The following is a 288,358-nucleotide window of genomic DNA, read 5'->3' on the forward strand; positions in this document are numbered from 1 at the left end:
AGAAACAGAAGAACTTATACAATTCCACTTGTATGAGGTACCTGGAACAATTAAGACAGAAAGTAAAGTACGATTGCTAGAGATGGGGTAGAGAAGAAATGGGGAGTTAGTATTTAATGGGTACAGATTTTGAGATGATGCAAATATCCTAGAATTGGATGTTGATAATGGGTCCATTTCTTTTTACCATGAAAAGGAAAAGAAGCTTAGACTCAGCACAGCAGGCGGGCCTGGGCCTGTCAGCTCACAGTGTCACCAGGAGCCCCGCCTCTTCCTTTCAGTTTATCATCCTCAACACTTGCCTTTTGTCCTGGTGATCCCGACTGCTGCCTCTGTGGGTTTGTCTGTGTACTATATAGGAAGGGCCTAATGTCATCTCACCATAGTCTACATTTTCAACCAGGAAAAGAAACCTAAGGCAATGTCTGCTTACAATTTACTCTTCTAGAACTTGTTGAGATCACACGTTTCCAACAGGGAATCCAGGAAAGTTATTTTACGGCTACCTCTGGGTAGCCAAAATTTCAGTGCTGTGATAGTAAAATATAGAGGTTTGTGTTGCCGTTTTCTGGAAGTAAGCTTATACTGGATGCTATTTGCTTGCAGTTTGTTACTTTTTCTTAGCAGTGCAGATTGGAACTTCCCATGGAGCATATATTTAAAAAAACAACAACAAAAAAAAACTATTGGCCAGGCGTCAATGGCTTATGCTTGTAATTCTAGCTACTCAGGAGACTATTCTGAGGACTGTAGTTCAAAGCCAGCTGGGCAGGGAAGTCTGTGAGACTCTATCTCCAATTAACTACTAAAAAAGCCCAAAGTGGATCTGTGGCTCAAGTGGTACAGTGTTAGCCTTGAGCAAAAGAGACTCAGGGAAAGCAGCACCCAGGTCCTGAGTTCAAGACCCAGGATTGGAGTGGAAGAGTTGGGGGGAAGGAATCTTTGATTCCTTTACCTACTGCATGCAATCTTTATTTTCATTATTCTAAGGCACTGGTCCAAATTCACATTTTACAATCTTGAAAAGAAAAAAAAAAACAAAAAACAGCACAACAAAAACAATGAAGTACTGGCTCAGGGGGTGGACCTTAAACCCATTCGGCTCAAAGTTGCCAGACATTGTGCCATTCCATTTATATAAAATATCCAGAAAAAGGTAAATCGAGTCAGTGGTTGCCAGGGACTGTGGAGTGACTGCTTGATTGGTGCATGGGTTTGTGAACGTGCTGAACATAATGAATGCCACCGAGCTGTTTCTTTGGGCAGCGGGTAGTTTTACACTAGGAGAACTGCACTTCCATCAAAACGGAAAAAAAATAAATAGGCTTTTCTGTGATCTTGGGATCTGTAATGGGTGTAGGGCAAGACTTGGCCCAGCCACCGTCCTTGGAGAAGTGGTCAGGTGCCCTGTGTGTGTGTGGGGGGGGTCCCCACAGATGCTCAGTCACGTTGTGCGTTGGGGTTCACGTCCCCCCACCCCGGGGGGGGGCCCACACCCCGTGTCCGGAGCGGGTCCACGGCTCGGCGGGGGCCGTGCGGGCCACGCCGGGGGCGCACACCCCCGGACCCTGCCCATTAGAAGACAAAAAGTTAGGGCTGAAGTCTGCCCGTCGGGGGGGGGGGGGTAGTGCTGTCTGTAACATCATTGAGTCCCCCACCCCCGCCCCCAAAAGCCTACGGCGGGTCAGGGGGTTCGGGGTGAGCTGAAGTCCGTGACGGCCATCCGCCGAGGGGGACAAAAGGCTTCTTTTGTTGTCATTCATGGAAATGCGGCCATATGCCGGGGCCCTCGGGAGCGCCCCGGCAAAGGTGGGGAAAAGGGAACCACGCCGGCCCCCAGGATGCCGGCGGGCTGGTGGGGTGGGGTGGGGGGGGCGACCCGGTCCGGGCTCGGCGCGGACCCCGCGCCCCGCCTCAACGTCCCGGGGAGCCTGGCGGCCGCGGTGGAGCTCGAAGAGGTGGGGACTGAGCGGGGCCGCGCTCCCGCCCTCCCGGCGCCCACCGAGACCGAGCGGCAGACCGACCCACGGTGGTGGCGGCGGCCGGCGAGGGGGGCGGCGGCGGCGGCGCGGGGCTTTGTGGCCGCGGCGCGCGCGGCGGGGCCTGGCCGTCCGGGGACGCGCCGCCGCTGTCCGGCGCTCGGAGCCCGCGGCCCTCCCGGCCCGCCCTGCCCTCCAGAGCCGCCCAGGCCGCCGCGCCCGCTCCTCCCCGGGTCCCTCGGCCGCGCGCCGCCGCCGCAGCCGCTGCCGCAGGTAGGAGGGGGCCGGGCGATCGTAGGGAGTGGGGGGGGGGAACCCGGGGGAGGGGGCGGAGGAGGGCGGGGGCGGCCTGGCGGGCTTCCGGGCCCAGCCGCCGCGACCCCAGCTCTGCAGGCCTGGCGCGGGACGCGGTGAGTGGGGGCCGGCCTGCTGCGTACAAAGCCCCGGGGCGCGGGCCGGGGGAGATCCCAGATGCCGCTGGGCTGGAGGGGGGGGCTGAGGAAGAGGGGGGGTCGGCCCCTCGGGTCCGGGAGTGGCGGGGTGGGGGAGTCGCTGGAGAAGAACCCAGGTAGTCTTCCATTCTCGGGTCTTCCCCCCCTCCCCCGTATGCCATGCGCTGCGCTCAGCGCTTTTGCTTACTTGTCTCCATTAAGGAACACCCCCCCCCCCCGTGCATGGTCCAGGGCTCTCGTGGGAGGGGTCCTCCACTTGGAGGATCGTGGGGTGAAGGCTGAGCATCTCAGCTCTACACCACTGACCTTGGGAAGGCTCCTCGACTTCGGGCCTGTGGACCTCTGTTTCAGGGGGTGGGGGTGAGGGGTCCCCGGGGCTGGGATGTGACATCTACCCCCTGGTACTAGTGCGAATAAGATCAAGTGTCTGTGTGATCAGGCTACATTTTGACCACTGCTTCTCTTTCTCTTTCTCTTTCTTTTTCTTTTTCTTTTTTTTTCTTTGATTTGTCTTCAATATACCAGCCTGAGTTCCTAAACAGTTTGCATGAATTACTATTAAATGATTGTACTGGCACGATGGGGGAGCTACTGTATGACAAATAATGTTTCTTGAGGAGTCGGGCACAGTGAAGAATTTAGTCTTCCTATCCCGGCATTCTGGAGAATAAATGCTTCCTTGGGGTGGTAATGTTTGAAGAGTACAGATTTCTTGTATCATAAAGATACTGATATATATATATATTTTTTTCACACCTTTAGCACTGGCGGTTGGAGAATAATAAGGCCTTGGGTTATGCATACATTTCAGCATGTCACATTGGGCCTTCCATGTGTTTATTTAAAAAATTGTTGAATGTTAATTCAGAAACCGTAGTTCCTAAGTTAGATTTCAGGATGGTGGTGAGACTTTGGGACTTGAAGAAAAAAAGCGTTCTGAGAGCTGGAGGATCTAAGATACTGAGGGAGGCGTGTGTGTGTGTGTGTGTGTGTGTGTGTGTGTGTATTTTGGGGGGGGGTCCAGTCCTCCCAGCAGCCTCCTTCCCTTAGAGACCAAGGCAAGGAGGGAGGGAGGGGTGCCGGAAGTGAGATCACTGGTTGTCCCTTCTTACTCCCTGGCCAGGACAAAAGTGTTGAGATGGAATGCAGGCCCCTGGAACTAGGCCTCCTGAAGTGACATTGTCCCTTCCCAGGATGCCTGCAGTTCTTGTATTATTGTGTTTTGGGAGTTAAGGGATCTGCTCACCAGCCCCAGGAGTTGATAGGACACCTAAAAGGCTTTGCTGCTGTATGGGGAGGTGGTTTATTTGGTTAGAGAAGTTGTGGGACTGAAGAGAGTGTTCTGGGGCACATCATTACAATTTGAAATGAGGATTGGAAAGCTCAGAAGAAGGAAGAGGAAAGCAGGAAAGGCCCAGGAGCTCAAGCCACAGGCGGGCAGGGGAGCTGACCACTTCAGCACACAATCTGCTGAGTACCTTGCAGACCTTGTTCTGAGGGCCAGACACTCTGTCCTCTCTCAATTTCTCACCCAAGTGTAAGGGAGGCTCAAGGGACTCAGATTGGCCTGTATTGTAAGTGTTCAGGAAGTTTGCTTTTGCCTCCAGCCCAGGAGAGAGTATTTGAGTACAGGAAAGAAGGTGCAGTGGATAGAGTGATTGCTGTGGAGAGAAGATAGACATAGATAGTTTGAGGTTCACATCCCTTGGTCTGCCATTTCCTAACTTTGTGATTTTCCTTTTTTCCCCCCCAAATGCATAGCAGGGGGCTCGATAATGCTATTGATTTTCCTGTTCCAGAGTACATTCATTCAACAAATACCTACTGAGCCTGGGTTGTGTGCTGAGTCACATCTACATACTGGCATGCAGAGAGGAGTCAGAAATTATGTATTCTCTTAAGTCCAGAGAAGGGACAATGGACAATGGAGAGTTTTTTTTTTCCTTTTTTTGGTCAGTCCTGGGGCTTGAACCCAGGGCCTGGGCACTGTCCTTGAGCTTTCTCAAGGCTAGTGCTCTACCACTTGAGCCACTTTTCTGTGAATGTGGTACCAAGGACTCGATTCCTGGGCTTCATGTATGCTAAGTGAACACTCCAAACTCCTAGCCAAGAATATTGTTTGTTTACAAAAAAGAAAGACAAGAACAGGGAAGTTCTACCAAGCAAGCATCTAGGTTTGGCCGTAGGCTCAGAGAAGAGTGGCCAGTGGTCCTCAGTGGGTTGAGTATGAGGCCTAAGATAGAGATTCTAAATATCTCATTGTGCTTCCTAGCCTTCCTCTTTTTACTCTGTCTTGTCTGCCCCCCTAGTCTCTCTTTAAAAGCAAAAATCTAGGTGCATTGTGTGTAATGTTTACACTGCTTCCAGCTCATTCTAGAAGCAGTTGTGCATAAAGCACAGCCTTAAAGGAAAGCTTCCAAAAACTTTCGTAGGAGCTGGGTCTTGTGAGATAGAAATAGACCCCAGAAGGACCCTGGGGTCCCTCCCACAGGAGGAGCCCAGTGCTCCCAGAAGCTTTAGGATACAGCAGATTCAAAGGCAAGAAGATGAAGTTGGTATGGTTAAGCTGAAAGTGAGGGCAGGCAGGGAGGGGAGATGAAGGAGTTCTATAATCAGGACTAGATGGGTGTGGGAGGAGGTTGAACCTGTCAATCACTTACACGTGGGAGAGATGTGATTGCAGTGTTCTAGGAAGGTGTCCCCTGTGGTTGTGTGGAAGATGGGCTGGCAGTTTGGGAGATGATTTTAGAGCTGTAGGACTGGCCTCACACGTGGGCAGTGAAAATGGGAAGGGAGGTGGTGGACGTGGAAGTGAAATGTGGGATAGGTCTGTTAACTAGTCGCACATGTTGGAGAGTACGCAGGGTTTCTCTTTGGAAAGCTACAGTGATGTGGCTGCAGTTATCAGACATTAGATTTGGAGGTGGAGGAATAATTAGAGGTTTTAATTAGCTTTGGAGACTTGGAGAGTTCTGAGGTGCCCATCGGAAAAAGCCAGACTGAGGTGGTTGGTAGATAACATTATTAGCAATGTGTTTGATGCTAAGGGGAGAAAATTGGACCAGGGAGAAAAGTTCTTGACACCCCTATTTTGTTCGAAGCATTTGCTGTGGGAAAAAGTTCCATATAAAGGGGAGCTCTAAGCTTGGATCCTCTTACCCAACACTTCCTCAAGGATAGATCTCAGTGCTGAGAAACCCACAGGAAAACATAAAAATTCAGCCCAGTGCAGTGGCTACACCTAGAATCCTAGCTGCTTAGGAGGCTGAGATCTGAGGATCCTGGTACAAAGCCATCCTGGGTCTGTGAGACTCCTATGTCTAATTAACCACTAGAAAACTGAGAGTGGTGCTGTGGCTCAAGGGGTAGGGCGGTAGCCTTGAGCTGAAGAACTCAGGGACAGTGCTCACACCCAGAGTTCAAGTCCCACGACCGACTTAAAAAAAAAAAAGCAAATACTCCCCAACCCTGACCTAGAAAAGAGCCTGTGGTCTGAACAGAACGGGTTGGGGGCGGGGTAGGAGTGTGTTCTTTGGAAGCAGGCTGGAATGAGAACACCCACAGAAGGGACCTTCTGCATTTCCAACTTGCTGTCTGTGATGCTTTAATGATTCTAAAAGCATGTAAGGGAACCCTGGACTGGGGATGGTTTAGAAGGGAGTTGTGGGGGAAGTGAAGAAAGGAATCAGGATCTTTAAGAACCATCCTCTTGTTTAAAGGAGGGACTAGAGGGAGGGAGAACTGAAGAGGTCAAGAAAGGGGGCGGAGGGGAGATGTGTGCCTGAAGCACATGGCTTGTTCTGCTCAGAGGCGCAGATGGTAAAAACCAACACTTCAGAATTGCTTGGTCCTTTGGAGTTGGTAGGGAAGAGGAAGGAACACATTGGAGAAAGCAAGTTTAGCACCAAGTGTAAGACTAGAGTCATCTGAGAGCCAAGAATAGAGGTGGAGCTGCAGAAAGGAAATGGCCACCTCAGGTAGCTAGGTCTGAGTGTATGGGGGCAAAATGAAATCATGAATGCATTGTAGCTCTCCCAAGGCTCTCCTGGCAGCTCAGCCAGGTATTTAATCTTAGTACTTGGGAAGTTGAGGCAGGAGAGTCAGGCTAGCCTGTAAGAAAGGAAGGAAGGAAGGAAAGAATCTCAATTTCCTTTTGGATCATAACTTACAAGAAGTCTGAAAATGATATCTCTGATAAAGTCTTTCTGTTTTTTGTTTATTTTGACCTGTCCTGGTACTTGAACTCGAGACTGATCCTGAGCTTTTATGCACAAGGCTAGTGCTCTGCCACTGGGGCCAGAGTTCCACTTTTGGGTTTTTGGTGGTTAAAAATGAAAGGCTTTCATAGATTTTCCTGCCTGGGCTAGCTTTGAACCTCCATCCTCTGATCTTATATCTTAGCCTCTTGAATAGCTAGGATTAGAGATGTGAGCCGCCAGCACCCAGCTATAAATTCTTGTAAAAAAGAAGACATTTTAGATGGTAGTGCATTTACCTGAAAGGTGTTCAAATTGTAAACGACAAGCATGTATGCCCATGATTCATGCCCGTAATCTTAGCCATTTTGAAGGCTAAGATCTGAGGATTGCGGTTCAAAGCCAGCTTGGTCTAGAAAGTTCCAGGCTCAAGTGATAAGAGGATGGGCAGAAGAAGTCCTGGGATAGCTAGCACCTAGATCCTAAGTTCCAGCCTAAGATCTCTCTCTCCCTCCCTCCCTCCCTCCCTCCCCCCCCCCTCTCTCTCACATATACACACACACATATGTTGGTTTCAACATGTATTTCACAAGTATTTGTCAGGCGCCTACTGTATAGTGGAGCTCTGGAGCACAGGATTACCTGCCTTTGCTACTTTATTTTATGATTATTCTTTTTTTTTTTTTAGAATTGCTTATCTGACAAATTTAAGCCTGTGTATGGGCCTCATGGTATAGCACTAGCTTTGAGCAAAAGAGCTGAGGGACAGTGCCCAGGCTATGAGTTCAAGCCCCACAGCTGACCAAAAAACTGCAAAACAAAACCTGGACGTGGAGGTGAGGCTGAAGTGGTAGAGCACAAACCATGGACCGAAGAGGTTGAGTGAGAGGTTAGGCCCCACTAGCTGTTGTCTAAATCACTAGGCCCACTTGATTCTATTGTAGTTTTCTTTTTGGCCAGTAGCCTCATTAGCATTAGGCATAATAAGAAAGCTCTGATGAGCATAAGTGAGGTATATCTGAAGGAGGTGGATGAGGGCTTAGGGGTCTTCAGTTGAGAGAGACAAGAAGGTCATGGAAGGGAGGAATATGGATGGGGTGGAGGTGGGCAGGAAGAGAAGGGGCAGAGCCAACTATAAGAAGTGGGTAGGCGGGCCAGGAGTTTGGCCTAGTGGTTCAAGTGCTTGCCTAGCATGCACGAAGACCCGGGTTCGATTCCTTTGTACCACATACATAGAAAAAAGCCGGAAGGGCCCGGAATTTGGCCTAGTGGTTAATGTGCTTGCCTAGCATGCACGAAGACCCAGGTTCGATTCCTTGGTACCACATATATATAGAAAAAAGCCGGAAGTGGTGCTGAGGCTCAAGTGGTAGAGCCCTAACCTTGAGAAAGTCCAAGGACAGTGCTCAGGCCCTGAGCTCAAGCCGAGGACTGGCAAAAAAAAAAAAAAGAAGTGGGTAGGCACAACTCACTTTAATTTGTTCTACTTTGGGACCTTTCCTATCTGACTTGTGGATTGCTTACTGGTGTAATTGGAGGTGGTAGAGGCTGTCATTACATCTGAAATAACCCAGCAGAGCAGAAGAGCAAGGGGCTGGCAGTCAGAACTCAGTTTGAATCCTAGGGTCTTTGCCACTAATGATCTGTATTATCAAGGTAAGTTCCTAAGCCTTGGTTTTCTTATCTAGTAAATGGGAATAATTAGTTAGTAAAAATAAACTGCTTAGCTAAGAATCCATAGGGAATCTTTGGAGTATATTGTTTTATACTAGACTCCCTTTACAGCTCTGTAGAACACAGCCACATGGCCCAAGGAGGCCTGCTGTTCTACAGAATTAAGCAAAGTAAATTGCTAAGTCTGGATTTACTTAACTAGTGATTAAATAACAGTTTGGTTAATAGGCTATTAATGGTCCCCAGGTGTTGGTAATTCTGAGTATTTGCTTTTGAGAGCAATTGTATAATTTCTTCTGGTACTTAAAATTTTCCTTAACAGAAATGTCTTTTGAGTGTTACAAGCAGTGCTCTTAAGGGCTATTTTTGGGAAGATTAAATGATATAGTGCACATAAAGCATTTGGTACCTAAGCTATGAGAAGTGCTCAGTAAAGTTATCTTCTATTGTCATTGCTCAAATGGCCACTTTGAGGGCAAAATCCTCTGTGATCTTTATACTCCCCTTAAATCCACCACTACCTAGCGCATTGGCAGTACTGTACATGTGAAGAATTATTATTAAATGGCTTGGTATAAGTTTTGTGTAATTTCATTGTTCAGAATCCCAAGGACCGAAGAATGTCAGAGTGTGGTTTACTTGCCTGAGATCTGCAGTGCATATGCTGTTAAATGATGAAATGATTTTTTAAAAAATCTTTACAGTTGATGAAGAATGTTTTTTAGTGTATCAACAACAAGAGTAAATGAAGCAGAGAAGCAGGCATGCTAATGGACTGCTAGTAGGAATGTAAATTGGTGCAGCATTTTATAAGGACAAGGTATTGATGTCTCAGAACTTTAGAATGTTTTGTCTCTTGTGGCAACTATGCTTCTTCTAGTAATATCTTGTGAAGAAATAAGATAGAAAAAAGATTTAGAGCCAAGTGCTGGTGGCTCTTGCCTATAATCCTAGCTACTAGGAGTCTCAGATCTGAGAAAGTGGTTCAAAGCCAGCCCAGGCAGAAGAGTCCAGAAAACTACTCAGAAAAAGCTGAAAGTGGAGCTATGGTTCAAGTGGTAGAGCATTAGCCTTGAGTACAAAGAAGCTCAGAGGCAGCTCCTAGGCCCTAAGTTCAAGCCCCAGGACTCCCTCGAGAAAATTAAAAAGTGTGGGGCCGGGAGTTTGGCCTAGTGGTTAAAGTGCTTGCCTAGCATGCATGAAGACCTGGGTTCGATTCCTCGGTACCACATATATAGAAAAAAGCCGGAAGTGGTGCTGAGGCTCAAGTGGTAGAGCTCTAGCCTTGAGAAAGTCCAAGGACAGTGCTCAGGCCCTGAGCTCAAGCCCAGGACTGGCACAAAAAAAAAAAAAGAAAAGAAAAGAAAATTAAAAAGTGTGTGTGTACATACATAGGATATGTATAAAATAGCATTATGTATAATGTTATTTATAAACAAAAGGAAGATCAGTTCTCTTGTGAATGAGAGCTGTCCTTAAATCAGTGATTTGTGTGTGTGTGTGTGTGTGTGTGTGTGTGTGTGGTTAATTGGATATGAAAGTCTTGCAGACTTTCTTGTCCAGGCTGGCTTTGTACCATGATCTTCAGATGTTAGCTTTCCAAGTAGCTAGGATTACAAGTTTGAGCTACTGGCACCCAGTTAAGTCAGTGATTTTTTTTTTTTTTTTTTTGCTGGTTCTAGGACTTGAGCTCAGGGCCTGAGCACTGTCCTTGGGCTTTCTCAAGGTGAGAGCTCTACCACTTGAGCCACAGCACCACTTTCAGCTTTTTCTATATACGTGATACTGAGGAATTGAACACAAGCCTTTATGGATGCTAGGCAAGCACTCTACCACTAGGCCAAACTCCCAGTCTAGATCGGCGATTCTTAAAGAGTGAGGGGCACGGGGAAAGTGGGCATAATGGCAGCACAGCAGGCAGAGGAGTTGGGATGGGGCAGTTAGGTAAGACTTCGCTCTGAGTGCTATGTAGTTGAAGAACATCCAGTGTAAATCCATTGATTTCATTATAAAAATTACACTCAGTTTAAAATGGACTGGGAGATCATACAGAAAATTGTATAGATTTTGTAGAAAAAGGGCTAATAGATTTAAGTTGGAGAACATTACATCTTTATAAGGAATAGAAGTATTGATGGACACAGAAAACTTATTTGGGGCATTTGGGGAAGAAAGGGATCTGATCGTGTGTCATCACGAGAGACCTTAGAGAAATGGGATCCAAGCACATACCTGGAAAGTTAGGGATACAGAGGTCCACTGCCTGAGGATAAATACCTTCTTACTGTTGTTTATTAGGGTCTGAACTGCATTTGATATGTTTAATAAATCTCTCTCCAGCACTCAGTATTTTCCGTGTGAATAAAAGAGTGATACCTGGTAGGAGGAGATCCTGACCACACCAGTCCCCTCATTCTAAACCTTCACTTTGGGGATGAGGTGGTGTGTTGTGGGAGAGTCTGTTAGATTTTTGTCATTCTCTTCTGTGAAACCTACATTCTTTGGCCTTGACTTTCCTAAACACTTGGATGTGAAATGTGCTTACTCAGCACTATGAGGATGGCAAGACAGAATTGAATAGTTTAGAGCCTCTCAAGGCTAAGAGCCTAAAAGACAGTTGTGGATTATCTGTCGTCGTAATATCAGATAGCTGGGGTAAAATGGCATTGGACTTTTCTCTTGTTATCTTTGTGATCTTAGGCAATCTACTTTATGTTTGTGATCTTCCATTTTCTTGTTATGAACAAGGACGGTGGACGGAGTCTCTCCACAGGCTCCTTCATTTCTGAAATGATAGAAATTGTTTATATAAGGTTGTATGCTTTTCAAAGTGGGCCTTAGACCTGAGGAATCAGAGATCCACACCTGGTAAAGATGAATCTGAGGTTGCTCCAGGAACATGACCTAAGGTCACACATATAAGGATGGAAATGTCAAATCTTTTTTTTTCTCATATTTTTTGTAATTAATAGAAAGGTTACAGTTATACTCACCAGATATAAGATGCATTACTCCACACACACACATTAATACCCCTTCTCATGTTTTTGTCTCCATTTCCCTTCGCCCACCGGAAATGTCAAGTCTTTTGGAGTAATTTCCCCATGATTCTGAAATCTTGGTACTGTTTGCATCCTCTGTTCTGTTTTATTATACAGTAGCTTCTCTTGTCTTCATCTACTGCCGGAGCCAGCCGGCAGCGAATGGGGATTCCTGACTTAGTAGGGTAGGGACTTGGAAAAGAAGAAGACAAGAAAAAGATGGGGTGGGGAGCACTACAGCTCAAGTCAGCAGCCCAAGACTTCAGCCCAAGGCGAGCTTAAGACTATAGCCTAAGGCTGTGAGCTAAAGACTGTAGCCTCCTTTATTTCAAGTTCCAATCTTAAATATTTTTCTTAAAACCAGGAAACTGCCAGGGGTTACATTCATACAAAACAGCAATCAAGTCTCACATAAGTTAAATGACAAGTGATTGACATAGCCAAACTCATCATGATAACAGCTTACTTCCTTGTGTACTCAGTTGTGCAGGTCCAAGGTCCCTCTGACCCCACACTGGGTCCCTAGCAATCTACAACAAAAACTCCAGAGAGCTATTTGGTTCAAAAGCTGCATAACATTTGGACTTAGGGGACCAGCCAGTTCCCTAACATTTAGCAGAAAAAAACATTAGGAAAGTAGAGTTTCGTGTAGTTGTTATATACCAGATATTCACAATATGACCAATATGATATGTGAATGTCATAATGCAGCATTATGGAAACGAATGTTGTTCTGTTCTTCTAACTCTTCCTTCCCCTCCCCCTTCTCCTTCTCCTTTCCCTCCTCATCTTTCACCCACCCCTATTCTTCCTTCTCCTCCTCTTATGACACTCCTGGGCTTGAATTCAGAACCTGGGTGCTGTCGCTTAGCTTTTTCTTAGTCTGATTTTCTGTCACCTGAACCACATCTCCCACTTCTGGCTTTTTGATAGTTATTTGGAAATAGTCCCAGGCTAGCTTTGATTCTTGCTCTTCCAATCTCAGCCTCCTGAGGAGTTCAGTTCTACGAATGAACCACCTGAGGCACGCAGTTGTACTCACCTTCTCTGAAACAAAGGAACCTAACAAGTTAGGGCTTCTGCTGAAGTGATTTGTGATGTTTTTCTTACTAGAGTTGGTAATTCTTGTTTCAAACTTCCTTTTCCAGGATAGCTAACGACCCAGAGAAATACAGTGGAAAATGCAAAACAACGAAATTATAAAGCCTGCCAAATACTTCTCGGAGTTGGAAAAGAGCATCTTGCTTGCTTTGGTAGAAAAGTACAAATATGTGCTGGAGTGCAAGAAAAGTGATGCCCGAACTATTGCCCTCAAACAACGTACCTGGCAGGCCCTTGCCCATGAATATAACTCACAGCCCAGCGTATCTCTGCGGGATTTCAAACAGCTAAAGAAGTGCTGGGAGAACATCAAGGCTAGGACCAAAAAAATTATGGCTCATGAAAGGAGGGAGAAAGTGAAGCGGAGTGTGAGCCCGCTGCTCAGCAGTCACGTTTTGGGGAAGGAGAAGATCAGTACCATGCTTCCTGAGCAACTCTACTTCCTACAGAGCCCCCCCGAGGAGGAGCCCGAGTACCACCCCGACGCCCCAGCCCAAGGTACCCGCTCCTCCTACGATTTGGAGGGAATTGGTGAACGAGAAACTTTCCCATCAGGCTTGACTTTCCTTTCTTTCCTTCCCACTCTCCCTTCCTTTGCTTCCTTCACTTCCTTTTAGGTGCCCAGGGCCTGGGCACTGTCCTTGAGCTTTTCTGTTCAAGGTTAGCCACCTACCACTTCTGGCTCCCCCCCCAGCTTTGGTAGTTGATTATAACTGGAGATAAGAGTCTCCCAGACTTTCATGCCTGGGCTGTCTTCACCATGGTCCTCGTATCACAGTCTCCTTAGTAGCTAAGATTGCAGGCATGAACCTAGGAAACTTGACTTTCTTAGTTCAAAATCTCAGGATTCCATAGGACATTCAAGTTACGTAATGTATAAGAAGAGTTCTCAGTTCTTTGTGCTTTCTCTGTTAGACTATTACTGTTTATAGGGACTGTATAATAGGGACTATATTAATAGGATGGTTTTTAGTGTTACTTCAGTTGCATGCCTCAACCTAATTTGAAATATATTAAAGAGAAGTTGAGCTGGGCATGGTGGCTCATGCCTGTAATCCTAGCTACTCAGGAAGCTCAGACATGAGGATTGCTGTTCAAAGCCAGGCCAGGCACTAAAGTCTGTGAAACTCTTATCCAGTTAACCACTAGAAAACCAAAAGTGGCAATGTGACTCAAGTGGTAGAGTGGTAGACTTGAGTTGAAGAGCTCAGTGACAGCACCCAGGCCCAGAGTTCAAAACCCATGACTGAAAAAAAAAAAAAAAAAAGGAAAAAAGAGAGAAGTTGATGAGGATTTATATTTATTCACTTCGTCTTTTATTTTTTTTAAAAAAAATTCTTTTGAGGACTGATTATGTGCAAAGCATAGTATTAAGTCCCTCCTAGGCCATATTAAAAGAGTAAACTATTTCAAACTGAAAAACAGAAGCACAGTCTGACATAGTGACTCATGCCTAGCTAATCAGGAGGCTGAGATCCATAGGATCGAGGTTCCAAACCAGCCTGGGGAGATAAATATAAATAAACAAAAAAGAGCAGGCTGTAAGTGTGGCTCAAGGGGTAATACAAGCAAGCCGGGCAAGGTCAGAAACTAATATAGCAAAATACTGGTTTGGCTGCATGGTTCAAGCGGCCTTGAGTTCAAACCTTACCTCACCCCAAATTAGCAAAAACACCTATTTAGTATTCACCAAGATTACAAGCCAGTATCTCGACTTATCTCAGTAGTAATCTAAAGTTTGCTTTTTGGTACTGTAGTGATACAGAGAAATTCTAGAAGAAAATAACTTTGATTTTATTATCTGTCCATGAAAGGGAGCTAAATATATCATCCCATGGAAGTAGAAGACTACTTGTAGTTTCAAAAGGTTCGCATCGAGGGAGTGTTAAAATGTCTCCAGGCAAGGGAAGGGTAGAAATACATAGTGGTAAATTTCTCATAATTCCTACTTCTTTTATGTTAGGAAGTGGCCAGTGTGGATTACAGTAGAGAGAGGACACCTTGAGTAGAGGAAGGGTGCTGGAGAGTTAGCCTTCATGTTTGCTTATCTACCACTCTGAAGGCTCAGCAAGCCCCTGTCCAGGAAAATGTGGTTCTCATTTGCAGGATGGGAAATTCACTTATCCCCAGAGTAGACTGAGCTCTGAGGGATTGGCTTCTCTTAATTAAAAGTCACAAGAAACCAAGAATGTTATCTCAGTAGGGTGTGAAGATAATTACCAAGTGATCCAATGACATACTTTTGATTAGTACTTTTTAAAGAAATTCCTAGAGAGCTCAATTAGTACTAAAAGTTTGTTTGCTAGTCATTTGACTGGTTAAGTCCAGGAACCTAGTTGAGTAGCTATAGTGGTTAGTATCCTAAAACTTAGGTATTAGTTCCTACTCGGGAAGCTTTTTATGTCTGGCTTAATTCTTTGCTTCCCAAGCCAGGTTAACTCGTAGCAGTGGGCCTGGGCTCCACCGCTAAATAGCAGTGTCCTGAATTTAGAGAGGTTTATAGCTTCAGCCAAGTTATTTTGCTGCATCTGCTAGCCTCTGAGCCATGCAGTCTCCATGTGGCAGAGTAGGGACTGGTGGGAGTGGGTGGGGGGAGGAGATTGACTGAGCAGAGCTGCTTTTCACATTGCCGTTCTCCTGGCCAAACTGCTGAGGGTGATGCTGACATGAACTGCATTGAGCTCATTTTGCTCACTCCAATTCTGCTTTGTCCTGTGTTGATTTCATAGGGCTATTCTTAGGGGCTAGTCTTATCCACATTTTTAAAATCTGTGGTAGGATCTAGAAAGCTCATCCACCTCATTTTTTTTTTTTAAAGAAATGATGTAATGCACTTATAAACACCATGCATAAATTTCAAGAAGGGATCCTTGATGACTTTCCTGTAATGGCATTTGCTAAGGACTTACTGGCAAACTGGCTGTCTGTGCATAGGTGACACATGAGATCTCTTTCTGCCGATGCTTATTAAGAACCACTGAATACTTCTACCTATGTTTCCCTGTCACATCTGGAGAGCAGAGGGGAACTCTGATACTTGGTTCTTTGGGATATACACTTAATCAGTTAAAATTAGTAGTTAAGATGTTGGAGCACTCTCTGCAATATAAAAGCTTTTGGAAGTGGATCTGTGACTCAAGTGGTAGAGCACTACTAGCCTTGAGCAAAAAAAAAAAAATCTCGGGGTCTAGGAGTTTGGCTTAGTGGTAGAGTGCTTGCCTAGTATGTACGAAGACCCAGATTCAATTCCTCAGTACTACATACACAGAAAAAGCTGAAAGTGGTGCTGAGGCTCAAGTGGTAGAGCTCTATCCTTGAGAATGTCCAAGGATAGTGTTGAGGCCCTGAGTTCAAACCCCAGGACTGGCAAGAAAACTGAATATGAAAACAAAACAAAAAAATCTCAGGGACAGTGCTCAGGCCCTGAGTTCAAGCCCCAAGACCTGCAATAAATAAAAAAAATACAACCTTTTAGGTTGTTTTACTTACTAGCTATTTCAATTTACTCTTAAGAAAGAATAAAAAGAAGACCGACAGACAGATGGATGGGGACCATTTATGGCCCTCAGGGTCTTGTGTGTGTTCAGACACATGGACTTTGTGTGCGTATGCTCATTTTCCTTTTTTTTTTTTTCATTAACACTGTGCTGTCTACCACAGCAACCACAAGCCACATGAGGGTAATAAGCATTTGAAATGTGGGCAGATCAAATTGAGATGTACTATAATTTTACGTACCACATTTTGAAGACTTAATACCACAAAAAATATAAAATATTTCTACTTTTTACATGGCTTAAAAACAAAAATGATGATAGTTTAGGTAGAGTGGATTAAAATTGTTGTTACTTATTTCTTCTTACTTTTTCTCTCTCTTGCTCTCTTTTCTTTTTTGTCAGTCATGGGGCTTGAACTCAGGGTCTGGCCACTAACTCAGTTCTTTTGCTCCAGACTAGTGCTCTACCACTTTGAGCCAGAGTGCCACTTCTGGTTTTATAGTAGTTAATTGTAGATAAGAATGTTGCAAACTTTTCTACCTGGGCTCACTTTAAAAAGCAATTCTCAGATCTGAACTTGTTGTTTGAGTAGAATTGCAGGAGTGAGCCACCAGCACTCGGACCTTATTTTCTTTTTAATGTGGCTATGAGAACATCTGAAATCACTTAGGTAGCTTATATTCTGTTTTCATTCACTACTATTCTGACAACTTCTATGGTGCCTGTTGAGAGAACTCAGTGCCCAAAATTTGCTGGAGTTTATTAAAATGCTAAGCTGGCTGATACCCGTGGCTACTTAGCTACTCAGGAGGCTGAGATCTGAGGATTATGGTTTGAAGCCAGCTCAGACAGGAAAGTCTGTAAGACTCTTATCTCCAATAAAAATTACCAAAAAAGCCAGAAGTAAAGCTGTGTCCCAAGGATAGTGCCCAGGCTCTGAGTGCAAACCCTAGCACTGGAACAGCAGCAACAAAAAAGTTGAACTGAAACAAAGCCTAGTAGTATTTTATTAGAGGCTTCCCTCTAGTAAAGATGTGAGATGGTATCACTGTCGTCTTGATCACCATCTAGTGGATCACCTGAACTTTGGCAGTGCCTTTCTTAAAATGTACAGTTGTGAGTGGGTCACCAGTAGCTCATGCTTATAATCCTAGTTACTCGGGAAGCTGAGATCTGAGGATCTCAGTTTGAAGTTAGCCCAGGCAAGCATGTGCATGGGACCATATCTCTAATCAAGCACCAAAAAACAAAAAAAAGGAAAAGAAAAAGTCTAAAGTCTCAAGTGATAGAGTGCTAGTTTTGAGCAACAAAGGTCGGGACAATGCCTTGGCCCTGAGTTCAAGCCCCAGGATAGGCACCAATAAATAAGTGAATAAATAAATAGATAAGTAACTCAAATAACTCAATAGTAGTGTTAACATTTAAGAAAAATACTTGGAAACATATATAAAAGAAAATATAATATTCACCCCATAAATATACTAAACCAGTTTACACTGTACACATTTTGTGATTAATTGGTTTTGACATTTATTTTCTATTATTTTGGCAGAACTGGGGTGGAAATCACGCTAAGGGAGCTATCAGAATTTGCCTATGCGTAGCTATGAGGGGAGAATGATAGGCCAAATGCATTTAAGGAAACGAGGCTTTTGAGGAACACTTAATGTCTCAGGGGATTTTATATTTCGTATGATTATTTCTCTACTAGAAATCTGTAATTGGATTCTGTAAATATTGCTTTTAAAATCCATTATTGCCATGCACTGGTGGCTCACGCCTATAATCCTGCTCAGCTGGCTAAGATCACAGTTTGAAGCCAACTGGGTCAGAAAAAGCACCAGCAAAATGCCAGAAATAGAGTTGTGGCCCAAGGAGTAGAGCCACCAGCACTGAACAGAAAAAGCTAGGAGACAACACTCAGGCCCCGAGTTCAAGCCCCATGACCTGCATGTTCGCACATGCACATATATGCATACATACATACACACAAAAACATTAATATTATTATTTAATCCATTACTATTCATTTGGGATAGGAACGCATATCCAGAGAGATGTATTTCTAGTTATAGTCCACCTTCATCATTAGTTATGAAAAGCCCCTCTTGTGTATATTAGGTATTCATTTTTGTTTAATTCTGCTTTCTACTTTCATTTTCTTCTCTTGCACCCAAACCAGTCTTTATTTTAGCTTACACAGATTAAAAATTGTGCTGTAGATATCCCTTCTTTTGCTTTTTTCAGAGTCATAATTTGTTTTTTGCCAGTCCTGGGGCTTAAAACTCAGGGCCTGGGTATTGTCCCTGAGCTTCTTTTACTCAAGGCTAGTGCTCTCCCACTTGAGCCACAGCACCACTTCCAGCTTTTTCTGTTTCTGTGGTACTGAGGAATCAAACTCAGAGCTTCATGCAAGCTAGGCAAGCACTGTATCACTAAGCTACATTCCCAACCCCATAGTCATAGTTGTAGGATGTATCTACCATGGTATACAACCATCATGCTTGATTTTTATATTTGTTCAATCTTTGCTATGTTCTGTTGAGAACAACTAGAGATTGGCCTGCATACGGCTTCCTGTTTTCCTGCTGGTACTAAAATTTCCCAAATCACCCAAGGGAAAGAAGTACTTCTGGGCTCAGTCCTAAGAAAGCCTCTACTCTTTTGCATAACTGTGAGTTGCTTTCTACTTTGCGTGACTTTATTTTTACTTGTGAGAGAGATTATGTGGTATTTGCAATAGGTTCCTACTCTTATTCTAGCCAAGGGAATAATCTGCCTCTCTGAACCCTAGCTTCTATTCATGGGAGATAATATTTATTTGAACATTAATTATGTACTCTACCAGCCTCCTAGTTTTAAGTCCTATCTTCTGCCAGTCTTTTTTTTAATTAAAGGAATCTCTATATACAATCACTGGCTCCCAGTCTTCTTAAGAGGGGAGACTATTTTTCTTTAAAATGAGTATGTTAATACAAATTTAGAAAGGAATCTTTTTTGGGGGGGGGCATTCCTGGGGCTTGAACTCAGGGCCTCGGCACTGTCCTTGGGCTTTCTCAAGGCTAGCACTCTACCACTTGAGCCACACACCACTTTCAGCTTTTTTCTGTGTGTGTGTGTGTGTGTGTGTGTGTGTGTGTGTGTGTGTGTGTGTGTGTGTGGTACTGAAGAATCGAACCCAGGGCTTCATGCAAGCTAGGCAAGCACTCTACCACTAGGCCACATTCCTGGCCCCAAAGGAGTCCTTTTGAAAGTAGTTATTTCTTGTTCCCAGACATAGATATCATCTTAATATTCTCAGGTCTGGAGAGAAATGTTAGGATCAAAAGTCCGAATATACACTCATATAATGGGATCAGTTAAGCAGGTATTATAGTGAGAGGCTAAATTGGATTGGTTAAGCTTGAATTTTGATGTCCTGAAGACTTTGAAATCCTGATTCTTTTATCTAGTTTTTGTAAGGTCTAGATGGGGAAAGGTTATGAAGTATTCATACCTGGTTTGCTGCTCAGAAAAATTATGGCTGCCATCATCACCAGCACCATGTCCCTAAAGCCTAGACTTCTGAGATAAAAAGCAAGCATTTAGAAATTGGGAGGAGCAGCTTCCTTGTTAGGGAATGAACTTTAAAGACTCTGAGGAGTATCCAGAACTGTCCCCTAGAATGAAATCAGAGCACACTGAGAGGAGAGGTTAGAGGGATCAGAATGCATCTAATGTGTCCATGCTTCAAAGAAAAACGTGTTCACATGTAGGACTAGAAAGGAAATGCTCACATGGAGGGACATGTCTGTCCCCGTGAAAGACTTCCCATGCCTTTGTTCTCTGCCTCGCTCACACGTCCTAGAGCACTGTCCTCTCTCCAGAACTATGCCAAGTGGAAAGGGTTGAGAACCCCCGGAGTCAGTTCCCTCACTCCCATTTCCTATCACCCAGCACTATGCCAGGCTTTCTGCTGCATTCTTCATAACGATGAGTAACGGGCTGTCTTTCTCTTTAAAGAATTCAAAGACTTACAGAGGATGTCTTTAAACCACCGGAATTTTCATATGTGCTCTGCCAGAGGTGGGCCCTGGGGACAGTAGGAATATGGAAGAAGGACATTAGATTGAAGCCAGAGCTGTTCATGTTGATAGGGAGTCCTAGGGCTACATTTTTATTGTCACTAGATGACACAGAAGTTTTGTGCTTTTCGTTTAAGCCTTCTCTTCCAAAAGTAAGGTTTTGTTTTGTTTTGTTTTTTAACCTTTTCTTTAATTTTAATTAGGAACTAGTTATGGTTGTTACCTTACCCCTTGGAGTGAAATGATCTAAACAGTAGCCATTTCCTTTTATTAACGGAGTATTACAAATTAGGTTTCCCCTAGTAGTCATTAACATTCCCAGCATCCCATCTTCCAGAATAATGGAGTGGACATAATAATGTAATCAACTTAGTTAATAAATTGATATTACTTTTCTCTGAGGAGAAGACTCTCATTATCTGAAATGGAACGGGTCTCAAGAAAGCCTTGGAGTCACAGCTAGAAGACTCCATGGGTTAGTGGAGTTAGTGCTTTCCTTATTGAAATTTTCTAATTGACATTAATGTCATAGCCCAGAAAAAATACCAGCGCCAACATGACATGTAACCAAAGTGGAATTCTTTTGTGTCTATATGCATTTTACCCATCATAGTCAAGGATTTAGCCAGGAAATATTACTAACCATCCACCATGTATTAAGGAATGTAATTTGTACCCATGACTGAGAAATGCCCAGATAATACACATGTGTTGAATGCTGTCATAGAGAACAATAGAACAAGCAACATTGGTCTTGAACCAATGAGGAGTTAGTGGGAAGGTTGAAAATGGAGACTAAAGTGGGTACAAGAGCTGAGTGCCAGTACCTCACACCTGTAATTGTAGCTACTCAGGAGGATGAGATCTGAGGATCACAGTTCAAAGCCAGCCTGGGCATGAAAGTCCGTGATAATTTTTTTTTTTTTTTGTGGGTCATGAGGGTTGAACTCGGCCTGGGCGCTGTCCCTGAACTCTTCAGCTCAAGGCTACCGCCCTATCCCTGGGTCTGGGCGCTGTCCCTGAGCGTTTCAGCTCAGTGTTACTGGCCTACCCCTGGAGCCATTGCTCCACTTCCCATTTACTAATGATTAATGGAAGATATGAATCTCACAGCTTTGTAATGCCAGGGCTGCTTTTGAACCTTGATCTTCACATCTCAGCCTCCTGAGTAGCTAGGATTACACACGTGAACCACCGTGCCTGACCTTAACTGTGATTTCTTAAGGGAAAATTGCTTTTGAGTTTGTGGCTTTTTCCTTTTTCTTTTTTCTTTTATTATTATTTTTTAAATTTATTTATTTTATTTTTTTTCCTTTTTCTTTTTTTAAATAAGGGAGGTAGCCAGGGTACATGTCGACTTGAAGGCTAATGAATACAGGTCTGTCCTATAATGAGGGGCCCTTGGTTGGAAATAGGATTGATTGCTTTCACTGCCTGTAAACTCTTTGAATGTATGTTTTCTGCTACTGTTTTTCAGAATCATTTGCTGTTTCAAATAGAGAACTGTGCGATGATGAGAAAGAGTTCATACATTTTCCAGTATGTGAGGGGACCTCTCAACCTGAACCCTCGTGTTCAGCTGTCAGAATAACAGGCAATAAAAACTACAGGAGCAAAACCTCTCAGGAAGGTGCTTTAAAAAAGATGCATGAGGAAGAACACCATCAACAAATGTCCATCTTACAACTGCAGCTGATTCAGATGAATGAGGTGCATGTGGCCAAAATCCAGCAGATAGAGCGAGAGTGTGAGATGGCAGAGGAAGAACATAGGATAAAAATGGAAGTTCTCAATAAAAAGAAGATGTATTGGGAAAGAAAACTACAAACTTTTACCAAGGAATGGCCTGTTTCCTCATTTAACCGGCCCTTTCCCAATTCACCCTAAGACTTTGGGAATATCTCCCTTGTAATTAGTCTGTGTTGGAATTGGAAGTCTGGAACATGAACTTGTGGTCAGTATCTTGTAACTGAGCTACAACTAGGAAACTTAGAGTGGTAGTAGTCACTTATTTAAGAATACATTCAGGTAACAGCTACATTCTATGTTCCCCTCAAGGGATAAAGAAGCTATTATAGTCTTCTGCAAATTACCACGATGAGTGCTATAATTCTGAATGTAATGTCTCTTCCTTAGAATTTATGTACGAACCATGTGTGAGTGTTACAGGTTTTTGTTTTTTTAAATCAAATGCAAGTGTGGCTGAATTTTTTTTTCTTTCTTTCTCAGTAGTCATTTTCTATCCAAATTAATACCCTTCCACTGAAAATGGCTGTCCTGATGTCTCTATAGGGGAGGAGTCATTGCTCTCAAAATGTGCTGGAGGACTTTTGGGAATCAGAGAGAGAGGGGGTAGGGAAAGGGAGGGAGAGAGAGAGAGAGAGAGAATATGAGAATATTCACTTCTTCAGGGCCATCCTCTAAAGTATGAATTTTATTTGTTTTTTAAAAAACAGCATCTGGAAAGATAGTTTCTAAAGTGGCTCAGAAAACTGCCTTTTTAAGGCCTCCCCCCGCCCCCAAAAAAGAGTAATTCCAAGTAAGTCTCCAACCATGGTAGTTTCGTTGGAACTAAGACTGTAATAACTTTGAGGGTTTAATGTCCATTTAGATTTCTACTTTCTGTTATATTTGTTTTATTAAAGAAAAGTCTTGTAATTTTATAGTCATACTGTGTATGTGTAGTTTGTTTTTTTTTTTAAAGGTTCTGCTTTCCCAAGTGAACTCTTGTTTTTGCCTTCCCTCAGTCCTTTTGCCCAATTCTTACTAGCGAGTTGAGGGTTGCCCTTGTTTTTCATCCTGCTTAGGAAAGACCTTTCCCTTCCTTCCTGTGCTCATGGTGCTAGCTAATGGGTCAACACTGGGATCTTTAAGGATCTATTAGTAATGTATTTGGAAATACAGATTGATAAATGGATGTTTTGATTGAGCTGTACTGCAGTGTCTCCTATACATCATGTTACAAAAACAGTCCTAGAGCCGGGTGTCAGTGGTTCATGCCTGTACTCCTAGCTGCTCACCAGGCTGAGATTGGAGGATCAAGATTCAAAGCCAGCCTGGGCAGGAAAATCTATGATACTTTTCAATTAACCACCAGAACACCGGAAGTGGCAAGTGTTAGAGCACTAACCTTGAGCAAAAGCCCTTAGGGACAGTGCCTAGGCCCTGAGTTCAACTCCCATGACCAACCCAAAATAAGGAGGAAGAGGAGGAAGAAGAAAGAAGAAAGAGGAGGAGGAGATGAAAAAAGGAAGAAAGAAAGAAAGCAGTGAAAAACAGAATCAAGAGAGAAAGAAAGAAAGGAAGGAAGAAATGAAGGAGTGAAAAAGTCCTGGGACTTGGTGACAGCAATAGCTGTGGGAATAGCAAAGTGACACTATGAAGTAAGACAGATCAGCCATTCCTGCGAATGAGATTTCAGGGCTATGTGTTGAGGAAGGAGGAGTCAGTGCTGGTAGAGGAGGCTGTGTTAGGGAAGACAGGTAGATGGAGGAGGCAGGGTCTGAGTTCTAAGCCTGGCTGTGCCTCACATCACTGTGTGACCTTGGGTAACTCCTTAAATCCTTGGCAGGGTACATCTTGCCCATAGAAAAGGGAATTGGGCTAAGGTTCAGGGTCTGCTTCAACACCTTGGCATAGTACCCACCTTGGGTACTATGCCTAAGCTTCCTTCATAATTTTGAAATTTGGGTCCTGGGAATTTAGAAGTTCTGTGAGGTACACACAGACTCACAGTTTGCACATATTGTAAAACTGAAATGGATGTCTTATTTATACACTACTTAAAAGGTCTGAGAAGAAACTGGTTAATGATCTTGGATACATCCTTTAATGAGACTAGAAGTTAAAGCTATAGGGGTTTCTGTTAATTGTAATTAAATGTACCCTTTAGAGAATGAAACATCTATTATGTATTGGCCTTTTAGCTGAGATTAAATATAGAGAATGATGCCTACTGAAGTCTCAAGCTTAAATGGTTTGTGGATGAGAGAACTTGATTCTCCATCCTAATCCTAGCTGGCTCTAAACAGATGTGTACTGAGATAAGGATGCCTTTGCTTCTCCTCTCATCCGTGTAGAAAGCTTACGCCTGTGCACATTCTGAAGTAAGCTCTGACAGTCTGCTGTCGGGTTAGGCCAGAATTGCTTGAGTGGTAGGGTTCAGTTTTTATCAGTTACAAAAAAAATCAGAATTTTTATTTAAAGGATTTATCCAAAGATGATGAAGCATCTTTATGTACAACACTAAGCTTGTTGTTATCTTCTAGGAACTTAAGCACACAAACAGCAATGGAGAACAAAAAATGTTCACACACAGTAATACATTTTAATTGCACGATAAAACATTGAACTAATTTCTAACAGAACAATTAAAGTATAATGAAGCCAGCAGCCTAAAGCACCTTGCTCTACCGTTAATGATATTTATGAGTTTATAACAGTAGTTTACAATATTAGCTATGCACTAGAAACAGTATTTTATAAATAATGCCTTGCCGGGGCCTCCCGGCAGCAAATTGGGGTTCCTGAAATAAGGGGCAGGGACTGGAAAAATTAGAAGAGAGACAAACACATCGGGTCCAGGAGGTCTGCAGCCCAAGCAGAAACTGCCCCGTTTATTCTTAACACAAGGTTTTTATCCCCTCCGGAGACCAGGGCCCTCCCAGGTGTTACATCCAGATCGTTAATCAGGGAGCTGTTGAGGGTTACATTCATATGGTAAATCTCAGATCAATTGAACAGGAGAAGGCCAAAAAACAATGAGACAATCAAGCAATTATCTGATGCAAATCAAAGTACAGTTTGTTTCCACTCTTGCTCCCGACATATCCCCCGCCTTTATTTTAAAAGAAACACAAGTGCAATTTCTATTCTTTTCACTATCTCTAATATCTCATATCCTGTCTCACTTTCCAAAAATGACTGGTCCCTTCATCTAAAGGGGATAGATGGGCGGAGATTCGGCTTCTGTGACTTCTTCAAGCTGACTCAGGGGCGTTGTCTCTGTGCTTGACCAGGGACCTTAAAAAGCCTAGCCTGTTTATTAGGGATTGCAAGGATTAGATATCAGGAATAATAATTTACTCCAAACTAGAGATCATATTTGACATTTAACAACTGCACAAACCATCTTTGGCTACAATAGTGTAGTTACATAGCACCCATTTGCAAAAGCCTTTTCTTGATTGTCTGGGGAACTAAATTTCTGCAACCTTAACAATGCTTCAGTTGTCAGATCTAAACAGATTAATAGAGACACAAGTCTCAAATCCACAAACTTTTCCTGAATTTGTGGCTGGTGTCAAAAATAAATAGATAAATAAATAAATAAAAATTTTGCTCAATTAGGGCTTTAAACTATCCACTATCACAGAAGATTGACAAGTTCCTGCCCAGTTATGAAAGGCACGGGCATTAGTAAGGCATGCTTACAAACTATTCTATGACCTCCCGGCTCTGATTAATTTGATCGGCCAAGCACAAGTGACTAAGATCTGACACCATCTCTGCCATCCAAGCAGAGGCTTTCTGCGTCGTGTCCCAGTAGAGTTTCCCCACACAGGGATAAATGTCCCATTGGCAATTCACTTGCTTAGTTGCTGGACTTGAACTCAGGGCTTGGGCACTGTCCCTCAGCTCTCCAGCTCAAGGCTAGCACCCTGCCACTGTGAGTCCTGAGCTTGGTGCTTGAGTGCTGTCCCCCAGCTGTTCAGCTCAGAGCTAGCACTCTGCGGCTTCAAGCTCCAAAGCAACTCTGCCTTAATAGCACTCTGCTGCCAGATTAGACACCACAATCTCACAGGGACTTTGCTTTGCCCGGGGTTGGCTCAAAACTGCAGTTTTCAGATCAGTGAGTCCTACGAACGGCCATGTATCTCCAATAGAGCAACAAGGTGGTAGACACAGAAATAGTCTCTAAGCATGAGCTTACCTAGAACCTGGAAAAGGCCAAAGTTACATCTGAATAAGGATTGCTGTTCTTCTCCAATGGGCTAGCTGGAAGTTACAAGAGCAAGCTGAAATAGCAATTAAGCAATTACTTTGGTAGTCCTGATTTTCCTTTTCTCTCTTTCTTTAAACATATAAGACAACTTCACTTTCAAATATTGTTTAGAAACCCATTTCCAATGTTCTTAATAACTTTTACTGATACTGGCTTAAACAATTAACACCTTAGCCTTTATTTGCAATTGAAAAACCTTTAAGGGCACAAAGAGCTCCTGCCCTCAGGCCCCCTAGGGCCCAAGGCACTCCTCTTGCCTTTTAGAAAAAAGGGGCTCTTATGCAGTTTAGATTACTGTCTAAAACTCCAACGACAGTTTAAACTCAAATAACAGTTTTTCCCTAATGCAAGAACTATAGACATCAGTGCACCAAAAGTCCAAGTCTGGACTTAGTTTTCTTCCTTTTTAACATTCCTTTAAAATACTAATCACATTATCCACATTTTACCATCAGATTTCTAGTGTCAGTTTGCAAGAAAGGACAGGCAAAGTTTCTGACGTTAATGAACAATTTTACATTTAAATCTCTAATACATGTTTCCAAACTTTAACTTAAAGTAATAAATCCCAAATTCCCTAACACCTCTGAGCTGAACAGGATACAATGTTTACAATGTAAACAGCTGTATGCCCTGCAATAAAATGCAGATTTCAGGATCTAGAAAAATATTTACCAGTTTTTCTTTAAGACAACACAATAATTCTTTGAGACATTGTAAAACATCCAAACCTAATATTTTTCTTGAAGTTTTAAGCTTAGATTTACCCAATTGTCTTTGTGTTTAAGTATAAATTTATCCTTTTTTTTTTTTTTTTTTTTTTTCAGCATGCTGACAATTTAACCTTGAACATGTTCACTCACTCATTCACACACATTCATACTCAAAGATCATAAAGCGCGCAAAATTAATATCGGCCGTTCAATTTCCGGAAGTTTGTGTCAAGAGAGTTTTGCCAATTTTACTCTTACAGGTGAGAACCAGGTTCGAAACAAAACTTTTTGCAAGGCAGCTTAGCTGGAATTTATTTTTCCAGGGCTTGTTACAACTGCAGACATGGGGGAGCGGCCATGCTAGGCCCAGAAATGTTCAAATAAATAACAAGGATGTGTGCTTGAGTACGCACAGAAAAACCATAAGGACCCACACTTAGAAATGGTACCAATTTTAAAGACAAAAACTGGACAAAGAAAAATATGTAACATGAACAAGACAGAGAAGCGGAGACTTTTAAATAATCAGACATTGACATATAACAAGAAAATTGGACTCAATCAGATACACTTAACAGCTAATTTTAGATTTAGACATGTCTTGCTGGTGGGACTCTCAGGTATGCCTTGATATTGACAAGAAACTCAGAAGGGGAAGGGGGGTCAAGGCGTCCCTTGACCACCCAGGCCTCTATTTTAGGCCCACAGTGCACCCCTTTTTTTTTTTTTTTTTTTTTTTTTTTTTTTTTTTATAAAATAAAATAAAATAGAATAAAAAAATAAAACAAAACACAGACATACAGGGGGTCGGCCGACTTCTACTTACCTCTGGAGGCCTTTGCTTTTCACCTGGGCATCTTTTACAAAAAAGGTTATTAAGAAGAGGGATGGTAAAGACAAAATAATGTCACATATTAAATTGTGTAGAGTCAATGAATATGTTAAAAGGTCCCTACATAATAGTAAAAGGAGGAGAAACACAGCTCATATGAATGTGTGGAACAAGTGGATCAGTAGCAGTCCCAATAGACATGCACAAATAACTCAGGTCCTTTCCACGTCGCAGGATGCACCACTGGAGGGTTGGGGGTGTAGGCCCAGTGAGTCGCTGCTTGGATGGCCACTGTCACTCTCCACGATCCGAACGCAGCGTTCAGGCAGCCAGCGGGCGTCATTTTCTCCTTGTGAAAAAACACATACATGCCCTCGACCCCAGGTTAGAACAGGATCGGGTCCATGCCAAGCACCAGTTAGGGGATCCTTCCACTTTACTAAGGCAAAAGCACGCTGCTCTCTTTTTTCCCAGAATCGCTGAGCAGCAGATAAATTATTTGAATCCAAATTCAAAAAATTTAAAACAAATAAAGCATGATTAAGTATATTCACAGGGGTAGCGGGATACGACTCCCCTTTCTGTATTTTAGCAATTTGATGTTTTAATAATCCATTAGCTCTCTCCACGATGCCTTGACCTTGAGGATTGTAAGGAATGCCTGTAATATGAGTGATATTATAGGAACGGCAGAAGGATTGAAATGCTCGGCTTGCATAGCCAGGGCCATTATCTGTTTTTATTTGCGAGGGAATCCCCATCACAGCAAAGCATCGAATGCAGTGAGAAATACAATGTTTAGTGGCTTCCCCAGCAAGGGGGGTGGCCAAGATAAAATTAGAATAAGTATCTACAGTAACATGAACATATTTTAATCGGCCAAATGATGGAACATGCGTGACATCCATCTGCCAAATGTGATTAGAAAGCAGTCCTCGTGGATTTATACCTAAATGGGGGGCTGGTGAAAAAGGGACACAGTTGGAACAAGTCTTAACTATTTGCCTCGCTGCCTCCCTAGATAATTTGAACTGTCGGCGCAAGGCTCGACTGTTTTGATGGTGGATGGCATGTGACTGCTTAGCAAGTTCAACCTGAGTTAAGTAAACTCTGGTGGCAGAGTCAGTGACCGCATTGCCTTCACTTAAAGGGCCAGGAAGATTAGTGTGAGCTCGAACAAAGCCAAAAAAACAGGGGTGGTTGCGAGAACAAAGCAGAGTTTGTATTTGGCGAAATTGGGTCTGAATATTGGAGTTAGTAGTTCCAATAAAGGGAACAGTTTCTATGACTTGAAGAGCACGAATTACATATTGACTGTCTGAGTATAAGTTAAAGGGCTCGTCTTGTAACAGGACGAGTGCCTGTAAAACAGCCTCTAACTCCACCTCTTGGGCGGAGGAAAAACCTGTAGCCCAAGATTGAGTTTTCCCATTAATGGTCAAAGCAGCCGTTCCATTTGAGGATCCATCTGTAAATACCAAAGCGGCAGAAGATAAAGGCGAGGCCTGTACTGTGGAAGGAAATAGAAACGTATGACACGCAGCAAATTGGAGAAGTTTGTTAGACGGGTAGTGATGCAAAATTTTTCCCGTATAATTGGCCCAAGCAATGGCCCAAGGATCGCAATGGGCGAATAGCCAATCTTGTTGTTGTAAATTATATGGGACACAGATAAAATGAGGTTCCTGACCTAAATATTTACGGGAATCCACTCGGCACATGTGTATCAGATTAGCTACCAATTCGTAGTAGGGGGTCAGCACTTTGCCGGGTGTTGATGGTAGATAAAGCCATAAAAGTGGGCCATCCTGCCACAATACAGCAGTTGGGGAGTGAGAAGTAGCTAAAATGTAAACTCCCCAGGGTTTAGAATAGTCACAATAGGTCATTTGTTGCTGGGAAATTGCCTTTTCTACAATTTGGATGGCCCTCCTGGCGTCAGGATTTAATTCGCGCAAGGATGTAGGGTTGGTATCTCCTTTTAAGAGATCAAAGAGGGGTTTTAACTCTCCTGTGGAGAGCTTTAGATAAGGCCGAAGCCAATTTATATCTCCTAAGAATTGCTGAAAATCATGAAGAGTTCTTAAGTGTGAAGTTTTTAATTGTATTTTCTGGCTTTTAAAATAGTGTGGGCCTAATATATGGCCTAGATATGTAAAAGGCGGGTGTTCCTGAACCTTTTCAGCTGCTATTACAAGGCCAAAGAGGCTCAGATCCTGCTTTAGTTGTCCAAAGGCTTGTCGTACGACGATAGGGTCAGAACAAGCCAGCAAGATGTCATCCATATAATGAACAATATAAACAGAAGAAAATTTTTCACGAGTGGAAGAAATGGCTCTAGCCACAAAACTTTGACATAAAGTTGGGCTATTTGCCATGCCCTGTGGGAGCACAAGCCAGTGATATCGCTTCATGGGTTCTTTAAAATTAACAGAGGGGACACTGAAGGCAAAGCGCTTACAGTCTTGAGGCGCCAGGGGTATAGTATAGAAACAATCTTTCAAATCTATAATAATCTTATAAGTATCCTTTGGGATTGCCATGGGTGAAGGCAAGCCAGGCTGTAGGGCCCCCATCAGTTCCATTGTGGCATTTATTTTTCTCAAATCCTGTAACAGCCTCCATTTACCTGACTTTTTCTTTATAACAAAAATTGGAGAATTCCATGGAGAGTTAGAAGGGGCCACATGCCCCAAATCCAGCTGCTCCTGTACCAGCTGCTGTACTGCAATGATCTTTTCTAGTGAAAGAGGCCACTGTTCAACCCATACCGGTCGTTCAGAGAGCCAATTTATGGGATCAGCATGAGGGGGAGGGCAAACGACAGCTCCCGTCAAGGGATACCCCAATCCTTGTCTCGTAGGGTGAGACTGGGGTTGGAGTGGCTCTAGCTCCCCCTGTGCTGCTCGGCCTAGTCCCCTAAAGGGGAGGAGGCCTTGATCAAGTAACTGCTTAGTGACCGCAGCACTAGGACTAAACATATACACTCCCATTTTTTCCATGATATCACGACCCCATAAATTAATTGGCAGATGATCCAAGACAAATGGCTGAAAGTGACCAGAGTGCCCTTCCTCATCTCTCCAAACAAGGATCGCACTGCTCTGCTGTGGGTCAGTTGCTTGCCCAACCCCCTGTAGGGAAGTCATAGAGGTTGTCAGGGGCCATTGGGCTGGCCAATGTTTTTTAGATATCACAGACACATCTGCTCCAGTGTCTAATATTCCTTTAAAGGGCTTTTCTTGTATAAATATAGTCATCTCAGGCCTCTCTTGTTTTATGCTTTGTACCCAATAGATATCAGAAGATCTAAATCCTCTCTGTCCACATGGGGAATTAGCAGTCTCCCCGGGAGGTAAAGGCACAAGTATTAATTGTGCTAATTTTTGACCGGCTGGGATCGATACCACGTGTTTCGGGGCAGAGGCCATAACTTTGATTTCTCCAGTAAAATCCTGGTCAATTTTGCCAGGTGTAATCTGTATCCCTTTAAGGGCTGAGCTACTTCGCCCTAACAGCAATCCAGCCACTCCCGGGGGAAGGGGGCCGAAGACCCCCGTGGGGAGAGCTTGTGTCCCCATCTCTGGGGTCAATACTGAGCAGGTGGAGGAACAGAGGTCCAATCCTGCACTTCCTGGGGTGGCACGGAGGAGGCCGGAGACTGATCTTGGGGGGTTGTTAGAAGATGCACTTGTGGCCGAGAAGAGGGAGGGACTGCCCCATGGTTTTGCGGGGCCAGGGGCTGGCCCCTCCTCCAGTTTCCCGAAAGCGGGCGGCCATTGCGATCTGTTCTTGACCTGCAATCTTTAGCCCAGTGCTTCCCTTTACCACAGCGTGGACATGTGCCAGGTGATTTTTCTCTCTTTTGCCTGGCCTGGCGTGGGCATTGCGTCATCCAATGTCCTATTTGTCCACAAGAAAAGCAACGCCCTGGGGGTCTAGCATCCCGAGAATGCCGCTGACCTCTATATTTTAGAGACTCAGTAACAGTCTTTCCTTGAGGAGCGGCGGCTAAAGTAAGGCCTTGTACATGGGAGGGTCCAATATCAGCACACAGTGAAATAAAGTCCGTGATTCCTCCCTTATTCCTATGGGGTCTGATAGCCGCCTGACAGGCGGCGTTGGCATTTTCATAGGCTATGTGTCTAACTATATTCTCCCTTGCATTCTCATCTTGTACTAGGCAGTCTGCAGTCTCCATTAATCGAGACAAAAATTCTAGATAAGGTTCATTCGGTCCCTGTTTAACTTCTACTAGATTTTTTGTACGATTGGAATTGCGTAACTTTTTCCAAGCCTCTCTCGCCGCAGCATTTATTTGTAAATAGGCCTCCTTTGCATAACCCAATTGATCTTCGGTGTTTTTATAGGTTCCCTCTCCTAACAACTGATCAACAGTGTAAGGCAGGTTCTTAGACCTATTTGTTTCAATTTTAGCCCGACACTGTGCAGTGAACTCTGTCTCCCATAATAAGTACTCTCCTGCACTAAGGCATGCTCTGGCAAGCCGCTTCCAGTCATTTGGGCATGCAATACCAGCACATGCGGCCTCCAATATTACTTGAGTAAAAGGGGCAGTTGGCCCATATTGGGAGCAGGCATTTTTTAAATCCTGTAATAGTTTAACAGGAACAGGCTGATGGTGTACTTGTTCATCATGATCAACTGAACTAGGGAAGCATCGAGGCCCTGAAATACCTTCCCTCTCTCTAGCAGCCTGAGTCAGGTTTAATTGCGATGCACTGTGCCTGGTTGTAGTGCCTGTTAAAAGGGACTTGTTGCTAGGGCCTTTAGGCTTGCCTAAAGGTTGAGAAAGGGATTGAGGCCGTAAGGCTGCAGCCGGAGGCGGTGGGTGTGAGGGGTAAGGTTTAGAATCAGACACCATAGTGGCCTGAGGGTCATATTTCTTTCCTACTTCTGAGGGGGCTCTCTGCTCTGTCCCCATTTTCGATAGAAAATGTAGGATTTCTTCTAACTTCTTCTCCATCGTAGCCATTCGGCCCTCCATTGACTCATCATAACTTTCCTCCTTGGTATTCAAACCTGAATTCTGATACTCAATATCTACTGGTTGTTGTTCCGTTTGCAAGATCTCATTTAGACTCTCTTGGGCTGCGGCATATGGCTCAGCCTCAGGTTCTTCAGAAGGGTCCTTTAACTCATAAAGTTCCCTTAATTCAAGATTAAATTCAGCATCTTCATGTAGAGGATCTATGTATTTACTTACTAAATTCCATACAGTAGTAGCCTCTATTGGGGTCTTTTCGGGGCCATATACCTCATAATAATCTTTAATTCTTTCTCCTATCCGCTGCCAGGCTTTTTGGAATGCCTCCTCTACAGACCTCGGGCATGCTTCCTCGAGAAACTGTAGGAAGCTCTGAAGCACCCCCTCTTCCACCCACGTTCCGTGGGCTTCAAATAGGCCTGTTAAGATCGGTAGAAATAACTCATGGCTATTAGCTTGACCCATAATTATTACTCCTGACTATACTCTCTTAATAGTCCTACGATGTGTTACTCACCACAGGGAGGGGTCCTTCACCTTCGTCCCAGATTTTCAGGGTCCCTGTTCAGGCGCCAGATGCCGGGGCCTCCCGGCAGCAAATTGGGGTTCCTGAAATAAGGGGCAGGGACTGGAAAAATTAGAAGAGAGACAAACACATCGGGTCCAGGAGGTCTGCAGCCCAAGCAGAAACTGCCCCGTTTATTCTTAACACAAGGTTTTTATCCCCTCCGGAGACCAGGGCCCTCCCAGGTGTTACATCCAGATCGTTAATCAGGGAGCTGTTGAGGGTTACATTCATATGGTAAATCTCAGATCAATTGAACAGGAGAAGGCCAAAAAACAATGAGACAATCAAGCAATTATCTGATGCAAATCAAAGTACAGTTTGTTTCCACTCTTGCTCCCGACAATGCCTTTTGCATCTCACTTCAGGAGGATGCAAGGTCAGCTGACCTGGTTTGGGCCTGATATTCTGTATTTTTGGTACTCTGTTTCTAAGTGATTATGACACATAATTGGGATTGAGAGCTACTTTATATAGAGGTTACAAATGGACCTCATTTTTCAGTTCTTTCTATAAGGATTTCTGGTCTTAGTTTCACCAAGTACTAAAAGTATGAAGTCCTACATTGTGAAGTCCTTCAGCAGTAAGAAAATGGGCTCAGAAAAGAACCACCCGGCATGTGCAGCTAGTAAATGACAAGGCAGACTTCAATCCTGGAGATTTTTGACTCCAAAGCATAGCCCACCTGCTTATCCTCACTTTTTCCTTGAAACTGTATCATGGGTTTTGTGTGTGGCTGCACATGTGCTAATACTGGAACTTGAACACATGGCCTAGTGGCTTCATAGCTCAAGGCTGGTACACTACCACTTGAGCTACACCTCTCCTTCTGGCTTTATGGGAACTAATTGGATATAAGAGTCCCATGGACTTCTCTGCCTGTGCTAGCTTTGAACCATGATTCTCAGATCTCAGGCTCTTGAGTAGCTAATATAGATGTGATCCTGAGTGTCAGATAACATTACCACCTAGTTTGCTGAAGCATCCTCCATGTAGGAAGGTGTGAGGGGAATTTCCAAATGGAGCAGTATTATGCATCCAGAGGAAGATGAAGCTGATGGACAGAAGACTGAAGTCATGGATTCAGGTAGGAGAGTCTGGGCCTAGTCAGGCTGAAATGATGGGAGGACCTAGATGAAGTTGAAGTAGAAATGAGATCCATGGGAAAGATCTAGTAAGGTTTAGCAGGGGATGGCTTTTGTTTGAGAGGTGAAGCTCAAGTGTTAAAGCTAGAACCCTGAGAAAATGACACTGCTGACTGAAACAAGGGAAGGAAGGGAGGATGCATTTGTAGTTCTTATCTATCCCAGGAAAGACCCCCCTCTCTTAGCTCTGGTTGACAGCCCCTCCACTTAACCCCTCTTTGGCTATCCCATTCTTACCCTGATATATGCCTTTCCATCTGCCTGTGCTGGCTTTTCTTTTTATCTGTTGCTAACCCCTCCCTATGGGGTTCTTGATCACCCCATTTCTTTGCCATTAACATCTCTCATTGCACCTGGAGGTGTGTCTATCACCATCTCCTAGTTTGTCTTCATTTGCCATCTCTTTGAACAACTAGAAGAAAAGAAGTTCCTATGGGCTCTGTTCTTCTCTAGAGAGGTAGTATCGACACCTTTCATGGGGATTTTTTGAATTTTGCTTTTGGTTTTTAAATGCCCCATGTTGTATGAAGCAACATTTCCTGGAAAGAGCTGGTAGTAACATTACAGGTTTATCATGACCCTTTTGCAAAAATGAAACAATCCGGGCGCCAGGGGCTCACGTCTCTGTAATCCTAGCTGCTCAGGAGGCTGAAGACCTGGGAATCGTGATTCAAAGCCAGCCTGGGCATGGAAATTTGTGAGACTCTTATCTCCAATTAACCACCAGAAAACCAGAAGTGGTACTGTGGCTCAATGTTACAGAGCACCAGCCTTGAGCTACAGAGCTCAAGGACAGCACCCAGGCCCAGAATTCAAGCCCCAGTATTCAAAACAAAACAAGAACGTGGTTCTACCCAGTGTGTCCAGGGTTTAGGAAAATTTTAGCACTTTTTATTTTTTGCAGGGAGAGTTTTAAAATGCATTTTCAGTTTGTTTTGTTACAAAATAAACTAGAAGGGCAGAAGAAGAGAGACTGTACGTGAGGGAATATATTCAGGGTTGTCAACAGTCTCTGCAGTGTCAGGCCAATTACATCAGTACTTGACCTAGACCAGAGGAAAGGAATGATTCTGCCTCCTGGGAATGTCAGAGGGACCTGATAATTATATTTGGCAAAGCCATGAGGAGTGGTTTTGTAATGTCATTGCAAACAATTACCCCTTTAATAGCATTTCTGAATGTCTGAGCTTTCCAGATGAATGAGACTTCATTTCTGCCAAGACTTTCCTTTCTTGTTGAGCTGGTTCCTGACTGGTCCTCTTGTGTATCCCGTTTTGTATCCTCTCTTCTTTTTCAGCCCTGCTTCTTAAGCCCTACCTGCATTCTGTTTAGAGGTCTGTGACAGTATGTCTGACCATGATTTCCTAATTCTTGCCTCAGTTTCTCCATCTGTAAAAGTGATGTAGTATCTACCTCCCTTGAATGTTGACAAGTCACTTTTAAAATAAAGTATGGTAAGCCAGGTGATAGTGGCTAATGCCTATAATCCTAGCTATTCAGGGGGTTGAGATCTTAATTTGAAGGCAGCCTGGGCAGGGAAATCCTTAAGATTCTTATCACTAATTAACTGCCAAAACAAACATACCAAGGGCGGGGAGTTTGGCCTAGTGGTTAAAGTGCTTGCCTAGCATGCATGAAGACCCGGGTTCGATTCCTTGGTACCACATACATAGAAAAAAGCCGAAAGTGGTGCTGAGGCTCAAGTGGTAGAGCTCTAGCCTTGAGAAAGTCCAAGGACAGTGCTCAGGCCCTTAGCTCAAGCCCAGGACTGGCAAAAAAAAAAAAAAATCCCAAATCATAAATAGAGCCGTGGCACAGGTGGGAGAGCCTTGAGTGAAAAAGCTTTAGGGACAGCAACCAGACCCTGAGTGCAAGCCACAGGACCAGCACACAAAATAAATAACATAATATAAAAGATGTAAAGCATTTTAACATTATTGTTGCCACTGAGATGCAGATACCCTGCTTAGAGAAGTGACCCTGTGTGGTGAGACACATAGGCCATAGTTTTGGAGCAATAAATATATAACAAGTGCAAATACAGATCCCTAACTGATAAAAGAATATAATTACTTTCTTTAAGAAAAATTTCAGCATGGCCTTTCTTTAAATAGTCCTTTGGTATATTTAGAGTGAGATTCAATTTATAGAAGTGTGATTTATGGAGATTTTTAGAAGAATGCCTCTGTTGAACCTCTTATTACCCGATATAATTGCTGAGTTTACAAGCTGAGTTTAAGCGTGATGGTGTAGTTTGTCATCGTTAGGTGGGCAGCTCCTGTGTCTACATTCTCCCCACTGCCAAAAGTGTTAGCACTGACTGCAATGCACAGAATGGGGATCTTGCTGCGTGGAAATGGAAGAATCCAGACTTCAAGAAGATCCTTACAGAACTGTTATTTGGAGAAAAACCAAATATATATGCATTAAAGGACCAATCAGTGTTAAGAATTCTCTATGTATAAGCATGGATTCAACTTCTTTTTTTTTTTTCTTTTTTTTTGCCAGTCCTGGGCTTGAGCTCAGGGTCTAGGCACTGTCCTTGGGTTTTCCCTCAAGGCTAGAACCCTACCACTTGAGCCATGGCACCACTTCTGCTTTTTTCTATGTATGTGGTACCGAGGAATCAAACCCAGGTCTTCATGCATGCTAGGTAAGCACTCTACCACTAGACCAAACTCCTGGCCCCTGAGTTTTCTCTTCTATGGATTTGATGAGTGGAAATCAGTCCTGAGGCTTGAACTCAGGGCCAGAGCACTATCCTTGAGCTTTCTCAAGGCTAGAGCTCTACTACTTGAGTCACAGCACCATTTCTGGCTTCTTTCTCTGTGTATGTGGTACACATATAAAGAACATCGTGCACACTAGCAAGCATTCTACTGGACACTCCAGGCCCTGGTTCTTTTATTAAATTAACTTAATTAATTAATTTAAATATATGTTGTGCTTGCCCTGGGGCTTGAATTCAGGGCCTGGGTACTGTCATGAACTACTTTTTTTTTTTCCCCAAGTCTAGCTCTCTACCACCTGAGCCACAGCTCCACTTTTTTTTTTTTTTGCCAGTCCTGGGCTTGAGCTCAGGGCCTGAGCACTGTCCTTGGACTTTCTCAAGGCTAGAGCTCTACCACTTGAGCTTCAGCACCACTTCTGGCTTTTTTCTACGTATGTGGTACCGAGGAATCGAACCCGGGTCTTCATGCATGCTAGGCAAGCACTCAACCACTAGGCCAAACTCCCGGCCACAGCTCCAGTTTTGCCAAGAAAGAAAACTCAGAGCTGGTAACTCTACTGGTAAGGAACATAGAGATGTCGCCTTTTCTATATGGTGTTGGGAAGGGAACCCTGGGCCTAGCACATGCTAAGCTGCCTCCGGATCTAGACTCTGAGTCTTGAGTGTTTTAAGAGTTTCTTGTATTTGGGCTAGTATCACACAGTCAGCAAAGAGTGGAGGCCAATCAGCCACGGGAGAATTTGGGGGTTAATGTTCTTGCAGTTGCCAAGCCAGAGTCAGTTCTTCGCAGGCAAGAAGCAAGCTAAACTATAGAGAACATTTCAAGTTCCTTTTTGTTATATCTGCTAACATCTCTGACCAAAAGTGATTCACATGGCTAGGCCCAAAGACAGGGAGGGGGAAGGAGGCTATTGAGAAGGTGAGGAGGGGAAGGAAGTATTTTGAACAAGATGATCTTCAGTATTACAAGGAAAAAAGGAATCTAGTGGAATACAAAGGAGCTGAGGTTATGTAATAAACCAAGGAACAAAAAATACATGTGAAAACTGCATTCTGTATCTTTTGCTGAAATGCCTTCATTTGCTCAATTTTCTAGAGGGAAGGGATTTAACATGGTATTAGTAATCTTCATTACATTGTTGGATAAAATGACCAATACAGATGCCCCTTGATTTATAATGAGGTTACATCCTGATAAGCCTGCAGTATATTGAAAGTATTTTTAGGGGCCAGGAGTTTGGCCTAGTGGTAGAGTGCTTGCCTAGCATCCACAAAGGCTTGTGTTTGATTCCTCAGTACCATGTATATAGAAAAAGCTGGAAGTGGTGCTGAGGCTCAAGTGGTAGAGCTCTAGCCTTGAGAAAGCCCAAGGACAGTGCTCAAGCTCTGAGTTCAAGCCCCAGGACTGGAAAAAAAATTAAGGGGCCAGGAGTTTGGCCCAGCGGTAAAATGCTCACTTAGCATGAATGAAGCCCTGGGTTCGATTCCTCGGTACCACATACATAGAAAAAAGCCGGAAGTGGTGCTGTGGCTCAAGTGGTAGAGCTCTAGCCTTGAGAAAATCCAAGGACAGTCAGTGCTCAGGCCCTGAGCTCAAGCCCAGGACTGGCAAAAAATAAATAAATAAATAACAATAGAGTTATTACATTAAGAGGTGAACATTACAGCTTAGTAGTACAATGTACTATAGAGAAATAGTTGTCCCCTACTACAGGCTATGAACCGTGACTTGCTGTCCAATCCAACCAGCATCACAAGAAAACTTTTCTCCTCCTCCTCCTCCTCCTCCTCCTCCTCCTCCTCCTCCTCCTCCTCCTCCTCCTCCTCCTCCTCCCCTTCTTCTTCTTCTTCTTCTTCTTCTTCTTCTTCTTCTTCTTCTTCTTCTTCTTCATCATCATCATCATTATTATTATTTTGCCAGTCCTGGGGCTTGAACTCAGGGCTTGGGTGCTATCCCTGAGCCATTTTTGCTCAAGACTGGTGCTCTACTACTTAACCATAGTGCTACTTTGGTTTTTTTCTGAATAGTTTATTAGAGATAAGAGTCTCACAGACTTTTGTCCAGGCTGGCTTTGAACTGGATCCTTAGATCTCAGCCTCCTGAGTAGCTAGAATTACAGGCATGAGCCACTGGTACCTGGCAAGAAAATTTCTTATTGCCATAAAGAACAAAACCTCCAAACTTGAAATCTGGTTCTTATCACTTGTACACCATCATAGAACTGAAAAGTCCTTATATGAATCATTGAATATCTGGCACATAAAAAATACTGTAAGTTTCAGCCCCCCCACCATTTTTAAAAAGCCATCTGGCTGCTATATAGGGATGGAAAGGTTTGAATCCAAATGATCTGGCTCGAGAACTCATGCTTTTAAGAATTATAATATACAAGTTTTCTATTGGAGGTTTCAGTTCAAATTTTAGCTTTGCAAAGAATGTTGATCTATCAAGTATCAGACCATCACTTGCAAAAGTTCTTCATGATTGCAAAATAGCTCACAATTGCGGTAATGATTACTTGAGAATACAGATATAGAACAACGTAAACTCAAGATCATCTAAAAGAAAAGAATTCAGATGCCTTTTTGTTTTTTGGTTTTTTGGCTTGTTGTATTGCAGGAGACTCTGAGACTGTCTTCCGTCATCATAGCACTTCATCTTAATTCATCTTTATAGGTGGTAGAACAGTCCCCCAATACCATCACAGATCTTTCGGTTTTATAAACAGGCTGTGTAAAATTGCTTCTGTTAATCCTTCAACCTAGAGTGCTCCCAGTCTCTCTACAATGCCTGTCTATCACCTGTGCTGCTGCTGAAATGTTATCCATTCTTCAAGGTCAAGTGAATGCCAGGACACACTCCTGGAAACTGGGCTCTCATCTCATCAACCCAGTCCCAGCTTTGCCTAAAACTCTTGTGACTGTGGGCAAGCTAATAGGATTTCAGGTCTGCCCCTCCCATCCTTTCTCTCTCTCTCTCTCTCTCTCTCTCTCTCTCTCTCTCTCTCTCTCTCTCTCTCTCTCTCTCTCTCTCTCTCTCTCTCTCTCTCTCTCTCTCTCTCTCTCTCGCTGTCCTTGCTTATAAAGTAAAAGTATTAGGAAATTTACTGCATGTGACTCTAGTTTCTAATATAGACTGCATAGATAAGCTCCAAGGTAGAACAAACCATTTGTGAATGTTATTGATATCAGGATAATGATTGTGTTATAAGCAGTTTAAGCACAATCTAAATATAGTCAATATAAGAATTTCTATGGCAACCAAAGGTTGTTGCTTCCCCAAAAGTAATTTTCCCAAAGGAAATGTAATTGGTTATTATTTATTTCAAAGTGTTTGATTCTATAGATTATAAGACACTAGTGTTTTGAAATTTTCCAACCTACTTGCTGATGACTCATGCCTGTAATCCTGGCTACTCAGGAGGCTGAGATCTGAGTATCACAGTTTGAAGCCAGCCCAGGCAGGAAAGCCCATGAGTCTATTTCCAATTAACTTAAACAACAGCAACAACAAACCAGAGGTGGAGCTGTGGCTCAAGTGGTAGTAAACACTAGCCATGAGCCAAAAGTTCAGGGGCAGTGCTCAGGTCCTGAGTTCAAACCCCAGGACCAGTGGGATGGGGTGGGGGTTGGGGATCTATGCTCTATAACAATGATGTATCTAGAGTAAACAGATTCTGTATATTTATTTTAAAAAATTCTTTTTTTTTTTTGGCCCCCTTCTCTCTTTCTGGCCCCGCTCGCTCCGGCCCCGCTCGCTCCGGCCACCACTCGGTTGGGCTCCGCTTGCTTGCTTTCGCTCTCTGTCGCTTGTCGCAGTCTCGTCTCTGGCACTTTCCGGCTTGGTTGTGTCTCGTCTCTGCCACTTCCGGCTTGGTTGTGTATGTGGGATACCGAGGAATCGAACCCGGGTCCTTGTGCATGCTAGGCAAGCACTTTAACCGCTAGGCCAAACTCCCGGGCCCTTTAAAAAATTCTTATTAGTTAATTTTGATATTAATTCTAAAACCAGGGTGGTCTGAAAACCTCCTTTAAATGAAAAAAAAGAGCATCAGCATTTATTATTGTTTATGGGACATACACATGTTCTGTAATATTCTATTTTAAGCTTCTGCAGGTATTAGATGATATTATGTTTTAAATAAGAAAAGGCAAAGTTAAATAACTTTGTTCAAAATCACACACCAAAGATTCTGAAGATGGATAGTGGACATGATTATACAATAAATGACCATACTTCATACCACTCAACTGGAAATTTAGAAATGGTATATGTTAAGTTTTACTAAAGAAAGAGAAAGGAAGGAATGAGAGAAGGAAGGCAGGAAAGAAAGGAAGAAAATCACATACTTAGTAAGTAGCTTAACTAGATTCAGATCCCAAGTGAGTTTGCTCTGCTCTGTGTATCTGTGAGTGATGTGGGAGGAAGTTTAGTTCCATATTAAAGATCTGCCAGGATGCTGGGGAACCAGAAACAGAGAAGCACAGAGAAGAGCTAAGAGGTTAGAGATACAGCAACAAACCAAGGTAGCAACCTCAATTCTGTTAGCAAGCTGAGAACTAGCAACCAAGCCAAAAACAGAAGTTACCTTTCAGTCTTGTCATAAAGATGTAGATTCACGTGTCTCAGTCCTGAACTGCCTGAAAAACACCTGGGTATCTTGTTAAAAATGTATATTTTAATTCTGCAAGTTTGAAGTGGGGCTGGTTTTTGTATTCCTGATAAACTATGTGTGATGGTGATGTGGCTGGTCTATGGATCAAATATTGAGTAGCCACAATTGAAGACACAGCTACCTCTTCCAGGGTGGCTCTCTAGGTATGAGTTTTGGACCATTTATGCTAGAGAACATGAAAGCTTTTTCACAAAACAAATTGGGGACCTAGTGAATCAGATATCTCTAAGGCTTCTCAGTCACTTGCTACATATAATATTTGAAGGTCATTACTGATGGGACACCACCCTGCCTTGCGAACTGAAATCAGCCACTTTGCAGGACATTTCCAGATTAGAAAGACCTTTTATATCCTGTCTCTTCTGCACTTGGCAGATGAGAAAGCTGACCTCTTTAGTCACTATCCACCCAGACCCAAAGGTTTCTGATTCTTAGGAAAACCCCTTTTTATTATTTTGTGACTTGCTCTCCCACTTTGCCATTTCTATACTTAAACTCCTACACAAAGTAGAAGTTCTTTTGTGTCTAAAAAGCTTTGCAGAGCAATTTTCTTGCTATGATGCTTTTAAGGATTTCAATCTAACTTAGTACATTAGGCACTACAGTTATTTATAAGCATAAAGCTATCCAAGGTCATGAGAAAATGTTTGGTGAAGAAATTAGGAAATAGACTGTCCTAGTGGCACTATGGCTCAAATGGTAGACTGTTAGCCTTGAACACAGAGGCTCAGAGATGGCACCCAGGCCTTGAGTTCAAGCCTCATGACTGATGAGAGAGGGAGAGAGAAAGAGCAGCGGGAGGGGGATATTACTGGGACTGGGAATATGGCTTTGTGGTAGAGTCCTTGCTTAGCATGCTTGAAGCCCTGGGTTTGATTCCTCAGTCCCATATATACAGAAAAATCTGGAAATGGCACTGTGGCTCAAGTGATAGAGTGCTAGCCTTGAGCAAATGAAGCTCAGAGACAGTGCCTAGGTCCCGAGTTCTAGCCCCAGAACTGGCACAAAGAAAGAAAGAAAGAAGGAAGGAAAGAAAGAGAGAAAGAGACTATTTTGAGTCTTAATATTTTTGTGAGAAAGAGACTATTTTGAGTCTTAATATTTTTGTCACCCATCTCCCAGATTTCCAATTATTTTTCTTTCTCTCCTTCAAGAATTTTAGTGTCTCTTGAACATTATGATATTTCATCCCTAAATATTCAGTGTGCATGTATTGTTATCAAAAAGTTCTCTTACATTACTACTCTTGTTACCAAACCTCAGAAAATTATCAGTGATTCAATAATACTATCTAATATGTAGTCTATATCCAAATGTCTCTAGTCATTCTGTCTTACTGTTTTTACAATCTTAGCTCTAACCAGTATTTCATTTGATTGTTTTGTCTTATGTATTCTAGAACAAACCTTTATTCTTATCCTTTTTATGAATTTGTTTAAGTCTAATCCCCATAGAGTGTTTCACATTCTGAATCTATTTAGTTAATCTTTGTAATTAGATTTAGGTCAAGCTTTTTGGCAAGTGCGTCATATAGACAAATGCCACAAACTTCTACATAATTTCTGGAAGCATATTTCAAAAAATCATCTGACCACTGATGACACTAAATTTGATTACTTGATAAAGACATTATGGGCCAGATCTTCCTATATTGAAGTTTCATTCTTTTTTTTTTCTTGTGCCAATACTGGGGCTTAAACTCTGGGCCTCACAGTCTTCCTGGGCTTTTCCACTCTTGACTGGTGCTCTGCCACTTGGTCCATGTCTGTACTTTAAGCGTTTTGCTGGTTAATTGGAGATACAGAGGCTCAAGGATTGGTCAAGATCTTTTATATCAGACATCTGAGTATCTAGGATTATAGAGGTGATACACTGATGCCCAGCTTAAGTCACTTACATTCACTCATAGTTAATTACCTGTGTGGGTGAGGCTTTAAGACTTTGTACATATATCTTGTTTCTTCATTCAATGATTTTAACACCCATTGATGGTTCTTATCCAAATCAGTTAATTCATTTAGGACCTCAGAATTTCAGGTTGAATCAGCCTTGATCATTTCTCAGAGTGCATATGGGGAAAAAAGGGTAAACTTGGCTTTGACAAGTCTTAATTCAGGTCACCTCAAGCAAAGGATCCAGTTTACCCGGTCATCCTTCAGAGGCCATCTATCTTAGAACTCCTTTGCTAGAGATGGGTTTTATCAGGGATAGATTTTTCCCCTCATGCCAAGCAATGCACACTTGAGGGTAAAGGCTCCTAACTTCCTTCTCCTGGAGCATCTTGGCTCACATTGCCTTTCTGGTGTCTGCCTGACATTACCGATCACTTCTAAGCTCTGCTGGGCAAAATTATGTGCTTTCTCTCTATCATCCAAGGTTACTTGAATGTTTCTCCACTCCTTTCAAATCTGACGCAGGATTTCTTGTAGCAGGGACTGAGGCAGCAATCTGGCTGGAAGAGGGAGGCCAGGATACTTGTTTTGAAGCGATTCCTGCTATAAAGCTTGTATATAACCTGTTTTTGTTTTTATGCTGGTACTGGGATTTGAACTCAGAGCCTGGGAGCTGTTCCTTAGCTTTATTTTTTTTTCATTCATTCAAGGCTGGCACTTGACCACTTGAGCCACAGGTCCACTTCTGGTTTTCTGGTGGTTAACTGGAGATAAGAGTCTCTTGGCTTTATCTTCCTGGCTGTCTTGAAACCTCAGCCCTTAGATCCTAGCTTTCTGAGTAGCTATAGCTGTGAGCCACTGGTAGCAGCTCTATATTACTACCTTTTGGAGCAGTGCTTCCCCAACTCTTATCTCTACTCTTCCCACTTGCCTTTCTCTTCTGAGAGCACAGAAGTTACAAAGCAAACATTTCCTGAATCTCTTAACATAATTCCTACGAAGCCCTGATGTTTCAGCCTTCATTGTATCCAGCTTCCTTCTTGTTATAAAAGAAACTGTCCAGTTAGGGGAAAAAAAGTATAGTCTTTCAACTCTGGCTTAAATTCTAATTCTTTTAATCTTATCAAGCATCGTAGACAATTGAATATCCCTTTTCTTTTATTATGTATTCAAGTCTTTATCATCATTATTTAAATATTTTACAGTCTCATTTTAATGTGTCCTTTCTCAACCAACTGATAATCCTAGCTACTAAGGAGGCTAAGATCTGAGGATGATAGGCAGTTCAATCCCAGCTTTGGCAGGAAAGTCTATGAGACTTATTTCTAATTAACCACAAAAATGCCAGAAGTGGAGTTGTGGCTCAAGAGGTAGACCACCAGTCTTGAGCAAAAAAAAAACAAAAACTAAAGACCAGGACCCGAGTTCAAGCTCCACATTGGCATTCATGCACAAAAAGTTTTTCCTTTGCCCACTGCCACTTCTTCCCTTCACAGTCAGTTTATCTGTTCAATCTGTCTAAATGTTCTGTCTCCACATCCTACTTCTTAGTCATGTCAAATGAAGCTATAAACTGGATTCTGCCCCTACCACATTACCAGGTGGCTGTAGCTAAGATTACTTGTGACTACAAGGGACAGTTTGTAGGATAATGTTCAGGCCTTATCTTCCTCCACCTGTATGCAGCATTTATGTCCAACACTCTTCTTCCCTGGCTTCCCTCTGAATGTTCTAACAGCTCTTACACAATTCCCTCTGTTGTATGTTCTTCACTGCAGTCCTAGCCCTTTCTGTTTCACTGTTACCTGTTTTGCCTCCGAGACTAATATTCATATATCCTCCCCTTCTTCCCCCACTCGTCCTCCCTACCCATCTGTTTGCCCCATACCTCCCCCATGAACAGGCCCAGTGTAGATCTTTTCTCAGCATCTGGCTGATAAACGCAGGGGCTTCCATACAGATGTGTCCTTGATCTCTCACACTCTGTTCCTCATCATGCCCTCTGAACACCTGTTTTTTCCTCTGGAGTGAGCTACTTCATAAATGCTACAGGGCCTGGGGAAAGATCATTTATTTGATGTTTACTCTCCACTGGATGTGGTGACCCTCATATCTCTACTCAGTCACCAAGTCCTACCAAGTTTGTGCTCAGTCTGTCTAATTTATTTACTCATTCTCATCCATTTGCTCCAGATGATGGTTCAAGCCACCACCATCGATCTCCTGAGTCCCTCTGATGCTCTTCTCTGGCTCTCCTGCGTGTATTCTGCCTTTCTAATCCATTCTGCTCACTGTAGCCTTTGTGAAATTTTGGTTTAACAGCTTCCTTGGAACCCTATTTGTTTGTTTGTTTATCAGTGCTGCAGATGGAATGCAGGGCGTCACACATGCTAGGCAAAAGCTCTCCATTCCCAGGCCAGAGAGTATTCTTAGTATTCCTATAACCTCCATTTTACCATTTTACATTTTATCCAATCATCTTTCTCAAACACAGTCAAACACAGTGCTGGGCAAGTTCGTCCCTGCTTTAACACACTCTCTCTCTCTCTCTCTCTCTCTCTCTCTCTCTCTCTCTCTCTCTCTCTCTCTCTCTCTCTCTCTCTCTCTCTCTCTCTCTCTGCTTTTAGGGCTTGAACTGTAAGCTAATCACTTCCCTTCTACCTATAGTTTCCCAGTAGCTGGGATTACAGCACATTCATCCACACCTGGCTTATTAGTTGAGCTTGAATATCATGAACTCTTTGCCTGGGATGATCTAGAAGTACAATCCTCCTGAATTTTACCTTCAGAGTAACTGAGATTACTGGTGCAAGCCACTGTTTCTGTTCCTTAAAAGGTTTTCCCATTTCTCTCCCTTCCAATATCCTGTTCTCTCTCCCTTCCTTCTTTCCTCTTTCTTTCTTTCTTTCTTTCTTTCTTTCTTTCTTTCTTTCTTTCTTTCTTTCTTTCTTTCTTTTTCTTCCTTCCTTCCTTCCTTCTTCCTTTCCTTCCTCCCTTCCTCCCTTCCTCCCCTCCTTCCCTCCCTGCCTGCCTGTCTTGCTTCTTTTCTTCTTTTTATGATATGGTCTTGCTATATAGACAAATTGGCCTTAAACTCATCTTCCCTGCTTTATCCTCCTCAATGCTGTGATCACATACCCCAACTCCTGATTAATCTTAAAATCAAGACTGAATCCTTATTCCAATATATAGTCCTGCAGGAAGTCTGCTTCCTGAAATAACCAACACCATTCTGGTCATTTACTCTGTAGGCTTCAGCGATAGATGCATTTTTGGTTTCTTCTTTTTAAAAAATGCACAGATATAACCAGGCACCTGGGGCTCACGCCTGTGATCCTAGCTACCCAGGAGCCTGAGATCTGAGGATGAAGGTTCAAAGCCAACCCATGCAAGAAAGTCCATGAGACTCTTATCTGCAATAAACTACTCAGAAAAGGTTGTAAATGGCACTGTGGCTCAGTGTCCAGACCCTGAGTTCAAGCCCTAGGACCAGAAAAAACAAAAAAAAAGAAAAGCACAGATAAAACACATGTATTTATTGTGTATTACATGATATTCTGAAGTATATTTTCTTGTGGATATAGTTGAATATAATTAAAAAATGTATCATCTTGCACACAATTGGGGAAGAACATTTAACATTTACTTTTTTTTTTTGTATTTTTCAAGAATACAGCTGAGCACTGATGGTTAAATCCTATAATCCTAGCTGAGGCTGAGATCTGAGGATCCTGGCCAGAAGCCACACACACATGCACACACACACACACACACACACACACACACATGCACACACACACAGACACACACGCAAAGTGGGATAGAGCTGTGGCTCAAGTGGTAGACTGTTAGCCTTGAACCAAAAAGCTCAGGGACAGCTCTTGGGCCCTGAGTTCAAGCCCTAGGCAAACACACACACACACACACACACACACACACACACACACACACACACAAGCTGAGATCCAGAGGGTCAAGGTTCCAAGCCAACACAAACAGAAAAATCTATGAGGCTCTGTCTTTAAAATAGCCAATATAGGGCTGGGAGTTTGGCCTAGTGGTTAAAATTCTTGCCTAGCATGCATGAAGACCCAGGTTCGATTCCTTGGTACCACATACATAGAAAAAAGCCAGAAATGGTACTGAGGCTCAAGTGGTAGAGCTCTAGCCTTGAAAAAGTCCAAGGACAGTGCTCAGGCCCTGAGCTCAAGCCCAGGACTGGCAAAAAAAATAAAAAAAAATAGTCAATATAAAATCCAGACTGGAAGCATGGTTCAAATGATAAAGCACCAGTCAAGAAAGCAAGCCAAGTGAGAGCATGATGCTCTGAGTTCAAATTCTAGTACTCCCCCCACCACCCAAATGCAACATGAATTTAGCATGGATAAGGCTTTAGGGGTTTTCTTTTCATTGTTGTTGTTTTTTTTGTTTATTGCAGAACCCCTTACTAGGGGCCAGGAGCGTAGCCTAATGGTAGAGTGCTTACCTAGCACTCATGAAGCCATGGCTTTGATTCTTCAGTACCACATACACAGAAAAAAGCCAGAAGTGGTGTTATGGTTCAAGTGGCAGAACACTAGCCTTGAGCAAAAAGTGTCTAAGGACAGTGCCCAGGCCCTAAGTTCAAGCCCCAGGACTGGCAAAACAATACAAACAAAAGCCAAAACAAAACCTTTTACTATTTTTTTTTAAATTTTACTTCCCTACCAGACTATAGCCCAGCAACTATGTCTGTCCTAGTTCATCTCTGTTTCCTTACATGATCACTTGGCATACGATGGACAATCTCTGTATATTGTTGGCTGAATGGCACACTGAATTCCCTACTCTGCTTGACCTCTACTCTCATTATTGGCAAATTCATTTGGGCCAACCTGGCCTTAGGCCTTCTCACCATTGTTAGGTACTGAGCACAACAGCCCCAGAATGGGTCCTTGCTGCTGCTTCACTTTTACAAATCTCTTCACTGGGAACCTTGACAGTGTTGAGTTCATCTGTGTGGACTCTGATACCAGCTCCCCCCCTGCAGCCAACTCCATTTAATGTTAAATAATAATATTCAACTGGGACAAGAACAAAGTGCAGATGAGCTAATATATACAGTGATATGCACATGAGTACATATGCACATATACAAATACAGGGCCCAGCTGTCATGCATGCTCAAATATGCATTCATGCACACTCTCACAGAAGCAATGAGATATACCCTCTTCCCTAAATATGTACACAGAGAGAAAAATGACATATGCTTGGCACTTAGGCATATGTACACAGGCAAGCGGATGTACTCATTACATATGTATACACACAGGCAAATGGCATATGTTCAGTACATATGTATACATACAGAAGCAAGCTGACATACTTAAACACATTCAGTGATAAAATACAATTGTTTAGTTTTATTTCACTTACTCTAATTCCCTCAAGTACCAAGCTCCTTATCTGTCATGATGTGTATGTGTGTGCGTGCACACATGCACATGCACCCAAAGATTTGAACTCATGGTCCAGCCACTGTCCTTGAGCTTTTTTGCTCAAGGTTAGCACTTTTACCACCGAAACACAGCTCCAGTTTTGGTGGCTCCTTGGAGATAAGAATCTCTCAGACTTTTCTGCCTGGGCTGGCTTTGAAGGGCTATCCTCAGATCCCAGACTCCTAAATAGCTAAGATCTTTCACAGTTCTTAAACTCAGTGCTATTCTTAAGTTCCCAGACTCTTGGCCTGTGCCTCTCGTCTTTCTCTTTTGACCCATGTGGCTAATTTGTCTCGACAGCTTGTCTGTCCCTGCCAGTCACCGGGTGCCCTCCTGGGTGTTTCTCTGCTAGGCAGCCAGCCCAGATGAATTCTTTTAACTGCTGATTTTAACTCTTTGGGTTTTGATTTGAAGATTAGGCTGTGGAGTTAGAGCAATCAGTTCCCACCTCTGCTATTCAACTGACTGTATAATCTTGAACAATTACTTTCACCAGACATGTGTCTCAATCATAGAATGCAGACAATAAAAGAAGCCAATCTCCTATTGGGTTTTTGGCAATGGTACATTGGGTAATGCATGGTGTCCAAGTGCAGTTAAGTACAATTGCCACAGGTAGTAACATTTATCATGTACTTTCTATGACATAACTACTTCTAACCAACTACTTATTGAGTACTTGTGATGCGATAAGCAAGGGACCCATTTTAACCTTCCAACATCTCTGTGAAGTAGATAAAAGTGGAACTGAGTAGATAATGGAGCTGAGGCAAAGAGAAGTTGTGATACTTTCCCAAGGGCTGCAGAACTAGCAAGTGGCTGGGCTAAGAGGCATATGCTGCCAAGCCAACCTTCTTACTTACTGCATTGTACCTCCAACTTCCATTTCTTGTCTTTGTCAGGGAAGCTATTTCATTACTATAATCATTATAAGTGAAAACCCTTGGAGAAATATTTGAATTGTAGCTGAAAATTTCCATTTGCTAGAGATCAAGACAACCCTTAATTCTAAATTCAGAGCAGCTCTGAACAATTGAATGACAAGAAGACCTGCAGGAAAAACAGAGATGTCTTCTCTTTTTCTTGCTACCCACTCACAGGGACTGTTTGGGTGAGATGGCTTTCAAATTGACACAGTTAAAGTGGGGATTCTGTCCTCCTCCAGGCAGAGCATAGCTAGCTAGCTCTCTGGATTTCTAGCGCATTTTTTTTTCAGATGTCTGCAAATGTCTCCTGGGCGTCTGCACACTGGATCCAAAATGGAGGGCCATTAATGGGGTGTGGGTAAAAATAGTGATGCCTTCAGCCTGTGTCTTCACCGATACCATCACAAGTACTATGAAACCAAGAAACCTCATCAGCATCTCTTGACTCTTTTTGCAGCATGTTCATGGTGGCTTGTCTATGATCTTTGGTGGCTGTAGTTATTGATGTTGATTGTTGGGAATCAAACTCAGGGCCTTAAGCATGCTAAGCATATGCTCTACCATTGGGCTATATCCATTCCCCCAGGCCTGGCTACATTCTTTTTTTTAATCACTCATTAATTGTACACATGAATGGGATTCAGTGTGGTATTCCCATATGCACACAGAGTATATGTTGATCATATCTAACCCACTCCTTTTGTACCCTTGTGTGCTAGCCTTCACCCCTTTCCTAATCCCAAGTTGCTGTTATTCTAATAGTAGATCAGCTTCTTTATAATCCACATGTGAGAAAGAATATACAGTATTTTTCTTTTTCTGTGTTTACCTTATTGCACTTACTATCCTCCAGTACCATTCTTTTGCTCCAAATGACAAGATTTCATTCTTTATGGTTGAATTTCTCCATTGTACATAAAACACACACACACATACTCTCTCTCTCTCTCTCTCTCTCTCTCTCTCTCTCTCTCTCTCTCTCTCTCTCTCTCTCTCACACACACACACACACACTCCACACACATTTGTGCTCATACTGGGACTTGAATTGGATCCTTCTTTTGGCCTGGGTACTGTCCCTGAGCTTCTCGCTCAAAGTTAGCATTCTACTGCTTGAGACACAGCATCACTTCTGGCTTTTTCTGAAAAGTTTATTAGAGATAAGAGTATCACAGACTTTCCTACCCAGCCAAGTTTGAACTGCAGTTCTCAGATCTCAGCCATCTGAGTAGCTAGGATTATAGGCATGAGCCACCAATGCTGCTAGAGCTTGAAATTAGGGCCTTGAATTCTTTGATTTTTCCACTCAAAGCAGATGTTCTATGACTTGAGCCACATCTACACGTTTGGCTTTTTGGTAGTTAACTGGTGATGAGTCTTGTGTTCTTTCTTTCTGAGCTGGCTTTGAACTGTGATACTCAGTCTCCTGAGAAGTTGATTATAGGTATGAGCCATTGGTGACAGCCACCGTATTTTCTATCCACTCATCTCTTGATTTGTACTTAGGCTGATTTCTTTGTTGTCATGAGTAGTCCCACACCAGTATTGATAGTCCTAATCTTTGTTCCGTTTTCATATCAGATGCTACTGCTTTTCACTTTCTCCTGCTTGTAATGTGATCCAGAAGACCCCGGCATCCTAGCCTTGTAGCTTTGTTAGCACTGTATTTCCTCATCACTGAAATGGCAATAATACCTATGAACTCGGGGAATGGAAAGACTAGTGACAACACATAGGAAGGGCCTCACGTTTCTCTTTGGTGCTGCAGTGAATTGCATGCAGTCTTCATTCTTTCTCCATCTGGCAGCTTCTCTCCCACCAACTCATTTTTATCTGGTCTCCTTCATTAGACTATAAGCTTTATAGAAAAACTTAGCCAGGGACTTTGGTTTACACTGTATTTGGATCATAGTAGGTGAGTGCAGGTATTTAAAAACAGCTTTTGCTAAGACAACAACAAACACTGACTTCTCAACCTCCCTCCATTTTACATTTGTCTCCTTTGCTCTGAGTCCCTCCCCACCCCCAGCCCCCCTTCGGCAATAGATCACCTGGGGTTCCAGGAAGGACAGAACTTTGAAAAGATGCTTATGACAAAGGGGTGGAAACCTCACCCAAAGAACAACAGAGCCTAATGAGACAGACCACTCCCTAAATCAGGATAATTACCTATAATGAGGAGGCTGATCCTGGAGCAGGAATGATAATCTCATGGGAACCACTTTGCTCCCCTCAAGGGATGACAGTGATAGCAACTTCTCTGGATCCTCTCAAGGAACTAGCACTGAGATAGTGATCAACCAGGCCATGTTTTGACTAGGACTTCCTCTCTTTAAAGCTCAGGATGGGGGAAATGCTTACTTTGTGGTAAGAGTCATGTGGTACGCTGATGTTACATGGTAAATATCCTTTGCATAATTGTGCAAGTGCTGGACTTGACTTGTTGAAAACCTGAGTCTGGTTTCTGGCCTGAAATTGGGTTACAGATGTTCAGTAGATATTTGATGAATCCAAATCAGTGGACCAATTCTAAATAAGTGGACCTTGTGTCTTAGATCCTTCCTATACTGGACAGCATGCAGAACCTCTTACTAAGAGGCTCTTTGCTTGCTTGCCTGGAACACATCATGTCCTGGTCAACCTCCTTCCATCCTTTAGCACAAGCATCACCCTCTTAAGGGAGTCAGATAACATGTCATCAAGGTCACAACTTCACTTCCACAACTGTTTGATTGATGCATATTTCCTAAAGACTGCAACCAGGTCTTTTGCTTTCACTAATGCATTATCAGGGACTAGTGACCTGTTGTACAAATTTGCTGAATGAATGAATGAATCAATCAATGACTTTATATTTCTCCCCCTTTTAAAATAAAACTCCTATCTTCTTATGAAGTGGAGTCCAGTTATTCAAATCAGATTAGAGGTCAGTTTTAAGCTGTGCCATTGCTCCACCTCAATCACCTCTTTTCCTGTCTCTGGCTCAAGCTTTGTGACTCTCTCCTACTAGGGGCAATTAATCAGCCCCAAGGTGTCTCATTACTGTTCATCAAGACTTCATTATACAACTAGCCCACTCAGCAGGAGGTCTGGAAAAGCTGTGATTTTGGCAGGACTGGGAGTATGGAATGGGATTTGCCAATTACTCCTACCCCAGCCTATCACACTGTGTTGTAACTGTTAATTCTCAGGTGTCTGTCCACTCCCTCACAGCCAGGACGGGATTATCTCTTGCCCCCAGAGGCTGCTGTGGTGCCTAGCATGCAAGGAATGCTCAGAAAGGTTTCTTGAAGGAATGTAATGTTTTCCAGGAGCAAAGCTTTCGTTTGAGGACAATAACAACTCATAGGAAATCATGTACCTCTAGCATTATAAAAATAAAGCGTAAGCCAAGGAATTCCTTTGTGTTGGTTAATTTTGGCTGGATTTTCTGTTACTTGGAACTGAGACCATAAAGTAAATGATGTGTTCATGTAGAGGACCCCGATAGATATTAGTATTAGTCGTAATGTTTGTATTGGTAGTGGGGTTTCAATTCAGGGCCTGGGTGCTGACCCTTAGAGCTTTTTCTCTCATGGCTTGAATCACTTCGTCTCTATTCTTAGCTTTTTTTTTTTTTTTTTTGCCAGTCCTGGGCTTGAGCTCAGGGCCTGAGCACTGTCCTTGGACTTTCTCAAGGCTAGAGCTCTACCACTTGAGCCTCAGCACCACTTCTGGCTTTTTTCTATATGTGGTACCGAGGAATCGAACCCGGGTCTTCATGCATGTTAGGCAAGCACTTTAACCACTAGGCCAAACTCCCGGCCCCTATTCTTAGCTTTTTTTGTTGCTTAATTGGAGATGAGTCTCATGGACTTTCTGCTTAGGCTGGTTTTGATCCCCAGATCTCTGTCTTCTAAGTAACTAGGATTATAGATGTGAAACACCAGTGCCCAGCCTTGGTAAATTATTGTTCAGAATTTATATCTGTATGAATGGAATTCCTTACTTCTTGTCTTTGAGCTCAGCTCTGGGACTGACTTTGGCTAGCTGGGTGTTAACAGACATAGATAAGCTGTAATGTGCAAACTGCTTGCACAGTTACATCTGCTTCCCTGCACCATCACTGCATGCAGAAAAATTCCTTCTGATGTCTGCTGCCCTTTTAGCCAAGGAACAAGATACTGGTGGGGTGGTCAAGAGGTCTACAGGCTTCAAGGCCAGCTAGATCTGCATTTTGAAGCAGAACCAGCCAGATCTAGCCAAGATCTGTAAATTCTCAAGAGACCTATGAGAAATGATGATTGTTTCATGGTTATTGAAAGTTTATTTTGACTTTTTTTTTTGGCCAGTTCTGGGGCTTGAACTCTGGGCACCATCTGTGGGCAACTTTTGCTAAAGGCTAGCACTCTACTACTTTGAATCACAGCACCACTTCTGATTTATTCTTTGATTAATTGGAGATAGGAGTCTCATAGAATTTCCTACCCAGGCTGGTTTCGAACTATGATCCTTAGGTTTCAACCTCCTGCAAAGCGAGGATTACAGTCATGAGCCACCCATGCCAGGCTTATTTTGATTTTTTTTTTTTGTTTGTCTGTTAAAGAGAAATAGCTGACTGAATGAAGTTAAGAACTTCTAAATTTGCCAGTGTACCTGAATTATCCAGAGAACTTCAAAAGAAATGAGATGCTAAAGCTTTGGTGTTCAGAGATTTATGATCCTTTTAAACTCTCTGGGTAGTTTTTATGTGGTCTCATAGTCTTCTATCTGATATATAGGGGTTCCCAATACCAAAATATGTAATAGATAACTTACATAATTTCTAAGATCCTTTTTTTAATCTCTGAGATTACAAGATCAAAAAGAGAAATTCTGTTTTCAAGTTTCAATATGAAAACTTTTGAGAAATGTGTTAAATTTTTCTTTCCCCATTTGGACAAAGATACAGATGTAAATTAAAATGTGATTTATAGTCCCAGGTTTGTTGGCATTTTATTTAAGGGTTTATCTGCTCAATGAGATCTAAAAGGGTTATCTTATCAGCTCTTAGTATTTTTGCTTAGGTTAATCTAATCTGATATTAAATCTAATATCAGAATACTTGGGCTGGGAGAGCCATGACCCAGGGTCAGGGAGAAGTATGGATCAGCTGAGTTTAGCAAAGAAGTTGGTAAGGGAGTGAGCTGAGGAGTCTTTGTCTATGGCTTGGCAGCCAAAGGCTGGGAAACACAACAACTTCAGAAAAGCCTAGAAGTTCAGTTAACAATTGGCATGTCCTTGCTAACACTTTAGAGAGATGGAGACAATAAAAGCTAAATACAATGTTTAAAATGCAGATTTATATCCAAGTACCAGTGGCTTAAGACTGTCATCCTAGCTAGTTAGGTGGCTGAGATCTGAGTATTCAGGTTCAAAATTAGCCTGGCACAAAAGTCTGTGAGATGCTTATCTCTAATTAACCACCAAAAAGCTGGAAGTGGAGGCCATGGGTAAGTGGTGAAGCCCCAGCTCTGAACAAAAAAAAAACTAAAGGACAGTGCACAAGCCCTGAGATTAAGCCGTGGTACCTGCATGAAAAGAAAGCAAAACATTTATATAAAGAGCATGATAAAAGTACATTTCAAAGGACATGGTTTCTAATGTTATTACAACAGAAAATTTTCACTGAAAAGTTTCAGACTGTACAGCAACATTTAAAGAATAATTATCACATTCATAAACCACTTTTCAGAGACAACCACTTGTATTGCTGTGTTCTCTCAACAATTTTTCCTGTGGATGGATACGCATGCATCGTTTATAAAAATAGGATTTTCTTATGCATGCTCATTTTTCTATGTCAGTCTAATCATTTTTAAAATTGCACAATACTTCATCCTTACAAAAACATACCACTGTTGAACATTTAGGTTATATTTTATTATTATAAAGAGACAGTGATGGAGTTCCTTGTTTATACATCTTTGTGTGTTTATCCAATAATTTCTTTAGGACAAATTCCGATAAATGGAATTGTTAGATTAATGGGTAAATACAGTGTAAAGTTTCTTTCATACATAATCAGGTTGCCTTCTCCAGATGTATAAATTAATAATGCTAAGTTTTGTCAATATGTTTGGCTCTTGTTAATCACCCAAAAGAAAAAAAAATCTGGTGGTTTTACTTTCCCATTATTACGAATGGCTTACATCTCTTCTTATATTTATTGTATACTTTGTGAATAAGATGTGTTTCCCATTTTTCGGTGATACCACCTATTTTTTCTTCACTGATAACTCCTTTGTATAGTTTTTTTTTCCCACTCATTTACATTGACTTTTTTTTTCCTAGTTGACTTTCTTGTGGTGACGTTTCGTACACACTTTTGCTTTTTTGTTTTCTTTTGCCAGGTCTAGGGCTTGAATTTAGGGCCTGGGCACTGTCCCTGAGCTTCTTTTGCTCCAGGCTTGAGCTCTACCCATGAGCCACAGTGTCGCTCCCAGCCTTTTCTGTTTATGTAGTACTGAGGCATGGAATCCAGGGCTTTATGCATGCTAGGCAAGCGCTCCACTACTAGGTTACACTCCTGCCACCCGTTCCCCCCTTTTTAAAAATGGCTTATATCGGTGGTACAGGGAAGATTTCACTGACATTTCAAAATTTTATGAGACAACTTGATTAGGCTTTTCTTTTCTCCTCTTATTTATTTTATTGATTGATTGATTGATTGATTGTGCTGGTACTGGGGCTTGAATGCATGCAGTGCCTTATGCTCTTGCCTTGGTTTTTACACTCAAGGTTGGTGCTCTAGCGCTTGAATCATACCACCACTTCCAACTTTCTGGTGGTTAACTGAGGATGAGTCTCACGGACTTGGGGCCGGGAGTTTGGCCCTAGTGTAGAGTGCTTGCCTAGCATGCAGGAAGACCCAAGTTCGATTCCTCAGTACCATACATAAAAAAAAAAAAAGCTGGAAGTGGTGCTGAGGCTCAAGTGGTAGAGCTCTAACCTTGAGAAAGTCCAAGTACAGTGCTCAGACCCTGAGTTCAAGCCCAGGACTGGCAAAAAAAAAAAAAAAGTCACTGAGTTTTCCGCCCTGGCTACTTTTCAGCCAAGATCTGAGGATCTTGGCTTCCCAAGTAGGTAAGAGCCACCACTGCTCACCTTCCATTAGTTTTTCAATGAGATTTAAGAATTCCAGGATGGAAGGCAAAAAATACGGACAAAGAGGCCTGTTTCTCGGCAGAATTAAGTCCTTGAATACCTCTGGGTAGTTGTCAGGGAACAAGATGTGGTCAGAAGAGCACTGGACTGGGAGTCGGATCACCTTCAAGTCTCTGGGTTCCAATTTACTCAACGAGATGGGAATAAAGACTCCCTTAAAGGGCGGTGCAGCAATGAACAGGAGGGAAGGTTCACAAAGAGCTTCGTCCAGGCCTTCCCCCAGCAAATCCTCCCCAAGCCCTTGCCATTAAAGGGGGGTGGGAGGAAGGACACGAAGGACTTGAGAAAGCCCCGTGTAGAATTCTCTGGGACCCAGGCGGGGGGGAGGCTCCATTTCACTCCACAGCGCGGAGACCGGGCTCTACTGGGGTCCACAAGCTGAGCCCCGGTCCCCATCGGGGCCCCTTTTCTCCCGGTGTGACCTTGGACAAGTCACCTTTTCTAGTTCTCCGTTCAGCTTCTCCACCTGGAACGCAGACGACACGACACCTGCCTTTCTTCCACAGCCTTTCAAAACACGTGGGAAGGAGAACGCTTCCCAAACAGTGCACCAAGGTCGGTAAAACAAAACCCAGATCCGCCCGGGGGAAGCCAGCTGCGGACACCCCCCCGCACCCCACCCCGTCCCGGAGCTCGGCGCGGGGCCCTCACCGCCCGCCCGAGGGGTGTGGACGACCCCGCCCCTCTCCTCCCCGCCTGCCTTCGGAACAATAGCTCCCCCGGAGGCGGCGCCGGCCCGGGGAGGGGGCGGAGCTGCGGGCGCGGGCGCCGGGGGTGTGCGCGGGGCGGGGTCGCGGCACCCCCACCTCCGCCCCTCGCCCGCTCGCCCGCTCCGTCACGCGCCCCTCGCCGGGCGGCCCGGGATCTTTTGTGACGCAGTGGCTGACGGGTGCGGACACAAAGGGAAAGCGAATCGGCGAGGGGGGCCGGGCCTTGCCCTCTCCTGGAGAACCCCCCCACTCCCCATTTCCCTCCCACCCCGCCCCGCCGTGCGCGCGCCGGGTCTCCGCTCAGTCTCCCCACGCGCGTCCGTGCGCGCGCTCCCCGCCCCGCGCTCCCGCGACCCTCGCTCTCTTGTACGCGCGCGCGTGCGCGCGCGGTGCCCACCGACTCCGTCCCGAGCGAGCGCAGCCCAGCCCCGGGGCCTGGCGAGAGTGCCGCGAGCCGGGCGGGCGATGCCGAGGGGCTGCTCCGGGGTGCGGCGCTCCTCCCGGTGCTAGGAGGCGCCCAGACGGCGACGCAGCGCTCGGGGCTCACGGCTGGATGCTCCTGGCCTGCAGCTCCCTGTACTTCCCGCCGTCCAGGGGCGCCAGCTATGGGCGCCGCGGCCGCCCTGGCGCCGCTCCGGCTGCCTGCTGCGCCCCCGCTCGCTTTCTGCTGCTACACGTCGGTGCTTCTGCTCTTCGCCTTCTCCTTGCCCGGGAGCCGCGCTTCCAACCAGCCTCCCGGTGGCGGCGGCGGCGGTGGCGGCGGGGACTGTCCCGGTGGCAAAGGCAAGAGCATCAACTGCTCAGGTAGGACCGGCCGGAGCCCGCCCCCGGGGTCCTCCCTCCTTCCCCCCCCGCCCCTGCCGCCGGCTTCCCGCGGGGGGACTTGGGGTGCACCCCCAGTATGCGTGTGTGTGTGTGGGGGGGTGGGGGTTGTCCCAGGAGCCGGGGCGGGAGGGCCGGGCTGCGGGGTGGGGAGTGGCCGGGCGTGCGTCCCTCGGTGCCGGGTGGCTCGGGCGAGGGCGGCTCCGTGTGCGGTGCCCTGCTGAGGCCGGGACCCGCGAGGCGCGGAGCACGGAGCAGCCCGAGTGATCGTGTGTGTGTGTGTGTGTGTGTGTGTGTGTGTGTGTGTCAGCGGGAGCGCGTGTTTGTGTTGTGAAGGCTCAGGGGAGGGAGGACGGCCGGGATCTGCGTGTGTGTGTGTGTGTGTAGGTGTAAAGGTGTGTAGTGCTGTGGGTGCGAGGGGCGGGGAGACTTGAGGCCAAGAGCCAGAGTGAGTGACCATGTGCTGGGGCTCCAGGGCCTCAGAGGGGTCCTGCGGGGAAAGGGAATTGGTGGCACTGGAGGCTTACGTGAGTGCGCGTGTCTTTTGGGTTCCAGATGGAGGAGGGAAGGGGGTGTCCCACAGTTTCATGCATCTGGGTTGTAGGGGAAGAGTCCCAGGCCCCAGGAAATGACCCTGTGATTTTGTGTTGTTGTGTGTGGATGGATTACGCCTGGGTTCAGACACCCGGGGCTAGGCATAGTAGAGGCGGGGTCGGAGTCCAAGAGTCACCCTCCATGGAAGAGGGTCGGACTGCCTGGGTCTCTTCTTGTGTCTTGTTTGGGTGTAGAAAGAGGTACCCCTGGGTAGCAAAGTGTAGCTTGGATTATTTGGGTGGTGTAGAAAGCCAAAAAGAAAAAAAGAGAATTAAAAAAAAAAAAAAGGTGATGAGTCCCCTGCTTGTGTGTTTGTGCTGGAGGGTCTGAGATTGGCAGCCCAGGGAGCAGGGGACTGACCTCTCCCCTCTCTTCCAAGGCCGCCTGCCCTCCTACAGCTGTTGGAAACAAAGAGCTTGCTGGGGCTTTAATAGATGACATTGGGAGGAGGGGACTGGGCAGTAAAGTTCCCTCTTCCTTTATAAAGGAGTCCCAGAGGAGCCCAAGGACTCAGGCCCTGGGGCAAGGAGAGGCAGCCAGGTCTCATTTGTGAGAGGGGGTGAAGTAGGGAGAATGTGGGGGTGGGGGTGGAATGGGGGGCTGTTCTTGTTGAGCTGGCCTATGAGCAGATGCTCATTGGTCCTCAGCCAATCTCTTGCTCACTTGTCTTTTCATCGGTTTTCAATCCTTTACTGGCCCTCCTCTTTAACAGGCAGGAGGAAGCATGGACACCGGAAATCTGCTGGTCCACCTGGCACACAACCTTTATACCTTTGGGGTAGTGAAGAGGTGTTGTTTCTGAGGGAGGGCTGGAAGGAGGAGCAAGACACTCTCAAAGCACAAGGCTCCTGTACCCTTATGTGAAGAAAAGCTTATGGCCTTGTGTTTAGATTTCAAGGCCTTGAAACCTTTTTAATAGTTTTCACATGGTGTGTTTTATGGGAGGGGAGGGGTTTTGTGAACACTTAGCAATTCATGTCCATTGAAAGCATTTTCATCCATGAAATCGAATTTTTTTTCTAATAGTAAGTGGCATGGGAGATAATGCTTTCATAAATCATCACACTTTAGGAATAAAAGCCACTTGGATGTTGGAGTTATTATATTTTTTTTTTGGTAATAAATATTGGTCACCAAACTAGTAAGTGATCATGCCATGTCAAAACATTTTATGGGCTAATGTGATATGGTTATTTGTTCTTGCTAAGCTAATTTGCCCTTAGCAAAATATAGTGTTGATGGATGATTGTGTGCGTACTTTCTAATTCTTCAGTGCATAGGACAGGTTTTTAAAAAGGAATGTAGAGAAACGGTGTGGATCAAAAGGAGACTCATGTAGGGGTCATGGACATTACTACAGAGCCATGTTATTTTGGGGGCAAATTGGTTAATTTTCTCTTTTCTTCTTTTATTAACAGAGGTTTGGCTTTAAGGAATTCAAGGAACATTCAAGGAATATTTATCATTGATATGTCAATAAATGAGGTTGATCAAATAAAGTATTTCCTAGTGCTAAGATATATTTAAAGACTTCTAGGTCTAAAGCCAGAGTGTTAAATGGCATTTGTAGATCTGGGTTGTAATTCTGTAAAGACTAAGAAAGAATGATAAGGAAAACATGAATTTTCTTTAGCTGGTGAATTTGAGAACTATTTTAACCAGTTTGGACATAAGCATCTGTTAATGCAGCTTGAGTTTAGTCGTTTATTAATTTAAAAAGTTTTTAATTTCATTTAATTTTATGAAAGAATCTCATATGCCAGGCTGGCAATCCTCTTGCTTCAGCCTCTTGAATGCTGTGATTATGGATATATACTGTGGCACCTGATTATTTTTCTGTACAACCTTCATTATTTAATCATGTTTATGAGTTTTGAAATCTAAATGCTGTCCTTGACGCCTAGTTGCTGGTTTTGGTTTTGGACTATTCTTTTAGCCTCCTGTGACCAGTATGGAACTTTATTCCATGAGGCTGTGTACTGGTGCATTCAGAGCATTTTGACACTTGCAAATGTTTAATTGGGATTGTGGAAAAGGATGGGCTCCTGTGGTGTTTTACAGGCAACTGCTTACTAAGTTGGTTGACATTAGCCATCAGATGCTTAACTGGCTATGCCATCCTCTTAGCTGAGTTTAATAGATTTTTGAGTTTCTGCTGAACATACTCACCAGCCTATCATGAAAAGGTCTGATAAGACCATCCTGTTAGCATTAGGTATGTAAATGTCTGTGTCATCTTCCATTTTGATGGGAAAACAAATGGAGAGCCTTCCTTTGTGCAGTATGGTGGCTTTCCGTTTTTGCTGGATTCAAAGACTTGTTTCTCTACAGTTTTTCAGCAGATACATGGCAAGCTTACCCATAGATGATGTTTTTCATGTTCTCTTTATTAAACGCAGTGACTGTTCTTTCGAGATACTCTGATGTTTTGTCAAAATAGTTTATAAGTAATACCCAGCAATAGTTTTTTTTTCCCTCCGGGAGGCTGAATATAGTGGCCCCAGACTATAATGCTAGCTTCATGGGAGGTGGGAATCAGAAATTCCATCTTCATCAATGATTAGACACCATGGAGGATCACTGGGTAGGCCTGGCTCTGGGCATACATTCCTACTTGACTTTGAAATAACCCCAAGGGCTGAAGATATAGTTCAAGTGGTAGAGCATAAGGCCCTGAGTTTAAAACCTAGTCTTATCCTTCCTCCTCCCCCGAAAAGAACTTTCAGGATCAGGGAGTCCCAATTTGAGCAAGAAGCAAACACCTTTAAATTAGCTCTATATTCCATTACTGTCCACTGCAGGTCATGTTCCTTATAAAGACAAGCCCATAAGCTAAGTGAGTCTGCATCATCTGTGTGTGTGTGTGTGTGTGTGTGTGTGTGTGTGTGTGTGTGTTGGTGTGTTGGTAATGGGCTTGAACTCAGGGCCTAGGTGTTGTCCCTTAAGTTTTTTTTTTGCTGTGACTTGAGTCACAGGTCCATTTTCAACATTTTGGTGGCTAGTTGGAGATGAAAGAGTCTCATGAATTTTTCTTCCTGGGCTGGAACTTCCAATGGCAATTCTCAGATCTCAGACTCCTTAGTAGCTGGGATTACAGGTATGAGCCACAGACACTTAGCTAGTCGTTCGCCTCTTGACATTTCATCTCCCCATTGCTATGGGCCTTTGTTTATGTCTTGTTCTAAACTATCTGCCCCCGTCCCTTGTTTTCGGCTCTTGCTTCAGTATTCCACTCATTCTAGACTTTAGCTTATTGATGCTAAAAAAAAAATCTTAAATTGTACACCTTTTATTGATGCTTACTTTTTACAAATTTAATTTTTGAGAAAATTCTCTGGGTGTCAAAAGTACAAAGATTTGAGATGACATTTGTAGTCAGGCACCAGTGGCCCACACCTATTATCCTAGCTACTCAATGGCTGCGATCTGAGGTTCAGGGTCAGCTTAGGCTCTTTTTAAAAAAAAGTTTCACATTGTTATTATAAAGACAATGTACACAGAGGGGTTACAGTTAAATAAGTCAGGTAGAGTACATTCCTTTTTGGACAATGTCACCCCCCTCTTTCTTCCTCCCAATTTCTCCCTCCCCCATCCTTACCTACAAGTTGCATAGTTCAATTTCAACATAGTGTCCAGTGAGGAGCACTGCTGCATTTCTTTACATTTCGTCCCTCCCTTTTTCTGTGTCCCTTTACCCTCCCAAAGACAGAGTCATCTCCAATTAAGCATGAAAAACATGGAAGTGCCTTGTCTACACCCTGAGTTCAGGTCCCAGTACCATCACACACATACACAAAAGCATTCACGTGTAAAAGATGAACTTTGAACTCAGGAGACAGTAGCCTTAGAAGTGACTTTTCCCCTCCCTGACTTGTAACAGGAGTGAATGGTCCTCTTTGGCTTTAGGGTGTCTGAGAACAAATAAAGTTAATGTTATAAATTAAAATGCCACCAATATGTGGCATGTGGTGATAGATGCCAGATGGAGAATTGAAACTAGGTTCTAAAAATATCACAGAAGTTAGAAGTGAGTCCTCTGGCTTGTTACATGATGGCCAGAAGGAAATAAATGGGTGACATGAAATGTCAGATTAAGAGAAGTTCCTTGTTGGTGGCAATTCAGGATTCTGGAGAATAGAAAATGCTAGTGGTGGAATCTTGTCCAGGACCCTGGCATGTAAAATATGGATAGTAGTTAATGTACTTTGTGGTCCTTTATGGAAGGCCTGCCTTAGTATTAAGGTACTATACCAGATGCAAAGGGAAATGCCTGTGAGGCCAGCCTGCTCTCCAGGATCCATTAGTCCTAGCAGAAGTGCTTTAGTCTCTTACATATACAGGGTACATTTCTGCCTAGTATATCTGGGTCTGCTTTTCCTCCCCTGTGTTAATAAGCATTTTTTGAACATTAACAATATATATGTACATGTACATATGTATGACATACTTAATACACACAGGTATGCATATGTCTATGTATTATCTTTAATTAGTTGTACAAAGGCGTTTCAGGTTAGACTGAGTGTAATACATCTTGATCAATGTCACTCCCTCCATTGTTCCCCGAGTTTTCCAAGACTGTCCATTCTTTCTAGCTGACAGAATGTTTTTGAAAAGTTCACAGTTGTAAGTATACTTTTCTGTTTTGTGTCTGAGGATTTGCATATTCTGGATATAGAAGTAAATGCAATCTTCTCCTGTGTAGTTGTTTTGTGTCTGGCGTCTTGCATTTAGCACAGTGTGCTTAGCATTCATGCATGTTGTAATATGTATTAAAACTTCACTTACCAGGAAGGGAATGAGAGAGAATGAGGGAACAGCTGATACTAAGTAAAAGGAAAGAAATGCAATTATCACCTGACATATGTATGTAAAGGTAACCCTGCTATATATCACTTCTAAAACAACAGTAAAAAACAAAAACAAACAAAAAAACCCTTCACTTTTTTAAAATTATTTTTTGTTGTTTTTTTTTTCTAGCCCTGGAGCTTCAATTCATGGCTTAGGCACTCTCCTTGAGCTTTCTCAAGGCAAATGTTCAAAGCGAATGCTTGAGCCACAGCACCACTTCTGGCCTTTTTCTGTGTATGTGGTACCAAGGAATCAAATCCTGGTCAAGCTCTAGACAAGCTCTTTAACACTAGGCCAAATTCCTAGCTCCTTTGCTTAGTTTTTTTTTAATGGCAGAATAATATTCTGTTGTATAGATAAACCACATTTTGTATGTGCATCAATGGATAGTTTGTTTTGTGGGGACATATCTCTTCAGTTCTTTGTGTATATTTAGAAGTGGAATTTCTGGGTCACATGCCAACTCATGTTTAACAGCTTGATGAGTTGCCAACTTTTTTCAAAGTGGTTGTACCATTTTTCATTCCCACTAGTAAGATTTGAGGTTTCTAGTTCGGCTGTATCCTCTCCAGCACTAATAATATGTCTTTCTGTTTACAGCCATTACAGTGGCTGTGGATCGTGTCTTAGTATGGCTTTCCTTTTCCTTTTAGTACTGGAGTACTGGACTCTTGCTAAGCAGGCACTATTACTATTGAGTGTCATGGCCCCCAGCCCTGATTTCTACTTATTTTTGAGACAGTCTTGCTTCCTGCCCTGTAGTCTTGCTTCCTGCCCTGTTGTGGGCCCGGGCTGCAGTTCACTATATTCAGCTTATGCCTAGCTAGGTTAACAGGTGACTACTATCAGCACTTTTTGAGAAGAGGTGTTGGGAAACTTTTTTGTCAGGCTAGTCTGAACCAAGATCCTACCAAATACTCTCTCCCAAGTATCTGTGATTATGAGTAAAAGCCCACACATAGCTTGGTTTGGTTTTGATTTACATTTTCATAATTGTTAATGTTATCAAACGTCTCTGCATATGCTTACTGGTCACTTGTACATCTTGTTTGGCACATGTATTTGACATGTTGAACTCATCATTTCCTTCATAAGCCATACTAGCCAGATCCCACAGCAGGCACACAGATGCTCAGGCTGGTACTGTGGCTCTGGGTTGCCTGTGAGTCATTTACTTTCTGAGCTTACCAAGAGGCAATTGTGTTTGTTTTCAAACTTATTTTTTTTACCAATGGTACTTAAGAATGTAATTTAATAAACATTGCTCAAGTTGAGAAATGTGGATGCAGAAGGTTATTTTGTGAGGTGCTTTGCAAAGATGATAAAGCAAGGCAAAAAGAATTGCCTGTGAACAGCCTGGATTTGTGATCAAGACAGCTGAAACAAAATGGGGGAATCTAGAACAGTGTTTGGAAGGATTTTCCAGAAAACATTAAGAGTATTTTTTTAAGCCCCAGGTATACTTTAGAAGTAAGGGAAAATAGACACCACAGACAATGAATTATCTGTGGTTTAAGAAATTGAGAACTGAATGGCAGGACAAAAAGAGTAAGCAAAAGAAGCAATGGATTCCCTGTTGAAATGAACTGTACAATTTATGGGTGGGATGGAAGGGAAAAACTGGGAGAGAGCAAGGGAAGGGGTGACATTGTCCCAAAAGAAATATGCTCTGATGTAACAGTAACCCCTTTGTATATTATCTTTATAATAACAATAAAATATTAAAAATGAGGAACTGCTTTCAGCAGACTCTCGAAGAAAATGTTTTCATGCTATATTGGGTAGTGAACATGCATTTGTATATTTGAAGTTTAAATAGGCCTGTATCATTTGCAAATGATATTCTGCTTTAATTGACTTTTTTTTTTTTTTTCCATGATGATACTGAGGCTTCAAATCCAGGGCCTAGGGGCTGTTTCTTAGCTACCACTTGAATCACAGCTCCACTTCAGGCCTTTTGGTGGTTAATTGGAGATAAGAGTCTCCTGGATTTTCCCATCAGAGTTGGCTTCAAATCTTGGTCCTCAGATCTCAGTCTCATGAGTAGCTAGGATTACAGGTGTGAGCCACCAGTGCCCCGTTTTTAATTGACTTTTTGGATGGACTTACCAGTGATCACTCTTGTGTATGTTCAAAAGGAGTATTTCCACTGTGCAAAGTGTCTAGGGGGAGAGAAGGCATGAGATACAGTGTTAAAAGAATGAATAATTCTGCCTTGTAGGAATAAAAACTACTTTCCCAGAGTGAGTGGCACTTGAGTGGGGCTTTATGGGAGAGTAAAATGTCATTTGAAATTCTCCGTACAACTTTTGCCCGAGGCCTTTGCTGTTGATGTTCCTTTTGTAACCTTCTTGTCCCAGTTATTTATCTGCTCAGTATCTTCAGGTATTCAGTCTAATGTCAACTTCAAAAGGATGCCTGAAAATCATAACCTTCTCCACACTTCGACAAAGTGTCCTACTCTTTCTCATTATAGTGTTCGTTTTTTTCTGGCACCAGAGCACCTTTTTCTGAGTGGCCTACTGTACACTTTGTGTATATCTGTTTCCATTATGTAGTTCTGTGAAGGCAGGGATTCTTGTCTGTTTTATCTTTCCTATTCTATCAGTAGCACCTAGAATGATATCCCATACAGTTAGTTGACCGTTACAGGTTTATCTGTGGAGTTGTAACTGAGTTGGGAGGGATATTCTGGGATGACTGGATTTAGAAATGGCACCGAAGTGGGAAAGGAAGCCAGCATTTCTGGAGTACTGCTCTAGGATGTGTAGGTAGAGGCAGAACATGAGGTACACATTGCAACCATGTTAGTAGAGGGTGTTCAGTGGGTCTGAAGGCCTGGCATTGGCTCTGAAGACAAAGGAGGCTTCTAAAGCCTTTGATGACATGGTGGTTTTAGAAAGCAGCCTGGATATGGTGAAGAAGAAATAGAGAGGAGACTGGTTGCATAGTGAAAGAGGAAAGTGGAGCTGGGGATGACTGACAGCGCTTGTGTGTCTTATACAGTATTTAAGGAAAAGTTCTGTTGATTGTTAAGCATTAGAAATGTAGAGGCTCCATAGATGGGCAGCAGTGGCTGATATCTGTAATCCTAGCTATTCAGGAGGCTGAAATCAGAGGATCCATCCAAGTTCAAATCCAGCCAGGGCAGGAAAGTCTGTGAGACTCTTATTTCTAATTAACAACCCAAAAGCCAGAAGTGGAGCTGTGGCTCAATGGTAGAACACTAGTCGTAAGCAGTCTATCATTTGAGCAACTGCTCTGGGACAGTACCCGGGCCTTTAGTTCAAGTCCTAGCATGTGACATACACACACACACACACACACACACACACACACACACACACACACACACACATTCACTCTTGTATATACACATCAAAGAAAGGAAAAAAAAATCTACAAGTTTCAACTTGAAAATATAAATTCTTGCCTTAGACTGGATTCTTTGTAGACACAGAGGTACTGGTAACTGTGGGTACTCATTTCTACAGTGCTCTAGATGTGTCCAGTGAGCTCAAACTCCTCAATTCCTCTGTCCCCATCCTGTCAGCCTCTTTGCATTTTCCTTCCTTAGCTGTTGGGCCTCCTGTGTACAGTTTGGATGAATGAGTGGTGGTATACAGTTTAGATGAATGAGTGGTGGTAGGCTTAGTTTGGAGGAGATCCAGATTGGTTCTTGTTCTTCACGAGGACCCCATTGGAGCATTTTTTTCTGCTGTGCCCAGCCCTCCCTGTTTGGACACCCCTCTTGCTTGCACTTGTAATAGCCATTGTTCTCTGTTCTCTAGACTTGCCACTCAGCATTCTCTTGCTACTCTTCCTGAGAAGGGTGATTAGAGTCAGACAAATGCCAAGGGCCACTTCAATCAGTGTGTTCTTTGTCCTTTTTTTCTTTTTCTTTTTGGTGGTCCTGGGGCTTGAACTCAGGGTCTGAGCACTGCCTTTGAGCCTCTCTTGATGCTCAAAGCCTGCATTGTACTACTTCAGCCACAGCCAACCCTGATCCTCAGATCTCAGCCTCCTGAGTAGCTAGAATTTTACAGACATGAATGAGTCACTTCCCCTCCACCTCTGCTTCCCTGCCGCCATTCCTGTTTGTATTTGAAGCTAGCCCCTTTGTCTCAAGATCCTATTTTCCTTGAAAGTCATAGAGCAATATCAGCAGGTTTACTTTCACCTGCAAAACAATTTTAGGTGAACTCTAACAAGACAGAATAAACTGGGCTATACATCACCACGATGAGTTTTAGAACATTTATATCTCTTTGAGAAAGCAACTTCCTATTCATGAGTGTGACGAGTTTCTTAGAGTCCCCAGGGACTAGGCTTGGCCACCTGACCCAAGAGGCCTATCAAAGAGGTGGGGAGTGTGGAAGGGCAGAGAAAAGGCCTCTCCCCTTAGCAGCAGATGAAAAAGATCACTGATACCTAATTTCGTATTTGAAAGGAACTTTGAGATTTTATAGACTCCCCCTCTCCCACTCCCAAGGCAATGATTGGAGATTTGCTTGGCTGACCGGCAGGTTATGTCAAACTGGAGGTCTGATTGAGCATTATCTGGTTGATCTTTAACTCTATTCGGGGAGCTGACTCCACTCATCCTTGGAGGGGGCAGTTGGGATGTACAGATTTCAGGAGTTGATGGCTGCTGCTAAAGGTGGTGTAGCTTTAGTTCTTGTCTTGGGGAATTATGTCCTCTGGCTGATGGGACATCTCTTCTGCATGACATCAATTCTGAGAGGTTAATTCAGTCTTCCGTCATGAAGAAGTTTATCAATCTATCCTGCTGTTCCTGGAATCCTAGATATTCAGGCTGGGGAGAGTGACGCAGAAGGAAAAAGAAAAACTACGGATAGGTAGATGGAGTCAGAGAGGATGGATGGAGTTTCATTGCTGACTGGGTCTTCCTTCCTTAGCAGTCAGTCCTGGTCCCCATGCCTGTTCTTTCTGCTTGTAGACAGACACTAATCTTTCTTCTGCTGTAGACTTGCCTATTATGGGCATTTGATATAAATGGGATCAGATAATGTATGGCTTTTTGTGGTTGATTTCTTTCACATAGTATAATGTTTTTAAAGTGTAATTCATGTTGAAACATGTTTGAATGCCATTCTTTTTTGTGGCTGAATATTCTTTTGTATGGATAATGGTATATTTTATTTATCCAGTCAGTGTGTGTGTGTGTGTGTGTGTGTGTGTGTGCATGCTGGTACTAGGGCCAAAACTTAGGACCTTGTGAGCTTGCTTGGCCTGTCCCTTCTCTCCCTTTCTCTCTTTTGTTCTCTCTCCCTCCCTCCGTCCCTTCTTCCTATTGTCTTTCTTCTTTTTCCCTCCTCCCCTCTCCTCTTTCCTCCCCTCTTCCATCCCCTCTTCCCTCCCACTCTCCCTTCCTCTCTTCCTTCTGTCTTTCTCTCTTTTTTTTCTCTTTTTCCCTCCTCCACTCGCTCCTTTCCTCTTATCCTTCCTTTATGTATATGCCTGTACTGGGGCTTGAATTCAGGGCCTAGTGGTCTTGCTTAGCTTTCTTCCTCATGGCTGGTCTTCTACGTGAGCTATGCCTCTAGTTTGGTGTTTTGCTGATCTCCAGTTATGAAGATAAAATTCTCATGGACTAGGGCCGGGAGTTTGGCCTAGTGGTAGACTGCTTGCCTAGCATGCATGAAGACCCAGGTTTGATTCCTTGATACCACATACATAGAAAAAGCCAGAAGTTGTGCTGTGGCTCAAGTGGTAGAGCTCTAGCCTTGAGAAAGCTAAGGACAGTGCTCAGGCTCTGAATTCAAGCCCCAGGACTGGCAAAACAACAACAACAAAAACTTCTCATGGACTTCTCTGCCTGGGTTGGCTTCAAACCTTGGGTTTTTCTAGACTGAGTTTTCTCAGTAACTAGGATTATAGGCATGAGTCTTCGGCACTTGGTGATTTTTTTTTTTTTTTTTTTTTTTTGTGGGTCATGGGGCTTGAACTTGGCCTGGGCACTGTCCCTGAGCTCTTCAGCTCAAGGCTACTGCCCTACCCTTGAGCCAAGCCCCACTTCCCATTTTCTAGAGGTTAATTGGAGATCAGAGTCTCAGGTCCTTTTGTGCCTGGGCTGGCTTTGAACCTTGATCCTCAGATCTCAGCCACCTGAGTAGCTAGGATTGTAGGCATGAGCCATCTTGTGTGGCTACTTGGTGATTTTTTTTTCTAGTTTGACTTAAAAAATTAGTAATTAATAGAAGGGTTACAGTTATATTCGCCAGATGGAAGGTACATTACTTCACACACATTGATACCCCTTCTCATGTTTTTTGTCCCCATTTCCCTCCCCCTACCCCCTCTATTTGGCAATTTTTATCCTTTACTATTTTACCACAATTTGCTATGGCTTGAGATTGTGATTGTATGTTTAAAATTTGATTTTTCCAAAGAGAAATAACTTTTAAAGTTTCCAGTGCTTTTTTTGGTAGACATCCCATTGCGAGAGAGAGAGAGAGAGAGAGAGAGAGAGAGAGAGAGAGAGAGAGAGAGAGAGGAGAGAGAGAGAGAGAAAGTGGATTTCTCAGATCCAGATAATCTGAGTGCTGGATGTGCTTGTCCAAGGTCTTAGACTTACTTAATCAATTAATTGGAACTCCAAATGTGGCACTCTTCAAAATGAAGCAGAATTTGTGAAGCCTTAAAAAATTCTAATACTAATATGAATGTCTCCAGTGGCAGTTGGGGTATGTTCACAGGCTTCTGGCCACCTCCTGAACTTTGTGTTGCAGCTATTGATGAATGGTGGTTAGAAATAGATCCTGAAGACCTTATTCTTGTGTCTACATTTGGTAACTTTTTAGCTTTTGGGTAGAGGAAGTACATTGCCTCTACTTGCAAAACTCTCAAGATATATCTGCTGTAAAATATGAGTGGGATTTTAACTATATGTATAGTTTTATAGCTTTTTTTCTAACTTCACAATGGGTCTTGATCTTCTTTCTGTTTCACTACACATGTTTCTACCACATACTTCAATGTCTGTAATGTCTATCATTAATTTATGTAATTCCCAACAGACGGACACTTAGATTGATTTCCACTTTGCTGTTGCAAAAAGAAAAAAAAATTCTTGCATGGAACTGAAGTCCCAGATTACTTAATGGCAGGATTCCTTGAGCCCAGGAGTTCGTAGGCCAGCTCATAGCCAGAGAGTGTTGTGTGTATATTTTTTTCCCATGCTCTTTCTTTTTCCTCTGTCCTTTCTGAGAACTGGAATTGTTACCCAACCCTTTTAACGCATGTGAGAAGTCTGCTATAGCTGGTTTGAGTTTTGATTTTTTCCCCCACATCTTTTCTTACTCTGATACTAAGAAAAATAATAGCAAACCTTAATAGTGTCATATGTTCTTCTAGCTGCCTGTCGTACCTTTCTTTAGTCCTCCATCAGCATTAGGACTGTTATCTCTGTTTTAGATACTGGAGGTAGTTAATGATCAAGGTCCCACAGCTGGTAAGAGGAAGAGCCAGGATTCCAAACCAACGTACTCTCAAAACACTAAATTATGATGCATGTTCAATTGTAGTTTGTCTCACAGTTTCCCCCAAATTAAAATAGCATCATTGTCATGTCAGATTTTTATTAGGTAAGATAATCCACATTAAATAAAATCCACTGTAGTATGCCATTTAGTGGTTTTTATACATGCTTACTATTGTACAACCATCATCATTATCTCCTATCTAAGGACATTTCCATCACCCTAGAAAGAATTTCTGTTACCATTACTCATCAGCCCTCTTATTCCTACCCTGTTTCCTGGCAACCGTACAGAAACCTTGTGTCTTTATGGCCTTGTGTATTCTGGATATTCTGTATAAGCCAAACTATGCATGTAGCTTTTTTTTTTAATGCCTGACTTCTTTCTCTTAGCATAATATTTTCAAGGTTTTCTCATGCTGTCACAGGTACTTTTTTTTTTAATTTAAAAAGCAATATAAGCTGGGCTCTAGTGGCTAGTGCCTGTAAATCTGAGTGAGATCTGAGGGGTGAGGTTTGAAACCAGTCCAGATGTAAAGTCTGTGAGACTTTAATGACCTAAAAACCAGAAGTAGAGCTGTGGCTTAAGTGATAGAGTGCTAGCCCTAAGTAAAAAGCTCAGGGATTGCTTTCAGATTCTGGTGCATGTGCGTGTGTATACACACACACAGACGCACACACACATGGAAAAAGTAATCTAATGGGCTGAGTGAGAGCTTATGCTTGTAATCCCAGTTACTCAGGAGATGGAAATGGGGAGGATTTAAAAATTGTTAGCAAGACTTCATTTCAACTAATAAACTGTGGTGTTTTCACAGCTGTAATCCTAGTTATGAGGGAGGTATAGCTCAGAAGATCTCGGTCAGAGTCTTGTCTGGGCAAAAAAACATGAGACCTATCTAAAAATCAACCTAAAGGAACAAGGGTGAGAGCCATGCCTTAAGGGCCAGAACACTTGTCAAAGACATTTGGACATTAAATAAAAACACTGGTACTGCCAAAAAAAATTAGAAAGTAATAAATGATTGTAAAACTCAAAACAATGGAAGAGAATAATGAAGAAATTTAAGATTCTCCCAAAATATAACGGGTTCATTTGGTGTGCATACTTTTTAGTTGTTTTAATTTTTATAACTATAAAAAAAGTTGTGTTTTACCTTTTTGTTTCCCTTCTTCTCTGCACTGGGGATGGCACCCCACCCTGGTTGTTATGTATTAGAAAAAAAAAATCTGCCCTTAGCTGGGCACTGTGGCTCACACCTATAATCCTAGCTACTTAGGAGGCTGAGATCCTGAGAATCATAGTGCAAAGCTAGCCTGGGCCAGGAAGTTTATGAGACTTACTTTCAATTAATTACTAGAAAACTGGAAGTGGCACAAATAGAGCTCAGGGTTGGTGCCCAGGCTTTGAGTTTAAGCACCAAAACAAAAACAAAAACAAAAACAAAACAAAACAAATCAAACCAAAACAAAAAAACCCAATACAACAACCAAAACCCAAATGAAACAAGAAAGAAAAAGAAATGGTAATGTGTCTTATCAGGAAATAGAGATTTATCAACCATTATTTTAATAATCATCAAATAGATTTGGTCTCTGGAGCTGTGAAATGGAAGTATATAGCTTTCCCAGGTTAGTGTCAGAACCTGGGATCAGAAATGGGGAGGGAGGGAGAATGCTTCACTAGTGGGCATCCTTGGTGAGCACTGGATGGATAGCTCTGTTCTTCTATGTCCTCCCTGTCACCTTGCCTGAAGCATCCTGACACTAGCACTTAGATTTGAAGGAGGTGGGTGTGGGGGTGGATTGACAGGATTCACTGTGCTTTTTGACAAAGGGTAGTTTGGCAAGTAGCGTGTGGAATGGATGACAAATATCGGAGTCAGATAATTGTGTGGCAGATGTGAGTTTCCTTTCTTTAAATATAGCTTAGAGAAGTTTTACTCATCAGTGCTCTTAGTGCATTTAAAATTTAATGCAAACTGCTTTTGGTTTTGTATGTGAAATGCTAAAATTATTTCCCCTCACATTGTGATAGTAGAAGATTAGTGCTGTAGTAGGAATATTTTATAAACAAGTTGAAAAAAATTAAATTTCTAGCTCTTCTGATTTGTTAAGACTTGATATTGAATATATTGCTTGATTTATCCTGAATTCTATTTTTAATGGATTTGTGTCCTTCATGGTGTCCCTTTGCCGGGCTGGTAGTTGAGGTCATGTTTGGGGAAAGAAAGTAGGTCTTTGTTGGGTATTGTGCCTACTTGTTCCAAACACAGTTGCTTTTGAATACATGATGTCATCTAATCATTACAATGCAAGGGAAAGAATTATTTTATGGCTGAATTCAGGTTCGGACCTTTAGAGAAAAAACTCTGTCTAGAGTGGTTTGCAATCACATTTTTTTCCCCTCTCATAACCAACATAAAAGGCAGTCTTGGTTTAAGGAATTGGGGAGGGAAAGAACTAATGATGAACTTAAAAGAGAAGGAAGATGGTAGGGACCGGGAGTTTGGCCTAGTGGAGAGCCAGGTTTGATTCCTCAGTACCACATAGAAAAAAAAAAAGTGGTGCTGTGGCTCAAATGGCAGAGCGCCAGTCTTGAGAAAGCCCAACGACAGTGCTCAGGCCCTGAATTCAAGGCCCAGGACTGGCAAAGAAAAATTAGAAAAAAAAGATGGTGAGCATAACTGGTTTGTATGTGTGAAAACAGAACCGTGAAACCTGTTGAACTTGTTTTGAGAAGGGTAGATGCATTAGAGGAAAGTAATGGGAGTGTCGTTGATTAGAATATTCTATATGCATATATGGAAATGTTAAAACCAAAATTCCCTTTGTATAATTACTAAAAATATTTATTAACATAAACCCTTGAAAAGAGAAAAAATGTTACCCATTGTTCAACTGGTGTAGCATGTTTTACTTTTTTTCCTGGTTAAGTTTTCCTTTTTTCTTCTCTCTGTGTGTTTGTGTGTAGTAGATAGGTAGATATAATAACTTGGATTATATGGCTGTGCTCCTCTACTTCATTCTACCCTTTGTATATCTACAGTAGTATGTTATATAATCAAATAAGCATGGTTTATTTTGGGAATAATCTCATCTGATTGCATTGGTGTGATTTTCCTGAAAAAGAGGACAGTTTTTTTCCCCAAATACTACTAATATCTAGGTGATGAGTCATTAAAAAAAAAATTTTTTTTGCCAGTCCTGGGGCTTGAACTCAGGGCCTGAGCACTGTCCTTGGGCTTTCTCAAGGCTAGCGTTCTGCCATTTGAGCCACAGCACCACTTCTGGCTTTTTCTATATATATGTGGTCCCGAGAAATTGAACCCTGGTCTTCGTGCATGCTAGGCAAGCACTGTACCACTAGGCCAAACTCCTGGCCCCTAAGTTTTGTTTTTTAAGAATAAGGAAAAAGTTTGAACACATCTTGTTGGGGAGTCAGTAAAAGATTAACCTAGAGAGGACTGAAATATTTCTGCATGTTTAAGACTTTATTCAATATTAATTTATTGATCTTCCTTAGTGGTTCTCTGAAGATGGGAAGGACAGGCTGAGGCAGGTGGCATGGTTTCGGTAAAGTTGGGAACACTGGGTTTGAATGCTTGAAGTTGAGAGGGAACTAGATGACTAGTGGGGCTGGGAGTTTGGCCTAGTGGTAGAGTGCTTGCCTAGTATGTACGAAGACCAGGGTTCAATTCCTCGGTACAGCATACGTAGAAAAAAAATAGTGCCTGAGTAAAGGCATTTTTATTTGTAGTAGGAGCTCTCATTTCATGAAAAAGAGAATTCTATATGTTGTCATACACAGTTTGTAACTTCATGTAACATTTTAACTTAAAAACATGTAAGTATATATTTATTAATATTTTGAAGAAGGGCCTAGAATTTTTCATTGGAGATAGTTAATTCTGGAATAAAGCATGTATAATGAACTTAAGGACTTGTGGATGTTCAGTCTCCAGGACTGGCAAAAAAAAAAAAAAAGACTAAACATTCACATAGTGATAGTGAGACCAAAGGAGATTATTGTTAGGAGAAGATCACAAGGGCTCAATATCTATGTGTATACATTCATATAAAATGATGCCTATTGCAACAAACTCAAAGAAATGGAAGCAAGAAGTTTTGTTTTTATTGTAAAATTTGTCATACTCCATCCCCCACCTTTTCCCCTTTTGTTGCTGTGTTTTTTATTTCTATACTCTCTGTCTTGTATGTACATTTATCTGAGGGGAAGAGAAAACACAGAAATGGAGGGACCAAGGGTGAACTATCAGCAGTGATACTTACTAGACACCATGTTGGAAATGAACTATGCAACTTGGGAGGGGGCGGGGTTTCAGGAGAGAGAAAAAAAAAACCTGGGAGAAAATGAGGGAGGGGCTGACACTGTTCCAAAAGAAATATACTAATTACCTGACTTAAGTAACTGTAACCCCTCTGCACATCACTTTTACAATAAAATTTACAAAAAAGAAAAGCTTTTGAAGCTGGCTGCTCTTGGCTAATATCTGTAATCTTAGCTTCTTATGAGGGCTAAGACCTGAAAATTTGGGTCCAGAACCAGCCTGAGCAGAAAGTCTATGAGACCTTTATCTTCAGTTAGCCAACAAAAAGCCAGAAGTGGAGGCATGGCTCAACTGGGTAAAGCACCAGCCTGGAGCAACAAAAGAACATGAAGCTCTGAGTTTAAGTCCTACTGTTGGCATCCCCCCCCAAAAAATTAATAATGTAAGACCCCCGACTCAGCGGGACGTCTTCCAGAAGGAGACCCTTCCCAAGGAACAACGAGGCCACGCAGTCGGATGCAAACAGCAAGAGGTTTATTTGGGTATCGGGCGCCCGGGCGACAAGTCTCCTAGAAGACTTGCGCGCCGGTTGGGGAGCGAGGGGTATATTTTATAGGCAGCTAAAGCAGGCTTACAGAAGCAGAGGCAGCATAGTTACAGGGTTTTGATTGGTCTATTATAATTTTATTACTGGAACACTGGGACTTTCTATTTTAACACATCCCTCAACCACAGGCCTGTCGTTAACCCGGTGTTACTCCATTTCTTGACCACTGATGTTGCAAAACATTTGTTCCTGTTGGTTCCTGGAACCCGGGTCAGATGTTGGCCCACAGAGTTCCTGTAATTATACCCTATTTTTATTTTAAAGCTTACACTACACTTTTTATTTCTTGGTTCAAGCCTTGCAAGATGGCATTACTACTGCTAAGCTGCCAATTATATGAAAAGGCTTTATTTTTGGGGAGGGGGATCTTTCAATAAGCTTTGAATCTTTAGATAGTTTTATTGGCCTTGAAGAAAAATGCTTCAGTTAAAAGAGAGGATGTCAGGAGTGCAGGCATTTTTATGTCTGGGGCCTCTACTTTGAAACCTAGCTTAACATGAACTCAAGAGTTGATGTATTTAGGTGCTTCCATTGAAACAGGCAGTAGCTGGGGTAAAATGGTGAGCTGGAGACTGCTGCTTATTTGACACATGACTGCTTTAGACAATCAAATGTAAACAAAGCCTTTGTTTCCATTTTTCACAGTGCTTTTCCACTGGGGATGATTTTGCCTCTGAGGGGACCTTGGGTAAAATCTGAGGACAGTTTTGGCTTGTATTCCTGGGGTGGTTATATATTGGATGCCTGGGGTATTATCCTCCCATGCACTGGTTAGTCCTGCCACCAAGAATTACTTGGCTTCTGATGTCTGTTAGTACCTAGACTGAGGAGCCTCTCATTCTACAAACCTGTTAAAAAAAAATTTACTCCCTTTTGATCTCCTTAAAGGTTAGCTGAATAGAACTATCTTCTATTTACTGCAAGAGTGACAAATCATACCACTCTGGAGAGCTGCTGGGTCTGGTGTGTTGAACTACAACCTGATTTTGGGAATGAGGCAGCTCCTGTTCCCGGGAAGCAGGGCTTCCTGCCCCTGGGGTGCATTGTTTCCCAACTTTGCGCTGTTAATGAAATTTGAGAGAGGTTTTGCAGTTTGAGAATTTAGATGATAAGCAGATTTGCATCCAGAGCTAAATATTTTTTCACTAAGCCACTCTGTTGAGTGCTTTTTTCTGTGTGTATAATATTTCTGTTTGAAGAGCTGATTCTCTCATCTATTTGGCTGAATTTCCATTTGGGACTTGAGAAGGCAGGTGTGTAATCAGGCTCATCATTGACAGGTAGCAGAGTGTCCTCTTGACTCCTGGGATTGTACAGAATACTTGAAGAGGCACAGCATTCCAGAAAATCACCCCCAGACTAGAATCCTTCTGAATGATTTGAGCCAGATCGTAGTTCTCACATTTGTCAGGAGGCAGGGCACCACAGGAAGTTACTGTACTCTTGGCAGGATTGTAAACATGGGAAATATTGTAGACAATAAAAACTTAGGAGTTCTAAGAAATGTTTACCTTAATTAAAATCACAGGCAATACCTGTCTATGGTTGAATTTCATTGAGTGCAACTTAGATAGGCATAGAATGAAACATGTCTAGTAAGCAGAGCCATCAAGATTTTGTGACTTGGGGCAGGGAGTTTGGCCTATTGGTAGAGTGCTTGCCTAGCATGCGTGAAGACCCGGGTTCGATTTCTCAGTACCACATACATAGAAAAGCTCAAGTGCTGTGGCTCAAGTGGTAGAGCTCTAGCCTTGAGGAAATCCAAAGATTTCATGATTTACCTAGACTTACCTAGTCATATAGAAATAATAAAATAATAGAAATTGTCTTCGTCTATTTCTGTAACTATAAATACTTAAAACCAGGTAATTTATAAAGAGAGTTCATTTGGCTCACATTTCAAGTCTAGAAATGGAAACTAGCTAGGAATAGAGGATTTCTGGGGAAGTGTTTCCTGCAATCTCTTTGCCAAGATGCTGTCATAATGTAGAATGCAAGAAACCTGTGTTCCTTAGCTATAGAACTTGAGGCAGTCTGAGGTGAACAGGCTCTCTGCACCCACATTCAACTGATCTCCACTGCACTGTATTTTTTCTTCCAAGCTCTCTTTTGTATATTGCATTTGTTGTCAAGACTTGTATTGCTAATAGAGAAGATATGAAAATTGCACTGCAGTGATTTTCACATAATTCAGTGGGATTGGCAACTTAGCACTTAACTTTAAGCAATGCATTTGATGCTGAGAAAGCTTAATGTGAATCTTCTAGCACAAGACCGATAAGCTTGGAGCAGGAGCAGAATCATTTCAGCACTGTGTTCTATAATGTGGGTTGTATTTGCTATGGTGGAGTAAAATATTGAAAATTGTGAAGTCTAGTAAGAGTTTGCACCTCTTTAATTTTGAGTAGGTAAATGTTCCATATATGTTTATTATATGACATTTAAGTTCACTTAAATCTTTTGAATTTAAAATTACTAGTCTAGAATGAAGTGACCAATTAAAATTTATTCTGAGTATAAAAAACTTCTGATTCTTTTTTGCCTGACCTCCTCCTTTCCCTTCCTTTTTCCTGGTTCCTTCCTCTTCTCCTTTCTCTTCCCTTCCCCCCATCCTCTTCCTTTTTCCTTTGCTCTTTTCCTTTCCCACCCAATCTCCCTCTCCTTCTTCTCTCCTCCCCCTTTTCCTTCCCTCCCTCCTTCCTTCCCACTCCCTTTCCCCCTCTCTCTATGTTTCTGTCTCTGTCTTCTGTGATGGTGATTGAATGCAGGGCTTTGTATATGCTTGGCAAGTCCTTTATATCCAGCTATATCCCTAATCTTCCTTAAACTCTTCACTAGAGACATAATCTAATACATTAAGACAAATTTTGTTTGGGAATTATGTTAAATTTTGAGTTTCATTTTGGGACAGATTCCTTTTAGGTATATGATTATATAAGATTATTTGGGGGATAGTTGGAATATTTTGTGTCGTATAGAGCTTTTTGAATATTTTATGTACTTTTTAATTTTGTTTATTAGATCATGTGAAGGGTTTGTTCTTTTCTATGTCTATGGACATTTAAGTAAAAGTCAAATACAAATATGTGTATGAAACTGTCTTCTTCTCTTGCAGAGTTAAATGTGAGAGAATCTGTTGTAAGAGTCTGTGATGAGTCTTCATGTAAATATGGAGGAGTCTGTAAAGAAGATGGAGATGGTTTGAAATGTGCATGCCAGTTTCAGGTGAGGAACCCAATCCTGTTTTAAAGTTGTAAATATTTCCCATAGTTTGTAATTCTGTATTTTTCAAATTAAAATGTGCTTTTAGTACCTTGAACTCTATAAAGAAGCTTGGTTTCCAGTGCACCTGTTCTTGTGGGTCAGATGCTGCATCTCTGTTACTTGTACTTTCCATGCTATGATCCTAGAATTAAAGAGGACAAAGTGGCAATGACAGGTTGGAAAGTGTGATGGAAGACATGTTAAGGTCCAATCCAGATATTGCACTAGAGCCTTGAAAAAAATTAATTTTTTTTTCTCCTGTTAGACTAGCTCTTTTTCTCTTCCACTCTCATTTCTTGCTCACATCTCTTAGATTATGACTGGGTTGGAACTTTGGGAAACATCAGGGTGAAAGATGGACTAGAAAGTGGAAGCTTCAACTAAAGAGCATGGACGTCTTTATCCTACCAGTGTTGAGTTATTTGATTCTCTGAGAAAGTAACAGAAAGGAAGTGTGTTATCCAGTTCTTTTTTGTTTGCGTGTTAGTGATGAACTTAGAATTTGGCTTCTTACAAAGGTGATTCTTGATTAATAATTTAAGGTGAGATAAAGAACTAGAATTCTTTGATCTTGCTCTAAATGTACCTGCCACCTTGGATTTTGTGGAGAGAGAAAGGAATCAGAAGTTAGTAATAAAAAAAAGAAGTAGTATTTTCCAGTAACTCCTTGATCTTATGTGACTTTCTATATAATGCTCAAAACACTTTCTTCCTATTCGTATTCCATTTGAAAAGAGAAGGCACTTTTCATTCCTTTTCTTAAAATATGGTAATGAGAAAAGATATATGACACCTCTTTGAAAACCATAAGCCATCATGGTTCTTATTTTCGTGAGAAGAAATGGCCATTTTATGAATTAGAGGGAAGGTAAGTAGGGTTAATACTTTTGTCCATCCAGCCAAAGAATGTCTTCATGGTAGAAATTTTATATTCAGTTAAAACTTACGGGAAGAAGTTTTTTGGGGGGCATTTCCAAAATAACTACACTCACTGAGGGTGCTTCAGGCTGGCTTCAGATCTTTTCTGCCTGTTGGGTGGCTACACCAGTGCCCTTCCATAGGTTTCCTCACAGCATGGAAGCTGACTCTATCCTTGGGATAAGTCGCTGATAATTCAGACTCTTTTTCCCCTGGAAAACATCATTCTCTCTGGATGCTTTCAAGATGTTGGTGTCTTTACTTTGTGCCAAAAAACAAACAAACAAAAAAAGCAATGAAGTGCTTAGGTTTGGTTTTATCTTACTTGGCATTGGCTGATCTGACATCTTTAAATTTATGTTGTTCATTAACATGAGTTAATGGTCATTGTTTCTTAGTGTATTTTCTCTCAGTTTTCTGTTCTAATGCAGGAATTTTACTAAACTTCTGCACGTTAGACTATTCCATACTGGGTCTCTTGTCCATTTTTTCCCCCCTCCAGTTTTTTCTTTCTGTTTTTCACATTATTTTGTAGATCAGTCCTCCAGGTTCAGCAACTTTTTAGTCATTTTTGGAGTAACATATAGAGGGGTTACAGTTAAATTTGTCAAATAGTGGGTATATTACTTCTTGAATATTGATACCCCTTCTCATGTTTTTCTTCCATTCTCCCTCCCTCTACCCCCTCCCAATCATCTTGTTTTCCCCCTTCCCTTCCCTATTTCAAACAATCAAACATATATACAATTACCAGGTAACAAAATCAGATACAGTAACAACATGAGATACATCATAAGAGGAAAACAAAAGAGAAAAGAATTTGTTCTTTTTCATATTTTCTTTTTGGTTTGTGTTAATTGGTAATATGTATATATATATATGTGATTATGTGTGCATACTGTATATAGTATTTGAATACATACTGTGCTTATGTGCGTTTTATGTCCTTTAACTCAGTAACTCCTAGGAGAAACCCCTATTTTGATGTGTTTTTGGAAAGAGTAATGTATGCCTATATTTGAACAATGGAAACAACAAAAAAAGTTTTTCTTACAATTGAAACTATCAGTTGCTTTTTTTTTGCCAGTCCTGGGCTTGAGCGCAGGGCCTGAGCCCTGTCCTCGGACTTTCTCAAGGCTAGAGCTCTACCACTTGAAGCCTCAGCACCATTTCCAGCTTTTGTCTATGTATGTGGTACCAAGGAATCGAACCTGGGTCTTCGTGCATGCTAGGCAAGCACTTTAACCACTAGGCCAAACTCCCGGCCCCTCAGTTGCTTTTTTTTGAAGACAGTATTTGTTTCTGTTTCTATTTTCTTCTAAAATATTCTGTGTGTGTATCTTAGGAATATAAATCTCTTAATGATATTTACTTTAGGGATTGCTACTTCTCAGTTTATATAGGTGCAAATAAAAGAATTCTGTAGAGGAGGGCTGGGGAGTTTGGCCTAGTGGTAGAATGCTTGCACAGCATGCATGAAGACCCAAGTTCCGTTCCTCAGTACTACATACAAAGAAAAAAGCCAGAAGTGGTGCTGGGGCTCAAGTGGTAGAGCTCTAGCCTTGAGAAAGCGCAAGGACGGTGCTCAGGTCCTGAGCCTTTAAGCCTCAGGACTGACAAAAAAGAAATTCTGTAGAGAAAAAGATATTATACTTTCATTATTTTAAAAATCATTTGCTCTGATTTTTTTTTTTTTTTTGAGACTGTGGCTCACTGTGTAGCCTAGGCTGGCCTTTAGCTTGAGATTGTCTTGCCTCCACCTCCTGAGTAGTAGGAGGGATTGCAGATATATACTATCATGCCTTGTTGGCAATGTTTGATCTATTTGGTGGTACTGGGGTTTGAAGTCATAGTAGTATTGACATTTGAATGGAAGGCCTTATTCTTGTTAGGTAAGCACTATACCCTTTGAGCCATGTCCCCATCCCTTTTTTTTTTTTGCTTTAGATACTTTTTAGATAGGCATGCGTGCTCCCCCACCCCCCTCTCTCTTTCCCTGTGCTGGCTTTAGTTCATGATTGTCTAATTATTCTTCCTGATGACCTGGGATCGTAGGGCTCGAAAAAAAATAATTTTTTGACACAAATAAGTGTTAAAGTTTTGCATTATATTTATCTGTGTCTGTCTATATGATTGTACTTTATTCTTTGAATGTCTTTTTCCTGAAAACTCTTAAGATTGTAAAGAAAATAGTCATTTTAACATATTCAGAAGCTAGAAAATCCTCTTGTGAGCTGCCTGAATCCTTTCTGTGCTTACTCTATCACAAATCAGGAAAAGGAATAGAAGGAACTGAGATCTGCAGACATTTGCTTTATGTGGTGTGTTAGAATAGATGCTAAGGTTGTGAAGATGTTTAAAGACAGGCTCCTTGCCTGATTTGGGCAAACTGCCTTAGGGCTTACATCATGATTTGATCTCTCTGTCCAGGAAATCTTCCTTGGACTACTCTGCCTTCCCATAAGCTTATAAATCAGTTCCAATTGGACCCAGGTTATTTTGCCAGCTTAGGAACAATAACTGCATACACACATTAAATGCCTTGCTCCTTTGTATACCGTAGCAGTGTTTTTCAACTTGTTTTCAGAGAGTTGTTGATGATTCAGCATGTTTTCAGGGCTGGTAACAGGATTTAAATACATTTTAACAGGTAACAGGACTTCATATAAAAGTCTAAAATGGTATTTTTAGTCTACTAACAGGGCAAGTTGCTTGCCACACTTAAAAACAAAGCCACTTTTCATTAATTTTGTACTGTGGAAATGATAAATACTTTAGATTTCTGTTAAAAGTTAATGCCTATACCCCTGTGTTCTTTCTTCTTTTTTCCCTGTAGTATGTGAATTTCTTCTTGAATTTACCATGGTCTGTCTTGCCAGATGCTGGTATCCTCTTGGTGTAGATCTTTGCATTCCACAAACACAGAACCAGCAATAGGACAAACACACACACACACACACACACACACACACACACACACACACACACACACGTACGCACGCACATGTGCACGCAGACGTGTGAGTGAAAGAGACTTAATACAGGGAATAGCTTATTTGGTTGTATAGAGTCTGAGAAGTGCCACAGTTTCAATTGCATGTTGAAAGCCCAGGGAATCCAGTGATATGAGACTTTGCTCAAGACTAATGGCTGAGGACCAGAAGACAGATGGATCAGCTCAAGTAGTCAGTAGAGAAAATTCTCTCTTCCTCTGCCTTTTTGTTCTTTAGAAGTCCTCAAAAGGGGGCTGGGAGTTTGGCCTAGTGGTAGAGTGCTTGTCTAGCATGCACAAAGACCCAGCTTTGATTACTCAGTATCACATACATATAAAAAGCCAGAGATGGTGCTGTGGTTCATATGGTAGAGCTCTAGCCTTGAGAAAGCCCAAGGACAGTGCTCTGATCCTGAGTGCAAGCCCTGAGACTGGCAAAAGAAAATGCCCAATACATTGGACACTACTCTTCCACATTGGGAGGGCAGTCTGCTTAACTTGGTCAGCTAGATCAAATCTTCGTCACATCTAGAAATAACCTCACAGACACATCTGGAAATAGCTTTTTTTTTTTTTTTTTTTTGCTTGACTCAGGGCCTGGGCACTGTCCTTGGACACTTTTTGCGCAAGGCTAGAGCTCTGCCACTCGAGCCACAACACCGCTCCTGTATATGTGGTACCGAGGAATTGAATCTGGGTCTTTGTGCATGCTAGGCGAGCACTCTGTTTCTAAGCTAAGCTCCCAGCTCAATGGAAAGGTTCTACAATTTGAGCCATGCCTCCAGCCTGCTTTTTGTTGGTTTATTTGGAATTTGAATCTTGTGTACAACTGTGATCCTCCAGGTCTCAGCCTACTTTGTAGTTAGGAATATAGGCATGAACCACTATCTCTTAGCTCCAGGTACATTAATAAATGTGTAATTCTAGATAAAAATGACATTTTATTTTAAACCCTTGAAATACAATGTTAAAAAAGCTAAACCAACTTTGAGTATATAGAGATGTCTACCTAATTGAAAAAAAACCTTTTTTTTTTTTTTTTTTCTGCCAGTTCTGGGCTTGAATTCAGGACTTAGTGCTCTTGCTTGGCCTTTTTGGTCATAGCTAGCTGTCGGCTACTTGAAACATGCCTCTGCTTCCAGATTTTGCTAGTTATTTAGAGATTATGGATTTGCTTGTCCAGGTTAGCTTTACCCTTTGATTCTCAGATGTCATCTTCAGTAGCTAGGATTCTAGTCTGGCCCTGATCTCAGTCCTCCTGTTGGCTCTCTGAGTGGTGAGATTATAGGCAGGTACTACCATGCCCAGCTGATTTTTTTAAATTAAAATTTTGTAAGTTAAAAATAACATTTCATTTTTAGTAGATAACCCTGATTGCTAATGAAGGTCAATCATTTTTATGTATTAAGTTGCTGTTTGTAATTTTTATGTAAATTATGTTTTTGGTCTTTAAAAATTGATTTGTATTTACCTTTTTAAAAGTAATGATAATATGTTGTAGCATATTATAACATTTCCCAAGATTTTAAAACTTTAGTCATACTGATGTACTAATTTTTCTTTGATGGTATTCTGGGGTTTGATTTTTTAGCGGGTCACTCTTGCTAGGCAGATGCTTTACTACAGAATCTCTCCTCCAGCTCTTTTTCTACACTATTTTGAGATAGATACATTTGGACTTTGTTCCACCTATTTAGACTTCCAGAATGACAAACACTTACTACCTTGCCCAACTGCTGAGTAAGCATTCTCACAAACGTATGCTGGCCTTAAATAGAAATTCTCTCCATCTCAGCTTCTAAGTAGTTAGGCTTACAGGCGTGAGCCACTAGCATTGGACTTGTTATATAGAAAGTTTTAAAGTTCTTTAAGTATATGGGCACCCTGACATTTCTCAAACCCCGAGCCATCTTTTCCTCTTTATTTGTCCTATTTCAATTCATCCTTCAGGCTCAGTTCACATTCTTCTTTGTCTGAGGAGGCTTTCCTTGAACATTCTAGCTCATGATACTAGATGCCAGGTACTGTACTTACTGTGTATTCTCTTGATTTGGAACATTTTTTAGCTTACAATTTGTTTTCTAGTCTAACAAGGTTATAAGATCTCAGAGAACAAAGATCTCTTACATTTCTTTGTGTCTCTTATAACATTTACTTTGGGACTAATATAAGTATTGAATAAATGAATTTTGATGCTAGTAAGTGTTCTTTACAAATATTGTTAAGAACTTTCCTTACCTTCTCAAATGAGTTTTCATAGCAGGCCAAATAAAGTAGATAGTGTAGGGATCTTCAGTCTCATTCTTATGGATAGTTGGCAGTTATTTTCATTATGAATATGGAAGAAGGTATGAAGAAGTAACTAGAGTCATTTTTCTTCAAAACCAAATAAAAGAACAACCTATTCAGTAGAATAGTAGAAGAGTGTCATAATACTATGGTTTTGCTTTCATGAATGTAAAATAAACTATTAATATTCATGCCTAGTTCTGAGAGTTTATTTTTATTTCTTTTTTTGCAGTGCCATACAAATTATATTCCTGTCTGTGGATCAAACGGGGACACGTACCAAAATGAATGCTTTCTCAGAAGAGCTGCTTGTAAGCACCAGAAAGAGATAACAGCAGTGGCAACAGGACCGTGCTACTCAGGTGTGTATCATGTACTTCCAAACACATGGGAGAAATGGCTCCACCGTCTTTTCCAAAAGGAAGGCTTCATCCAGCCAGAGCTAAATTCCCTAAATTACAGCATGGGTTGGGGGTGATTGTGGAAGGGATTAGTGAGTTTTTTTCCTTTTGAATTTCATATTTCTTATTGCTGTTTTTTAACATCGTTGGCTTTATACTGATTGTGTACGCCCCTTTTCTGATCTTTGTATGTCTTTTGTACTGTGGCTTGAAGATTAGACAGATAAAATTTAGAATGGAATCTGGGTACTGGTGGTTCTTGTCTATAATCCTTGCTACTTAGAATACAGAGGCAGCCCAGGCAGGGAAGTCTTTGAGACTCTTATTTCCAATTAACTACCAGAAAACCAAGTGGCACTGTGGCTCAAAGTGGTAGAGTGCTAACCTTGAAAGAGCACCCAGGTTCCAAGTTCAAGCCCCATGACCGACCAAAAATTTAAAAAAAAAAAAAAATGAGAGTTAGAGTGGAGAATGGCATGGGTCATCATGTCTAATTTTTTTTTTGAGAGATCAAATTGGAAATCTTTATTAGAAAGCCAGTGACTGTGTATGGACATATGTCCCCCCCAAAAGTCTCAGCCCATGTCTAATTTTTCTGTTTTCTTTTTGGAAAGATGAGGAAAATCTCTGGAAATTGGGATCATTTTTATTTATTTCATTTGTTTTTCTTTTCAAATTCTCCTTTTGTCTCTTCTACCCTATTATGTCATAAGCTGTCTGTATTTTGTTTCTACTCTCTGAGCTAGTCGTAGTTGGTTTGGGCAGGTGTTAATGCTAATTTCCATTATTGTATTTTATTTTATTTTTTGCCATCATGGGACTCAGAGCCTAGGCACTGCCTTTGAGCCTTTTTTTGCTCACCAACAGCACTATACCACTTGGAGCCACTGTGTCACTTTTGGTTTTCTGGTGTTTTTCTTTTCTTTTTGCTAGTCCTGGGCCTTGAACTCAGGGCCTTAGCACTGTCCTTGGGCTTTCTCAAGGCTAGAGCTCTACCACTTGAGTCATAGCACCACTTCCAGCTTTTTTCTATGTATATGGTACTGAGGAACTGAACTCAGGTCTTTGTGCATGCGAGGCAAGCATTCTACCACTAGGCCAAACTCCTGGCTCCCTTCTGGTGTTTTTCTGTTAGAGATATGAGTCTCACAGCTTTTCCTTCTGGGGTTGGCTTTGAACTGCTATCTTTAGATCTCAGCCTCCTGAGTAGTTAGGATTACAAGCATGAGCTACCTGTTTCTGGCGAATGCTAGATTTTTACTTGTGTTTGTGTTTGAAGGTAGAGATATGTGGGATGTGGTATTATTATTAGTCACAGAGCTTGAACTCAGGGCCTTGGTACTAGCTCTGAGCTTGTTTTGCTCAAGGCTAGTGCTTTACTACTTTGAGTGAGCTTCACTTCCGATTTTGTTGTTCTGGTGGATAATTGGAGATAAGAGTTTCCTAGACTTTCCTGCCTGGAGTGGCTTTGAATCCTGATCCTTAAATATCAGCCTCCTGAATAGCTAGAATTGTAGGCGAGAGCCACTAGAACTATTGTATAGAGATTGATGTAAAGGTGATTATTATCTCCATTTTTTTTTTTTTTTTTGCCAGTCCTGGGACTTGGACTCAGGGCTGAGCACTGTCCTAGGGCTTTCCTCAAGGCTAGCACTCTACCACTTGAGCTACAGCACCATTTCTGGCCTTTTCTGTTTATGTGGTACTGAGGAATTGAACCCAGGGCTTCATGCACACTAGGCAAGCACTCTACCACTAGGCCATACTCCCATCCAATATGTGAAGATTTTAAGGCTATATGCATAGTTAGAAGGCAGTCCCTAGACTGCCCTCATGTTTCAATCCAACAGTGTTTAAGAAGTTTCTTAGACTTGCTTCAGATTCAGTAATTTACTTGAGGGGTACATAGAACTCATCGGAAGTCATTGTACTCAGCGTTATGATTTAGAATAGGGAAAGGATACATGTTAATCAACTAAAGGAGGAGATAAATGCAAAGGATGGATGCACTGGAGGGATCCAAGCATGAGAACTTCTGATTGTCCTCTCCTTGTAAAATGTGATCTCTTAGCTAAGCTATGAGCTAGTCTACTTGGAGTGTTGCCAGCCAGTAAGTGTGTGTGAGCCTCAGTGCTCAGAGTTTTTATTGTGGTTGCAATCCATAAATATGATTGATTGGTTGAATGCTCATGCGGTTTAATCTTAGACTTTAGGTCTACTAATATCATGTGTCCCAAAGTCCCGGTTCTACATCACTTCAATGGGCTTTCTTAGTATGGCTAGCCCCCACCCAAGACTATTGTATGCTATTATCCCTGTCTTAAGTACTGATGTATTACCCACTCCTAACAGAGATCAGGGATGAAATGCATTAGCTCTAGAACCCTGTGGAAAAAGTCAGACTTCCCTTTGGGCAAGGTTTTTTTTCCTTTTATTCTACCCAGATGAGTAGTTGCTTATGTTCTTAAATAGATAGCCAGGAGGCTTTCTTAGTTAATGTGGTTCTTTTATACCTCTAAATTTGTTGTATTTCACAGACTAGATCTAGAAACTAAAGAAGGGATATGAGATTTTATTCCAATTTAATATTTTCATCATTTATGAAATATTCATATTTAAAACAGTAGTGGCTAGGTGTCAGGAGGCAGAGTAGTAGATTAGAAAGGCCTTTGCACTAAGACTGGGTAACTGTCTTAAAGTTATCCTAACTCTTACTTATCTTATGACCTTGGATAAGTTACTGAGCCCCAGTTCCTGAAGTCTTTCAATGGACATCCATCATCTCCTTGGCTTGTTAAGATGGAAAGCACAAAGCTATGAACTGACTGCATTGATTTTGTTATTTGCTAACTGAGCCATTGTTTTTATGTAATTTAGTCTTTTATGGCTCCTATTCCGTGAGCTAGAAGTATTACTCTCTTTTACTTAACTGGAAAACATTTTTTTGTGTGTGTGCTTTTTAGCAGCGGGCTGAAGTTTTTTTTTCTCTCTGAAATCTTTGATGTTTCAGGTAGTTTGTTCACACCTGATACGTGTGGCTGTGCATGTAATATACAATATTTTTGTTTTATCTGATACATCTGCCTCTAGCCAGGTCTATGTTTCTCAAGTGCAAGGCAGTATATCCTGCCTAGGGAAAAGTCTCGTTGTTGGGATGGAGCTGTGTGGGCTGAGGAAGGTATACATTGTGGACAAATGTAATCTATATGAACCATGTTGTTAAAATAGTCACAGTAATTTCTTTAGGAATTCTAAATGATCAAGGAAGGTGTGAGTTTTTAAAAAAATTATTAAAATTAGACATGGATTGACAAAAAGGATTGAGAATAAGTCTCCCATGCACTGAGAATGGGTCGTATTTGTCATATAACTTCTAGCATTATCAGGGGACCTGTTACTGTGTAGGCTATTCAATGTATATATAACAGAAAAGAGAAAGCGGGGATGTTTTAAGTTTGGCCATAAAACAATTTAAAATTTAGTTTCTGTTCTCACTCTCTCTCCTTCTCGCCCCCTCTTTCACTCTCCTTCTCCTTCTCTCTCTCTCTCCCTCCCTCCCTCTCTCTCTCTCTCTCTCTCTCTCTCTCTCTCTCTGTCTTCTCCTCCCTCCCTCCCCCTTATCTCTCTTTCTTTTTTGGGGACCTAGTTATGGTCCCTGAGTTTTTTTTTTGTTCAAGCTAGCACTCTTCAGCCACAGCTCCACTTCCAGTTTTCTAATGGTTCACTGGAGATGAGACTCTCGTAGACTTTCCTGCCTGGGCTGTCTTTGAACTCTGATACTTAGATCTCAGCATAAGAAGAAGCTGGGATTACATGCATGAGCCACAGTGTTCAGCTGTTCTTCTTAATTATATATTTTTCTACTGTTTTTATTCATATTATTTGAAATTGTATGAAGTAAAAATGGAATATAATTGAAAACTTTAAATTACACAGTTGGTACTACATTCAGTATATGTTTTTCTGCCCCATCTGGGAATTTATTTGATTATTGTCTGAAGGAGATTAAAGGGAAGTGGACAATCTTGTCTGGCTTTGAACCAGGATCCTCAGATCTTAAGCTTCTGAGTAGTTAGGATTATAAGTGTGAGCCACTGGTGTGAACCCAGCTTTTCAGAGATCCCTTTGAAGAAAGGACTGAATTCTCTGGGCCCCAAGTATCCACCTCCCTACAAAGTAGAGGCCACAGTTTCTGACTCTTCACCTGCCATCTATATTTTGTTTTTATTTCTTTAAACTGTTCAAACTGATGACACTACACATAGTATCTTCTTTTTTTTTTTTTTTTTTTTTTTTTTTTTGCCAGTCCTGGGCTTGAGCTCAGGGCCTGAGCACTGTCCTTGGACTTTCTCAAGGCTAGAGCTCCACCACTTGAGCCTCAGCACCACTTCCGGCTTTTTCCTATGTATGTGGTACCGAGGAATCGAACCCCGGTCTTCGTGCATGCTAGGCAAGCACTTTTTAACCGCTAGGCCAAACTCCCGGCCACACAGTATCTTTTGTCAAGAGTTGTGTGCTGTATTTTGGTCCTGTTAGCACTCTAAACTTTTAGGGCAAGGGATATGGCTCAGAGGTAGAGCACTTGTCTATCATGTGCAAGGCACAGGGTTAAATTTCCAGCACCTTTTCCTTATATTAATTACATTTTAGACTAGCTTCTTTTTGAGAGTGCTGATTAGATTTCCTGGAGGAAATTATTTTCATCAGTAATATGAAAACCTCAATCTTGAGGTTCTTTCCTTTCTCAACCTTGGGACTTTTTTTTTCCCTCTTCATTTTATTGTTTGGCTTTTTGTCTTTATCCACAGATTTCATTAAGAAGAATTTTAGAACAAGACTCAAAAGCTTTTCTCCTGCTTTTCTAATAAAAGCAGCTTATTCAACAAGCCTCTAAAGCTTTCACAAAATTAAAAAAAAATCTTTTACCTTTTAGATGAGTGAGTTCAAATTAGTTAATTATATTTAGCTTCATGCAATATGGGTTTGTATTCTGTGAAAGGTAACTAGTTATTTCCTGAGTGTGTTTCATACATGCATAGACACAAATGATTATGTATCTAAGCCATTTCTATTTTGAGAGAGGCATTAAATAGGTATATAAAAACAAACTGTTAGCTATCAAAACAGGACTACAAAGCTGGGTACTGGTTGCTCATGCCTGTAATCCTAAGTACTCTGAAGGCTGTGATCTGAGGATTGTGGTTTGAAGCCATCTCTAGCAAGAAAGTCCATGAGGTTTTTTATTTCTGGTTAACCACCAGAAAACTGGAAGTGGTGCTGTGGCTTTACGTGATAGCCTTGAGCAAAAGATCTCAGAGACAGTGCTCAGGCCCTGAGTTCAAACCTCACAACTGACCAACAAAACAGAACTATGGTAATGAATATTAGTTTTGGATAAGAAATTTTACTATGTGAACAGAAGAAATTTTGCGGAAAAAATATTTACGTGTGTGTTATTTTTCTTCTCAGATAATGGCTCTGGATCTGGAGAAGGAGGTAAGTTTAGAGAGAGAGAGAGAAAGTGAGAGAGAGAGAGTGTGTGTGTGTGTGTGTGTGTGTGTGTGTGTGTGTGCGCGCGCGCGCCAGTACTTGGGCTCGAACTCAGAGCTTGGTCTCTGTCTCTTAGCTTTTCTGCTCAAGCATGCTACTCTTCTACTATTCAAGCTATACCCACTTCTTGTATTTTGATGGTTAATTGGAGATAAAAGTCTCATGCACTTTCCTGCCTGGGCTACTTTCAAACTTCAATCCCCAAATCTGAGGATAGGATAACAGGCATTTGGCAATTTTGTTTTCTTCTTTAAGGACCTTTGCTTTCACATAATGCAGTTCATCCACTGAAAACGTACGAGTCAGTGACTTTTAGCATACTACTTTAGAATATCTCATCACCTCAGCAAAAATCACATGCCATTTGGCCATCAGCTATAATCCTCATCCTTCACCTGCCTGTCCCTTTTAGCACTGGGTACTCTTGTATCATGTCTTTTTTTCCATACTGCAGGCCTGTAATTAAACCAAGGGGAAAATGCTGTAATTCCTGTTAAATTGAGGATGTACAATTGACTTGCCCTTTGGATCATCTGCAGAAGTGATCTCAGGCCAGAGGATTTGTAACTCACTTCTTACTTACAAACTTTTTTTCATAAGAGATTTTTTTTTTCTTTCTTTTTTTTTTTTTTTTGCCAGTCCTGGGCTTGGGCTGAGGGCCTGAGCACTGTCCTTGGGTTTTCTCAAGGCGAGCACTCTACCACTTGAGCCATAGCACCACTTCTGTTTTTTTTCTATGTATGTGGTACTGAGGAATTGAACCTGGGTCTTTGTGCATGCTAGGCAAGCACTCTACCCTGATTTTTTTTTCTTTTAGTGGAGGCATGTGTAATACTGAGGTTTGAACTCAGGACCTGCTGCTTGCTATGCTGGTTCTCTGCCACTTGAACCAGGTCTATAGTCTGGTATTTTGATGGTTATTTTGGAAATAAAGCCTAGTGAACTTTTTTTTTCTGCCCAGGTTGGCTTCAAATGGATCCATCCTTCAGATATCAGTTTCCAGAGTAGCTAGAATTACAAGTGTATGGCATTGGTGCTTAGCTATTATACGGGATTTTTCAAAGGAACAGGGTCAAGAATCTGCGGAGTAAGCTATGCACAGTAAATAGTAAACTCACAAAACAGCTCTGGTGAACTTAGATTATTTTCAGCTTTCAGAAATTTACTGTTTTTCAAAATAATTTTATTTCAGAATCTACAAATATGTAAATTTTATTCTGGTGTTTAAACAGTATTTGGTAATAGTACATAATAGAGTCAAATAATGAGAATTGAGGATGGTTAATGTATTTCATAATCCAGCCAGGCCATATCTTAGTATTTACATGCAGAATGATGTTTGAGGTGCTGTGAAGATAAAATTAAAAACACTCATGTTGGGAAAAATCACTCTAGATGCAAACTTAAGTTAGGATCTTTTCACACTCACTGTGTGAAATTTTATTCCAGGTTGCTCTTTACTCTTCTGTGTGTCATACAATCCTGAAGTTTCAGAGTTAGGAGGGATTGTGAAAGTCATCTATAATGGGCAGTCGTGAGAGAGGAAGTTCAGGGATGGCAGTTTCAGCCCAAGAAGAAAATGCTTAAAGCTGTTGAACAATAGAATTTGATTAAAATGGCATGTTCAAGAAGAAGCTTCATAATTATGCACAAACAATAAGCTCCTGAATTTTAGGTCTAGGCCTTGTGGTCTTATATTCAGTTAGGAAACTCATTTGATGTCAGGATTTGTTGTTGTTATTGCTGCTGCTAACAACAACGACGACAATAATAATAATAACAAAATAATACAATACTGGAAGTCTTGTCTTGAGGATGTAGGTATACTAGTTTTTTTAAGGAGTGAGAGTTTGAAGCTATAGGTAATTTGTTTAGTTATTCTGAATTTTGTGATGTTTCTTAGGTCTCAGAATTACCTAGGGTTATTATTTCTGGATTCTCTTTGGGTATGTTCATGAGAGTTTGGAGAGTATTTCTACTTATAGTACTACTTATGTACCTCTCCTTTTAGCCCCTTTTAATACCTTCCTGGAATAGTATTTTTTTTTTCCCAAACCGCATTGGGAAAAATCCCTTGAGAAAGCTAAGGTCTTTAAATTGGCCCTAGAATTACTGACTCTCCTGCCTAATCTGCATTTATCCAGATAAAATCCACTTTTGTTGAGACCCACCTACACATGTAGGAACTTCTTCAAGGTGGAATGTCAGCCCAGATGGGGGCGCTAGTGTATTTGCTTTCTGTTATCTAGAACTAGACAATTCTACATCTGGGTATTTCTGGCTGTGCTAAATGGACAGGTAGAGAGAGGGAAAAGTCATTTATAAAGACTTTGTTCCTGTTAACATTTGGGCACATACACGCATACATTTTAGCGGTTGAATTCATTTACATATAGTTAGAAAGGCAGGCATGGAACTAATGTGAGGGATAAAGCATTCAGGTATTTGTCTGTGCCAATAAACAGTGTTCACACTAATTTCAGGAGGACAATCACAGGAATTGATTTATTGCTCATGGTTTTTCCTCTCTTACTTAGTGATTCATGGTAATTTTTTTAAAGATCTGTTGGTTGTCAAACTTATTATATTGTTCCTGGGTATATTGTTCACGATGTTATTTGGCTGAAAATGCTCATGCCATAGAATATGTCGTACAGTATTTGGTAATCATTTTGGACTCAGTCATTGATAGATTTGGGGAATGACTTTGTTTTTTTTTTGTTTTTTAGGAGCTCAGAAACATTTTCTGTCAAATTTCCTGAAAACATGATATGCTTATCTGGAAAGGTTCCCAACTTTTGGTTGAAAGTCTCTTTTTTCTTTTTTGAACAGAAGAGGAAGGGTCAGGGGCAGAAGCTCCCAGAAAACATTCCAAGTGTGGACCTTGCAAATACAAAGCGGAGTGTGATGAGGATGCAGAAAACGTTGGGTGAGTTACAGAGAGAAAGGGATGGATGCAGCTGGAGATTAGGCCTTCCTCCTTCCACAACTGGATCATAGGAGGGTTTCATCTCCTTCTGTGTACTTTGGTTGTGCTTTTCTATACTTTAAAATTTTAATGGCAGTCTAGTCGATGTTTTCTGCGATTGGTGCAGTATTTCAGAATGTTCATCTTCACATTGCTTACTTTAAGCCAGCGTTCTCCTAAAACTGCTAACTATCCCACATTGAAAAGACATGGCACAGGGGGGGTGGGGGGGGTAATGGGTACCAAGACATGTGAAAGGGTATCAATGTATGTGAATTAAGGCACTTTCTATCTGGCAAATATCATGTAACCCTTTTATTAATTACAATAAAAATATTAAAAAAAAAAGAAAAGACATGGCACTTTCTGTGTAGAGTAAGAAGAGGAGGAAGGATGGATTTATTCAGTTAGAGTACTAATGATACCTTGCAGATATGCATAATACTGGAGAAGAGGCCTTTTGCAAATCTTCCACTGAAGGTGTCAACAGCACTATGAGGTGTTATATCATTCTAAAGACTGGAGTTATGATTTGCTAAAATCATAAAGCTACATCATGGGAGTAATCTTATTTATTTATTCATTTATTTACTTATGCCTGCCTACGTTCATGCCTTTGAAGTTCCCCATGATAAACATTCGAAAACTTTAAAAGGCAATTTGGTGAATGGTCTCTTTCCAGTTACTCAGTTGTCAAGAAGCAGTCATTGGGATCCATTTCTTGTTTAATTTCTCAGGGGATACTTTATGCATTTGCAAGCAAATGTGCACATGTATTCTTTTCTTAAAGATGGCAGCACAGTTCTGTATCCTATCTAAAATTCTTACATTTTTCCCCCTGATACTGGAAGGGCTTATGCTTTTTCTTTTTTTTTTTTTTGCCAGTCCTGGGCTTGGGCTCAGGGCCTGAGCACTGTCCTTGGACTTTCTCAAGGCTAGAGCCCTACCACTTGAGCCTCAGCACCAATTCTGGCTTTTTTCTATGTATGTGGTACCGAGGAATCGAACCCGGGTCTTCATGCATGCCAGGCAAGCACTTTAACCACTAGGCCAAACTCCCGGCCCCGGGCTTATGCGTTTTCTTGGCGTTTTTCACTCATGACTGGCACTCAATCCATTTGTCTCATGCCTCCAGCCCAGCCTTTTTGCTGGTTAATTGAAGATAGGGTCTAGTGGACTTTTCTGCTTGGTCACTTTTGAACTCTGATCCTCTAGGTCTCTGCCTTCTGAGTAAGTAGGATTACAAATGTGAGCCACTGATGCCTGGCTTCTATTACCAAATCTTACTGTAGAATATACAGTATGTATGGAAGGTTTAAAAACATCGACATACAATTTAAGGAATACCTGTGTGCCTACTTTCTGTTGTGCAAACTAGAAGACTGCCATGTTTTCAGTACTGAGTTGCAGCATCACCATGGACTGAAAGTGCTGTAAGCACCATTCTTAGGCAAAGCTTGCAATATAAGACACTTGAACTGTCTCTGGGTCAGAATTTGGCTTTTGTTTTTCAGAATAATACCAATTGTAAAGAAACCATTAGGGAAATGGAGACAAAGACACGAGAGGGGATATTAATGAGAAGTAATGCACCCTCTATCTGGCGAATATAACTGTAACCCCTCCATACATTGAAATAAAAAAAAGAAACTATCATTGTTTTTCCTTATTAGACTGGGATAGTTTTTTGTTTTTTGCTTTTGGTGGGTCATAGGGTTTGAACTTGGCCTGGACGCTGTCCCCAAGCTCTTCAGCTCAAGGCTACCACCCTACCCCTGGGCCTGGGTACTGTCTCTGAGCTCTTCAGCTCAAGGCTACCACCCTACCCTTGAGCCACACCCTACTTCCTGTTTTCTAGAGGTTAACTGGATATAAAAGTCACAGGTCCTTTTGTGCCTTGGCTTGCTTTGAACCTTGATCCTCAGATCTCAGCCTCCTGAGTAGTTAGGATTATAGGCGTGAGCCACCACACCCGGCTTGGGATAGTACTTTGTAACTAAGCCTTTTCTAGGTACTGAAGCCATTCTGCCATTTTCTTTTCCATTCGCCACCATTTCCTATCTTACAGCCATACTAATTTTTGCCTTTTTATTATTTACTGATGGATTCATTTTATTAGTGCTGGCATTTGAACTGAGGGCCTTTGCTCTCACTTGGTTTTTTCACTCACAATCTGGTGCTCTACCACTTGAGCCATTCCTCCAGTTCTGGCTTTTTTGTTGGCTAATTAGGTAAGTCTCTCAGATTTGTCTGCCTAAGTGTTTGAATCTTGATGCTCAGATCAAGATTCAAAGTACTGAGGATTATAATCAGGAGCCTCCAGCACCTGGTTTCCCACTGCTTTTGCCTGGGACTTGAATTTAAGGCCTAGGAGCTGTCCCTGAACAATTTTGCTCAAGGGTAGTACTATACCACAGCTTCACTTTTGGCTTTTTGTTCGTTAACTGAAGATAAGAGTCTTATAGACTTATAGCCTACCCAGGCTGGTTTCTAAATCATTTCAAATTGAGATTCTCAGATTTCAGCCTCCTGAATAACTAGTACTATAGGCATGAACCACTAGCACCCAGCACCAAATGTTTTTATTGTTACTCCTTTAAGACAAACACATATTTTGGTTTGATGTTTGATTTATTTAAAAAATAACAATAATAGCTGGGTAAGGTAGCTCATACCTGTAATCTTAGCTACCCAGGAGGCTGAGATCTGAGGAATGTGGTACAAAGCCAGTCTGGGTCTTATAAAGACTGTGAGACTCTTACTTTCAATTAATTCCTACAAAACAGTAAGTGATGCTGTAGCTCTAGGGGTCAGGCAGTAGCCTTGAGCTGAAGAGCACAGGGAGAACACAGAGGCCCGGGGTAGGGTGGTAGCCTTGAGCTGAATAGCTCAGGGACAGTGCCCAGGCCCAGAGTTCAAACCACATGACTGACAAAGAAAAAAACACCAAAACAACAACAACAACAACAACAAACACAAAAGAAACAATATTTTCTGTGGAAATGCATATGTCTCTTATAAAATACAATGGTGTATAGATCCAGCTCTTATTATTTTTGCTAAAAGTGCAGCATTTCATTTCAGCATTGATACCATTAGGTAAGTATATTATCAGTATCCTTACATAGGGAATCTGAAATATTGTACCTTAGTAGAAGAAACAGATTGAATCTTAGGGAACCCATTTCTAGGTACAAAATCATGACAGTTTTTGTGTAGATTTGTATCATATTATAAAGCTTAAAACAATTTTTTTTTCTTCAGCTCAAGGCTACCACCCTTTCCATCACAGTGGCATTTCTGGTTTTCTGGTGGTTAACTGGAGATAAGATCTTAGTGCATGGCTTTGAACCATGATCCTCAGATCTCAGCCTCCTGAGTAGCTCTGATTACAGGCATGAGCCACAGTGCCTGGTGCTTAAAACGATTTGTAAAAGAAAGTTCTTATTTTATTCTTGTTTCTACTCCCATTCTGCTGAGTCTTGAGAAGACACTGGGAAAGCAGAAAGAAAAAAGTAGCCCCCTTTTTTTGGATAAATTGTTATTAGGGAGGTTTTGTTCCAAGAATGGGAAAGGTCGTTGGACATTTAATACAAAAAGCATTATTATTAACTTTTGTAAGGGGCAAGTCATGCTCTCTGAGCTTCAGTGGCCTTTTTTGCATTGAGTTTCTTTTAAGTCGTCTTTATCTTTTCTTTTTCTTTTTAAGCTTTATTTATGAGCACATGCTGAGATTTCTAGTAATAGCATGGCCTCCCAAAACAAATCAACTAAGGTGAACTTCATTTTCTTTTGGTCATGTAATAAGATTCCTATATTATTTTGGAATCTAAGCAACATGCTCACCTATTAGGTTTGATGTATGTGGCTCATCAGGCCAGATGGTAGGTATCATTCTGACTGATAGATGACTTTTCTTAAAAGGTGTTCAGTAATGGATTAAATTTTCTATTAGCATTGAAGTTAGGTTTCTTTTAAAAATGATATACAGGGGCCGGGAGTTTGACCTAGTGGTAGGGTGCTTGCCTAACATGCACTAAGACCTGGGTTTGATTCCTCAGTACCACATACATAGAAAGAAGCCAGAAGTGGTGCTGAGGCTCAAGTGGTAGAGCTCTAGCCTTCAGAAAGTCCAAGGACAGTGCTCAGGCCCTGAGATCAAGCCCAGGATTGGCAAATAAATAAATAAATAAATAAAAATGATATAGCATGCATTCAATTTTCTTCTCCTGTGTGGTGATTTTATCAATGATATGGCAAAAGTAAGATAGAATCACAGTCAAAAAGTTTCAGCATCCTGAAATAATCTAAAATTTATTGAGATGAAGGTAGCATTCTAATCCCAGTCTCCAGAGGACAGCCATTGCATGTTTTGCAGATCATACTGTGACAGAATTAAGTGTTTTTAAGAATCTCAGTGTAAGTGTCATGTTTGATGTGCTACTAGTAAAGTTAAGGCCAGTCCTGTGTTTCATTTGCATATTATCCCAAACAGTTAATCTAGCATTTTTTTCTGTACTGTAGATCTGTTTTATTCTTAATTTTACATACCAAGATGTTGGAGCTGGAGGATGAGCAGAATAATTTTGGGGACTTTTGTGGTTCTTCAACAAATAAGGAATTATTAGATATCTACCAGTGGTGTGATAATAGTCTTTCAGTATCTTAAAGGGCAAGCCTGAAAGATATTTTTCATTATTACATTTTGATTTGGAGATGTGTGAGTTACTTTTGCATAGACATGAACAAAATACTTGAGATGACAACTTAAGAGTATAGTTTTATTTTTTTCTTTTTTGCCAGTCCTAGAGCTTGAACTCAGAGTCTGGGCACTGTCCTTGGGCTTTCTCAAGGCTAGTACTCTACCACTTGAGCCACAGCACCACTTCCAGCTTTTTCTGTAGATGTGCTACTGAGGAATAGAACCCAGGGTTTTGTGTATGATAGGCAAGCACTTTACTACTAAGCTATGCTACTGGTTCGAGGATGGATTTTCTTTTTTGCCAGTCCTGGGACTTGAACTTGGCTTGCACACTATCTTTGAGCTTTCTCAAGGCTAGAGCTCTGCCACTTGAGCCACAGCATCACTTCTGGCTTTTTCTATGTATGTGGTACTGAGGAATCGAACCTGGGTGTTCGTGCATGCTAGGCAAGCACTCTACCACTAGGCCAAACTCCTGGCCTAAAAAATTATTTTATTATCAGGGTGATATATAGAGGGGTTATGGTTACATTTGTAAGATAGTGAGTACATTACTTCTTGGATATTGTTACCCCTTCCCATGTTTTTTTCCCACTCCCCCCCCCAAGTTGTAAAGTTCATTTCTAACATACTATCTTGTGAATATTGCTGTTACACTGATTTATTTTGAGATAAGGTCTTGCTAACTTTGCCTGGACTTGCCTCAGACTGTATTTTCCTGCTTCTGCCTCTTCTGAGATTATATTGTAGTCATGCACCTTGTCCACTTTCATTGCTTGCCTTACAGTTTTACCCTTTGAGATATTATTTGTATGATCCCATGATGATATCATTTGGTTTTGTTTGATTTTTTTTTTTTTTTTTGCCAGTCCTGGGCTTGGGGTCAGGGCTTGAGCACTGTCCTTGGACTTTCTACCACTTGAGTCTTAGCCCCACTTCCGGCTTTTTTTTCTATGTGTGTGGTACCAAGGAATCGAACCCAGGTCTTTGTGCATGCTAGGCAAGCACTTTAACCACTAGGCCAAACTCCCGGCCCCCTGATATCATTTGGTTTTAAACTGATTTTAAATTTTATTCAAATGAAATCATACTCTATGCATTCTTCGCCTTTTATGTAGCTGTGTGTTTTGGAGATTCAATTTCAATTGTTCACATAGGTGTGGATAATTCAATTTACCTACATTTTGGATTCAACATGTTGAATGGTAGACTTTTACATGGCTTCTTGTTTTTTGTTCTCATAACTCTGCTCCTTGTGCACATGTGAAAGGTATTTTTAAGGATTATTCATAGTAGTCCAATTATTCAGCAAGTACAAGTCTAGCTTTTTATGGCACTGCCTCTTTTCTGGTTGCACCAGTGGGTTGTTACACTAGCCAGCCTGTGCTTCTCATTCTTGATATTGTCTTTGTTCAAGATTTTACCAAATGTGGATGCTATATTTTTGTGGTCTTAATTTTCAGTTTGTGGGCCGGGAGTTTGGCCTAGTGGTAGACTGATTCCCTAGCATGCAAGAAGACCTGGATTCTGCTCCTCAGTACCACAAACGTAGGAAAAAAGTTGGGGGTGGTGCTGTGGCTCAAGTGCTAGAGCTGTAGCCTTGAGAAAGGACAGTGCTCAGGTCCTGAGTTCAGTCTCTAGGACTGGAAAAAAAAATTCAGTTTCATGAGTGTTAAAAATTGAATGCTTTTTCACATATATTGACTTTGTATACATTTCAATTTTTATTCACTTAAAAAATTCTTCTCCCTTCTACATTGATTATGCATCACTTGAAAAATGCGTTTATATATTTATGTATTCCAGGTGCTAGTTTTTTGATATATTGGCTGTAATTATGTTTTTGTTTGTAGCTTAGCTTTTATTCTTTTTATGAGACATTATTTCCAAGTCATATTTATAGTCTCTTATGGTCTTCAAAGTCTTTCTGGCTTTATCTTTCACATTTCAGTCTTATTTAATAAGGCTAAACCCTTTTTTAAAATAAGTTCATCAGGACTTACGGGAATCTTCAGATACATAGGAAAGCAGGGTAAAGAAATAGTTCTATCTACCCTGTAATACTGTCTTCAAAATGTCTAACTCGGATTCATCTTCTCTTCCCTCTTTACCCTTTTTTGGGGGAATCTATTTTAAGTAATTCTAACATCCTTTTTTTTTTTTTTTTACCTGAACAGATTTCAGTTTTACTGTGATTTTTATCTGCTTGATGTATGGGTTACCCAGAGGTATTTCATTGTAATTTATCAACTTTTGCTTTATAGCTTTTGAGCTTATCTTTAAATCTTGAGAATTATTAAATTTTCCCGGTGAACAAAATGTTTTATTACTATGAAGGGATTTTCTTTTTTATTCCTTTTGCACTGTGGTCTTATCCTTGATATTAAATATAACTATTCTAGGCATGATATCTCTCTCATTATGCTTTTACTTTCAATTTTTCATTTCATTATTTCTTAACATGTGTTATAAAAGCAGCACAGAGTTTGGTTTCGTAATTTCATGCCTCCAATCTTTGTTATTTAGCTAGAAAACTTAGCCTACATATATATATATATTTAAAAAATTAACTTATTGTTTTACAGGTGTTGTATAGAGAGATTACAATTACATGAATCAGGTAATGAGTGCATTCCATTTTGTTGTGCAGTGTCTTCTGTTCCCTTACTCTCCCAGTCACTCCCTCCCATTTCCACACATGAGTTACGAGTTCACTTTCATCTGTGTCCAGTGAGCTCCTACTGCACTTTATTTTTTGTTTTTTGTTGATTGTGGGGCTTGGACTCTGGGCCTAGCTACTGTCCCTGAGCTCTTCAGCTCAAGGCTAGTGCCCTACTCCTTGAGCCACAGCACTACTTCTAGTTTTCTGGTTTAATTGGATATAAGAGCCTCAAGGACTGGCCAGGCTGGCTTTGAACCGTGATCCTCAGATCTCAGCCTCCTGAGAAGCTGGGATTACAGGTGTGAGCCATCACCGCCCAGCTCTACTGCTGCCATTTTTTACCCCCTTTCCCCTCAAATACCCTCCCTCACACCCTCCTGAAGATACACACTTGAATACGCCATACCTAAAGAAAAGACATAATTGAGCCAGGAGTCTGACCTAGTGGTAGAATGCTGCCTAGCATGCATGAAGATCTGGGTTTGATTCCTCAGTACCTTATACATAGAAAAAGCTGGAAGTGGTGCTGCGGCTCAAGTGATAGAGCTCTAGTCTTGAGAAAGCCCAAGAATAGTGCTCAGGCCCTGAGTTCAAGCCCCAGGACTGGCAAAAAAAAAGAAAAGAAAAGAAAAGAAAAAAACCCCGTAAACCCAAAAAGAAAAAAACAACAAAAAAAGAAAAGACATAATCATCAACACATGAAAATTAAAAGACTCTTGTTTTTATACCTTGGAGTTCATTTTGATATTTTATCATATATGTATATTTATTTATTTTTGCCAGTCCTGGGTCTTGAACTCAGGGCCTGGGTACTGTCCTTGGGCTTTCTCAAGGCCTAGTGCTCTACTACTTGAGCCATAGCACCACTTTTGGCTTTTTCTATGTATGAAGTAACCAAGGAATCAAATCCAAGTCTTCGTGAATGATAGGCAACCACTCTACCATTAGACCACGCTACTGGCCTTGATATTTTATATAAATATGAAGAGGCTTATAGACATTGTGCCTTTTTGTTTTTCTTCTTTTAGTCTCACTATGTGTGAGTATCTAGAATCCTGTGCAATTGATCATATCCTAGTGTCTTTTAGATCTATTCTGCATATAAGAGAAAACATGTGCCTGTTTGTCTCTGTGAGCTGGGCTTATCTCACTTACCGTGACTTGTTCTAGTTCCATACCTTTCTCTGCAAAGGACATTATTTTATTCTTCTTATATATACTTTAAGGTCTTCTATACTTTATCTTTTTTTCTGTTGTCTTGTACTTTTTTTCTCACCTTTGCTTTGTTTCTCCTTACTTGCTTTTTAAATTTTTGTGTAGGTATTTCTCACTAGTTTTAAAGTTACTCATTGTTCCTTTACTAGCAACACTGAAATCTTAATATATATATTCAACTTATACTCTAATGTTTAGTAATAAGCATAAGTTTAGTTAAGCATTGTAATCTCAGCTCCTATAAGTTTATATACTATCATTTTAATTTTGTTTAAAAAATCCTTAAACACACCATATAGTTTTTGTCTTATCTGGTTAGTATTTTGATAATATCTACATATTTCACCTTTTTCCATTTTTTGTGCATATGTGTTTATGCTTCAGTCCTTTCTTTCATTTTCCTTTTTTTTCCCAGTCCCGGAGCTTGAACTCAGGACCTGGACACTGTCCTTGGACACTTTTTGCTCAAGGCTAGTGCTCTGCCCCTTGAGCCACAACACCACTTTTTTTTAATATGTGGTACTGAGGAATTGAATCCAGGGCTTTGTGCATGACAGGCAAGCACTCTACTGCTAGGCCATGCTCCTGGCCCCTCAGACCTTTCTGATAGGATCACTTTTCTACTGCACTTAAAATTTTATTTAAGCACTCAGTAGGACCAAAACCCCCCCAAACTTGTTTTTCCTTTTTTATTGTGTGTTGGTATTGGTATTTGAACTTAGGACTCCATGCTCTGGTTTTCACTCTTTCACTCTTGGCCGGTGTTCTACCATTTCACACTTCTGGCTTTTTGCTGGTTATTAGGTATAAGAGTATCTCATATTTGTCTTGGCCAGGAGTTTGGCTTAATGGTAGAGTGCTTGCCTAGCATGCATGAAGACCCAGGTTTGATTCCTTGGTACCACATACATAGAAAAAAGCCAGAAGTGGTGCTGTTGTTCAAGTGGTGGAACTCTAGCCTTGAGAAAGCCCAAGGACAGTGCTTAGGCCCTGAGCTCAAGCCCAGGACTGCAAAAAAAAAAAAAAAAAGAGTACCTCGTATTTGTCTCTTTAACTGGCTTAAAACCAGGACTTTCAGGTTTTAGCCTCCTGAGTAAGCTGGATTATAGCTGTGAGATACTGGTACCAAGCAAGTTTTAATTTTTTATGAATTACTTTTTTCATCCTTCATAAAAATATTTCTCTATATAGATGTTTATTTTATATCAGCACATTGCAGGTACTAGTTCTCTATTTTCCAGGTAGAGGTAGTTTTAGCATTTCTTGTGAAGTTTAGTTTTCCTTCTTATTCTTGCCTTTTTAATGTGGCTCTTTTCTTTCTGGCTGCATTAATGATATTAATTTTTTCTTTTCTTTTGCTTATAAAAATTCAAGTATGATATTTCAGTGTGTGGGTTCTCTTTATTTTGTGTATGCTGGTTCTGGAGCTTGAACTCAGGGCGAGGGCACTGTCCCTTAGCATTTTTGCTCAAGTCTAGTGCTCTACCACTTGAGACACAGCTCCAGTTCTGGCTTTCTGGTGCTTGACTGGAAATGAGGGTCTCATGGACTTTTCCCCTGGCCTGGCTCTGAGCCACTATCTTCAAATCTCAGCCTCTTGAGTAAGTAAGATTATAGGCATGAACTACCAGGGCCTGGCAGTGGAATTCGTTAGGTTTCATAGAAATTTTGGATTAGTTATTGTAATTAGTTTTAGAAAGTCTGAAAAGAAATGGCTGAGAATGTTTCATTATCTCCTAAGCAACTCTGGATTTTTATTATTCCTTTCCACTGTTTTCCATGTCTCCCAAGATTCATGATCTGTTGCCTGGTTTTGCTGTGATGTTAGCTATTTTCCCCATTTTTCAGTTCACCGAATCTGCTTTACCGTTCTTATCAGCTGTCACATATGCCCACTGCTTCTAGTAATACATTATTTATTCATGGATGTTCTGTTTGGATCTCTGTGTGTATGTGTAGGGGAGAAAGGAAGGGAGAATGAGCGGGGAAAAGAGGGGGAAGAAGAGAGGAGGATTGGGGTTGGGTATATAGGTAGGTAGGAATTTTTTCTAAGATATATTTGTGAAGAATCAGTGAGGCCTAGGATGCAGTTGGGTTTTTCTAGAAGATTCTATGTGCTTCTTTTATTTTCCCAGAACTCTTTCTAGCCCCTTGATATTTTAGAATAAATTCTGGATTTGAGGGTTGTTTTCCTTTTTTTTTTTTTTTTTGAACAATCAAATAGTTGTAATTACCCCGTGGGTGCTGGCTCTGTGGTTTGCATTCTATGATCTTGTCCTTCCTTCCCTATCTCCAATGCCATGGCGAGGGTTGGTCTCCCATTTACTTTCCTTTAATTCATATAATTCCTTTGGAACATGGTAACTCATTTGCAGTTAACCCTCATGCTGAAGGTTGTAGCTTTTTGAAGTTGTGTCAGTGTTGTTTTTCTCTTGTTTCCAGAGGGCTATAGCCCCAAAGGGTTGATAATTGAATTTACTCTGTTTGTCAAGTGCTCCCAAAGTGAAAATCAGCTTGAGAGCACTCAGTTGACCTTTCCTTGTACCTGTCTTCATTTAACTTTTGTTCTGAAGATTCTGGGCTCTCTTTGCAATTAGTGGATACATTTAAAAGGATTTTTAACTTTATTTTTGCATTTTTATATTTTGGTGTCTTGGAGTGTGGTCTAGTTACATTAAGCAGACTGGTTTCAAATTTGCCATAAATTAGGTTGTACTTGAACTCTAAATCTTGCTTTTCTTCCAAATTCTGGGCTATAGGTAGTTGTGTACTATCATGTTCAGTGGAAGAATGAATGCTTCTTGAAATGATTTATCCAGTTTTTTTGTTCCTCCCAGCAGGAATGTTAATAAAGGTTCCTAGCTGGGCTTCAGTGGCTTAGTCCTGTGATCTTAGCTGAGATCTCAGTGGTGCAATGCTTTGTACTTAGTGAGCATTCCTATGCAGGTAGGTAAGTAGCTAGAGAGCTACGTAATAAAAACTTCTTGATTACTTAGTAAAGTAGACATGTCATTCTACCTCTGTTACAGATTGGTAAAGATAGTCTTCAAGGAAGAATCTGAAACAAATCTGGTGATTAATTGAAGGCTGGGACTTACATTCATGACTTTCGATTGGTCACATAATTCCATGTTTTTCCACCATGTTGCTTTTGCCTTTTATTTAATATTGTCAACATCTGATAGCTCCTAATTATTTGGTTTATGATGATTCTAGAGACACCCTCAGGATATAATAGCTGGGTGAAATTATTTCTAACTCAATGGAAAGAAAGATTCAGGTTCCTTAGTGACAGAAAGCAAAACATTGACTTCTGTTAACAGTAGAGGAAAAAATTGCTTTTTTTTGTATGTGTGTGAGGACTATTGCAGCATTGTGTGATAATTTTATGGTAAACTCTTAGTGATTGTTGCCTTTTTCCATCAGGTGTGTGTGTAATATAGACTGCAGTGGGTACAGTTTTAATCCTGTGTGTGCTTCTGATGGGAGTTCCTATAACAACCCCTGTTTTGTTCGAGAAGCATCTTGTATAAAGCAGGAACAGATCGACATAAGGCACCTCGGTCACTGCACAGGTAAACTCCATTCTACTCACTTAAAGATCCGCTTGGCCTGGTGTATATATGTTGTCATACCTGGTAGCATTCTGAATTTATAAAATGAAAAGCCCTCCAAACTTGATCTTTTCTAGCATGACATACTTCAGCATTTCTTTGGTTACTAACAGATTAAAAAATATATTATCTTGTCAAGATGTAAAGCATATTTCTTGGTTGTTTCTTTAGTTCCTAAGCTTACCTTTGCATGGATCCTAATGTAGATCCATCTCAATCAGCTTTTGGTGTATTTATAATTCTAAGGAGGTTTTAAATTTGATAACAGCGAAGAGTAACTTATTTTGACGTGATTACAAATAAAAACTGTTTGCCATGTATTTCTAACTTGTTTTTTCCTAGAGCATAAGAGTTTGTTTTCATGTGACCTTTTTGTGATTGTAGTTATGTACATGTGGACTACTATTGTATGCTTTTCCTGCTTACTAGTTTCACCTCTACTTTCTCCTTTCTCCCCTTGGGGTTTACTAAAGGGATATACTTTCATCAGAACTAAGGGCAAAAATTAGCAAGACAAAGTTTGGTACTTTATCTCAGTGGTGAATTATTTATGACACACTGCCTAACTGATTGCAACACCTTTGGTCTGAGCAACCAAAGAATACCCAAGACATTTCTCAGAGGCCTTCCAGGAAGGGGGTGGTGTGGGCAGGAGAGAGGAAGCCATTTCCTGACAGGGTTCTCCTGTAGGTAGATATTTGTTTTGGCTTTGATCTTGGAATATGATTTATTTTATTTCATGTGGTAGCATTTACTTCTCAGATGGGAGGAATAGCTTAGGGAAGTCCTCTTCTCTGAGGAGTCACTTATGTGCTTGCATGGAATGTCAAGTTCAGAACAGTTGGCCAAACCTAAGAATTTTAATTGGAATTCATGCAGATTTAGATGACTTCTTCCTGGTTGGGCCTTAGTTATTATTTTAGTCCCCTCAGTAATTTTCTATTCACCTCAAGCTACCCTCCCTCCCTGGGTGTTAGGGGCTGACACTTGTGCTTCCTAGCTGGTACTATGATTCTTATGTTTTCAGTCTTCCCATTCCAGATGTAGTTCCCAAATCAATAACTATTATTTGATGACACAGCTGAGATTCCATATTCATCTTAATTTAATATTTCCATGAAAACAGTGATAGGAGATAAGTCTTGAAATTACTGTTCCTTGGAGAGAAATTTAAAATAACACAGCTCAAGCCGGGCATGGTAGCTCACACCTGTAATCCTAGCTACTCAGGAGGCTGAGGATCAAGGTTCAAAGCCAGCCTGGGCACAAAAGGACCTGAGACTCTTAAGTCCAATTAACTTCTAGAAAATGGGAAGTGAGGCTTGGCTCAAGGGAAGAGTGGTAGCTTTGAGTTGAAGAGCTCAGGGACAATGCCCAGGCAGAGTTCAAACCCTATGACTCACACATACACACACACAAAATCCCAAAACAAAAACAGAACAACAAAAAACCCCACAGAGCTCAGGGTATGTGTGTTTTTGTGTTTGTTTTTTTTTTTTTCTTTTAGCTTAGACAAGAAAGACTTTTTAAAAATAGGTGAAATTTGAACTCGGAGGTCCAAATGAAATGAAACTGGTATGCAAAGAGCATATCTAGCTGGGGCGCATTGGGGTCTGAGACAGAAAAGGGGTAGTGATTTAAGAGAATGGTAGAAATCATTCTGCAGTGTAGCATGCATCAGAGCATTAAGTTTGTACATGGTAAATACATACACGATGTTACCTATCAATTTATGAAAGAGTGCTGGAAAATGTGAGTGGATAAAGAGGTAGACAGTTAAGCATGACCGGGAGTATTTGGCATACTTGGGAGTTCCACTGTGTGGCTTCCACTTCGGATCTGGTTAATTCACACTGTTTTCCTGTCACAGACACAGATGATATGAGCTTGCTGGGAAAGAAAGATGATGGACTACAATATTCACCAGATGTAAAAGGTACTGGATTATTTTTCTACATTTTGACCAACTATTGAAATATGGTCATTTATTGTTCCTAGCAGTCCTGTCATCTAAGCACTTTTCTAGTTGTGTTCTTTCTAGTAATGTACAATATGCAGTTGGTTATTAGCATTCATTGAAACAGCTAAGATGAATCTCAGTTACAGTAGTCTCATTTCTTAAAATTAGATAATTATAGATCCACATAAAAATTAGATAATTATATTGGGCTGGGAGTTTGGCCTAGTGGTTAAAGTGCTTGCCTAGTATGCACGAAGACCTGGGTTCGATTCCTTGGTACCACATACATAGAAAAAAGCCGGAAGTGGTACTGAGGCTCAAGTGATAGCCTTGAGAAAATCCAAGGACAGTGCTCAAGCCCTGAGCTCAAGCCCAGGACTGGCAAAAAAAAAAAAAAAAATTAGATAATTATAGATCCACATGAAATGTTTTCTTAAATGGCAATTCCTCTGTAAACTACTTAAAAGATTTTTTTTTTTTGCCAGTCGTGGGGTTTGAACTCAAGGCCTGAGCACTGACCTTGGACTTTTCTCAAGGCTATAGCTCTACCACTTGAGCCACACCACCACTGCCAGCTTTTTTCTATGTATATGGTACCAAGGAATTGAACCTGGGCCTTCATGCACGTTAGGCAAGCACTCTACCAGTAGGCCAAAAGATAATTTTTTAAAAGAAGAAATTATACAGAAAGATATTTCAGACTGCCTTTAAAAGAAACACTTGTGGCCAGGTGACTTGTGGCTAGGTGCCAGTGGCTCATGCCTGTAATCCCAGATATTTAGTAGTCTTAACATCTAGGTAATCATGGTTGAGGTCAGCTGATGCAGAAAGATCCATGAGATTACATCTCTGATTAACCATAATAAAAAAAAAACCAAAACAAACAACAAAAAAACACCCCCCAAAATTGAACTGGAAGCATAGATTAAGTGATCGAGTATTATCTGAAAGGGAGAAACTCAAGCCCAAATGCAAAGCCTTGAGTTTAAGTCTCAATACTGGTACACATGCGAAGATACTCTAATGTAGAATCTACTATTAACACCTTCTTCCAGGTTGATGACTCTTTTCCCTCTGCCTGGAGGTCTTTACTTCTTTCTCTGACCTCTTACTCATGTTTGTAGTCTCAGCAGGGGAAGTCATTTCCTTTTGGAGTGTATTCTTTGACTTTCAACTAAGATTAGGTGCCTTTCTTACATCCTTCCCTAGCTGAGCATTCAGTTACTTTATTATAATTGTTTTTTTGTCAGTCATGGGGCTTGAACTCTAGGCCTGGGCATGTCCCTGAGCTCTTCAGCTCAAGGCTAGTGCCCTACCCCTTGAACCACAGCACCACTTCTGGTTTTCTAGTGGTTATTGGAGATAAGAGTCGCACAGAATTTAGTGCCCGGGCTGGCTTTGCACCACGATCCCCAGATCTCAGCCTCCTGAGTAGCTAAAATTACAGGCATAAGCCACCTCACCAGGCATAATTTATTTTTACTTCATTTGTATCCCCTGTAGGCTAAGGATTCTGAGCAGACAGGATGGCAGTATCTGTTATTGTCACTTCACATCATTAAGCCTAGCAGATTAATTATAGCACATAACAGGATGCTCTACACATCAGGATGTGGCTCAAATGATAGCATCTATTGGCACAAGTCTCACATCTAGTTAAGTTAAAGAACAGGACGGAATCCAGGTCTCTTGACCATGTTCTGTTGCATGTACTTTCCCATTTGACATTTATGCACATTCTTTTGATTCTTACAACTACTGTTGTAATAAGAGTTACTGAGACTAATGGCAGAGGCGGTAATGAATCTAGGTCTAGGTCTTTGGATTGTCTTTGGACTAGATCTTTGGACTGTTTATTGCCCTATTACCAGTGAATCTTCTCCTTATTTACTTATAAAAATGAATATTTAGACAACAAAATGTGTATCTGTTAGGTGTAGTGGTGCATGTCTATAATCCTAGCACTTGAGAGGTTTAAGGTAGGAGAACTACATGCAAGTTCTAGGGAAATTGAACTATATGGCTAGACCTTGTCTCAGAAAAAGACAAGTTTAATCAGGTAGGTGGCTAATACCTGTAATCCTAGCTACTTAGCAGGCTGAGATATGAGGATCTCAGTTGGAAGCCAGCGCAGTTACGAAAGTCTGAGAGACTTTTTTAGCTCCAATAAAGAACTCAGAAAAAGCCACAAGTGGTGCTATAGCTCAAGTGGCAGAGAACTTGCCTTGAGTACAAAGAGACTCAGGGATAGTACCTGGGTTCAAGCTCCAGGACTGGCAAAATGAAGCAAAAATACCAAGTGTTATGGATTTAATTCCATAGAATGATACTCTTACTTCCAGTTAACTACAAGAAGTTGGAAGTGGAGCTGTGGTTCAAATGGTAAAGTGCTGGCCTTGAGTGGAGAAAGCTAAGCAATAGGCAACCAGTTCCTAAATTCAAGCCCTCATACCAGCACAAAAAAGAAACAAGCAAAAAAGAAATTAAAAGGAATGTTAAAAGGAATGTCCCCCGTGCGAATGATGGATGCTAATAGAAAAGATAATCTAGTACATGCTGATTTAGAGTTTGCGCTATAGTATAAAATGCATATAACTACTACTAAGGTGAAAATAATTGTCACAAAGAGAGTCTAGTTAAAAAGGGTCATGGGAAAAGAGGGATCATGTTGTTTAGGACAGTGAAGATCTGAGAAATGTCATGGAAGAGGTGGAATTTGAGTGAAGTTCTGTCTTTTGTATGTGACACACTGTTACTGAGGTTGGATTTGTGAGAACTTCTTTAGATGGAATGAGCTACTGGGTGACTGTGTACTTTTTGTATCACACACACACACACACACACACACACACACACACACACACACACACACACACACAGACCCCAGCATATGCAGCTGTTGGAGCCTGTCACCACCTGCCCAAGGGCACTGTTTACCAGAAATCTGTGCCTGGATTGTACTATGCTGAGGCTAGATCTCTGCTGTGGTTTGTGAAAGAAGCCATGCTTTATTGCAGCTTGAAAGCCTTTTTATATTCCAGTTTAAAAGTTGTCTAATTTATTTGGCCTTGGAAGCAGGTGCTTGGATTTTTTTTTTCCTTTATCCCTTACACATCTCAAAAGTTGCTTGGCAAAATCATAACTAAAAGTGATGTGCTTTGACATCTGAACCTCAATGATCACATCTAGAAAGTGCAATCTCCCTGAATCCTAAATACAAGGTTACTGAATTCATTAATGATATTGTTATTGTTACTGATAATGCCTTTTTTTTCTGATTCCAATGTTGATATCCTGACTATGCTTAAATTTCTTACCAGGTGTTTTCACATAGTTAGATGACTACATGCTATCCTTATTTTGCAGATGAAGATGCTGAAATTGAGTTTGTTGCTCATAGAAAATGAAGGTCAAAGGCAGCAGGCTTTCTGATCCAAGCCCTGGTTGCTCTTTGGAAACTCTGTGTCACAGTTATTCCAGAATTGTCTCCCCATTCCCCGCCCCCTGCTTCTTCCTTTCTGACTCCTTCAGAATGTTTTATGTACCCAACAGCTGTTACCTTGATGAACCATGCCATTTGTTCTCTTGCCTGAGTTTTCTAGAGCACTAGTTTCATGTATTTAGTTACTTAGTGAGTCTTCATTCTGTCCTTGCTTAATTGATTCAAGTTCCAGGAATTACCACAGCATGGGACACAATTGGTGTTTTAACAAATGCTTTTGGAGTGAGTGGAGATCTAAATTTGTACTCAGCTTACTATGTTCTTTCTATTGGGTCTCCTGACATTAAGCTCATATTTAAAGACATTTTTTGTATAATTGCATATTGAGTATCTTTAATAAAGAGGACAGCTCTCTTCTACAAGAGAACTGGGTTAATGTTGAACACTACTCTGAAAAGGTGGATGCAGGCTAAACCTATTCCAATACAAATGGGAGTAGGAACTTTGAACTTAAGAATACAATATTCTTGGGGCTGGGAGTTTGGCCTAGTGGTAGAGTGCTTGCCTAGCATGCATGAAGGCCTGGGTTCAATTCCTCGGTACCACATACATAGAAAATAACCGGAAGTGGTGCTAAGGCTCAAGTGGTAGAGCTCTAGCCTTGAGAAAGTCCAAGAACAGTGCTCAGGCCCTGAGCTTAAGCCTAGGACTGGCAAAAAAAAAAAGTACAATATTCTGGTATTGGGGAAGGAGATGAATAGATAGTAGGAAAGCTACCCAGAGATTTCATTTGATGAAAGGAAATTGAAAAGTATAATCCATTGTATTGTTATGATGAGTTTGTTGTTGCTGGAAGTGTTAAAGTAGAAACAGACTGTCAGTTAAACCAGATGGCTGCTGTGCACCCTTCAGTCTTAGTTCCAGAGTTTACTCATTCTGAACTTGGTCAAACTTGACTATTGTTTTGGGGTATATATTTTGGTATTCATTCCTGCTGCTCAGCTCTGGCATAGCTTTCATTATCATGGGTTTGAGCATCCATTCTTCCCTTCCCTCCATTTTCCCCTTCTGCATTTCCAAGATAAACCACTAGGCAAGGACCGAGCTATTTCTCGGCCCTTTTGCTTATTTTATTTTATGTGTGTTATTGTAGTTTGAACTTAGGGTCTTAGGATCTCCAATCATGCTCTCTGCAAGTTTTACCTAGGCTGTCCTTGGAATGCAGTCCTTTTATACTTTCTGCATCCAGCTCATTTTGTTGAGGTAGCAGGGTGGTTGGGGCTGTGGCGGGGAGAGAGGTGTCTCACTAACGTTTTCTTTTGATCAGGCTGACCTTAAACCTAAATTCTTCAGTCTCTGCCTCATGAGTAGCTAAGATTACAGGTGTAAGCTACCTTGCCTGGCTAATCTTTGATTATTTTTGAGACAAGATCTCCTTCCTTGGATTTCATGATCCTTCTGCTTCTACCACCCGTGGGCTATGTCACACCCACACAACTTTTGTTAAGCTCCTAATAGATCACCTGCCTTCTAGTTCTTTATCTTGTGTGTTAATATATAACATGCAAGATTATTGTTGTTGAATGCAGATCCGTGGTCTTGAACTCAGGGTTTTGGTGCTCTTAATCTTTTTTGCTCAAGATCGATGCTCTAGCACTTGAGCCACAGTTCCACTTCAGGCTTTTTTTGGTAGTTAGTTGGAGATAAGACTCTTACAGACTTTCCTGCCTTGGCTGTCTTTGAACCTCAATCCTCAAATTTCAGATTCCTGAGGAACTAGGATTACAAGCATGGACCACTGGCGCCCAGCTTAACCTATGGCATTATTGAGAAGTTTGCTTGTTTAAATTGTACAATTCAGTTTTTTTAAGTTAATATACTTTTATCATGGTCTTAGTTTTAAATATTTTCACCACTTCTGGAAGGAATATCACATCCATTAGCAGTTCCTTCTTCTTGGCCATCAACTTAAGCAATTATTCTCTATTGAATGTTTTTAAAGCATGCTTTTACTATGCTGTTATCCAGTACAAGTCCTTCAGTGTCTTCCTTACTTATGTGATAAAATACTTCCCAAATTGAACTCATGTTTTGCCAAATCTGGCTTCAACTTTCTTTCCCCTCTTTGATGTCTCAGGGCACCAATCATGCTATATTGAGCTATTTTTTGTTGTTGTTCTAGAGGATGTTCTGTACTGTATATCTTTCCTTTTTCCTTCCATTCTTCCTCTGTCTAAACCTATGTGTTCTAAGGCCAAACCTGAGTCCTACCTTAACTACAAATTCTCTCAAGTAATTCAGGCCTTTTCTTGGAATGTGAGCTTTCAGGATACCCAATGGCATTGAATTATATATATAAACTGCCATATGACTAAGTACCTCTTATGTGGCAACTTTCTGTGTGTAGATTCCGTAGGTCGATGATATGCTTCTTGAGGACAGGCACTGTGCATCATCCGATTTATATGTTGACTTTCCCGATTTCTTTATGTCCTCTAGCTCACCTGAGCTTATAGCTGGCTTTGCTTAGGATATTTTGTAAGTATAATGAATGACTTTGAAAGTAATGCTGAATTTTGGACTCTCAGCAAAGCTTTGAAGACTTACTAGGTATTCCTTTTTGTTTTAACTATCCTCACTGTAAATAAGATGAATAACTTTACTCTTCCATTCAGTGTTCTTGGAACAGTACTTTGTCTACTAATTTCTTGAAATCTTGTCCTTAATTTAGTTTTTTTCTTACTGGTTTCATGCAGCTTTCTCTGATAGCTTTCCGCTCTGCATTTTTCCCTGAAGTCCCCTGCTGCCTATAGGGCTTTCGTATGACCCATTAGTACATTACCACAGCTATTGAGAGGTATACCATCTTACTGTTAACATACGTTAAGGGATTTTACTATTATAGGTTGGCATGCTCTCTGTGGTGCCTTGATTGTATACCGTCCTGGCATCCAACAGGGAAAGTGCTGTGATCTGAGGTGAGGTCTTCATTCCTTGGCTCACTCATGACTTTACTGGGAGCGGAGAATGGGGTTTGTAGTTTGAAGAATTGTAGCAAGAAAAGTACATTTAAACTATTTCTCCAGCAGTGCTAACTGCTTGAGGAACATCTTCTCTTTGATTCCAAGTACCAATAAATAAAAGATTTGTTAATTAAGCCTTAGCCTCTGTTTAGAAACACAGAATAGGATGAATGTCTAGATTCTAAAGGAGCTTGCAGTTTCATGGTGCCTGAGTTAAAGCAGCAGCAGCAGCAGTAGCAGCAATAACAACAACAACAACAAATCAATCAGGTAGCAAGGCCACAGTATGATGGATGGTAAAAATATAGCTGTCAGTGCTCAGGGTCATTGCAGTCCAGAAGAGGGCTTGATTCTGTTGCCATGGAGAATTACAGTCCAGGAGCTTGAGGAGATCATAGAAACTGCTAAGGTTAGGATATGTCCTGTTTTCCTGTCTCCACTGTGTACAAGCTGAGTATTTGGCATGTAGAAAGTGTTTGGTAGATGATCACCAAATTCATCATCATCTCTATCTTGTGCCTTCCAATGTGGAAACTGTTAGCCACACATGACTACTCAGAATGCAAAGTATGTTATGAATGTGCAATGCTGGATCTTGAATATTTACTTTAAAAGAACATAAAATTCTTTAGTTTTTTATATTGCTAATATATATTGACGCATTAATATTTATTAGACAGTATTGGGTTAAAGTATTAGATGAAATTTAATTTCCCCGTTTCTTTTCTTTTTAAAATATGACTTTTAGAAAATATAAAACTACAAGTCTCCCTATTCTAGGCCTGCTCACAGCCCTCTCAGGGTCATGAAGTGATGTGACCAGCATCACAAAAGTAGCAAAGAAGTTTTTTCATTAAGCTGAGAATTTATTTATTTAATAATTTTTTATTGTAATTAATAAACAGGTTACATGATATTTGCCAGATAGAAGGTGCATTAATTCACATACATTGATACCCTTTCACATGTCTTGGTACCCATTACCCTCCCCCCTCCCCCCCCCCGTCTTGGTTTTCCCCCCTTCCCTATCAAATTTCAAATAACCAAATACAAATAAATTCAATATATCAGATAACAAAGTGAGATACTGTAACAATATGAGATACCCAAGAGACAGCAAAGGAGATAAAAGATAACATAGTACATTAAGGACAACAATCATTTATTATATGGCTTTTGTTTCAGTATCCTGGAGGTCCTTTCGATTAGCTTCCTACTATATGGCCTTATATATCAAGGTTTTGCTCTATTGCAGATCTCTGCTAGTAGAGCCCAAGGTTTCTACTGGTTATGACAAATGAGGGAAACCATTGAGCCTAAGTTCCTTTCAGTCTGGCTTATTTCACTTAATATGATTTTTTCTAAGTCTTTCCATTTCCTAACAAATGGGTCGATGTCATTTTTTCTGACAGCAGCATAGAATTCCATTGTGTACAAATACCACAACTTGTTGATCCATTCATCAACTGAGGGACACCTAGGTTGGTTCCATATCTTTGCTATGGTGAATAATGCTGCAATGAACATTGTTGTGCTAGTGGATTTAGTATGCCCTAGATTTTGGGTGGTTGGGTAAATGCCAAGTAGTGGAATTGCTGGGTCATAGGGGAGTTCTATGTTTAGCCTTTTGAGGCACTGCTATACTGCTTTCCATAGTGGTTGAAAGAGTTTGCACTCCCACCAACAGTGTGGTAGTGATCCCTCCTGGCCACATCCCCTCCAGCATCTGTTATTATTCGTTTTCCTGATCCTGGCCATTCTAACTGGAGTGAGGTGGAATCTTAGAGTTGTTTTGATTTGCATTTCTTTTATGACCAGAGATGTTGAGCATTTCTTCATGTGCCTATATGCCATTTTTGTTTCTTCTTCAGAGAAGACTCTCTTGAGAATTTATATGTTGAATCCCTGACTTCTAGTTCCCACTCTTTCTAGACATAAATTAGTACAATGTAAGTACATACATTTTGAGCTCAAGTGGTATCCTTCTGTTTTTGTTAGGGGTGATATGTCACTGAACTTAATAATCATTGAAGTTTTTGTGTGTCCATGAGTGAATTTTGCTCTCTAGGAAGCATGCAGTTTGAGCTTTGTTTTCTTCGCACCTCTATTGCTATTGCTACTCTCTGTTTACCTTTTTTTTTTTTGCCAGTCCTGGGCCTTGAACTCAGGGCCTGAGCACTGTCCTTGGGCTTTCTCACAGCTAGAGCTCTACCACTTGAGCAACAGCACCACTTCCAGTTTTTTTTTCTTTGTATGTGGTACTGAGGAATCGAACCCGGATCTTCATGTGTGCTAGGCAAGTATTCTAACCACTAGGCCAAATGCCCGGCCTTCTGTTTATCTTCTTTTCCCACATCCATACATATATATGCAGCCTTCTAGTTCATCCTTCTCAGTTTCTACAAACTTTCAGAATTTATTAACACATTTTTGTCTTAGGGAAATAACACATTTTTGTCTTAGGGAAATAAGTCCTTTGCTGTTACAGGATACACACTATATAAACAGATAGCTGGTTGTTTTATTTTGTCTGCTGTGGGGCTTAAACTCAGGGCATGGACACTTTTTGCTCAAGCCTCGTGCTCTATCACTTTGAGCCACAGTGGCACTTTTCTGCCTGGGCTTTGAAGTGTGATCCTCCAATCTCAGCCTCCTGAGTAACTAGGATTACATGTGTGAACTGCCAGTGCTAGCCAGGCGTGCAGATCCTTTGCTTTCTTTGGCTTTTTTTTTTCTTCCTTTCTGTATAGCAGTCATATATAGTGTTCACATCCTGCAAATATTTTTAAATACTTTGAACTTAGCTCACCTGCTGTGTTAGTGGCATAATGGAAATTGGAAGGAAGCTTGGATCTTACTCAACCACCTGTCTTACTGATTAATCTCTCCTTTCTAAATTGCCCAGCAGGTGATTTGCAAGGAGTAAATGTATTTGCTGTTTCAGAACCTTTGAAAAGTACCGTTTTTTTCAGTTTGCTTTTCACTATTCAATGACCTGGTTTATGTTCTTTTAAGATGCTAGTGATCAAAGAGAAGATGTTTATATTGGGAGCCACATGCCTTGCCCTGAAAACCTCAATGGTTACTGCATCCATGGGAAATGTGAATTCATCTATTCCACTCAGAAGGCTTCATGTAGGTAAGTCAATGATTTCTTTTTCCATCGTCAGTCACTGCTTTATAGAAGACAAATGTGAGCAGGATAATACCAAAAACTAATATTTATCTACAATAGATATAGCAGCCATCTCTACTGCTTCATAGAAAGTTACTTCAGGAAATATGCAAAACAAAAAACATGTATTTTGTTAGGGGTTTGAGATTATGAGCTCAGCATCTTTAAGGTAATGTGACCCCCCCCTCTCTATATATAAAATAAACATACCACATTGCCATACTATTTTGGTCTTTTAGGCAATCTGTCACAAGCAAAGTGGTTGGGGGACCGAGGAATATATTAAGAATAGGGAACTTGTAACTCAAATAAAACGTTAAAATAGATTTCTAAAAATAAGGAAAGGGGAATCAAGAACCAGGTGTGAATGGAGAGAAGTGGAAAGGGTGTAAATCTTTTCTGCTTCCAGAGAAGTTATGTAACTTGTTCAAGGTCAAAAGCAACTTAGAAATAGAAACAGAGAGAGAGCGCGCAATCTCAGATTTCCTGATACCCAGTTGACCATCTTGGTGCTTTTGCTGCTGTGTCTTTGTTGACTGGCACTACTTCTTGGGGCTGCCAGGCTCTTCCTCTGCCTTGGGTTGGTCTGGTCAGCCAGGTTGGGTTTTCATTGCACCTTGACAGTCATCCTATTGCTCCCTCCGGCCACTGTGAACTCGCCAGAGTCCTTTTTCCTTCTGTTGTAACATCAAAAGATGGAAAGAGATTTCTTATTCCCTCCCTTTCCTTCTGCATAAAAACAAAACCACTGTTATTCATTAAAGATTAATTAATATTTTGGTAAGCCTTTGATATTTTCTTGGAGAGAAGAGGAGAGACAAGGGACATGGCCTTCCCACTTTAAAAAAAAATACAGCTGTATAAAAGTACAGGCCAAGTAAGAAACCAAATCATAACAACGGAGTCCTCATGTTTATCCCATATTGGTGTAGATATCTTGGTAGAAGTTCAGATCCTGTTTCCTCCTAGGATAGGCTGCCTTGAAGACTGCTACAAGTAGGGTGGGAGAGAATATTAAGAGTATATGATGTCAGGCAATCTTGTAGTATTCTAATTGTAAGAGAATTTGAATGAAACTGGTCATGGTAGTACAGGCCTGTTATCCAGCTATCAAGATAGCAGAGACAGAAGGATTAAGAGTTTTAAGGCCAGCCTAGACAAAGTTAGTGAGACCTCATCTCAAGGCAAACTAAAAGTGAAAGGATTAGGGGTTTTGGCCTACTTGGTAGAGCCTTTGTCTAGCCAGTATGAAGTCCTGGGTTCAGATCCCAGTACCTCAAAAATTTTTGTTTTTAGTTGAAAGGTAGGATACCTAAAGGTACACTGACTTAGTTAATTATTGGCTCTGTATCCTTTGGCAGATACTTATCATGTTTGAGCATTATTTTCTTCATTAAAAAATATAATAGCAATAGCAACTATTTCATGTTGGTAAAATTAAAATGAAGTATATGTAAAGGGTTTACTACACAGTATCTGGTGTGTATTTACAAAATGGTAGTTGGTACTAGACTGTATCCCCATTATATCAAGAACTCTGTGTACCAGTACTGGTACTCTTGCTCAGTTTTTTTCCCTCTCAACTGACACCATAACACTTGAGCCCATAGCTCCACTTCTGGCTTTTAGCTGTTTAATTGGATATAAGAATCTCTTAGATTTGTTTGCTGGGCCTGGCTTCAAACCTCAATTCTCAGTCTCAGTCTCCTGAGTAGCTAGAATTATAGTCATGAGCCTCCTGTGCCCAGCTATCTCAGGGACTGTTAATAAGTTTAGGAACCAGTCTTCCCAGTATGTATTGTAAGACCTTGCCCAGGAGGTTCTTAGTAAATATTTTTTGTGATTATTGAGTTTTTCCCTCCCCAGACCAGGGGAATTTAGGTGCTAAAGAACTTTTTTCCTGCACATTTAAAACTCCTATCTGGCCTTTTGCTTTTGTTAGTGAGCCTACAGTGTCACACTTGTAGTGTATAGCCAGTAATGAAAAACCTCAGCCACAGTTTCCCTGCTACATTAAAGGCTATCATAATCCCCCCATGGGCTTGTTTACGTGTTTATTGTTTCCTTTATATAGAATTCTGCCCCAGGGGCATTGAACTTGACTGTGACAGGGACTTTGGATACTGGCTTCAAAGAACATACTTTTATACTTTCCACCTACAAAAAAGTAGTTCTAAGAGACATGGTCTCTTAAAAAAGATGAGATGAGCCAGTTGCCAGTGGCTCACGCCTATAACCTTAACTATTTAGGAGGCTGAGATCTAAAGATTGCAGTTCCAAGCCAGCCTGGGAAAGAAAGTCAGTGAGACGCTTATCTCCATTAACCACCAAAAAGTGGGAAGTAGAGTTATGGCTAGAAACTACCCTTGAGCAAAAAGAAGCTCAGAGACAACACCTAAGCCTTGAGTTCAAGCCCCAGGACTGGCACACCCACAAAAATGACATGAAAAATAACTGTCCTACAAAGATATACATGAGATGATTTGAGACTTTCGGAGAATCACTTCATGTTGGGCTCATGTTGGGGTTGTTCCTGTAATCCTAGCTATTAGAGAAGCAAAGACCAAGAGGACATAGTATGAAAAAAGTTTGGAAGACCGTGTTTTAACCAATAAAAGCTGGACATGATGTTTCAAGTCTGTCATCCAGCGACATGGGAAATGTAAGTAGGAGGATTTCAGTCCAGGCTGGCCAGGCCTGGAGATCCTATTTAAAAAAGGATCCTGGAGATCCTATTAAAAAACATAAAAGTAGGGCTAGGAGTTTGGCCTAGTGGTAGAGTGCTTGCCTAGCATGCTTGAAGATCCGGGTTCAATTCCTCGGTACCACATACATAGAAAAAAGCCAGAAATGGTGCTGTGGCTCAAGTGGTAGAGCTGTAGCCTTGAGAGAGCCCAATGACAGTGCTCAGGCCCTGAATTCAAGCCCCAAGATTGGCTAAATAAATAAATAAAAGTAAAGTAAAACAGTCTGCAGGGCCTGGCTGAATTCAAATGCCATTACCACCAAAAAAGCAAGAAAAGCACCTTTTTTTCCTGGTCATTAGTAGGGCTTGAACTCTGGGCCTCGGTCCTATCCCTTAGGTCTTCAGCTCAAGGCTGTTGCTTTTACCACTTGAGCCACAGAGCCACTTCCGGTTTCCTGAAGAGTCTCATGGACTTTCTTAGTTACATATTTCTACCCCAGCAGGTCTAGTGTATTGATCCTGTTGTCTTTTTGGTGCCTTTCACCTGTTAGAGTCATGATGATTATTTGCTTTTACTGATCCTCTGTATGTGTCTCTGCCTTGGTTCATTCAAGGTTCCCACCCACTACATGTGGATCGCCATACAGCTGCACACGGCTGCAGTTGGAAAGTGCTCCACCATGTTAACTCGTCTCACCAGCCTGTATTCACGGGTCCTCAAAGAGGGGCCCACCTTGCTTCCAGGCATCCCTGAATAACTGTGGTGGGTGCATTTGTCTCCCTGGTCTCTTGAGTGCCTCCTGTTTACCCTGCCTCCTCGAGTTGTCAGAATCTCTTCCCTGGCCTCATTCTCTGCTGAGTATTCTGTTTTTGGGGTCTCTGTGAACTCCCTGGATTGGAAGAGAATGGTCATTGTGTCACTATCATCTACTAGCCAGTCTCTTTTTCCTTTGTATTGCACAGCTTGATGATATGCACAATTATATGTCTTCATATATTTTAAAACCTATTTCTTTCCTAAGGGGGAAGATACCCTCCTTACTATGATTTTATTTATCTGCATGCCTTTCTTTTGTAGAAATGGAAAGAGTTGTTTCTGAACTATCTCTAGTTTTTACTCTCCATCCCTTTCGAACCCTCCCCAGCAAGCTATTGTCCCCAGTACCTGACAATAGTCAATTTATGATTGCGAACTTACTTTATAATGGTCAGAAGTGTTTGTCACAATTGATGACACTCTCCTGTGTGCTGTGCATTCTTGTCTTGGCATCTAGGACTACAGTTTACTCTCCTGAGTTTTCTATCTTGCTGGGTATTCCAGTCTTCTTGACTAGTCGTACTAGTCCTTAGCAATGCAGTCTAGTTACAGGGCTATACGTATGTGACATATGCTGATGGCTCCTAACTAAATCCCTGTTTCCTCTCACGAACCTGAGATTAAGACACATCTGCCTCATTTCCATTTCCATTAGGTATCTTACATCTTCCACCTTTGTCTCAACAGAATTAAAGCTGATTTCCAGATCTGTTTTCTCTCCCTCCCTTAACATGCTCCCCTGAACCCTTTTCTGTCTCAGTGGATACAAACTCCATCTCTTCAGTGATGTACAAAAAATGCCACTGATATATTTTTGACTTCTCTTCCTCATGCTCTCCATATCCAGTTACTTGGAAAATCTCATTAGCTCTTTAATTTCACAATACATCCAGAATTTTATTATTTGTCATGTTGTCACTGCTACTCCTTCAGGCCAAACATTTTTCTCCCATCCTCTCTCTGGAATTGTCCTAACGGCCACCTTGATGCTATCTTACAGGCTGTGGTGAACATAACAGCCAAAATGAGCCATTAAAAATAAAAATTAGTTAATGTCATTCCTCTGATAAAATCTGCCACTGGCTTCTCCATCTCAGTAAGTGCAGAGGAATCTACTCAGTTTGGTCCATTCCTCTCTGTCTTGCTTGCTCTCTTCTTGTCTGCTTCACTCTAGGTACACATACCATGGGAGGGTCCCGTCCCCCCCCCCCCCCCACCAAATGGCTCTTCTTTGGCCTGGCAACTCTCCTGCCAGTTGTCTGGGTGATAGCAAACTCAACTCCTTTGAATCTCTATTCCCTTTCCATCCCCTCCTCCTCCTCCTCCTCTTCCTCCTCTTCCTCCTCTTCCTCCTCCTCCTCCTCTTCCTCCTCTTCCTCTTCCTCTTCCTCTTCCTCTTCCTCCTCTTCCTCCTGCTTCTCTTCCTCCCCCCCCACTCCACCCCACCAAGGCCTCATACATGCTAGATGGCCATTCTATCAACTGAACTACATCTTTAGATTCCCAGAGTTGTTTGGTTTTTATTTAAAATTACAATCTTTTTTTTTTCCCCTAGCCTATACACATCACTCATGTTTCTCCTTAACAAACAGCACATCTCTCTCCCCCTTTCCCATTCCCCATCCTTCTCCCTCTCCCTCTCCCTCTCTCCCCATCTCTCCCAGTGGGTAAGTGAATGAATCAGAAGCCATGAGAGTGAATGAGATTGCCCTGTGGAGGGTATGAGAGATGAAAGAAGTAGAAGGTGATGGCTTGATCCCTGAATCTGCCTTTTATAATGGAGGGAGAAATAACAACTTCACACTTGGTGCTGTAGTTTAATTTGGAGATCATGAAAGTTAGCTGCAAAAACAAATACCTAGGGAACATCACCTAAATGATGTACGACCTACAGATTCTTCTTGATATTCTGATTTTAATACTTGGATTAATCTAAGCTGTGTAAGAGCTGCTTATCTGGGGGCATTGCTATGGTTCTTTCTGGAACTGTTTTGATTTGACTGAGCTTTAACTTTAGGCCATTAGCATACCACAAAGTCCTCTGGAAGTTGTGTTGTTGAGGATGATGTTCTGTATGTGAGAAGGTCTTCCCTTTAAATGAGGATTAATGAGAGAGGTAGTTCCCTTGAATTTAATAATAGTAGTAACTGTGTGTCCTTTCAATCAAGGCTTGTGGTTTTGTTTTATGGAGATTGTTTTCTGTGTTGGTGATTGATCCGTTCTCTGTCTATCCGTTTTTCTTTCCTTCAGTGCTTTCAATACAGTACCACCACAATCAATTTTTAGCACATTTCATTACAAGAAGAAATCCCATGTCCTTTTTATTTCTGGTTTACTTCAGCTCCAGGCAGCTACTAATCATATTTTCTTCAATAGATTTATTTATTCTGGGCATTTCACATAAATGGAATCATAAATAGTCTTCTAGGCCTCGCTTTTTCACTCCGTATATTTTAAGGGCTCGTCTGTATTGTGTCCTTTTTGTTTTTTAATGGCTAAGTAATATTTTGCTACATAGATAACCACATTTTTAAATAGTCACCAATGGATGTATATATGAGTTGTTTACATGATTTGGGTATTATGAGTGATGCACCTGTGAACAATTGCATGTTTAAAAAATGTTTTATTTATTTATTTTTATTGGCAGGGTAATGTATAGAAGGTTACAGTTATATTCACCAGATAGTAGGTACATTACTTCTCATACACTAATACCCCTTCTCATGTTTTTGTCCCCATTTTCCTCCCCGCCCCCTCCCAATCATCTTGTTTTTCCCCCCTTCCTTTTCCTATATAATTGCAAGTTTTAACGTGAGCATATATTTAATTAATTAATTAATTTATTTATTTAATGCCAGTCCTGGTGCTTGAATTCAGGGTCTGGGCACTATCCCCAAGCTTTTTGCTCAAGGCTAATGCTCTACTACTTGAGTTACAGCACCACTTCTGGCTTTTTCTGTGTACATGGTAACCAAGGAATTGAACCCAGGGCTTCATGCATACTAGGCAAGCATTCTACCAGTAGGCCAAACTCCTGGCCTCTTTAAAAATTGTTTTTCCAGTCCTGGGGCTTGAACTTGGGGCCTGAGCACTGTCCTTGGGCTTTCTCAAGGCTAGCACCTTACCACTTGATCCACAGCACCTCTTCTGGCTTTTTCTAAGTATATGGTACCGAGGAATTGAATCCTGGTTTTTGTCCATGGTAGGCAAGCACTCTATCACTAGGCCAAACTCTCAGCCCAGAGCATATGTTTTAATTTCATTTGGATAAATGCTTAGGGGTAGAATTGCTGGGCCAATTGTAATTCTGTGTTTGACTGTTTAAGGAATGCCAAACTGTCTTCAAAGTAAAATTTGCAAAGGTTTTTTTTTTTTTTTTAATTTTGTTGGCTGTCTTTTATTTCCTTCTTAAAGTCTCTAAGCACAGAAGATCTTAATTTTTATTTAGTCTAGTTTTCATTTAGTCTAGTTTTCATCTTTGTTGTATTTATTTTTACATTTGGTATCATATATATGAAATCACTGCCAAACATAAGATCACAAAAATTTATTCCTATGCTGTTTATTTCTATGGGTTTTATAGCTTTAATGCTTACAGATTAAGTAGGGGTGTTGTGATGAGAGTTCATTCCTCATTTTTGGAAGAATCAATTCCCCATTTAACTGTATTCACAGCCTTGTCCAAGAATCAGTTGCCCATCAATCTATGGGTTTAGTTCTGTTTTGTGTCCTGTATATCTGCCCTGCTGCTTATTTTGTCTTGTGTGCTGGGACATTTAAGGCCAATGTGAAGCCTCCAGGAAAGTGTTCAAGAGCCTTAGGGTCTAAGTTGGTTGATTCACCTGTTTCTGTTAGCTTACATTTCTCCTCTGTCATTGTTACATGCGTTTTATGATAAACTACTTCCAGTGACAAGGTCTGTCACATTAACAGATACACTCCCTCACATGTATTATGAATCTGTTCCAACTGAAGTCTGCTTCATTCATTTATGCATTTTTATCAGCTCAAAATGCATTTTTGCTGTCAAATACCTAAATGTTGCCTCTCTTGTCTGTGAATCAGCAGCAGCTATGATAATACTTTTGTATTTACTTTCATTTGGAATTCATGTAACATACAAGATTAGCACAAACTTGACTCCTGATTGTCAGCTATAACTTACTTTCCTCTGCACCGCATGTTAAATGTTTAGTTTGTACACTGAAAAATGTCTTGATATAATTTGGGGTTGTGTTCATAGAACTGTAAACATTTACACCATTTTATTCAGTGGTCTCATTTCCAGGTATGTAGTCTAAGGGATACTCTGTGAATGTATGAGATATTTATCACATCTAAATTTTAATTATGAAAATGTGAAAATAGCTGATGTAGTTCAGAAAGGGGAATTGTATGTTAGCTTTGTTATAGTCACTGGATGGGATATTGTGACTCTGCTTTAAAATGATGATGATATCTCCTTTGCTGTCCCTTGGGTATCTCATATTGTTACAGTATCTCACTTTGTTATCTGATACATTGAATTTATTTGTATTTGGTTATTTGAAATTTGATAGGGAAGGGGGAAAACCAAGATGGGGGTGGGGGGAGGGTAATGGGTACCAAGACATATGAAAGGGTATCAATGTAAGTGAATTAATGCACCTTCTATCTGGCAAATATCATGTAACCCTTTTATTAATTACAATAAAAATATATTAAAAAATAGAATGATGATGATAAAGGCAGATTAGCAACTCTACTGTGGTTTAACGTGGTAAGAAGGCATGTGAAAAATATTGGAAAACCAGGTGAAAACCAGGTGCTGGTGGTTCATACCTGTAATCGTTGCTATTCAGGGGGCTCAATTTTTAATCACATTTCATGAATTCTGATTTTACAACTTTAATAAGCTAAATCAGGTAGTTTCATTTTTTTAATCATTTCAATCCTGCAGTTCAGAATAAAAGCCCTACTCTGTGTTTTCCCCCAGCCAGTAGGGTCAAACAGCAATGTGTTTGTATTCTAGAACTTTGTTTTCTTTAATATTTGACTATTTACAATAAAAGGGGAGAGGATGCCTGGGATAAAAGACTGATGGATACAGTTTTGCTTTTTCTGCAAAAAATACATGTTTATAATATGGACATTTAAAAGGGCTTATATCCTATATTTCATGTATATTCAGTTTGGGTTTATATCCTTGTTATTTTAAAAGACCCTGAAACTATTTGCTGGTGGCTCAGGCTTCTAATCCTACCCACACTGGAGGATGAGGTCTGAGAATCATTATGTGAAGCCGGCCTGAGCAGAAAGCCTGTGAAATTGTTATGATTAATTAACTACCAAAAAACTAGAAATAGAATCAAGTGGTAGAGCACTAGCCTTTAGTATGAAAGCTCAGGGACAGCTTGTAGGCTACGAGTTCAAGCCCCAGGTCGGGGATGCGTATTACCGTGTGCGCGTGCGCACGCGCACACACACACACACACACACACACACACACACACACACACACACCTGTAAGAAAATATATTTAATGTTTTTCCTCCCAGATGACTGCAAAGTGATTTTCTGTTCCTGTTTAAATTTTGTTTTCCTTTTGTATCTTTTATTTTAGAGATTTTATAGTATGAAAATGTGTAATTCTCATGGGAATTTTTTTTTTCTTTCTCCAGATGTGAATCTGGCTACACGGGACAGTATTGTGAAAAAACAGACTTTAGCATTCTCTATGTAGTGCCAAGTAGGCAGAAGCTCACTCATGTTCTTATCGCAGCCATCATTGGAGCTGTGCAGATTGCCATTATAGTAGCAATTGTCATGTGCATAACAAGGTAGGTAATGATGTAAAAACTGCTTTAAGCTAGAAGTGGGTGGCTGTTGAATTAGCAAAAAACCTTGAGGTATATACAAGGTGAGAGGGGCCTGAAGTCTACTAATCTACTAGGGAGAAATCCTACAGTCCATTTTCTGATGTTTCAATGTAATTCTGACCTCTCCTTGACTTTAGAATACTGGTAAGAACTCATTTGTGAGGCAAGAGACAGGCACAGAGAGTATGAGAATAGTCAGTGGACTAAAGGAATTTAGAGATCTTAGTACTGCAGAGTAGTGGCACTGTATTCAGGGACAGTCATGTTAGTAGCAGAGTTTCTAGAATGTTCTTCACTTACACAGAAAAACCATGTTTTTTTTTTTTTTTTTTTTTTTGCCAGTCCTGGGCTTGAGCTCAGGGCCTGAGCACTGTCCTTGGACTTTCTCAAGGCTAGAGTTCTACCACTTGAGAAAAGCCATGTTTTAAGCCCTGCACAACTGTAATGTGTTTCATGCTCTGACAATTTACTTTTATTGCCTGTTGATAAAGGAGAACTACTTTTCTATCTCATTGTCTTCTTGCCATTGTTTCATATTCTAGATTTCATATTGTTTTCATATTCTAGTGACAACTAACAGACTTTAAGATTTTTGCATTGTAAATAAAGCCATTTGCTGTAAACGAAAGAATTAATTGGAAATGTAATTGGCATAAAATGTTTTTCTAAGCCGTGTGGAGTTGTGTGTCAAACTAAACTATACCTGAGAAAAATCAGAGCAGAGGTCATGGCACTTCCCAGGCTCGTGTATTTTCTTTTTTTTTTTTTTTTTTTACCAGTCCTGGGCTTAAGTTCAGGGCCAGAGGATTTTCCTTGGATTTTTCTCAAGGCTAGAGCTCTACCACTTGAGCCTCAGCACCACTTCTGGCTTTTCCTAAGTATGTGGTACCAAGGAATCGAACCCGGGTCTTCATGCATGCTAGGCAAGCACTCTACCACTAGGCCAAACTCCCGGCCCCTCTTTTTACTTCTGTAAGGTCTTGCTCAACTGTTCTCTAGGTACCATGCTTGAACTGTCTGCATTTTTTTTTCTGGGCAGAGCATTGGATCATATCAAAGACAGACATTGGCATGTTATCTTGGATGTATGTCTTTTCTGTCCAAGTCTAGTTAAGAAGCTGGACTTTTGGTAGTCATAACCATCTGCAGCTAATAGGATAAATCTAGAAATGATAAAAAATGTTTTCTGAGTAATGGATATTTTTCAAGCACTAAAGTGGAAGCAACTGAGATTCATTTCATGGTTGCCTTAATCATTCCACTGTCCATGAAATCATCAAGGGCCAGATTAGTAGTGAAGCATGTTGGGAAATAGGTTTGCCATGTTTGACTGGCATGGAAAGCAGGTGCCAAACTTCATTTTTGTTTCAGATTTCAAACAAAGGAGTGACTTAGCAGAGAGAATTTTTCTAGAGCATTAATTGAAGGGTCATATATGAAATGAGATGAGAGAGAAAGAAAAATATTTGGGGCTAGAAGATTGTACAGTGCTCAGAGGATCATAGGATAGGAGCATTGAGAAGCAGCTTTGAGTTTAATCTTCTCCTCAGAGGAGACTGGCTTCTTAGGTGAAGTGAGAGGAAGCTAGCCTCCTCAGTTTAAAAGTATCTTGCCCAAAGTTAAACAGTTAGGCAAATGCTTTTCCAGCCTAATCCAGATCTAGCCTTTTCCCCACTGTGTATTTCTGCTCTGAGTGTTCCCTAATCATCCGCAGCTACTAACATCACCTGGCCAGTGTTCACTAAGCCCTTTGGCTGCCTTCCCAGCCGCTTGGATCCCAACACGACAGTGTCTTCACTGTGGATGACCTCTGGGACTGAAGGGTTATCTGAGTGTATTAATTACAGATTCCTCCTTGAGGCAGATTCCTCCCTACCCAGACAGCCTTGCTGTCTTGTATTTGGAATGTTATAATTATGTCCATGGACTTACCATCATTACATTTTTAGGAATGCCTCTCCCACACAGTCCATTACAGGACAGCTGTTGTGGTTGCTGTTGCTTGTGAAGAATTTTCTCTTAAAAGGATATTCCCACTGACCTGCTCATCAAATCTCTGAATCACATTTTCTTCTTGGATGCTGACAGTCTTTTTTTTGCATGTGTTTAGACTCATGGATCACAGATTGGCAGGGTATCAATCCTTGCTATACTTCCTTCATCTTGTAGAGAAAAAAAGCCATGCCTTCAGGAAGGCTGGAACTTTTCCAAAGGTTTAGTTAGTTAGGGATATGTGGTTCAGGCCTAGATGACCTCTTAACTGATTTCCTCATTTAAGAAATGGCTGTGATTGCAGCTCTGCCTTCCTCAAAAATTTTTATGATGATTAGTGAAAACATCTTTTGAAGACCATCCATGAAGTAGAAATATCACGTCTTTTTTTTTTTTTTTTGGTCAGTCCTGGGCTTGAACTCAGGACCTGAGCACTGTCCTTTGGATTTCTCAAGGCTAGAGCTCTCCCACTTGAGCCATAGCACCACTTGTGGCTTTTTCTTTGTATGTGGTACCGAGGAATTGAACGTGGGTCTTTGTGCATGCTAGGCAAGCACTCTACTACTAGGCCAAACTCCCAGCCTATCAAGTCTTTTAAAGGCAAAGCAGTCTTCTTGGGAACTGGATAACAATTAAAAATAAAAATAAAAATAAACTAGAGTATAGGAACTCTGGTGTTCTACATTTTAGTTCCTACTCTACTACATTACACTCGTGTTTCCTATTGAGGTTGCATAGTTAGTTATTAATAGGACTCAAACTCGGAATTTTACCAGAATGTATCTCAGCCTCTTTACTTTGTATAACTCAATACCTTTGGCATAGACAGAGCCACATTTGTGATTTAGCAGGCAGGGAGAAGAGCAGTTACAGTGCTGTAAGAATGCTCCACAGTGGGGAGGAATTCCTAGTGAAATGAGAACAGAACGGTGAATAACTGTCAGCTTTCCTTGTGGTTCTCTGCTAAGCCTCGTCGTGAACATGTGGAGGGAGTACATCCGTTGTGGGTTACTATCTGAAGTCAATGAGCATTCTTAATATGTTCACATTCCAGATTAGATGCACAATTCTTTCTGATTTCTTCCTTCATCTACACTTGTCTTGTCATTTTAGGAGCATGATAATGCTCAGGAATTGTATTCTGGCCAATATCTTTTCTGTGATCCAGGCTTTTGTTGTTGTTGTTGTTGTTGTAACGTTGTTAGTCACTGTGGTTAGGAAGTTCCCAGGCCAGTGGGGTAGGCATTCTTCTCAGGAATGAGTTTTGCTTTGTCCCCTTCCTATTAATATATGCCCAATCCTTTTTTCCTCCCAGCTTGATAGAGGAGCTAACAAGCTGCCATCGCTTTTATCTTATTACAGATACGTAACCTATCAATTAGCTGCTTGTCTCTTTGTACATATAATCTGACTTTGTATGTGAAATATATTACTCAAACAATTGAAATCTCTTCAACAAAATGATCCAGTTGATCCTTTCCTTTCTTCTTCTTCTTTTTTTTATGTAACAGAAAATGCCCTAAGAACAATAGAGGACGTCGACAGAAGCAGAACCTAGGCCATTTTACTTCAGATACATCCTCCAGAATGGTGTAAACGGATAACTTTTATATGCACACTGACCATGTGATGTACATTTACGATGTCTTTTTTTAAAGAATGGAAACATTTATTTCAGAGGCCTTATTTTTGGACATTTTTAGTGTAGTACTGTTGGCTCGTATTTAGAATATTTAGCTACAACAGTTTTGGACTGTTTAGTAGTCTTTGTTTTATGTTTTTAAATACAGATATTGGTTTCACAGATTTGTACCACATGGTAATACTAAAACCTTGTTCTTTACCCACGGAATGTAATATTTTTGCAAAGATGGACCCATTTCACAAATGGTTCTAAAGTCATACTCACTTCTCTCCCAGTGACCATAGCAAATTGACCAAGCATGAACTAAAGGTAAAAATGTTTACAGATTACTTTTCTTACAAAAAATAAATAAATCTAGAAGACACTGTGTTTAAATAGATATTTAAATGTTTTTGAAATTTAGTATCTGATTTTTTTAGACACTGCCTACCGCATGAACTGTAAAGCTTTCTGTGTTAGATGTAAATTATTTATAAGATGAATGGACTGGAGTTTGATTATTCCTCTTTGAAAAAAGATTACTAATAATTTGAAATAAAATTACCTGGTATAGAAATAAGGGAAACAAATAATTGAAAAGTAGATTTAGTTATTGTCAGAATAGAGTGTTAACAGATCAGGATGAAGCCTACACTTTCAGTTAAACTACTTTAATACACATTCATTTTTAAGCAGACTATTTGTTTTAATGTAAATTGTATCAAGTGTTTGTGACTATAATACAATAATTGTTAATGATTGGTGCTCTTCCAGTGAGCTTAAAAAATGACCCAAGACCTCTCTCAAATTTGTCCTATAGTAGTAGCTAGATGAATAGATGGTTGTTGTTTAAAAGTCTGAAGTGTGAGTAGAATGTATTGAGCTGTTTAATGTGTAGTTTAGATCCTCAAAAGTATGCATGAAGAATTCAAAGACTATGTTCAAAATTAAATATTAATTTTCATATTTGTTTTGGAAAGCATGTTATAATATAATGTTTTCTCTATATGGCCTCTGTTTTGGTGTGGTTATTTACTCTATTGTTTGGTATTGATGTATCAGTTCATATAATAATGAGATTAATAGGAGAAGCAATTTCCCTGTGCTTTTACAAGTACTGTTTGAAATGATCTTAAGACAAAAAGTTTCATCCAATCTTTGTCAGTTTTTTTTTGTTACTTGGCCTATAGGCTTAATATTAGCAACACAGTGGCTTTAATGAACTTCAAAAAAAAAACCAACTTTCCTCTTCTACCCACACAGTCTTATTTGAGTCCCTTAGTCAGTCAGCAAGCATGTTTGGAACAGTCCCCAGTGCTTTGCAAGGGCTCATATTGCAGGACAGTCATGTATGGGTATTTGTAGTTATAAATACTTGACCACTCTCCAGCAAGTGGGCTTTCTAACCCTTTAAGCAACCCTGTTGCCTGGCTTTTGGTTTCAAGTGCCAGAATTGATTGTGGTAGGACTCCTTTCTCTGAGAAACAAATAAAATGGAGCATAATGGGTCTGCTTCCAATGCTGATAAAATCCACCAGAATCGCCTGTCCAGTGTTACCGAAGATGAAGACCAAGACGCTGCTCTCACCATTGTGACTGTGCTCGGCAAAGTGGCTACCATTGTGGACAGTGTACAGGCAAGCCAGAAGAGAATAGAAGAAAGACACAGGGAGATGGAAAATGCCATCAAGTCTGTGCAGATCGACCTACTGAAGCTTTCGCAGTCACATAGCAATACTGGCTATGTTGTTAACAAGCTATTTGAGAAAACTCGAAAAGTCAGTGCTCATATTAAAGATGTGAAGGCCAGGGTGGAGAAGCAACAAGTTCATGTGACAAAAGTTGAAACCAAGCAAGAGGAAATAATGAAGAAAAACAAATTCCGTGTAGTAATATTCCAGGTAAGCTTGATTGCTTTAATTTAGTATTGTTTAATTGTCAAAAAGTCAGGGTCCAGTGTCATATCTTAGCCGTTGTGTATACTTAGACAGTAGAGCTCTATAACAGCAGAAAGCTCAGAAAATAAAACATTTCTAGGTCACCTAATGGTACTATCCAGCCTATCAGTATTTTGAGCTTCTTGAAGCATTTCATGTAATGTGAACTGTCAGAGCTAAGGCTATTTCTTGACTTTGAAACTTAATATTGGTCAGGCTCGTTCAGCATATTAGTTTTAATAGCATGATACCCTCTCTTAGACTTGGAGAATGTTAGAACTAAAGGGTCCGAAAACCACGAATTTTACTCTTAACATCTCCCCAAATCAAGAAGCTAAAGGGAAGTACCCCTACAATTTCTCACAGAGAGCCAGTTTAACCTGTAAAATATAAAGCTTTTCAGAATATAATTTATTGGAATTTTTATCTGTACATTACAATAATAAGAATTGTTCCCTGTTTCTCAGGTAGTTTTATTTTTATATGGCTAATAAAGATATGGCAGAAGCATAAATAGTTACAATCAGCTTTTTAGTGAATTGAATATTTTTGTATGACTCTTCGTATTGAGTTTAATTCCTACAACACTGTTTTCAATGCTTATGTATTTCTTTGACATGGAAACATATCCATGGCATATGAATAATATGTCCAATGCATTGTGAAAATTCTTCAAAATGAAAAGAAGTTGAACTCTTCTCTCATAGTAAAACAAAACCAAACGCAGGATATAAGACTAAACTAAACCCAGAAAAGGAATTACCAGGCATTTCATAAAAGGCAAAGTAAATAAGGATGAATTTCACTCATTTCAATAGTCCCTATTGGGACTACTGGCTAGCACAACATGTCTGGAAGGCATGTTTTGTTAGTATGCATTATGAACTTCAAAAACTTACAAACCTCTAGCCCCAGATTTTGTCGTGCTACATAATTTGTTCTCTGCATAAAATCAGGAATGCAAGCTAGGGCATTTACTTGGTGTATATACAATATTTTATCACATGTACATTTTAAAAATGTTTGTCAATGCATGGGGAGAAAACAAGGATAAAAACAAGGTGAAACAGGAACACAGTTGGGTGATATAGGTGAGTATTTACTAAATGACAAATGTGGCCCCATAACTCTCTACAGCATTTTTTATGAAGTAGTCAATTCTCCACAGCCCTTGGCCCACCCTAGGGATGGGAGAGTGGCATTTTGGATCTGGCTTTAAGAGGTCATAGGTTATTGAGGAAAAAGATCAGGGAAGAGAGAAAAATGTGTCTTGTTTCACAAGTAGAGTGGGAAGTGACATTTGAAGTCCTTTCCCTTCTCTTTTTCCTTCTGGGTCCTTGGAGATCTCTCCAACCTTATAAGTTTTATCTTAATTTCAGAGGCCAGTGCCAGAGTTAGTGCAAGTATTGTGAATCCAGGTTTGTCTTTGGAGAATGGAAGTATTGATTCTCCATGTCCCTTCCCAGGGCCCGAGCCATGGTGGGTTTATCTCATCCTCTATGTGTATATACTGAGCCAAGTGGACCAGATTTCAATCAAGATTTACAAAAACCACAGCCACGAAGTTTCTGAAAAGTTGTAAAAGTTCTCGTTGACCTTGTCCACATGTGTAATTCTGTTTATCACCCCTGTTTTTTTTTTTTAAGTTTATTTTTAATTTAGTCGCAATCTCACTATGTAGCCCAGGCTGGCCTAGAACTTACAAGCTCACCCTGCTTTTTGTTCTTTTAAAAGATTGGCCAAGCTCTGTGGTTCACACCTGTAATCCTAGCTACTCAGGAGGCTTGAGATTTGATGATTTCGTTTCCAAGGTAGGCCAGGAGAAAAGTCTTGAGACGTCTTGTACCTCTGATTAACTACTGGAAATAGAACTGTGGCTCAAAGTGGAAGAGCACTAGTCTTGAGTACAAAAAGCTCAGAGATAGTGCCCAGGACTAGTATGGGTAAAAAGTTGAGGTTTTCATTTACTTCTTTATTTTCAATAACTTAACCATTTTTCCTTTCTTTGAGTCCCTATAATTGCTTAACCGAACTGAGGCAGACTGATTTAGAACAGGCCTCTTTTAAGATAGTATGCTATGAAGATTTGTGAAGTTGTCCAGAGTGAACAGCTGTTTGCCCTAAAGCAAGTGCCTGCTGTCTTTTATAAACGTAAGGAGAAAGGGTAAAGGCACATGCAGTCAGTGGCCGTAGAACTAAGTCATGAATTCATTACTTTGATAATCAGGTCCGTTTAATCTAATATCCAGCATACTACACAAATGGTACTTTTTAAAGAACCTGGACAATATACTGATGTTTGGAAATTACTCACTAACACAGTCTTATAATTTTGAATGATCACTACAGTGTATTTACCATTAACTTAAAGGTATTATGTGATAAATAGATCTTCGTAGCAATGACCTTTTCTGCTCCTACCTGTTTTACAATTTTTGTTTTTTTGCTAATTTTTTGACCAGTCCTAGAGCTTGAACTCAGGGCCTGGGCACTCACTGTCCTTGGGCTTTCTCAAGGCTTAGTACTGTCCCACTTGAGTCACAGTACAGCTTGTAGCTTTTTTCCCCCAGCCTGTCTACCAAGTAGAAATGGCTCTTTGGTGCCTTGCTTTTCTAATTATACCTTGTCAGGCCAGCCCAGCCTCGCCCACGCTGTGTTGCTATCCACCGCAGCAGGTGTCAGGAAAGGACATAACTTCAATGCTTCTAACTGATTCATCAGAGAGTTAGGAGATTTTTTTTTTTTTGTGGCTCCTAGATGCTACAACTCTGAAGCCAAAGAATTTAATTTTAAATAAGTATCCAACACAATTAGGCATCAGGAATGTCTTTCATATCATGAAGATGAATTTTTAGCATATGAGTAAATGTGTTTCTTCTGTGTATTGCTTTGTTGTTGTTGTTTGAGTGAATAGAATTAATCGTGATCTGATTAAGAAAAACTTCATATTCCTTAAAATTATGCCTATTTTGTTTTAGCTAAATAGTTAAGATTCCTTTACCTGGTGGCCTGGGTCAGCCCTCAGCATGGATGATGTCTTGTCATCCCCAGTCTGATGCTCCTTTCGTTTTGTTTCATTTTCTTGTGGTTTTGGGGTCACCCCTAGGGCCTTGTACCTGCTAGACAACAGCTACTCTGCCCCTGTGCTACATTCCCAGCCTACAAAACCTTTAGTTCCATGCCAGTGTTAATGACTTCTAAATTTGTTCTTCCTGTTCCTCCTCCCTCCTGAATTCCATGCTATGGTGCCTGCCTCAGCTGCCTACTCAGCACCTCTGCCTCCGTGTCCAGTGGGCATTTCCAGAGCTGCCTGTTTAGAGCTCGTCATTTTTCTTCAGCTTTTGCCTCCTGCTCTCTCCCTTTTGCAGGTCATGTACTTGATGACTATCTTTGACATTCTACACCTAATCTAGTAGCAGTAACGCTGGCTCTTACCTGAATTTGCCCACAATCATCCTGGTCTATCTCCCACCTGCTTGAACACAGTGCTGCTAACTCATCTTATCTTGTCCCAGTAGCTTGTCTTCAACACAATAACCCTTTTAACAGAGTGGGTCAGATCTACTGTCTTTAAATCCTTTTTCTTCCAGTCATAAATGGAATAGGAGCCACTGACATTATTAGGCACAGAGCCTTTTATGACCTGGCCCTCATTTCCTTTCTCTCTCTCCCACCCTCCTCCTCATGTCTTTTATCCACTTTCTTCTTGCACAATGCTGGTCTCAGAGCAGATTTCTTATTAGGAAAGCCTTTCTGGCCACTTGTTTCAAGTAGTTTCTTTTCCTGCCATTGAATATCCACTTCCCTGGTTTATTTTTTTGTTTGTTTTATTTTTAAATCTTAGCACTTTATATCCAGCATACTATATATTTTACTTATTTATAGAATGTAAAATCATCCTGTTTTCTCCATAGACATTCCTAGCATATTGATTTAGTGTATAGTGGTGTTTAGTAGCTTCTTGTGATGACAACTCTTTTATTTGCTCCAACAATCATTTATCAAGAATACCTTGTATGTACAAGGTGCTCAGCTATTGGCATACATACATTTTAAGTGAAGACATACTGCTGCTTTTAAGAAACCCGTCATGCGGTGAAGGCTCCAGAAATATATGTGTAAGTGAGTGGAATTCCAGTTCGGTTCACGTAGTGATAAATATTACAATAGTGGCACACTCATGTTGTTTTGGAGTAAATTGGAGAGTAATCTAGCTATTGAGGGAAGTTGACATCTGAGTTGATTTGTTTGTTTGTTTGTTTGTGTGTGTGTGGGGGGTCATAGGGCTTTGAACTCTAGGCCTGGGCACTGTCCCTGCGCGCTTCACCTCAAAGCTAGTGCCCTATCACTGGGCCTGGGCATTTTCCCTGAGCTCTTCAGCTCAAGGCTACTGTCCTACCGCTTGAGCCACAGCACCACTTCCGGTTTTCTAAGTGGTTAATTGGAGGTAAGAGTCTCATGGACTTTAGTGCCCAGGCTGGCTTTGAACCGCAATCCTCAGATCTCAGTCTCCTGAGTAGCTAGAATTACAGGTGTGAGCCACCATGCCCAGCAAGAGCCGCTGCCTTCTTCTTCTTCTTTTTTAATCAAATTAATTTTTATTTTTATTATGAGTTTGTGTGCCGGTACTGAGACTTGAAATCAGGGCCTGCGTACTGTCCCTGAGCTGCTTATGTTAAAGGCTAATTAGGATTACAGGCGTGAGCCAGGGACCACCTGTCTTGAATAGCCTTCTAATTACACTAAAGGATTCAAACTCCCTTCTTGGAGTTTTCAAGGCATATAATCAAGGCTCTGTTTTAGAAGTATTTCATAGCAAGTTCTTAAGTGATGTTCTGGAGGGAGAGGAATCAGCGAGAAGGATTTATAGTTTCAGGCCTGAGGTGACAGTGATCTGAATTTAAGACATTGGTTGAAGAGTATGAACCTGAGTTATTATATAGTCTCATCGATGAGGCTAGTGACTTGGGTGGATCTGGGTGGTTCTGGGTGCTGAAAGGTACAGACGGGACAGGAAGGAACACATGGAGAGGATGAATGCAGTGTCTGTGGTACATCTGGGAGGAGGAGCTTAGCAATTTCGAAGTAGAGCAATGAAGATAAAATGTTTGAGCAAAGGACCATTGAGAGAGGAGCCCTGAGAAATACGAGCTTTCAGGAGGCAGAGGATAATCAGCAATGAGGGCAGATGGTGAGGTGTGTGTAGCAGGTCTCAGAGCTGTGGAAAGGAAGCACTAACATGCTTTGTTTTTCCTCTCATTCAGGAGGAGCTTCGCTGTCCGACTTCCCTGTCTATTGTTAGGGACAAAAACCTAACTGAGAACCCAGAGGAAGAAGAGGAAGTCTTTGATCCGCCCATAGATCTTTCTTCAGATGAAGAGTATTATGTTGAAGAAAGCAGATCTGCCAGGTTTAGAAAGTCAGGCAAGGAACGCATTGATCATATCAAAAAGGCGTTTTCCAAAGAAAGCATGCAGAAGACACGGCAGAATTTTGACAAGAAAGTGAACCGAATTAGAACTAGAATAGTGACTCCTGAGAGAAGAGAAAGGTTGAGGCAGTCAGGAGAGAGGCTGCGGCAGTCAGGAGAAAGATTTAAGAAATCTATTTCTAATGCTGCTCCTTCCAAGGAAGCTTTCAAGATGCGTAGCCTCAGGAAAGCTAAGGATACAAAGGCAGAAGGGCGGGAAGCAGGGCCGGACTTGGGTGTGGACGTCCTTGCAGGCAGTCCAGCTCTTGACCCCATCCATGAGCTCCACCCCAATGAGTTCAGTGAAACCCAAGAGGAGGCAGGCAGGACAGGGTATGTGCCCCAGGGAGGAGGGGAATTCCCAACCCCTGAGCCTTTAAAGGTTACTTTTAAATCTCAGGTGAGAGTAGAGGATGACGAGTCTCTCTTGTTAGATTTAAAGCAGTCTTCATAAAGAGGAATTGTATATAAAATTATGAACCCTTGCTCATGTAGTTTTCATTGAATAATAATAATATAGTCGTTTATATTTTGTATGTCATCTGGGGAAACAAATAGTATAGTTTCATTTTATGTTTAAAACCTTAAAGATTATGTATATCTATCTATTCATGTTCTTTGGGAATTCTTATTACTGAGCATATACAATTTGGGCAGCTTTTTCTCTCGTGTCATGCTTTCTCATGGCTTCTAAGTTCCATTCTCTCGAGAGAATAGTTGCTTGGCTAGGCTGTAGATTCATATGAAACCCATCATTTACAAGCAAACTCTATAAATTTTGGTCTAGATTAATGACGTGTGGTTCACTCCAAAGAATACCATCATGTGTGGATTACATCATCCAGATTCATCCACTCCACTCGACACGTTCTGTAGCCAGAAAGCCACACCCTTTCTGAAGCTTGTGCATGGGGAATAAAAAAGTTGAAGGTCAGGACTTGAGCCTTAGTAAGTAGCATAATAGCTTTATTATTAGTGAGACACCTGGCAAGTCACCTGTGTATTCTCATCACTAGAAGTGAGGATGGCTTGCTTTGCTTTCCTGCCCTTTTCAGAGGATAGCTATGAAGATGAGAGGAAATGTCACACGCACTGGGAGAGCCAGAAGCACAACTGGAGAAACACAAACCAACTGTGTTCTTTCAAAAGCAGAATTGAAATAATTAGGTCTTGTGATGAAGCCTCAAGCATTAGGCAGAGAGAGAGAGAGAGAGAGAGAGAGAGAGAGAGAGAGAGAGAGAGAGAGAGAGAGAGAGGGAGGGAGGGAGGGAGGGAGGGAGGGAGGGAGGGAGAAGGAGAGGGAGAGGGAGAGGGAGGAGGGAGGGTAAGAGGAAGAAGGAGAGGGAGAGGGGCCAGAAACTAAAGGTTGAGCAGAAATTAAGTTTGATCTTAAGACATCGTTTTCACAGAATCACAAATGAAAAACAATTGGCTTGAATGATCAATCACCTTTTCATCAAAGACTATGAACAAACCTTGGGTACCATTGCTTCTTAAAAAATGTTTTCTGGACAATTGTTTTTGATTTTCTTTTGATTTAGGTTATGGGCTAAAGAAACTTCTGTTTGAAAAGCATGATGTGTTAAGATGTGTTGTCAAGTGGCCTTTAAAGTCTTTCCTGGGGCAGAAGATTTCATTGCTGTCAGTATTTGTAATGTTGGCTGTGGAGGAAGCCAGATTCTAGATGGTTCTTAGCTGTGTGTCTATGCAGTTAGGAAACAGATGCAGAGGGGGAAATGGTTACACTGGTTCTGATCTGCCTGTATATTTAAGTTTTCTGTTTTTTTAAAAAATGGAAGGGGATGAAATTATAGCATTTGAGAAGGTTATCAAGTTTTCAATTTTTCACTTTTAACTCAATTTAAAAAATCATGTAATGGTTAAAAATATTTTGCCAGGAATGGTGCTATGCTACACTCCTATGTAATCCAGCATTTAGATGGTTGAGTTGGGTAGATCATGAGTTTTAGACTATCTTGGGCTACATAGCAAGATATCCTCTCAAAGAAAGCAAGAAAAAAAAATTACCCCACACATACATAAGAAGAGATGTTGCAATCAAGTGCCCAAAGTTTGGATTTGAGTGTTAGATTCAGCATCATTTCCTTTCCTCTTTGCCTCAATACAGAAAAATCATCCCTTGTTCATCTCATTATCTTTTTACATTGGCAATTAAAGTGTATTCAATATTGAATAAAGCTTTGGAAGAGTAATTTCCAAAAACATTTTTATTACAGCTTAGAGGGAGCTTGGAGAGTTTGGATGCCTACCCATACATTTCTTTAAAAACCATAATAAACTTGAATTTACAAAGGCACTGTTGCAAAATTCGATGTCAGTCTCCTAGCCATAAATATATATATATATATATATATATATATATATATTACCAAAGATGAATGGTAACAACTTGTAAACAGATCTCTTATAGTAATCCTTATAAGTAGATATGTTTCTAGATTTAGAATAATAAAAGGAAATTGCAAGATTTTACTTTCTGGTGCTATGCAGAATAAATATTAGTTGGGGTACAGTACTTTCTCACTGTCAAGGAATATTGTCACTAGCTAACCAGACTTGACATTTTGTGGAATATTTCACATACAGGTATATTTGAATTCTGATGCAGTTGTAACCCTATTGATAACAGATTTTTTGCACAAATATTAAAACAATTTTCCTTCCCTGGTGGATCATATATTGTGTATTACTTTCTTGCTGTTAGGATTTTCCCTCTGTTTCATGTCTGTCCACAGTTCTATCCTATTCACAACATACCTAAGTTCCATGATCATAATTCCTTTAGCTTCCACCATCTTAGTCCAAAGATAATGGGCTATGAAGTAACATCCCACTTAATGTACAGGATATTCTAGTCAGCATTCAGTCTCTTAGAAGTCTCAGAAAACATCTGTGTTTTATAAATTACATCTGTCAGATTTTCATCAGAGTATTCAATAAAGCCATTAGCAGGCCATCTTCCCTTTCTTGCTACAAGGCTGAGCAACATAGCAGCATAAACACCAGGGCAGGGAGCCATTCTGAAGTCTTTCCCCAGAGGAGAGGAGAAGGAGGTGCAACACTCCTGCATGTGGCAGACTAGGCTCTCTCCTCTGTGCGTGGAAAATGGCTTTGTTCTGACTTCTGTGTTAGAGAAACTGGGGGAACGTGAATCAATACTAATGTGCATGAGAGATCAGCTTGGAGAGAGAGGGGGGGGGGGAGAGAGAGAGAAAGAGAGAGAGAAACACAGAGAAACAAACAGACACAGAGAGAACTCCACTAACAAAATGAAAGTGGAAACTACCTGACCATTCTTTTGTGCACATTAGAGCATTTGGTTTAGAGCAAAGCCTAGTCATTGTAATTCTCATCAGCTAACGCTCATGTGTAGTAGAATAGTCCTCAGAACCATTGTTAATTATAATTCTGTTACATGAAAGCACTGTACTTTTTTCCCCTGAGATCTATTTCCCATAGTTTCTGTTATTGAACTGTGTTAAGAAAATTCATGGATTATGATTCCTAAAACTAGTAAGTGGCTATTACATACACTCTCTTAGTTAGCTAGTATGTGGTCTGTAGTGCATGAACAATGAAAAAGCTTCATGTTCAATCTTGTGTCATTCTTGTGATTACTTTTGAGTTAGGTCATGTCTAAGGACTTGTGGCCTTTCTTCCCAGATTAGAATCTGTCTTCAGTGGTGAATAGAAGCCTCCTTCAGGGTCCAGTTTGAAGGCACAGCCTGATTTGAGCTATGATGCACTGTATCCTAACCCAGGGAATGTGGCTGCTACAGCTAGGGAGACCTGTATCAGACACTGAATTGAGGGGGTACTCTTCAGTGGGGACCAATGGAGGACTGGAAGGTTGGATGTACAGATCACAGCTCAGATGTGGGATGTACACATGGTAGAAAGGTGTATCGTTTTTCCAAGAGAAAATAACATGCATTTTGAAGGAAAGAATGGGTAAAGATCTTAAGCTGCCCAACTTTTGGATTAAGAAGTCTTTTCAGAGGATTCATTGCAGAGAGAGTAACAACAATAAGGAAGTGATAAAATTCCATGTGAGATGGGGATACATGTTATGGAGGGGGATACGGAAGTATAGAGTAGGCTGCTGTCCAAATTAAGGTATTCTCAACAGCTGTTGCTAGGCTCTCCTTTGAGGCAGCACTTCCTTATTATTCATTTGCAGCATCATCACTTAGAAAAGGTGGAGAGTTTTCTGTCTAACCCGGTTTCCAGCCCTCTGACTTGATCTGCTTCAAGAGGAACATGACAAGTTATTCCAGTCCGAAGTTTAGAATCGTAACAAGCCCACAACACCATGTATGGATTGACTCCATTTCTTTCTGTGAGTCCATTAAAGAATTCCTCCTGGCTGAAGTTTATGCATGACATAATATTGTAAAGCAGCCAAAATTTTCTATTAATCTCACAGGCCAATATTCATAATTTATTAGGATCTCATTAGATCTTGTATCTGAACAAGTTTTAAAGTTCAGAAACGGTGATTAGGTGGATACAGTGTTTTAGGGTAAAATGAAATCAATTATATTGAGTATCATTTTCGTTGTGTAAGCACCTTTCAAATGGCCACATTTATTTGAAATGTTTCCCTGTAACAAGAGATAAATTAATGGATTATGCACGGAGTGTGCTTGTTTCTGGTTAAAAGCAAAAAAGGATGTAGAGGGCAACATCGATGTTCCTGTTCACTGTCAAAACACGGCTAGATTTTTCTTTAGTAGGAGGGAAAATAGCCAAACAAACCACAGACTGTAAATTCATGAAGAAAACATAGCAACATATTCTGTAGTTGAAATTCATATATCTCTTTCACATAAACTGGTTCATACCTGTAATCCTAGCTACTCTGGAGGCTGAGATCTGAGGATTAAGGTTCAAAGCCAGCCCGGGCACAAAAGGACCTGAGACTCCTATCTCCAATTAACTTCTAGAAAATGGGAAGTGGTGCTTGGCTCAAGGGTAGGGAGGTAGCCTTGAGCTGAAGAGCTGAGGGACAATGCCCAGGCCAGAGTTCAAGCCCCATGACCCACAAATGACAAAACAACAAAAACTTACAGGCCAGGCACAGTAGTTCATGTCTATATTCCCAGCTACTCAGGAGGTAAGGAGATAGGAAGGACAGGTTCAAAACCAGCCTGGACTAATGACTAGTGAAACTCCATCTCAGAAATAAGGTGGTGTGTGTCATCTCAGCTATGTGGATGGCCTTCCTCAGGACAGCTTGGACAAAAACTTGAGAACTGGCTGGAGGCATGGTTCATGCGCAGTGGTGTCTGCCTAGGAAGTACATGACCTTGAGTTCAAGGTCCAGTACTGCCCAAATTATAAGTAAATAAAATCAGCAAGAGCTGTATTGATGGTAGATGACTGTAGTCCCAGCTACTCAGGAGGTAGAGCTAGAAGGAGCTTATGTTTTAGACTATCTGAAAAAGTAAAAAGGGCTGGGAGCATGGTGCACATGATAGATATTTGCCTTGCAAGCTTGAGGCATTGAGTTCAACAGTTGGTGTCACACCCATACACAAAAGCCACCAACGTTTCAGGTAAATTAGAGAGTAGTAATGACTATTCTCCCAATTAAAAAAAAAATCATTTTCCAGGCTGGGAATATGGCCTAGTGGTAGAGCGCTCACCTAGGATGCACAAAGCCTTGGGTTTGATTCATTGATGCCACATACACAGAAAAAGCCAGAAGTGGTAGAGCACCAACCTTGAGAAAACCCAAGGACAGTGCCCAGGCCCTGAGTTCAAGCCTCAGGACTGGCAATCATTTTCCAGTAATCTGCTTTAATACTTCCTACCTTTTCTTGTCTTTGTGAGCGTATGGGGATGGGAGAAAGGTCAAAATTAGGATCAAAAAGAGCGTGCAACTTACTCTGGGGTTTAGTGGAAACCAAACCATATGTACATACTGGATTATTTTTCCTGACTTTCCAAATTCTTACAGAAAGGATGATTACCTTTAAACAAAAAATCTCAGTAGCTCTTATGAGATATGGGAATGAGTATGAACATGAAATACTGAAATGTAACCTTGGATCTTAATAGACAAAAATAAAACAAAAACATGACAATCAGTTGCATTAAAGGTCACAGCCAGGCCAGGCGCAGTGGCTCATGCATGTAATCCTAGCTACTTAAGCGAAGTAAGCCAGACTTAAAGGAACGTAGGCTCAATGGTTTCCCTCATTTGTCCTAATCAGTAGAAACTTTGGGCTCTCCTAGCAGAGATTTACAGTAGAGAAAAACCTAGATACATAAGGCCATGTAGTGTGACACTAAATGAAAGGACCTCCAGATATAGAAACAAAAGCCGTATAATGAGTGATTCTTGTCCTTAATGTACTATGTTATCTCTCATCTCTTTTGCTGTCTCTTGGTTATCTCATATTGTTACGGTATTTTACCTTGCTATCTGATATACTGTATATATGTGTATTTGGTTATTTGAAATTGGATAGGGAAGGAGGGAAAACAAGATGAGGGATGGGGGTGGGAGGAGGGAAATGGGGACCAAGACATGAGAAAGGGTATCAATGTTTGTGAAGTAATGCACCTTCTATCTGGTGAATATATTAATTCATATTCTATTAATTACAATAAAAATATACGGAAAAAAAGAAGCTGAAATATGAGGATCACAGTTCAAAGCCAGCCCGGGTACTACAAAGCTGTGAGACTCTTTTCTCTAATCTCCAGAAAACGGGAAGTGGGGCTGTGGCTCAAGGGTAGGTGGTAGCCTTGAGCTGAAGAGCTCAGGGACAGTGCCCAGGTCCAGAGTTCAAGCCCCATGACCGTCCCCCCCCCCCCCCCAAGTAAGTAAGTAAGTAAATAAATAAATAAAGGTCATAGCCAGGAACAGCGCCTGTGGAAGAACTGGAGAGGAGCCGCCAGTGGCCGCTGTTGTCTTTGGGGACAAAGGCAGGAAGAGGGAATTGCTGCTGCTTGTTTGGCAGGAACTTCTTTCCAGGGATGTTTCAAGAATTGAACAGTCCTCTGTTGGGTGGCAAGGAGGTTCATGAAGTGGCCAGAGACGAATGCATGTGCCATGTTTCTTTGGTTCTAGTTTCCTCATAATGAGTAGCCAGGACTATCATGTTCACATAGCTCTTTTAAATTTTTTTTTTTTTTTTACAAAGCCTTGGGTCACAATGAACACATGTTCTCTCTCAGGTTCTGAATTAAGTGCTAGAGACTGTTGCTTATTCCGAGACAAGTTTCTTTTACCTCCCCATAGTTTAATGGCTGTATTCATAGTTTAAGAAGTATTTCCTAAATGAAAACAAATGCCTCTGAATATCTTTGGAGTCAGGTCATTTGTTGCATTGGATAGTTCTACATTGAGCAGCTAGATATAGCCCTGGTCTGTTCTAGAAGAGACTCTGTGAACTAGACAATCTGTGTTCAGAGAACAAAGTCCAGAGACAGTAAAAGTTAGGAGGCGGATATAATTTAATGCTAGATGGGGCTAAGTGTTGCTGTGAAGAAAAACAAAGGGAAAGGTAAGGGAGTAGAGCAGAATGGACATGGGAGATCAGGCTCTTCCTGTCTTAGAAGGGGCATCTGGAAGACCTTGGATAAGGTGGCCTCAAGGTCCTGAATCTAATGAGTCAAACGTGCAGGTACTTCTGAAGAGAGTTTCTGGTGAGTTCAGGGGAGAGGTGGCTGAATGTAAGAGCAAGGTCGTGTGGAGGGAGTGGGGTGCTGCTGGCTCTCAAGGACTTAGGTTTATTTTCTGAACGAGGAGCACTCTCCGTTTTATTGCATTCGTGTTGAGAAGTGAAGTCGCTTGAGTTGTGTACAAAGAAGGTAAATGTACTTCCTGTCTTAGTTCATGCTACAAAGGAAATCACCCAGACTCCAACTGTTTTCCATTAGGAGAACATGAGCTCAGAGCCTAACAGACACCGCCTAATCTCCAGCCACTGAAGGCTGAAGACTGCCATCTGGTGGGTATTATTCTTTTAGTCTTTGCTGTAAATGATTTTATTATGGTAAGTTTAGTAGAACACTAGGAACACTGAGAGCTAAACTACAGAAACAGACTTGAAGGCCAGGTGCTGTGGCTCACGCCTGTAACCTTAGCTACTCAGGAGACTGGGATCTGAGGATGGCGGTTCAAAGCCAGCCCAGACACAAAAATGTCCATGAGACTCATCTCCAATTAAGCACCAGAAAACCGGAAGTGGCCCTGTGGCTCAAGTGGTAGAGTGCTACCTGTAATATCCCAGCCATTTGGGGGTCCCCAGCAATAGGGTCACCAGCACTCAGTGAAGGGAGGTAGGAGTCAGTTTAATAGTGCCACGGCCACCCCCCACCTTTGGGCTGATCGAACAGCCTCGACCTGTGGGGCTGAGCTTTTAAAGGAGAGCACACAGTTCACTAGGAAAACACTAAGGATTTTTATAAAAAAACAAAAACCTAAACCCCAAACAGAATTAGACAGTTAATCCTGACAGGTTACTACACTAGCCTGGAGCTGAAGAGCTCAGGGACAGCACCCAGGCCCAGAGTTCAAACCCCATGACCAAAAAAAAAAAAAAAAGACTTGAAGAAAATATCCACATATACAAAATTAAAAGATGCAACAGAGAGTGCCTAAAAATTAATTGGGAAAAGATAATTAACTGGGAAAAGAGCAGGCAACTTGCAGATGAAGTCATTTAGCTGTGACTTGGGGAAAGGCAAATAAAGACCGTTTTTAACCCACGAGATTGAAAAAATTAGAGTGATTAGTAGTGTAATATCTCAGCCATTTGCGGGGGGGACATGGCCTCCTCAATAACAGAGTTACCAGCACTGAGTGAACCGAGGGAGGAGTCATTTTAATAGTGCAGCAGCTCCTCTCCACCTTCAGGCTAAGCTTCAGTGGGGCTGAGCTTTTAAAGGTAAACACCACCCACTGGAGGTGGTCACCATATGACGTCACCTTCCGATGCCCACAGTCAATAACCACAAGGATGAAACCACACTCAGGTGGTCGCAGCCACTTGCAGGTGGTCGAGCAGTTAAGCATTTTTACGAAAACAATTTGGCAGCTAAGCTTGCCAGGTTATTAGAGTAGCATGTAGTAGTAGGACGCTTAGTAGGGATGCATTTTGAGCCTTCTGAAGCTTCAGGCAATGTTTAGTAGCATCTTTAAGAGACAGAGGCCTTGTGATGCCAGCTATCTCATGGTGGGCCTTTTTGTGGATATAATAAAATCACACAGAGAGTAAGAAAACAGTTGGGATTTTATTAGGAAGAGAGTGCCATGGGTTCATTTGTATTAGTTCCCGATCTACTCTATATTCAGGTGTTTGTTGGCATATCATTGTTAGAGTGTCATGGTCTTTAGTGCCTAGGCTCACTTTGAATGGCGATCCTCAGATCTCAGATTCCTGAGTAGCTAGGATTACAGGTGTGAGCCAGTGGTGCCTGGCGGAATTTAGGCTTTTAAGGTATAAATTCTAAGGCCTAAATTTGGGTCTTATTCTTTGGCCCAGGCTGCTCCTGAGCTCATGGTCCACTTGCCACAGCCTTTTGAGTGCCAGGATTACAGGTGTGAACCACCACAAATCATAAATAGCTTCAAACCATTTTGCGTATGATGCATTTGATTGGGATAGTTGGCTGTTCTGCTCTAAATATATATCCATATACTCCACAGTTTAAAATCTCTAACTTTCATCATGCTTAGATGGGAGAAGACCCAGACATTAGCTCTGCCAGAAATGGCTCCTGCCTGTGTCTGCATCTTCACCTCTTCTGACCTTCCCTTAGTTCCTGTACTTCAGGCATGCTAGCCTTTCAGGATCTCTAGAGACTTTTTAACCCACCTGTCTAGGGATCTATGCACAGACAGTCCCCTTTTATCACACCTGTCCCAATTCCACCCCATCCAAGACCCAAGCACACAATAACTCTCGTCCATCTTTAATATTACAGTTCTAATACAGTTCTAATGGTAGATTAGGGAAGATTTCCCTTCATCCTTCCCAACTTTTGTGTGTGTAAGTTGTGGCTTGAACTCTGGGCCCAGGCATTGTCCCTGAACTCTTCTGTTCAAGGCTAGTGATCTATCTACCCCTTGAGCCACAGAACCACTTTTCGTTTTCTGGTGGTTAATTGGAGATAAGAGTCTCATAGATTTTTCAGTGCCTGGGCTGGCTTTGAACCTCCATCCTCAGATCTCAGCCTCTTGCGTACCTAGGATTACAGGCATGAGCCACCAGCATCTGGCACTTCCTAACTCTTGCCAGGGCAAATCTCCTTTGTTAATATGATTTCAGAAACACACATTATGGTTTTAAACTTGTGGATAACTATTCATTCTACCGGTAGGCTGTAAGGACCAAGAGGGCTGGGATTATGCCCAGTTTCTTGCTCTGTTCCTGCCACAGGAGCTCATGGCTTTGAATAATAAAAGGAATAGTTTGGAAAGGAAGTGATCTTATTGGAAAATTAAAATGTGGAAGGAGGCAAAAGCACTTGGTGACTAGGACAGCCTTCATGGTTCTGCGGTGTGAAGTCCTGGATCCTTCTTTAGAGACCCAAGCTGAATTTCGGTGGCTGCTGGCTCTCCACCAATCCCTTCTGCAGGGAGTTTCCTCAGTGGAGAGAGCCATTTCACCCAAGTTCATGGCCTTCCTGAGAGCTGCTTACATCCAGCGACACGTAGATTGGGGTGTCTGACCCATGGCCTCAGCATGGAACAACTCTGAAGGGCCATCAGGTGCAGAGCTGGCCACTTAAAAACCACGTCACCCACGCTTCCCAATCCAGAAGCCCGCAATCTCTCCCAGGTGCTGTGATTGAGAACAGCTGTCAATAAACCACCTATACAACGAGTCTTACTGTTTCCTAGGAAACTCTTCTGGGTGTGGTGAGGAGCAGGTGTCTAAGGTGGCTTCTAGAGTGAGACACACACTATTGAGCGAGTTGGAGATCATGAGAAAGGTAATGTGTAGAAAGCTGAAGGTGAGGCAGCTGTGCTTCTCTCAGTGCTCCATGTCAGAGGCGTCATGCAGTAGAGCAACAAGTCTGAAGCTTACAGGTAAGGTCCAAGTTAGCCACACAGATTTGGGGGTTATGGGCACAGCAAAATAATGACAGGAAAGATAGCCTGGAGAAAGTGTAGCCAATGAAAGAAAACCTGATTCTAATCCACTTGGAGTGAGAGCAATGAACACAAACTGGTGATGGATTAAGAAATTATGACCAGAGATGTAGGAAAGAGGAATGTGAGCCACTATCACTTCTGTGGTCCTGGGGTGTAAACTCAGATGCTCATTTGCTTGGCTTTTTGGCTCATGGTTGGTGCTCTACCACTTGAGCCACACCTCCCTTTCTGGCTTTATGCAGGTTATTTGGAGATGAGTCTCACAGATTGATCTTTTCAGGCTAGATCTGAATGTCAACCTTGACCTTCAGATCTCAGCTTCCTGAGCTGTGTCAGAACTTCTATGAGAGCTCTAGTGGAGTGAGAGTCAGTTGTGGAAAGCTGTCACACCTGAAGGAGGGCCCCATGGTTCTCCACATTTTTCATGTGGCAATCACACAGCAATCTGTTCTGTCCAAAAGCTACCTAAATGTTCCTGTGAATGCTCCCATTAGCAATATCAAGTTATGGGCAGGACACCTGCAGCCCACTTGGACCACATTACCTTGGGCAGGAGAGTCAGCAAATGTCCCCGAATGAATCATGGTGGACCTTTGTTTTGATGTCTTTTAACACTTCAGTAATTAATTGCAGGTAGGATGATGGATACAAGAAGTTATTTTGTGGACCTTTGTGTCTATGTCTTTTTACCAGTTAATGAATTTACTAATTTACTATGGGTCGGATGATGGGTCAAGAAGTTGTTCTCCAAATCCACCAGGATAGTCAGTTCAGTGAATCAAAATGAATAGTGTTCATTAAAAATAAAGCTCTACTCACCTGCTCTGTTCCTTTCTCCATTGCCAGTTACACTGACCCTGGGAAGCCATTTTTAAATGCTTTTCTTTGTGTTTAAAGAATAAATTGCAGTTGTTCACACATATACTTGTATCCTGAGGGGCTACATTCTACCATGTGGCCCCTCCCACTTCTACACTTTAGTTCCTGATGATCTTGAGGTAGATGGTAAAATGAAAGCCTGCATAAAGTTGCATAAAGCCAAGATTTCTGACTTTAAAAAAAGGCTTCTTCTTAAGCTCTTATTAAAGATAGGCATGATTGGGCTGTCTTAATTCTTGTTCACCTTGCTCTGGAAAATTTTTAGACCCTAAGAGATCTGCTTTTTGCAGATATGGCCGTGGGTGTGCTTGTATGGACTGGGTGTAGTTTTGACTGCATCTTATGTCCTTGTTAAGCCTGGTAAGTCTGTCTAACAGAGTAGTACTACACCTATGCCTTACATTCCCAGGACTAACTCCCTCCAGCTGGTGCTGTCAGTCTCTAGTCTCAGACAGGTGGCAGCAGGTCCTTAAGCCATGACTTCCCAGGCAACTTTTCTGCAAGCCTGCAGAACACAGGAATATGAATGATGATGTATAACATAGTTGTTTACTTGCCTGAGACTCTACCTCTTGAGTCATTCCCACAGCCTGCATTTTTGATAATTATGTTGGAGACAGTGTTACATATGTTGCTAACTGGTCTATCTTTGAATCTCATTTTCTTCATGCCTGAGCTCTATAATTATTTCCTCCTATTTTTCCTGGTCTATACTTCGTAACCGGTCTGTTTGCATGTACTCTTTCAGAAAGCTCTCCTCCTAAAATCCAATGGATAGTAGTTAAAAAAGTATACCTTCTCTAATAAGTGCTTATAAAAGGGTTCAATATCATGTGTCATCAGGAAAATGTGAATCAAAATTATACCTCTTCCTTGTCAGATTGGCTCTTACCAAGGAAATAAATAACATGCTAATGAGAATTTCTGGGGAAAAACTACCTATTGGTAGGAATGTAAATTCGCCCAGTAACTAAAGCAATCAGCATGGAGTACTCTCAAAAATTTAAAGGGGCCTAGAGTGTAGCCTAGTGGTAGAGTGCTCATTTAGCATGCATAAAGCCCTGGGTCTGATTCCTTGGACCCCCACACACAGAAAAGCCTGAACTAGTGCTATGGCTCAAGGTGCTAGCAAGGTGTTGAGAAAACTCCAGGACAGTGCCCAGGCTGTGAGTTCAAGCCCCATGACTGGCAAAAATATTTAAAGACAGAACTACCATACATGACCCAGTTATACCATGCCTAGGGCATGTCCCCAAAGGAAACCGGTCAACACACAATAGAGATACCAGGTATATTGTGGCATTATTCACAAACATCAAGTTATAAAATCAAGTTAGGTCCCTACCAATGGATGAATGGGTGAAGAAAAATAGGCATGCACACAAAATGGAAAATTATTCAGCTATAAAACATTGAAGAAAAAATAGATGAAACTTGAGATCATCATGTTAAATGAAATAAGCCAGACGTTTTCAGAAAGACAATTCCTGAGGGGGGCATTGGTGGTTCATGCCTGGTGGTTCTAGCTTCTCTGGAGACTGAGATCTGAGGATTGCAGTTCCAAGCCAGACTGCATAAGGAAAGTCCTTGAGACTTTTACCTCCAACTAACCAGAAAGAAAACAGAAAGTGGAGCTAGATGGTAGAGCATTAACCTTGAGAAAAAAGAACTCAGGGACAGTATTCAAGCCTCATGACCAACCAAACCAACCAAAACCAAAACTAAAACCAAAACCAAAGCTGGGTGCCGTGTCTCACACCTGTAATCCTAGCTACTCAGGAGGTTGAGATCTGAGGATCATGGTTCAAAGCCACCCCAGGCACCGGTGAAACTCTTATTTTCAATTAATCTCCAGAAAATGGGAAATGGAGCTTGGCTCAAGGGTAGGGCTGTAGCCTTGAGTGGAAGAGCTCAGGGATAATGGCCAGGCCCAGGGGTAGAGCAGTGGTTTTGATCTGAAGAGCTCAGAGACAGCACCCGGCCCAGAGTTCAAGCCCCATGACCCACAAAAACAAAGAAACAAAAAAATAAGACAAATACTACGAACAAAAAAGAGAAATACTACATATTTTTTCTAACACATGGAATCTAGATTTAAAAACATGATAAAATTAGAAAATGTATTCTTTAGAAATAGAAAGGGGCTTGAGGAAAGGGGGCAAGAAAAGGTGAATGTATGCACATGACATGCATGTATGAAAATGTCACAATGAAACCCACTACACTGTAAAATGAGTATGCACTGGGTTTATAAAACCATCAGATCTAAGTCTTCACATTCCAAATTTCAATCTTCCCTTTAGTAGTACTGTCCTGGAGGCCTTTACTACTACTTTAATATTTGGTATGTGCAAAAAAGTTATGTCCTCATACCTTGAGTGCACAATTGAATCCTTCACTGAGTCCTTGCCATGTTTTTCCTTGGCTAGCTGTCATAGTGCTAAACTTTGTCAGCAGAGGGAACTAGAGAGATGCTGGATTGTAAGTGAGGATAAGGGTCTTTTGTATACTGGCTCCCTGTGTAGCTCTGGTGTCTAGCCTTGTTTGAAATGTTCCTCTCTTCGGCTTTTCATAATTGTCTTGGTCTCACAATGTCCCTGACTATGCTCCAGTTGGCCACAGGGTGGCAGGCTAAGACATACAGCTATAGGATTTCCCTTGAGAAAGAAACAGGTCTCTTTATGTGACAATGCCTTTGAGCCAGGAGGGGGATCCTTTTGAAATGAAGTGTAAAGGTTTCTCTGAAAATGGCCTCTGTGTCCTTCAATTCTTCACTGACTCTGAGGAATGATCAAGAATACTCATAGTCAAGACAAAGGCGAATCTCCCAGGATTCTGAGCTGTCATTGCATGGTTGAGTGAGTGTAAAAGAATCTTGAGGTCTGATTTATTTACCTGGGGAGTATTTATGGATCAAAAGATCCATTGTTTTAGGCCTTAGTTTTTGTGGTTGACTGAAAATTCTGAAGTATAGAGCACAGGGCCAGGAAACTATGGCTCTGGGACCAAGTCTGGCTCCCTGCCTCCTTTTGTAAGTGAAGTTCACTTGGAACATAGCCAGGCTCATTTGCTGGTCCCCATGAACAGTGTGACACAGACTTACACCGCCTGCAAAACCAAGTCTATTTCCTATATGACCTCAAGACAAAGCTTGAGGATGTCTGGTTCAGATACATGCACATATACTGGAAACCTTAACATCTGGTTAGAATTTAGCTACCACATATAATAATTCGATACTTTTTTGCGGGGGTGGGGTGTGTATGTGGAGGTGAGGGGATTATTTTTCCTGTGAAGCAAATAAATCTTTTGAGGTTTCTTAGAAATGCAAATGAAAATCAGAATTCTACATGCCCATTCATTTCTGGAATTGCATGTATAAGTGTGTTGCATCTTTGCATATTTTAAGTAGAAAAAGGGACCTAAGATGTGAATTCCTTATATTCTTTTAGCATGCTTGCCCATAGCTGTTTTATTAATCACTTCTTTTGTCACAATACTAATCAAAGGCCCTGTGGCTATTTTCCTTTCATTCAGGAGATATTGCTAGTATAGACAGAGTGCTTAAATAATGAGCTTGTAAGTGCTTACATGCTGCCAGGTCAGTACCATGTTAATTAGTTTTCATAATCCAACATATTTCATATAGATCATCTCCTTGCCAAACCTTTTGGGGGAAAGACACTAGTTATTTCTTACAGAAAATAATCACACTGATTATTTTCCAGCATACATAGAAAGAAGATTGAAATCCCTTTAGTTCAGGCGGTTGATTGCTGTGGCCTTGTGGGAAGTCTGTTTCTGGTAAAGGCTGCTTGGAGGGGAGGCTCCCAGCTTATGAGTATTGATCAAGAACAAAGTTACCTGTTTCTCAACAGTCCTTTTTTCATATTTTTTATTGTAATTAATAGAAGGGTTACATTATATTCACCAGATAGAAGGTGCATTATTTCACAAACATTGATACCCTTTCTCATGTCTTCATCCCCATTTCCCTCCTCCCACCCCCATCCCTCATCTTATTTTCTCCCCTTCTCTATCCGATTTCAAATAACCAAATAAGCATATATACAATATATCAGATAGCAAGGTAAAATATTGTAACAATATGAGATAACTAAGGGACAGCAAAAGAGATGAGAGATAACATAGTACATTAAGGACAACAATCACTCATTATATGGATTTGTTTCTTTATCCTGGAGGTCTGTTCATGAAGCCTCATCCTATATATATGGCCTTATGAAGCTAGGTTTTGAGCTACTGTAAATCTCTGCTTTTTCTACTGATTATGACAAATGAGGGAAACCATTGAGCCTATGTTCCTTTAAATCTGGCTTACTTCACTTAATATGATTTTTTCTAAGTCTTTCAGTTTCTTTACAAATGGGGTGATGTCGTTCTTTCTGACAGCAGCATAGAATTCCATTGTGTATAAATACTACATCTTATTGATCCACTGAGGGGCACCTGGATTGGTTTCATATTTTTTTTTTTTGCCAGTCCTGGGCTTCAGCTCAGGGCCTGAGCACTGTCCTTGGACTTTCTCAAGGCTAGAGCTCTACCACTTGAGCCTCAGCACCACTTCTGGCTTTTTTCTAGGTATGTGGTACCGAGGAATCGAACCCGGGTCTTCGTGCATGCTAGGCAAGCACTTTAACCACTAGGCCAAACTCCCGGCCCCTGGTTCCATATTTTTGCAATGGTAAATAGTGCTGCAATGAACATCGTTGTGCTAGTAGATTTAGTATGTCCTTGTTTCTTGGACGATTGGGTAAATGCCAAGTAGTGGAATTGCTGGGTCATTGGGAGTTCTATGTTTAGTATTTTGAGAAACTGCCATACTGCTTTCCATAGTGGTTGAACGAGTTTGCACTCCCACCAACAGTGTAGTAGTGATCCCTCCTGACCACATCCCCTCCAGCATCTGTTGTTATTAGTTTTCTTGATCCTGGCCATTCTAACTGGAGTGAGGTGGAATCTTAGAGCTCTTTTGATTTGCATTTTTTGTATGGCCAGAGATGTCGACCATTTCTTCATGTGTCTATAGGCCATTCTTATTTCTTCTTCAGAGAAGACTCTCTTTAGGTCTTGGCCCATCTTTTAATGGGATGGTTGTTTCTGTGAAGATTAGTTTTGGAATGATTCAATTTTCTGAGCTATTGATATATTTTAGATATGAGGCCTTCGTCTTTAACAGTACTTTTTTGTTTACATTTCAGTTTAATTGTGTAATAGGATCTTTTTTTTTCTACCTAGGAAGGTAACTTGGCATGGGAAAATATTAGATGCATATGTTCAGTCTTATCTTGTCCTTGAGATTATTGCGATTAAGTTTATTCTAAGAATATTATGTTGTATAGATGCTGGCAGGGATGTGGCCAGGAGGGATCACTACTACGTTGTTGATGGGAGTGTAAATTCATTCAATCACTATGGAAAGCAGTATGGCGGTTCCTCAAAAGACTAAACATAGAGCTCCCCTATGACCCAGTAATCACACTCCTTGGCATTTACCCAATCATCCAGAAACAAGGACATACTAAAACCATTAGCACAACGATGTTCCCTGAAGCCCCTCAGTTGATGAGTGGATCAACAAGATGTGGTATTTGTACACAGTGGAATTCTATGCTGCTGTCAGAAAGAACGACATCACCCCATTTGTAAGGAAATGGAAAGACTTGGAAAAAATCATATTAAGCGAAGTAAGCCAGACCCAAAGGACCATAATAGGCTCAATGGTTTCCCTCATTTGTAATAATTAGTACAAACCTTGGACTCACCTAGCAGAGGATTACAATAGCTCAAAACCTAGCTTTTATAGGCCATATATATAGGATGAGGCTTCATGAACAGACCTCCAGGATAGGGAAACAAGAGCTATATAATATGTGATTGTTTTTCTTAATGTACTATGTTATTTCTCATCTCTTTTGTTGTCCTTTGCTTATTCTGATATTGTTACAGTACCTTACCTTGTTATCTGGTATACTGGTATATTCCTTTGTTTATTTGAAGTAGGAAAGGGAAGGGGGGAAAACAAGAAGAGGAGAGGGTGTAATGGGGAGGGAAATGGGGACAAAAAATGAGAAGGGGTATCAATATTTGTGAAGTAATGCACTTTCTATCTGGTGAATATAACTGTAACTTCTGTATTAATTAAAATAGCCAGATCGTAGTACATGCCTATAATTTTAGCACTCTGAAGGCTAAGCAAGGAGGAGGGTGAGTTTGAAGCCAGCTTGTGTTACATAGTGAGATCTAGTCTCAAAATAATTATGTGATTTCCAAAATAGTATTTTTTTTATGTATTTACAACCTTCAGCTATAATTATTTATTCAAGGGATTTCAGTGTTTAATATCAAATCGTTTCTGTTACAGAGTTCTTGATGTTGTTTTGTGCTTCCGTTCTTCATGCCACTAGGTACTTTTCATGATGAAGGTATGCATATTATTTATGTTTTATATGTACATGTGCATGTTTAACAATATCTTTAATTTATACACACGAACTTCTGATTCAGGCATTTTCATGAAAACATTCACTATGAAAATAGTGTGAGAAAATATTTTTCAAACTATGAAATTATAAATCATACAAATATAATATTAACACTAATAGTTTGAAGATTTCATTTCACTTATTAGTTAATGAAAGATACAGTAAGATGCCATAGTTGATCCAAAAGAAAATGAGAAGAACCATTCATTACAAGGAGAAATGCTAGTAGGAATGTACAAACAGATGTCGATCTGTGAAACAATAATCAATTTTATTCCAGCAGATGCAATTAATTTGCATTTTTATAGGTAAGAATTTACTTCCAATTTTCTGTAATTTTCAGAGTTGAAAAATAGGTCAAAGTCAATGAAAGGATGATGTGTCTGTTCGACAGGCCCTATAATCTTTTTTGCTTCACTCCAATGTCTTTAACAATTTTTTCTCTATAGTAATGTTAATATTTAGTATGCTTAGTATGGTTATAAGCCTATCACATATCTTAATTCACTAAGCCTCTACCAAATTATCTTTATTTTCAAAATGGAAAAATGACATCATTGAGGTTTTAAATTGCTTATGGTAGAATTGCTGACAGAATTGGAAAATAATATGTATATCCACCTATAGATGTAAAATTATACAGCATGTTTATATGTGAGCAATACTATTAGAACAGAAGAACCTGATTTTTGTCATTAGCTTGTGGGATATTCATAACTTGTGTTAAGAGGAACAAAGGGAAGAGGAAGAGTAATGCACATAGAATTATTGTATTTCTATGAAGACTAATCTAGAGCAACAGCAGTGTTTGTTCATTGCTGGCAAAAATAGAAAATAGTACAGCCACTTGGAAGAGAATTGAGTTTCTTGAAGAACTTAACTCTTACTGCATAAAATAGCAAGCCTGCTTCTTGGTATTTACCCTAATGATTTGAATGATTAAGTCACCTAACAACTTGCATATACTTTTCTTTATTATTGATTGTAGGGCTGATCTCAGGGCCTCGGCACTATCCCTGAGCTTTTTCACTCCAGGATAGGACTGTATCATTTTGAGCCACAGGGCAACTTTTCTGTTTGTTAATTGGAGATAAGAGTCTTACGGACTTTAGTGCCTAGGCTGGCTTTGAACTGTGATCTTCAGATCTTAGCCTCCTGAGTAGCTAGGATTATAGGTGTGAGCCATTGGTTGCCTAGCTGTTGCATATAGTTTTCTATAGCAGGTTTTTTTTTTTTTTTTTTGCCAGTCCTGGGCTTGAGCTCAGGGCCTGAGCACTGTCCTTGGACTTTCTCAAGGCTAGAGCTCTACCACTTGAGCCTCAGCACCACTTCCGGCTTTTTTTTTTCTATGTATGTGGTACCGAGGAATTGAATCCGGGTCTTCATGCATGCTAGGCAAGCACTTTAACCACTAGGCCAAACTCCCGGGCCCCTTCTATAGCAGTTTTATCCATAGTTGCCAATGTTTGGTAGCTATCAAGGTGCCTGTTGATAGATGAACAGATAAACTGTGGTTATTCCAAATATTGGAGTACTAGTCAGTATTAATAAGAAATGAGCCATCAAGTCATAAAAAACATGGCGGGACAATTTGAAGAGGCTACAAACAGTATAATTCCAATGATGTGTCTTTCTTGAAAAAGGTAAACAGCATGGAAACAGTAAAAAAATAATATGTAGTTGCCAAGGCTTAGTAGGGAGACACAGAGGGAGAGAGAGAGGAAAAAGAAGGAAAATAGTGTTATATCTGTATATTTGGATTAGATGGCAGATGTTTTGTCATAATTGCACAGAAAAACCATAACCATTAGGATTTATGCATACATACATACATATATACATGTATATGTGTAATCTATCATGGGTGATTGGCTCATGTAAGATTTGCTATCTCTAAATTGGATCCAAGAAAGTGTTGAGAATCAGGGAAGCTAATGGTATAAGACCCACTCAGAGTAAAAGTCTGAAAACCAAGGGGGCCAATAGTGTAGCTCTAACTGAGACCCAAAAACCTGAGTACCAGAAACATGGGTGTTTGAAGGCAGGTAAAGATGCTTCAGCTTACAGAGAGATCAGAGAGGGGAGGGAGAGGGAAAAGAAGAGAGGAAAAGGGAAGGGAGAGGGGGAGAGAGGGATAAAAGGAGAGATGGGGAAAGGGAGAGGGAGACAAAGCAGGAAGCCTACCTTTTTGTTTAAGAGCTTCAATGGATGGGCCAGTGAGAGCATCTATTCTCTACAGTTGTCTAGTAATTTAATGCTAATCTTTTCTAAAAACATCATCACAGATCTGCCTAGAAGTAACATTTACCAGCTATTTGGGCATCTCTTAACACATAACATTGACCATCATAGCAGAGATTCTTGGACAGTTTAAATGCTAAACTTAAAGGGCCAGTAGGGAAAAAGAATGAGGCACAGTGAGAGAGAGAGATGGGGGGGAGACATATATAGAGAGACACAGATAGTGGTGTTGGGTTGAGAATGAACTGTAAGTTAGAAGGCCCTAAAATGAGGTTGTGAGATCTAAAACACAAGTGGAAAGGATCATTTTAGACAGAACAAGAGATTTTAAAAGCTCTTATTGTTACTGTATCTGACTTTGTTACCTGGTATGTTGTGTATACACTTATTTGTTTATTTGAAATAGGAAAGGGAAGGGGGAAAAGTAAGATGATTGAGAGGGGGTGAAGGGAGGGAAATGGCACAAAAACATGAGAAGGGATATCAATGTGTGAGAAGTAATGCACCTGTAATGGAACTGTAATCCCTCTATACATTACCCCAACAATTAAAAAAAATTAAATAAAACAAAACATTTTAGCCAGGTGCCGGTGGCTCATGCCTGTATTCCTAGCTACTCAGGAGGCTGAGATGTGAGGTTTATGGTTCAAAGTCAACCCAGGAAGGAAAGTTGTTGAGACTTTTATTTCCAGTTAAATCACAGGAAAAGGCAGAAGTGGTGCTATGGCTCATTGGTAGAGTGCTAGCCTTGAGCAAAAGGAGCTCAGGGACAGCACCTAGGCTCAGAGTTGAAGCCTCAGGATAGGCCAAAAAATGTTATTATAAGGATAATGTACAGAGGGGTACAGTTATATAAGTCAGGTGACAACTACATTCCACCTCTCCTCCTTCTCTCCCAATGTTTTCCTCTGATCCTACCCATTTTAACACACTGTCTAGTGAGTACCACTGCTGCATTTGTTTACCTTTTTCCCTCTATCCTGTGCCCCCACTTATCCTCCCAAAGATAGATAAACATACAAGACAAAAAGGAAAGATATTTGAATTACAAGAAAGGCTTATTGGCCATGCCCAAGAAGGAAATATATACAGGCATTGGTGACTCACATTTGTAATCTCAGGAGGCTGAGATCTGAGGATTGAGATTTAAAGCTATCCATACAATTGGTTTAGAGTGTTTAGAATAAGACACATAATACTTCCTTTGTGTGCAGGTCCTGGGGCTTGAACTCAGGACCTGGGCTCTTTCACTCAAATCTGGTACTGTAACACTTGCATTACAGCTACATTTCCATACAAAACTCTTTTACAGGGGCTGGGAGTTTGGCCTAGTGGTAGAGTGCTTTTCTAGCATGCATGAAGACTGGGGTTCAATTCCTCGGTATCACATACATAGAAAAAAAAAAAGCCAGAAGTGGTGCTGAGGCTCAAGTGGTAGGGCTCTAGCCTTGAGAAAGCCCAAGGACAGTGCTCAGGCCCTGAGCTTGAGCCCAGGACTAGAAAAAAAACCTCTTTTACATTGCTTGTGTTTAATTTTCTCATTTTCCTTCTACGCAAGCTCAAATTTTCACATCGAGGTGAATTTGCAAGGCTATAATTACATTCAACCAGTACTTCAGGGAGGTGGTAGTTATTTGACAATTCTCCCTGCATTGATCCTGACCACCTCACTCTGCCTTCTAGTTAAATGAGCTGGCCACAGTAATCTTTTAAACATGAATAGTCTAATCACTCCTTCTTAGTGGTTTTTCAGAGCAAAACCAAAATTGCTTGGCTTGGCTTATTAGGCCTTGGCTGGCATGCCCTGTTTCTCTGTCTTAGTTTTAGGCTTTTACAAAAGATTTTCCATCAGAAACAGTGGCCCTGTCTCAGTTTCTCAAAAGGCCTAGACCTTCAGATTACAATATCCTCCCACTGGCCTTCTACATTGGAAAACTCTGTTAGAGAACCATATTTTGTTGTTTTTGTTTTTTCCTTTTTATCACTCAAGTTCTTGATGATCACTTCATTAATGTGATTATGTGGTTAAATGTATATTTTCCACCCAGGTTAGGCATTATACAACACACCTAAATGTTTTCCCCTCTGTCTAGATCATTATCCAGAACGACAGGTCAGTGTCTCTGTTTATATACCACAAGTTAGAGAACAGCGCAACAGATTTCTTTAGCCAAGTTTTTATGAGTCATGGCAGTCTTCAGATTTAAGGCACAAAGACTCAAAAACCTAGGAAAATGTCCACTTTTTATGCTAAGATCCGATGAAGAATGGGCAGCCGTGTGGAGATGTGATTAGAGGAAAAGAGATGACTTAATGTAATTGAATAAAGTGGGGAAGTCAGCAAGGCCGGTCTATTGTGATTTTCCTTTGCCTCTTGGTGGGATTTCCGTCCTTCCATCCAGGTATGGAGCAGGACTCCTTCTGGAATGAGGTCTTAGAATTTGCTATCAGGTAAAGTAGGTCAGAGAATTAATTTATGGCCATTTTTTTTTACACAGAAATGTAGGAGAAGATTAGAATAACATTTTTAGGCTTTATGACTTGCTTTAGAAAAAGAAGGTTCTGCAATGTTCTACTCTTTATAACCAATCTTGGAAAAGTATGGTTCGCTATTCTAATGGTTTCTTATCTTCCTCTTCCTCTTCCTCTCTGTCCTCCTCCTCCTCCTCCTCCTCCTCCTCTTCTTCCTCCTCCTCCTCTTCTTTCTCTTCCTTTTCATTATTCTTATTTTTGTTCTGGTACTTTGATTTGAATTTAGGGCCTCATGCTCTTACATGGCTTGATTGCTCTCAGTTGATGCTTTACTGCTTGAGCCATGCCTCCAAGCCTGGCTTTTGGCTGGGAAGAATGATTTTGTAGGTCTCTTTCAGCAATACAGCCAGCATTAGTTTTGCTGATCCATGGGCAAAGCAATCTTTCCATTTCCTAATACCTTCTTCAGTTTCTTCCTTCATGTTTCATTGTTTTCATTGTAAAGATTTTGCACCTATTTACTTAAGTTTAAGTATTTTATTTTCAGGCTATTGAAAATGGGCTTGTTTTCCTGATTTTTGTTATTGATGTGGGGCTTGAACTCTGAGCGTGGGCACTGTTCCTGAGCTGTTCAGTTCAAGGCTAGTGCTCTACTACTTCGAGCCACAGTGCCACTTTCAGTTTTCTGGTGTTTAAGTGGAGATAAGAGTCTCCAAAGTGTGCTTGAGCTGGGTTTGAACTATAATCCTCAGATCTCAGATCTCACATAGCTAGGATTATGGGAATGAGCCATCATTGCCTGGATCCTGATTTTTTTTTCCCTCAGAATGTTTATTACTAAACAGAAAAGTTATGGATTTTTATGTGTTGATTTTGTATGCTGTTACTTTGGTGGAGGTATTTATCAATTCTAAAAGCTTTTTGGGAATCTTTATGGTATTTTTAAGTATACGATTTTATTATTGCAAATAGGAATGATAAAGATACAAAATATTTCCCTTTTATATTTTTTCTCTTGTCTTATCACTCTAAGAATTCAAGAATTGATACCTTTGTCTTTTTTTTTTCTTTGCCAGTCCTGGGCTTGAGCTCAGGGCTTGAGCACTGTCCTTGGACTTTCTCAAGGTTAGAGCTCTACCATTTGAGCATTAGCACCACTCTGGCTTTTTTCTGTATATGTGGTACCGAGGAATCGAACCCAGGGCTTCGTGCATGCTAGGCAAGCACTCTACCACTAGGCCAAACTCTCGGCAGATACCTTTGTCTTATCCTTCTATTTTGGGGCTGGTCCTGGGCTTGAATTCAGAGCTTGGGTGCTGTCTTTGAAGTTTTGTTTTGCTCAAGACTAGCAATATATCTCTACTCCCAGCCTTTTAGTGGTTAATTGAAGATAAGAATCTCACGGACTTTTCTGGCTTTGAACTGGGATCCTCAGATCTCAGCCTCCTGAGTAGCAGGATTATAGGTATGTGCCACCCACTAATGCCTGGCTCATTTTCTCTTCTAAAAAGATGGCTAAAGACATACTTTGCATTAATATAGCATAGTTGGGCGTGCATTTCTTCCTTCATAAAACATGTACTTAGTCTTTTTCATCCCCCAAACTATGTTTCTACTGAAGGACAATTGCTAGGAGTCAGGGAAGTCTTATCAATTTAAAGTTCTGTGTATTTGGTCCTTTGATTCGTTCCTGTTTTCTTACACTGATACATAGTGAATGCCCTAAAAATGTGCCTGGGACTCACCTTGGGAGACCTTCTGAGGAAGTGCAAGATAGGGAGATCATCTGAAACTGAGGCACAAAGGGAGAGGTGCCTCCATAAACCATCCAAGTAATAGTACCTGTGAGATAGAAAGGAAACCTATCAAGACCCTAACATAGGCCAGAGTGGGCTCCCAGCAGTGAAGAGGACATATGGGGACAGAGTAGTGACATGACAGGCAGGTAAGGCAGTGTCCAGCTGTGTTCACCTGTTCATCCTTCTGAAGAACCAAACCGGGAGAAAGAAAACTTGCTTTGGTTGAGTCTAAACAGGAAATGTGTGATTAGAAAGTGAGCCACCTCAAGTTACAGATTATGATATTAAATATCAGCCACGATCAATCACAATGGGAAGAGGATGTCATTGCTCTCTCAGCACAGTCATTTCTTCTCTTCATCTTCTTTGGTTTTCTTACCTGGCTGGGATGAGGAGTTGGGTGGGAGTTCTGAAACACAATGACCCTGAGAAGCCTCCACACCCATCAGTCCCCACTCCCCCAGCCATGCTTCTACTAATACTTTATCTGCTGTTTTCCTGAGATTAATCAGCCTCCGGCAATAATTAGATAGGTGAATAATTATACCATTCTCATTTCCATACTGCTCAAGAACTTGAGTTATTATTAAAGAATCTATCTAGTTTTTCCTTCTTTTAATCAATCTAGGTAGAAAATTTTTTCAAGCTCCATTCAGACATAAGATTTTCTCTTTCAATATTCCATTTGGTCTGAGTTCTTGTGAAGAGTGATTTCTTTATCTGGAAGACATTTCAAAAGCTAGTAAGTGGATACGAATGTCCTTGATACTTTTTGAGTAGCAATCGATCACCTAGGCAGTTGACAACTTAAGCTTTTTTTCAGGAGCTTGCAACCTAAGCTCTTTAATCTTAGTATCTCAAACTTTCAGTGTGACAAGTCTTTTGCACTTGTCGTCTGTTTAAAACCTAGCAAATATAAAATTTACAGAGCTGCCTTTCAGACCTATTCAATGACAATTTCAAATACTACCCAGTACATTGTAAAAACATGATTTCTTGATTTTATTAAAGAGCATGGACTGGATCTTCCCTCAAATAAATAATCCTGACAGACTTCAGCATTATCAGGAAACTTTGGATTACAAAATACATTTTCAACAATTGTGATTGTGAAGAGAATCAGTTTTCACTGTCTTATTAACAGCATGTAAGCCCTTTTCACTGTTCTGGCTTTAGAGAGATTATTGTGGAATGGTAGGTCTTAGGAAAATTATGAAAGAGGAGGCCAAAGTTTACCACTTAAAGATGCATTCGTTGGGTAGTCTCTCTTATGGGCCCTAACTAGGAAGCAATTTATTTCTTGTGATTAGGGTGGTTGCCTCATGGTGGTGGGCTAGAGCCAGTTTGCTCCAGGAATTCTGCAAGGTGGTAATAAACACAGCTACTAAAAATTAAAATGCATAAAATTTTAGTAGATTACAAGTAGCGGTAATAAGTACTTGAAATTTATTATCACCTTGAGGCTTTACCCACATTGGTGAGATTCTTTGTGTCAGGAATGGTTCCTTGCTGAGCCTCCTTTGCAATTCTGCTTACCGTCTCCGTGCTCAATGTCTCCTTGGTAGCTTGAGCCCTTGAGGGAGCATTTATACTACAGGAGTTAGAAAATGTTCAAGCCAGAGCTGAACCCTTAAGAGAGCCTATTGTTAAACATTTCTGCATTCTTTCTGACCCTCCAAGACTTGGGGTTTTTGAGTTCTAGATCTAAATTACTTATATTTTATATAATGCGACAGCAAGAATAGAGCATGTATTTCTTTAGCCTTCATGACCTACATATGTGTGTGTGTGTGTGTGTGTGTGTGTGTGTGTGTGTTTGTTTTTCTGCCTTTCACAGAACCTTTGGCGATGAAGCTGTTGCTCAGAGGAACTGTGGAGCAGCAGAAGTGGGGGGAGGGGAAGACAAATGACTTGTTTTTTCAATACAGCTGCTCTGGCTATTATCTTTAATTACACTCCTGCTGGATTGATAAGGAAATGGGCTTCTGATAGCTAGAAGGAGCTGTCATACTACAAAGCCCTAATACTTCTTTTCAGCTATAAACAATGTCTTGTATACAAAGCAAGATAGATGTAAATTATTTTGACACTTGTCATTCACTATGTTTCCCATAGGTCTAAGGCCTTAATTTTCTTCAAGCTATGACCTCCTCTTGGAAATTTATCTACTGCTTTAGTGGAGCAGGCGAATTTAGTAGTTTGAATGTAATTGTTTGGTTCTAGCTTTCCAGTATATTCTTATTCATATGCCTTTTTACTCAGCATTTTAAAATAGATATCTTCTGGAAAATACAGTTAGTAACCAGGGCTCTGTTTGATGACATTCTTTCTAGAGGCTCTAGGGTGGACTTCTTTCTCTCATCTTTAGGATATCTGCCTCTCCACAGCTTCTGGCTTCATTCTCCAGCAAGTGCATCTCTCCAATTGGTTTTCATTTTCACACTTTTTTTGGACTCTGATCCTCTTTCTTCCCTCATTCCTTTATAAGGATCCTTGTGATTCCACTGCCCCCTTCCCCTCAGCCCCTGAAGTTATTCCAGGATTGTCTTTAATCACATCCACACCCTTCCTTTTGCCAAGTAAAACATGTGTCTATTGAAGGTAGACAGTTTTAAGGAAGAGGAATGACCTAGGGCTGAATGGTGAATGCTGATAAAAGGTCAAGAAGGGTCCTCAGATATAGAGAGTAGGAGACCTTTACTGACTCAGCAAAGACTCTCAGACTCTCATTTGCTTAGTATAAATGAAGGTTGAGAAGTGGAGGTGATAATGGAAAATGAGGAAATGGAGAACTTCAGAGAAACTTCAAGAAATGAGGTAGTTATTACAGGGGGATGTAGGATCAAGAAAGAATAATCCTTCCTTCCTTCCTTCCTTCCTTCCTTCCTTCCTTCCTTCCTTCCTTCCTTCCTTCCTTCCTTCCTTCCTTCTTCCCTTCTTTCCTTCTTCCTTTCCATTAGACATCAGTCTAATAACAGTAGTCATTAGAAATGGTAATACCAAGGGGAACATGAGAGACTGATGATATGGGAGAGAGAGGAAAAGAGGATTCTTTGGGAAAATGGAGAGGAATCCAGAGCCTAAGAGGAGTGATTAACATTTAGTAGATATTGGGACACTACATCTGTTGAAATTGGAGGGAAGTCTATATTGTATCAGATAGCTTTGGAATGACTGTAAATAATGGAAACATCCTAGGAAAGAGGCTCAAGCAGGAATAAAGTTTATTTTTCTCCTAGAAGGAACTATCTATAGCAGAAGTACAACTCTTAGTGCCTTCTGTCTTCTTTCTTTGTTGTGCTTAGTTGTGATTCCTTTCCTTACTGTTGCAAGATGCTGGCTACAGCCCTCATCTTTTGAGTTTGCCTTTCACTAGAAAGGATGGGAAAGTAAGAAACAAAGGACAAAGGGTTAATGGAACAAACCTACTCTGCTTTTTTTTTTCCCCCAAGTTTTCTCAAAAGTGCCACCTAGTTGTCTCTGTTTCTATATTATTGGGCAGGTTGCAAGACAATTGGTAATAGTACTAGAGGAGCCTGTAGGCCTGAAGGAAGAAAGAATTGTTATTTAGAAGGTGGTTAGCAGACAGCATTGCAATAATAATTATTAATCAAAGAATTTTTTGTAAAGGAAATGATCAAGAGGTCTTTCATTTGAGATCACTTCTTCCAAGGAGGTTAGGGATTTAAAGAGAGAGCTAACTTTTTCATAAAGAACTTTGATGATTAGAATTCTAAAACCAAGTCATAGAAACCATTCTAACATTTAATTTATACATTCAAGATTTTCTCTTATGTCTCAGAATTTCCTCTCTGATGTAATTTAATCTCATTTATATTTGTTCAGTCTCTTGGAGCTTTAGAAAGCCAGTCAGCAGCCATAAATTATCTGGACTCTTGAGAAATACTATGAACAAACAATCTTCCAGTGAATAAGTAGAAAAAGGCATTGGGAGATGAAGTATAGTTGTGCTTTGGTTGGATCTTCTTGAGAGAATTAGAAATGTAAGAGTGGAGAGCATCCAGATGCCGGAAAGTCTCTGTAACTGTTATCTCTAACCACCAAAAAAGCTGAAGTAGAGTTGTGCCTCAAGTAGTAGAGTGCTGTCCTTTAAGCAGAAAAGCTGAGGTGTAGCTTCCAGGCCAAGAGTTAAAGTCCTAGGATTGGTGTGCGTGAGTGCACGTGCACGCGTGAGTGCATGTGCACGCAAAACAATGACCAGTGTATACCACTTTTATAAGAACTGGTCGAATGACTTTTGACACAAATGGAGGGGGTGTTATATATGTTTTCTACTGATGACCATGGGAATTTGAACACATATCAAAATAGTCTCAGTTCTCTAAAGGATTGAAGAAAGACAATTGCAAGGCAAGAGGAAGTATTCTGGTGCTCTACAGGCAGTAGGAGAGCTGAGAGCTGAGGCTTTAGTGAAAGCATCTCTCTCTGTGCTTGAATTAAAACTGAGGTTGCCATGTGTCAGTCTCTTCTGACAGTTGGTGTTTTTCTGGGTTAGTGATTTTATCTCCTGTGCATTGGCAGAATGAAGGCTAATATCGGACAGACATTATAAGAGGTTTGAAGCATTTTAAAATGTCATCTTCTGGTGAAATTTCCAAGTATGTCTTAAAAGGTAGAACAAATGTCCTTTGAAATTCTGTTTTTCTTTTTCTTTCTTTTTTTTTCTTCATCACATGCTGTTTCTGGCCCATCTTCCAAGCTAGGAAATGACTATTCTCTCATTACGAACTTCAATTGCAGAATGCTTTAATATGTTACCAAATAGTTTCGAAAGCTTCCCAAATCCTTCTGGGTAGTATTTACTACTCTCACTTATCTCCCAAACATATATGTGCCTAATGCTGCATAGTGCTGGTAATGTCACCTAATAGAAACCCCTGTTGTTTAAGCACACACACTCACATAGACATGCACACACGTACACATACACATACTCATTTTTTAGGTATGAATACATACATGTCTGTCAGGTTGCTAAGACTTGCTGTCTGTAGAGTTGTAGAAAGTGAATACTATCCTGGAGCCTTTTAGCTTAAGGGCAGTGTTCTACAGCACCGATAGAGTCACAGCTCTATTTGTGCCTTTTGGGTGGTTAATTGAAGATGAGTGTTTCATGGACTTTCCTGTCTGGACTGGCTTTGAACTGTGATCCCCCAGCCTCCTGTGTAGCTAGGCTTACAAGTGTGAGCCACTGCCATCTGGCTAGTTTGTTGTTGTTGTCATTGCCGTCCTCCTCCTCTTCCACCTCCTCCTTGTCCTCCTCCTCCTCCTTCTCCTCCTTCTCTTCCTCTTCTTCTTCTTCCTCCTCCTCCTCCTTCCCCTCCTCCCCCTCCTCTTCTTCCTCCCTCTCCTCCCTTTCCTTCTTTTCCTCCCCCTCCCCTTTCTCATCCCCCTTCCCTCCTCCTCCTCTTCCTCCTCCTTTTCTTCCTCTTCTTCCTCCTCTCTTTCTGCTCCTCCTCTTCCTCCTACTGCTCCTGCTTCTCCTTCTGAGACCCAGTCTCCCTATGTAGCAATGAAACCTAAGCTATTCTTAAATATGTGATCCTCCTCCTTCAACTTCCCAGGTGCTGGGATTAGAGTGCCACCTTCCTAGCTAGATGTTTTGATTACTTTGAAAACAGGAAATGAAATATATGGATATTTGTAAATATATGAAGATTTTATTGTGGCTTGATGTGTCCTTTGAAATTCATGTGTTGGGATCTTAATCCCTAGTGCAACAATGTTGAGATACTGAACCTTAACAAGGCAGTTGGTTCATAAGCTCTGCCCTTGGGAATGCACTAAAGTCATTTTTAAAAATGGTGTTATTCTTGGGGCTGGGAGTTTGGCCTAGTGGTAGAGTGCTTGCCTAGCATGCACGAAGACCCGGGTTCAATTCCTTGGTACCACATACATAGAAAAAAGCCAGAAGTGGTGCTGAGGCTCAAGTGGTAGAGCTCTAGCCTTGAGCAAGTCCAAGGAAAGGGTTTATGCCCTGAGCTCAAGCCAAGGACTGGCAAAAAATAGTGTTATTCTTAAATAAAAATGAGTTTGGCTGGGTACTGATGGCTCATGCTTGTAATTCTAGCTACTCAAGAGGCTGAAATCTGAGGATCATGGTTTAAAGCCAGCTGAGACTGGAAGTGGAATGGCTAAAAGTGGTAATGATTGGTTCTTTAGCAAAAAAAGCTCAGGCCCTGAGTTCAACCTCACAATTGAAAAAAAAAAAGTGTTTGGCTCCTCCTTATACTTGTCAGTTTTTTCTCATCTTTTGTTGCCTTCTGATAAGCTATGATGTAGTTAAAGGCCTCCATCAAATGCAGTCTTAGATTTCCCAAGTCTTAGACTTCCAAATTCCCAGAACTATAAAATCTCAATCTCTGTTTATTATAAATTACTCAGCCTCTCGGATATTTAATTATAGAAGCGTAAAATGAACCAGGGAAGACTTTAATATTGCACATTCTAGATGGATCTTTTCATTGATCCTATCTTTTCAGTCCAGAGATGGTAATGATGGGAAGGGAGAAGAGTCTCTTAAGCTAAAGACACTGTGAAGGCACATGTAGGAAGATAAGGCACTCCACTGTATACAGAGCAAATAATGAAGCTGGTGTGTAGGACATGTGTATTATTATGATGCCACATGAAATTGGAGCTATGCTTAGGAACAAGATTTTGGAAGGCTTGAGTGACATTAGGAGTTGGCTTTTATTTAAAAAGCAAAACAAGGGCGCCGGGAGTTTGGCCTAGTGGTAAAGTGCTTGCCTAGCATGCATAAAGACCCAGGTTCAATTCCTTGGTACCAAATACATAGAAAAAAGCTGAAAGTGGTGCTGAGGCTCAAGTGGTAGAGCTCTAGCCTTGAGAAAGTTCAAGGACAATGCTCAGGCCCTGAGCTCAAATCCAGGACTGGCAAAAAAAAAAAAAAGCAAAACAATTATTTATGATCAAAGTGATGTGATTAATCTCTTGTGAAGATAATTTATAAAATAATGAATGTAACAATGGTACACAGAGCTCTTATACATATATGCACTGACTTCTGAAGTTTACATGGCTTTTCTCCCAATTTGAACATTTGGTTCTTTAGAATGATGTAGGATTTGAAATCCATGTCATTCAAGGTTGGTTTGATCACTGGGACAGATTCATTTTGGACTTCACTCATTTTGTGGGTATATACCATGTATATCTGACATACACTTGTTCATAAGCTTCTGTTTTTCTCTTTTTAATGTGTTTCATGTGAAAGGGTCTAATAACACAGAAAGGGTAGAGTGGAAAATTATGTTTTCCTCTCTACAAGATAGGTAAGATAAACAGTTCCTGTTCTTTGTTTTATGGTTTAGTTCATTCTTTTATTTTAAATATATATATATATATAGGCACATATATATATATGTACACACACATATATATATATATATATATATATATTTTGCCAGTTGTGGGGCTTGAACTCTGGGCTGAGCACTGTCCTTGGACTTTTCTCAAGGCTAGAGCTCTACCTCTTGAGCCACAGCACCACTTCCAGCTTTTTTCTATGTAGGTGGTACCAAGGAATTGAACCTGGGCCTTCATGCATGCTAGGCAAGCACTCAACCACTAGGCCAAACTCCTGGCCCCTTAAATTTATATTATTATTATTATTATTATTATTATTATTATTTTATTTTTTGCCAGTCCTGGGCTTGAGCTCAGGGCCTGAGCTCTGTCCTTGGACTTTCTCAAGGCTAGAGCTCTACCACTTGAGCCTCAGCACCACTTCCGGCTTTTCTATATATGTGGTACCAAGGAATCGAACCCGGGTCTTCATGCATGCTAGGCAAGCACTTTAACCACTAGGCCAAACTCCCGGCCCTATTATTTTAAGTTGTATAAAAGAATTACCATTCAACAAATCAGCTTATGAATATAATATATCTTGATTGATGCTATCCCTGTCATCATGTTCCCCCAGTCCTCTTTACCCTTCCTCCCATTTTTCTTATTTTCATAGTATATGCATTGAATATTATTTTTTATGCATTGAATGTTATGACTGCATCCTCCCTCTTTCCTTTCTCCATTTGTCTATCCTTCTCTTCTTGACTAGTGCCACACCCTTTTCAAGTCAGTTTCTTGTTACTTTATTGGGCTATGAGTTTTTCTAAGGAATTACATGTTGGAATTTGCCCCTGCAAATACCAATACTTCAATTAATACCTTTGTGTACACTTGCATACACCTCTGAATACATTTGCTTGTGCACTAATAAATCAATTCTAGCTTCAACACAGGAGAGAAAACATATCTTTTATCTCTCTGGATCTGACTTACTTCACTTAACATATTTTTTTCCCAGGTCCATCCATTTGTTTATGAATGGTATAATTTCCAATGGACAAGTAAAATTCCATTGTGTATATATGCCGCATTTTCTGGATCCATGGTTCATTCTTTTTACAAAATTAAAATAACATAGTATTAACCTCCTGTTTTTAAAATTAACATTAAAAATTAACATATCACATGACTTGCTATGCTGTTAATGTATTATTTCACCTTGTAGGGATACTATGCAGTTTTTTTGTTATTAGACATCTAGATGATTCCCAGTGGTTTTGATAATATGAAAACCTAGAAGTAATAATATACATAATATTCCCTATATTGTGGATTTCAGTCCAAAAACATATCCGCAACAATACCAGAGCCAAAAGAAGTTAACATAATGGATTTTGATGTATCATTTGACAAAAATGTGTAAAAAATTATCTTTTTTCTACAGCATGAGAATAATTCCATCTCATAACAATTTCATCTGACTGGACATTACTATTACAAAATTAATGGGACAGGTGAGAAAAGTAGTCAACAGTCTTAATATTCAATTAGAAAGGACTACTAATGACTCCAGTTCTCTGAAAATACCAGGGATATCTCGTGCATTTGTGAACTTTTCTTGAATAGAGATTCTATATAAGTCCAGAATGCACATTCATGTCATTACCAGTCAAAAATCACTCTAAAGCATTATATCTTTTTTTTTTTTTTTTTTTTTTGCTAGTCCTGGCCTTGAGCTCAGGGCCTGAGCACTGTGCTTGGACTTTCTCAAGGTTTGAGCTCTACCACTTGAGCCTCAACACCACTTCTGGCTTTTTTCTATGTATATGATACTGAAGAATTGAACCCCCATCTTCATGCATACAAGGCACCACTAGGCCAAAATCCTGGCCTCCTTGTGACTTTTTAAACCAAGATCATTTGATTTGTTTTCATGGCAACAATTCAAGATGAACTCTAATGAAAATGTACTATTTTATTGATAATGGAGTCTTGGTCATTTGCTCAAAGAAGAGAAGATTTGAAAATATGAAGCTTACAATCCTAATAGGACATACTTAGAAATCATAAAAACGTTTGTAATACTTAGTGAAAAGAACCTCCTAAAAGAGAAAGACCAGCACTTTCAAAGCAGAAAGGAAGGAAACGGAACACTTAGCAATTGAAAGAGGCAGAACAAGTCACCAGGGCTTCAGGTACAGATATGCCACAGTATTAATTGCTTTGTTAGCAGAGAAACGGCCTAAAAATACGTGAACAATCCTGGGCCCTAGAGGTATACTAATGGCAGTGGAAGTGGTTGCCATGACGACTGCAAGGGAAAGTCAACCAAAGGAATTACTAATACATATGAGTGTAAATGTGTCTGACATTGAATAATGTGAGCTGATTTCTTGGTAGATTCCAACACTATTTTTTGAGTGGTACACAGAAAAACAAACCATGGCATTTCAGCATTGGTTATGTGCAGGTGTAGTCTATGGATTTTGTGATAAAGGGTAACTATTTTAGGAGAAGTGGGCTTGATTTAAAAACCATTTTTTAGTATAGAAATATCATATGACTATTAGTGGATATTATGAAAAAAGAAATTGCTTCCCTGTCAATACAACAACTTGTCTACTCCTTCTTGTCCCTACATCCCACTTAAGTTTTATATATTTAGAATCTTACTATTCTAGCGGTTTTGCATTTTGATATTTAATCTTATGTCTAAAGCATCTTCCGTATTGCAAAGCCATCATTTCAATTGTCAATTGAAATTTATTATCATAGTCCATCAATTGCATTGTGTCGTTTGCTAAACCATTCACCTTTTCAAAAGTGTTTATGTATCATTGACAGCTGTGTGTAGGCAGAGCAGAAGAAACAGGTAGAGTTCAGATGCATATTACTAAAATGCAAGCTTTCCACATTACACAGATTACATTTGGATCACGGTGCATACAATATACACAAATATGTAGCTGGAGGGTTAGAGGATCAGCAGTGTTTGGTTATTAGGTAGCACTGACAATTAATAGGATAGGGAAGAATGCTTTTCTCATTATGTCACATATTGCTTTATAATGCACATCTGCTCCCATATTCCAGGCTCTGCTATAATTCCCCAGTGTTTTTCTGAAAGTCCATTTCTTACCCTAAATGAATCTGTCAATAATAATTATTATGGTGAAAGTAAAACCTCCAACTAACATGATTGAATCATTCCCTCACAGTCTGCAGTGAAGAAAAGTAACTATATCACAGAATGACAATTGTCTTTTTTGCATCTGCAGTAAATTAGGTGGCTTTTTCACCTTGCATTGGATAAGTTTCTTCTTGGCCTCCTATACTGTACTATTTGTCTTGTTTTATATACATAATAGTGCTCCTGGCTCAGAATAACAGCGTCAGAATAACAGCGTTCCAGGTTGTTAATAAACCTATTGGCTTCTGTGAAGATGCCTTCTGAATGTACAGTGATTCTGTGATCAGCACACATAACTAGAAAATCAAAGGGCAACTTCATAATTCACTACGTAGAGGAATTGCTTGAACTTGGGAAATTCAATTTTAGCTTAATGTCCCTGATGATAGATTAATGGCAGTCTGCAAGTGGAAGCAATTGTCATCAGAACTGCTGCTTTGCTGATCACTCAATTACTGAAGAGTTGTGTTAATTCAAATGAAATAAACGATGTTGGTTCGTGGTGGCTGTCAATAAAGTATGTGATGGAGAATTATAAATCAACATTATTGCATCCCAAGATGTTATTAGCTAGAGGGAAAAGAAAATAGAAGGATCTGAGGAGGAAAAGAGCAAGTAAAAAGGGATTGGGAAAGTGGGATACCTACCAGAAAAAGCAAAGAAAGAATCAGGATGAGTGAATTGATCCAAGCCACTGGAGAAAGTAATAAGGGAAATTTATAAGTATTTGTTAGTAAGGGCCTTGGTCAGAAAACTTTACTGTGGTCTCTTTTATGGCTGTAGATGCCTGTAAGGCAGCACTTAGAATTAGACCTCAAATTTTTTGCTACTCTGCTTAGGGTATTTGAAGTGGAAAATGCTCTCATTTTTTTTTCTTTTCTCAAATCAGAAGGACTAGTAGGAAGATTTTAATTTCTTTCCAGAGGTATATTTTGTTTTAGTTTATGTTACTCTAATAAACCACCATAGACTGAGTAGCTTATAAGCAATAGGAATTTATTGTTCATAGTTTTAGAGGCTGGGAAGTTCTAATTCTGGTGTCTGTCCAGGGCCTTGATCCTAGTTTGTAGAATGTCATCTGCTTCCTATGTTTCTGTGGCAGAAATGGTAAGACAACACTGCATAGTTTATTTATTTGCCTGGAGCTTGAACTCAGGGCCTGGACACTGTCCTTGGGCTTTCCTCAAGATTAGTGCTCTACCACGTGAGCCACAGCACCACTTTCAGCTTTTTCGGTATGTGGTACCAAGGAATCAAACCCAGGGCTTCGTGCATGCTAGGCAAGCCCTCTACCACTAGGCCACACTCCCCGTCCCTATAGTTTTGTTTTTAAAATAAGGACATGAATCCTCATCCATAGAGTATCATTCTCAGGACCTAATTACCTCCCAAAGGCCAAACTTCTTAATATCAACACAACAGTGCATAGGATTTCAATGTACGAAATTTTGAAGGGCACAAGCCTTCAGGCTGCATCATTTCCTCATAGCTATTCCAGAGAATCAAATCTTGAGAAAAAAGATTATTCTATCTTTTACTGAGAAAGGAATGACAGCAACAACAGACGGAAAGGGATCTCAGGGTTTTCAAAGATAAGGACTGGGGAAGAAGAGGCAGTAGCACAGTATGTTCAAACCTGGGTCTCAGCTCAAAGCAATGAACACGTGTTCATATGGTGATATAGAGTTAGCGTGCATGCTGCACAACCCCGTAAAGGTATTACTATACAAGGCTGATGTATTTTCATCAAATACATTGCCACTAGTCAGCTGGCAAGACAGCGTGTGTTAATTCATCTAGCTTCATCCTTATGGTAACTCTGTAGTATTGGACAGCTTCTTACATAAGAAAACTGGGACTTTGGAGAGGTGAGATCATGGATCTATGCTCTATAAGTTGTAGAGGCAGTATGATGTCTCTGAGTAACCCAAACTGGCTGGTTCGCTACTGTGCTAAATGCCTTTTTTTTTTTTTTCCAGTCCTGGGCTTGAACTCAGGGCCTGAGCACTGTCAAGGCTTGAGCTCTAGCACTTGAGCCACAGCACCACTTCTGTTTTTTTCTATGTATGTGGTACTAAGAAATCAAACTCAGGGCTTCGTGCATTCTAGGCAAGCACTCTATCACTAGGCCAGATTCCCGGCCCTGCTAAATGCCTTTTCTCCACGAAGTACTGGACGTTTGCTCTTGAAATTCTCAATGACAACAACAAAAAAGATGAGCCATTAAGGAAATGGACATACCCCAAGAACTCTCAGAAGTCCAAACTTACAGAGGTATTACGGCAGCACCAAGACCTCAAATCCTGGACTCTGTAAGTGACCACCCACTGATTATTATTGCTCTACACTGATTGATTGATGGGGCTTGGGCAAGTTTAGGGAAGAGGATCCCTACAAATATTTCACAATGGTATGAGAACAGATGTTTTATTCCAGAAATGTTGTTTGTTCCCACCTACATAGAGAAGGCACATGAATATGTCAGAAAGCCTTTGCTCAATGCCAAGCAGGCCCCTTCAGCTATAACTAAGTTCGTTTCTTTTTTTGTTTATGGCAATTGAAATCCTACTGAGAAGCCAAATGTGTAATTTGCCCCAATTAGGGTTAGATGGAAATTCACAATAAACATTTACTAATCACAAAAAGACCCCTTTAGCTGTTCCTGAGCTGATGGAGAGTAATTGCCTCCAGGTCACTGCCCTTATTATAGCTTCTATGCCGGTGACTGTAAACAAGGGTGAGTCTCTTGCTGCTAGGCTCATTTGTGGGGATTAGTGGCCTCAGCTCTGGTTCCATTACTTAGGTCTCTCAATCATGAAATTATAGATCCTAAAATAAAAAAATACATTCTAAAATGAGGGGGGTAAAACTTAGAATGCTTGCGTGAAAGAATTCCCGTGATGACTAATTGCCATTAGGGTTTGCTCCTACGACATGCTGTTTAGAAGAGCCCGGGAGTAATTTTCTCTGATTTTGTTTACGCTGTAAATCTCCCCACAAACTAGGCACCTGTGTCAACTGTTAGAGGAACTCAAAGACAGAATGTAGGATTTGAACAGCATCTTTCTTTTTTGCTAAAGTTCATTTGTCAGGTAGTAACAAGGCAGCCTACAAATCCAAAAACTGATAAATGATAATACTATTGTTTGAAGAGAAAACCAAGCAACTCTGGTTAAGTAGTTACAGAGAAATTCATTTTGTGAACTGGATCCTACCACGCATTGGTCTCACCTCTTTTTTTTTTTTTTTTTTTTTGCCAGTCCTGGGCTTGAGCTCAGGGCCTGAGCACTGTCCTTGGACTTTCTCAAGGCTAGAGCTCTACCACCTGAGCCTCAGCACCACTTCTGGCTTTTTTCTATGTATGTGGTACCGAGGAATCGAACCCGGGTCTTCATGCATGCTAGGCAAGCACTTTAACCACTAGGCCAAACTCCCGGCCCCTGGTCTCACCTCTTGTCTCCATTTCAACTACTGTGTTTCCTGGCTAAGTTGCCCGAAGGTTGGGGAAATTTTTGCTTCTCTCTTACCTATGGTCCGGGGGCATGGCCTAGTGGTAGAGTGCTTGCCTAGTATGCACGAAGACCTGAGTTTGATTCCTTGGTACTACATACGCAGAAAAAGCCAGAAGTGGTGCTGTGGCTCAAGTGGTAGAGCTCTAGCCTTGAGAAAGCCCAAGGACAGTGTCCAGGCCCTGAGTTGAAGCCCCAAAACTGGAAAAAAATTACTTGAGATCAAGTCTTGGTGAATTGAATGATTTCATCAAATAAGACTTCTGGTGAACATTATCTGTGGAGTGAATAGGAGGACAACACCAGTGTGAAGACTTAATTGCCATGGTAGTTTGAATTTTTTCTATATTCTTGTAAATTCTAAAACATCTTCTGTCCTATTTCAGTGCTATCTCTCTAAATTATATTTCATGGCATTACCAGGCTCTCAGACCATCAGGAACCATATTATTAATGAGTGGCAAAGCTAAACCTCTATCTATATTCCAAATCATATTTTCTATTCACTGCAATTTTGTAAGATAGTTCCTATTACTCTGATTTTACAAATGAGGAAGCAGAGTCAGGGAGAGGTTTCTCCCAGTGTCATGCAACTAGTATGGTTTCATGTTGACTAGCTACTAAACATGTTATTACCTACTGCTTCTTAACTTAGATAATCCCTTAATAAATTTGAAAAAGAGCCACACATTGCAGGGGTTAGATTACTCTCCTCCCAAATACTTTCAGAATATATTTTTTATGTTTTGCTTTCATAGATAAGGGATTATTCACCAATATTTGTGAGTGAAGATGCTTGTAAAAAGCAATAGACTGAGTAGAACCATTGGTTTTGGTGCTAGGTTTCCTGCCCCACAAATGAATTTCTGTTGACATGAGCTTCTGCCTCTGCAAAAGCTACTAGAATCTAGTTCTGCAAGATAAAAGGCCTACTGTGTATACTGGGGCCCCAAATGTCCTCTGCACTCTGTACCTAGAATGGCTTCCATTTCCTTTATTTTAAGAGCCGGATAAGGAATTTTATCTTGGACATACCTTCCTTGATTTTTTTCATGTTTTTCCTGGATGAGGTGATAGCATGCACTTGGACAGGCCGTCTGGTACATTTGATTCACGAGACATGTGAAGGGCATGAAAAGAGAGGCTGTTATTGATTGGGGGAGGACAGGTAGAATCTTAGCTCTTACCTAGAGAACAAGAGGGGAGCATGGAAAGGCTTTAGCAGGAGACTTGAAACAATGCTTCCATTTAGAAAGCTGATTAAAGTAGGGTGTGTTAAGAGTCAATACAGGAGGTAGAGAGGTAAGTTAAAGATGCTATTGCAATCAAGTATTCATCCTCAAATTACTGGGAGGCAATGGAATCTCCCAGTGAGTTTGTCAAACACACATTTCTGAAGACCTGTCTCAGAGTTTCTGGGGTGAGGGTTGAGAATTTGCTTCTCTAAAAAGCCTATCAGAGTGGGGGGGTGGGGAAGAGAGAGATGTGAGATAAAGTGATACAAAGAAATAAATCAGTGCATTGGCAGTGGGGTTAGGGGGTGAAGCTACACATTTAAGAAATATGTAGGATGGCAGAACTTCACTGTATCGGTGTGGCATGGAGGAAAGTGAGGAAGAGGAATGTTTTCGAGCTGAGTGTCAGAATTGGTAAAGAGACTTTCACTGAGGGAAGAAGAGGGCATCAAGGAGGAGCAGCAGAATTCTCAAAAATGCAATGTTCTCATGGTTAGTAGATTTTGCTATATCTGGTATAAAGGGTTTCATTTTAAAGGTGACTCCAGTTTTTCCACCTTAGCGACTTCTCCTCTCCTAAATATCATAGGAGTATTTTTTGAAGAATTTTCAAGAGCTTAAGTGACTTCTATGGATGATTTATGTTGCGGAGTCTTATTTCTAATGGAGAGAAGTTCTAGGTTAGATGATTGAGGTGGCCAGAGGGCTTATGTTTGGGTGGGTATCATCTTCTTTTCCCTTGCTCATCCTCTATGTAGTGCAGGAATTATATTTATAAAACAAGTGCCCACAAACAGAATCTCCTGATTATCAATACTTGTTACTATTATCACCCAACAGTGAGGGGGGGGGAGTTTTCCATGGTACAAAAGGATGGGCAATAATTTCTTGTTCAAATAAAAGCACAAAGACAGTACAGCTTGAACAGGAGAGAGAAGTCATCTGCAGCAGGATTTTGCTACATTTATTATAAAGCAGAAAAGAAAGCAAAGCCTGTTCATCTGGGTTTGACTAGGGGAAGGACATAAATAAATTGTCTGTTAAATTCCCAGGGCAGGGATTGGTCAGCAGATGGGAGATGCTGCTGGTATTTTCTGACACTGAGCTCTTTTCATGCAGTCTATCTTTTCTACTGCAGGCAGGTAGCATGACTGAAAATGAGAAAGGATGAGCTCAGAGAAAGATGGTTGCCTGCCAAGATGGTCATAATTCATGCTTCAGTGATGCTGGGCCTGGAGCAGGGAGAATGAAACATTTATAGAAATGGCCCTTTCCAGAAGGGGGAAAACAAGGAGGAGGGAAATGGGGACCAAAAGCATGAGAAGGGGTGTCAATATGTGAGAAATAATGCACCTACTATCTGGCGAATGTAACTGTAATCCCTCTATACATTACCCTGACAATAAATAATAATAGCCCTTTTCCCGCCACACATCATGTTTGTCAGAGGGAAAAGGTAAAGAAGCAGCACTTTTTTCTTTTCCTGTAGAGAGCCCATGCTGCTTTTGCTTTTTTTCTTCCTTTTTTTTCCCTCTCTGCTTTTTTTTGTGTTGGTATTACAGCTTGAACCCAGGGCCTGGATTCTTTCCCTTAGTTTTTTTGCTCAAAGCTGGTGTTCTGTCAATTGAACCACCACTTCTAGCTTTTTGCTGGCTAATTAGAGATAAGAGTCTCATAGACTTTTCTGCCTAGGTTGGTTTCTGAGTAGTAGAGATTACAGCCATAAGTCACCACAGCCCTCTTGTTTCTCTCTCTCTCTCTCTCTCTCTCTCTCTCTCTCTCTCTCTCTCTCTCTCTCTCTCTCTCTCTCTCTCTCTTTCTCTCTTTCTCTCTTTCTCTCTTTCTCTCTTTCTCTCTTTCTTTCTTTCTTTCTTTCTTTCTTTCTTTCTTTCTTTCTTTCTTTCTTTCTTTCTTTTGTTCTTTCTTTCTTCTGGTTTAAGGGCTTGAAGACTGGGCCTAGAAGTTGCCTCTGTGCTTCTTTTGATGAAGTCTAGCGCTCTACCACTTGAGCCATAGCATTACTTCTGACTTTTTTTGTAGTTTATTGGAGATAAGAGTCTCATGGACATTCCTGCCTGGGCTGGGTTTGAACTGTGATCCTCAGAGCTCAGCCTTCCGAGTAGCTGTGATTACAGGTGTGAGCAAGCCACTGGCACCTGGCTTGATTTTCTTTTGGCTCTCAGCTATGAGTTTTTGAAGGTGACTCGGTAGTAGTTCACTCTCATGTTTTGATCAGTGTTACTGTCTCATCTCTGATTTTCTTTTCTTTTTCTCAGATGGAGCACTTTTTATGTTGTTGTTGTTGCTGTCGTTGGTTTTTCCTTTAAGACAGTGGGGAATTCAGGGCAGCATTCTTCAACTGATGGCTAAGACTGTTGGAATCCTAAGTGTTAAGGTATCTGAGAAACGGAAGCTTTATTTCTAATTTTAAAAATTGGAAGCAAGCCTCCTAGCAAACATCACGTGTAGATCTAGAATTCTTTTGGACCTCCTTGATACCACTGGGGAAATATAATTAAAAAATGAAATCTTCCAATCTGCAAAATCCTTTACATGAAGGCTTAGAGAAAAAGCCAAGCAGTTGAATGACTGAATAAACACTGAGGAAGAATGGAACACATGTCACAAGCCATCTGCTGAGTGACTGCAAAGGGAGGAAGAGACTTCCCCCATTCATACCAGCACGCATCCTCACCTGCTGCATGCCTGGTCTCAAGATGGATCCTCAGTAAGAGGACTCTACAGCCCTTTCACTTAGCAGCACCTGCTAATTGGATGGGCATCTCTTACGTCACTCAGGACGTGCTACTTGAGCCATAGTCCAGCTTCCTTGCCTTTCCTTCCCCCCCCCTTCCCTCTCACTTTTCCTGTTCCTCTTTTTCTTCTGCTTCCTTTATATTTAAAAAACAGGGAGAATCAAGTCTTTTATTTTGAATTTTGATCTGTTGTCACAATACTTATCTTTACAGTGAGCATGTACAGTTATTTTATGTATGCATAGAGTGGTATGTGTGTATGTGTGTATGCTCATGTGCACATGTGCTTGTAAACAGCAATCTGGAATTAGCTGAGTAGAATAAGGTAGCGTCTGGGCAGATTCAGAAGAGAAAGTGATAGTGAGCCTGCACCCAGAAACTTGCTGAGACCAGAGGGATTGGGACCCAGGCGCTCTTGTCAGCTATAGTTGTCTGGCTGGCAGACTGGTGAGCAAGTGGGAAGGGTCTTAATGGGATAGAGTGGAGGAAGCGTTTTAGAAATTAATTTACTTTATTGTTATTATAGAGGTGATATAGGGAGGGATTATGTCTGAGTCAGGCAATGAATGCATTTCCTTGGGTACAGTGTCTTCTAGTCCCTCCCTCTCTCCCTTCTGTCTCCACTCATGAGTTGTGTAGTTCATATTAATCAGTTTCCAGGGAGCTCCACTGCTGTACTTTTTTCACCCTTTTTCTCTCACATTCTGTGTTCTCCCTCACCCCTCCAGAAGAAATACGCAGGAATGCAACATATATTAGGTTAAGGAGACATGGGGCTGGGAATATGGCTTAGGGGTAGAGTGTTTGCCTAACATGCATGAAGACCTGGGTTTAATTACTCAGTACCAAATAAACAGAAAAAAAGTGGAAGTGGCGCTGTGACTCCAGTAGTAGAGTGCTAACTTTGAGTAAAAGAAGCTCAGGGATAGTGCTTGGGCTCTGAGTTCAAGCCCCAGGACTTGCAAAAAGGAAAAGAAAGCAACCAATAAAACGACAACAAAAAGAATAATCTAGTTGGTTCAACACGGATTCATTTATTCACCTCATGTTGCTGTATTTGGAGTGAGAGAAGTTGGTCATTGTGTAAAAGGGCTACTCAGTGTAGATTCTCCACTTAGGTAATCAGGTAAACAGCAAGCACTATAAAAATGTTTGGTAGACACCAGGCTCACACCTGTAATCCTAGCTACTTAGGAGGCTGAGATCTGAGGATCCCTGTTTGAAACCAGCCCGGCAGGAAAGTCTATGAGACTTTCATCTTCACTAAACTATAAATAACAAGGTGGAAGCGGAGCTGTGGCTCAGTTGGTACAGAGTTAGCTTTGAGCACAAAAGCTCAGGAACAGTGCCCAGGCCCAGAGTTCAAGCCCCGGGATTGACAAAAACGTTTATTAGACAAATAAACATTTTAGTAACTATGACTTTAAGCACAAAACATTAGGAATATTGTATATTTCAAATATAATGAAATAAGTAGTTATCCATGGAGTTGTTTTTCTCCTGGAAAATTCCCCATGGATCCTCAGTCAGACTTAAGTTCTTACACTATCTCAGGCATTTTGTTCTTACACGGTTTCAGGCATCTTGTATGTGTATGTCTCTAGTGAATAAACGATCTAAGGTGTACGGGGGGTCACCATATCTTAAAGTGAGGGCAGAGGAAGATGAACTTGACTTTCAGAGGATGGAGGTATTCATCTCACCAGTGAGAAATCTCTCTGCAGTGTCATTTTAAAAGCCTTTCCCTGCCGAGTGCCTTGTGCTTTACATTCTATTCTATAATATCCCCAAGCTTGTTGCCATACTATCGTTCACCTCTGCTCACCCACTGAAATCACAACATATGAAGACATTCTCCCCAGATGACACAAAGACAATTTCACATTCTGCAATTCTTCCTGCCACTCCCTAAGCAATTAGAGGCATGTTTTCCTCCGCTGGAATTTGTGGTAATTTTATCCAAGGAGAAGGGCACAGTAGTTTACTAGGAATCCAATCCAACTTTTGTTAGGCAATAACAAGCTCCCATCTGTGGAAGAACAGCTGCTTACTCAGCACTATCCTTGCACGCACACAAGTTTTTTTCTGGCATTTTGCTTCCCATAACATGATTTTAATAACATTTTATTTTTCTGATATTATCTGAGAATATGTGCAGAGAGCATAGAGATAATGAATGGTCCTTGTATCTTTAGAAAGCCCCTCACCTGGGACTCTTCATGGTCTAAACTTAAACTCAGTGATCTCTAAAACTAAGCCCCACAAGCATCTTGAGAACATCCATGAAAGAAAGGAGTTTAAGCTGGGTACCAGTGGTACCCAGGTACTTAGGAAGCTAGTGGTTCCTAAGTGTGGTTCGAAGTCGGAGTTGGCAGGAAAAAATCTGTGAGACTTATTTCTAACTAAGCACCAAAAAGCCAGAAGTGGAACTTGTGCCTCAACTGGTAGAACTTTATCCAACACGTAGGCCCTGGATTCAAGCACACAGGAAAGAAAAAAGAAAGAAATTTGCTTAGCAGTATTAAAACTCCAGCACACTCTGAGGGTGTGTGTGTGTGTGTGTGTGTGTGTGTGTGTGTGTGTGTGTGTATTTTCAGGTGCTGAAGGTAGATAGGGAGAGATGCAGGCTTCTTGGAGAAAACTCTCAGGAGGAGTGAATTTTGGCTTGGCCCTTAAATGATGTAGATTGTTGTACAGTGTACAGAGATGATCTGAGATGGAGGCAGATGATTGAACAAAGGAAGTGAGAGGGACCCGGGGGAGATATTCTCAGGAGAAAGGTCATGGTCAGCAAGACAGAAATTGAGGAAATGTGCTGGAAAAGAAAGTCATGCCAGCTCTGTCACGCCTAGATAAATAGGAGCATTGTGACAATAGACGAGCATGCAAAACAAATGTACTGGGACTTCAGAATAAACAAGCCGATGCTCTGTGAATTTAGTGTTTTCTAAGATAAATTCCAAGGAAAGACTCTGAGCTAGGGTTGAGTCATTGAATCCTTCAGCATCTGTCAAATGCTGTGCTTCAGACACAGGCTTAGGCACTCCATCTCACAAGATAGCATAAACACAAATTATTTTTTGGAATAGGAAATGATATAAACAAATACGTGTGCACCCAATTGTTGGTGGTAATGCATTCATTCTCAGAATAATATCATGCCTGTGTGAAGAAAGATATTTTTAGAGACGCTCTCCCTGCATTGGATTCTGAGAATAGCACCTGCTAAATTTGGCATAAAATGCATATTGCTCTCTGGCAGCTGCACACGTGAACAACTGACTCTGTGGCAATGTATGATTTCCAAACCCACAGCAGTTTCTGGGCATAGGTTTTCAGCGCTCAACATCTGTTGAAACCTTTTGCTAATTATTTCAATATTTTTAGTAACTTGTAGTTGCATTTCCAAAATTGTGGGTAGTAAGAGCCCAGAGGCTAGATATTATGACCCCAGGATATAAAACAATGTGCTTCAGTTATTGAAGAATTGAGTCATAAGTTTGAGAGGCTACTTTTTTTTTCTCGGGGCATACTTAAATGCAAATATTTCACCATCTGTCCTAGAAGAAATAAAAATCTACTTTTTGCCTCCTGTGTTTAGAAGTAGGGTAAAGCTCATCATTTTCTAGTCTAAGCTGTGAATTTAGAAATTCAGATTATATTCTGTTCTGCCAGTGGTCTTTTTATTTTTTTGAATGGGTGTTTTCTTTAGGAACATATTCTTTAGAACATTTCTTTAGGAACATATCTAGGGAGCATATTCCCCTGGGGAAAGGAATCCTGCACATGGGTGTGAGTTCCCAGTGGAACAGAAATGATCACAACAGCAAGTTTAACAAGAACGGAGTGATTCTTTGTCCTCACTGTTACTTGTACTAACCTGTTCTAGGTAATCTTGTTATTTGGAGAAGGTTTTTGGCCTTTTGACAAGTAGCCTACTAACTCATCTTTAGTTGGTATGAGGGTTTGAATTCAGAACTTCACACTTGCTAGGCTGGAACAATACTGCTGAACCATGTCTCTAGCCTCGTTTTTCATTTCCTAGGTTGTTTTTTTTGCCAGTCCTGGGCTTGAACTCAGGGCCTGAGCACTGTCCTTGGACTTTCTCAAGGCCAGAGCTCTACCACTTGAGCCTCAGCACCACTTCCGGCTTTTTTCTATGTATGTGTTACTGAGGAATCGAACCCAGGTCTTTGTGCATGCTAGGCAAGCACTCTACCACTAGGCCAAACTCCCAGCCTTCATTTCTTAGTTTTAGGATACATTCTACATGTGCCTGAGACGTGAGCCTCTCTGGGATTTCATGTACATGCCACCACAACCAGCTTCTGAGAGTCTCATAAATTTTTCTGTCTTGGGCATCACAGTCCTTCCAATATCAGACTCTTGTGTAAGTTAAAATGGCAGGCTATGTCACTGCTCAAGCTGAGAAGGAAGTCTAGCAAACTTTGTTGCCCAGGTTGGCCTTGAGCCATGATTCTCCGGTTCTTGATTTTCCAAGTGACTAGAATTACAGGCATGAGGCACCAGGGCCAAACTCGTGATTTTCTTTTCTTTTCTATTTAGTTCTGGTCCTGGGGCTTGGACTCAGAACCTGGCACTATACCTGAGGGTTTTTTTTTTTCTGTTTTGTTTGAATCTCAAGCTCCATTTCTGGTTCTTTGGTGGTTAATTAAAGAGTCCAAGGACTTTCCTTCCTGAGCTGGCTTTGAACCATGAGTGCTTTTCTTATAGCCAACTTTTTTTTTTATTCCCTGGTTGGAGTTTCTATAATCTGTGAGGCTTCAGGGAAGAATAGGAGTCAGTGTGCACTGTATAATTTACCTGGCTCTCAGAGACCTAGTAAGTGGGCCTAATGATAGAAAATTGCAATGTTCATAAGTAGTATTAGATTAGCAGACTCTGATATGTCTTTCTCAAATTTGTGTGAAAATGACCACAGAAAAGAAAACTCCTAAAAAGAGCTATACCACCCAAGAAGATGATAGAAACAAAACAAAACTAAGTGTACTGAAAGAAGATGAACTAAAAATTTGCCCTCCTTTTGCCCTTTTAGACACATCCATGGTATAAGGTCTTATGATATGAAAAAGTCCTTATTTCTTAAAAATTAGGAAAAGACTTATAAAATACCATAGGCAGAGTCTGGGAGAAGCTTGTAACCAAGTAAATAAGTTATGCTACATGAGGTAGAATTGACAAGAGAAATGAAACTCAGGCATGTTTTCAAGAACACAGACAATGTTCTGCACCTCATGTATCACTTTTGCAGAGCAGTGGTCAAAATGCCTGAGAGAGCAAATGAATTATGGATTGGTTTTGGAACATGGTTTTGGAGGTGTAAGTGTATCCTGATGGGCCTGGTGTGGCATAGCAGGGCAGTTTCTGTCACAGTGTTCAGGGAGTAGAAAAAAGAGAATGCAGGAAAGGACCAGAGCAAGATATAGTCCCAAAGGACCACCCTCAGTGATGCAGTTCCTTTAACTAGGCTCCATTTTTCTACTTTTCATTACCTCACAATTTAGCCATTATCATTAGGAATCCATCACAGGATTAACTCCTTCTTTAGATCAGAGCCCTTGTGGAGACTGCTCAGATTTCCTGAGGTGGTGCTCTTTTCAACTCAGTCAGTTAAAGGAACTCCAACTTTGCCCAATCAACAGCCTTTCCTGCTGTCTTTTGTGAGAGCAGAGAAGTCTGTTCATTAGCACAGGACATAAGAAACACATACAGATCAGATATCAAACCTAATGCAAATTCCAAAGAGTTTTTTTTTGAAATGAAATATAAAGTAAGAAGAATTGCAGGTGAAAATACAAAATATGAAAAAGGTCATTAGAAGAATATTAGTATGTAAAATTGTGCTAAACATTTTTTAAACATGATGGAGTGTCATGTAGGTACATTAATTTTATAGCCAGAGAAATATTAAGCTGGTTTGGAAAGACCCAGGTTTGATTCCTCGGTACCACATACATAGAAAAAAGCCAGAAGTGGTGCTGAGGCTCACATGGTAGAGCTCTGGCCTTGAGAAAGTCCAAGGACAGCGCTCAGGCCCTGACCTCAAGCTCAGGACTGGCAAAAAAAAAAAAAAAAGATTAAGATGCACTGGGTATTGGATGTTTCTGCCTGTAATCCTTGATACTCAGGAGGAGGCTGAGATCTGAGGTTCAAAGCTAGCTCAGGCAGGAAAGTGCATGACACTCTTATCTCCAATCAAACACCCAGAAAATCAGAGGTGGAGCTGTGGCTTAAAGTGGTACAGCACTAGCCTTGAGCAGAAAAGCTCAGGGATAATCCCCAGGCCCAGAATTCAAGCTCCATGACTACTACAACCACCACCAACAAAAAAGAAAAAAAACTTAAGACTCTTAGATTTTATTTTTATTTTTTATATTTATTTTATTGTTAGGGTGATATATAGAGAGTTTACAGTTATATTAATGAGGTAATGAGTACATTACTTCTTGAACATTGTTACTCTTTCTCATGTTTTTCTTCTACTTTTCCCACTCCTCCCAAGTTGTAAAGTTAATTTCCAACATATTATCCTGTGAATATCACTCTTACATTGGTTTACCCTTAGTCCTTGAGACTCTTAGATTTTATAACAACTATAATTTAATTACTTGTGTCTATGTACACAAACATATTTAGTTAATTTAGTTATTAAAATTGTAAGAGCAATGGCCAAATATACTTTAAAATTTTATTTGTTTTTTTATTATCTTTAAGTAGTTGTATGAAAGCATTACCATTAAACATATTTTTTTTTTTGCCAGTCTTGGGGCTTAAACTCAGACCCTGAGCACTGTTCTTGGGCTTTCTCAAGGCTAGAGCTCTACCACTTGAGTCATAGCACCATTTCCAGCTTTTTTCTATGTATGTGGTACTGAGGAATTGAACCTGGGTCCTCATACATGCTAGGTAGAACTTGGCAAAGATGAATAGATACAAAGATACATATGTATGTATGCAAAGTTATACATAGTAGCAAAAAAAGGTCAGTTAGTTTACTCTCCAACAGAAGGCATTTGTGCTTTAAATCTTTTTCCATGGGGAAGATGACAACTGAGAAGCAGAGGCAGGAAACCTGAAGGTACTTGAGTGGCATGTGGCTTCTGCCTGAATTACAGAATAATTCTTGTATCACATCAAAGAGTTTAACATAGCCTGATTTGTGCAATGAATCATGCACTCTAGCTTAGAACTGTAAGGTTTACATGTGTTAGGGTCATTTCAGAGCTCTTAGAGTAGTGCCTGTTATTTAATGATTTACAGATGTTAATCTCTCAAGGCATTTTCTAGTTTTGTCACACTATAATCCGACAAAAGACAAAAGAATGAATATTTCCTTCGTCAGGAGCATAAATGACTTTAGAAAGAAGTCAGATCCTAATAATTTGTTTTGTTTTGTAGTTCAAGGTCTAACTAAGTGAGTTCTAAATGTTGGGCAGATAGGGTTAGTTGACAAAGGTCAAAATCACATTACTGCTTTAGAAGAGAAAAAAGAGAAGAAACAGTATGTCTTTTGTCATTTATAGAAAGAAGCAAAGCAAGTGTTTGATATGCTAGCACAGGTTGTATAAGGTGGAACCAAATAGACGAAGAACCCAGTTTTCTTTCTTCTATCACGTGGACAGTAGATGCACTTAGTTTCCTCTTGATTTTCTTCTCAATAGAACAGCTGAAACTCGGCATACCTGCTCCAAATTATTCTTGCTCTCAACTTAGTTTTTTATTTCCTGTTTGGTGGCAGTGTTGATGAGCTACTTCACTGCTTCTTCGTTGTTGCTCATGGCATACACCTACCAGAGATGTGATAGAAATTGTAGATATGCTGAGGAGATGATGCATCATTGAGAATTTGTGTGATATTGTCATCAGGGAAAGGAGGTGGATGAGGAGATATAGAAATTAGCTAAAATACAGCTGTTTTCAGATTGGTTGAGGAGAAGCTTATAACCCAAGATACCTTCTAGGATGGAAATCTCTCATTTTCTTTTGAAATTAGTATTTACCTTTTCTTTTTTCTTGTCAGTCCCAGGGCTTGAACTCAGGGCCCAAACACTGTCCTTGAGCCTTCTCAAGGCTAGCACTCTACCACTTGAACCACCGTACCACTTCTGGCTTTTTCTATGTATGTGGTACCAAGGAATCAAACTGGTGTCTTTGTGCATGTTAGGCAAGCACTCTTACTACTGGGCACAAATCCCATAGTATTTGTTTTTCCTAATACAAAAATCAATGTATGCCAATTGTAGAGAAAAGGAAATACGGACAGGCAAAGTAGCATTACTGCAACAGAAATCCCAATTCTTTTTTTTTTTTTTTTTAATTTTTGCCATTCCTGGGGCTTGAACTCAGGGCCTGGGCACTGTCCTTGAGTCTCTCTGTGCTCAAGGCTAGCACTTTACCACTGGAGCCACACACCACTTCTGGCTTTTTTTCTGTGTATTTGGTACTGAAGAATCAACCCCAGGGCTTCGTGCATGCTAGGTGAGCACTCTACCACTAGGCCATGCTCCTGGCTATAATCCCAATTCTTTTTTTTTTTTAAATTTTTTTATTGTAATTAGTAAAAGGGTTACATGATATTTGCCTGATAGAAGGTGCATTAATTCACATACATTGATACCCTTTCACATGTCTTGGTACCCATTTCCCTCCCCCCCCACACCCGTCTTGGTTTTCCCTCCTTCCCTATCAAATTTCAAATATCCAAATACAAATAAATTCAATATGTCAGATAACAAAGTGAGATACTATACCAATATGAGATAACCAAGGGACAGCAAAGGAGATGAGAGACAACATAGTACATTAAGGACAACAATCATTCATTATATGGCTTTTGTTTCAATATCCTGGAAGTCCTTTCAATTAGCTTCACATTATATGGCCTTATATATGACCTTTTGCTGTATTGCAAATCTCTGCTAGTAGAGCCCAAGGTTTCTACTGTATAATCCCAATTCTTATAGGATGTTAAAGAATGAGCATGGACAAAGAGAAAATCCCTTATTTGAGAATAGAACATTTTGATTTATATCCCCCTGATTGTTTATTTCATCTGAAAACAACTTTTTATAAAATATAATTAAATGACATTCACTGATTTATACTATTTTCACTTAGTACACTTAGAATAGGTATAAAATGGAACTGCAAAGCAATTATGAACCAAGTTTTAATAGCCGCATCAGTTCTATTATAAATATAACAATTTATCTGAATTATTTTCTGGTTTTAAAAATTCAGATCACTTCAATGTTGTAACTATATTTTATGTGGAAGAATTTGGCACATGAGTTATTTCTTTAGGATAAGCTGCCAGAAATTAAATTGCTAGGTCAAAGTTTATGCATATTTGAAGGAACTTGATGTTTTTGCCAAATTGCTTTGTGAAAAAGATCTGTCAGTTTTCCTACCAATGTAGCATATATGAATGCTTAATTCTTTCTTCCTTTTGACAATTTGGGGGTATTTCAATGATTATTTTTGTCTTTACATTCTAATTGAACTAGTCTTGCCTCACAAAAATTGAAGTCTAGTGGAACAGACTACACAGACAATTTCAATTTATAGTGTTTATCTCTATAATAGAGGAAGTATCAGGACATGTTAAGGGTGAAAAGCATGATAAGACTCATGTATAACATATCCCATTTCAGACAAAAGGGAAAGAGGAATATAAACACAAGTGTACATCTTGTTGGAATAGAAACACAGACCGATTCTGTGTCTCCCATAATTGCCATTTTAATTTCTTTTCGTACTTCCTCCTTGCCAAGTAACAAGAATGCTTAAAAATATTCTAATTAATTTCATAACTCCTCAGTTTTAGACTTAGTTTGGCTCTTTAGATTTAGCCAGAGCTTATGTCTGACTATGCATTTCTACTCTAATCTCAAACCAAACAAATCTGTTTTTTAGAAGAACAATGACATGGAATTGCTGAAGTGTCGGAAGGGACAATACTGCTTGCTTTGGAGAAGAGTATGTGTCTTTGCCTTTCTTAAGCTTTTTGAGGCTGACCACATACTTTGGATTGTGGCACCTTTTTTTTTTTCTTTAATTTTCAAAACATATCACACCAATCACCGCTTCTATGTCCTTCCTTTCACACACAGACCCTCTCATCCTCCCGTCAGAAGGAGTCTTGTGAGTACATAGAGCCTGTGTGCATTGTCCAGATTCATTTCTCCAACATTAGATCCTTCACCCCACCACACCTGCAGAGGACTTTGTCCCGTGGAAAGTGATACACACAGGTGCTGGGAGGTGGGTTTTGAACTTCTAAAGTGCCTCATGGTTAGCCTACCAGAGGAAGTTCAATCTGTGTCTCAGGTATTGGTCATTTGGTCAGAATTTTATGGACTTGTGTCTGAGCTGAAATGAAAGGTATGTAAGCAAGGGATAGAGTCAGGGAGGTCATGTAGCTAAAGCAGAGAGAATAAGAAGAGGAAGTGGCCAAGATGGTTCAGGACTTGAGCCATAACTCCAGTTCCTTTTTGCCTTGGCCATTTTGGAGATAAGGTCTTTCTTTAAGCCTGGGCCAGTCTTGGCTTTGATCTTCCTACTTGTACTTCCCCTTGTCATTGGAAATGACAGGCACATATTACTGTGCCCAGCCACTGGTTGAGATGGAGTCTTGCAAACTCATATGCCTGGGCTAACCTCAAACTATAATTCTCTTATTTCCATCTCTTAAGTAGCTAGGATTACAGGTTGAAGCCATGGCACCTCGCTTCTATGAGGTAAATATTTCTGCTCTCGAGTTCCTACTGAGATAAAATTTATATGCCATAAAATTCACCCTTTGACACTTTCTAACTGGACAGTTAAGTATATTTTAGTGTGTTTATTGAGTTGTACAACCATTACCACAATCAAATTTGTTGGTTTTTAAATAGAATTTATTTAGACATACGTGTGCAGAATTTTAAGAATAGCTACAATTAGCAGTACCCAACAAAATAATCTTCAGAAAATGTAACATTTGGTTCTAGCAGGTGGCTCTTCACTCTTCTTATGTACAGTCTAGTTAAAAAATAACAAATCAAAAATCAGAAATGTACTCATCACCTGACTTATGAAATAGCAGCCCTTAATAGGAACAATGAAATTATATTAAAAAATAAAAACAGTTAAAATACATTAAAAAGTCAGAAAATATAACCCTGACATACGGCGCTTCTAAGAGACACATCTACAACTTAGTCCCGATGGACAGATCATCCTTGTGTTTTCTCTGGCAGTGTAATGGGAGTGAGAATAGACGTCATGCAGGAAGAGCTTTTGGGAGTCCTTTGGACCCAAGACTGGTCTTTCTCCTTAGGCTTCATATGGGGTATGGCATAGGAGGTTTCTGGGATTTCTCCTTCCACACAGATTTGGGTGTGATGCAGTTTGAAGACAAAGCACAGTTCCTGTGTTGTCTCATGTCAGGTGTCAGTGGTGGAGTTTGCAGGTGGCACCTTCAGTGACGGGAAAGGAATGGGACCAAGGCCTGGGGTCCTTATGCACCGACTCCTTGGAGACCTTTGATCTTCTTAGCAGCAAGAGATAAGGAGAAGTAGAAATCATTGTATGTTAATTGACTATCTCAAAGTCATTGGGAAGATTTTTGTGGGGAAGATTCTAGAGAACCCGGAGTCTTCAGTGATGATTGCATTAAAGCTGAGTTCTGGTGGATCACGCCTGTAAGTCTAGCTATGTAGAAGACTGAGATCTGAAGATGAAGGTTCGAAGCCAGCCTACGCAAGAAAGTCTTTGAGATTCTCATGTCCGGTCAAAAAGCTGGAAATTGGGCTGGGAATTTGGCTTACTGGCAGAGTGCTTGCCTGTCATGCGCATAGACCTCTGTTTGATTCTTCTGTCTACATACATAGAAAAGGCTAGAAGTGGTGCTATGGTTCAAGTAGTAGAGCTTAGGCCAGTGCTCAGGCCCTGAGTTCAAGCCCCAGGACTGGCAAAAAAAAAAACTGCTGGAAGTGGAGCTGAGTGGGCTTGAGTATTAGAATTCTAGCCTTGAGCAAGAATTCTCAGGAACAACATTCAGGCTCTAAGTTTAAGCTGCAATATCAGCATGTGTGTACACGTATGTGAGTGTAACACACACATTTTCTAGAATAAGCATGCAGGTGGGGACAGGGTGTCAGGTGGAGAGGGCAGTGGTTTGTCAGAATTCTTTGCCAGGCACTGTCATTCTTTATAGTTCAACACACGTCTCTGCATCCCACCCTACATGAAGACACTGAGGGCTGAGGAGCTGCCAGCATCACATACTGGCACAGTCTCACACAAGACTCGGCACAGAATTACTCACACAGAGGGCATTTTGATTGCCTGCCTGAGAGAACTCATGTGTCTGACTTCTAATCTGTTAGCCTTTCTAGGTGATTCTTATTGTATTTTATTGTCTGGGTAATGTATAGAGAGGTTACAGTTACATTCATCAGATAGTGGGTGCATTACTTCTTGAACATTTATACTCCTCATGTTTTCGTCCCCCTTTCCCTCTTCCTACCCTCTCCCAATCATCTTGTTTTCCTACCTTCCCTTCCCTATTTCAAATAAACAAATAAATGCATATGCAATATACCAGGTAACAAAGTCAGATACAGTAATCACATGAGATTAACCATAAGGGGGAAAAAGAGAAAAGATATAACTATATAGTACAATAAGAACAACAATCACAAAGATAAATCTCTTGCTTCTATATCCTAGAGTTCATTTTGTTTAGTCTCACCTCGTATGACCATATGTACATAGTGTTTGAGTATTGTGATCCTCTGCTAGGAGTCCTAGATGTGTACTAATTATGACAAATGAGAGAAACCATGGAGCCTATGTTCCTTTGGGTCTGTCTTACTTCTTACTTAATATGATTTTTTCCAATTCTTTCCATTTCTTTAAGAATGGGGCAATGTCATTCTTTCTGATAGCAGCATAGAATTCCATTGTGTATAAGTACCACATCTTCTTGATCCATTCATGTACTGAGGGACATCTGGGTTTGTTCCATATCTTTGCTATGGTAAACAGTGCTGCAATGAACATCGTTGTGCTAGTGGATTCGTATGCCCTTGTTTCTGGACATTTGGGTAAATGCCAAGGAATGGGATTGCTGGGTCATTGAGAAGCTCTGTGTTTAGTCTTTTGAGGAATCACCATATTGCTTTCCACAGTGGTTGAACAAATTTACACTCCCATCAACTGTGTAGTAGCAGTCCCTTCTGGCCACATCCCCACCAGCATCTGTTGTTATTAGATTTCTTGATCATGGTCATTCTAAATGGAGTGAGGTAGAATCTCAAAGGTTGTTTTGATTTGCATTTCTTTTATGGCCAGAGATGTTGAGCATTTCCTCATGTGTCTATAGTCCATTTTTATTTCCTCTTCAGAGAAGACTCTCTTTACGTCTTTAGCCCATCTTTTAATGGGATGGTTGTTTCTTTGAGGATTTGGTTTTGAGAGATTCAATTTTTTTAGCTGTAGATATATTTTAGATATGAGGCCCTTGTCTGTAACATGGCTCGTGAAGATCTTCTCTTACTCTGTGGGCTTTCTACTTAAGTTGCTGGCTATGTCCTTTGCCGTACAGAAGCCCTGCAGTTGAATGCAGTCCCATTTGTCCAAACTTTCTATAATTTGTTGTGTTTCTGGGTCCTTATTAAGAAAGCTTGGATCTGTGCCAAGGAAACCTAGTACATCTCTTATTCCTTCTTGTAAAGTTTTCAGGGTATCTGCTTTTACCTCGAGGTCTTTGATCCATTTGGCATTAATTCTGGTGCAGGGTGATATATAAGGATCAAACTTTATTTTTCTATAGGTGCTTAACCAAGTCTGCCAACACAATTTGTTGAAAAGGCCCTCTTTCTTCCATTCTATTTTTTTTTGGCTCTCTTATCAAACATTAGGTGGCCATATCTAGGTGAGTCTATCCTTCTAAGAGTTCTGGGACAAATCGACTAGCAATGTGTGTGTGTGTGTGTGTGTGTGTGTGTGTGTGTGTGTGTGTGTGCCCTCTCTGTCTAAAATATGTTGCTTGTACACATAGAACCTGGGGAGGGAGGTGTTGCTCTCACTATTCATGAGTGAGAGTGAGTCGACTGTGGCCCTGTCCATGCTTCCCTTGACCCTGCCAATCTCTGTGTAAGTTCCTGAAGAGAGAAGATCCAATCGTGCTCCGAATGGCCAGGCTGCTTTTCTTAGCAATTACTTTGGTCTAGGAGAATATGACCTCAAACCTATCCTTAAGCTTATAATAGGCGCTATATAAGAGGCAGGAGAAAAAGGCTGCATGAGAAAGGGAGAGAGAGAGGAGAGAGGAGAGAGAGGAGAGGAGAGATGAGAGAGAGGAGAGAGAGGAGAGGAGAGATAAGAAAGAGGAGAGTAGAGATGAGAGAGAGGAGAGAGAGAAGAGAGAGAAGAGATGAGAGAGAGAAGAGAAATAGAGAGAGAGAGGGGAATATAAAATCATGCCTTCTAGCTGCAGTCTGTCCATGGGATTCCGGGCAGCCTGTGATACAGGCAGCATATTTTCTGGGTCTTCGCTGTCAGTAAATAATATGACACAGATGTTGTTGAATATTTTATGATGAACTTGCCCCAGGAGTCCCTAAATGTTTTATAATTTCTGAATAAAGAAAGCTAGCATCTAGGGCTGTGTGCTCTTACCAGCAAGCTCTAAATCACCATAACACCTAAGGTAGAGGACCATCCTTTCTCATATTTTTTGAAAAAGACAATAGGCAAAGGCTGAAACTCCATTTCAATGTGAACAGTGCACATAGGGAAGTTACATCTAACGGGAAGGGTGGAGATGAATGTTAAGGACTGTTGTAATGACTCCATGGCTTAGACTTGGACATATTCTGGAGACTGAGATTGATATCTCTGGATTTTTTTTATTAAGGCCATTGTGGGGTTGCACTGTGAAGCAGGAGTATATTCTTTATGATTATAAGCCACAGCTGTTTGTTCATGAGGCGTGAATCCATTTCAGGATGAGGTTTTGTCTGTATGAGGAATGGACCTTCTTCTGTTTGCCAGTCGTGCAAATATTTTCTTAATCGGCAGAGGGCGTCCTAACAGTGATCTTAGCTCTCTGAGTGATCTGAGGGGGCTGTGTGACCCCTTCAAATTCCTGCGTCCTCTCTGTTTGGTGTTTGGGGAACCCAGAGGTGAAGTAGCTCTCCAACACAAGATGAGAGACGAACAGGGGGTGGGTGGTGGGAGACAGCAGGGTCGCAGGGACACACACGCTGAGGGAATGTGGCTTCAATTCCAGCACTGCTCCTTATTCCTTTGTCCTTGACAGAGCGGTTGCTTCTGTCTCCTCATTAATAAGATGGTGATAAATACAAATTTATGGGGAAAGCCCTTAGCAGAGTACCTGACTTTGGCAAGTACAAAGAAAAGCTTTCAGCTTTAAAGCAAGTGAGCAAGCCAAGCAAGCAAAAGGCCTCAGAGTCAGACTATGAAAAATAAACAACAGCAACAAAAAGCATTCACAATACTGGAGTGACTCTGGAAAGTATTCCACAGACTAAGCATATGTATATGTATATATATAGATACATACTCATGTATGTGTATTTCTATACATATACACCTATATCCATCCATATAGACTTATATACATGTATACACTTATATGTATGGGCATGCATATATATTAACTGTTTGATTAAAAAGGATTATTTTATAGGCTTTTCCTTCTTATTGTGTATAGCTCATTTATTTGTGAGGGACTGATATTTTTCACACCAAAATTGTTGGATAGTATGATTCTATGAAAAGTCCAAGTATACAAGTATGAAGTTGTTCTGTGCCCATTCAGGGAAAAAACTGGATCGATTCAATAAAAGCCATTTAAAGTTGGGGATAGATATAAAGATATTTTTACAAACCTTGCTCCAGATTTTGTGTTCTGGTCTGCATCTCCCCACTCTTCCCGGTGAATTGTGGAAACTCCCTTGACCTAGTTGTCTCCTCTTCAGAGCAGGGCAATGAATCCTTCTTGTTCTCATGTTTTAACAATACTGTTATCTCCCCTCCCTCTACCAGTTAAACAAAGGTCTCTTGGTGTGAGGCTCGCTTTTCCTCTTTTACTAGCTTCTTAGGTGATACCTACATGAAAACAGCATCCTGACCCCTTGATCTACACTAGCCTTTGTCACTGATGGGTAAGGAAGATGTAGTGTGTGTGTGTGTGTGTGTGTGTGTGTGTGTGTGTGTGTGTGTGTGTGTGTGCGTGTGTGTGTGCTCCTGTGCATGCATGGGCTAGTCCTGGGGCTTGAACTCAGGGCCAACGTACTGTCCTGAGTTTTTATGCTCAAGACTAGTTCACTTTCATTTTGAGCCATAACTCCACTTCTGGCTTTTTGATGGTTAATTGGGGATGAAAGTCTAAAGGACTTTTCTACCCAGGCTAGTTGTCCTCAGATCTCAGCCTCTTGAGCAGCTAGGATTCTAGATGTCAGTCACTGACACCCTGTGGAAGGTATATTTTTAAACAAGTTTATTTGAACATGAAAGGAAAGCTACAAAAGGAAAGCAGCCATATAATCCCCATTAAGAGAGGGGCCCCAAGGGAGCCTCAGAAAGCCTGTTTTTGATGTTGAGGGGAGGACACATCTAGCCTTTGAAATGACATCCTTAGAATAGAAATGGTCAGGCTCCACCTCCTTTCTCTGAACTCCCTCCAGATTTTAGAACCAAGCAAGGGCTTTTCACTTACACAGTGAATCCTTACTCTATCTGCCTCTTGCTATGTATCTTTCTCGAGTTTTCTATTGTCCCCACCTCTTGTTCCTCATCCTTCTCCATTGTCCTACTCTGTTAAGGTCTACAACATGGCACGACCCGCCTCAGTGCCACACTTGGACATGTGCTTTCTCTCCCTCCTCTTGGCTGCCTGAGGGTTTCCCTTCATTTTTAAAATGCAGCTTAGGCTGAGATATCCAAATAGAGAGGAATAAGAAAACATTAGCTGGTATTATACTGTCTGAAACACACACACACACACACACACACACACACACACACACACGCACACACAGAGTACACACAGCAGTTTTTTTTTTTTCAGTCACTGGGGAAGACTTTTTGAACTTCTTTAATTTCAAGCTCAAATGCTCTCAAGCCTAAGCTAGCATCATAAAGTTTCAAATCTGAGACAAAAAGCAATGGAACCCCTGTCTCAGAGAGAGCATATCTGTGTCTTCCATGCTTTCACAAATTTTGGGATTGATTTTTCTATTTTTGTGAAGAAATGACATTAGGATTTTGATGAGGATTACCTTGGATCTATAGATCTGAGAATGAATTAATAACCAGAATAAACAGAGAGCTCAAAAAACTAAAGAATCAATAGCCTGGTTCATAAATGAGTAAATGAAATGAACATAGGATTCTTCAAAGAAGTACAAACGAGGGCCGGGAGTTTGGCCTAGTGGTAGAGTGCTTGCCTAGCATACACAAAGACCCGGTTTCGATTCCTTGGTACCACATACTTAGGAAAAGCCGGAAGTGGTGCTGAGGCTCAAGTGGTAGAGCTCTAGCCTTGAGAAAAATCCAAGGACAGTGCTCAGGCCCTGAGCTTAAGCCCAGGACTGTAAAAAAAAAAAAAAAAAAAAAAAAGAAGCATGAGGGAATAATCTTTTGGGGCCGGGAGTTTTGCCTAGTGCTAGAGTGCTTGCCTAGCATGCAGGAATACCGGGTTCGATTCCTCGGTACCATATACATAGGAAAAAAAAGCCGGAAGTGGTGCTGAGGCTCAAGTGGCAGAGCTCTAGCCTTGAGAAAGTCCAAGGACAGTGCTCAGGCCCTGAGCTCAAGCCCAAGACTGGCAAAAAAAAAAAAAAAAGAAAAAAAAGTGCAAATGACCAATAAATACATGAAGAAATAAGCAACATTCCTGGCCATAAAGAAATACAAATCAAAGCCGGGGCATGGTGGCTCAAGCCTATAATCCTAGCTACTCAGGAGGCTGAGATCTGAGAATCAAGGTTCAAACCCAGCCCACCCAAAAGGACCAGAGGTGCTTATCTTCAATTAACCTCTAGAAAATGGGAAGTGAGGCTTGACTCATGGGTAAGGCAGTAGCCTTGAGCTGAAGAGCTCAGGGACAGTGCCCAGCCCAAGTTCAAGCCCCATGACCCACCAAAAAAAAAAGCAAAGAAAAGAAATGCTAGTCATAATGGTGGAAGGCAGGGAGGGGCCTTCTTAACACCGCTGGAAGGAACAAAGTAGTGTAACCACTATGGAAAGCAGTAGGGAGGCTACTCACACAATTCAAGGGAAGGATTTGTTTTGGCTCATGGTTTCAGTTCAGGGTTTTTTTGTTTTTTTTCCAGCCCAGAGGATTCAGTCCAGGGATTCTGGCTCCGTGGTTACTGGGTTGTGGTGAGAGAGAGTGTCATGATAGAGAGCTCGTGATGGAGAACCATTCCTCACCTTATGATAGGCAGAAAGTGTAGCAGAAGAGATCAGGGACGAGACACGTCCTTCAGGGCATGTCACCCAGTGACTTCTTTCCTTCAGCTGGGACCCACTTCTTAGCTTCCACCGTCTCCTAATTATGCCATCCATTACGGATCCATCAATAGATCAGTCCACTGATGATGTGAGCGCCTTTATGATGCAATGACATCCCCAAAGCCCATGAGCTTGCAACCTAGCCTTTAGGCAGACCTTTTAGATGAAAAGCATAACAGCATTCCTTTTGATTCTTTTTCATAATAATAACCAAACTGTGATTTGTTACATGCTATGGTCACAAGTTTGACTTGTAAATTTGCATTTAAACATTATGACAATTAGGCCTGGCCATGACCTTGCAAGTGTGACACTATGACCTTGGCCATGCCTACCTCTTAGTCAGTTGATGGGTAGGAGGCGGTATTACCTTGCTGTTTTAAGACATTTTAAATAAGAAATGAACCAATTAAAGAAAGCTTCAAGGAAATCTGTTTCTTTCAAGGCTTTTCATGTTCATAAAAAATGCCTGAATTGTGCAGTTTTTCTTTGCTTAATTTAATTTCTGCGGCAGATGTCCATCCAATTTATTTGTGATTTATAATAGATTTTAATTTATTATGGAAGTGCCAGTCCAGATTTGCAAAGAGATAATATTCGTTTCCTCATTTCCTTCCAGTTTCAATGATGAATTGGACTTACCTATTATTATTCATTTATCTTTGGACATTAATGCTTTTAAGCAGTGACTAGTTGCACAAAATCCATCTCCAGCTGTCACCTGGAAACTTCTTGTGCCAATGCTTCTTTACACTGATCTGAATAAAACTTATTCTATGCTTAAGACATTGACCACTTGCCCTCTCATGCAATCACTAATTACAACTTGGGAGTTCTTGAGGAAGCTGCAGGTTAGCATACTTTTTTTTGTTTAGAAGATAAGGATGTGTACCACACTTTTCCTTCTTCCAGGAAAAGGCCTTGTAGTTAAAGAAGGTTGGCCACTTTACAAGCCTCAGTTCTGCTTTTCAGTGTAGTGTGACTTTAGGGAAATGACTTAGCCTTTCTGAGCCTCAGTTTACTCATCTGACAGTGGGGATTCTGAAGAGGAATATCAACCATGTACGTTCTGTGCTTAGTATAATGCCAGGCCTCTTATGAGTATCCTCAACTGTAGCACATTTATGCATCTAAAGGCCCATATTTGTAAAGATCAAGCGAAATGTATGCAGACTAGTTTATAAGCGGTGAGGAACTATTTAGATGGTGCTAACATTGTTCTTTGAGCACATTTTGATTTTTTTCTGAGCTTAAACTTTGTGTCACAACTCATTCTGTTATAAACCACTAAGCACTCATCCATCTAACCACTCATCCTTGCCTATCTCCTGTCTCTGAGTCCAGACTTTGAGTTACAAACCTTGTGGGGACCTGAACGAAGTGATCACTATGCAATAGTTCTAACCCTTGTCATCTATCTGTGCACTATCAGAGTGCTAACCCTGGTCCCTTGTGTTTCAGGCTCTATGCTTTGCCTATTTGATAATTAGCCCTCACAACCCCTTCAAGGAAGAAATGATTTACATTATGTCTACATGAGGAAACAGAACTCTGCAAAGGCAAAGCTGGCTTACAGTATATAGATTGTAAATAAGACAGTTAGGAAATGAAAGTCAACCTCCAAGTGTGATTACGTGTTGAAGAGCATGTGCTTATTCTCAATCCAGTGTCTACTATTGGGAACGGAACAAGGTGAGGCAGGTCTGCTCTGGGTCTGTCATCCCATTCGTAAGATTCCTAGGAAAGTCGGTCTTGCCTAGGGGTATTCCTAGGCTATGTATCCCTGTGTAGCATGGGAAGTAGTATTAATTCAGAAAGCACATGGTAAGTGGTCCATGATCATGAATACTAGCTCTTCACATTGTATTTTCTGGTACTCTCTCCCAAGGGGGTCCTAGAGACGTGTTCCTTCTTTTCCAGACCAGCAGGGGGCAGTAGAGACCACAAAGGATCTGACCAAAGGTGGACCGTGTCCTTAACCACCTCCTGCTGTGGTCCTTTGAATCTGAGTCAGATCAGGTCTTTGGTGGTGTTTGATTCTGGCCCTCAGAAGAAACAAAAAACAACAACCATAACAACAAAACCATCACAGGAATTTCAATCACTAGGATATACAGAAGATTATTCCAAAGAGGTGGGTGTATGTCACATAGGGAACCTTTCACAGTTGGCTCATATTATCACTTTCATTAACCTTACAAAGACATTAATATCATTGGGAAAACAGAAGGAGAATTCTTCCAACTTCCCCATTAGGCCCAATTAGCAGTGCACTGCCACATGAAGGAGTTCAGTGTGAACACAGGCAGGGGCCTCACAGCCCCTGTCATCTCCATTAGATGCCACACACTTGAGTCATTAAAGTGGCCTCATTGTGGCACAAAGCCATCAATCCCCAAATAGGTTGCTTTCCAGACGTGTGTATTGGTAAGTGATAATGATGGCATTAACACAAGGTGATGAAGAAAATGCATGTGCAGACTGGCCAAGTGTTGATAGATGGTGTGTGTGTGTGTGTGTGTGTGTGTGTGTGTGTGTGTGTGTGTGTCCATGTGTCCTGTTTATTTTCTATTGGATTTTCATGGCAAGCCTTATTGTTTTAATTTTTTAAAAATTCTGGTTTCTCTGGATCTGTTTCTACTTTTTGTCATGAATCCTTGCAAAGTCTTCTGTGTTTTTCTGGTGATTCTAAAATGTGGCAGTGCGGTGTCCCACGTGTATTCATATGCCAGGGTCAGTTAGGCTCACTGGTCACCATCCCCTCTGCTGTGTACATGTGATGACTGCTTTTGCTGATTATCTCTTTGGATGCTCTCCAGCTTTGGAGGTGCCAGACTTCTGGTGTTTTATGCTCAAATGTGTGTGTGTGTGAAGGTTATATCTATTTGTGAAAAAAAAATCATCCTATTAGACCTTCACAATACAGTACCTAGAAGACCCAGGTTTCTTGTGAACTTTCAGATGTTATCTCATCTTCTGTATCACCTGACTGGCCTAGGTATGGCCAAGACTTCCAATGGCAATTGCTATGTGCTTGAGAGAGAGTCACATAATATTTAAGCTAGGAACTGGTGGCTTATGCCTGTAGTCATAGCTACTCAGGAGGCTGAGAGCTGAGGATCATGGTTTAAAGCAAGCCTGTGGAGGAAAGTCTGTGAGGCTGTTATCTTGAATTAAACACCAGAAAGCTGGAAGTGGAACTATGACTCAACAGTGTTAAGAGTACTAACCTTAAGCAAAAGAGCTTAGGGACAGTGCCCAGGCCCTGAGTTCAAGCTCCAAAAATATATTCAAATACCTGCTAGTTCCTTTTCTAGTTCTCCAAAAATGCAGAATGCATATTGCAGACTGTTTCTTGTGTCTCACTCTTCAAGTGAACTGGGGCATGTATTCTGAGACGTGAAAAGCCAATTGCCCATCAGCATTGACAACTAACCAAAATCCAGTTCATTAATGTCTTGGAATACTCAGAGATTTTTGTTCCCATACCTCATTTGCTGGGAGACAGTATGTTATTTACTGTATTGGTATAGCAGCCTTCTGAAAATATGTTCCCACATTGTATTTGTTTGCTGTCTCTGAAAGAATTGGAAACACTCTGAATAACTTGACTGCGGATGGATAATCTTAGAAAGTGTCTGAACAGCAGTGAGTCAATCAGAATAATTTGATTTGGCAGTCTACCAGGATCACCTCTATGGAGAAAATAAAGTCAAAGGTAGTAGAAAGTACTGAGGGAAATAAATGAAACCCACAGAGGGTCTGGGCAATTTCCATGTTAGATTTGAATCACTGCTTTCATGTTGGTGGTGGAGGGGTTCCTGAAGCTGCCTGCATTGCTTTGCTTTACATTGTGTCGCCCAGTGTATAAACCAATGCTATGCATCCTTAAATGTTTATTCTAATGCCCTGGGGCCCTTTGCTCCCTGGAGTCACAGGTAGGACACAGCAGAGCTGGGTTCTGCAACAATTGTTGCTCCAGTTGGGGCTGTGAGGCAATCTGGGCACCTGACCCTGGCTTTCTGCCCTTACTTCAAATCCATGAGGTACTCTAATTCTCTAGACATCCCATTCTTAGCTCCCAGTGAAACTGCCTTTTATTTCAAGTCCTATTGGTTGGGTTGGCAAATCATTGACTACTACTAAATTGTTTTCTTTTTTCTTTTCTTTCTTTCTTTCTTTCCTTCTTTCTTCTTTCTTTCTTTCTTTCTTTCTCTCTCTCTCTCTCTCTTTCTTTCTTTCTTTCTTTCTTTCTTTCTTTCTTTCTTTCTTTCTTTCTTTCTTTCTTTCTTTCTTTCTGCCCATCATGGGGCTTGAACTCAGGGCCTGGGCGCTGCCCCTGAGGTTTTTTCCCTCAAGGCAAGAGCTCTACCACTTTGAGTCACAGCACCACTTACAGTTTTCTGGTGGTTAATTGGAGTCTCACAGATTTTCCTTCCTGGACTTGTTTCAAATCACAGTCCTCAGATCTCAGCCTTCAGAGTAGCTAGGATTACAGGTGTGAGCCACCAGTGGCCATGACGAGCATGTGAAGGTTTTCTTTTCTGCCTTTGAAAGTAAAGACTTATTTGGTAGATATAATACTGGATCACTGGATCACTTTTATTCCACCTTCCCCCCCACATCCATACTGAACAGATGAGGACTGAGATGTTCTAATACTTCTCCCTTCCTAAATCACATTTTATTTCTCAATTACACTTTAAAAAAAAACCCCATTCATCTTGAAATTCTATATTGTGTTTATGGCTATGCCTGAATAATTTTGCCCTGTGCTTCTTCTGATGTTGAAATTTATAAAATAAATTCTTCATCTTAAGACATTTTCTTTTAATTGTAACAAGTTATTTCTTGTCTTTTTCTTTTTAACTTAGAACTTCACATCTATGGTTATTTGATTTTTTTTTTTGCCAGTCCTGTGGCTTGAGCTCAGGGCCTGAGCGTTGTCCTTGGGCTTTCTCAAGGCTAGCACTCTACCCCTTGAGCCACAGCACCACTTCTGGCTTTTTCTATGTATGTGGAGTGCTGAGGAATCGAACCCTGGTCTTTGTGCATGCTAGGCAAGCACTCTTACCACTATGCCAAACTCCCAGCCCCGTATTTGATGGTTTTTTAAAAACCTTATTGGATCTCTCTGTATGTTTTCCTTATTCTTTCCCCATCAACTTCATCTAGTAAGCCTTGTTTTCTGCATGTCTGTAGATTTCTGTATCTCCGCTTACATTCACAGCAGAAGCCAGTGCCTCACTCCAACCATTGCAGTGTTTTCGCTACATGCCCCCACTATCATGTGCTTTTCCTTTCTTTTTTCAAGTTATTGTATCATCATGTTTATATACTTTTCCCTGTGCTCCTCTTTTTGAGAATTTATGTGGGTAAATGTACAAGATCTTCTATTTGTGGTGCTTACTGATATCCAGGGATATATTTATTCTGGCTCTTTAGGCTTCCTTCCATTGGATTTACTTTGTTGCATTTCATGTTTGGAGATTTCCCCCTCATGTCTGCTCATCTTACAGAAGAAGGCCAGTTCGTTTACTGGCAGATGGAAGGAATGTGGTTCCTTGGTTGAATATTTCTGGTGTGTACACAGTTTTTCTGGACTTAACTTTTCAACTAGTTTAGACAAATACCAAGGAGCAGATCTGCTTAGTTCAGCTTTTAAAAAACAAACAAACAAACTATACAATGCTCTATATAGGATCTGAGCCACTTTTCCTTCCACCAGGAATGAAGGAGCGTTTGCTTTTATTGGTCCATATCCTTGGCAGTGTTTGGTGGGTTCAATGATGTGGCTCTTGACGATTCCAGTAGGCATGTCATGGCATCTCCTTGGTGTCTTTATTTTCATGGCATGGAATATCTTCTCAGTTGCCTGTCATCTCTTTATTTCATCTCTTAATGAGATGCTTGTTCTTTCTGGTCTTTGTCTCAATTAAAAAAAACAGGCTGTTTGTTCTCCTAGTGTTTAGTTTGAAATCTCTCTATATTTTGAGCATGAAATCTTAATGTATCTTAAAATAATTTGTATTTCCAGGATTTTCATGTTTCCCGTAGATCAAAGCTACTGTGCAATGTTACTCCCTTTTATCCAGTAGGTCTTCGTTTAGTGTTTTCTGTAGGGTCAGTCTACTTGAATTAAATCCTGTGTTTATCTGTAAATATCTTGTATTTTGGGGGCCATTCTCTTATTAGCATGCATTTGTGGCATTTCAACACATGTGTACAAACTATCCCGATGAGTCACTCTCCTCTGTCCCTTCTGTCATTCTGCTCTACCCCACTCCCTGCTTCCTCCAACACAACTTCTACAAGTTTCACTGTTCTATTTTCATACACAGAAACTACTTTATAACCATTTTCATCCTCATACCCCCCCCCTCCCTTCCTGTTGAGACCTCCCCTCTCCCCAAATAGAGCCTGGAGGATGACTATTTTAGATATTTCCAAGTAGACCAGGAATGATTTCCTTATATGGGAATATTTATAGTTAATGCAACCCAACCCATTGTACCACAGTACCATTCAATTTGTGTAAAAGTCCAACCGTTCTGCCCCCACCATGGACTTGTTTTTTTCTCTTCTATCCTTTATGTCTCAGATAATCTCAGTTACAGTCATTTTAACATATTTGAGCAATGTTTCTAGATGAACGTGTTGCTCAGTTTCATGCTGTGTGCCAGGCTCCTTTTGTCATTGTCCTCATGACAGATGCACTATTATTTTTGTTGCTGGATGGAGTAACCGAGGCCAAGAGAGATATATCCACCACAGCTCAGACCTGGCTCATTCTGAGACAATATTCAGAGCTCTCACCACCACATTTTGCACTGCTGAAAGTTTGTGTTTCAGATAAAGACCACTATTAATTTCATGTACATGTAAATAGGTAGGTGTGAGGCACGTGTGACCATAACCACACAGGCTTCTTCTGTCTCTGCTCATGGTCTGAATTATCTGTGAACACCCTGATAGAAAGTAGTCAAAGAACTGAATGGACCAGGTAGCTGTCAGCAGGGCCTCATGCCGATACAGAAGAGAATGGATCCACTGGTTTTAGTAGGCCAAGTATTTCTCTCCTGTTCCCTAGGAAGCAATAAGAGAAGATGCTTAGTAGCTCTCCTTGGGGGTATTAACAGGAACCAAACTTGTGAAAGTAAATGAAGCTTAAGACTAATGTTCTAGTTCATCAAAGAGCACAAGTTGTATTGATAGGACATTTTTAGTCTCAATTTAAAAGTACCATTTCAGATAAGTACCTTTGTTTTCCACTGTGGCTCTTCAAAGGCAAACCTTTAGTGTTCATTTGGACAACCCATGAGAACATCCCCCCTGGCCTTGGTTTGTGATTTGAAACATAAAATTCCATGGCCAGCATGTCATGCATCATCTAGGTGATAAATGTGGCTGCTCTCTTGGTAGAGATGGGAATCTCTATGAAAATGGAGTGTTTCACACATATGACTTTCTCACTCACTGTGTGTGTGTGTGTGTGTGTGTGTGTGTGTGTGTGTGTGTGAAAGTACTGGGGCTTGAACTCAAGGCCTGGCCACTGTTCTTTAGCCACTCAGGGCTGGTGTTTTAGTACTTGGTGGTTAACTGGAGATATGGACTTTTCTGCTTCAGACTAGCTTTGAATCCCAATCTTCCCATCTCAGCCTCCTGAATAGATGAGATTACAGGCTCGAGCCCCAAGTGCCCGGCTAAACACTCACATATTAGGTGCCTGATAGGCAGAACTTAACTCAAAGATCCCAAATTTGAGGAATCAAAGAAGAATGAACTTCCTTCCCCGACGTGCTCCTGTCAGAGTACTTTCCCACGGTAAAGAAAGAGAGATGGACAAACCCTGAACCAGAAAAGAAATCTACCGGTAATAAGAACTCTCTGGGGGTCCTTTTACCCTGTGCGTTCGGAAATACAAATGTTCTCTGGAACTTTGCATTGCTGCCGGCAGTCAGCCTGTGAGGATCCATTTACACAGAAGCCTGAGAAGAGGAACAGGGTAGATTTCAGTGGCTCAGTGCCCTGTGCTTTCCTCATCATTTTCTCTACATTAGGAAGTTAATGAAGTTACTTGGATACCTGTGAAGTCAAATCAAAGTTCAGTGTGCTCTCAATTGAATTACTCAGCCTGACTATTGACATGTCTAACATTTCATTTAATTTGTTTCTGCTTATGTAGTTATGGACACTTAGGATAAATGAAAACAATGAATCTGGTTACATTTTCAGAGCAGTTGCTTCACCTGGGAACACGAGCAATAAATGAATGAAAGGTAGAGGTGTTTATCTTTAGCAAGTTGAATTGAAATGTGTCTTAAACCTGTTCATCCAGTCAGTGAGTTAAAGTTCTGTATGGTAAGTTAGTAGGTAGAGAAAGGACTATTTTAGTAAGAAGAATAATTACCATAAAGTGTTCTTTTCATATCTTTATGGGGAGGGGATTCTGTCTAATTAATTTGTTTTGTAGTCTCAGGGATTAAACCAGGGCTTGGTTAGGCAAGCTCTATCACTTGAACCACTCGAGTCACATACTGGGCCCCCAATTTAGTTTTAATTTCTATGATGATTTTGAGATACTACCTTTGTGCCAGCTGGCCTCAAACTTGTCATCCTCCTGCCTCCACCTACAGAGAGTATAGATATATACTACCGAGCCATTTGTTTGTTTGTTTTATTGTCACTCCTGGGCCTGGGTGCTGTTTCTGAGCTTCTTTGCTCAAGGCTAGTTCTCTACCACTTGAGCCACAAAGCTACTTCTGGCTTTTTTGGGTAGTTTAATGGAGGTGAGAATCTCATGGACTTTACCTGCATGGGCTAGCTTTGGACTATGATGATCCTGTCTTAGACTCCTGAGTAGCCAGGATTATAGTTATGAGCCCTTGTCACCCAGCTAACTACGTGGCCTTTTAAAAGACATATTAGAAGATACGGGCATGTGATTTAGTAGGAGAACACTTGTCTAGCATGCATAAAGCTTTAGGTTTGATTCCCAGTGCTGCCAAAATACAAAGGCCCTAGGTGCTTTAAATAATGAGGATTATAAATTACAGCTATTAATTATTATACATGGGAGAATCAGGTTTGTGGAACCACCAGTCTTCTGGCCATTTATTTTCGGCTTGTCCCCACCCCTACCTTCCACTTCACTTACTACTTTCCTTAATGGTCTCACATTAAGCTCATTCTCATCTTCCTTACTAATTAGCTCATTAGGTCTCCTACACCAGAAATTCTTTATTTCCTCTGATAATTTCTTTGTGTTTTTCTGATGAGGAGAACTTCTCATTCGTTTTAAAGCTTTTCTTCCTTCAAGCTTTCTCCATCTTTGTCTCCATTTTCTCTATTCCTAGCAACAATGTCAGGTCAGTTGTACTTGGTTAGGTTCTACTGTTGCCATGATAGTGATTATAACATGCACAGCAAATTAGTAACTTATTTGGTGTTTTACAATGGAAAAGGGTAGATGTGGGAGTCAAATCCAGGATGATAAAGTCCAGAGCGTGGGTTCTTTGCCTGCTGGCATTTCTCAGCAGCTGCCCTTTTGACTATGTATATTAGGATTGCCAGTATGAGTGCTAATAAAAAATACAGATTTCCAACTCCACTACAGATCTACATATTAGAATCTATGTATTAGATTCTTTGTATTAAAGTCCATAGACCTAAGCTGGGCCTGGTGACTCAGGCCTGTAATCCTTGGGAGACTGAGTTCAGTGGGATCTCAGTTCAAATACAGCCTGAACAGGCAAGTTTGTAGATTCTATATCAACCAATAAAATGTTGGGTGAGGAAGTATGCATCTGTTGTCAAAGCCATGTGAGGAAATAAAAATAAGAGGGTCACAGTCCAGATAAGCCAGGCAAAGAGTAAAACTCTGTTTGAAAAATAATGAAAGTGAACAAGTCTGGTGGCATGGCCCAAGTGGTATAGCAGCCTCCTAGAAAGCTTAAGGCATGAAGTTCAAATAAACCCCAGTATTGACAACAATGGAAAAGGGAGCCTGTAGGTCCAGGCAGGGAGACTTGGCCTTCTATATCTTTAATGGACTTCTCATGAGTCTTAAAAATTAAAGTCTTAGAAACCATTGTACACACTTGGCTAACTTTTGAATATCTGCCTTCCTAATCAGACCATGAACGTTTTGAGGTCAGATATTATATTAGCTACTTATTACCTTCTGGATCTTAAGGTCTGCAATTGGTATTTAGTCATACTTAATCAACACTGATGCATTTTGACCTCAGCAGCAAGATTTAATGTGCTCAAATAGCAGTGGGAAGGAGTTTCAGGAAGTTCCAGTTCAAACATGTGGAGATCAAGGGATTTCTAATTCAAACATGTGGCAATTGAGGTCCCATCCTTAGACCACATCTCACTAAATGCTGCCCCAGAATCAGGAGTTCCTAATACAAAGGAACAGAGGTAGAAGTACTGCCATAATTAATAAATGTCTTTCGAATATAGAATTTTAAAAGGGACAACAGTAAAGCATCATTTAGAAATTGAAAACCTCAGATAAGACCAGCTTCTCATTAAAGAGAGATCCAGACCAGACTTTCCCATCAATTCATCTAGACAGCTGCTGAGGGAGGCAGAGAAGTTCTTGTGTGCTCACAATAGTGGGCACGAGCCGTGATGACAGGGTTTTCTCCTTACCCTCACTATCCAGTCCAATTTCTTGGACACACAGATGAGCCATGCAATTTTCTAAGCTCAAACTTGAATTTAAATCAAGATCTTACTATTTTGAATCCAGTTTCTCCCTGCTAGATTAGCCTGCTTCTGCTGGACCAGATGTTGCTAGCTGTATGGGTCAAGGAGTAGCCTAGGTCATATGCAAATAAGGCCATAATCCTGAAAAGAGAAAATGTATTCTGTTTTTCACTTTTTTTTTTTGCTAGGTAGGGTTTTTTTTTTTTTTTTTTTTTTTGCCAGTCCTGGGCTTGAGCTCAGGGCCTGAGCAATGTCCTTGGGCTTTCCTCAAGGCTAGCATTCTACCCTGAGCCACCACACCACTTCTGGCTTTTTCTATGTATGTGGTACCGAGGACTCGCACCTGGGTCTTTGCGCATGCTAGGCAGGCACTCTACCACTAGGCCAAACTCCCAGCCGCTAGTTAGGCTTTTATGTGACATCAGCTTCTCAAGAGTTGACAGCAGTCTGGTCTTTACAATAATCCAAACCTTAATTTTAAATGTGGAGAACAATATATCTCCATGTAGTTGTTACTATTAAACCATGGTAGCTGGATAGTATCTAATTGTAGTCTGAGCTCTGAAAAAATCTGGTGTATTGTTATCCTAAATGTGATATTCTTATCAAAATGTTTGTTTAAAGAATAACTTTGGAAATACCACCACAACGAAACCCGTGAACCTCACCTACCATACTTGGTTAAAGGTGATAAACTTGTAATGTTTATTGAGAGATTCATTGAACTGGAAATAAAATGATCAGTAAGTGCTCATGTGTGTTGAGCTTTTTTTCTTTTGCTTTCGGAAAAGTAGGGCTTTACCATGTCACATGTGTCTATCTTTATATGCTTTTTTCATTTTTTTATTGTGATTAATAGAAGGGTTACATTATATTCACCAGATAGAAGGTGCATTAATTCACAAACATTGATACCCTTTCTCATGACATGGTCCCCATTTCCCTTCCCCCTCCCCCTGCTCATCTTGATTTCCCCCTTCCCTATCCAATTTCAAATAACCGATTAAGCACATAAAAATATATCAGATAACAAGGTAAAATATTATAACAATATGAGATAACCAAGGGATGGCAAAAGAGATGAGAGATAACATAGTACATTAAGGACAACAATCACTCATTTCTTTATATGCTTTTAAGTAAGGTTTTCAGGTGGTCCTGGTAGGAACAGTTTAAAAATATATAATTAAAACTCTGTAATTAAAATAATTTCTTAAAGGAAATACCTCTGAAAGCTCTTCTCCTTAGAGACATCTTAGGATGAACTAGTAAGTGTAAATGAGTAATTGAAACTCATCCAAATGTAAGGAGAATTCAGCACCTCATTCCTTTAATGGCCTCCTGCCCCAAATAAAACTGGCCAGCGCACAATATTTATCTTATGATGCTGCTATTTCATAGCACAAAGTGACCGTGTAGTGTCATAAACACAGCCCAAAAGTGCTGACTTTCAAAGGCTTTTTACTTGCTACTGTTTTATAGCTTTGTATAAAATGCTAATGCTATGACATTTGTAGAACTAGTAAATCATTTTAATGAAAGAGTAACAGTTAGGCAACTAATTTATTTTAGTGCATTTCAGAATTTTTAAGTAGTTGTTTATAATGAGAAGGAACATTTACTTCTCACCTTCATAATTTTGCTCTCACTATCATTTTGTTTTAGTTTGTACTAAAGTCTAATGGAGCCAAATCCATGGGTAGAATTTGTTGCACCAAATCTGGACTCATTTGCCTGATGGACTCCACTTAATGTGATTTCTCATGTAGATAGGCCAAGTCTGTTTCTCTGGAGTAATATGGATTTCTGTTTTCCCTTTAAGTCCCAAGGAGTAAATATGTGTTCATATATTTTTAGCTACAAAAAATACAGTTCAAATGCCATAACATCAAATCAAGGAACACATTTGGCCTTTAAAAATTAACCTGGTGGGCCGGGAGTTTGGCATTGTGGTAGATTGCTTGCCTAGCATGCAGGAAGACCTGCATTCCATTTCTTGGTATCATATACATAGAAGAAGCTAGAAGTGGTGCTGTGGCTCATGTGGTAGCGCTGTAGCCTTGAGAAAGCCCAAGGACAGTGCTCAGGTTCTAAGTTTAAGCCCCAGGACTGGCAAAAAATTACCTTGGTGACCACATAAGATAAAAGCTGGGGTGGATTTTCACCCTGGTCCTACATTTCTTTGTTAATGGCTATCTTAATCTGTATACACTGTCCGGCCTGGGCCTCTGTAGGAAGCAATGGGCAGAAACTTCTGGAAGCATTAAATATCAGGCATATATTCTCAAATAGATGTTTTCTTTACAATCACATCTGTATTTTTTCCTCTTGAGTAGAGAGTGCGCTGTCTCTACCATTTTCTCTTCATGTTTTCAGACAAAACATCTATTGATGTTCTCCCCTTTTTTTTGACTGGTCCTAGGGCTTGAATTCAGGATGGGTCTGGGTGCTATCCCAGAGCCACTTTGTACTCAAGGCTAGTGCTCTACCACTGGAGCCACCATCCCACCTCCAGCTTTTTGAGTAGCTATTGGAGAGAAGAGTCTCACAGGGGAACAACAAAATGGTGAGAAAAAGGACAGAGGGTGAACCATAGCAACAGTGATGTGATACTCATAAGACAATATGAGTTGGAAATGAGCTTTACTTGGGGGAGGGGTGCGGAGGAGGGAAAGTGGGAGAAAAATGAGGGAGGGGCAACAATGTTTGAGAAGAAGTGTAGTCATTACCTTACATATGTAACTATAACCATTCTGACCATAAAATTAAACTTTAAAAAAAAAAGAAAATAAAGAAAGAGTCTCATAGGGACTTTGCTGCCTGGGCTAGCTTTGAACTGCAATAGTCAGATATCAGCCTCCTGAGTAGCTAGAATTACAGGTGTGAGCCACTACTGCCTGCCATTAATGCACTTTTTTAAACAAAAAATTATTTCCAGAAATTGCATTTTTTGGTGTCCTGAAATGTTTGAAATATTAGAGTTGACTTCATTGTCAATATATTTTTCCCTTATCTGAGGAGCACATATATTCTTGTGAAGTGTGAGTTTGCATTTACTTTGCTTTCCTCAGCTGTACATTTTTCTTTGTTTCAGATTTTCCTCTGAGTCAACTCATTTCATCATCCTACTATGAGTAAAAGGGTTTACTACTAACATTTTCAATCATTCAGTCATGTCTTTTTTTCTTTTAGCTAGGCTGCTCCTGTGCATAGATGTCAAATATTATAGAAATATGAATACTTGGAATATTTTTCTCCAGGCCAAACTGATTGATAATCCAGTGTCAGGTGCATTTTGTTTAGCTTCGTTCAATCATTTTGGAGCCAAATTATTTTTCAATGTTCTTAGAGTCACAATGCAAATATATCATAAGAAATGTGTCTCATTTTGCTTCTCCGATGCTCTATGGGAAATGCTGTTCACATAGTGCTAATTATTGGATGAAATAACTGTATCAGATCACCTTAAAGACTAGTGTAGTTCAGTGTTTATAATTTATAATCAAGGTGAGAGTTCCTGCTTATATATATGTATATGATTTTATGAATATTTTCAGTAGCACATTAGAAAAAATATTTGGTTTCTTTTAGTGTCACATATATCTTTGGGTTAATTATCTTAGTCATTTCCTCATTTTATCAGCTATAGTAAAAATGAGATCACTTTGCCATTTCATCCTATATATCACTAACTATATAGTAAATTCCAGAGTTCAGACGAAACTAACAGTCATATAGTAATACAAAGTTTACAGAACCCATGTATAAGTAATTGATACTCATAAAAACCCTGCAAAGTAGATTTGATCTCAGAATTGCACTATGGGGGATTCTGAGGTTTCTGAGAACATGGAACACTGAATTGTTTTGATCACTGTAATAGAAAATAGAAGAGGTTATTTGCTACATGATGAGTGATCTGAAAAATGCTTTTCTTTTTGGCCAGTCCTGAGGCTTGAATTCAGGGCCTGAGCACTGTCCTTGGGCTTTCTCAAAGCTGAAGCTCTACCACTTGAGCCTCAGCACCACTTTCGGCTTTTTCTGTGTTGGTGGTACCAAGGAATCGAACTCAGATTTTTATGGATACATTCTACCACTAGGCCAATCTCCCAACTCTGCTTTTCTTTTATATTGATAATTTTGTTTTAAATTTAAATTTTATTGTAAAGGTGATGCACACAGTGGTTGCAGTTATGTAAGTCAGGTAATGAGTACATTGCTTTTTGAACAATGTTACCCCTTTCTCATTTTTTCACACTCTTTCCCCTCCTGACCCTCTTACCTATAAGTTGTAAAGTTCATTTCTAACATAATGTCTAGTGAGTATCTCTGTTGAATTAGTGCACCCTTTCCCACTGTATCTGTGATTCAGATAAACTTATATACAAGACAAAGGGTACAGAAATAAAAAAAAACAATAGGGAATAAACAAAAGGGAGAAAAAAGAAAGAAAGAACTGCAACAGTACAATAAAACAACTTCTTGTTTCCATTTCTTGGAGTTCATTTCAAGAAGCATAATTTTATATGATCATATGCACATAGCTATTGAGCCCTTGTGATCCTCTCCTAAGCATATTATAGACAAATTCTAGTTATTACAAGTGAGGGAAACCATCCCATCTATGTCTCTTTGGGTCTGGCTCACTTTGCTTTATATAATTTTTTTTCTCTAGTCTTTCCATTTCCTTACGAATGGGGCAATGCCATTCTTTCTGATAGAAGCATAGCATTCCCTTGTAGATATATATATATATATATATATGTATATATGTATATATATATATATCACATTTTCTTGGTCTGTTTGTCCGATGAGGGGCATCTGGGCTGATTGTATATCTTAGCCATGGTAAATAGTGCTGCAGTGAGATTCCACCTCACTCTAGTCAGAATGACCATTATCAAGAAAACTATTAATAACAGATGCTGTTTGGGGATATAGTTCAAAGGGAATGCTACTACACTGTTGGTAACAATGTAAACTTGTTCAACCACTCTGAAAAGCAGTATGGAGGTTCCTCAAAAGACTACACATAGAACTTCCCTATGACCTAGCAGTTCCACTTCTGGGCATTAACCCAAATGACCACGAAGTAGCCGTACTAAAGCCACCAACACAACCATGTTCATTGCAGAATTATTTACCATAGCTAAGATATGGAATCAACCCAGAAAAATTCTATCTAGATCATTTATAAGAAGTGAATAAAGATTAAGTTAAAGGAGTGGCCTAATGGTGGAGTGCAACCTAGTGGTAGATTGCTTGCCTAGCATGCACAAAGCCTTGGCTTTGATTCCTCAATACCACATACACAGAAAAACCTAGATGTGCTGTGGCTCAAGGGTGGAGTGTTAGCCTTGAGAAAGCTCCAGGACCATGCCCAGGCCCTGAGTTTAAGTCCCAGGACTGGCCAAAAAAATGGTTTAATTTTCATAGAGTATTTTGGCCATAAAAGAACCAAACCCATGAGTTCCTAGAAAGTTTTCATTCAGGTCAGATTGTCTGTCTGTCTGTTCACCTATCAATCCTCTCTCTCACTTTCTAAAAAACATTTACCATTTGATGAACCTTTACATAACTTGGCTATTGTTTATAGTGTGACAATTGGCATGGATATGAAGGTATCTCTATTATTTTATTTTTCTTTGGATATATGCCTGAGAGGCGTATCAGGATGATATGGTAGTTCTATTTTTAGTTTCCTGAGAAACCTCCATGCTTGTTACTATGGTGACTAGACATTCCCACCAATAGTGAACAGGGTTCAGCTTTCCTACTTTTAAATACCTTATGTATGAATGGCTTTTCTCTCCTGTACCCATTTTGCATTTAAGAGTTTATTGGGAAACATTCACTTAATCAGATATCTGCTTGATTACTTTCTCATTCATGACCCAACTTAATGTATGCAGTTAAATATAGTCTCCTTCAGATTAACATCTTTTCTTTTCTACCCCCTAGATATTTTACCTGGGCAATTTTGTACATTCATAAGTATTCAAATGTCATCCACATAGTATCACGTAGCTAGTACCCTGTTTATGTTTTATGATGAAGTGGAAACATCATCTCCTTTGTGAGGTGGATTACCATTCTCAATTCTCTGTGCAAACTTCTGCTTTACAGCAGAAATTAATCTATATGTGATATTTTCCTTTGCTGTAGAATGGACATAAGCATTGCATTTAGAATTCTGGTCATTCCTCTCTCCTTGTGGTTTTGACCTGCCCTGACCTGGAGAAATGGAGGCTCATGCTTTGTTCATGAGGTTTGGCTCATGGTCTTATGAACCTTACCCAGTCAGACACAGTTGCATGTCCTCTCATCAAAGCCTGTCACATCCTGGTCACTATCAGGACTCTTATGGTTAATCACACTTAAAAAAGGCCAAGTAGGAGGCCAAGAGGGAAATGGTTCAGTAATATAATCTTTCATACAGAATTATTCTTTTTCTACACATTCCTTATTTCTTAGGCTTACACTCATGGTTTTCTGACTCCATGTCTGACCTAACTTCAGGCACTGAGTCTGTGCTATTAGCCACCTGCCTGGCTATTTTCTCCTGTCAATTAGCTGCCAGATGAATCCCTGTGTGCTGGACTGCTGCCATCTGTACCTGCCATATCCTCTGGCCATTTTCCAAGCTGTACTCCCTGTAGGCTTCTGGGGTCACCTGGAAACCTTTTACCTTGGATCTCCTTGCTCTGACCAGTAACCTTAATTCCAATTTTGAAAGTCAAACTGATATTTTAATAGTATGCATTTGAGGGGAGATAAATAAAGCATTTATAATTGGAGCATTTTCTCGATTTGTCTTTGTTTAGTTGCAAATAGGGAATATGACTCTAAGAAAATGAGAGTCTGGACAGGTAATTATGATAGAAAAAGTAAGGGAATGAGAATATTATGGAGTTTAGACAATCTTCAAGAAGAGGTCTGGGTGATACATGAAAGTAATATGATATTTAGGGAAAGGAGTCCTAAAAGGGATGAATAGAGATCAAAAGACTTATTTTAGCATTTGGCATAGGCCCACATCGGAGTTCCTGTGCCCTCATTATAGAACAAAATATGTTTCTCTTATAGCTGTGGTTGATATAAATTCACTAGTCAATTCATTTAGACTTTGGACTTGGGAGTAGCCCTACGAATTAAAATACATAATGAATGATATGTGTCTCCTTGACCATAGTGCTTTACTATGTAGGCCTTTGCATCCATGATCATTATGCAAGAATTCATTGAAAAATTATCTGGAATGTTCTGTTTCACATAAAAATTTCATTTTGAGTCGTGTAACATCATATCATAGAATATACTTTTCAGTGGTTTGCAGGTGTGGGTAATGCTCTTCTCATTGGTAGAACTCTACATTCAAATACCTACAATGAAATGGTGTGACTTGAATACACACGCTTGAATATAATAGTTATAGAAATACTGGGCTATAGTGAGGGAGCGAGATCTGTTGACCAGGACATTGGTTAGGGGATGGACAGAAGTTTTCCAAGGACAAAGGCTTGATCTGGAATAAACTGAAGAGATACATGCACATAGTATTCTCAAGTCCCATTCCTGAGGGAAAAGGTAGGCATAGCTGAAGAGGAAATGAACTCAATACACAGATGTTGGAATATCCATTGGTAAGTGGTTGTTGTTTTGGTGTACATGCTGTATAGTGATATGGAAATAAAAATTGAGACTCTAGGGGAAGTGCTAGAAAGAAGTAGAACTCAAGAGGCAATGGAAACAGTAGGGTGAATTTGGCCAGACTCCTTAACAACTCACTTAGTCTCAGCTTTCTTTTCTATACAATGATGTTCAAGCATCTCCTCTGTAGTACTGTTGCTCAGAAAAGCAATAATAACAAGTGACATATCAAATATATGAAGAGCTTAGCATTCTGCCTTCTGTTAGTAGATACTTGCAGTGAACGGTTCACTACCCACAGTGCCTTGCCATCCTTAAGGCCTTTTCTTGATCCTGGCACCAAATGTCACCTTCATTTAACAGGAATCCAGCCAAAAACAATAGATATGTGGGCAGAGCTCCAATTGTAGAAGAGGCTCTGTGCTAGGGCAATAAAGGTAATAAGTCATTTGAATAGTGTTTAAATGTGAGTGGACTGCCACTGACTGAGGCTTCTTCATGATGCACTGGGCTCTATTTCTGGTTAATAAATTGAAGGAATAAAAATGTGTGATTGAAAAAGATAATTCTTAATAACAATACACTTATTTAAAAAGTTAATTCATGGTATATTGTATATATGTTTATTTGGTTATTTGAAATAGAATAGGGAAGGGGGAAGACAAGATGAGGGGTGGGGGTCGGGGGAGGGAAATGGGGACCATGTCATAAGAAAGGGTATCAATGTTTGTGAAGTAATGCACCTTCTATCTGGTGAATATAATGTAATCCTTCTATTACAATAAAATGTATGATAAAAGTTAATTCATGTTTATACACATGCAGATTGCTGAAGCTAGATTTATTAATTAAATTTTTTAGTTTTTAATAGTAATTAATAGAAAGGTTACAGTTATATTCGCCAGATAGAGGGTGCATTACTTCACACACATTGATACCCCTTCTCATGTTTTTGTCCCCATTTTTTTAAACATAATTTTGTTATTATTAAGGTGTTCTACAGTGGGGTTATAATTTCATGATTCAGGTAATGCTTGTATATCTATTTTGTGCAATATTATCTCTTCCTTCACTTTCTCCCAGTTTCCCCCTCCCATCCCTATCCATAGGTTACATAGTTCATTTTTCACACAGTATACCCTGAATACTATGATTTGTTCAATCTTTCTCCTTTCCTTTCTGCACCCACCCTTTGTCTCCTTACCCTAAGGAGCAGAAAAATAAAAAGATACACACACACATAACAACAACAACAATAACAGCAACAAATAACAACAACCTAAATAACCCATGTTTCTGTTTCCTGGAATTTGTTTTGATAAATAGTATTTTACATGTTCAAGAAATGCAAGTATTTTGGAAAAAAGTTAAATAAATTTTAATAAAAATTTAGCAATTATGTTCAATGTTTACAAATAGAAAAGAAATGAAGGTGGTAAAAGTCCAGAAATTTGGAATGCTTTTATTCATTCTACCAATATGAGTGATAGGAAAGCTTCAGGCTGTTTCCTGAAATAACCAATATTTCAAAAATCACTTTTTGAAGCTTGATCCTTACATACAACCCTGACCAGAATCACTTCCAAATGGATCAAAAGACCTCATTGTAGGGCTAGATACCATAAAAATATTGCAGGAAAGGGCATGGGAAACACTAGGGCTTCCAGGCATGGGTTGAAACTTCTAAGTAAAAATATAGAATCCCCCAAACTCAAAGAAAGACTGGATAAATGGAACCGAATCAAACTAAAGAGTTTTTGCATGATGAAAGACATAGCTAGTAAGAGAAATAGAAAGCCCACAGAATAGCTATTGATCAGACAAGCACCTTATATCTAAAATATACATATGGCTCAAAAATTAACCCCCCAATAAACCCTCAAAAATGAACAACCTAATTAATAAATAAAGGCTTAAAGAAAGACTTCTCAGAAGTAAGAATGGCAAATAGACACATGAAGAGATGTTGAACATATCTGGCCATAAAAGAAATGAAAATCAAAAACAATATTGAGATTCTACCTAATCCCAGTTAGAATGGCCATTTTCAAGAAAACTAACAGCAGATGCTGGTGGCAATGTGGCTAAAAGGGAACACTACTACCTGTTGGGGAGAATGTACTCTTGTTCAACCACCCTGGAAAGTAGTATGGAGGTTCCTTAAAAGACTAAACATAGAGCTACCCTATGACCCATCAATGCCACTTCTGGGCATTTATCCAATTAACAACAAACCAGACCACACTAAAGCTACCAGCACAACCATGTTCATTGCAGATTGTTTATCATGGCTGACACATGGGACCAATCCAGATGCCCCTCCGTGGATGAATGGATCAAGAAAATGTGGTATATATACACAATGGAATTCTCCTCTCTCATCAAAAAGAGTGATATTGCTCCATTCATAAGGAAATGGAAAGACTTGGAAAAAGCTAAGTGAAGTAGACCATACTAAAAGAATGTAGATTGTATGTTTTCCCTCATTTGTAATAATTATAAGGTGCCTATACATCTGCAAGTAAATCTAATGGATAGCAAAAACAAAAAAATTACACTTGAACGTGATAAATTATATGTGACTCTAGACATTCACACAGTGAGACCAAAGGAGGTTATTCTTAGAAGAGGATCGATAGCTATGTGCATTTGATTATATATAGTGATGTTTATTGAAATGAATTTCAAAAACTGGAAGAGTATTTTTGCTATTTTGCTTTTAATTTCTGCTTTTTCACTGCTTTTTATTTCTGTATCTTTTCTTTGTTTTGTGTGGGGGGGTCATGGGGCTTGAACTCTGGGCTTGGGCGCTGTCCCTGAACTCTTCAGCTCAAGGCTACTGCCCTACCCTGAACCAAGCCCCACTTCCCATTTTCTAGAGGTTAATTGGAGATAAGAGTCTCAGGTCCTTTTGTGTCTGGGCTGGCTTTGAACCTTGAGCTTCATATCTCAGCCTCCTGAGAAGCTAGGATTACAAGTGTGAGCCACCGTGCCTGGCGGTCTGTACCTTTTCTTGTTTTTTTTTTTGTTTGTTTGTTTTGGAGAAGGTCAGGGGGGCACAGAAAGGATGGGGTAAAGGGTGAACCAATGAACAGTGATACTCACTAGACACTACGTTGGAAATGAACTTTACAACTTGTGGGAGAGGGGCATCAGAAGGGGAACATTGGGAGAAAAATAGGGAAGAGGTGACACTGTCCAAAAAGGAATGTACTATTTACCTGACTTATGTAATTGTAAACCCTCTGTACATCACCTTTACAATAACAATTAAAAAAATAAAAAAGCTAATTGATATTAGTTATTGATGAAAAATACGTATAGAAACTGACCTTAATAAAAGCAACAATAGTGAATCATAGCCAAGTCATACTTTGGGATTATATTTATGAGCTTTAGAATAACAAAACACATCATTTTTATACTTACTAATGTCATCCTTTTCTTTGCAAAGGAAGGATCAAGTGGTATTTTTTTCTTGCTGTGTTAATATTATTTTTAAAAACTTCATGTCTTAGTAACTGCTATATAAAAAGGAAATGACATAATGTCCAGAGTGGATAGGTGAAATAATAAGCAACTGCTGAAATTTGTGTGCCAGTCAAAGAATACCTTCCTTTATTACCCTACCAGAGTTTTATATGACACAGGAAAATACAGCCAATGGTAAGGCCAGCTCTGGGGAATTATAACACAGCAATAATTGGAGTTACTTCCCTGTGCAGTGGAGGCAACTTCCATGGGATTATTATATGTCAGTGCAAAGGTAATTTCAGATTATAATGCACTCAAGGTAATTGTACCTTTTAGTGTGCAAAGGAGAATTATGAAATAAAGGAAGACTTATGAAATTAAGAATCGCTGATTTGTAACTATTACAATAAAAATTCTGCTGTATATTTTACTAGAAAATAAACTACATGAAGCCGAATATCATGACACAGGCCCATAATCTTAAAATGCAGAAGGCCACAGCAGAAGAATCACAAGTTCAAGGCTAGCCTGGGCTACATAGCAACATCCCAGCTAAGAAAATAGAAAAAGAAAACAAGGAAAGAAAATAGTGTATAGTGAACTATTAGTGTGTTTTTTTTAAATTCAATTTTATTGTTAAGGTGATGTACAGAGGGGTTACAGTTACATATGTTACATAGCGGGAGTATATTTCTTGTTGAAACTTGTTAACCCCCCTCTAGTTTTTCTCCCACTTTCCCTCCTCCCAATCCTCCCTCACCCTGAGTTGTAAAGTTCATTTCCAATGTATTGTCCTGAGAATGTGGTTTAAAAAGTTTCCATTCATTTATTCTGTAAGACATGATCAAGTATCTAAAGCACAGGGCAAAATGGAGAGGTTTTATTTTGTTAAGGTAGGATTAAGTTGATTTACTATTTGTTTTGGTACAGTCCATGAGCTATGATTATTTTGTTTATGTAACTGAAAAAATTGGAAAGAATATTTGTATATGTGAAAGTGATACCATTCAAATTTCAGTTTTAATAACATTTTATTGCAACTTAGTCACAACAGCTCATTCACATATTTTCCTTAGCTACATTTTCTGACAAACTATCAAAAATAAATAAACAGTGCCAAAAGAGAATTTATGGTTCCTAAAGGCCCAAATATCAAGTATCTGTGTGTGATTTTTTTTTTGCCAGTCCTGGGGCTTGAACTCAGTGTCTAGGCACTGTCCTTGAGGTTTTTCAAGGCCAAAGCACCAGTGCCAGGTTTTTCTGTGTCTATGGTTCTAAGAAATTGAGCCTAGGACTTTGTGCATGATAAGCAAGCACTCTAACACTAGGCCACAGTCTCAGCCCTCTGTTTCTGTTTTCACAAGTTTGTAAAATTTTGGCAGAATCACAGGAAGTCACCATTTTAACTCTTATTGTGGTACAGAAATATAGATCCTTAGAGTTCGAAGCACAAGGGAAGACTAAGATTTTGAACTTAGGGTCTTACCCTTGCTAGGCTGGTGCTCTACCAGTTGAGTGATGCTTCCAGTGCTAGTTTTTCTTGGCTGGCTGTCTTTTTGTTTGTTTTTGCCAGTCCTGGGGCTTGAACTCAGGGCCTGGATACTGTCATTGTACACTTTTTGTTCAAGGCTAGTGCTCTGCCACTTGAGCCACAGCATCACTTCCAGCTTTTTCTGTGTATGTGATACTGAGGAATCGAACCCTGGTCTTCATGCATGCTAGGCAAGCACTGTACCACTAGGCCACACTCCCAGCCCTGGCTGGCTATTTTTGAAATAGTGTCTTAGTTCCTGCCTTCCTGAGCCATGATCCACCTATGCTAGGCTTCCTCTTGTCCCTGGACTCAAAGGTGAGCACAAAGCTTCCCTCCATGGTGATAGACATTTATTCAGACTGTTCCACCTGGACTGACCTAGAACCATGTTCCTTCCAATCTCTGTTCTCCACATAGCTTGGAATGACAGGTGTGAACCATTGCACCAAGCTAACAGTTGAGAAGGGGTCTTTGAACTTTTCTGCCTCAGTTTACCTTGAACTATGATCCTCCTGATCTCTGCCTTTTAAGGAGAAAGAATTGCAGGTTTGAGGCATCAGCATCTATCTAATAATGGTAATTTTAATGGTCAGGAGAAGTAATGGTCATTTGTTTATATGTATTATATTCTCAAGCTAAAAGGAAATTAATCCTTTTCACAAATCTACTGTATCCCAAAGGCCAATGTTCTGTTATAACTAGTGGACAGCCAGTGTACTGATTAGCTTGGCTCACAGAGACATCAACAAACAGGTATTTTATTTGCTCATTTATTTATTTTTCTGACTCAATTATGTCCTTTGGGACCTGCAGCTTTTCAGTCTTTTCCCTCTTCTATCCTTGGCATATGGACACAATATGGTTCACATACCACAGTGGTGTTCAGGGAAAGAAGAAAATGTGGTGCATGGACTGGAATAGGCAATGGTAAAAACATCCGGAGAAAATATAAAACTTTCTGGAAGTCCATTTCTGTGTTCACAGTCTAGCCCATGATAACGTCTACAATGTGTGTCATGTGGCCATTTCTAACTTCAACGAGGGTGTTGAATGAATTTAAACTCCAATGAAGACAGGGAAAAAGGGAGGAGCATCCACTAATAGCTGTAGCTAATAAACTGTAAATGGTGTTGTATTTATGAGCATGTACTGGTACTGAGGCTTGAATTTAGGGCAGGGTACTATCTCTTAGCTTTCATTCAAGGCTGGTGCTCTACCATTGAGCTGTAGCTTCACTTACTGGATTTTTTTTTTTTTTTTGCTGAATTAGTGTAGATAAGTATCTCATCTACTTTTCTACTCAGAACTGATCCATGAACCCGTGTTCTCAGCTTTTGGAGTATCAGTGATTATAGATGTGAACCACTATTGTGTAATGTAGAAATAGTTTTAAATTAATTTCACCATCCGTGTGTGTGTGTGTGTGTGTGTGTGTGTGTGCGCGCACGTGCGCATGTGTGTGCGTGCACTTGTGTATGTCCTCATGTATGTTTATGTGAGTCTTGGAGCTTGAACTCAGGACTTGGACACTATCTCTTAGCTTTCATTCAAGGCTACCACTTGAGCCCACTTCTGGCTGGTTTTGAACAGTGGTGTCCAGATCTCAGCTTCCTGAACAGCTAGGAGTACAGACATGAGCCACTGTTGCTTGGGTCCCCATCCTTTTGTTTGTTTGTTTCAAGGCCAAAGCCAAAAGGAGAAAAGAATAACGTTTGCTGCCTTACAGGCCAGTGTAAGCTATTTCAGAGAATATTGTCCATGCTCATTCTTTCCATTATTCCCAAACATCATTTTTTTTTATCTTGTACAAGCAGAGTTAATAGTTACACACATTTGGAGAAGAAAGAGGCATTTCATCATCTTTGTGACTTCTGCAAAGCAATTAAACATTTTTTTTGGTGCAGAAACATTTCACATTAAACTGGGCCTGGGTGTGAAAAATGTTCATCTGTTTCCATTTTAATCCTTACTCTACAATAAAAATGCAAATTAGAGACTGCTGGAGCAGGAAGGAGGGCCTTCACAGGCAGTTGAGTCCAAAGCTCTCATCTGTGATTCAGAATGGGCCTCGCTATGCCAGCCCCGTAGGCAGGTGTCTGTGCTATACAGGATGGAGGGCAGAGTTGCCTGCTTTGTTCCTGTGGCCTTAATGGCTTCCCTGACTTGCTGTGTAGTCTATAGGTCAGAATGTTCCCTTTCCTGTACACTTTTGAATAGATATGGCAGGTGGCCATTTTAGGGACTCAGTGCCTCTGTTTTCGTTGCTGTCTGTTTCCTTTTGAATGGTGAGTGATTTCATGATGTCCTGATGCAAATTCCCCCTGTTGCTCTGGAATTAGTTTGGATGTGGAGATGTCTTTCTTTCTTTCTTTTGGTCCAATTCACAGGAGGTCAGATGTCATTTCAGGGGAGGGAGGGAGAAATCCTGAACTCGAGAAGCTTTCAGTAATATGCTCAAGGTTGCACAGATATTTGGTGCCAATACGAAGTTTGTTTCAGATTCTTCTTTGTCCTTCTTCTTCTTCTTCTTCTTCTTCTTCTTCTTCTTCTTCTTCTTCTTCTTCTTCTTCTTCTTCTTCTTCTTCTTCTTCTTCTTCTTCTTCTTCTTCTTCTTCTTCTTCTTCTTCTTCTTCTTCTTCTTCTTCTTCTTCTTCTTCTTCTTCTTCTTCTTCTTCTTCTTCTTCTTCTTTCTTCTTCTTCCTCTTCTTCCTCTTCTTCCTCTTCCTCTTCCTCTTCCGCTTCCTCTTCCTCTTCCGCTTCCTCTTCCGCTTCCTCTTCCGCTTCCTCTTCCGCTTCCTCCTCCTCCTCCTCCTCCTCCTCTTCTTCTTCTTCTTCTTCTTCTTCTTCTTCTTCTTCTTCTTCTTCTTCTTCTTCTTCTTCTTCTTCTTCTTCTTCTTCTTCTTCTTCTTCTTCTTCTTCTTCTTCTTCTTCTTCTTCTTCTTCTTCTTTTTTGTAAACCAGATTGTAGAGAGGACGATGTTATCATTGTCTCTCTCTTCTCTTCATTCGTCCGCCCTTTTCCCCTTAGTCCCACCCACCCTTTTGAGTGCTCCAGATTTAGTGGTTTAGATCTTGCCTTTCTAAGGATCTACACTGTTTGAGTGCTTCCATGAATTTGCTGTATTTCAGTGAATACATTTTTGTATACTTTCACACCACCCTAAATGTAGCTGTCACATATAAGAGAAGAGATATATTCTTTGTCTCTCTGAGCCTGACTTTCTTTGCTTACATGATTTTTTTTCCATTTATTTTCTTTTTCTTTTTTGGTGGTAGGGTTTGGAGCTGGGACACTGTCCCTGAGCTATTTTCCTTAAGGCTACTACTCTAACACTTTGAGCCACAGCACCACTTCCAATTTTCTGGTAGTTGATTGGTGGTAACAGTCTTGTGGATTTGCCTGCCTCAGTTGGCTTTGAACCTTGATTCTCAGATCTCATTCTCCTGAGTAGCTAGGATTTTAGGAATGAGCCATCAGCACCTGGTTACACTCCCCTACACATCCATGGTGCGTGTGTGTGTGTGTGTGTGTGTGTGTGTGTGTGTGTTCCATTTTCTTGATCTGTTTGCCTATTGAAGGGCATTTGGGTTGTTTTCATGAGTTGGCTATGGTAAATTTTGCTGCACTAAACATGATTGTGTTAGTGGCTTTACTGAATCCTGGTTTGTAACATTTGGGTAAATACACAGGAATGAAATTTCTGGATCATAAGATAGTTCTGCGTTTAATATTTTGAGGGACCTCCACACTGCTTTCCAAAATAATTCCCCTTTCCTTTCTCTTTCTAGTACTAGGCTTTCAAGTTTACAAATCCTGTCTTCTTCAGTTTCTGACCACTGACCCCTTTAGCCCATTTCATGTTATGTGCTGTGGTTACAATCTTAAGATACAACTGAATCTTTTAATATTGTATCTATCTATAACAATGTGAACTTATGAATGATGATTACTCTTTTGATAACTTTCTCTACTGAGATAATGTTGATGATGTCGAATTTTTCTCCTTTCATTTCTCCACTTTCAGGCAAGATAATCTTTGAGTGGGTGACAGACATGGGAATTTTTACATAACATGGGAATACAAAACCTGTTTTCTGATTACGTGTAGTGGTTAAAGAAATAATGAAATACACATGACATTTGCATGCAGAAATTAAATTTGAAACTGAAGTAACCACTTGAAAATAGCGACCAAATAAAGCTAATCAAACAATTTTTTCACTGAAACTTGATAAATGCAATTATTATTATTATTAATTTATTTATTTTGGTGCCAGTCCTGGAGTTTGAACGCCGGGTCTGACTGTTGTCTGTGAGCTTTTTTTTGCTCAGAGCTAGTACCTGAACACTTGTGAACCACAACTCCACTTCCAGTGTTTTTGGTGGTCATTGAAAGACTCTTGGACTTACCTATTTTATGGATATTTACTTCTTTTCCAGCCATGTTCACATTGTACTTCACATACAGCTTTTAGCTTGTCTTTTTTTTTGCACATACAGCTTTTAGCTTGTCTTTTTTTTTGCAAGATAATAACCTTTTGCCATATAATATTGGCCCCTTTCTCTACCAAGACTTGACTAACTTTCTGCTGCAGATTTTTTTTTATCTTTTCTGTTTAACTAGTTTTGCATTGTTTAATCAGTTGAGAGCATCTAACTTGTTTCCACTTTGTAATTACCCTATAATAAACATCTGTGTATTATTACATTCCCTTTCAACTTATTAGTTTTAATTACTGAATGTGGGAGAGGGAGCCAAAAGGTAAGATGCATGTTGCCTATTGTCCCTAAAGACCCTTTTAAACAACAAGTGGACAGTTTCATCTTAAATTCACTGACAAAACTGATAGCTCAGAATTGTAACCTGTGCTGGGCATGGTGGCTCACACCTGTAACCGTAGCTATTCAGGAGGCTGCAATCTGAGGATTGAGGTTCAAAGCCAGCCTGGGCACTAAAGAATGTGAGACTCTTATCTCCAATTAACTATTAGAAAACGAGAAGTGGGGCTGAGATTCAAGGGATATGGCGGTAGTCTTGAGCTGAAGAGTTCAGGGACAGCATCCAGGCCCAGAGATCAAGCCTTATGACCCACCAAAAAAAAAAAAAAAGTATTGAGTTTTCTTCAGTTTCACAAATGCCTTCTTTCTATATTTGATTGCCATATTTTTTTAAAACTATTGTTAAACTTGATGGCTGTCCATTAATGCCCCTTTACTATACTGCACAGGGGAAATCCTGATAATCGTTGTCTCCTCCTTACACCTTTTCTCCTATACATTTTTAGCACTTACTTTGATAATAAGAAATTTAAATACAATTGTATGGTGAGACCTTTTGGGTTTTAAATGTTAAATGGGAATATTTGGCCCTTAAAGGAATGCCTTCCACATCAAGTATCATACTTTTTTCTTAAGCTATAGGGCTTCCTGGTTTCTCTAGCAATCTTCGTAAACTTAGCCTAACACTGACTTTAGTATACTCATTTGTTTTTTTATTTCTTCCTCTTCCTTTTTCTTAATTTGAACTGAACCCAAGGCCTCAGACATGCTAGGCAAGCACTCTACCACTCTACCACATTCCTATCCCCCAAATGTGCAGCTATGTGTGTACTTGCACGTGCCCACATGCTGGGATTTGAACTTAGAGCCTTGTGCTCCTCATATTTTCACTCAAGCCTGGTATTTTACCATTTGAGCCCTATCTTCAGTATGGATTTGGGTTGGTTAATTAAAGGTAAGAGTGTCATGGACTTTTCTGCACAGGCTGGCTTTGAACAGAGGTCCTCAGATCTCAGTCTTTAAGTAGTTAGGGTTATAGGCATGAGCCACTAGCACCTGACTCAACAAATGATTTTTTTTTGTGCCAGTCCTGGGGCTTGAACTCAAGGCCTGAGCACTGTCCTTGGGCTTTTTGCTCAAGGCCGGCACTCTGCCACTTGAGCCACAGCACCATTTCTGGCTTTTTCTATGTATGTGGTACAGAGGAATTTAACCTGGGTCTTTGTGCATGCTAGACAAGCACTTTCAGTAGGCCAAACTCCTGGCCCTCAACAAATGATTTTTAACTAAAAAAAATCATTCTCCATTAGCTTGGTAGTTGATGGAGGTCTGTTTGCCTTGCCATGTAGCCCTCCTTATGTTTTTAAGACTAATCATCGTAGTCCTTTTGTGTTGTTAAAATATACGATTCCCCATGGGAGAATTGCGAGGACTTGAGCAGATGCTCAAGAGCCTCAGGTAAGATCACATAATATGTGTGTATCACCCCTGCATAATCTCCTGTATACCTTGCATCATCTCTAGATAACTTACAGTATCTAACATAAAGTGCATGCCAGGTAAATACTTGTTATACTCCATTAAACAACTATGATTAAAATAGTTCATCCATATTTGCTATCAATGTAATTTTCCCATTAATGTTTTCAATCCAAGGTTGGTCGCAACCAGGGATGTGGAACTCAGACCGGGAGTTGTGACTGAGCCACTTATAAGCAACAAAGTTATTTCTCACATGTCTAGAGACCAGGAAAGCCTAGGTTATCTTGGACTTTGAGATGCAGGCAGATTCCTTTGCAGGTGACAACCAGTGTCCAAGCTTAAGATGGAGGAGGGTTTTCTTTATTGCCCATGAGTTTTCATTCAATGATTTTTGAACGTGACTTTGACATTCTCCCCACGTCCCAATATTTTAAGTAACATTTTTGCCTTGAAGATCTAGCTACATATTGATTTGCAGAATGATTCCTTTTGTCTGCATATAATCTCAACAGGGATATATCCCTCTGCAGGGATACATCCCCTCCTGTACACTGTGGCTTCCTGAAAAACATGGGTAAATTCTCTGTGTTTTTCCAATATACTGCAATATCACAAGACAGATGAGATGTTGCTTTCTCTTTCTGGTCAGTGGGATCTTTTTCTCATCAGAGACTGAGAAGTTTCAGTTTTATGGATAGTTTTTTCTTTCTTTCTTTTTTTTTTAAACCTCTATTCCCGGGCACTGGCACTTATGGCTCATGTCTGAAATCCTAGTTACTCAGGAGGCTGAGATCTGAGGATTGTGAGTCATGCCAATCTCAGGCAGAAAAGTTCCCATGAGACTCTTATCTCCAATTAACCACTCAAAACCTGGAAGTGGTATTGTGGCTCAAAGTGCAAGTCTTGCGCAAAATTGCTCAGGGACAGCCATCAGGCTCTGAGTTTCAGCCCTATGACCAGCAAAAACAAAACAGAACAGAAAAACAAAAAACACCTTCACTGTCTCATTCTCCCCAACTGCCCCTCTCTCTTTATCTTCCTATGTAGCCCTGGCTGTCTTAGAACTTGTGATCTCTCCATCTAAGACATTCAAGTACTGGGATGATAGCCATACACCGCCATGCCTAGGTTGAGAACTGTCTCTTGATTCTGTACTCATATCCATAGGTGGCTTTTAGAAATTTCTTTAATATGATACATCCTAGTTCATTTTCCTTTAAACTTCCCATAGATTCCATACAGCTTTGTTATGTGTGGAACCCTTAATATTCTATTCAGGGACATGAGAGGGTTAGGAATGACTTTTTTTCTATAGAATTGGTAGACCAGGAAGTGGCTAAAAGAACAAACTTAAAAAGTTAAAAGAGTCAATGTACAGATGCATTCCTGAAAATGAATGAGTGTGTGTGTGTGTGTGTGTGTGTGTGTGTGTGTGTGTGTGAGAGAGAGAGAGAGAGAGAGAGAGAGAGAGAGAGAGAGAGAGAGAGAGAAAGAGAGAGAGAGAGGGAGAGAGAGAAATCCAATCTTTTGTAATTAACATATTTAGAATCCTTCTCCTCTGTGACTCCTTTCCTGACAGGAAGGACAGGACCAGATATTTCTTGGGCTGGTGGAGTTCATTATTGTATTTACTCATTGAGTTCCTGCCATGTATCCAGGCTCTTTGCTTAGGATTTTTGCTAAATACCTTTTATGTTGTTTTCTCACTTTCAGAGATGTTAGACATTGTGTTCCCATTCATATTCACATATATATGTATCTGTAGTTATTATTAACATGGTCTCACAATGAGAGCCACATAGTCCTACAATGTCAGTTACACTGTAATTTATATCCTAGAGGATTGGATGCAGGATAGATGATTTCTGGAATGAGAAGCTAAATTATTTCAAAGAGACCTCCATTTGCAAGAAGAATAGCAATTTTCATTTGCTGTATCAAAGCAATAAGTCCAGGGGAAACTTAGTCAAAAGTAAGAATGAGAGGCTCCCTGGGGTCAGTCCATAGCAGGACATATGGGAAGCATCTGAATGTCTCCAGCCCTATTCATTTCTTCTAAACTGGCCAGAGCCCCTCATCTAGTCAATGTGGGGGTCACCAGGATGTGCCCTAGCATTCCTTCCACCATGTCACCTACCACTTACGGCAGCCTGCTTTTCATTTTCATGGTTTAATACACGTGTTTGTGTTTCTTATTCCCTTGCTCGTTTCTCTCCAGAAAGGTCCCCCTACTCCCTTGTTCTCAGAGAACATTTCTTCTCCATCTTGACTAAAAATTGGCAGTTCATGATCTCATTCAGATTACTATCTAGGAGCTTCATTGATGAGCTTTTGCTTTAATAAGAACATTGTGGTTCAGTTTCCATGCCAGGCATTTTAGCATGAATATTTTAGTTCTGAGAGCCTGTCTGGAAAGAGTCACACCAGTGTGCTGAACTGTTAGAGATGTTTTAGGCATGCTAATCTTGATTCCAGAATTGCTGTCACAGTAAAGAAGCAAAACGGATTCCTGTTATCTCTTCCAGAACACAGCTTTTCAAATTTTCATTGTGAACTTTTAGAATGTCATATTCTGCTTTCTTTTGAATTTGAAGTAAACAAGAAAACCAAATAATCCGTGGAGAAGAAACTTCATTAATCAAGTGACATTTTCCTTAGTAGTCTTAAACAAATTTTATACCATACACATTAATTATAGTGTTATTCTGTCAAAACTCAGAATTAGTTATGTTCATATTTTTAATGTATTATTGGATATTCCAACTTTAGATACTCTATCACAATTGTGATATTGTCTGACAAAACATGTCATTTTGATCTTTTATATAATGTTAAGAAAAAATGATGCAAAATAAAGCAAGCATGTAATCTCTAAGCATTTTCTAGCACATTTCTAGATGATCAAATTTTCCTGTCACTCCACCTGTCTTTACATTTAATATTAAGTGCCCTGGTTCCATTTAATTCAATCAAACACTGACTGCACACTTACCATGTTCCAGTGATATCTTTTGCTTTCTCTAAGCAGCTATAAACCTTGCTGTCTGAACCATTTATATGGCACTGATTGATGTGTTATGGTTATTTGTGTTTAAGTTGTATCTACTTGACTATGTGTCAAGGCGTCGAAGTTTAAGGAGCTACACTTTTTCTTTTTGCAGTGTCTAATACCTGGGGACAGAAAATTAGTCAGTATATAATAATTGACTGGATTAAGTGGGTCAGCTTATGAAGTAGCACCTAAATAACACTGGCAATATGTACAATTGGGAAATAAGAAGTAAAGTGATTAAGTTAGCTAGTGAATAAAAAATATTCCTAAGTGTGTTGTATTTTGGGAAGTATGATCAGGACTGAACCCTTATAAAGGATGGTAAATTTTTGGTAGGTTATTCATATGAATGTATGTGTTAGCATTTTTATTTCTTTTTTTAAAAAAATTTTACTGTTGGGGTAATGTATAGAGGAGTTAACAGTTATATTCGCCAGGTCATAGGTACATTACTTCTCACACATTGATATCCCGTCTCCTGTTTTTGTAGGTGTCATTTATTTTTAAGATTTTTTTCTTTTTTTTTTTTTTGCCAGTCCTGGGCTTGAGCACTGTCCTTGGACTTTCTCAAGGCTAGAGCTCTACCACTTGAGCCTCAGCACCACTTCCGGCTTTTTTCTATGTATGTGGTACCAAGGAATCGAACCTGGGTCTTCATGCATGCTAGGCAAGCACTTTAACCACTAGGCCAAACTCCCTGCCGATTTTTTTCCTTTTTTAGTATTTTAAGTAGTTGTACACAGGAATTGCCATTTAACAAAGCAGTTTATGAATACAATATATTTTGATCAGTATCATTCCCTTAAACATTCTCAATCACTCCTCCCCTTTAAGCATGTATTTATTGATTTTGAGAAAGGATATTATTATATACCCTAAGCTGCCTTGGAACTTGCAATCTTCCAGCCTCAGTTTCCCAAGTGCTCTGATGATAGGCATGCACTTCCATGGTGGACTGCTATTTATTTATTGAAAAAAAACCCCAGATTTCTTTTTTCTTGTAAAATTTTTCTTATTCAAATTGGCTGATTTCATCTTCATGGAATTGTCATTCCCTTCAATTCTTTGTATCTCTTGAAGACTGGAAATGATCTGGAAGCTTAGTTTAGAGTTAGGTTGAATTAATTTGGCAAGAATATTTCACAAACAGTAAAATACAGAGGGACTGGCTATCTCACGGTAGTATTTTGTGGTTGATGAGTGGGCTCAGGTAGTAGTAGACTATCACCAACTTATCACTTCAATTACTTAGTTTTGTTCCCTTGTGACCCAGGTTCTTTATCGATTGAGGTTTACAAAAATTGATTTTTTTTCAATTCTCTTATTTTCTTTTGCATTATTAGCAGTGATTCTTCTATGAAGATGAACGTTCTTTTATCAGCTACTTGGTTTGTGAGAACATTGTCTAATCGATGTCCAATATGAGTACTCTTGCTCTTGATTGTTGTCTTTCTGTGACTCAGTACTGCTGGGCTTTCCAGCTCATGAGCCTGTAGGAACACAGGAGTGTTTCACGGAGTCTCCCCATTGGTGGGTGATGGCTTCCTTTTCACCATTGTAATCTATTCCCATGTATCTCTTTTCATGCTCAGCTGGTTCTTAAAGGGACACATGGAGTTTATTTGTTCATTTTTGACAATAGAGACTCTGACAAAATTACAAATTAAGATTTATCCAAAATTACAAATTAAGATTTATCCAAATATTCCAACATCCGTGAAGTTTACTTCCATTTATTTCACTGTTCTCAAATTCTGAATGCAGGTGGTGTGTCCCCAGCATTTTGATGTTTTTGTATATTTTCTGGGTGCTACTATATTAAATGTGAACTTTACATAGTTGTTTAGTTCTGTCTAAAAAAAAATCTCTCTGCTCAGGAATATTGAATCTGAACCTGTCAGCCATCTGCTTTGTGATTTCTCTATGTGGGAGGATTCCTTCTGTGGTGGCTTATAAAAGTGCCATTATTTGTAGTTAAAGAGAAAATTCATTGCTCTATTAATGAGTGTAAGTGACTCATAGCATCATATTCTGTAATGATGCAGAAAGAAGAACAAAGAATTTGCAGCCAGAAATTCAGTTGCTAATTTTGTAAGTTCCTTGGGAAGAATGTAATTTTCCCCTCCTTCTCTAGAATGGAGTAATTAGCAAGGTATTTGCTCCAAAATTTGCCATGAAGTTTCTCCAAAATGTCTCCTAGTACCTGGTAAAGATGTAGCACATTTCATTGTGATTAGAGATATTTGGACATTAAGCTCACTACTTAGAAGTCTCCCTTAAAGTAAGAATAAATTGAAAGAGTGAAGTGACTTGTTCTCTGGAGATCAAATACTGTCTCTTATACTGAATCATATTTACAGAGCTTGCTGTGCAGACAAATCCAGTCCCGTTTTGACATGCTATAGGGTAGCTGGGCACTGGTGCTCTGTAATCATAGCTGCTTTAGGAAGCTGAGATCTGAGATGTGCTGTTCAAAGCCAGCCTAGGCGGGATAGTCCACGAGGCTTAACTTCAATTAGCCACCAAAAAGGGTGAAATAGAGCTATGGTTCAAGAGGTAGAGTGCCAGCCTTGAGGAAAAAAAATATTGTAAGAGCAGCATATAGGCCCTGCGTTCAAGCCTGAGGACCAGCTTGTGAACACGTGTGTGTGCGTGCACACACACACACACACACACACACACACACACACTAAGAGCTATAGTGTTTTCAGTGCATTTAACCATTGGTATATTTCAATTAAATATAAAAAAGGTGCTAAGAAATTTGACTTCTATGCTTTTTATAGTTTTCTATACATTTCTTTAGGTTAAAATTGAATATAGGCTTGAGAAGCATTTATGACTTCCTTATTGCTTAATCAATAATTTTATATATCTTGAAAACTTTCAAATAAGATAAAGATAAATCTTTTTTCATTTGCTTCCCTCCCCACCCCCAGAGTCTCCTTATCTCAGGTAGTAGGAAAAGGCATGAAAGATGAATATGACAGAAAAAATGTTCTTGGCATTGCAAAGGCCAATTTCTGGACTATCTTTGAAGCAGGACCATTGACAAGAAGCCAACATTTTCAATAGGATAAGGCTCTATAAATCTATGAAAATCTGATAAATCTATGTAGTCTGATTGGATATTTTTTAACCTATGAGCTGGTTCATAAATCTCTTGGTTGCATTGGAATGTGAGGAAATAGGAAATAGTTGTCAGGTAGTTACAAAGTATAAAGTATCTTTTACTTTCCATATTAATTTTTTCTATTTTGTGGCTTGTGGTCTAACTGGCATCCTGTATGCTTTTTAAATTAGCCCTTGTATTGATATTTTCTATTACATCATTTCTCCTTCTACCTCTTTTTCTTATGTTTCAGTCCTGGGTGTTGAACCCAGGGCCTGTCATTGTCAGTGAGCATTTTTGAGCATTTTTGCTCACAACTAGTGCTCTACTATTTGAGCCACAGCTCCTCTTCTGGCTTTTTGGTGGCTAATTGGAGATAAGAGTCTCACAAACTTTCCTGCCTGGACTCACTTTGAATGGCCATCTTCAGATCTCAGCCTCCTGAGTAGCTAGGATTATAGTAAGAGACATCAATACCAACTTCCATTTCTTCTTGTTAATTTTTTTTCAAGATTTTTTTTTTTTCCAGTCCTGGGCTTAAGCTCAGGGGCTGAGCACTGTCCTTGGATTTTTCTCAAGGCTAGAGCTCTACCACTTGAACCTCAGCACCACTTCTGGCTTTTTCTAAGTATGTGGTACCAAGGAATCAAACCCGGGTCTTCGTGCATGCTAGGCAAGCACTCTACCACTAGGCCAAACTCTCGGCCCCTCTTCTTGTTAATTTTTAAACCTTATTTTTATTTATTGATTTTCTTTAAGTAATTGTATAAAGGAGTTACCATTTAGTAGAGCATGAACACATCTTGAATACAATGCATCTTGGTCTCATCCCACACATTCCCCTATCCATTCCCTTATTCTTCTTAATTTGTAGGATATACATTGGATTATTGGCTTTAACCTCTACCTCTTCTCATCTTCATCTATCCACCCCTCTCCTTTTGAACCCACTCTACCTCTTTTGAGTACACACTTCTTGGTGTTTTATTTTGCTGAGATTTTCCTTTACCTTTCTAAAGCGTTGAACTATTTGAGTTCTCCCTTGAATCTACTCTATTTCAGTTAGTATACTTGCATGTACTTGCCTACTACCCAACATCTTTATTTAAATGTTTCTAAATGAACTTTAGCTTTCATATGTAACAGAAAGCTCACACAACCTGTATTTCTCAGGGCATGAGCTACTTGAAATATTTTTCCAGGTCTTTCCATTTCTTTGCAAATGATACAATATCATTCTTTTTAATAGATGAGTAAAATTCCATGTGTATGTATACCACATTTTCTTGATTCTTTCATCCATTGAGGGGCATCTGGACTGATTTCATACCTTGGATATGGTAACTAGTGCTGCAGTAAACATGGTTGTGCTTAGTGGCTTTACTGCATCTTGGTTTATGATCTTTTGGATAAATGCCCAGGAGTAGAATTGTTGAATCATTAGGTAATTCTATGTTTAATTTCTTGAGGAACTTCCACACAGCTTTCCAGAGTGGTTGAACAAGTTTATGTATATTAGGGTTCCCTTTTGATGGCATCCTCACCAGCATCTGTTATTGTTTTTTTTTTTTTGTCTTCTTGATAAGGGCTATTCTAACTTGGTGAGATGGAATCTCAATGTTGATCTGACTTGCATTTCCTACATGGCCAGAGATGTTGAGCATGTCTTTTTACCTTTCTGAGAAGTCTCCCTTGAGCTCACTAGCCCACTTATTAATTGGATTATTGGTTTGTTGAGGATTTAATTTTTTAAGTTCTTTGTATATACTGGATATTAGGGTATTGTCTGATGTGTAGCTGGCAAAATCTGCTATTCTATAGGCTGTCTTTTGAGCTTGTTAGCACCAATTTTACAATAATTTTCAGGAGTGGCTGGGATTTGCTTCTGTTCAAAATGTAGCAGAATATATGGGCCTATTTATGAAAGGAACTGCCTTCTACTAATAAATATGTTTTCTTAAATTTAACTTTTAAATGGTTGGAAGGGACTCGAAGTGATGTATCAGCAAAGTGGTATTTTAGTTGCTGAGTTACAGTTGGAGGAGTACTGGTTCTGAGGAGACCAGCAAAAAGTAAATTTGTTTTATAACATTCAAATTCTCTTGGACAAAAGGCCCTAAGGTTTTCCCAACTCTACAAAGGCTCTCTTCTTTAAGCAAAATACTTCAAATGCTGACCATGGCAGTAGACTCTGATTTGAGCCTAAGAAAACTAAGTTAGTCATGAGCTCTGGTGGGAAAAGCCTACATCATAAAGTTTATTTTTGTCCTTGGGGTTTTTTTGCTGTCAGACCCAGTAGACTTCAAACATTGATTGAAGACCAGAACAGTAGTTTCTTCTTGTATGCGTTTCTCATTCTCGGTAACCATGGAAGCTGTCATCTTAGAAGGAGGATTGCTGGAGCAGTCATTGAAAAGGACTTTAGCCTCAGAGGATAAAGAGACTCTTAAACACAGTCTGCCCAGAATTCATCATAAATACTTGAAAGTTCTGCTAGTTCCAAAAGCGTTATTTAGAGCACTGTCAGCAGTCCTCAAGGAGCCATAAAACACTGTAGATAATACAGTCTCTGTATAGTCAGAGTGTTCTAAAGTTTCACAGCAGACTAGTTTTTATCATTGTGTCCATCATCTACTCAACTAGGGTCAGATGACTTCTTTCCCTTGGCAGGGCCACCTAATACTTCCTTTCACACACACACACACACACACACACACACACACACACACACACACACACACACCTACACAGAATACATTATAATTGTCTGAGGTTTCTTGAATTTCCTTTAAGCTATATTTTTTTGTGGTAGTCCTCGTTCTATTCAATTTGGTAATCATACTACTAACCACTAGAACTAGTGCCCAGTCCATAGTTGGCTTTGAGGAGTAGACAGTTGATAAATAAGCATGTGGATGGTGAATTCATGGAGTAGAGTGTGAGTAGGTTGTAAGTGGTTCACTTCCCAAGTAAAAAGTAATGACTACGTTTTTCTTGTTCGAGGAAGAGAAGACACTTTTTGCTGAATAGATGATAAGGATCTTCCTTGTCCTCGGAATTGCAAAGGTTGGCAGTGAGGCTGTTTGAATTGGGAGTCTGGGATGACAGGTTGGTTAGATATAGTCCCCTCTTTGCAGGTTGATGCATGGATGTAGTATACTATGACAAACATTAGTTGATTATGAAACTGGAAAACATTCTGGAAAAGGCAGAAAGGACTGTTGTTTGCATTCATTTGCATGGAACCGTTAGTTTATTTAGATGTATTCACTTGAAATGCTTCTCACATTTCCTCAACTCTACTATCCTAGTCGGGAAAGTTTTAAGTAGAGAACTGCTGCTATTCTGGTGTCTTTACGTGTCCTGACACATTCTTTTTTTTTTTTTTTTTACTCACATTTATTACTTTGAACTTAATTATATGTCTGTACAACAGTAGACATTCATAGGTGAGTTAACAAGAGCTAACTTTGAAATTGATAGCTGGTATCATGCTACAGATGGTGAATTTAACCCCATTTTACAGAAAACAAATGTTAAGTATAATGTTCTTTACCATTTAATCATATAAGGTGAGGAAGCTAGCCTCAATCCTCAACCAGTTTTATTTAAAATGCCTGGCAAACAAGTAGATAGAACAGACAGACAGACAGACATGACACAGATACACAGATACATAGACTTACGATAGAAAAAAATTGAGAATAAGCAAGGTATAATGATACATAGATACCATCCCAGCCACTTAAAAAGACAAAAAATAAGACTGCAAGTTTGATACTAGCCCAGGCACAAAGTTACTAAGATTTCATTTAGTAACAAAATTAAATGAAAAGAATCAATAGATAAAGCATTCGCTTATCTATTTAACTGGGCTCAATTACCAGAACAAAAAAAAAATTCCTGGCAAAAAATGTTGATTCATCATTATGATATATCTTAAATAATTGTCCCTCACTCTGTTCTGTTTCCTCATAGAGAATAATTTGGTTCAGTATTAACAACAATGCATAAATAATTTTTCATATTTGAACAGGTGTATATATATATATTTATATGTTTGAAGCTTTAAAATAAAATGTATTCACATCTTCAGGTCTGTCTTTTTTATCCAAAAAATAACATTCCAGGATAAGAGTCTGTTGTGTTGAAAGTTTCTCTCCCTTTGAGAATTGCTTATCTACATTTTGAGACTTATATACCTCTGAACATCAGGTAGCTAATGAGTATTCGGTAAAGTAGGTAATAATTCCTTTCCCCTTAATATCTATACACAGGTAGCACAGGAATTTAAATGACAAGTAATCAACTTCTGCTTATGAATGCCACTAGTACATGTCAATATATAGAACTGAAAAAAGATGCTTTGCTTCTTATAAATATTAATTTACTCTGTGGTAGATTTCTTTGGCAGTAATGAAATGTTACAATATTGTTTTTAGAGGAGATACATGGCATCTCAATGGGACAAGGCAGAGAGAATTTGAGCAAATCACTAGGGCACCTTTGAATCCCTACCAGCAGGACTTGTAATTATACAAGTGTTCACTTACTTCATAATAATTGATAAAAAGGAAATTATATCAGATAAAAATAAGATCTATATAATATAGTCAAGTGGATAAAAATAATTTATTATTCAAATATCTGTATAAACTATGTAAACTGACAGAAAATACTTAAAAAAGAAGTGGAAAATCTTTTTTCCCTTTTCTGGTGCAGATAATTCTTTTTTTTAATTATATATTTATTTTTTTTATTGTAATTAGTAAAAGGGTTACATGATATTTGCCAGATAGAAGGTGCATTAATTCACATACATTGATACCCTTTCACATGTCTTGGTACCCATTTCCCTCCCCCCCCCACACCCCCACCCGTCTTGGTTTTCCCCCCTTCCCTATCAAATTTCAAATATCCAAATACAAATAAATTCAATATATCAGATAACAAAGTGAGATACTATACCAGTATGAGATAACCAAGGGATAGCAAAGGAGATGAGAGACAACATAGTACATTAAGGACAACAATCATTCATTATATGGCTTTTGTTTCACTATCCTGGAGGTCCTTTCAATTAGCTTCACATTATATGTCCTTATGTATCAAGATTTTGCTCTATTGCAAATCTCTGGTGCAGATAATTCTTGACTCTTCAAAGTTATACTTTTATTTGTTCTCTAATGACAATGTGATTTTTTAATATATTTTTTATTATAATTAATAAAAGGGTTACATGATATTTGCCAGATAGAAGGTGCATTAATTCACATACATTGATACCCTTTCACATGTCTTGGTACCCATTACCCTCCCCCCCCCCCCGACACATTCTTGTATCCAGATTTTTCTGCCTTCATTGTCCTTTGGAATTTTTTCAGCATGGGTGGCTTCCAATAGTAGGCATGTTAGACCTACTATGCGCTTGAGGATGGGAAGAGTGTTATTACTGGCATATAGAGAAATATTTCACATATATATGTCATTTTGAAAATTGAAAAAATAGTAGAACAATTATTAGTACAGGGAGTTTTTGTATAAGAGTTCCACATATATGTATAATGTATTGTGAGCAAGTTCACCTCCTCTATTTTATTTCTATTAACTTTCTTCTTTCTACCCTTTAAGAAACAATCCTTGGTGTATTTCTTTATGTGACCTCCATACATATGCATTATATATACATATATATATATATCATGTATATTACAGAATGATCTGATTGGTTTCAATGTTTATTTCACTCAGGAAATAATGTAATGTGATATGATGCATTGTCTGGGATTTTTCTGTTAGAAATTTTTATTATATGGAATTAATATTTATGCTTTTTTTTGCCAGTCCTGGGGCTTGAACTCAGGGCCTGAGAAGAGCTCTACCACTTGAGCCAAGCACCACTTCCAGCTTTTTCTATATATGTGGTACCGAGGAATTGAACCTGGTCTTCGTGTTTGCTGGGCAAGCACTTTACCACTAGGCAAAGCTCCCGGTTCTTCTTTTTTTTTTTTAACTTCTAGAAGCCTCATTTAATTGTTTAGAACTACCAGAAGAATGTTAAAATATAAGTTATGATTTGGGTACTTTGTCTCATTTTTCTTTAGGTTAACAAAAATGCCCACTACCTTTTCTAGTTAACTATGACATTATATATTATATTGAGAATACCCCCTATTTAAGCCATATACTAAAAACTTTATTATTTTTATTATAAAATATTTATTGAGGCAATAAAAAATTTTTCACCTTTGACCAATTCATGTGATGAATTACCAGTTTCATAATATCAGATCACAATTGCATTAATGTCTGGAATAAACCTTACATTGTCATGGTGTATTATTCTTCTAATGTCCTAATGAATCTGATTTTCCTAATGCTTTATTTTTTAATTTAATTTCCTAATGTTTTATTAATGATATGTATATTCATAGTTTTGATTGTGATTTCCCAAGTAACCTTAAGTTTGTCTTGCATTTCATTGTCCACGGTCAGTTCTTGTTTGAAGATCTGGGTTGGGCTGAAGAAGCCGTTTGTGAATATTTCCACTTGTTTTTGTCACTCTCTTCCCAGACCAGATAGATTATGACAATTTTATTCTCATCTGTTGCCTATGTGCCTAGACAGTAGAATTACTCTTGAGACTGTTCTCCTGGCTTCCCCAATTTGAAATTCCTTCCTTTTTTCTTTTCCTTTTCCTATATGTGTATATATAGATTATTGTTATTTTAGAAGTGATATACAGAGGAGTTACAGTTACATGAGTCAGGTATTGAGTACATTTTTTTGAACCATGTCTTCCCTGTATTTTCTATGTTCCTTTGAATTTTATTCATCAGAAATATGGAAAGGTTGTAGCTAAAACCCATTTTATCAATTTGAAAGCCTCTTGGTTCATCAAAAGTAGGAGCAATAAGCAAAATGAAATTACACAGCGAATTCATTCAATTCATACTTGATTCTTAAGCATTTCTAAAATAGGTGTTAGTGCTCAAAATTTTTTTTTTTTTTTTGCTGTTCCTGGGCCTTGAACTCAGGGTCTGGGAACTGTCGAGCTTTCTCAAGACTAGGGCTCTACCACTTGAGCCATAGCACCATTTCTGGCTGTTTTCTATGTATGTGGTACTGAGGAATCCAACCAGGTCTTCGTGCATGCTAGGCAAGCACTTTACCACTAGGCCAAACTTCTAGCCCTCAACATTTTTATTATAGCTTTGTTATAAAGGAGAGCCAGTATCACCAAACCTCCCCCCCCCCCCGCCCCTTAGGAGTTGAAAACAAGCTAAAGGTTGGTCTAGCATCAGCTGATGTGGCATGTCTCAGAGACTAAGTCTTATAGCTAGAGTAGCATTTTAACTCCAAAGGCTTGCACATACGTGCAACAGAACAGTTGATGACTCCGATAATTGGAATAAGACTCGCACTTTTAGGACCAATTGAATTCTTCATGATTTTATATTATCTATGATTTTTAGGAGACATATTCTGAACCCTTTATAAACTTTTTGTTAGGTCTCAAAGTATTTAGAAGAACATACAAATAAAGGCCCCTGGAATTAATGTAGTCATATCAGTAGCTAATTACAAACACAATCCAAGCTTGCACAGCACTTTGCTTTTTATACACTTGCTCTGCAGATGGCCAGTAAGTCTACTTTGGGTATCATTACTTGCAGGTACCTTCTCTTCAGAATATCCTTCTTTTTTGATGCATCTCTCCTGGCTTTCTCCTGGTGTTCACTTTACTCTAGTGATGTTCCTTAAAGCCAAGACTTTAAGCCAAGATTTTTTTTTGTGTGGTGTTGGGATTTGAATTTACAACCTTAAGCTTTCTAGGCAGGTACTCTATCACTTGAGCTTCACTTCCAACCCATTTTTTTGCCTTAGTGGTTTTGGGAATAGAGTCTTATATTAATTCCTTGTCATTAATTATTTCTACATTACCTGAATCGACAGGTATGTACTGTCATTGAGATGCAGTATCACTGATTTTTTTTTGCCTGGGCTAGCCTCAGATCTCAATCCTCAAAATTTCTGTCTCTTCAGTAGCTGGTGTTATAAGCATGAGCAAACTGTGCCTGGCTCAAGGCCAACAATTCGGATTTTAGATCAGCACATAGGAAGGTACTGACCACCTTACCATCCAGGGTTTTGAAGTTTTAGGGGCTTACCATCAACTTAACTGGTGTCATCTAGGAGTCCAGTTTTGTTTTCTCTACCCATTAAATAATTAAAAGGCAGGAAAGAGGTTAAGGCAACCAGAGTAAGTGAAAGGAAAAACATGAAGAAAGGAAAGTAGAGAGATTCTCCATTTGGAAAGGGGCTAGGGACAGGAGTCTAATGGAGGCTTTCTGGGGGGGGGTGGCTTTGATTGCACAAGCCTTCTCCTCTATCTCTTCCCCTGGGCTTTGCATTGATTGTTTGATGGCTTGTACATGTCCCACCCAGGCTGAGCTAGCAATCAGGGCATTGTGGGAAGAAGCATTTGAGTGAGAACCCAAGGTATCATGGGAACAAGAAGTACCTCAATAGACCACATATTATTTGTCACATATTTTGTCTGCCACATTTGATCTCTAGCTACCTAACAATTGCTCTTTCCCCCATAATAAATGAATGTTTTCTCATGATTGATTTTCAGTCATGACAATGTGATGCTTAGTAACAGAATGAATCCCCTTCTGCCAGGAGTGACTGTCTGGAGGAATAAAGGATACAATCTTCTTTCCTGCCATATCTTTGAGGCATATATGCACTATGTTGACAGGGATTTTATGGATCATAGCAAGGTTGACTACCCAGGGGTCTCAAAGCCCCAGACATTGGCTTTTATGTTCTGACAGTCAAGGGGGGAGCAGTCTGAAAAGGAGTCCCAAGGGTTCTTTCTTTCTGACTTCTGGGTTCCTGACTGACCTTAGGAAACTGCATTAGTTTCTCTGTCTGTAAAAGGAAGGTAATGGTGCTATCTGTTCCCTTCACTGCTTGTGGGAAGGCAAATGTGAGTGTGTCTGAAAGAGCTCTGAACTTCTTTGGGAATGGTTCTGTGCAATTAAAGAAATTACTATCACCCTTCTGCTAAGTACATAGAGATTAGGATAGATCAGCTCTGGGTGCCTTTTTTCCTTCAGATTTCAGGCTTCCTGTGCGCGCGCGTGTGCTCGCGTGGGCATGCACACGCGCGCGCACACACACACACACACATTTCCCAGTCATACTTCCCTCCAATGTGTCTGGACTTATTCCTGCTTTGGATCTTTGAGCCTGACCTCACTGGTCAGATATATGGAAGACTATCTTCTTTACATGGTTAGACGACCCAGTTTTCACTACTTTCCTGCAAGGCAACCTTGTTGAGAGTCAGTACCTTCATGAGTGAAACTGGGGTATTTATAGCTATTATGAGAATTAAAGGAGATTGGTTCTCCAAAGTTTCTGGCACACAGAAGTTGCTCAATAAATCCTCTTTTATTCTGTTGGGCCCTGGTATTATTGTGATGTGAATTGATTTCAGCATCTTGTAGAGAGAAGGTAGCATTAACAGTTTGTGTGCTTGGAATAGAATATTATTTTTTATAGAAGATTTGTTTTTTGAATTATAGGTCCTCCTTCTCAATGTCCTCAAAGTCATGTAAGAAAACCAAATGTATATATATTTTACTCGGTAACATTTATTTTTTTTTCATGGCTTTGATAGCCCTTGAACACTCCTAATAGAAAGCAAAAGCTCCATAAAGTAGCCTGGCTGTTTGGAACTTCTATTTAAAGCCTCAATGAGACAGAAATTATAATTTTGAAACTGACTATGGAGTATGATGATGATGCTAAGGATTAGCAGATGCCCAGGGAATCCATCACATTTTCCACATGTCCCCCACTCCTAAATCTCAAGAATCCTCAGAGATCTTAGAAGAGGTTTTTCTGGATGAAGCTTTTGCCATCCTAATTTCTCGATTTCATTTGAACCATGGATTGAGCAGCTGCCTCAAAGCAATTGAGTCAGGATAGTCTGGCTTGCTCTCATGTGGAGATGTTTGTAAGCTTCCAGCTGAGCTTGGTGACAAGTTCCAGCTTTCTGCCTAGGAGCAAGTGATTTCACAAAGTAGCTGTCTCTGCCATGCATGGCTGTTCTTCTGACTGGCTTGTAGGGTTATTTAGCCTGGAGTGTACTTTCACTGTAACATGGAGAGAGTGATATTGACCTTGTTGTGTTTTGATAATAAACTGTTTGGCTATACACACACACATACACATGTATCTATCTGTCTGTCTGTCTGTCTATCTATCTATCTATCTATCTATCTATCTATCTATCTATTTCCTGTACTTGTTGCTTGTGAAAGTCACCATGATACATTTTTAGCAATTGCTGTCATTTAAAGTTTTTTTTTTAAATTTAAGTAATGGAGCTTGGATTTTGGCCTAGTGGTACAGTGCTTGCCTAGCATGCATGAAGACCCAGGTTTTATTCCTCGGTACCACATACATAGAAAAAAGCTGGAAGTGGTGCTGAGGCTCAAGTGGTAGAGCTCTAGTCTTGAGAAAGTCCAAGGACAGTTCTCAGGCCCTGAGCTCAAGCCTAGGACTGGCAAAAAATTTAAGTAATGATATAATCATTGAGGTAAGCATAGCACAGGTCTTCCAAAAATATCAGCATCTTAATCCCTGGAATTTCATTGTGTCACCTTTCCTGGCAAATGGGACTTTGCACAAGTGATTCAGTAAAGGAATGGAGAAAGAGTCTCAGATAGGGAGATTATTATTGATTATCTGAGTGGCCTTAATCTAATCATGGGACTCAGAAGGGTGAAGAACATTTTCCTACTGTAGTTAAGGAGAAGAATGTGAGGGAAGATATAGTGTTGATTACTTGTTGGATTTGAAGATGTAGGGAGGGAGCCACAAGCCAAAGAAATGTAAGTGTTCTGTAAAAGCTAGGCTAGGTAAGCTAATGGATTCTGTCCTAGAGACTTTGGAAGGAACCAAATCTGGTTCAAGTGAAGCCCATATATTAAATTTCTGACTTATAGACATGTAAGAAAATATTTTTTTTTGTTTTAAGCCCCAAACTATAGAACATCGTAAAAGATTGTCATGGTTTGTGCAATTATGCAAAAGATGAAGCTCATACACTCTATATTTAGGCAAATCATTGGACTATGTGTTTAATTTTAGTCCTCTTGAACCTGGCAAGGATTTTCAAAGTCCTACCACTTTCCCTTCTGGATTAGAGATGTGGCTTATTTCACAATTTGGAATGCTTTTGTCTATTCCGAAGGATTTGAATGCAACCTGAAAAGGGTACATTGTTTAACATCTGAAATACTGAGCTTACTGTAATCATGTAAATCTCAAATTACTACTCTGAAATAGCAGCAAATGATATGTTCTTATCATTTTGTTGATTATGAAACGTAGAAGGTATAGTTAGAAGATGTAGGTCTGGATCTCATTATTTTGGCAAAAAGAAAAAAAAACATGTAGTATCTGATGTAGAGCTTCAGATGATAAGACCTAATTTATCCACCTGTAGTGTGAGGCGGTGATTAAAGATGTATTGAGAAATGGATCATTGCATTTCTGGGATAAAGACTTGAGAAAAGGCCACTTTAAAAAGGGGGAGATTTGTTTTGATTCATAGTTTCTTAGAGAGGGTTCTGTGCATGGTCAGCTGGCTCTGTTGTATAACAAATTAGGTTGGATACCTGTGGCTGTTAAATATGAGGTTAATATAACATGAGGAAATATATGACAATTTTTGAAAAGAAGAAAGTTATAGTTCAACATACAATACTAGAGAAGTTACATGCATAGAAAATACTTTGGAATAAATACACCAAAATATCAATAGTAATAATCTCAAAGGGTAATTTTCTTCTGTTTTCTCCAAGATTTTCCAATTTTTCCATAGAAAATATTTTCAACACTTAGAAATGATGATGATTATGCCACAATGAGTCAGTAATTCCTGTTTTTAAGTTTTAAAACATTTGTTTTAATTTTGGAATTTTTACAATTTGAATTTAATTCTTCAGGATAAATGTCTAGAACTAGGGCCTGATAGCCCCAGTTCTATCAAGTGAATGGGGCTCAAATAGTTCAATTGCTTTCTCAAAGTATTACTCTACTCTACAATTTGTATTATAGACATAAAAGAAACTTAAAATTGGACTCTGCTCTTAAAAGACATGGAGAATTTCTAATGGGCTACATTTCCCCTAGCAATCATGCAATGTATGTCTTGTATGATTCCTCTGTTCTGACTGCAATCCTATGATTAACCTTAGGCTTTTCACCTCACCCAGAAGTCTCACCCATTTCTAAGGTACTACACTTGATCTTTGCTCTCTCCTCGTCCTGTTGCCCTCAGGCTCTCTCTTTGTTAGCCAAAATGGCTCAGCAAGTTTTTTTTTTTTTCTACATGACATTAGTTCCTCACAGAAAAGAGGAGCTAGAACCAGCTGTGAGCATTTTTTGAGCACTCTTCAATGCTTTGAAGATTTTTACTTCTTTTGTTTGTTTTAGGGTTATGAAAACCTTAGTAAGATGAAGCTAGACTAGGGAAATGGTCTTCCTGAACTGTGTTGAATCGTTGGATTCTCTGTTATTGCAATTGCCAAGCAGAGACTGAAGATCACTCACGATGATAGCAACAGCAGTTCAGGCAATAGCTGACCATGAAGCTAGAATAGGTGACCTTGAAGATTCCCATAGTCCTGAGAATTCATGAGTCCATAACCTTGCCTCTAACCTCTCTGAATACTACAGCACCTATACAGGGGATTCCTTCCTTAACAGATAGCAGGTGTAAAGCACTGGGCTAATGGATCAGACTCCCAGGTCACATTACTGCCTCACTTACAGTTCAGTTGTGCTTAGCTCCTTCCGGCAAGATTCCTTCCCTGGAATCCTTTCAGGTCATTTTTCGTTTCTGCCCATGCAACATTTCAGTCCTGTCACTCTTTTGGGCAAACACACTTTTAAAATTATACAAGTCTTTGCTAGCACAAGGGCCTTAACACCAGGCCCTGAGTTCAAGCCCCATAACTGACAAAATACATAAATAAACAAATAAATAGATAAATAAGATATACCTATGAGGTTTCAAAAATGTTCTTTTTACCCCCCAATAACTTTACTTCCAGGAATATATCGGAAGGAAGTGATGTGAAAGATATTTAAACGGGCTCAATTACAATTTTTATCAACCCACGTATGGAGCTCTCCTCATTGTGGCCAAATAAGAAACTATGTCTATCCACATTATTAAGTACCATGTTGTAGAAGATTTAGAGGCATGGAGATATTTATTGTATATTTATTTACTCAGTTGAAAAATTAAACAAAATTTTTGTTAAAATATGTGTGCATTATTGTTTTTAAAAATTTTGTTAAAAACAACAGTCATTCATTATATGGCTTTTGGTTATTTCATATTGTTACAATATTTCACCTTGTTATCTGATATATTTTATATGTGCTTAATTGGTTATTTGAAATTGGATAGGGAAGGGGGGAAATCAAGATAAACGGGACGAGGGTGGGAGGGAAATGGGGACCATGTCATGAGAATCAATGTTTGTGAATATAATGTAACCCTCTATTAATCACAATAAAAAATACAATGGATTTTGAAAAAAATTGTTAAAATACATGTGCATTATTATTTGTTAAATGAGTTAATCAATTAACTGACTTTTTTGGTGCCAGTACTGAGGCTTGAACTTAGGGTGTGGGCACTCTCCCTTAGCTTTTTGCTCAAGGCTGGCACTCTACTACTTGAGCCACAGCTTCACTTCTGGGTTTTTGGTGGTTAATTGGAGATGAGTCTCATGGATTTTCCTGCCCAGGCTGGCTTGGAACTACGATCTTCAGGTCTTGGCCTCCTGAGTAGTGAGGATTGCAGGCGTGAGGCATTGATGCCTGCTGCATTAATTTCTAGAGTGTGTTTGATGTAGACGTAATAGGAATGCCCAGTGTCAATTGAGTGCACAATATGTGTTAGTGTCAGACTCATGTATTGACTTACTTAATCCCTAACAAAATTATATGAAATACTTGTTCTCATCCCTATTTTATACATAGGAAAACTGGAGCACAGAAAACTGATAACTTGTTCAAGGTCACTAGACAGAAAAATAAGTTCATTGGCATATTTGACTTTGAAGCTTGAACTATTAACTATAACAGTACTTAGACTGAAAAGATAATTTCTAAAAACTGAATATGGATGAATATATATATGTGTGTGTGGTGTTTATTATACATAATATATCATATACACCTATGTATGCGTGTGTCATAATATGATGTGTAAATATGTAGGCATGTTGACTATATAAATGTGATTATTATATCTTATGATTCAAGATTCTTTGAGCATTTACAAACAAGACAACAACATTTGTAAACTTGCATTGTAAAAAATATATAGTGATAATCATAAGACAATGTGTTGGAAATGAACTTTACAGCTTGGGGGAATTGAGGTGAAGGAAGTTGGCGAAAAATGTGGGAGGAGAGGGCTGGGAGTTTGGTCTAATGGTAAAGTGCTTGCCTAGCATGCATGAAGAACTGAGTTCGATTCCTTGGTACCACATACATAGAAAAAGCCGGAAGTGGTTCTGTGGCTCAAGTGGTAGAGCTCTAGCCTTGAGAAAACCCAAAGACAGTGCTCTGGTCCTGAGTTCAAGCTCCAGGACTGGCAAAAAAAAAAGTGTGGGAGGGGCAACAGTGTTCCAGAAGAAATAGACTCCCTACTTTATGTATGTAACTACAACCCCTTTGTACATCACCCTGACAATAAAATAGTATAGAATCTGCAAGGCCCCAGTGTCTCACATCTACAATCCTAGCTATTAAGGAGGTTGAAACTCATAGTTCAAAGCCAGCTTAGGCAGGAAAGTCTGAGACTCTTATCTCCAACTAACAGCTAAAAAAGCTGAAAGCAGAGCTGTGACTTAAGTGGTAGACTGCTACCCTTGAGCAAAAGAAGCTCCTGGACTGGGGCCGGGAGTTTGGCCTAGTGGTTAAAGTGCTTGCCTAGCATGCATGAAGACCCGGGTTCGATTCCTCGGTACCACATACATAGAAAAAAGCCGGAAGTGGTGCTGAGGCTCAAGTGGTAGAGCTCTAGCCTTGAGAAAGTCCAAGGACAGTGCTCAGGCCCTGAGCTCAAGCCCAGGACTGAGGCCAACTCCCAGTCTGACAGGCAGGCCAGGCCAGCAGAACTAATTCTTCTAATATTCGCTGTTGGCTCAGTTCTTAATTGGTCTTAAACTAATATTGACCTAGGCTGTTTATATTCAACAGTTCATTCTTCTCTTTCTCCCTCCATCCCTCCTTCCCACCCCCACCCCCCAAGCTCTCAGACTTGCAAAGTCTTTGCCCTGGGGTGGTGTTTTGCAACTAGGAGTGATTTTCGTTCCCTAGGGAACCTTTGGCACTATCCAGAGTCGTTTTTGGTGGTCGTATTTGGGGCATCTGATATCATTTGATTTCAGAAGTCATATGTTTCCACTTCTGATTTTGGGGAGGCTAAAAGAACTCCTAATTGACTTTACTTTCCCACATTTACCAAAGAATCAAGACGAGTGCATCCACCATGTGTATCAGACGTTTGTGAGGCTCTCTTCAAACTTTAGTTCCTGGGCTGGAGGCATGGCTCAAACTGTAGAGTGTCTGCCTAGTAAGGGCAAAGCCCTGAGTTCAACTCTCAGTATTGCTACCTCTCTCATCCCTGCCTCCACCCCCCCAAAAAAAACCCCAACCCAAACAAAACAAAAACAAAAACAATTCAGACGCATCTAAAACTAGATGCAACATCAACTTCCTAGGAAAGTGGTAAAAACGTTATGATGTGTCCTTTGTAAGGTTTCATGGCATAGTAGGTATGCTGTATAAATTTTCATATTTTCATGCTACTTATACTGAGAATAAGTAGGATTAAGTTAGTCATAATATAAATAAAACATGAAAGAATGATCTATTGGGCACACGTTAGGTTTTAAAAGTAGATATTGCACAGCCTCAGTTCCTGTGTCTGGCTGGATGATGGGTCAGTATGCTCTGCCTGGGAAATACCAACGTCGTGTTCAGTGACTTCACACTGCCTAACTTGGTCACTTGCTTTAGCAATTGTCCAAGAGCAAATTCAGCAATGCCTGTAACAACTTATTTTGGAATTTCATTTGCCCCCTGTTTTCCCTCCATCCACATTTGGATTCATTAACTAGCATAAACTGAAATGAACACTGCTAACTGAAATTGTTACAATAATAAAAATTATAATAGTTACCAGGCATTATTCTAAATTATACATGTATCTATATAGTTACCACATCTTAAAACAAAACAGTGTTACTGTAACATAATGTGTATGTAGACACCTGCATTCAACTTGATGAGCACATTATGCTAAGCGAAGTAAGCAAGCCACAGATGGACCCGTCCCGTCATCCCTCTTACAGGAAGTAACTGCTGTTTTCACCTCCATTTCCATCATCTCTTCCAAGATCTTTACTCTTTCTTGCCTTCTATTAAGTTTGGCTTAATAGACTTTGGCTTTTTTTTATTTTTCTAAGACCAGGAGCATACTATTATGCCTTTTTTGGGGATCTGGTTTTCAATAATGACACTCATAAGCTTTTCTCAAAGCACTGCTTTTGCTGTGTCTTAATTATCCTGATAAGATATGTGTTCATTTAATTTGATTTTAGGAATACTAAAGATTTACTCTTTGATTTCTTCAATGAGCCATTCAAACATGCTTGTATATTTTTTACATTTTCTTTTGCTAAACTTTGTTCTGGTTAGGATACAGGCAATTACTCTTCCTTTCAAAATAGGTATTTATTAAGACTTTATGGCCTAAAATGTAATCTATTTTGGAGAAAGTTTTATTGGTAGAAGACATGATATAAGATACCATAACTATGAGGTTTATTTGTTGATTTTTTTGTCTTGATGATCTATCTCTTGGTGTGGGTGTGGTTTCAAAGCCACCCACTATTACACTCCTTGTCCAGAAACTAGATGCACTGCACGGGTATACAGTGCATATAACATGTAGCAGCCCTGTTGATCCTTCCGCACTGATTTTGGTTTGAAATGTACTTGGCCTTATCGGACTGTAGCTCCCTCTGCTTGATTTTGACTTCTTGTAGCTTGGTATATCATTTCCCATCCTTTTACTTTCAATCTCGGTGTGTCATTGCCTGTGAGGTGTGTTTTTGTAAACCACAAACAGTTGGAATTTTGAAATTTTTTTCCTGAGGGAGAATGTTAAACCCGGGGCCTCCTTTTTGCTGGATTCACACTCTCCTGCTGAGGCATGCCTGAAGCTTCTTTCCTACCAGGTATCACCTGGATTGTGATCTACCTATTTTAGATGCCCACTTGTAATGAGGATAACAATGAAAGTTTTTTGGATGAAGCGGGCCTCCAATTGTAACTCTTCCTATCTTAATTCTCTGAAGTTGGTAGAATTACACATGTGAACTATAATCACCTGGCTTGGAATGGAGTGTGTGTTTTAAATCCAATCAGCTATTCTCTGCCTTTTTTTTTTTTTTTTTGCCAGTCCTGGGCTTGCGCTCAGGGCCTGAGCACTGTCCTTGGACTTTCTCAAGGCTAGAGCTCTACCACTTGAGTCTCAGCACCACTTCCAGCTTTTTTCTATGTATGTGGTACCTAGGAATCGAACCTGGGTCTCCGTGCATGCTACGGAAGCACTCTACTACTAGGCCAAACTCCCGGCCCCTATTCTGTCTTTTGATTGGAGAGTTAAGGCTATTTACATTTACAGTTATTATTGCGAGGTATTTCTTAATTCCTATTTTACATAGGGAATGGAAGTTTGTAAAATAATTTGATGAATGAAGCTGACATGAGGGAGATCATTGTGGATCATTGGGGTGCCTCAGTATAATTACAGGGTCCCTTCCTTGTTGTGGTGAGAGAAAGACACCGACAGCAGAAATGTAGTCAGAGAGATGCCCTGCTACTGGCTTTGAAATGGAAGGGAAAAGGGGTTCAACAGTGCCAGTAGCTTCACACATGGCCCAAGATGGGGAATAGATTTTTTTCCCTAGAGTCTTAAGTAAGGTTCTAACTTTACCTACACCTTGACTTTAAAAGCTGGATTGGGGGCTGGGAGTTCAGCCTAGTGGCAGAGTGCTTGCCTAGCATGCATGAAGGCCCCTGGTTCGATTCCTCAGTATTCACATATACAGAAAAAAGCCGGAAATGGTGTTGTAGAGCTAGCCTTGAGAAAGTCTAAGGACAGTGCTCAGGCCTGGAGTTCAAGCCCAGGACTGGGGAAAAAAATAAATAAATAAAAGCTGGATTGGGAATGATGGCGGAGAATGATGTAAGGAGTAGTATTGATCAAGATGCATTGTACTTTTAAACCAACATGTTGAATACTACAAACCTTTGGTACAACTACTTAAAGATAATAATTAAAAAGAGAACACAAAGAAACAAGAAAAGGTTAACCAGGAAGGAAAGTACAGTGCTATAAGGCACTGGCAGCACATTTACTTTTGCCTTCTTCCAGGTTTACCCAAGTATAGGCAATGCATGGGAAAAATGATGTGAGATACTCCCTCATAGTTGGCTTCATGTTACTAGTGGGGTCAAGGTGCAAAGTGTTCCTGCCTTCTAGGTCCTGCGTGATCAGGCCTGCCCTTCTAGCCTCATCTTTTGCTGCCATCTGTCTGTGCTTGGTCACAATCTACATACATGGGCCAGAGATACTTTCATCTACCTGGAATGATCTTACACCCTTTACCTATGTAATTATATTTACCTATATATATATTTATACATTTATTTATATTTACACTTAACTTTAATTACAAGTTTCTTTATAGTATCTACATTATTTTTAAATTATTACATTATATTATTTAAACAGTTAATTATATTGGTTTTAAATTTTTATTTATATAAGTATTACTTATATTCTATTACAGTCCTTTCTACAATTTATGGCAAGTTCTAGGGCATTTGCCCAGTTAAAGTGTGTATTTTCAACTGTAGCATCAAGAAAATAATAGAACTTCTTCTCCAAAACTTTCAGTGTCCCTAGAATCTAGCATACTTCTTAGGAATTACTTGATAAAGAAAGCTGTATGTTGTTTCCTGACATTACATGAAATGCATTACCTGGTATCAAGAGCAGTCTCCTCTCCTGCCTTTCTGTTCATTTGTTACATGAGACAGCTTTACCTTCTTGTTCTTTATTATGAACCACATGTATCACTTTCAAAGTGTCTAGATGTTCTCTATTCTATCCTAGACTTGTTTACTTCTTGAAAATGTTCTGGAATTAAATCAGCTAAGTGTGTGTACAAATGCCTAGAATACTTGGTATCTTCTGACAAATATTTGATCACTTACAGTTAGATTTTGTGTTTGGAGAACCCTGCAGCAGATGTCTGTTCTACTACTATTTTATGTCCTGGAAAGAAGTTAACCTTTGGATAGTCTTTTTTATTGGCCATTTAGATTTGTAAATAGGCTTTGAACTCACAGGATATGTGTTTCCCAGCCTGTTCAGACACCAGAGGGAAGGGAATCTGCCAGGCAGAAGAGAGGACGCTACAGAACTGCATGTCTTACTTGTACTTTATTCCAACTTGACACTAATACCCATGTTTTGTGTCTATTATTAAATCCTTAATCTCAAGATTTTAGTCCTTTGCTCTTGTTTTCATCTTCAGGTTGCTCTCATGCTTGGCTGGATTTATTCTTCAGGTATATTTTGTTAAAGAACCTATCATCAAAAAGAAGTAACCTTTTAACAGGGAAAATTATTTCTTTCTTAATGGATTCCTAGACATCATTTTGTTGGAAGAAATTCAGCTGGGTTCATTAGCATTTATGATCATTTCATCATTTAAAAACTTACTTTTTGATTATAAAACAAAGGCATGTTAAGTGTATAAAATTAGAAAAGGAATCTGAGGGAATAAAGGATCTGTAATCTTATCCCTCAGAGATAACCACTATTAGCATATTCTTAATATCCCTCTCTTCCTCCCCCATTCCCTCTCTCCCCTCCACTTCATACTTATATAATCAAGAGGGAAAAATATTCATCTAACATTTTAAGTGTGCTACTCTCAACTATTCACGATCACAATGAACTCTCATCAGTTTCTACATTTTATCATGATTTTCTTGCATTTGTCAAGTAGATGTATCAGAGGCAATATTTTTACTACATTTTTGACAATATTTATACCACTTTTTTTCTCTTGCCTAATTGTGCTGATTTTTCCAAATGGTGATAATGAGTTGCGATAGTACTAGCTTATCATGTTTCTGACTTTAATGGAAATATATTTAACTGTGCTGTTAAATACATTAACTGTTATGAACTTGTGTGTGTGTGTGTGTATGTGTGAAAGAAAATGAATGATAGAGAGGGAATTTATTAATGAGTGATCCTGAGAGTCTAAGCTTGGTTGGTAGGTTGGATCATCACTGTCAGTAAGATCAATAAAGAGAGAAAGGAACTAAGTAAAATTAGAATAAATAAATGGCTTGTCACATCCCATGCTACATTTTTTTTCTGAAGGATTTAAGGTGAGCTGAGATAAAGCCAGGAACAAAGCACCTAGCTCCTCCTTTGCTGTCTTGGAATAAGAACAGGTGAAAGCAGCCCCAGGAATTTTTTTCTTACTACATCAAACACAGGCCTGGAGCAAAGAAGGTCTAGGATGGAGGCTCGGGGAGAGCAACCATGTCACTACTGCAGGACTACTTGGGCATAAAGCTCTCAAGGGAAAGTTGGTCTCTGTATGACTATGTAACCAAATACAAAGGAAACTGATGCATGAACTTTCCTTGCTTTAATTGTCTTTGCTTCACTGAAGTAAAGACGCATAAGTTGGCAGAATTTGTTCTTAGAATGGAAGAAGTACCAACAACAGTCAAGTGGCCAGTGAGAGAAAATCTAGGACTTGGTAGATTTCTACTAGTTCCACGTGGGTAGGAGAATCAATATGGGATTTTCAAAACTAGGTTGAAAAACAAAGGTATTAGAAATGGGCCAGGTGGCTCATACCTGTAATCATAGCTATAACAAGGAGGTCATAAATAGGAGATCACAGTCTGAGGCCAACCCAGTCTGAGGCAAAATATGTAAGATCTTATCTGAAAAGTAAGCCAGGCACCAGTAGCTCAAGCTCATATAATCCTAGCCACTCAGGAGGATTACAGTTCCAAATCAACTCAGAAAAGTCCTCCATCTCTAATTAATTAACAAAAAGAGAGATGTAAGTATGGTTCAAGAGGTAGATTGGCAACTGAGCAAGCAAGCCAAGCCAGCAAGAGGCTCTGAATGCAAACCCCAGTACTACCAAAACAACAACAACAACAAAAATGATCCATAAAACCTAAAACAAAAGGAGCTAGAAGCATGGTTCTGGTGGTAGAGTATCTGCCCAGGAAGCATGAGGTATTGTCCAAATTCTCTAAAACATCAGTAACAAGAAGAAAAGTACAATTTTTTAAAAAAGATTTTATTATCACTGATTTTTACATCATATTACAAATGTCATGTTTAACAAACAAGTATTCAAGAAGGGAATCTCTATATACAATCACTGGCGCATAGATTTTAGAACATAATTAAGCTTAGGCTGAGGGTTTGTATGTCATAAATACATATTAATCTATGTAATAAAACATTATGTCTATAAAGTATATATCATCCCATCTTAGATATTTATGTCTATGTAGTTATGTTTATATCTCCAGGACCATGTCCATAATCTTGGGTACCAGAATATTGAGTTATCGTTCTTGTACTATTTGGATCTAATATCCACATATCAAGGATACCATGCGCCTTTTGTTCTTTTGGTCCTGACCTGTCTCACTCAACATGATTCCCTCTAGTTTCATTCACTTCCCAGAGAATGCCACTATTTTATCTGGTCTGTTGGCTGTGTAGAATTCCATTACATATATGTATATATATATATATATATCATTTTTTATATCCATTCATCTGCAGTAGGGCATCTGGGTTGTTTCTATCACCTGGCTATCATGAATAGTGCAGAAATGAACATGGCTGAGCAGGTGTCTTATCATATTCTGGGTTATGATGTTCAGAGTAGATGCCCGGGAGTGGTATGGCAGGATCGTAGGGAAGGTCTATTTTCAGTTTTTATTAAGAAACCTCCAAATTGCCTTCCATAGTGGCTGAACTGGTTTACATTCCCACCAGCTGTGCAGTAGAGTTCCTCTTTCTCCACAACCCCACCAGCATTTGTCATTGAGTTCAGAATGTTGGCCATTCTAATTGGGGTAAGGTGGCATCTTAGGGTTGTTTTTATTTGAAGTTCCTTTATCATGATGGATGATGAGTATTTTCTCATATGTTTTTTTGCCATTTTTTTATTACCAAATTTTTTATTGTAATTAATAAAAGGGTTACATGATATTTGCCAGATAGAAGGTGCATTAATTCACATATATTGATACCCTTTCACATGTCTTGATCCCCATTACCCTCCCCTCCACTCCCCACCCCATCTTGGTTTTTCCCCCTTCCCTATCCAATTTCAAATAACCAAATACAAATAAATCCAATATATCAGATAACAAAGTGAGATACTGTAACACTATGAGATAACCAAGGGACAGCAAAAGAGATGAGAGATAACATAGTACATCAAGGACAACAATCATTCATTATAAGTCTCTCTTTAGTTCCCTTGTCCATTTAGTGATTGGTTTGTTGGGTTTGGGGGGTGTTAGTTTCTTGAGTTTCCTGTAGATATTAAGCATTTGTCAGATGTATTATTGGTAAATATCTTTTCCCATTTGGTTGGCTGTCTTTCTACTTTAGTAGCTATGTTTTTGTCTGTGCAGAAACTTTTTTTTCATATATTTTTTATTGTAATTAATAGAAGGGTTACATAATATTCACCAGATAAAAAGGTGCATTACCTCACATACCCTTTCTCATGTCTTGGTCCCCATTTCCCTCCCCTCATCCCTACCTCTCATCTTGTTTTCCTCCCTTCCCTATCTGACTTCAATTAACCAAATACACATATGTACAATATATCAAATAACCAGGTGAAATACTGTAACAATATGAGATAATCAAGGGACAGCAAAAGAGATAAGAGATAACATAATACAACAATCACTCGTTATATGGCTTTTGTTTCTATATCCTGGAGGTCCTTTCATTTAGCATCATACTATATGGCCTTATGTACCTGGGTTTTGTTCTATTGTAAATCTCTGCTAGGAGAGCCCAAGGTTTCTACTGATTGTGACAAATGAGGGAAACCACTGAGCCTATGTTCCTTTGAGTTGTGCAGAAACTTTTTATTTTTAGGTAGTCCCATTTGTTGAGTCTCTCTCCAATCTTTTGTGACCCTGGGACTCTGTTCAGGAAGTTTTTGCCTATGCCTATGAGTTCCAGTGTCTCTCCAACTCTATCGTGTAGCAGTTTCAGTGTTTCAGGTCTGATATTGAGGTCTTTGAACTATTTTGAGTTAATGCTTGTGCATGGCGATAGGCTGGGATCAATTTTTAGTTTTCTGCATGTGGCCGCCTAGTTTTCCCAGCACCAACAATTGAATAGGCTGTGTTTGTTTCATTGTGTATCTCTGGCTCCTTTGTTGAATATAAGTTGACTATAGTTATGTGGTTTTATTTCTGGATCTTCTGTTCCATTATCTTCTGGTCTATTTTTGTGCCAATACCATGCTGTTTTTCTTATTATGAGAGAAGCACAAATTTTTAAGATAGAGATTTGGGGTAGTAAACTTCGTAAGGCATTTTGATAGCACCTGCTGATGGGATTAACAAAATTTCTTGGCATTTTCCCAGCTCCCACAGCAAAGGTCAAAGACAATATTGAGCTGAACAAAAGTATTTGTGGGAGGTATGTAGTAGTAAAGACCCAGGATAGAGTTTAATTACATTCAAAGCATAACTTCACATTTAAAAGCAGGATTAGAACATAAAGCAAAAGAGATATTTTTGGGAAATTATGTAGTATATGCAGCAGACAATTTTTAGATGCAGTCTTGGTCATGGTTCCAAAGGACATGGGATGTAAGGATGATAGGAAAATGAAAGAGTAGAGTAGAAGATATTCAAAACATGAATAAATATCAGATAGTGGGATCAGGACAGGACTAGAGGTGCTGTTCACTGATTGAGAATTTGCCTGATACATGCAAGGGCCTAGGTTTAGGCTCTATAAAAAAAAATCCAAACCAAACAGAACTGAAGTAAAAATGAGGAAAGAAAGCACACTAATACACATTTAGGCTGGGAATGTAACTTGGTAGTAGAGCTTCTTTCAATGTGTAAATCCCTGGAGTCAATCTCTAACAACACACACACACACACACACACACACATACACACACACACACACCCCACATATATACACACAGACATATACACAGAGTTACATAGACAGACAGACACAAATATATTGAAGCATATACAGGCACAGACATAGACATATATACACAGATGCACAAATACCTTAATCCTTAAACTTAAAAAAATGTCCAAGAGACATCAGGGCAAACAGAAAAATAAATTGCACTCAACAATTTTTATTCAATATAAAACCAGCTGAGTCTATAGGTGAAAAGGACTCACAGTGCCTAAAGTGGAAATCCTGGTAAGATGAGTAAATTCTATGAACAAAGGGAGAGTCAGCAGCGAGGAGCACAAGGCCACAGCTGCTTTTCTTAGCAGATCAATAGCATTAGGATGTAGCATGATGGGGCTAAAGCTTGAGCAGGATAAACCAAATAGGAAGTCAGCAGGTACTGGGCTTTGCTTAGTGTGACTTCTCACTAATGAGATGGGGCCATTCTCCAAAATGTTGGGCAGTTATGTCAGGAAAGAGAATTCTCTCAGTCATACTGGGTATAACCAAAGGGGAATCACATAGGCAAAGGGGCTGTGATTTCTCAACAAAGAAGTGCTTCTGAAAAACAATTGCTAAGATTTCCCCAGCCCCAGATCTACCTCTCAGGCTGCAAGATTATGGATCTTGCCTTTCTTTAGAAGGCAAGGAGAGCAGGAAAAGAATTCAAGAAAGACACTCAGCAGATCACTTTGGGGTGGGGGTGTTAATTGCAGGTCAGATAAAAGCTAGCGTTATGCAAGGCAGAAAAGTAAAGCAAAACAAAAAAGACTGGAATCTAACACAGAAACAACAATGGGAATCTGAATGCTGAAGTAAGAAAAATAACTGAGGCAGGAGAACATATTTTTAATTTTCAGTGAGATAGAAATGCACCTACACTGTACTGGCAGTTAAAGAGAACATTAGCTTTTAAAGCAGGCACTGATTGATGACATACTAAAACAAGGAACTGAATTGACAATGAAGTCACCCCCGCCACACAAAGTAGAGAAAAATGCCAGAATACATCTTAAAATTGGTCTCTGGCCATAAAAGAAATGCAAATCAAAACAACACTAAGATTCCACCTCACTCCAGTTAGAATGGCCAGGATCAGGAAAACTAATAACAACAGATGCTGGAGGGGATGTGGCCAGGAGGGATCACTACTACACTGTTGGTGGGAGTGCAAGCTCATTCAGCCACTATGGAAAGCAGTATGGCAGTGCCTCAAAAGGCTAAACATAGAGCTCCCCTATGACCCAGCAATTCCACTACTTGGCATTTACCCAACCATCCAGAAACTAGGGCATACTAAATCCACTAGCACAACAATGTTCACTGCAGCACTATTTACTATAGCAAAGATATGGAACCAACCTAGATGTCCTTCAGTTGATGAGTGGATCAACAAGATGTGGTATTTATACACAATGGAATTCTATGCTGCTGTCAGAAAAAACGACATCACCCCATTTGTTAGGAAATGGACAGACTTAGAAAAAATCATATTAAGTGAAGTAAGCCAGACTCAAAGGAACTTAGGCTCAATGGTTTCCCTCATTTGTCATAATCAGTAGAAACCTTGGGCTCTCCTAGCAGAGCTTTGCAATAGAGCAAAACCTTGATACATAAGGCCATATAGTATGAAGCTAATTGAAAGGACCCCCAGGATATTGAAACAAAAGCCATATAATGAATGATTGTTGTTCTTAAGGTACTATGTTATCTCTCATCTCTTTTGTTGTTCCTTGGTTATCTCATATTGTTACAGTATCTTACTTTGTTATCTGATATATTGGATATATTTGTATTTGGTTATTTGAAATTGGATAGGGAAGGGGGGAAAACCAAGACGGGGGGGGGGGGGGGGGGGGGGGGGGGGGGGGGGGGAGGGTAATGGGGACCAAGACATGTGAAAGGGTATCAATGTATGTGAATTAATGCACCTTCTATCTGGCAAATATCATGTAATCCTTTTATTAATTACAATAAAAATATAAAAAAATGTTATTTGGGGAATGGAATTGAAAATCATAATGAGATACTATTACACACTCCACCATGGTAAAGTCCGAAAGATGGACTGATTTTTATCAAGTATTGGCAAGAATGGGGAGAGATCAGAACTTCATGTGTTACTGGGGAGGATTAAAAAAATGGCAAAGCCATTCTAGGAAACAGGTTCACAACTTCATTTTTAAAAATGAGCATTTTTTTTGATGCCATAACAATTCCATTGCTAGGTAGCTAGTTAAGAAAAGACATATGAGAATATTTGTAGACACATTATCCCTTTCTCTATTCAACTCTGTTGAACCATGTAGGGCTAGACCAAATATAGTGTACACACCAAATGGAATACTATTCAGCAGCTTAAAGAAAAGCAATATTATAAATAAGATATTTGCAGCCTGGACGAACCTCAAATATCTTATACTCTCCTGTTCCTTTGTCTTAAAATTGCTCCTCATCTTGGTTTCCATGATAGTAGACTTGCCTGGGCCTCTTCACTACTCTGTGCCCCTCATTTTCGGTCTCTGATACTCCATCAATTTAAATCAAACTTAAATATTTGTAAGCCTAATTTAAAATATGAATCCTAGTAGTGTAGCAGTCTATTAAGCTTGTTTCTTTCTTTACTATCACATACTCTTTCTAAATAACACGATCCATCTCTAGTGTTTCATTTAGTGTTTCAAAGGGTCTTTAAAAGTCCACCCTGGTCTTCTGCCAGATTCCTGACCTGCATTTTTGTCTGTCTGTTGAACATCTTCATTCAATGTATTCATTTACTGTATTTATACTATCATGGATCCAATCCCCTCTCCCAAATCTACCTCAAATTCTAGGCCATAGTTTTGTTCAACCTCAATTTCCACTTTTTTCCCTCAGTAAATGTTATTAACATCTGCTTAATTGAAAAACAAACCCAAAACCAACCAGTGGCTTATGCTTGTAATCCTAGCTACTTAGGAGGCTTAGATCTAAGGACAGAAGCGCAAAGACAGCCTATACTAGAAAGTCTGTGAGACTCTTATCTCTAGCAAAAAGCTGGAAGTGAAGGTGTGGCTCAAATGTATAGCACTCTCCTGGAGGGAAAGCGGTAAGGGACATGCCAGGCCCTGAGTTCAAGCTCCAGGATCAGCACAAATAAGACTTACTGCTCCTGAGTTTTTCCATTTCTTTTCTTATTATTGTTAAATGATCAAAAGCCCAAGTATCTATGTCCCAATTTTATCTTAGTCTATCTATTTGTCTTTTAAAAACTTCACTCTTGTGATCTAGATCATATTTCCATTATCTTTCATGTAGATCACTTAAATACCATCTGGATGGTTTCACTGTATTGCCTTCTCATCCTGCATTATCTAATATTTTTGTATTATATAATTATCTATCCTATATTTAGAGAAAGAGTTAAAATATAAATATAATTACATCTTTGCTTTCAATGGTTTCCTATTACCCTTTTTTTATGGGCCATGGGCTACACAGGAGGCTGAGATCTGAGAATCAAGATTCAAAGCCAGCCCAGGCAGAAAAGGACCAGAGACTTTTATCTCCAATTAACCTCTAGAAAATGGGAAGTGGGGCTTGACTTGAGAGTAGGGCGGTAGCCTTGAGCCGAAGACAATGCCCAGGCCCTGGGGTAAGGCAGTAGGACAGTGCCCAGGCCAAGTTCTAGCCCCATGACCCACAAAACCCCCAAATTAATTGCTTATTAATATTTAACAAGATTTTATTGAGTGGAGGAATGGTAATCTTATGTAGTACTTTCAGACTTTTCTATGCACAGGTGAAGAGTGCAAGGTAATCCTTTCTTACAGTTACCCCACAAAGAGTCAAGACAATAAATATGCATAACATGAAGAGGTCACTCACCACTTTGAATCAAAAAAGACATAGAGGAAATGCACTATAATGCAGTAGTCTTTATGTGTTAATATCATCATTATTACAGGTGAATTTGTTTTTAATTTAAGTGCAAAATTCCACTATGGAGTCGCTGCACGTTATAAGAAACAGTTTATTCATTTGCCTACTCTATTTTTTTTACATGGTATTTAATTCTTGACTTTTCTTAATGATTGTTGATATTGCTAAAAACTGGATCACTTAATCAATGGATGAAAGAAAATGAAAAAACACTTTTCATGCTGCAATTCATCTTGCATTTACATCATTCTACAGGCCCCATTAGTGAAAAGAAAAGAAAAAAAGTCAAACGGGACATTGGTGGCTCATATTTAGTAATTCTATATTCCCAGGAGGCTGGGATCTGAGGATCATGGTTTGAAGAAAAGTCTGTGAGATTCTTTTTTTTTTTTTTTTTTTTTTTTTTTTGCCAGTCCTGGGCTTGAGCTTAGAGCCTGAGCACTGTCCTTGGACTTCTCAAGGCTAGAGCTCTACCACTTGAGCCTCAGCACCACTTCCAGCTTTTTTTTGTATGTGGCACCAAGGAATCGAACCTGGGTCTTCGCACATGCTAGGCAAGCACTTAAACCACTAGGCCAAACTCCCGGCCAGTCTGTGAGATTCTTTTTTTTTTTTTTTTTGCCAGTCCTGGGTTTGAGCTCAGGGCCTGAACTTCTGTCCTTGGGCTTTCCTCAAGGCTAGTGTTCTACCCTGAGCCACTGCACCACTTCTGGCTTTTTCTATGTATATGGTACCAAGGAATTGAACCTGGGTCTTCGTGCTTGCTAGGCAGGCACTCTACCACTAGGCCAAACTCCCGGTCCCCAGTCTGTGAGATTCTTATCTTCAACTTACCAACCACAGTTTAGAGGAGGCATAGCTCAAGTGGTAGAATTCTAGCTGAAGGAGAATGAGTGATCCTGAATTTAAGCCCCAATATTTGCACAAAAAGAAAGATTGAAAGAAAGAGAGAGAGGAAGGAAGTGAGAAAGAAAGAAAGAAAGAAAGAAAGAAAAGAAGGAAAAAAATAAAGAAAGAAGGCCAAAAGCAGGAGGTTTATCAAACACATTGCAAATATAAGAGCAAAGGACTCTCTTTGGATTGTTTTTTATAAGATGTACTATTTCCTCTGCTTATACCATGGTGGAATATATTTTACTGTATCACTCACATTTAGTTTTATTTTGCAGTCGATTCTTTTAAAGAATAACAGAAAAAAGAGACATCATGAATTTTCTGTGCACCAACATACATACTCATATACACAAGTATTTGTGAAACACAGTACAATTGCTTCATCACAATACCAGGTCTGGGTATGTTTGGTTGTTCTAGTGCATCAAGAAAAAGTGTAGGATCAAAAGAGCTGTTTTCTGGGCTGGGAGTTTGGCTTAGTGGTAGAGTACATGCCTAGCATGCATGAAGCCCTGTGTTTGATTCCTCCATACCACATACTCAGAAAAAGCTGGAAGTAGTGCTATGGCTCCAGTGGCAAAGTGCTAGCCTTGAGCAAAAAAATGTACAAGGACGGTGGCCAGGCCTTGAGTTCAAATCCCAGAACTAGCAAAAAAAAAAAAAGAAAAAAAAAAAGAAAAAAAGAGCTGTTTTCTTATCTCCAACCTGGTTTAGTAATCTACCCCCCCCCTTTTTAAAGGAAGATATCCATTTTATTAAACAAGCTACATAGTCATATTCATTAATATTGTATTCTTCCTAAACATAGATAAGGCCTACTTTGCTGATCTAATCTAAATATTATGGTATAGATATTAAGTTGCAGCAGCATATAGCAAAGTACAATTCCTTCCTTCCTTCCTTCCTTCCTTCCTTCCTTCCTTCCTTCCTTCCTTCCTTCCTTCCTTCCTTTCTTGCTTTTTTTTTTGCCAGTCCTGAGATTAGAACTCAGGGCTTGAACATTGTCCTTAGGTTTTCTCAAGGCTCTACTACTTGAGTCATAGAACCACTTCTGGCTTTTTCTGTGTATGTGGTACTGAAGAATCGAACTCAGGGCTTCATGCATGCTAGGCAAACACTTTACCACTAGACCATGCTCCTGGCCCCAATACTTAGTAATTTTCAGTTGAAATATATATTCACCAGGAAAGTCTTAATATTCTTATTTCATATCCAGATTAATGTCACATAAAACAATAGCTTTAAAGAATCTGTGAGAGACAAGGTTAAATACAACAAGAATTGTAGAATTGACCAAATAATTAGGAAAAGTTTAAAAATGAATGTTTTAATGATACATGCATTCATAACCTGACTGACTCAAGTTGAAGCACAGTCATTTAGCTTATTAGCCAGCTCACCACCCAAGTTTCCTAGTGAAATGTTTCTGCAAACATTTGTTTCACTTGCCTCAAGTTGTGGTCATGATAAAAGAATATGAATACATCCTCAATCAAAGTCAGCCTGAGGGAATTGTGCATTCAAAGGGCAGTCTAGTCCTTTCAGCAGCCCACGGGGTGCAGACACAGGTGGATAGAATTTGGGGTGTGCTAAGATGAAGTTTGCTCTTGATGTGGCTGAGGTATGACTATCACCCATCCTACATCAGAACCTGAGCTGAGGAGACTTGGAATTCTAGACATTAGCTCTGCCCAGGATCTGTGCAGCTTTATGGTGAAAATGATCCTACAAGGTGATGAACCAACTAGAACAGGCAGAGGAAATCACAAGTTTCTTTTCTTTTCTTTTCTTTTTTTGCCTGTCCTGGGCTTGAGCTCGGGACTGAGCACTGTCCGTGAACTTTCTCAAGGCTAGAGCTCTACCACTTGAGCTTCAGCACCACTTCCGGCTTTTTTTTTCTATGTGTGTGGTATGGAGGAATTGAACCCAGGTCTTCGTGCTTGCTAGGCAAGTCTCTACCACTAAGCCAAACTCTCAGCCCCCACAATTTTCTTTTTAGTGGACAGAAGTCTACATCATGGAATTGATCCTCTATGCCTCAAACTCATTCTCCCTACAGTCCTGGGACTTGAACTCAGGGCCTGGGCTCTGTCCCTAAGCTCTTTGTACTCAAGGCTAGCGCTCTACTACTTGAGATACAGCCCTACAACTGGCCTTTTCTGAGTAGTTTATTGGAGATAAAGAGTCTCAAGGAGTTTACTGCCAGAGTTGGCTTTAAACAATGATCTTCAGATCTCAGTCTGCTAAATAATTAGGATTATAGGCGCGAGTCACCGGTGTCTAGCTTCAGAATAACATTCTTAACATCATGAATGAGATCACTCAGGTTCCTAAATTACAATCTGTGAGAATATCACATCTATATCCATTGCATCACTCTAACCATGTCATGGAAATATATGTCCTTCATTTAAAAATCACATTTATGACTATTGTTTGATAAATACAATATCTGGAAAGACTGCTTCAAATGTGATGATGAAAACAACTACAACCACCATTACAACCATCACCACCACAATCTCAGCAACGTCCAACATACATAGAGCCTCTTATCCCAATTTGTCAAGAGTAAGGAAAACATGGTATAAAAGAATAGTTCTTTTAAAAAGCCAATTATACAGTTAGTCTAAACATTTATAGTAAGATGAGTTTTAAATTACATGCAAATTTCAATTTTTTTCCTTGAAAGAGAAATCTGCAAACTTACTTTATTGGCAGTAATTTAGACTTAAGATGTCATGTAGGATAGGAAGTATTTGTTGAAGGGAATTCCATGTGTTTTTATACACACACACACACACACACACACACACACACACACACACACACACCCTACCTCTTAAGTACTCCATTACTAAACCAGGGTTGATAGCTTGTAGACTGCAAATGTATAAACATCTGAAAAATGATACCATCTGTAAAGCTTTCTGCTGACTGGCTGACATGTGCTCTATGATTGGTTATAGCATATCAGAGGCAAATGTTTCAAATATTACCAATGAATGATGGCTAAATAAACTATCAAGTTAATTTCTTTTTAAATTTTTATCCTTATATCTTTGTTTGATCCATCTCTTTTTCATATAAAGATGGTCCTCTACTATTTGTGACACAGCTTCACTTCCAGCTTTTTGGTGGTTAATCTGAGAAAGAGTTTCACAGACTTTTCTGCTCAGACTGGGTGAATCCGCATTCCTCAGATCTCAGCCTCCTGAGTAGCTAGGATTACAGGCATAGACCATTGGTACCTAGCTTTCATCTCTATATTTCTAAGGTGTATTCCACTAAACATTTAAGAATTTCAGAGCAGTGAATGTCTTATTTACCTTCACATAAGTGAAAACACTTCATTTCTGCAGGCTACCTATCAAACTCAGATACTACAATAATTTATTATTTATTTATTTATTTATCTATTTATTTTTTTATTTTTGCCAGTCCTGGGCTTGAACTCAGGGCCTGAGCACTGTCCTTGGACTTTCTCAAGGCTAGAGCTCTACCAATTGAGCCTCAGCACCACTCTGGCTTTTTTTTTCTATGTATGTGGTACCGAGGAATCGAACCCGGGTCTTTGTGCATGCTAGGCAAGCACTTTAACCACTAGGCCAAACTCCCGGCCCCTACAATAATTTGTTTTTAAAATTGTCTTTTGTTGTTGGGGTAATGTATAGAGGGATTACAGTTACATTCATCAGGTAATAGGTGCATTACTTCTTGAACATTGATACCCCTTCCCATGTTTTCCTCCCACTTTCCCTCCTCAGTCCACCTTCCAGTCATCTTGCTTCCCCCTTTCCCTTCCCTTCCCCTTTCCAAATAAACAAATAAGCAAACATATATGCAATATACCAGGTACCAAAGTCAGATACAGTAACATTACATAAACCATAAGGGAAAAAAAGAGAAAAGAAATAACTTCACATAGTACAATAAGAACAACAACCACAAAGATACACCTTTTGTTTCCCTGTCCCGGAGTTCATTTCGCTTAAGCCTCGTCCTATATGGCCATAGGTGCATGGCTTTTGCGCTGTTGTGATCCTCTCCTAGAATAATCCTAGATGTGTACTAATTATTCCAAATGAGGGAAACCATGAATCCTATGTTTCTTTGGGTCTGGTTTACTTCACTTAATATGATTTTTGAATGCATCAAGAAGATGTGGTATTTATACACAATGGCATTCCATGCTGCCATCAGAAAGAATGACATTGCCCCATTTGAGGAAATGGAAAGACTTCTCTTTTTTTTATACCAGCATCAGGATTTATTTGTTCTCTACCTTAACTCTACACATGGTATGATTTAAGATGTCTGTCTGAGGTTATAACTATTACTTGTGAATATGTTATTTATTATTATCTTGTGACCAGTACTGGATACCTTGAGAATTATCACTGCTTTTATGCCATGCATGCTAGGTTTCCTTCTTGAGAAACAATATTGATCATTCAGATTTAAAGGTTTCTTAGTCATTGCTTTGCTATTTTGAAAGTCATGGGAGCAAAGCAGGTCAATAATTGGGGCTTAATTAAAGTCTATTGAGGCAAAGCCCAAGGACCAGATGACAGGCTCTATTTCCAGGAACTTTTAACCCATTTAGCTCCTTTTCGGATAAACATATGCTTCCTTGTACTGATGAAATGGGTTGCATTTTTTGCATTTTGGTGTTATTTAGACTAGGATCCAGAAATCAAGAATTTATTCTTTGCCTCCATCTGGACAGGCAGCCTTTCACCTCCCCTGGCTCTTTGGAAGTCCCAACTGTTAGCTGGAAAAAAGAGCTGACAACACCACCTGTGCCGCTCAGATCCCTAATCAAGACTCTTCAGTCCTCAAAGATGGTACTTGGAGAATACTTTAGTGCCTAATTAATTAATTAATATTTATTGAGCAGTTATTGTGTGCCAAGAATTAAACTAGTTGGTTCTTTTCCAACGGAATTGAGCTTAACTGGGAAGGAATTTACTAGAGGTTTCTATTATAAAATGCAAATAAGTTGCCTCTCTTTCCACAAAGGGAAGATCTGTTTGCTTCGGTGTTAATTTTCTCTTAATTTCTTTAAAGCTTCTGATTTCTTTTGCAGATAAACACATGTATTCATTTAAACACATTATAAATTTTAGATAAGGACAAAAGAAGAAAAATATCCTATCAGTGCATGAACTAAAAACGACCTGTGAAGATGTATTCTGAGTCATGCTTTCCTATGACATGGGAGATGAGGTTAGGCAGTGGAGAAGCTTGGACAAGAGTTTCTTTTCACTTCTGTATTGTTGAAGTCTCAAGATCAAAACTATTTTCATTATAAGAAACCTGATTGTGGGCCGGGAGTTTGGCCTAGTGGTTAAAGTGCTTGCCTAGCATGCACGAAGACCCAGGTTCGATTCCTTGGTACCACATATATAGAAAAAAGCTGGAAGTGGTGCTGAGGCTCAAGTGGTAGGGCTCTAGCCTTGAGAAAGTCCAAGGACAGTGCTCAGGCCCTGAGCTCAAGCCCAGGACTGGCAAAAAAAAAAAAAAAAAAAAAAAAAAGAAACCTGGTTGTAAAACATGAAACAAAAACTCTATCAAGAATGTATTTTGGAACTTTCCTGACCTTAAAATGGCAAAAGTATAAAAAGCCAGATTTGGTAATCCCAGCTACTTAAAATTACAGAGATAAGAGGATCATAGTTTGAGGCAAAAGTGTGAGACTATAACTGAAAAGTACCCCCCCCCCCAAAAATGCTGAGAATCTATCCTAAGGGGCAGAGTTTTTACTTTGCAAGCACATGGCTCTGATTTTCATTCTAGTACCATCCAAAATGTCATAATATGTATGAAAGAGAATGATCTTTGTGAATTAGAAATATAGGTGAAATGTAGCAATCAATAAAATTTACTAAAAGTAAAGTAGAGAAACTGATAATATTTTTATTTGGTCTGAGCAGAAATTTTTTCATAAAGAATCAAAATGTAAGATTTCTAGATATGATAAAATCAACAAAGCCATGAAATTCACATAAGTAATTTGTGCTATCTGCAGTGTATCTATCTGATATATAATATGTTATAACATTTAATTCCTACACAGTTATAATACAAAAAACAACATTCTGAGCAGAATGAAATGTAAAACAGTTCACACAGAAGCAAAAATTGAGAATGGAGGGGGGGCATTTATTAAAAAACATGTTCAATTTCACTTGAAACCAAAGAGCTGAATTTCAAAGCAACTATTATAAACCCTGTTTTTATCTAGCTAAACTACAGGGATGAAAGAGGAAAATAACCATTTTGACAAGCATGAGAAGAAATGAAAGATAATTATACAACAGGCATCTAAAATTTCTCATAGGAAAAATGTTCTGTATTTTGAAAAATGTTCAGCACTTTTATTTGGGGATTTTCAAAAAAGAGATTATTATGGCTATGTCAAAATTTACCTGCCATGCAGTATATTACATTGTTATATGCTATAATGAAAATGAAAATAACCTATAATCTTACTATAAGTATAGACAAATAAAAGAACTTGAAGTAGTAAAGATTATATTAGAGAAGAATATTTGATAGGGAACAGCAGTTGCTAATATATTGTTAGTTAAAAAAAGTTATAGAACACAGCATAAAGTTTATTCCCAATGTATACTCCCTATCTACTCTTGCATTCATAAAGATATCCATAGAAAAATTTTGACAAAGTGCAAAAGTAAAAAGGCAGTAAAATTATCATTTTTGTGCTTGGGGGTATAGTTAATTTTCAATTACTTGATTTTTTTAGTTTCCTGTAAGGAAAATATGTTATTCTAAAGTAAGAGTTAGGGGCTGAGTGTTGGGCCTAGTGGTAGAGTGCTTGCCTAGCATGCATGAAGTCCTGGGTTCCATTCCAGTACCACATACATAGAAAAACCAGAAGTGGTGCTATGGCTCAATTGGTAAAACACTAGCCTTGAGGAAAGCCCAAGGATAGTGCTCAGGTCCTGAGTTCCAGCGCCAGGACTGGAAAAAAAAATAAGTAAGAATTAAGCAAATAGGAGTAAACAGGAGTAGTTACACTACTAACAATTAGTAGCACTGATAACACTTAAAATGGGTTAAATATTAATTAGCCAGGATAACTTACAAAGTCATTTATGATGGCTTGCTGTAGTCTTGTATCATTTAAACCAAATTCCAACCCTACCTCTGCCTATATATTTCACACTAGCTCTTCTTACTGTTTGACATTGAACACTGGTATTTCCCATTGGTAAAATACTGCAAACATTGCTGCAAGTTGCTGTTTCAACCTGATCACTTCCCTTGTGTAGAAATCTGGAGCCACTACTTTGTAGGCAAGTTATTATTTCCTCTGCTGTACAGGGAGGAAAAATGAGGTGTTGAGGAACAAGTTTCCTGTTACAGCTATAAGTGTTATACATTTTCTGCCATAGGTCCTAGTGCAGAGATTAATTCTGGTCTCACGGTATCCCAATGTTCTTCTCTGTGAGCCCTAAATTGTCTGTATGCTGGCTAATCCAGAATTGCCAATTCTTTAATCTTAGTGGCAGGCAGGAAGAAAGCCTAGCAATTTATTGAGTGGAAATATGGCTCAGAGCCTCCTGATGTGGTCTATACTTAAAGTTACTGAAAAACATTTTTGAAGGATGCCACTAACGGTAGAGTTGCATCCCCCTTACTAAGATAGGGTGGAATCCTTACCTACAACTTTAGAATATGATTTAGTTGGAGAGTCATTGAAAATGTAATTATTTAACTTAAGATGATGTCCTTAGGGTGGTCACTGATGAAATTGAACTGGTAGCTATGGAAAAAAGGAGAACTTTGAGCACATACATAGATAGGAAGAGTGTATTGTGAATAGGAAGGGAGGGTTGAGGTCCATGCATCTACAAGTGAAGAACAGGAAGGACTTTAATGAAACTTCTAGAACCCAGGAGAGAGGCCTGTTGGGTCAAACCTTGATTGGGGTCATGAGAGGGACCTGCAGGCTTCTTGGCCTTGCAGCCTCTAGAACTGAGACAATGAATTTTTGGTGTTTAAGCTTTTTGTGACAATAGTCATAAAAAATGAATGTAAATGCTAAACTGCAAAAGGCATATTTGATGTTGAGTATGTTAGTTTTCCACGGAAATTTGACCTTTAAAGTTAAGCTAATTATTCACCTAAATCAGATGTTAGTAATACAAAATTATTTTATAAACAATCTCATTTAGTACATGTCCATACCTATTTGTGAATTAAATTTCTTATGTATTGTAAAAATCTCATGCATGCCATATATATATACATACATGTATGTGTATATATTAAAAATAGTGTTTGTTTTACTGTAGTTCAAAAAGCTTATTGGGCTCTACATCATTTTATTTTATTTTGCCAGTCATGGGCTTGAGCTCAGGGCCTGTGCACTGTCCTTGGACTTTCTCTAGGCTACAGCTCTACCACTTGAACCTCAGCACCACTTTGGCTTTTTTTTCCCCTATGTATATGGTACTGAGGAATCAAACCCAGGTCTTTGTGCATGCTAGGCAAGCACTCTACCACTAGGCCAAACTCCCAGACCTACATCATTTCTCTTAAAAGTTGGATTTCCCTCCAGTTTGGGAACAGTTTGGGAAAAATGAATATTCTTTAACATGTTTGATACTTACCACTCTAATTAATTCTGATTTGTAGATCAAGGAAGAAGGGAAAAGCAATGGAATGGAATGGTGTACCATTCAGGGTTTAGTACAGAAAGTAAATCCCCTCTAGAAGAAAAGAGAAATACAATGCAGGTCCTTAATTCAATGCAGGTAATTGGAAAGTCACTGAAAGAGCAATAGGGGATGTGAAAACTCCCAAAGTGGCATTGCTAGATTTCAAGTGACACATCATCTTTTAGACCATAAGTAGGGCGAGGAAGCATAACTCCCCCAGTCTCCTGCAGCAAGCAAGTTAGGAGACTTCCACAGAATCATGGAGATACAGTGTTAAGTCACTGTGGGAGCCCAGGTTCACTGCAGCTAGGGACCAGTGTTATGGTTGTTTTTTCTTTTCCTATCTTATAATTGTGCAGAAAAGCCAGTCAATTGTAGGGATACTGGGAAATGAAGTTTTAAGACTCTGATACCTTAAGGTACAGATGAAAGCAGCAAAGAATCTTGGAACTAACTTGCAAATAGAACAATGAATCCATTTTTTTTAATTTTATTTTTATAACTAAGACTAGGGTTGGAACTCTGGGCCTCATGTTTACACAACTGGTGTTCTACCAGTTGAGTTACACAGACTCCTTAAGCAATGTGAAATAGAGGATCCTTTTTTCTATCATGGTTCAGATTTGAATTCTATTGAAGTACAGTCTTATAAACATAGAAAGAGATTTGTGATTCAATATCTCCATCTTAAGTTAAAAAGGTAAGGCTTACATCAGTCATTAAAGCAACAGTGAGTTTTCAAATGCTTTTCTTTTTCTTTTTTGGGAAAAGCAAGAACTTTAGATTTTGAAGTAGTTGTACATAGATTTAATTCATCTAAAATATTAATATATTCAAGTATTTTAAAACAAGATGGTAGCTTCTTCTAAGCTTACAAAGGTGTGAGAAATATGGCCAGGTGCAATGGCTCACACATGTAATCCTAGCTACTCAGGAGACTGAAATCTAAGGATCAAGGTTCAAAGCCAGCTTGGGCACTAAGAAGTCCTTTAGGCTTATCTCCAATTAACCATCAGAAAACCAGAAGTGGTGCTGTGGCTCAAGTGGTAGGGCAGTAGCATTGAGCTGAAGAGCCCAGGGACAGCACCCAGGCTCAGAATTCAAGTCCCATGACCTACAAAAATAATTTTAAAAAAAGATGTGAGAGAAAGTCTGGATAAGTGGGACTGCATTAAACTGCAGAGCTTCTGTATGGCATAGGACATAGCTAGCAAATTCACTAGAAAGTCTACAGATTGGAAGAAGATCTTCACTAACCATACAACATATCAACAGCTCAAAAAATTGAATCACTCCAAAACTAATCTCCAAAGAAACAACCATCCCATTAAAAGATGGGCCAAAGCCTTAGAGTCTTCTCTGAAGAGGAAATAAGAATGTCCTATAGACACATGAAGAAATGCTTGACATGTCTGGTCATAAAAGAAATGCAAATTAAAACAACTCGAAGATTCCACCTCACTCCAGTTAGAAAGGCCATGGTCAAGAAATCTAATAACAACAGATACTGGAGGGGATGTGGCCAGAAGGGATCACTACTACATTGTTGGTGGGAGTGCAAACTCTTTCAACCACTATGGAAAGCAGTATGGCATTTCCTCAAAAGACTAAACATAAAACTCCCCTATGACCCAGCAATTCCACTACTTGGCATTTACCCAATCGTCCAAGAAACAAGGACATACTAAAGCCACTAGCACAACGATGTTCATTGCAGCACTATTTACCATAGCAAAGATACAGAACCAACCCAGATGTCCCTCAGTTGATGATTGGATCAAAAAGATGTAGTATTTATACACAATGGAATTCTATGCTGCTGTCAGAAAGAATGACATCACCCATTTTGTAAAGAAATGGACAGACTTAGAAAAAAATCATATTAAGTGAAGTAAGCCAGATGCAAAGGGACATAGGCTCAATGGTTTCCCTCATTTGTCATAATCAGTAGAAACCTTGGGCTCTCCTAGCAGAGATTTGCAATAGAACAAAACCTAGGTACATAAGGCCATATAGTATGATGCTAAATGAAAGGACCTCCAGGATATAGAAACAAAAGCCATATAATGAGTGATTGTTGTCCTTATGTACTATGTTATCTCTCATCTCTTTTGCTGTCCCTTGGTTATCTCATATGGTTACAGTATTTTACCTTGTTATCTGATATATTGTATATATGTGTATTTGGTTATTTAAAATAGGATAGGGAAGGGGGGAAAACAAGATGAGGGGCAGGGTTGGGGGGAGGAAAATGGGGTAATGAGAAAGGGTATCAATGTTTGTGAAGTAATGCACCTTCTATCTGGTGAATATAATGTAACCCTTCTATTAATTACTATAAAAATATATGAAAAAAGGTGTGAGAGTTTACAACTTACAAACACTGTAGGTTAAAGCACTTTCTGATTATGTCTGTAAAGGTGTCAGTGCTATACCCTAGGAGTAAAAGCTGATTCAGATAGGTAGGAGCCTTGGAGAAAAAAGGGAGGAAGATAATAGGATGACAACAAGCATACTGAATTTTATCTGTTTGTTTCCTTTCTCCTCCTTGTAAATCATATAATGTAAGGTGATGAAAGGTGTTTTGTCTTTTTTATTTACTTAATACATATTTAAAAAAATAATGACTGAAAATGAGCATTTTCAAAACAGTTTCATGTGGTGCCAAGAAACAAGAATTATAGGGCTAATTTAACGAGTGATTGTTGTCCTTAATGTACTATGTTATCTCTCTTTTGCTGTCCCTTGGTTATCTAATATTGTTACAGTATTTCACCTGGTTATCTGATATATTGTATATATGCATATTTGGTTATTTGAAATAGGATAGAGAAGGGAGGAAAACAAGATGTGGGGCGGGGGTGAGGGGAGAGAAATATAATGTAACCTTTCTATTAATTACAATATAATACATGAAAAAGAAAAAAGAATAACAGGGCTATATAATTTTGGAGAGTATTTTAGAAATTATTATTATTACCATTATTATTATTATTTTACTGTAGCTATGCAGTATAGTTTGTAGTCAGGTATTGTCAAGCCTATAGCATTGCTGTTTTTTTCTTAAGATTGCTTTGACTATTCAGGATCTTATCTGTTTCTATATGTATTTTAGGACTTTTTATTATTTCAGTGAAGAATGCCATTAAAATCTTGATGGGCATTGTGTTGAATTTATGTACCAATTTTCATAGTATGGCCATCTTTCCAATATTTATTCTATCAATCCATGAAAATGAGAATTCTTGCCATCTTCTGGTACCTTCTGTGATTTCTTTCTGCAGTGATTTGTAGTTTTCATTGTAAACATCTTCAACCTCTTTGTTTCAGTTAATTTATTACTACACGTTTTACTTTTTGAAGTTTCTGTGAATGAGATTTCTTTCCTGACTTGTTTTTTGCTTCTTTACTGAAGTTGGTTTACTAAAAAGCTGTTCTTTTTTCATACATTTTTATTATAATCAATAGAAGGGTTACCTTATATTCACCAGATAGAAGGTGTATTATTTCACAAACATTGATACCCTTTCTCATTACCCCATTTTCCTTCCCTCACCCTCACCCCTCACAGCAAAAGAGATGAGATAGTACATAGTACATGAAGGACAACAATCACTCATTATATGGCTTTTGTTTCTATATTCTGGAGGTCCTTTCATTTAGCATCATACTATATGGCCTTATGTACCTAGGTTTTGTTCTATTGCAAATCTCTGCTAGGAGAGCCCAAGGTTTCTACTGATTATGACAAATGAGGGAAACCATTGAGCCTATGTCCCTTTGCATCTGGCTTACTTCACTTAATATGATTTTTTTCTAAGTCTGTCCATTTCTTTACAAATGGGGCAATGTCATTCTTTTGACAGCAGCATAGAATTCCATTGTGTATAAATACTACATCTTTTTGATCCAATCATCAACTGAGGGACATCTGGGTTGGTTCTGTATCTTTGCTATGGTAAATAGTGCTGCAATGAACATCGTTGTGCTAGTGGCGTTAGTATGTCCTTGTTTCTTGGACGATTGGGTAAATGCCAAGTAGTGGAATTGCTGGGTCATAGGGGAGTTTTATGTTTAGTCTTTTGAGGAAATGCCATACTGCTTTCCATAGTGGTTGAAAGAGTTTGCACTCCCACCAACAGTGTAGTAGTGTTCCCTCCTGGCTTTTTTTGGGGGGGGGGCGGGGGATCTGTTGAATTGTATTTTGCTACTTTGCTGAAAGTACCAGATCTCAGAATCTTCTAGTAGTCTTTGGAGTGTTTCAACTATAGAATCGTGTCATCTGCAAACAGGGATAGTGTGATTTTCTCTTTTCTATTTGAATCCCTTCTATTTATTTCTCTTGTCCTACTGCCTTGGCTAAGAATACAAGCACTGTGGTGAGTCAGAGTGCAGTAATGGATGCCCTTGTGTCTTTTCAAATTTTAGAGGACATGCTTTCAGGTTTTTTTCTCTTCTTTCAGTCTAGTACTGTGCATTGATCATTCCAGAAGACATTAAAACTCATATAAAGGAAGTCTCTTGGGCAGGAGTGATTATGGCATTTAGAAAATGTAATCTATTTACACTTGTTGTATTGATGTTGAGACTTGAAATCTTTATGTTAGACTAGCTCTTGAAGTTAGTAATCCAGTGGACAGCCAATCAGCTGAACAGAAGTCATCAGCATTGGATGTACAACTAGTGCCATCTGTTCCCAGAATGGGGCATTTTGGATACAGAGTGGAGTTAGATGGGGCACAGTTACAGATGACATTGTCACTTTTATTGATGATTATCTTCCAAAGCAGAGGCTCTGGGCTTCAAGATCCTGATTGTATTAGATATTCAATTGACTCATGTGGGTTCATTTTAAAAGTTTGGCAGAAATTATACTACCTCCTTTTCCTCAGGAACTGAGATATCAGTGGAATGACTGTCAGACACTAAGCAGAAATAATTCAAAGGCTTTGTGATAGTCAGTAGGTCTCCAAATTGGTTTAGGAAAAGAAAGCAAAGATTAAAGGAAAACAGACAGCTGTATGAAAAAACACAAAGCCTTTTTGGTGTAATCCTCAAATCTTATGTAAAATTCTTTCTTTAAACAGAACAATCGTGACCCAAGAGTGATTCCATATGTGTTATAAGCTTTTATCTTGAATCCAAGATTTGTAATTACGATGATGTAAGATATGTGAGGAGATTTCAGTATTCTAGTCCTGGGGAAGATAGCTGTCTTTTCCTGGGATTAATCTTCTCTACTTGAAGACTGCAATTTTGTGCACAGTTCCTTGTCCTTAGAACACAATGGTGGTTTTATAATTTTATCCTGGATGGTGGACTCGAAAGTGGAACTGATGATGCATTGAATAGACTTAAAGTTCTGCCTGACTGTGTAGTAGAGAAATGATTAATAACAAAACAGCGAGATCCACCCGATGTGATTGCACCATAGCTCATTTTCTCAGTTCCTCACTTTTTTTTTTTTTACTACAACAGTAGATTGATTTTTCTGCTTTCACAGCTTTTTCAGTGTAAGGTGATGCATTTCTTTCTGGGCTTCCGCAGCAGTTTAACAATGAGTTCTTGTTACTCTGTGTGTGCATGTATTTATGTTTGTATGTGTGTGTGTGTGTGTGTGTGTGTGTGTGTGTGTGTGTGTGTGTGTGATGAGCAAGCATATGTGTTCTTCCATGTGTGATAGCACAAAGGCTCTGGGCTAGGTGTTAGGAAACCCAGGTTTTTTTGTCCTTTTCCTGGCCTCATGATCTGGGTGACTTAGTGAGAACTCCTCGCCTTTTTGGACTTCCACATTGTGCAACCACAACATGCTCTTGGTCTTCCTCACAGGGGTAGCCCTTGGTCAGTGCTACTGGGTGACAGACACAGTGACATGATAGTGTGGCAGTTAGGGTCATTACTACCAAGCTCCAGCATACGCTGTGTGGAATCTTCCTCTTGTCATCTCTTCTCTTAGTGACTGCAGAGCAATGACTTTGCTGCTCATGTCTAGTTTCTTCATTTGCTTAACTATGTGTAGCTCTTGTTTATTTCATGTGAGAATGTATCTGTATTCCAGAAAATCAACATCTTCTGGCAAGGTGACAATGTATGGGTCTTCTAATCATTATAAATCCTGATGCCCTTTCGATATATGATAAAACTTGATAACCTGATAACACATCTGACTTCAGTACTTAATTGCTTCCAGTCTGGTTCAAGGGAGAATTCAGAAGAAATAAATTATCAAACATCTCACAGATAGGGTTAGGATTGGATGGGTGGTCCTGGCCCTTGCCTTTTTTTAATGTCCTTCCTTCCTTCCTTCCTTCCTTCCTTCCTTCCTTCCTTCCTTCCTTCCTTCCTTCCTTCCTTCCTCTGTCTCTGTCTCTCTCTCTGTCTCTCTCTCTGTCTCTCTCTCTCTCTCTGTCTCTCTCTCTGTCTCTCTCTCTATCTCTGTCTGTCTGTCTGTCTGTCTGTCTCTCTCTGTCTCTCTCTGTCTGTCTCTCTCTCTCTCTGTCTCTCTCTGTCTCTCTGTCTCTCTCTCTCTGTCTCTCTCTGTGTCTCTGTCTCTGTCTCTCTCTCTCTCTCTCTCTGTCTCTCTCTCTCTCTCTCTCTCTGTCTCTCTCTCTCTCTCTCTCTCTGTCTCTCTCTCTCTCTCTCTCTCTCTCTCTCTCGGCCTGGGCATTGTCCCTGAGCTCTTCAGCTCAATGCTACTGCTCTATCCTTTAGCCACAGTGCCACTTCTGGTTTTCTGCTGCTTAATTGGAGATAAGAATCTCATAGAATTTAGTGCCCAGGCTTGCTCTGAACCATAATCCTCAGATCTCAGCCTCCTGAGTAGCTAGGATTACAGGAGTGAGCCACTGCACCTGGCTTATGTCCTTTCTTTAAAAAAAAATTTGGATTAGACAGTATCCCTTTGTGATTGACACTGGGGTTTTTGATATCTGACTATCTGTGTGGAATCAAATGTAGTGCATGAATTCCACATATTTGGTTGCTAGAATTTTAAAAATTTTATATTGGATTGGGAAATTCTGGTCCTGGGTTATGTTGCTACAAATAACAGTCCCTAAAGTCCATAAAAGACTCCACCTTTCCAGTTCTGAAAACCAAAACTGTACAGACTCTTAGTTTTAGTTATTAGAATAATAATGCACATGTCTAATTTACACATATGTAAATCAGTATGAGACAAGTTGCTCCAGGTTGTTCTGAAGATATGAGCATCTGATCAGAACATTTAGACAAGAGCATTCCCATAGTTTCTTACCTAGTCTGGATCAATAGCCCGCTATCCACTAACCTTGGTATATTTTGCTTTCTTCCAATTGAATTCAAAATACTGGTGTTAAGTGCTTACATGTTACAAAACTGTAAATCTAATCTTGTCCTTCTCTTGCTTTAAAACTGGTCCTTGGCTTTTTCAGGATAAACTAGTTATCAATGGCCTCCATCCCCCAAAACCTTCAAATGTCTACTGCTTTCCCCACTGGGCTTTTTTCTCTAGACACTAACTAGACATTGTGTCCCCTACTCTCCAGTCAGGATAAATTCTCCAAATGTGCCATTCCCTGTTCCACTCTGCTCTGGGGTTTGGCATGTGCTCATCGTTTGTCTACAGTATCAATTGTCTACATCATTCAGTCCCACCTCTTTTAAGATTGACTTCCTGTATAGGCTTCAGAGTTCAATGGAGATGCCATGTTCTCTAGAAACTTCTCCAATCATCTAGAATGGGCTCACTAGAAATAGGTAAATTTGATTGTTTGCCTTTTTATCTTTCTCCTTGACCAAGTAGCAAGCATTTTTCTCCCCTGCTTTGTGTCTGGGTCATACTACAGTGCTCTCCATAGATAGTACAAAATAAATTTTGTAAAGTGGATAGGTTTATTTGTATTGCCATCATATCAGCCAATGGTATAGTTTTCATAATTCATTTATTCTCTAAGACATTCTAAATGTCTATTTAGTCAATATTTTGTTTGTCTTAAGCACTGAAGCACTGAAGCTTTTATATAAGCATGAATGCATGCTCCTGCCTTTTTTTTTTCTGGTCCTAGGACTTGAACTCTGAGCCTAGGCACTGTCCTTGAACTCTTTTTGCTTAAGGTAACCAACCACTCTACTACTTGAGCCACAATGTTACATCTTGCTTTTTTTTCCCTGTGATGAATTGGAGATAAAAGTCTCTTGTTGCATGGGGGCTGGCTTTGAACTGCGATCCTCAGATCTCAGCCTCCAGAGTAGCTAGGAATACATGTGTGAGCAGCTTTTTTCTGCTGTTTTTTTTCTCCCATTTTATTTTTTATTATTGAGTTAATGAATAGAGGGGTTACAGTTACATTCCCCAGATAGTAGGTGCATTACTTCTCACACATTGATACCCCTTATGTTTTTTTGTTCCCATTCTACTGTTTTTAAATTAGCTTCTTTTTTTGTTTCTTTTTATGAAGAATTATTCTGTCTGCTGAAACAAAGGCCTGTATTGCTGTGTTAAAGAATTGTTTTTCCCTAATATCTATTGTATCTATATCTGTCTATATCATACTTGTCTATTGCTTCTTTGTCTAAGATGTATCAATCTTTTTCACTTTGGACAAAAGATCTTGCTAAGCTCCTGTTTTCCTTGTCATCATGGAAGGCAGTAGAAGCTGACAGAAAGTCCATGTGATTTGTTTTCTCAGCTGTGGTTGTTACTCAGAATTAAGGGTATTTCATCATTTTCACAGCATTTGTAAAATGAACCTTAATAGTCAGAGCTCTGTTAACAAAGGAAAAGACCAAGTATAAAGAGTCAAGAATATGTTTACTATGATGAAGTTAATTATCTGATAGAAATGTGTGCTAAATAGAATATGATTTCTTGGAGGCCTCAATGCGAGGAATTTTTTCAAGTTTGTGCCAGGAAGACCATATTTGGAGAGACAAAAATTAGTAAATATGATATCTGGGTATATTTTGATATTTAAGTGATTTATAGTCTATCACATTCTTAAAATGATTTAAGGTATCTTACAAAGATACATATAAAGTAGTGAGATAAAATAAATTGAAAATATGAATGAAGAATGAGGCAAAGAAAAAAGTAAAGATAAGAAAATATAAAGGAGTCTGGAATCACCTTAGTATAAAACAGCAACCCAGGAAATCCTAGGCACTTACTAGGGAGGTACTCAAGTTGGGTTGATACTTCCTTTAGGCCAGAGTTAGAAGGAAATATAATCCCTTAAATGACTCACATGTACAATTATATATAGTGAGATATGTACAATCACATACAGTGAGATAGCATTTCTTTTTTTTTTGCCAGTCCTGGGCTTGGGCTCAGGTCGTGCGCACTATCCTTGGGTTTTCTCAAGGCTAGCACTCTATCACTTGAGTCACAGAACCACTTCTGGCTTTTATCTATGTAGATGGTACCAAGGAATGGAACCCAGATCTTCATGCATGCTAGGCAAGCACTCCACCACTAGGCCAAACTCCCATCCAAGTGAGATAGCATTTCTATAGAAACACATAGGAAGATAGTTTTGAGGGCCAGTTAACAACACCTTCAGCATCATTCTTTTCTTAAGATGATATTACAATACCTATAAAGTAAAATTTTATCATTTACCCATTTTTATAATGTACAATTAAAGCATTTAGGTGCAGGCAGGTTATTGTGTAATCATCACAATTACTTACTTCCAGAATGTTTTCAACAAAGGAGACAAAAATCACTTTTCTGGCAACCACAACTAGTTTTTGGTCTCAACATTATTTTTTATCATATACATGATAAACAGTTTCATAATCTTATGTATCATAATGCCACAGATATAGAAAAGGAAAGCATAGCACTTTTATATTTCTGTTCAAGTTCTTTATAATTCTGACTATCTAGAAAAACTGATTAGCCAAAGGAGCAGAAAGATGGCCTTTTCACCTTTGGAATCAGCAGGACGATCCTTCGGGAGAATTATTCTAAGTGATTATACTGGAAGAACAGATGGGTCCTAGAAACTATACTCTTGACTGATGTGGTACAATAGCAATAAGTCTTTTTATTCTGCAGAGATTTGTACAGAGATTCTACGGAAACATGTTTACTAGGGAACTATGTATAGTAGTTTGGATACTAAGAAACGCTTGGATCAAGCAACATTAATAGTAACTTGACAGTATGTTGGAAATGAACCTTACAGCTTTGAGTTGGGGGAGAAAAGAGAGGTAAGTGGAAAAAAATAAGGAATGGGGAATGGGGAAACAGTGTTAAAAACAAATTTCCTTATTTATGTAACTATTACCCCTTTCCTCAGCAACTTTTCAATCAGAAAATTTTAAAAAAACATACAAAAATTGTTGAAGAGTTAAATATAGCTGAGAGTTATCTTGGGATTTATGACAATTCAAAGGGTTCATTAATTCTTGCTCTTGAAAAGGTTGGGTTGCATTCAGAATATTCTCTCTCCTTGTCTTTTGTTTTGCCCACGCTCATGATATATGGTGAGGCTTGCTTCATTGGTTTCGTTACTTTTATTTTTTTTAATCCATTACTTCTTTGCCATACTATTCCAGCCAACCCTTTGGACTAGATAACTACTAGAGCTTTGTAATTAGTTCACCTGCTTTATAGCTCCTGATCAAGTAACATTTTCTTTTTTTTTCATAGTGTGGCTAGAATAAATATCTGAACAGACTGGTTAGGTTAATTTGCTCTTGTTACTTTTTTCTTTATAAGGTTTCGATGTACAAATTAAGCACAGTTGATCCATTCATATCTGCAGATCCAATCAACCATAGATAGAGAATACATATTTGTAACAACTGACCTATACAGGATATGTATAGATGCCTTTCCTTGTTTTTGTTCTATAAGCAAACCTATATAACAATTATTCATATAGCATTGTATTGTGTTAGATCTTACAAGTAATTGAGAGATGATTTAAAGGGTATGGGAGGATGTGTCTAGTTTATATGCAAATACTAAACCATTTGATAGAAGGGGTTTGGGTGTCAGCAGTTTTTATATTCCCAAGAACTTCTGGAATGAGCCATTTGAGAATACCAAAGGATGAGTCTGTAATAAGGGTGCCATTAAAATGAGCAGACAAGAAAGGATCATTTAAAATGTGCCCTGACATGAGCTGTTTACGTAGGGAAAACAGCTATTTGTCAAACGTTATCAACAAAGTGGAAGTATTAAAGATACAAGAAAACTTGCTAAGGATAATGTGGGTACACATGTTTTCCTGCTTGAAGTTTAGGTAAAAGACTTCCTCATGGCAGAATTTAAGGGGAGAAATTCCCCAGATATACTTGATAACATAGAACTTTACTTTCTCAGACAGGTGCTAGAGGCTCACACCTATAACCTTAGCTACTCAGAAGGCTGAGATCTGAAGATGGCAGTTCAAAGCCAGCTCAGGTAGGTAAGTTCATGAGACTCTTATCCCCAAGTCACCACCAGAAAACTGGAAATGGCACTGTGGCTCAAAGTGGTAGAACTCTAGCTTTGAGTGAAAAAGCTCAGAAATAACATCGTGAGTTCAATCCCTATGATTAGTAAAAAATGAAACAAAACAGAACCAAAAAAAAATCCACTAGCTTTAAATTCTCTAGGTTGAAAATATATGAAAGGCTAGGTTATGATAAATAGTCAATATGAATCTTGGCTTTTGTATTCTCTAGCTTTGGCATATACAGGGGAAGTTTCTAGATATAGTCAGACTTTGTTTCTCTGTGCTGTTCTGTCTGCCTAATCATTTCTGAGGTCAAATATTTTCTTGCTAAAAAGTGTTCTCGATTAGCTTTCTCTGAGGCTGCCCACCCTCACTCGCCCATCCCTTTACTAACTTTCCTTGGTCACGTGACTTGTTACTTCATAGCTGTTCTCATCATTAATTGGGAAAGCTTACACATCCGTTATTTATCCCCAATGATGTGAGCTTCAAGAGTGCACAGACCTTATCTGTCTTGTCTACCAGAATTTGTACCTATTTCTGACATAGATAGCTGCTCAGATAGATAGACAGTGCTTGTTTAATGAATGAGTGAAAGAGTATGTCTATTAGCAAATAAGACTGGAAAGACATGTAAGAAAACACAACAATGGGGCTATTTTGGGATAAAATGATGTAGATAATTACATTTTTCTTCTTTAAAAAGCTTTATTGTCTTTCTAAACTTCTCTAAAATGGGGATGTATTATAGTGATTGTCAGAATAATGAATACAGTTTTTTTGTGGAAGCTGTATTTTACTGAGTGATACCAGCTATAGTGTCAGTTAGTTAATCTCAATTAGCACTGAATAAAGATGGTAAAGTATGCAGCCTGTGAGGAAAGATTTTCTAGAAATAAGAGTGTCAGCTACACTCTCTTAAAGTGTTCACACATTTGACACATTCAGCTTGCATAACTGAATAATGTAGTACATTATTGAGGACAAAACCCCACCTTCTAAATTGGAGCATTTTTTCAAGATTCTAAAGCAAAATTTTTTCGAATAAAGAAGAAGGAGAAAAAATATTAAAAAATTAAATACCAGTGCTTAATGCTAGCAGGGTTAGTCTTCCTAAATTGCCAGGCACTTAAAACAGGTGAAGAGATGTCTTAATAGAAAACAATTTGAATAATATCACAGTGAAACATGGCTAGTAGACATAGGGAAGGTGTCTGGAAGGGTCTGGCATAGTCTGAGCAGTTCTTGGTCAGAAATAAACCTTATTTAGTTAACAAATTCAACATGGGGAAAATATCTGTTTTCTTCCCAGGAAGTCTGATGGGTCATAGCTAAGATAGGTCTATTTTATATACATTGATGGTAGTTTTATGACCTCGACTGGTCAACTTGTTAGAAGTCAAGGTGAAATATGATTCAGCAGCCTAGGGTTTTTTAATTCACTCAGGAATTCTCTACAGCACTGTTGGGTGCTGAGAATGCAATGGGGAACTAAGCTGTCACCTGTCCCATACCTTCTAGTGGAGGGAACTCAATAAACAACTGGACAATAACAAAAAAAGAGCTGTTGATTGCGAAAAATTCTAGAGATAATATTGCCATTATGAATAATAAGGAACAAGAGGTAGAGTAACTAGGGAAGGCTTTTTTTTTTTTGCCAGTCCTGGGTTTGAGCTCAGGGCCTGAGCACTGTCCTTGGACTTTCTCAAGGCTAGAGCTCTACCTCTTGAGCCTCAGCACCACTTCTGGCTTTTTTCTATGTATGTGGTGCTGAGGAATCGAACCCAGGTCTTCATGCATGCTAGGCAAGCACTTTAACCACTAGGTCAAACTCCCGGCCCTAGGGAAGGCTTTTTAAGGGTGGTGACATTTTAGGTTGACATGTGAAAAGGTGTGTAGGATGCAGAATGTAAATAGCCAAGATTAAGGTGTTGTAGGCTCAATGCAGTGCATAGAGTAATTACAGAAAAATGTCAGCATCCCTTGAGATAAGGTCAAAAAGGAATGCAGGGATCAAGTGACACAAGTTATTGCACTATAAAAATTTAAATGCCATAGAGAACCACTCAAATGTTATAATCAGGGGGAGTGACAGGATTTGAATGATCATGAGAAACCAATTGAGTGTTTTAAGTGGAGAAAGTGGCATAATAGAATTCTAAGTGATGATTCTTCATTTTTGTGTAGATATTGACTTTTTTTCTGTGTTAAACAAAATAAGTCCAGGAAAAACTTTCATCCACCTGAAAGACAATGTTTGGACTAAGCTATAATCTTTGGTAAGGAAAGGAAGTAGATGGGTCCACAATGTATTTTATTTAGGAACCAAGTTCACATAGGATGTTATGAAACTGGATACGGAAATTTAGAAAAGAATCAGATTATATCCCAGGCACTTTGCTGACCATCTGGGTAGAAAGAATAGTCTGGAAAACCAGGCAGAGGTTCTAATTTTGGTACTTTGAAATTGAGATGGCTTA

The 288,358-nt window shown here is 39.9% G+C and overlaps 2 protein-coding genes across 4 annotated transcripts; both read left to right on the forward strand.

Moving 5' to 3' along the window:
- The first annotated feature begins 2,167 nt into the window (after positions 1-2,167).
- LOC150065692 (myb/SANT-like DNA-binding domain-containing protein 3) lies at positions 2,168-131,729 on the forward strand. 3 transcript variants are annotated; one of them, XM_090330334.1, is made up of 11 exons: positions 2,168-2,252; positions 12,491-12,941; positions 79,654-79,763; positions 86,234-86,363; positions 91,872-91,898; positions 94,785-94,881; positions 106,926-107,074; positions 108,984-109,049; positions 118,554-118,677; positions 127,880-128,038; positions 131,581-131,729. In XM_090330334.1, exons 2-11 carry the CDS (start codon positions 12,524-12,526, stop codon positions 131,663-131,665), a joined length of 1,365 nt encoding a protein of 454 aa, XP_090186460.1. In that variant the 5' UTR covers positions 2,168-2,252; positions 12,491-12,523; the 3' UTR covers positions 131,666-131,729. The 3 variants fall into 3 exon arrangements, with proteins under 3 accessions (XP_090186460.1, XP_090186462.1, XP_090186461.1); XM_090330335.1 differs by lacking the exons at positions 2,168-2,252; positions 12,491-12,941 and adding an exon at positions 58,132-58,675; XM_090330336.1 differs by lacking the exons at positions 79,654-79,763; positions 86,234-86,363; positions 91,872-91,898; ... (4 more) ...; positions 127,880-128,038; positions 131,581-131,729 and adding an exon at positions 21,482-22,673.
- A 1,013-nt stretch (positions 131,730-132,742) lies between these two features.
- Cavin4 (caveolae associated protein 4) lies at positions 132,743-139,641 on the forward strand. The gene is made up of 2 exons (XM_090330337.1): positions 132,743-133,594; positions 138,895-139,641. Exons 1-2 carry the CDS (start codon positions 133,187-133,189, stop codon positions 139,552-139,554), a joined length of 1,068 nt encoding a protein of 355 aa, XP_090186463.1. The 5' UTR covers positions 132,743-133,186; the 3' UTR covers positions 139,555-139,641.
- Positions 139,642-288,358: the final 148,717 nt, after the last annotated feature.

The sequence above is a fragment of the Megascapheus bottae genome, chromosome 3, assembly GCF_031878675.1.
Source record: "Megascapheus bottae isolate mThoBot1 chromosome 3, mThoBot2.hap1, whole genome shotgun sequence".
Taxonomy (NCBI): domain Eukaryota; kingdom Metazoa; phylum Chordata; class Mammalia; order Rodentia; family Geomyidae; genus Megascapheus; species Megascapheus bottae.

Bases quoted from the DNA above. Each gene is read 5' to 3' on its own strand.
- LOC150065692 (XM_090330334.1), top strand. From the start codon at position 12,524: ATGCAAAACAACGAAATTATAAAGCCTGCCAAATACTTCTCGGAGTTG. The intron at 94,882-106,925 runs GTGAGTTACAGA...TTTTTCCATCAG, and splicing joins GAGGATGCAGAAAACGTTGG to GTGTGTGTGTAATATAGACT. The intron at 109,050-118,553 runs GTACTGGATTAT...TGTTCTTTTAAG, and splicing joins ATATTCACCAGATGTAAAAG to ATGCTAGTGATCAAAGAGAA.
- Cavin4 (XM_090330337.1), top strand. From the start codon at position 133,187: ATGGAGCATAATGGGTCTGCTTCCAATGCTGATAAAATCCACCAGAAT. The intron at 133,595-138,894 runs GTAAGCTTGATT...CCTCTCATTCAG, and splicing joins TCCGTGTAGTAATATTCCAG to GAGGAGCTTCGCTGTCCGAC.